At 38.8% G+C, this 257,814-nt stretch overlaps 4 protein-coding genes, 1 long non-coding RNA gene and 2 pseudogenes across 13 annotated transcripts in view; 3 read left to right on the top strand and 4 right to left on the bottom strand.

The window, feature by feature from the left end:
- The window catches only part of TRIM59 (tripartite motif containing 59), a 10,179-nt gene extending 827 nt beyond the window's left edge, over positions 1 to 9,352 (top strand). For 2 of the 5 annotated variants that reach the window (XM_053918060.2, XM_053918061.2), the window contains exons 2-3: positions 255 to 329; positions 6,829 to 9,352. In XM_053918060.2, coding sequence (XP_053774035.1) covers positions 6,832 to 8,040 — 1,209 coding nt within the window. In that variant the 5' untranslated portion in view covers positions 255 to 329; positions 6,829 to 6,831 and the 3' untranslated portion in view covers positions 8,041 to 9,352. Of the gene's footprint in view, positions 1 to 254; positions 380 to 6,828 lie in introns of all 5 variants that reach the window. The other 3 variants (XM_053918058.2, XM_053918059.2, XM_053918062.2) reach the window with 2 other exon arrangements.
- LOC128780194 (10 kDa heat shock protein, mitochondrial pseudogene) lies at positions 9,059 to 9,592 on the top strand (annotated as a pseudogene).
- Positions 9,593 to 17,161: 7,569 nt separating this feature from the next.
- On the bottom strand, positions 17,162 to 53,205 carry SMC4 (structural maintenance of chromosomes 4). Of its 4 annotated transcripts, none has more exons than XM_024563195.4 (24): positions 52,863 to 53,205; positions 51,609 to 51,936; positions 50,529 to 50,707; positions 49,879 to 50,070; positions 48,231 to 48,407; positions 41,459 to 41,623; positions 41,094 to 41,221; positions 40,473 to 40,613; positions 39,424 to 39,574; positions 37,510 to 37,674; positions 35,411 to 35,644; positions 33,527 to 33,712; positions 31,340 to 31,501; positions 28,985 to 29,210; positions 28,818 to 28,894; positions 27,522 to 27,674; positions 26,343 to 26,469; positions 23,732 to 23,921; positions 22,260 to 22,404; positions 21,820 to 21,993; positions 21,028 to 21,210; positions 20,644 to 20,876; positions 19,285 to 19,468; positions 17,162 to 18,340 (listed from the first exon to the last, which is right to left on the bottom strand). In XM_024563195.4, exons 2-24 carry the CDS (start codon positions 51,745 to 51,747, stop codon positions 18,158 to 18,160), a joined length of 3,894 nt encoding a protein of 1,297 aa, XP_024418963.1. In that variant the 5' UTR covers positions 51,748 to 51,936; positions 52,863 to 53,205; the 3' UTR covers positions 17,162 to 18,157. The 4 variants fall into 4 exon arrangements, with proteins under 4 accessions (XP_024418963.1, XP_024418957.1, XP_045053350.1 ...); XM_024563189.4 differs by having other exon boundaries at positions 51,609 to 51,752; XM_045197415.2 differs by lacking the exons at positions 50,529 to 50,707; positions 51,609 to 51,936 and having other exon boundaries at positions 52,863 to 53,204.
- A 193-nt stretch (positions 53,206 to 53,398) lies between these two features.
- IFT80 (intraflagellar transport 80) lies at positions 53,399 to 153,744 on the top strand. Its single transcript, XM_053918056.1, has 20 exons — positions 53,399 to 53,505; positions 63,356 to 63,441; positions 66,640 to 66,859; positions 73,658 to 73,768; positions 76,387 to 76,455; positions 86,899 to 87,008; positions 90,587 to 90,676; positions 91,357 to 91,494; positions 115,535 to 115,714; positions 124,599 to 124,717; positions 128,573 to 128,647; positions 131,937 to 132,100; positions 136,341 to 136,405; positions 138,416 to 138,551; positions 138,952 to 139,099; positions 140,132 to 140,303; positions 141,365 to 141,454; positions 141,552 to 141,724; positions 149,279 to 149,402; positions 153,606 to 153,744. The coding sequence occupies exons 2-20, from the start codon at positions 63,403 to 63,405 to the stop codon at positions 153,714 to 153,716; spliced, it is 2,334 nt and encodes a 777-aa protein (XP_053774031.1). The 5' UTR covers positions 53,399 to 53,505; positions 63,356 to 63,402; the 3' UTR covers positions 153,717 to 153,744.
- On the bottom strand, positions 78,575 to 79,865 carry LOC112307070 (ubiquitin-conjugating enzyme E2 D3 pseudogene; annotated as a pseudogene).
- Positions 153,745 to 162,874: 9,130 nt separating the features above from the next.
- C2H3orf80 (chromosome 2 C3orf80 homolog) lies at positions 162,875 to 166,524 on the bottom strand. The gene has a single exon (XM_024560306.4). It carries the CDS (start codon positions 166,048 to 166,050, stop codon positions 165,328 to 165,330), a length of 723 nt encoding a protein of 240 aa, XP_024416074.2. The 5' UTR covers positions 166,051 to 166,524; the 3' UTR covers positions 162,875 to 165,327.
- A 55,072-nt stretch (positions 166,525 to 221,596) lies between these two features.
- On the bottom strand, positions 221,597 to 230,630 carry LOC128780192 (uncharacterized). Of its 2 annotated transcripts, none has more exons than XR_008426112.1 (3): positions 230,557 to 230,630; positions 230,057 to 230,267; positions 221,597 to 229,388 (listed from the first exon to the last, which is right to left on the bottom strand). It is a non-coding gene; the product is annotated as an uncharacterized lncRNA (long non-coding RNA). The 2 variants fall into 2 exon arrangements; XR_008426113.1 differs by having other exon boundaries at positions 221,597 to 227,764.
- Between the last annotated feature and the right edge of the window lie 27,184 nt (positions 230,631 to 257,814).

Raw genomic sequence — 257,814 nt, 5'->3', positions numbered from 1 at the left:
AAAATGCTTGGCGTTATAAAAGAAGTCCTTCGTGACCATTTACTTGGTCGCAGAATTGTTGGGACTTTCAAGGTGCAGGTGATTCCTGTCCTGCTGCTGCAACAGCTGTTGGCATCTGTCACTACTTTTCTAAATACACAGTGAAGCATAGGGGAGGTAAACATCAAAGACAGCGAAACAACCACCATTCCTGTGGTATCCTGTTTAATGTATTTTTTGAGATTGTGCTTCTAAAACATTAACTTTAATTTTAGAATAAGAATAAAAGAATCTGAAAAACTTGGAGAGAAAGTATATTCAGTCTTCAAAGCAGAAGCCCGACAAAGCGGGTAAGCTCTGGGAGATCAATCAAGTGCATACAAAACAAAAGAATTTTCAGGTAATTTTTATTCCCTGGTTAAATTGCATTAGTAGTTTCTTTTTTAGTTTGGGGAAACATGTTGATGTCAAAATGCAGGAAAACAGTACAAATGGGCAGAGTTGTAATCCGATCTGACCAAGGATTTTTTTTTTTTTTAATTTGAAAGTTATGGTGATCCTTCACTGTTTTGTACAATTTATATGTACAAAAGTATTTTATCTTTTTTACTCCTTACCTAAGGATGTATTCCCTGCTTTCAGAGAGAGGAAGGTTGGGGTGGGTGGGGGAGAGAGAAAGAGAAACATGGATTGGTTGTCACCCATATGCACCCCAGCTGGGTATTGAGCCTGCGACCTAGGTGTGTGCCCAGACCAGGGATGGAGCCTGAAACCTTTTGGTGCACATAATGGTGCTCCAACCAGCTGAGCCACAGGGCCAGGGCTGTACAAAAGTATTTCTAAAGTTTATGCATATAGACTGCACTATTGTAGTATTTCTAACGTAAGTTTAATTACACGATATGTGCTACTTATCAGGTGGGGCCACAACGATGTGAGCCCCAGTCTGGGTGGTGGCTCCTCTTGAATGTTCGCACACTTACAGCTGACTCACACTGTAAGTCCTAGAACAAGTCATCTAACTCTATAATGTGGTAAATATAGTTTCTCTTTAATGGACGTTAAATGTATAAATGGTTTATAATCATTCATGTATAGAGATGAAAGGCAATAACATATTAGTGAATTAAAACTTAAAAAACTGTTTACACAGAAGAATGGGCAGTGATATTTTTGCTGCTGCTTAGTTCTCCATCATTTCCATCAGTGCTGACCCATCCTTAATAGGCTGGTTAGACATAGTGGAGACTCCATAGAAAATCAGCCCTCTGGAGAAAGACTGCATAACATGTTTAGAAATTCATAAATGTGCTTTTTGATACTTAAACACAAGAAATTTGTGAAATAATTTATAAGTAGATGATGTAGCCTTAGGTTTCTTTCTGAAAAGAATTTTTATATTCCTATTTCTTGGTGACTTTCAAAAGAGAAGCAGGAAATCTCAAACTAAGTTATCCATTTTTACTTGGACTTCCTGGAGAAAATAACACTTTATACTGGTTAATGAGAGTATATGACTTTGGTAATGAAAGTATATGACTTCAGCTCTGCTCTCTAGAATTTTTTTTAACCCTACAGATTTTGCCAAGAGTAATTTTTTATTGTTTCACATCAATAAATTAGATCTTGGCTGGGCATGAGAATTCGTAGGTCATGTTCTTTTCCAGACCTTGTGGACATTGCTACGTTGTGTTTTAGCATTCCTTGTTGCTTTGTTGCTCTGGTTATCTACTACTGTGTAACGAACATCTGAAGGCTGGCTGGCTGCATGTCCAAGATGGCTTTTTTACTTACGTGTCTGGCATCTCATTGCTTCTCTACTTGGCCTCTTTCCACAGAGTAGCCTGGACTTTTAACTTAGCAGTTTGTGATTCTAAGAGTCAGCAACCTGACAGGCTAGTTCAGGGCCATACCCAGAAGTGTCATAGCATCACTTGTATCCTATTGGTCAGAGCAGTAGTGTATCCTATCCAGATTTTTTTGGGGGGGAGGGACGAGGAGGGGTATAGCTTTCATCTCTTGATGGGGGAGTACCAGCAAAGTTCCATTGCATATGTGGGCGATAATTGTGGTCATCTTTGGAAATTACAGTTTCTCTGAAGAGAATTTGGAGAACATTATGTTTTCATTTTCCTTTTTTTAGGTATCTTTTCTACTAGGATGTTTGTAGGATTGTCTTTATTTCTTTCTTTAAAACTTTATTATTATATATTTTTAACTTTATTATATTTTAATTGTATGTTAACAGCTGAAAGTAAAACAGCAGTATTTAAGTTTATAATGATAAAAAGCAGTGCCCTGCCTTCTTTCTCTCCTTTCTTGTACTCCAGAAGCAATCATTTTTATTTCTTCTAATTATTTCTTTTGATGTTTGCTTCTGTATTTCTAAATAATATGCTTTTTATGTGATTTCTTGATTTTTCACTTTTAGATATGTATTGACTTCTTATAAGAGAAGATTTAGTTCTTAAACACAGTTTCTTTCCCATGTTCCCTCCCCCAAATATAATTATTTCATTTTCTTAGTTTGAGATATTATAGACTGGGTGCCTTAAACAACAAACATTTATTTCTCACAGTTCTGGAGACTAGGAAGTCTAGGATCAAAACATCAGCGTAGTTAGGGTCTGGTAAGAAAGAGCTCTCTTCCTGGTTTGCAGATGGCCATTTTCTTGCTGGGTCCTCATATGGGGGAGAGCAGACAGAGAAGCCCTGGTGTGTCTTTTTGTAAGGACACGAATCCCATTCATGAGGGCTCCACCCTCAGCATGTAACGACCTCTCAAAGGCTCCACCCCTAATACCATCACTTAAAGGGTTAGGATTTCAACATCGGAATTTTGTTTGGACACAGACATGACAGTCTATTATAACAGTCATGCTTTTTGAACAAATCAATATTAAGTATTTATAATTTTTTGAATAATATGACAACTAAACCATATAATATACTATATGTATTTCCTCTTTTCATGATTCTATCACTTTTCTTAAATTTAGTTTTCTCATTACCTCTCAGTATGTTCAGACACATGAAATATTCTGTCAGTTCCATTTATTTACTTAAAAGACATTTTTTTCTGCGTCTCTGTCTTCTCCCTCTAGACTACTTGTTCTCTAGGCTTGCTGCACACTTTTCCTGGACTTCATTTCACTGTTATCCTGGTGAGAATTTTTGCTTTTCACACTACAGTAGCTTCTTTACTTAGTGGGGATGGAGGCATGTTCATTTTTGAGAATTCTTATGTCAAATTATCTTTAGTCTACCCTGAAAAGTTTTTTATTTTTCTTTGCATTTTTTTTTCTGACAATACAGGCAAAGACAAAAGTAGTTTACAGTTGTGAGTACACAAAATACAAAGTTTATTCTTGTATGATTAGTCATTAATTATTAAATTTTATTATTATTAACCTATTTTTGCCCACATCTGTATTGAAGTTATTGCTTCATTGTCTTACAGGGTTCAGTGTTGTTACATACATACAACATAGCTAAATTTAATATATTTATCCTAGAAAATATACATAGCTAAAGTTTTTTTGCTCCTTTTCTCACCATCAAGAATTTTGGCTGGTTATGGAAATTTCTTGTGCATAAAATGTCATACTCATTCCTGGAAGAACTAGCCCCTAAACATGATAAACACCTATATCTTCTGTTTCTTGGGCAGCAACCAGAATCAGAAAGTTCCTAGTCTTATAGTTATTGTCAACCAGCCTGGCTTCTCAGTATCTGACTACTCATGAGTTTGTTGCCTAAAATTAATTTTTAGTAAATCAGCAAGAAGAGAGTAGTCCAAGAGTAGAATTCGATTTTTGTATCTTCAAGTTATTCACAAATTTCTGATGAAATTTTACATACTATGAAAGTAACTTTTGAGACCATAAAATTTGCTTTCATTTTTATATGCGCTCAGGAGATATTTTCTTCACATTATAATTGAGAATATCCTCATTCTAAAGAAAGTTGAGTTTTTGAGATCCCTAAATGGGTCCTTAGGGAGAATGTTTTGTAGCTTTTGACAATGTAGGACTTTGGAGGGAAGCTTTGGAGGGATAGATTGGATTCTATTTCAGGGGTAATTTTTGTATTTAATATTAAATAGCTCTAATGTTAAATCTAAATAGAATATATGTCCACTGCTCAAATTTTATTCCTTGCTGAGTGCTATTCTGTGTACTCCTTTATGACATCACTGAAATTCTCTGAGAAATACGTTTGTTTTTCTTGGGTAGCTTTGTATGATCTGGAGATAATAGGGAAATGTCTTTCCAACATGCACGCACTTGAATTCATGTGCAGTGAATGTCATCTTCTGTACTGTTGCCCAGTTACGTTAGTTTCCTGGAATGTTTCACAGTTGAAGAAGCTTAGTGTCTCTGTGATACATCTTGGCTTATTAGGGTTCTGAGTATTGATCGGTATGAATGGAGTGTATTTTCTGATGGACTCTACTGTTAGAGCTTTTCCTAAGAAGTAGAGATTTTGCTATTTTAAAGAAGCCAAAAAACTAAGATCTGACATTAACATTGGTCTTGTAAGAGGAAGTGTTTAGCTCTGGCTGGTGTGGTTCAGTGGACTGAGTGTTGGCCTGTGAACCAGAGGGTTGCTGGTTTGATTCCCAGTCAGGACACATGCCTGGGTTGTGGGCTGGGTCCCCAATTGGGGGCGTGCAAGAGGCAACCAAACATTGATGTTCCTCTCCTCTTTCTCCCTCCCTTCCCCACTCTCTAAAAATAAATAAATAAAATCTTAAGGGGAAAAAAAGAGGCAGTGTTTACCAATTGTGAGCAAATGCCTACTGTGTGCCATCTTTTGTGCTTAGATACAATTCCTGCCCTTATTGTAGGTTTACATTCTAATGTATAGAAAAAGTTATAAATTTTTTCTAAATGAAATCCAGTTAAATGCTATAAAGTATAAGTGCAATGTTCAGTTGAGATTAACAGGGCACCTAATCTGGGGAGGAGGAAGGTTTAAATTGAGATTTGAAGCATGAATAAGAGCTTGGTTTCGAGAATGGTAAGTGTAGGGAGCATAGAGATAAAAAGTCTGAGTGGTTTTTTATGTTTATTAAAAATACAATTTGTTTTCTCAAACTTAATTTTTTTTAATGTATTTATTTATTTTTAGAGAGAGGGGAAGGGAGGGAGAAAGAGAGGGAGAGAAACATCAATGTGTGGTTGCCTCTTGTGTATACCCAGCTGGGGAATTGGTCCACAACCCAGGCATGTGCCTTGACTGGGAATTAAACTGGTGAACCTTTGGTTCACAGACCAGTGCTCAATCCACTGAGCCCCACCAGCCAGGGCTCAAACTTAACTTGTTATAGAGGAGGATATAGTAATCTTTATACAGCATCTGACAGAAGTAGGGCCTGCTTGAGTGTGGTTGGTAGGGTAGTAATATAAATGTAATAATTTATAGTTTTAATTTGAGCATTTCATCTAAAATGTCATGTGGTATGCTTGAGTATGATATTGTTATGTTACAGAATTACATGCTTATGATTTTGTAATAAAAAGGAGGCATTATTTGTGCCAGACCCTATGTTTTTACATGAATGACACTTGGGTTTTTTGTTTTGCTTTTTGAGGTTCTTTAAACAGTAGTGTAACTTGGTTTTTCTCTATCAGGGCTAAGTCAGTCCTGAGGATTGTGGCTTGTATTGATAGGTACAAAGGAATATTATAAAGAGGTGATTAGGTGCAAAACTGTCAGGCTTGTTGGAAAGGTCAATAATAGCTGCCGAGAGGTCAAGTTTATTGTGTCAGAGAGGGTCTCTGAACTATTACTAGGCTTCTTTCATTAAAAAGAGATGACTAATGGTGTTCTTTACTACTCATGGTCTAGTGATAATTCAGTTGCCATGATTAAAACCTCCTTTTTATTGCAAGGACCAAAATGTTTTTCCTTTGTAAACCTTCAAATTAAAATTACGTTAACATTTCTAGAAAGCCAAAGCAGCTCCACATAGGTTCTTTCCTGTTGCTTCTTCTATCCTAAGCCCTTGTTTCACTGCCCCCAACTTTAATAAACATGCTTTCAAAATTTAAATAAATAAAATTACTTTAGAATATTACCCTAAGCTGATCCTGGGTTTTAAGCACACTAGCAGTGCAGTTCAAGAAGCTAAGAAATTTATCATAACAGTTACTAGAGAAATTTAGTAACTTGCTTTAGAACCTGTGGTTCAGCCAACTGAGAGCATGAATTGTTCTTTTGAGTTAAAGAATATAATTCTGCTAAGCCTAACTTATTTTTAGCATTTTAGAATGTAAAAAGTTGCACAGAATAGTTACAATGATTAAGTAGACTTCAATAGAACACTTTGAATTTAAATCTTAATTACATAGGAACTTAAATAACTTCAACTTGAAGTATTACAAATTAATTAGAATTGTTTACCATGATTTTTGTCCTAAATGAGCTCTTAATGATGATCAATTATTCAATATTATATATTAGGAATTGCATTACTAAGAATGTTACATTAAAAAAAATCTTAGTAAATACCTAAGTTCTTCTCATTAGTTTTTCTCTGTGTCATATTTTTGTAGTTATTTTTTAATGTTATTTTTATTGTTAACACTAGTACAGATGTTCTCATTTTCCCCTCCTTTGCGCACCTGCATCCAGCCCCGCAACCCCAGGCCATCACTGCACTGTTGTCAGTGTTTGTGGGTTATGCATATATGTTCTTTGACTAATTTCTTCATCTTCTTTTATCATCTTTTAAATGACAAGCATGGTATAATATATTAACAGTGGAGGTTAACAGCAAAAACTTTACATATGCACAGTTATCTTTGTTATGTGTAGACTTAAAATACTTTTTTCTCTTGACAGGAAATGTACAATTTTGAGGACGAGTTAACGTGTCCCATTTGTTACAGTATTTTTGAAGATCCTCGTGTACTACCATGCTCTCACACGTTTTGTAGAAACTGCTTGGAAAACGTTCTTCAGGCATCTGGTAACTTTTATATATGGAGACCTTTACGAATTCCACTCAAGTGCCCTAATTGCAGAAGTAGTATTGAAATTGCTCCAACTGGTATTGAATCTTTACCTGTTAATTTTGCATTAAGGGCTATTATTGAAAAGTACCAGCAGGAAGATCATCCACATATTGTCACTTGCCCTGAACATTACAGACAACCATTAAACGTTTACTGTCTACTAGATAAAAAGTTAGTTTGTGGTCAGTGCCTTACCATAGGCCAACATCATGGTCATCCTATAGATGATCTTCAAAGCGCCTATCTAAAAGAAAAGGACACACCTCAAAAACTGCTTGAACAGTTAACAGACACACACTGGACAGATCTTACTTGTCTTATTGAAAAGCTGGAAGAACAAAAATCTCATTCGGAGAAAATGGTCCAAAGTGAGAAAGAAGTTGTTCTCCAGTATTTTAAGGAGCTTAGTGATACATTAGAACAGAAAAAAAAAATTTTCCTAACTGCTCTCTGTGAAGTTGGAAATCTGATTAATCAAGAATATACTCCACACATTGAAAGAATAAAAGAAATGAGAGAGCAGCAGCTTGAATTAATGACACTGACAACATCTTTACGAGAAGACTCTCCACTTAAATTTCTTGAAAAAGTTGATGATGTCCGCCAGCGTGTGCAGGTCTTGAAACAAAGACCACTTCCTGAGGTCCAATGTATTGAAATTTATCCTCGAGTCAGCCAAGTATTGAAAGAAGATTGGAACAGAACAGAAATTGGACAAATAAAAAAACTTCTCATTCCTGAAATGAACATTTCTTCAAAAAGGATGCCATGTTCCTGGCCTGATGATGCAAAGGAAGTTGAATTTTTTAAGATTCTAAACATTGTTATAATTACACTAATTTCAATGATACTGATGACGATCCTTTTTTTTAATCAACACATAATAACCTTTCTAAATGAAATCACTTCACTATGTTTTTCTGAAGCCTCTCTATGCGTTTACCAAAGTTTATGTAACGGTCTGCATGATTTACAGAATATACTATGTCACACTTTATATTTATTGAAGGAATTTATGTGGAATACAGCTTTTCATTGATAACTCAGATCTAAATTGTTTAAATAGGCTTATTCTGTACAGGGATTAACAACCATTGCTAAATAGAGAAATAGGGGTTGTGTGGTTAAATAGAATAGCAAACCAAACTTTATTGGAGTTACAACAAATATATAGAAATATTTTAAACCTTTCATGCTTCTGGTGGATAGAAATGTGTCAGAAATGAGACAATATCTCTGGTTTTCAGTCTGAAAACTAGAATGAAATCTAATGATTTCTTGATTTGAGTATCCTATTTGTTTTTATTGGTTAGAGAGGTTGACTTAATACTGCTGTGACATTTAAACATTCTTGTACCAATATTGTCTTTTAGCATTAATAAACTAGTGATCAGCTTTGCAGTTCTTCATACAAATTAGCTTTTAGATTAAAAGATGGCAAAAATCTGAAAGTGCCTATACCTTTATTTTTGATATGGCTTGAATGGGCAAATAAAGATAGTGATGTTTTAAAATCAAACAGCAAAGTCTAAAATGGTAAGGGATTGCTTAAAGATGTTTTTTTTTGCTCAAATCTTTAAAATCATATTTTATTTATTGTGCTGTTACAGTTGTCCAAGTTTTTCCCCTTTGCCACCCCCAGAAGCCTCTACTCCCTCAGGCAATCCCTCAAACATTTTTCATGTCCAGGGGTCATGTGTTTAAGTTCTTTGGCTACTTCATTTCCTGTATTGTACTTTACATCCCCATTGCTATTCTGTGACTACCACTTTGTACTTTTTTTTTTAATTTATTTTTTTTAATTTTTATTGTTATTAAATTACAGTTGTCTGCATTTTCTCCCCATCCCTCCACCCCCAATTTGTACTTTTTAATCCCCTCATCTCTTCACCCATTCCCCCAAACATGCCTCACATCTGGTATACATCATAATGTCCTCTGTATCCATGATTCTGTCCGTTCTTTTTTATTTAAGATTTTATTTCTTGGCCCAACTGCTGGTGTCTTCTTGTGGCTGCAGCTCGAGGACAAGAGTATGAACTGTGGCGGCTGGAGTCATGGCAGGACAGGCATTTAGAAAGTTTCTGCCCCTCTTTGACTTGTATATTGGTTGAAAGGTGTGCTGCAGAAACTGTAACCAAAGGAGGCATTATGCTTCCAGAAAAATCTCAAGGAAAAGTAATGCAAGCAGTTGTAGTAGCTGTTGGGCTCCAAAGGAAAGGGTAGAGAGATTCAGCCAGGTAGTGTGAAAGTTGGAGATAAAGTTCTTCCAGAATATGGAGGAACCAAAGTACTTTTAGATGACAAGGATTATTTCTTATTTAGAGATGGTGACATTCTTGGAAAGTATGTATACTGAAATAAATCACTATTGAAATGGCATCATGTTACGCAGCCCATTCCTTTGAAGTACTGAAATCTTTCATCATGTAAATAATTTCTGTGTCTCTTCTATAATAAACTAATGATATAAAAAAAAGACTTTATTTCTTTATTTTTAGAGAGAGGGGAAGGGAAGAAGACAGGGAGAGAAACACTGATTTGTGGAGAAACATCGAATCAACCGGGTTGCCTCTCCTACACCCACAACCAGTGACCTGACCCACAACCAAGGCATGTGCCCTGACCAGGAATTGAACTGGCGACCTTTCAGTTCATAGGCCAGTGCTCAGTCCACTGAGCCAGGGCTATGTTCTTTGCTTTGTTTGTTAGATTCAGTTGTTGATAGGTATGTGTTTATTGCCATTTTCTTGTTCATAGTTTTGATCTTTTTCTCTTAAGTCCCTTTAACATTTCTTATAATAATGGTTTGGTGATAATGAACGTTTTAGTCTTAGTTTTTTCTTGGAAGCTTTTTATCTGCTCTTCAATTCTAAATGATATCTTTGCTGGGTAGAGCAATCTTGGCTGTAGGTCCCTGCTTTTCATGACTTTGAATATTTCTTGCCAATCCCTTCTAGCCTGCAAAGTTTCTTTTCAGAAATCAGCTGACAGTCTTATGGGAACTCCCCTGTTGGTAACTAACTGCTTTTCTCTTGATGTATTTAGGATTCTCTCTTTAACCTTTGGCATGTTAATTATAATGTGTCTTGGTGTGGGCCTGTTTGCATCCATCTTGTTTGGGACTCTGTGCTGCTTGGACTTGCATGTGTATTTCCTTCAGCAAGATAAGGAAGTTTTCTTTCATTATTTTTTCAAAAAGAGTTCTAATTTCTTGCTCTTTCTCTTCTCCTTCTGGCACCCCTATGATGTGAACGTTGGTATGCTGGAAGTTGTCCCAGAGGCTCCTTACACTATCCTCGTTTTTGGGATTCTTTTTTCTTTTTGTTGTTCTGATTGGTTGGTTTTTTTTCTTATGTTCCATATCGTTGCTTTGATTCTCGGCTTCATCCATTCTGCTGTTGATTCCCTGTAAATTACTATTTCATTTTATTTTTTTTACATATTTTATTTATTTATTTTTAGAGAGGGGAAGGGAAGGAGAAAGAGAGGGAAACATCAATGTGTGGTTGCCTCTCATGCACACCCTAATGGGGACCTGGCCCGAAACCCAGGCACGTGCCCTGACTGGGAATCCAGTGACCCTGTGGTTCACAGGTCGGTACTCAATCCACTGAGCCACACCAGCCAGGGCTGTAAATTATTCTTTATTTCCATTATATCCTTCATTTCTGCCTGGGTCTTTTTTATGCTGTTGAGGCATTCACTAAGTTCCTTCAGCATCCTTATAACCAGTGTTTTGAGCTCTGCATCTGATAAATTGCTTATCTCCCTTTTGTTTAGTTCTTTTCTAGAGTTTTGATCTGTTCTTTCATTTGGGCTATGTTTCTTTGTCTCCTCATTTTGGCAGCCTCCCTGTGTTTATTTCTATGTGTTAGGTAGAACTGATACTACCATTGTCATGGTAGTGTGGCCTAGTGTAGGTGCTCTGCAGGGTTTAGTAGCACAGTCTTCCCTATCACCCCAGCTGGGTACTAGAGGCACACCCTCTGTGTGGGCTGAGTACAGCCTCTTGTAGTAGAGCCTTGATTGCTATTGGCAGGTAAATGGGAGGGATTTACCCAGGCCAGTCAGCTGCAAGGACCAGGTGTGACCACTGACCACCGACCTCCACCCTCCGTAGAGGATCAGCTGTGCAGGGGCACGGTGCTGGTGTTCTGTCATGGTCTGTAGCTGTCCAGTGGTGGTGCAGGCCAGGATCAGCCACCACCTGTATTCCTCCTGGGGCCACCCAGCATAAGCTACAAAGCAATCTTCAAATGGCTGCTACTTGTGCTGGGCTTGGAGGTTCCCACGTGAAGCCAAACTGATCCAAAGCTGGCTGCTGCTAGTGCTGGTCCTGGGGCCACATAGCAAAAGGTATGGGGGCTGGAGGCTCGCTGAGGCTGGTTTTTGCTTGTTTGAGAGGATTTAGGAAGATGTGAAGCCTGAGTGGAGACCAGTCATTCATATATAGGGAAAAGCTACTGTTAACAGCTTGGGTGGGCCCTGAGTTGGGTGGGTGGAGCCTCAGGGTGGAGCAAACTGTTGATGGAGTCTCAGATACGGCTCTCTGGTTGTTGGCTTTGTGGGGGAAGGCTCAGAAAAGGAACAATGGCCTCTGGGAGAAACCTTTCTCCCTCATGCCACTTCAGTTCTTCCCCAGATGACGCTGGTGCCTTTCACCCTGCTAACCTGGTGCTGGAGCTCAGAGGGAGTGAGTCTAAGTCTGTGTGCAGGTCCTTTAAGAGGCACTTCTTGGGAATCCTGTAATCCTTTTACCAACTGAAACAGTGATGGTTTTTACAGCCAGAACTATTGGGGGCTTATCTTCCTTCTGGGCTGGGGGGGTCTGGTGTGAGGCTGGGACCCCTTGGTCTGAGATATACCTCCCGAATTTTTGTCCACCTCATGTGGGCTGGGGACCAGCCCATCCTGCATTTCTGTGTCTCCAACCAGTCTGAATGGATGTGGTTTCTTTAGTTCTGTAGTTGTCGCACTTCCTTCCATTCAACTTGATTTCTGATGGTTCTGAGTGTTGGTTGCTTGATGTGGTTGTACAAGGAGTTGAGCCATGTTTACCTATATTTTTGATCAAACATACCTGATCCACACATTGTGTTTTAGATAGATTTATTAGGCCTTAAAATGTTTGTCAACATTCACTTCTAATAAAGCTATTGCTTTTTGAAACTAAGTGTTGCTAGGAAAGAAATAGCAACACTTTCTAATACTTACATCTTATGGTTTGTGTTGTTATCTTAGGATTGTATTTACCTTTCGTGTAGTACTTTAGTTGTCAGTCAAATCAGTGCTTGGATAAAAACTTTGAAACATGTTACTAGAACAATGTATATTCCATCATTGTCAGACTTAAATGGGAACATGTTAACTGTATTTGTCTTAAAAATTGTCTTATTATTTGCCAAACATTCCCTTATGCTACTTGCAAAGTACCAATAATTTAATCTTATTTTGTTTAAAAGAGAGCCTTAAAACTAAGATGGCTGGCTGCATTAGTTTCACTTATGACCAGCATCATCATGTACTTAGCACAATTAACTATTGTGTGGGCATGGAACGTTTGAAAGGTGTAGTGGAAGTGGGGGAGATATATATTGACTCTAAAGTTGTGACTAATACCTTAATCAAATTCAATACAACACAAAGACGTGTAGTTTTTTAAAGTAATTTTTTAGAAAAATTTTTATTGATTTTAGAGAGCAAGGAAGATACATTGATTTATTGTTTCACTTATTTATGCATTCATTGGTTGCTTCTTGTATGTGCTATGGCCAGGGCTCACACCCACAACCTTGGTGTGTGGGGACAATGCTTTAACCAACTGAACAACCCAGCCAAGGGCCAATGTGTAGTTTTAAATACATGTAAATATTAATAAGCACTGAAATGTATGTTATGTATCAGGCACTTAATCTCACATTTCTGAAGTAGGTATGAACTTTGTACATGAAAAAATGCACAAAAGTAATTTGTCCAAGGCCATTTAGCTAGTAGTATATGGGAGATCCCTTGTATTATTTTCTGAGTTCATGATGTCATGTTTCCTTAAAGTAGGGGTGTCAAACTCATTTTCACCAGGGGCCACATCAGCCTGGTGGGTGCTTTCAAAGGGTCGAATGTATTTTCAACTCCTTAATAGTTAAGGAGTAGTTACATTTATACAGTCCTAAACTTATTTCAGCCCTTTGAAGGTAACTGCAAGGTTCATGTGGTCCCTGGTGAAAATGAGTTTGACACCCCTGCCTTAAAGGGTATAAACCCTGACAGTGTGACTCAGTTGGTTAGGTGTCATCCCGCAAAGTGGGGGGTCACTGATCACTGATTTGATTCCTGATTGGGGTACATCCTGGGTTGCACCCTGGTCTCTGGTAGGGGCACCTACAAGAGGCAACTGATCAATGTTTCTCACATCAATGCCCGCCCCCCCCTCACTGTTTCCCTCTAAAAAGAAAATCTTTGGGGGAAAAAAGATTTAAGTAATTAAGATTTTTATTAAATTGGGACTTCTAATCTACTAAGAATCACAGCTAAAAATTGAAACATAAACTTAATCAACATTTGTTTTTACTTCTCCCTCCCCAGAGGTAATTACTTTCACAAATTTTATTCACCATAAATTATTTCTGCCTTTTTTTTCCTTTTTATAGTATGTAAGCAAAATCATAAAGTACAATTGTGCTTTTGTGCATTTATTCAACCTTATATCTTCCATTTTCTGGTGTAGCAATAGATAATTATTATTTTTTATTAAATATACTTTATTGATTATGCTATTACAATTGTCTCATTTCCCCCCTTCATTCTCCTCCACCTTGGACACCCCTTCCCTCCTGCATTCCCCCCTTAGCTCATGTCCATGGGTCATACATATAAGTTCTTTGGCTTCTACAGTTTCCTATACTATTCTTAACCTCCCCCTGTCTATTTTCTACCATTTATGCTACTTATTCTCTGTACCTTTTCCCCCTCTCTCCCCCTCCCACTCCCCTGCTGATAACCCTCCCTATGATCTCTACTTCTGTGATTCTGTTCCTGTTTTATTGTTTGCTTAGTTTGTTTTTGTTTTAGGTTCGGTTGTTATAACTGAGTTTGTTGCCATTTTACTGTTCATATTTATTATCTTCTTTTTCTTGGATAAGTCTCTAACATTTCATATAATAAGGGCTTGGTGATGATGAATTCATTTAACTTGACCTTACTTGGGAAGCACTTTATCTGCCCTTCCATTCTAAATGATAGCTTTGCTGGATAGAGCAATCTTGGAGGTAGGTCCTTGCCTTTCATGACTTTGAATACTTCTTGCCAGCCCCTTCTAGCCTGTAAGGTCTCTTTTGAGAAATCAGCTGACAGTCTTATGGGAACTCCTTTGTAGGTAACTGTGTCCTTATTTCTTGCTGCTTTTAAGATTCTCTCCTTCTTTAATCTTGGGAAATGTAATTATGATGTGCCTTGGTGTGTTCCTCCTTGGGTCCAACTTCTTTGGGACTCTCTGGGCTTCCTGGACTTCCTGGAAGTCTATTTCCTTTGCCAGATTGGGGAAGTTTTCCTTCATTATTTTTCAAAGTAAGTTTTCAATTTCTTGCTCTTCCTCCTCTTCCTCTGATGGCACCCTTCTGATTCGGATATTGGACCGTTTAAAGTTGTTTTGGAGGTTCCTAAGCCTCTCCTCACTTTTTTGAATTCTTGTTTCTTCATTCTGTTCCAGTTGAATGTTTATTTCTTCCTTTTGCTCAAAATCGTTGATTTGAGTCCCGGTTTCCTTTCCTTCACTGGTTCCCAGTATATTTTTATTTATTTCACTTTGCATAGCCTTCACTTTTCCCTGTATTTTGTGACCATACTCAACCATTTCTGTGAGCATCCTGATTACCAGTGTTTTGAACTCTGTATCTGATAGGTTGGCTGTCTCTTCATAGCTTAGTTCTATTTTTGGAGCTTTTATCTCTTCTTTTATTTGGACCTTATATCTTTGTCTTGCTGTGTCTGTTTCATAGTAAGGGGCAGAGCCTTAGGTATTTGCCAGGGCAGGGCAGCCCAAGTGGCTGCTTTGTGGCACTGTATGTGGGTAGGGGTCAGAGAGGTAACGATGCTACTTGCTCGGCTCTCCGCAGCTTTCAGTCACTTACCTCGCTACCCACAATCAAATTGGGCCTTTCTGGTGCTGATTCCCAGTTGGGTGGGCTTGTGTATGTTCTAGGACCCTGTGGGTCTCTCCAACAAACTCTCCTGTGAGGCTGGGAGGTTCTCCTGCTGCCGCCTCAACCCCCACAGGTGTTTTCAATCAGTGGTTTGAGGCTTTATTTTCCCACACTGGAACCCTGGGTTGTGGGGTCTGTCTCACTCCCCAGTTGTTCCTCCGGGTTTATCTGTGTGTGAATGTGGGACCACCCAGTCCTAAATCCACAGACTCGCTGGATCCGCCAGCTTATGCCTTGCCTGCCCAGGTCCTCCAGCTATTGCGGTGCTTCGAGTCTTCTCTGCCCAGCTGCCCATCTCCACCCCTCCTACCGGTCTGGATGTTTCTTCAACTCCTTGGTTGTTGGACTTCCGTACAGTTTGATTTTCTGTCAGTTCTGGTTGTTTTTAAATTTGTTCTTTTTTGGTTGTGTGAGGAGGCACAGTGTGTCTACCTAGGCCTCCATCTTGGCCAGAAGTCTTAATCACATTTTTAGTCTGACATCATTTTTTTTTTAGAGTGGGGAAAGGAGGCAGAGAGGGCAAAAATATGGGTGTGAGAAACATCCATTGGTTGCCTTCTGTACCTGCCTCAGGGGACCAAACTTGCAAGCCAGGCTTGGACTGCGATAGAACCTGTGACCTTTTGGTTCAAGGGACAATGCCCAGTGGAGCCTCACTGGCTGGGGTATTTGACGTCACTATTTTGTAATTTGCCAGTTTTTAATGGACTAAAAGTCTATTTTTTGATTTATGTATTGTGTATGCCTATAGTCAAGTACAGGCATACCTCATTTTATTGCATTTTGCAAATTGTTTTTTACAAATTGAAGGTTCATGGCAACCCTTCATCAAACAAGTCTGCCTGTGCCAGAAAATTGCAGCTCACTAAAGCCTTGGATAATGGTTAGTTGTTTTTTTTTTTTTTAGCAATAAAGCATTTTTAAATTTAGTTATGTACATTTTAAAAAAGACATGCTATTGCACTGAATAGACTGCAGGATGTGTAGCATAAACATGACCTTTATATGCACTAGGAAACCAAAAAAATTGTGTAACTTGCTTGTGGTGGTCTGGTAATGAACCTGCAGTATCTCCCAAGTTATGCCTATATATATACGAGTAACTGATTCTTAAACGTGCTGTTCTCTTTTGCATTTTTACCAGGAGATGGTAATATTTTAAGTACATATTCAAATATTTGTTTTATGCATAACGAAAGTATATATTTCCATAAACTCTTGAATATTGAGTGACTTAAAGAGTCAAGGGTGGTAACTTTGGAATTTTGATATGGGCTGTGGGTATCAGCTATATTTTTTCTTAAATAATTTTATTTACTTTTAGAGGGGAAGTGAGGGAAACATCAATGTGTGGTTGCCTCTCAAATGCCCCCTACTGTGGACCTGGCCTGCAACCCAGGAATGTACCCAGACTGGGAAGCAAACTGGTGACTGTTTGGTTTGCAGGCTGGCACACAATTCATTGAGCTACGCCAGCCAGGGCTACTTTAACTTTTTAAAACTTAGTACTAAGTTCTATTACTCCACTGGTTATAAAAATGCAATAAAATGCTTAAGTCCATTCACCTCTACTCTCACCAATGAAAAAACACCTGATTATAACTATAGCCTTTTCTAGTTACTTTTACATAATCTTGATTGAAAACAAATGACCAGGGTATGAGGACAAACTGGCTGCAACATCTATTGCCAGGGTTGATTCTGCTCATCTGGCTGGCTAGGCAGATGTCCCCTTCCTCCCTCACTGCCCATGTGTGTCCCTCGTGAAGCTGTGTGCACCTTGCTGAAGGCTGTGTTCCCTTGCTAGAACCTCCAAACAAGCTCTCAAGGTCCTTTGTAGGACAACAGAGTAGCCAAGCTTCTAAAACTCCAGACACATCCAAATGAGGCTCTGCATGTGGCAGTTTGGCTTTCTTTTCACAATGTAATAAAAATTAAAAAACAAACAAAAGACCATACTTGAGTTTCAGATCTTTATTTAAGTCCACGCTAATGTACTTACATTATAACACAAATGTTTGTTAGATTTTTAGTGCCTAAACAATGCATTGCTGAATAATGAACTAATTAACTCTTATTTTTTAAGTCCTCACAGGATCAATATATAGAAATTGAATGGAAAGGGTAAAAACTTTTGACTCACTACCTAAACTCCCTCTGACAACCAAGTGGTTGCCAATTGATTTCCAGTAGCATATTTTTTGAGCTAATACAGTGTGAACACACACACACACACACACACACACAACACACAATTTAGTAGGAAACAGCCCTCTATCTTAATTTCCATTTCCACTATGGAATTTAACCTCTGTATACTTCACTCTTTTTATGAAGTAACTATAGTGGGTATTTCTTTTCACCGTATGCAATATCCTAGTCATTTCACACACTGTCTCAGTTTGCTGGTCCTGTTGCAATTGTTTTAAACATATATCAAATTTTAGGCAGGCACATAAAGTATTTAAATTTTCATCCTTATAATTCAGAATGACTGATTAAAAATTCCCATTATATGAGTAACAAACAGTGATTGTCTAAATTAGTAAATTAAACTAATGGGAATATCATAGGAATTTATAAACTAGTACTTGGCAGGTTTTTCTGCTGTTAAGTCAAAGGTCCACAAGAGTATGCTGCATCTTGATAACATGAACTAGTTTAGAACTTTAAAGTTAACTAAATTAACATACTTTAAATTCTGATGGTAGCAATTTGGGAAAAAGGCCAGCAACCTGACCCTCTAGATATCTTATTTTCTCCATTGTCTGCTCCTTACAAAATTGTCAGATTCTTACAATCTCCTAGAAGCAGGATAGAATATTTTATTAGACTTGTAATAGCAGAAACTAGAAGTCAGTTTACATGATCAAGTTTAGGAATATGAATTTTATACAGTTACAATCCTTTACAAAGAAAAAAATCAGTAATACAATACACTGGATCTGTGTTGATTTAATTTGATGAATCTTCTGTATAAACAAGTTTAACAAAGTCCTTAGATGCAATTTCTTTTGGGTTTACCGCAACACTTTTTGTTATATCATATGTCTTGTAAATTCCAATAAGTCTATCTGAAATCTCAAACATATTATTTCGAAGAGAGATTATTATGAATTGGGCATTTTTTGTTTGTTCCTAAAGAGAAAGAGTAAAAAACATTAAGTGTTGACAGGTACATCATACAATAAAGATCTAAGCTTCACCTCGCTGCAATCGACAGGGTCTGGCACAAATAACACCCTCTTTTTTATTACAAAAATCTTTTATTACAAAATCATAGGCAGGTAATTGTGTAACAATAATGTCACACTCAAGCACACCATATGACATTTTAGGTGAAATGTTCACAATGAAACTATAAATTATTACACCCATATTATTACCCTACCAACCACACTCAAGCAGGCCTTACTTCTGCCGGACCTTGTATTTTGGGCAATAAATTTAACAACACATTGGTAATTAATTAACACGAACAGGAATGATGAGATGTATAGTTTATGAAACAGTATTTGAGAGGAATTTGAGTATTTCTGGAAGCATGTTTGCTTAGAAGTCTTTTAATGAAAAAAAGTTCTAGGCAGGACATAAAAGATTCTAGCTATGTATCTTCTACTAATTTATACTATCAATTTATATCTTTCTTTCCCCAAATGGAAGAATTTGGTTCAAGTAAAAAAGTTTGTTTCCTTTGATACCCCAGGACATGGGAGTTAGAAGAGTTTATAAAAAGCTCAAAAGTAAGAAAGTAAGAAATAAGTCAAAGAGCCCTGGCTGGGTGCTCAATGGGTTGAGCACCCACCTGAGAACCAAAGGGTCACTGGTTCGATCCCCAGTCAGGGCACATGCCTGGGTTGCAGGCCAGGTCCCCAGTAGGGGGTGCGCAAGAGGCAATCGCACACTGATGTCTCTCTGCCTCTCTTTCCTTCCCTTCTCCTCTCTCTAAAAATAAATAAATAAAATCTCAAAAAAAAAAAAAAAAAAAAAAAAAAAAAAAAAAAGAAGTCAAAGAATTCCACCTGCAATGTTTGAGGAACCCATAAACATTTTAAGATAAGAAGCTCTAAATGATTACTTACGTATATGTAAAATGCAACAATGGACACATTTTTAAAATCAAGGGCTGCATCAATCTCATCCATGAAGTACAGTGGAGTGGGTTTGTAGTGATGAAGAGCAAATACTAAAGCCAATGAACTAAGTGTTTTCTCTCCTCCTGAAAGGTTGAAGATCTTCTTCCAACTTTTCTTAGGTGGTCGAACACTGAAATAATAAAATCTCATTAGCTGAATTATGTGTAAAGCTTAAGACTCTGTGATTTGTTTTCCATAATCACCTTCCTCAGGAATTTCTAACTTGCTTCTCACAATTATAAGTTTCAGGGGGGTAATTTTATAAAAAATTATTGGAGGATGAACACATATAGGAGCATCTACCCAAACTTTAAGATTTAAAAAGCAGGCTAATAAGTACTTTTTGCTATTCTTCCCCCATTTCTAATGCAATTTTTACATCTGGATGTTAAGATGGAGACATTAGGTAAACACGCTTTGCTTCTGTGCACAAGTACAGCAAGAATTACATCTGGACTACAAAACAAGTATAACCCAGATTTGTCAGAAAATCGAGCTATATGGAAATCCAACAACCAAGGATTTAAAGAAGCCACATTCATCCAGACAGGTAGGAGGGGCAGAGATGCATGGAGGTGGAGAGGTGGCACAACGGACAGCCCCACATTCACATATGGTGGATAAAAATCAGAAGAGATACTTCTGGAGTGAGTGATCCCAGCCCCAGACAAGACCACCAAGCCCAGGGTTCCAGTGCCAGGAAGACAAGACCCCATAACTTCTGGCTATAAAAACCAGCGGGGGTTGGGGCAGTGGAAGAAATTGTGGGATTCTAAAGAGACTCCTCTTTCCTCTTAAAGTGCCTGCACAGACTTACTCAGACCTGCCCCTTCTGGGATTCAGCACCAGGGCAACAGCTGGAAGGGCACAAGTGGCATATAGGGAGAAAGTGAAGTGTGAGTGCTGGGAGACAGCTTCCTCCCAGGCAATCTCCAGAGTCCAGGCAGTGGCAATGTCCCCTCTCTGAGCCACCCCCCTCACAGAGCCACAAAGCAGTTAAGACAATTGCTCCACTGGCCCTAGTGATAATCTCAGGTCTGAGGGTATGGGGGTACTGGGCCAGAGAGGGAAAAATTGGGACAACTGTTATAATCAACAAAATATACTTAAAAAAAAGTATTTGCTGTTTACCCAAGTTTTATGCTCTAAACTGTGAATATGTAAATAATTTAGTATTTATCATCAAATAAAGCAAGTTACATATCTTCAAACTTCACATCCCACCTCTAAAAAATACTTAAGAGTTTGGAGAAAATACAGAGCTCTGTAATAGGAGGATCCAGAACTTAGGATTTGATTACAAACCTGAACATGATTCCTTCAGAGAAAGGATCCAAGCTGTCTACAAGCTCCAGTTCAGCATCACCTCCCAAAGTAAGCATTTGGTAATTTTCCTTTAATTTATTTGTTATTATATAAAAACCTGCCATGAATTCATTCAGCCTTTGTTTCCGAAGGTCTTCATATGCCTGTCTAAAATTATCTCTTTCATGAGTAATTTTGTCCAATTCTGCTACCCGTTGTAAATATAATTCTTCCTATGGAAAGAACATCATGAGAATAAGCATCTATTAGGTTATAAATCTGAGATGTCAACACTGCACATTATTATATAAAATCAGAGGCCACAATTTAGACTGAGGACTAATAAGAATTTCTGACTATGATACACGAACAATTTATTCTTACCTTCTTTTTATACTCTGCAATGGCACCAAGGTTTGGTTTCATTTCATGGCACTGGGCTTCCAAAAGTGCAATTTGATTTGTTATAGAATCTGGATTCTTGATAGCTTCAAGATCCTCTGGGCTCAGAACTAAAATCTCTTCAACAGGATTATTTTCTATGGGATGCAGTGAAATTTTTGAAATCTGAAAGTGCAGTTAAATAAAGAGTTAGGGAGGGCATTGTACTACCATTCATTGTTTAAAAGAATCAAATCAACAATATGATAACAAAGAAATCAATATGACAACATACCTATCTACTAAAAGAACATATATCAAGGATCTGTAACTAATTTATGCATCCATGAACTTTTCAAAGGACTTCAAGAGAAATATGATGATTTTTTTCAACTATGAAAAAAACAACTATGGTGCATTTACTCAATGGCATACTACTTGGCTGTAAAAAAAAAAAAAAAAAAAGGAAAAAAAGATAATTATGCTAAGTGAAATAAGCCAGTCACAGACACACACACACCATATGATTTTCCTCTATGTGGAATTTAATTAACAAACTGAATTAACATGCAAAATAGAGATGGAGTAATATAGAGAACAGGCTGATGGCTGTGGGGGTGGCTGGATCAAGGAAAAAAGAAAAAGTGCTCATGGACATTGACAATGGTGTGGTCCTTGTGGGGGGCAGGGGAATTGGGTTGGGTGGAGGTAGAAACAAACAAAAACCAAAAAAACTAAACTACTTTCATAAAGGATATTTTAAAGTTACATTTAACTAAATGGTAAAAATCTCACCTCTTTTTGCCAATATCTTATTTTAGAATTATGTTCTGCAATGTGACCATCTATTTGTTCAAGTTTCAATTTAATACTAAGTGCATCTTTCTGAAGAGCATGTTCATTTTCTTGAATTACTTTTAGTTCTTGAAGTAGATTACGATGTTCTTTCTGGATCTCCGGTAAGGATTCCTAAAAACCAAGAATAACTGCTACAGATATGACCTTCCTTTGTAACAGGTATTTTCGTTACCAAGCTGAAGTTGGCAATCTCTTCCCATGCTCCTTTCATTTTAAATTAAAACTTATTTACTCAAAAGTTACAGTAGTCATTTTTATTGTACAAATAAAAGTTAATATAGTTAAACGTTTTAAATACTGAGCGATTATGTGAGGCACTGATCCAATTCCTTCAACTGTTTCAAATACCATTCTCTCCCTTCTCCAAGTCTTCTTACCTCGGCAGCGTTTGTATTCTTTATGACCTCTGTTGCTTTTTCCTCAAGATTTTTTAGCTCTGCTGTTAAGTCACCTACTTCTTTCGTTGTATCTTTTATTTCTTTTTCTGTGCGAAAGACAGAGTCTTGTGCTTTTTTAAGATTTCTGAACAAGCAAAATAATATGTTAAAAATGTGGTAATGTGTGACTGACTAATCTGCTTCTTAAAACCTCCCAAAGAATTTTTCATGACATGCCAATGTGACATTTTTTTCTATTACAGATTTAAAGATTTGTGATTTTCAAAACCACCCCTGAATTGGTTTTTGGTTACACACATACATGCACTTGTGGATACTGTATATTTTATTAAACTCAGTACAAATTAATGAAACTTCCTTATATATAAGCTTATAGTATCATTCAATCTTACACTCTGAAGCAGGTTCAATTATATTCTTTTGTCACTTGTCAGATTGGAGATTCTTAAAAGTCACCATACCCATGAAGCTATACACTGAAATAAAAATTACCTCCCAGTTCAACTCAGGGCAACAAGTGCTTGCAAAGGGGTGTAGGGATGGGGGCACACTGGGAGGAACAACTGTTTGCTCCCTTGATAAAATTACTTCTACTTTGCCCTGGCTGGTGTGGCTCAGTGGTTTGAGCACTGGCCTGTGAACCAGTCTATGAACTGGTTCACCAGTTTGATTTCCAGTCAGGGAACATGCCTGGGTTGCAGGCCAGGTCCCCAGTGGGGGACATGTGAGAGGCAACCACACATTGATGTTTCTCTCCTGCTCTTCCCTTCTCTAAAAGATAAATAAATAAAACCTTAAAAAAAAAAAATTACTTCTACTTTGACAAATATGTTTCGGCCAAAATTTGCTCCTAACAAATGGCTTATGAGCGCCATGTCTTTGAGCAGAAAGACCTGGAATAGCTTAGTCACCAGATAATCAATATGCAATCAATTTCTTCTAATTTCAAGAGACAGCTAGTCACATTTCAACACTTTTATATACATACTTAGCTTTAATTCTTTTAGAAACACTTCAATAAGTAATCTAAAAATTAATTTTAAAACAAGATCTATGAATGGATAAAAAACTTTTTGTGATCTGGGACAATGGAATAATCTAGTTAATTAAGAATTTAAATTACTTAGACAATTTTTCTAAGAGATCTCTAAGATCTAGATCTATTTAATCACCAACTACTCCTAAGCCAGAGAAACAAAACTAATTTCTATGTCCTTACAACAGCTGGGGAGTTACAGAATTACACTTTGCCAAGGTATACCTGTTTTATCAACTTAAAAGTCATATAATAAAAGTCTTCCCCTTACTGAACTCCTATTAGGTAATAACAAGTCAGACAGATTTAGTAAGTAACAGTAATAGAGACATTCAATGGATGTTAAGTATTAAGCCCCTTTCCAATGCTGAGGTAGGGAAGAGGAAGATAGGTTAGGGTAGCACACATACTCTACCTGTCAGCGGTCTTGATTGCTACTTGGGCCTTAGTAATAGCAGAAGCACATTCATCTAATTGCTTATTTATTTTATCAAGTTTGTCTTGCTGGGCCTTGAGTTTATGATTATTAATTTCTACGATGATATTGTGTAACCTTTGAACCTCAGCTTCTATTTTACCAGCTCTCTCAGCCACCTTGTCATATTCTGAAAAAAAACAAAACAAAACAAAATAACCCCAAACCCTTAATTCATGTTTCTAGGTTAACAAGCACCACTTGTTGGATGTAAATTTCTTCAGTCAATATGACTAACCTGATGTATTTAAAAGAAATTTTAGACATTTGGGGAAAAGCACCTCAAAAAATTCTGTCAAGACAAATGGTGTTATAACCACCATGGTAAATTCTCTGGCTCAGCTCTGAACATGACCCATTTATTTCTCAGTGGCTTCATGCACTGAAGCCCATTTCAAAGGTATTCACAACTTTTTCTTACGGTACTTCCTTGACTATTGGTCTGGTAATGATTTTTACCATGAGACTATATGCCCATTAACTTGCCAGGGGTGAATAAATTGTGGTCATTTTATTCTGCTAACATAACTTAGAGTTCTCCTCCATGTGTTATAAGAAGGTGGGGAGACAGGGTAAAATTGGCATTCTTTTGCGTGGCACACAAAGCTAAGTTGTGTTTCCTAGATTCCCTTGTACCTAGGATTCAGACATCATTTAAGTCCATTCAATCAAAAGAAATGCATTATTTGGGAGGCAAAAGTGATGAATCAAACATGTTTCTGTAAGCAAGCAGTCACAGGGAAGTTCTTGGTGGAGTGAGAAGTTCTGGTGTCCAGTTAAAAGTTTTGTGATTACAGGCAGTGGCATTAACTTTGATGGTACAGATTACAGTGGGTGTAATGTGCTTCTGTTGTTGGTAAATTGTAGTGTTAAGCTCCACAATTTGAGATTTAACTTTCTAATGGTAGAAGAGGCAGTATAGCTCCTTTGATAGTTCTGCAGAGTAGCTCTGGAAATTTTTCTTGAATGTTCAACTTAGAATTTCTTTCTTTAGCCAGCCTAATGATTCTGTAAACGACCTACTATTCTCTTAAGCACACATGCATGCCAGAGTGGATTCTGTTCTATTTAAATCTTAATCACTATATAAGACCAGAAGGATGAAAGGTGACAAAAAGGTAAAATGCTCAAGCTACCAAGAATATCTATGTCTAGACAGGTAAACAAAAAACTGAGCTAACTTATGGAAAGAGATTCCCATAAAGCTCCTAGTAGGTGCATGGGCATCTGGCACAGGTGGAGATAGGATTTACTGAGAGAAAAGAATTGGCTAAAAAATTAACTATTGCTTCCTTTTTGTCTCTTCTCTATTAGGTAGGTTAGAATTTCAACCTTCCCTAAATCTCATAACTTTAACCATTTCTCTCTTCTTGTTCTACATTATCAGGTAATTCTTTAGCCTGATCTTTCAGCCCATCTACTGAGTTAATTCAGTCAACTGTTTTTTAGTGTTTTTGAGATTACCACTTGGCTCTTCAAAAACAAAACAACCTTTTTTTTTGGGGGGGGGGGGTCTTTGGATCCCTCTTTATTCTCTAAGGATATTAAATATACACATTTAATAGGTCTACATTGCCAATAGTAGTAATTTTTTTTCAGGTCAAAGATGGTTGAAATAATATTAGGCTGCCTATGTGCCTGGCTCACCTGGAGCTGCAGTGGGGGCTGGCACCATGACTTACACTTGGGATGGGTCAGCTATGAGGGGCCAGATCTTTAGAACATTTTCTTCCTCATTTTCAAGTATATACAATGCATTTCTTTTTTAATGTCAATAGTAGCATGTCTATTAGAAGTAGGAGAAAAAAACTGGCATATAATATCTGTAATTTTGAAGTCACTATTCTATACCACGTTGCCCCCCAACCCTGTCCCTTCTCTATTTCTCTGCACATTAGCCAGAGAGATATTTTTTAAGAACTAAGCTGATGTAAAAGAAAATATTTAATCTGCCCTGGCTGGTGTGGCTCAGTGGACTGAGTGCCAGCCTGTGAACCAAAAGGTCACCAGTTCAATTCCCAGTCAGAGCACATGTCTGGGTTGTGGGCCAGGTCCCCAGTTGGGGGTGTGGGAGAGGCAACTGATAGATGTGTCTCTCGTACATCGATGTTTCTCTCCATCTCTTTCTCCCTTCCTTCCCCTCCCTCTAGAAGTAAATAAAAGTCTTAAAGAATTTAATCTTAAAGAAATGCTTGCAGAAATGGGTTTCCAACTGAGCCAAAGTGTACAAAATATGAAAATTAAGAGCATGGGTTCTGGAATCAGACTGGCTTGAGTTCTTCTAACACCATATGCTATGTGGCCTTGGGCAAGTTATATAACCCTTCCATGCCCTGGCTTCCTTATTTGTCAAATATAATTCTCAATTTAATGGCACTTATTTAACCTTAATAGTACTTTATAATCTCTTGAGAATGAAACAACAGAAACCCTAAAACAGAGCAGTGACTCACTATTTTTAGCCTACCAACTGCTATTTTTTAAAACATTTCAAACATTAAAATCCTGTTTTTAATGATCTCAAGAAAAGGGTTTGTATCTGTACACATACCTGTTTTGAAAGCACTAACATTTTCTTCTAGTAATTTCTGCCTTTTTTTGTCAGGGGCTGCAGCAAGTACATTAGCTTCAAGTTCCTTAACTTGGACATTCAAATATTCTTCTTGCTCTGATAAAGGCTATAGAACAGTTTTAACATTTACGGTCAGTATTTTAACCCAGTAACATTTCCTTTAAACATTCTGAACTAAAAAAAAAAAAGGCATTTAAAATCTTTGACCAATATGAAAACAGAAAACACGAACAATTTATGTAAAAAGTGAAAATGGCCAACAAACATAAAATGACAGGAAAACTCATTACAAAGGGAAGTTAAAATGTCATTTTCAGTATATTACAGTAGCAAATTTACAATATACTGAAGAGTAACTAGTGTTTTAAGACTTGGACAAATAATTATTTGTATATGCTGTTAGTAGCGAATGAATTAGAACCATCTTTTTGAGGTCACTATGGCCTTAAGCAATAAATGCCTTAAACACTGTATGCATACTGACTAGTAATTTTTATTTTAGGGATCTAACTAAGGAAATAATTGAATGAGTATATACCTACCAAGGATATTTTATACATAGCAGTATACATAAAAACATTTATCAAATTATATAAACAAAAAGATCTAATGCAACTGCAAAGTAAAGTTTCATTGGCTTAGAAAACCACAATTTCTTAATTGAAGAATAGTGTAACTCATTAAAATTCCACATGTATACTTAATATGTATATCCATATTTATTACATACATAAACATATATGCAAACTAGGTATTAAAAAGTTCAAGGATATACATAAAAATGGAGGGTGATCATCTTTTGAGTAATTTCTGAAAACTTGTTTTTTGGTTTTGTTTATAAGCATGCATTGCTATTTTATGATTATGAAAACATTCCACTTTGAAAAAAATGAAAAAAAAAAAGGGGTCATATAGTTGTTAAGGAAGAGACATTTCTATGGAGTACTAATGGAAACCAGGAATAGCTGTGGGTAGAGTAACACTGTGACAGCATTTATCCATTAATAGTCAGGGAAGCAAAATCATCCAGAGGTAGCCGTATACCTGGAGATCCATCCCCCTCCTCCCTTATATTAAAATTGTACACAAACAGCAAAATGCTTCTGCCAAATCACTACTGAATTCCAGTAGTTTCAGCTAATATTGACAAAAGAGTACCTGGATGCTTGCCGTAAACTTTTCTAGTGTATTCCTCATTTCTCGTTGACTATGCTTTAACTTAACTACTGCTTCTTCCAGTTGTACTTTCTGTTCCTGGATTTTTACTGCTTTTTGAGAGTCTCTCTGCAATTGTGATTCCATTTTATTTACCTACAAAGAAGAGTATCAGTAAAGTAAGTTTTTTACAGGAGCATTTCAGATTAACAGCAAAGTCAGTTGAAGGTACCCTATGCAGACATTTAAGTGGAAGGATATAAACTATTTAAAAATTTGGGGGGAAAAAATGAAAATGAAGAAACGAAGGCACAACGAGAAAAAGCCAGGACATCCATGTGTATGCATGTGTGTGTTTTAAAAGATTTTATTTATTTTTAGAGAGAGTATAAGGGAGGGAGAAAGAGAGGGAGAGAAACACCAATGTGTGGTTGCCTCTTGAGTACGCCCCCACCCAGGGACCTGGCCCACAACCCAGGCATGTGCCCTGACCGGGAATTGAACTGGCAACCCTTGGTTCACAGGCCCACACTCAACCCACTTAACTACACCAGCCAGGGCCATGTATACATTTTTAAGGATAAAACAAAGTAGATATAATGTTCTGAGGGTGGTAAGAGAACACAGTTTTCCCCATTTTGACATTCGCATATACTTGTAGGCATATATAAAATATTTTGAAATAGAATTTGAAAACATGATAAGAAGTCTCTACTATAGTTACACCTTAAGGAATTACTTTGAAATAGAAAAAACTAATTATGTAATGCAGTATTAATTATGTGTGGGGGAAAAGTTAAATGTCAAACACTAAGTGAATGGGTAAATAAATTATGAAATAGTCATATGATCCAAATGTAATAGAAAAAATATGTTAAGCATATATTTTCTAATTAACGTTTTGAGAACTTTAAAGAGTTTTACATAAAACCACACATCTTATATAGTAGTCTTTTAAAAAAAATTTATTTATTTTTAGAGAGAGGGTAAGGGAAAGAGAGAGGGAGAGAAACATCAAATGTGTGGTTGCCTCTTGTGCACCCCCTACTGGGGACCTGGCCGGCAACCCAGGCACATGTCCTGACTGGGAATAGAACCAGTGACCCTTTACTTTGCAGGCCCACTCAATCCACTGAGCTATAGCAGCTGGTGCCTTATATATTAGTGCCTCATTTATAGAAATCTGTTAAAGTGTGAGTAAAGTATACTTAAAATGGCTGAATTTTATAGTATGTGTTATATATCAATAAAGCTATTCTTTTTTTTTAAAAGCACAACTATAATTTTAAATATGCCAACCTCTTCTTCAGAGATTTCAACAACTGAAGAACCCATTCTTCCTTTCATTACTTTGCTTCCACCACCAGTCATTGTACCTGGAAAAAAGAGAAGTCAGACTTTAGATGTCTCCTGAAATAAGATTAAATAAAGATAAGACTCAATATCAGGAATAAAATAGTTATTACCTGACTGTTCTATGATTTGTCCCTGTAACGTCACCACTCTCCATCTTCTATCTTTTTGATATGCAACTCTTGTGGCTTGATCTAAGTTGTCAGCTACTAAGGTATCTCGTAAAGCAAAGTAAAAAGCTTGGCGAATTTCCTCATCTTTTACTTTTACTAAATCAAATAACCGAGGAGTATGTTCAGGAGTTTGAATTTTGGTCATTTTCTTTGCCCATACTGCCATCTAAAAATTAAATAAATAAATATATACATATAAAAATAATATATCATTTTAAGGTCCTAAGTAATATACATGTAATATATGCAAGATTCTAAGTATCTGCATAATTGAGTACAGTAGTTCCCCCTTATCTACAGGGGATATGGTCTAAGACCACCAGTGGATGCCTAAAACTGGATAGTACTGAACCCTGTATGTACGATGTTTTTTCCTATACATACAGACCTCTGATAAAGTTTAATTTATAAATTAGGCATAGTAGGAGACTAACAACTAATGAAAGAGAATGATTCTAATTCACTCTAATACAAGTTATGTAAATGTCATTTCTCTGATAATCTGGCTACTAAGTGAGTGACAGGAGAGTAGCAATATAACTGGAGGCAAAGGGATGACCTATGCCTATGTCGGGGAAGACAGTGCAAAATTTCATCACACTACTCAAAATAGTGTAAAATTTAATAAAACTTATGAACTGTTTATTTCTGGAATTTTCCATTTAATATTTTCAGACTGTTACTTCACTTCACTTATTTTAAAAAAGAAGTTATTATAAAACTATCCCTATTCAAAAAGGACATGATCTTACATATATAAAATTCTAAAGAACCGCCCACAAAACTATTAAAATTGATAATGAATTTAGCAAATTTATAGGATACAAGATGATATACATAAATTATTTGTATTACTATACACTAGTATTAAAAAACCCCGCAAAACTTATGAATAAGTTTAAAAAGAAACATAAGACCTGTTTACTGAAGGCTATGAAACATTATTGTATGAAATTGTACCTTAATAAACAGAAGACATTCCAGGTGCATGGATTATAAGATTTAACATTATTAAGATGCCAATACTATCCAAACTGATCTACAGTTCATTGCAACCTGTTATCAAATTCAAGTCATTTATCAAGGTTTGTAAGTTATATTAAAATAAATTGGACTTATCAAAACAAAAAAAATGTGCTTCAGAGGACACCATCGAGAAAGTTAAAATATTTGCAAATGATATATTTGATCAGACTTGTATGCAGACAGATAAAGAACTCTTACAACTCAATAATAAAGACAAATAAACCAATTAACAAATAGGCAAAGGATCTGAATAGATATTTCTCCAAAGAAGATAACCAATGGCCAATAAACACACAGAAAGACATTCATCATTAGTCATCAGGAGATGCAAATCAAGCACAATGAGATACTACTCTACACTCACGAACGTGACTCTATCAGGTGTTGGTGAGGACATACAAAAATTAGAATCCTCATACATTGTTGGTAGGAAATGGTACAGCCACTGTGAAAAAGTTTGGTAGCTCCTCAAAAAGTTGAACAGTTCACATTTGGCCCAGTAATTTCATTCCTAGGTATCAACCCAAGAGAATTAAAAACATATTTGCACAAAAACCTGCACTCGAATTTTCATAGCTACATTATCCATAATAGCCAAACATAGAAACAACACAAATACCTAAATGATGAATAAAGAAAATGTGGTATATCCATACAATGGAATATCATTCAGCAATAAAAAGAAATGAAGTACTGATGCATAATACAATACAATATGGATAAACTTTGCAAATCTGCTCAGTTAAAGAAGCCATACACAAAAGATTCCTTATTGTATGATTCAATTGATATGAATTGTCCAGAATAGATAAACCTATGGTAAGAGACAAGCTTTGAGGTTGCTTGGGGGAAGCAGTGAGTGCTAATGTGAATGAGGTTTCTCTTGGGGATGATGAAAAAAATCGGGAATTGCAGAGGTACAATTAAACCACCTTGTGAATACACGAAAACTCCCTGAACTGTGTATGTTAAAATGGTGAATTTTATGGGACGTGACTTATATCTCAATAAGATTTTTTTTTAAAGCAGTTATTGATAATGGAAATTAGAAATGCAAACTATCAGTCAACTCTGACAATGGAATGTATAATCCTTTAGAGGAGGCATTACAAGATGTTTATTTCACAATCATTTAACCCCAGAGCTTAACATAATCCTCAAAACCTATCAGGTGTTCCCTAAATAACCATGAAGAAAAAGCTAGGGGGAAAAAAACCCCAAACACTTGGCACTTAATGAAATTATATGTAGCTTTTAATGAATACCTACCTTATCCAAACCTATAAAGGTCGCAACTCCAATATTTTGTCTTTTAAGGAAGTTTACACATTCCTGGGCTGTATCAATAGAATCAACAACAATGTAGTCTAATGCACGACAACAGGATGAAATAGCCACATCGTATTTTTCATCAATTGCTCCTAAGTCACCCTAATATAAAAGGAGGGGGACAAAATCAATGTACAATCAGCAAGAAATTAGGCACAGGATCACCTCATAATTATTCATACAGATTTTGCAAATTACTCTTAACTAAAAAACTATACTTACACATGGTTTTAAAAATACAAAAAGGGTACACAATGAAAATGTAGGTGTTCCTGTCACTCAACTAGAGTTTTTAATCTACCTTTTAAAAGGTTATGAATATGCAGTTTTAAATTGTTAATGAAAGCACAAAATAACTGTTTTCAATGCACAAAAATTAAAATGTGAAAATTTGAAACGTAAAAATATGAAAATAACTTATAAAATTATAAAACTGAATTATTCAAAGCCAGTCTAAGAGTATGAGAGTCCTAATGAAATACATTTGTCTCCTTATCAATCTATTAATAAATTAGCTGTAAAGAAGCACTCACTGACTAGCTTTATTTTTCTTTGAGAGCAAATGAATGAGGGGGGACCCCCCAAAAGCACCTGAGTTTATAAAAAATTGTATATTTATTCTCTCATATTTAAACTTCAGTCACCCTCAAAGTACTCTCCATTTGATGGAATATGCCTATCAAGATGTTTGAACTCATCTATTTTGATGCCTTTTACAACTTTTTTAAAAAAAGATTTTATTTATTTACTTCTTGGAGAGGGTAGGGGAGGGAGAAAAACATCAATGTGTGAGAGATACATTGATTGGGATTTGAACCTGCAATCTTTTGGTTCACAGGCTGGTTGCTCAACCCACTGAGCCACACCAGCCAGGGCTATTTCGATGCCTCTTAGTGTTCTGTTTTTTGTTTCACCTCTTACACATTGGCAAAACATTTCTCTTTGAGGACTTGCTAGGGATGAGATTGGGTGAATATGGAGGGTGGGTCAGGGATGTCATGATGTTTTTTGTGTGGACAGATGCGCTTGTAAATTGCCCATCATGAAACAGGCAAAGGAGTTGCGTCTTCAAAAAAAGTCACTGAAACTGTGGATTGAGCACGAATTGCAAACCAAAGGGTCTCCAGTTCAATTTCTAGTCAGGGCACATGCCTGGGTTGCAGGCCAGGTCCCCAGTGCGGGGCACGAGAGGCAACCACACATTGATGTTTCTCTCCCTCTTTCTCCCTCCTTTCCTTTCTCTCTAAAAATAAATAAAATCTTTAAAAATGAAAATTCACTGAAGCTGAACGCAACCTCTCATAGCAAGGTCAGCTGGACGCTGACACACATGGGTTTCCAGAACTCTCACCTAGCAGGGGAAGCCTGTACTACAAGGGGCCTGACTACCAGAAGATAATTCTGTTTTTTGGGGGGGTCCTCCCTCACAGGATTAAATTGTGTATCTTTGAGAAAATTAGGTGGAAGTCACTTAACATTTAGACATGAATCAACTATGCTAGGTAATTTTCATTTGTCCTTGTGAATCACTTTCTTCTGCTCCGTTCTCTGGAATGCCGACTCAGGGACTGCATCAATTAAATGGGGTTGAAATACACATTTTCCCCATTTCCTCCTGGCCATCCTCTAGCCATAGCTTCAGCTTCCTTCCCTCTTTGGTCTCAGGAGCAGGAATGGTCTCCACTACTGCTAGCCCTGGGTTTCTGAATATCCCTTGCTGATGTCCCTACACTCTAGCCACATCATTCGGTACAATGGTATAAAACCCAGAATGTAATTTGTCAAATTCTTTTTTTACAAAAAGAATAGAGTAGCTTTGTTAAGTTTATCACTATTAAAGTTTGTTTTTTATCTTGGAATTAAAATGATTACAATTATCCAAACTAAAAAACAATAAAAAACCCTATTTTTAATATGACAGAATCCATATTACAAAGAATTTTACCATGCTTGAGTAGAAGAGCAAAATGTTTAAAAATGAATGTCCTTTCAAACAAAACAAAAAATGAATGTTATTTTATTTCAGTGACACTCAATACACAGTTTCTTTAAGTCAAGGTAAGAAAATTATTTACAATGTTTTACTTCAGAAAAATGTACAGTCATGTCCAAATAAATCTACTTTACCAATCTTCCATATATTCCTGGAATCCTGCCAGCTTTTTTTTCTCGAATTATTGCATCAAGAACTTTCCCCCTACTTTGATTCATTGCTAAGGAACTCTTTGCCTCTTCAACTTTTTGGAAAAGATCACGAACCAAACTTTTGCAATTTATTTCTTCTTGTGTAAGTTTCTGAAGTTCCTTTTCTTTCTGAAAGTGAAAAGTAAAAAAAAAAAAAGAATCTCATAATTTTATGCCCAATCACAGCAGTGTCAGTTTTGACACCTGAAAAAAAGGAAAAGACAGGCCAACAATAAACACTAAGCAACCATTTGGTTTTGAAAAAATGTGGATGGATTTTCTGTTTTAATAAGGGAATAAATTATTTGGGTCAATAACAAAGAGCATATATGCAGTATGGTTCTAGGAGCAATACACTGATACTGATAGAGCAAGTAGAGCTAGGGCTGTGGAAATCCAGTTTGGAATCAGTTATGTAAAAGTGTGTCCTAATTCTTAAATTCTGCACTAATAAAGAAACAGACTCTGGTACAGGACCCTAGATGTGAGTGACCAGGCAGGACTATGGTTACGCTATGCTTTGCTTTCTAAATAATAAAGAAAATTTATTATATATTGTATTTAATTAAATAAAGAAAAAAAAACCATCAAAAAAGCATAGCTCTGAAATGAAGGGGCATGTGACGGGCGAACAGTACTATCGCTATACAAACATGTCAGGCTGCCAAAGGGAGAGGAACCACATACGCACACACACAAAAATTCAAATTCTCAGTTGCTTAATTTCCAACTTAGATCAGCCATTTTTTGTGACATTGTTGAGCCTCATCTCCTGGCTTTAAACTATCAGCTCTAATAGCAGTCACACTGGTATAAAGAAAAAGCTCAAGTTATAGCTACAATTTATCCAAAAATAAAGTGAATTACTAGGGAGGAGATAGAAGTGGTCACTGGATACAAGTTTACATTTAAATTTTACATGGTCAAGAAATTCCCCAATGACCAAAGAGTATACATTCACTAACGTGGAAAAACAAAAACCAAAACTATTATTTCTCTTCAGAATGCATGTTTCTATTTCCACCTCACCTAAAGATGCTTTGGGGATTCAAGTTATGAGATTACTTAGATATATAAGTCACTCAAGACAAGAGGGGCACCGACTGGCTAAAACTAGGTATCTTCATTAGTTCAAAACAGTTTGTAGTTCCAACAGAGAAACCACATCCATAAATTCAAAAACAGAATACGTTAAGATAGCTGGCTGGCATGTTCATCCACAAATATTATTTATGGTTTTCATTTATTTGTGCATAACGTGTCTATACTTAGAGAAACATAAACTTTCTTTTGTTTCGATTATTTCCATGGGAAACAATGGTGCTGGTAGCAGTGTTATTTGCTGTTTGACACCAGTTTCTTGACAGTCTCAGTTCACATCAGTCGGAATACTGAAATTTCAACTCCATTCTTTTGGGGAAGATTAATGCTAATGGAAAAAAAAATCTGTACAGATATTCCTTGACTTAGGATGGTATTACATACCGAAAACCCCATTGTAAGGTGAAAATACCATTAAATCAAAAATGCATTTAATACACTTAACCTACCAAACATCATAGCCTAGCCTACTTAAATGTGCTCAAAACATTTACGTTGGCCTACAGTTCAGCAAAACCATCTAACACAAAGCCTATTTTGTTATAAAGTGTTGAGTATCTCATGTAATTTATCACACGTATTGCTTTCACACCATTGTAAAATTAAAAAATCTTAAGTTGCGGACCATATGTATACCAGTCACTTCGAATGTTGAGATTAAAAAAATATATACAAAACTTGGGTTGACAAACAATGTTCAGATGAAATACAGAAGCAGAAATTTACCTCCTTTAATTCATGTTCAGTGTGAGGGAGTTTTGCCTCTATATCTGCGATTGCAGCTTTTCTTTCTTTCAGGGTCTCAGAAGCTGCAATTAGAGCTTCCTTGGCCTTACTTAACCGAGACACCGCAGTATTATGCCCGCTGAGATAGATATCAAGTTCTGATTGGGCTACATCCATCTTTGAACGTGCTTCATTTACCAATTTGCTGAAACCCATGAGTTCTTTCTCTTGACTCTGTTAAAACATAAGACTCCATTAATTCTGAAATACTATGTTTTCAAACCTAAACTGAAATAGAAGCCATGTATTTTGAATTCAACTTAAGAAGAGATCTTACAAATGGAATGGACTAGTAGATTTTTGCCTAGTTGCCAGTGTTCACTATATACAGTCTTTTCCCAACTGATTTCACAAGAGCTCAATGAAGTATATATTAATATGCTCATTTCAGAAATTATAACAAAATAATAGTTAACAGCACAAAAATTTAGGTCTAAACTCCCTATGGTCTTTGCATACTACATTACCTGAAATGCTAAGTACTTTAAGGCCTACTCAGCAGAAAGTTTCAACACTAGTCATGTACTTGATGAGCAGAAATTTTGGCCCACTGTAATGGACTGTGAAGAAAGAATAACATAAGAAAGGCCCTTATAAAAGTGTGACCCCTTCATTTCACACATTAAGGAATAGGCCTAGAAATATCAGGTTCTGTCCAAAGTCATCATACAATCAGTTTAAATGTTTGATGGTGAAAATCATGAACATTAACACACACATACAATTCACTATATTCTAGACACTATTATGAAGTGTTTGTATGTGTTAATTCCTTAACATAATAATGCCATGAGCTAGATACCACCATTATGTTCATTTGAGGAAAGTCAGATCAGTTTGAGTAACTTGCTCAAATGCATTCACTCTTAAGTGCCAAAGCATCTGTTTTTAGCTATTACTTCATGCTGAGGAAGGAAGACACCTAGACGTCAGTCCTGTTTTTGTTTTTGGCTTTTTACTAACAAAGAGTACAAAGGCAAATAGAAATACTCAATATACATTAGATAAGCAAATGTGACAATCTATATCCACAAAGTATTCCATTATGAAAGCTGTTTTATCCATTGTCACTTTACCATATGGATGTCCCACTTATAAAATTTTGTAGTGTGACATTAGAACACGTCCATATTCCACAATAGAATCTATTACGTCTATAATTAAATAAAACTTTTTAGAAGTTCTGTAATTAACATACAGAGGTTGTACAGAAGTTAATTTAACTCAATTACCGTTATCTATTAAAATATCGATTTAACATGTTCAGTGTTCTCAAAAAGGCTGTGGTGAATATAAACAAAGACACGTGAAATTTGTGCTTATAATACTCTTGTTAGGTAGATAAATCATACCAGTGGGACAACTGCAAACTTATTACATTAATCATGTGCTAAAGTAATATAATAGCTAACGTTTCTTAATTTCAAGGCATTTATATGTGTGTGTGTATATATATATATATATATATATATACACATATACATATATATTTTATTTTCACAAAGATTCATAAGATGAGCATTATTTCCTCACTGTTTTGAAGAATATGACTTGGAGACATAATCTGCACCAGATCAGAAATAATAAGTTACTGATCTAGGATTTGAACCAAGAACTGACACAACAGCTGTAGTTTTAAACTATTACATAAAAGCTTATAAAAGCAAAGAAAGGAGATGCCAACTTGTGGTTAGTGTGGTCCCAGGTTTTTACAGGTGGTAACCAATTCAGTTACCAAGAAAATAAGACGGAAAAGAAAATTTGATGATGACATTAACAGGCTCAACAAAGAATGGCATATAAAACAAAACACTTGACATGGTACATTTTCTGCAGCATCAGAAATTCTCATTCAGCTTTTTTTTTTTTTTTTTTTAATGGGAAAGCAGGAATGAAAAAGAGTGTGGGCTATTTTTAGGAATGTTAGATATTAAAGTCCAACCTTTTTCTTCTAAAAGGTCAGTTTTTACTAGCACTACAAAAACATTCGAGTTTTAAAAAGCCACCAAAATAAACATCAAGTGATAAAAAAATCTTACTTCTTTTTCTTTCTGAAGTCCTTGTGTTTCCTGTTTAAGGCTATCCATAACTTCTTTCAACTTTTCTTCTTCTTTCTCTTTTTCCTTCTCAAGGGCATTCTTTCTAGCTGTTGTCTCGGTTATGATATTCTCACTCTTGGCAGGTATATTTTCAAATTCTTCTACCTAAGATTATAAAACAAAGTTGTAGGAGCCCATGCCTTTAGGCTGTCTAGCACTACCAACATCTGACTTAAAAAGTGTTTCTTGGGGTCTTCCCGGTCTTTGTGGTTTTCTTTGTAATTAGATTTGAATTAGTTGGTTTCAGCACTTTTGTTTTTTGTCTCTTTGATAGAATTTATTTGCAAAGGGATATCAGCAACTACAATACCTTCTCAACCATTTATTGAAATTTCTATATTGTCTGTCTAGTGGTAAAGGTAATTCTATGAATTCTTGATTACTTATGAAGAAAATTCTCCCTGCCTAGACATTAGGTCTTTCTTCCTTCTGTTCCAATTTCAGGTGATAATTACCCTTTCACTTATTAAAATGTTCTATGAGATTTCTTAAACTATCTGTCATGGTATATTACAGCTTATCATGAACTACCTTTGCAACCCCCACCTTCCCTCAAATCCTAAGGTCTTTCACAACTTTACCCTTCCAGAGTCACCATGTAGGACTAATATTTTATTCCATTACTACTTTCTGGTAATAACTACTTACTTACATTTATTTACTCTTAGGCAGAGGGGAAGGGAGGGAGAAAGAAAGGAAGAGAAATATTAATGTGTGGTCACTTTTCATATGGTCCCCACCAGGGACCTGGCCTACAATCCAGGCATATGCCCTGATCTGGGAATTGAACAGGTGACCCTTCTGTTTACAAGCCGGCGCTTAATCCACTGAGCCACACCAGGCAGGACTACTTACTCACATTTGATGCCTAAAGGCCAGTCCCTCTGTAACAGTTAAATTTGGCTAGCTGTCCAATTCAGGGGTTACTCTCAAATTTATATGGTATATTTTGTTTATTCTGATTATCTAGTATTAGAGAAGGTCAACATTTTCCTACACAGTATTCCTCAAACACTGATTCATGTAAGATTTGTTACTGTACCAAGCAGAAAAGTATTTTGTGAACAAATGCATTTAGAAAACGCTTATGAGGTAAAGCAAAGCTTATTTATAATTACTGTGAAGTTACATGGTAAAAAGCTGTTTGGGGGAAGGGCGTTTGTTTAGGTGTCATATCTATTAGAATCTGATAGAGCTTTGAACATAGTTTGAAAGACCCCAAATTAATTTATTACAGTCTGGCCCCTAGCAAGTTAGGCATTCTGGTTCAAAGTTCGCCTTTGGTAAAACCTTGTTGTATATTACCAGATTCCTCTTCCTCCTTTTTAAGGGGGAGAGCAATTTAATCTTTGTAGGTGGGTAATAATTTTGAGTCCATAACATATAACTAAAAAATTTTAAATTTTTCTTTTAAAAAAGTTTATTTTTAGTATTTTTCATTACCATTTATCTATCCCCCTTATACCCCTCTCCCATGCACTCCACAATCACCACGCTGTTGTCTGTGCCCATGAGTTCTTTCACTTTTTTGCTCGATCCCTCCACCCACAACGGCCTCCTTGACTACCCTAGAGGGGGGAAATTATTTTATCACCAAAACAGAATTGCTGATCTGGTAAATGTTCCCCAACAACATATATCATAGAAACATAAGCTCTTAAACTCAAAATCAATGAATGTTAAGATTTCTCCTTGGGGAAAATAATCAGGTTACAATGGAAATCTTAAAACACTTAACATTTATATTTCCAATGCATTCTCTTAGGTAATAGGGAGCAAGCGTATCTATGAAAAATCATGAAAACTAGATCTGATGTGCAGACGTTAAATTTTAAGGATTTTCTTTAAACCTACCTTTTCTTTATCTTTTTGAAGTTGTTTCTCCAGTTTTTTGGCCTTACTTGAAGCATGTTTTAATTTTTCCCTAACTTGAACATCTTCCAAATCTAGCTGTGTAAATTTTTCCTTGTTCTCCTCAATATATTTTGTAATTTTATTCAGTTTCCTAACAAAACAAAAAAATTATCGGTCACTATTTTTGATATTCAGATATTTGAAGGTATATATCTTGCCTTGGACATTTCCTTTGTAAGTGTCCTACTTCTTGTAAGGTAGGATACTAAAATAACCTATTTTCAAGTTGACCCTACCTTACCCTCATATTTGAGGAAGCCATTAAGTGACTATGAAAGTTATTTTGTCATTCTAAGCTGGATGATAATAAATACTACATTTTCCAGGAACTATGATGTCTACAAAAATTTTAGGTATAAAAAATTTTTATCAGCCACATCACTGTGTGGCCACCCCTTCTGCATCCCCTACTGGGCATCTAGCCTGCAACCCAGGAAGGTACCCAGACTGGGAATTGAGCCAGCAACCCTTTCACTCAGGCCAGCACTCAATCCACTGAGCCACGAAGCCAGGGCAAAAAGAATTTTTTTATCTTAAGAGTAAAACTTATTTTAAAGAAAAATCAAGTAAGTAAGAGATATTGGTTTCATTAAATGCTAGTACAGAAAAAAGTCATAAGCAAAATTAAAAAAAATCTAATATAAACCCAATTCTACCTCCAGTAGGTTTGTGAACTCTATTCTCAAAGACAGCCTGTCAGGTTACATGCTTATTTTTGCTGTGATGTTTTGTATTATGGAGTTCTGCCACAAGGGGGTAGTATCCTCCATTATTTTAAGATCACCGAGCACTTGAATCTGTAAAAATGACGTTCAGGATGCAGGGCAATTACATTTTTTGTTTTTGTCTGCAAAAGGAGACCATTTTATATGCTGGTAAATGTATTATACTTATGTGCTGCCAGTAAGTTTATATATAGACACGCACACATACAGGTAATAAAATTAACTGAATTTAAATACTTCCAGTATTTTCCAAAAAATTATTACTTCTCTACATCTTTTACAGCTTTATTCTTAGCTTTCATTTCGTTTGATAGTATACTGCTCTTCTCATTAATTTCTTTGGTATCTTCATTAATTTTTTCCTTTTGAGTTTCCATTTCAGCAACTCGTTTCTGCAGATCATGACTAGAGGGAGGAAAAAAAGAAATTGGAGATCCTAAAATGCCATTTCTAAAATTATGTAACTATTTTAGTAAAACCAGCTGTTTCTAAAAGATTCTTTTTTTTAAGTCATTTTACAACTACCTGGGGCTATTGAGGGATATGTGTGGGAGAAGAAAGAGACAACAAAGCCAGGGTCAAGACTAGAATTAAGGACAAAATAGGTTCCATATAAACAAAGTTAGATCTGTCACATGAATTAAAAAGTATAGATAAAGTTATTAAGCATAATAATAAATATGTGTGAACCCATATTAAGTAGCCTTAAAGTAGGCTACTTAAAAGTAAACTTCAATACTATGGTAAACAACGCTAACTTAATGAATTCATCACATAAAATTTTTAGTATTTTTTTTTTACTTCCGTCTCTATATCTCTAATACAGGAAAAGAGAAGGGGATTTGGTTTAATGTCAGAAATATAAAAATTAATTAAGGTACTTACATGTAATATTGACAAACATGATTCTTTTTTCTAAATATTTCATTTTCCAAGGTAAGAAATTCAATTGCTAAGTTTTTCTCTCCTTCTAAGGCATCTTTTTCCTTTTCCACCATCTTAACTCTGTTTAACTACAAAAATTAAGTGTGTAGATTGTTAAAATACATTTCAAATGTACAATCTGAATTTAAAATATGCTAACATTAAAAACATAAACTATGGTTAATAAAAATATAAAATTCAAAAAAAATCTAAAGTACTAAATATTTCCCAATAATTATTATCTATTATAACTTGAATATTTACTTCAGTAAAATCTGTTAATAAATGAAACATTCTGATTTCCAACAAGTCTACAAAAGATTCACCTTCTCTCCTCTGTGTTCATTTAATATTTCAACTCTCCGACACAAAACTTTAATAGGTTCATTTAGCCGTCCACAACCAATTATATCTTCTAAATATTCAAGCATACCCTCATCTTGTTCAGTCTGGCCTTTTGGTTTCATCATAGCAATTTGTTCAACTTCACCCTTTAAAAAAAGTCACATTTTACATTCATTTTACATGTTTAGCTACATCAACCTTACACTGAGAATTAGGAACAATGAACAAATCCAACAGTAATAAACAAATAAATGTTGTAAATCAGTAGTTTAGAGATTTAATAAGATACAAATAAAAAATGTTCTCTTCACTGATATTTTTCTTATGTTTCAATTTTACATAAGAAATGTATATTTACATTCTTACATAAACTCATATATTATAATATACACCCACATATACACAGAATTAAAATAAAGGAAGATTCCCCATCTACAATATTAATTAAATATAAATAAAACTATTAACTTTTCTACTGCAAGATTCAGCAAGATTATTCATATAATGGAAAACTCAGTTATTATGGCAACATTATCAGCTGTTAATAACATAATTAGAGCTCCTGTTTTAAAACCAAGAATTTTCAAAAAGACCCTTCCTGATTACGGCACGGTAGGAATCGTATTTCTAGGTGGCTAGTATTATTAAACTTTCTCTATACACATGGTATTATGTATGAGTTGCTCAACAAGTGTTGGGCTTCATAAGGATGTCTCAAACCTAATGTTCTAACTTTCTAAAAACAAGACCATTAACTGGAAAAGGAAACTACCTATTTCTCATGGAAAGAGAAGAAATCCAAGTGACTGAAAACTAAAGGTCCTGATACATGACATTGAAAAACTTTTGTTTGCAATCATTAATATAAAACTGAACTGTAATTAATCTTAGATTAACATTATGTTTTAGTATTTTTTGCCATTTATTTACAAAGAGAAAAGAGGAAAAAAACCCATAATCAGTAACCTTCAAGACTGACTTCCAGGCAACCATTTGTTTGATGGTGGAGAGAATTTTGTGTAAATATGCTCAGGCAAAATGCTGCTACTTTACTTCACAGAAGTAGCCTGCTTGAACTCTATACTATTACAAACAGAAGAAAAGGGACAGGCAAGAAGGAAAAAACAGAAAAACTTTTATTTCAAAAAACCAGCAAGGATGAAAAAAAATTTAAAAATTTACACATTAAAAAGAACATACAACTCTCTACTTACATATTTAAAATATTTCTTTATGAACAAACCCCAAATATTTGGGGAAAACTTGGCTCATGATAAAGCATCATGATTACCAAAAGCTTCAACATAATTATGAAAAATAAAATTAAAAATAAAACCTCATTTTTTTGAAAATATTTTTTATTAAAACCTCATTTTTAATCTACTCATTGAAATCAGGCGTAATTTTTAATATTTATATATCATCATCCGTTTCTACTCTGGCAACACAGTAGTAACTGATCATAAAATACAAAGTGAAATGTTATCCAAAAAACCTGTTAAATTTTCTATAATCTTCAGTATGCATAAATTAGTGTTTTCTACAAAAATTAGCATTTAAACTAAAATATGTAGATATTTTATTCTGCTTTCAATGATCAGTTCTTTCTAAATATTTGCAGTGATAGTTTTAAGTTTTAGACAAGATTTAAGCCTGGAAAAATACCCAAAGCTTTGGATTACAACAGGGTGAATTCTAGCCATTGAAGAAGCGAAGTCCTATTCAAAATTTTTATCTAGATAGGGCTTACCAAAAGTGACATTTTATGGGGAGCTATGCCGGGCATCTTAGTATGTTTAATAGCATCTCCCCTCTCCCAGCTATAATAACCTAAACTGTTTCAATGCAAAACTACCCTCAGCTGAGAACCACAGATCTCTGTTTTAAGTCTTTTAGGTGATCCAAGTAACAAATATAATAGCTGACACCTGATATTAAAACTATGCCAACAGAACTTAAAAATGAGTGAAATGGACATATCATTTAAATACAGTATACATTTTTCAGATAACCAAAAGTTAAGATCCAGTATACCAGTTTACACTGGTGAAAATATTCCTGGCCAAATTACTTACTGAAGAGATGACATACCACTATAAAGAGAGTGCCTAGCTTGGGGTATAGTGGTTACTTGTTTTTGCTTATTTGTTCCTTCTCCCTCTACATGCAATTAAAATGAAGGATATAGAGCTGCAATTTCTTTTCATTTTAACAAGCTCGCCCAGTTAAATAAATGCTAAACTAAAAAAAAAACAAGGGCATTTATGAATCAAAATAGTTCCATTTCAAGTCCCACATAACATTCAGTTTTACATCATTTTATTATATGGTATTCAAAAAAGAATTTTAAGCCAGTTATGTCAGATTAGCACTATTGAACCAATAAGCTATTACAACACTTAGGCCTCTACTTGTCACATGACTGTTAGGACTGTTCTGGTACTCTAGCGACAATCTGGGACCTTTCCTTTGACTGTTCCTTGATGTCCTTTGCCTCCCTTTACCACCTGTTACTATTTGCTTTCTTGCTTCTTTTTACATTTTGTGCCATTTCATTAAAAATCTGTTGAGTTGATAGTCTGTGCCCAGACAACCACATTTTTATTTTTCAGAAATCTTATGTATCCCATAGGAAATTATAAACTATAGTTTTAACTTAGGGCACTAAACTGAATACATTTTCAGAGATAATTTTAAAGCATCAACCTGAATTTAAAGTCACCCTTCCATATCAAGACTCACAAATAGTGGTGACATAATAACAACAAAAAAAGTGTTTCAAGTTGCTATAATTCTAGCAGCTGAAGCTGACAAAGTTTTTTAGGCCTCTATTCTGTTATTTCTAGTTTCTACATCTTACATATACTGAACAAAGCTTTAAACAATTTTTTTTGCTGTTATTTACTACAGACTATGTCTTAAATTATGTTCAAACTATATCAGAGACATTGAACAACTGTGGAAAATATCAACTATGGGTTTTAAGAGTAACACAGAAATAGCAATCATACTTCAAGAAACCACTTATAATACAAAGGCTTAAATCTTAACTGACCGAAGTGGGTGATAAAACCAGGATATTGTGATTCAGCTATCCCACTTTTTGATAATACAACTTACAGAAATTCAACATAAAAACCTAAGAGGAATGAATGGATATGATGCTGTTTATCCTTATTCAATGAAATCTAAATTTTAGCAAAAGCCAAGAATCACAAAACTCAAATATATAGTTATAAGACAAATTTTCTCCCTAATAAGGCCTGAACTATTCTTAAAATATGGGTATTTGAATCAAAATTAAATGGCTCACAATTAATGAACTTTAAATTTTTATTTTGTCTTAATCTTTTTATTTTCTCCATTTTCATTGTAAATTATTATCCTTTATCTTATTCTAACAAATTTTATTCTAATTTGCTCTTTGTGAGCTATACCAGAGCCCCCAAACTGAAATCACCAAGGTTAGTAGTTAGTATCTATCTTAAATAAGTAAATAAATAGGATAATGCTTTAGAGCAGCAATTTTTCAACTGGTATGCTACAAGAATATTTAAAACATGCAATACCTAATTATTAGTCAGGAGCGCTGACCTGTTTTCCCTTAGATTGTCAAATAAAAAAAATGACAGCAGTCAACACAATAGCTGTCTAGTGTGAATGAATCAAAATTATACCTATTTTTTTTGGTCACATCAGCCAAAATAAAATTTTTTGGTGTGCTGGAGAATTTTAGTAATTAGCTTATGTGTGCCATGAATGAAGTGAAAAAGGTTGAACAACGCTGCTTTAGTGGTGGATGACTCGGTCTCTCTTCTGGTCGCTTATGGGTGGCCTCCTATTTTCTTTCATAGTTGAGGCCATTGAACAAGATACTATTGAATAACTAAGGTATTATTGATAAAGTAAAAAATTTCTTTCATCTAGCACAGACTTACTTCTACAGGCTAAAAGACTAGAACTCAAATAGTTTGTATGCCATGCCAGGCTTAGGAGAACTATACTGAATAGAAAGAGATGGACAGGTAAAAACTCAGACCTAATTGAATTTAATCTCCAAATTATTAAACAGTAAGAAAAAATATCCTGGTTTTTGTTTGAAATTTTTAATTCAGATTTTGTAATAGAAACACAAAGCATATGAAGTAGAACACTTTGACAAAACTAAAATTGTGTTAATAGTTGTAGCCTTTCAAGTGTTATAAATACTCCTGAGATAGCAATCATTAATGCAACTTTGAACTATAATGAAAGCATTAAGGGTTAGCATTCTCCTAACCTTGAATGAAGCAAATGCATCCAAACCAACTAAACCTAATTTATAAGACACTGTCACCCTGAAGTGCCTTATGGAGCTAATAAAACACTACTTGTTGGCACCAATAGTTATTGTAATGGGACAAAGGATCCCAATCAGGTATATAGAAATGAATAAATGTACAGACATGAAATGTACTATGGTCAATTATAATCAAACACTTTTTGAAGGCATGTATTCATGCCTCTAAGGAACAGGGTTTAACCATCTTTGTATCCTTTATAGCACCTTAGCATAGTACCTACTGAGGTACTCATTTGAGTGGTCAACTGATAAAATGTAGCCTTACAAACTTCTGTTTATCATGACCACTGGCCAGTCTATACATTTTATTCAAAGTAATCACTTATATCTTGGATGGTGATGTTATGATGTCTCCATGTTTCCAGCCTCCCAAACTACAGATAGTTTTTAAGATAAATGTTATTCAGTGGGAGAGAAAGTAATAAAAACCACATTCTTACTTACCTCTAAATGCCTTAAATCTCTAGTGCAGAAGTCTAAGATTTTGATAAGGAATTAAATAAAAATCCATAGAAACCACTGCAACTTTCCCTAACTTTTAAATGGGGCATCATTAATTCTACCTAGTCCAATCCCTCTTTCTTCTTCCTAACAGATGAGTTTCTAAAGTGCTTACCTGTAAATTTAATCAAATGGAATTTAATCTGTTACCTTGGAAAGTTTATCTTAGTATTAAGCATATCGAGTACTTCAGAAGCACATATTGATATAAAGTCAACAATTTAAAAAATTATTCTCATCTAGTTTTTTGAGAAGCTGTTGCTTTATTTAGCTTCCAGTATTACTGAATTATGGAGAAAGAGACTGCACCAAGGAAAAAGTTTACCCTACAAGGGTTAAAATGCAGTCCACTTAATTTTGATTTCTTTGCACATATGTAAAACTTTGATTATCCCAGGATAATATTAAACAGCACATTAAAGCAAAAGATAAACACAAGTATATATTCCTGCAAAATGGTATTACTACCAAATTTAGTATTATAAAGGGATATATCTTTTTATCCATAATTAACCAAACCAAATCTCATAACATAATAAACATCCATAAAATAGTTAAATTTGAATTTTTAAAAACCCACAAAGCTTTAATTCCACATTTGTGTTAACTGAAATCTTGTTTAAAAATATATCTAGAGCAGATTCACTAACATTCTTTTTAAAATAAGTCTGGGTTATAGAAGCATTACAAATGTACTGTGCCTGGTAACAAAAGGTTTTAATATGTCATTTCATAATAACAATTATTTACCTCGTACATACTCTATGCATGTCTAAAAGTTCTATTTTCTTTTAAAAAAATAGTTGAGGAACAAAGACAAAAATGGAAAAGATTTTATAAGTTTGTTATTGGGAACACCCAGTCATCCTAACAATACTTTTAGTATTAAATCAAAATTCCCAACTTAGTGTAAAATCAGTAGGACAAGATACTAAAGAATATTAGCAGCTATTTCTACATCACAATATAGTTTTGCTTTTGTTATGATACCCTTGGTGATTCTGCGCAGGACACAGGAAAAGATAGCCTTAAATAAAAAAGGAATTTTAGTAAGTCAAAGTCCTGCTTTACACTAAAAACTTTTAAAAAAGGTAACACATAAAGAAGAAAAGATAAAAGGATTTTTCTTACCAAGCACTGCTAGTAGAACATATCCTTACTCAAAGAATACAGGGTTTCTAATAAAAATCAACTTAACACCCAGCACTTAAATTTATGCCCCTTTAAAAAATCCCAAAAAGTTCTAATATTTAAGAATGAAATATCAGTTACTTTCTGATTTTCCAATAGTGGTTCAAGTAGGCCATTCTAACCAAAACAAAAGCCAATTTGAGTAAGCTTTTAATTAATAATTCTGAGTGTTAAAAACGAGATTAAATTAAACTAGGTTAAGTGTCCAGGTAAATTTGGCAAACACCAAGTGTACAGAATCTTTTTTTTTTCCTATATATTTTATCAGTAGAGTTAAGAATAAGAACAAAAGTAAAGAAAAAGAACTTAGAAGATAATGAATCTTATTTAAAATGTTATCTTAAAAGGAAATAAAAACAAAAATGATAAATAGTTGCTATATCCCTGTCACGCTAAAGCAGCACAATAATATTGGTGTTTAATATTTATTTCACTACGCCAATATTTACGTGCTGCTAGAGCGGAACAAGTATGTCAGTCCATCTAAACGGGAGTATCTAATGATGAAAATATAGTTTTGAATGAATTTCCTTAAATTTCTAGAGCAGCAAATAATGATTCGCATCTTGACTAGAATGTAAACCATGATGTGCTGCTACAGTACTTTAAGGCCTCAAAAATACAGGATTCCTTCAACAGGGGAACCCCCCCCAAACTTTATTGGAAAAAAAAAAAAGTAACAGGAATATGAGAACCTCTTAAGTCTTTAATAAACTTACCTGCAAAATTAAAAATCTATTATGGTCCAAGTCAATGCCATGGCTTCGAAGAAGATTTCCAACATCCTTAAATGTGGACTTGTTCCCATTTATGTGATAGGCAGAAGTATTATCTCTGTAGGCCGTTCTGGATACATAGAAGTTACTGTTAGGAATGACTTCATAATCATCCCCTTCCTGTTTTGAGGGAAAACAAAACCAGAAAACAACTGTTGGTACTAAGTTACAGGTCTGCTCCAAATTTTACTCACTTCATACTGAAAATAATTCTATGGATTAAAAATCTCATAGAACATGCACATAAACAGGCAATAGTTCTCAGAAATAATTTTCTTAGCAAAGAATTGATACGGTTCAAAGTTGTTTGATTCCTTCCTCATAGATCACAAAAACCAAAACGCCAAACCAAATAAACAAAACAAAACCCCCACATTCAAACAAGCCTAAAAACCTTTGACTGAAAAAAAGAGTTGATGAAGGGGGACAAGAATCTCACCATATCCAAAACAAACTCACAGATTATTAAACCATGTTGACAGACCAAATTACTAGCCCATTACAAAAAATGCTGTAAAGGATGATTCAAGGGAAAAAGGCTGGCAGTAACGAGGTGATACGGCTTAGTATTTTTTTTTTTTGAGGGGTTGGGGGAGAAAAAAATACCATTCCTAGAAGGTTAAAAGAATTGTAAAACATTAATTGACAACTACATTCCCCACATTTAGAAATAATCAGATTTAACTGAAGTACAAAAATGTACTTTATCAAATTGTAACTTTTTACTTCCCCTTAAAAGTATGTCATTTTAAAGTTATGACTTAAAATTTACATGAATTAAATCTGATTTACTAGCAATCTATTTTCCAATTCAAATTGTATGACAAGGACTTAAGAAACAAAAGATCAGCGGTGTAGATTTATAGTCCTTTATATTAAAATTAAAGTAAAACCTACAAGCCATGTCACATCCCCTTTTCATTACATAATTACTTTTCTATATTTTTAGGTTCCAGCCACTCATTTTTGAACCGTGAATTTCCAAAGTTAATTATTAATCAGGAGAAAAAAAACCGACACCAACAAAACCATGTAATTTGCCTCCTTTTCTAGAAAACAAACATGTAAGGTCGACCCTTCCTGTTTTAAAAGGGTAGTTCAAACTAAAGGAAAGCACTTGCATATCAGATACACAGGACTAGTAGTAACATTAAATTTATTGTGAACTGAAATAACAGATGGTAAAATTAGTCAACTGTTACATTTTCAATTTAGGTAATTTATCTGAAGGCAATAAAAACCTAACTTTAAAAACACGAAGCCAAAATTTATAGTAAAAGAATGCCTCTTTGGCATTCAGAATACTAAAACTGCTTAATGTTTTAATTCTAGAATGGTAAGAACGGACTACTATGAGTTACTTAGAATTAACTTCCCTGGCTAAAAATTTTAATATTTTAAGTTACCACCTCCATTCCTCAGAAAGAAAATATGGTCATGGAGGTAATTAAATCAATAATCTGTTCTGCTTTAATCATATATCAATTTTTTTAAAGCCAATTGAAACCAAAAATAATAACGTGCAATGTATCAGAATTCTTTGTATTCCTTACTTAAAGTTGCAAATGAGTAAATAGTTAAAGTCCCTTACCTTATCAATTATCTTTTGAAAATGAACTTCTACAGTACAACTCTGAATATCCTTGTGTTCATCAGAATTGTGTATTAGTACCGCGAGTTTTTTAGATCTTATTTTTTGTGCTCGATAGCCAAACACAAAAAGCATAGAATCAATAACATTGGATTTGCCACTGCCATTTGGCCCAATAATACAGGAAAAGCGCTGCATAAAAAGAACAGGAAAAAAAAAATTTAAGTGAAGTTTAAAAGGTCATACTATGATTATCGACTGCTTAATTTTTTTTTAACTTGCAACAAATTTACAAATATTGAAAAGTTTTCATTGCTACAAGATAACACAACTGAAGTTTTCTTATTTCTGTCACAAGCTTCAACGCATTAAAAAAGACCACATTCTAACTTTTTACAAAATTCATTCGAACAGTGAAGAGAAAATACTCCCTTCAAACCAAAAACTCACCAATTCTATTCAGTGAGAAAAACTTTATAATAGGTAGAGGTACAAAAGATAATCAGAAGAAACAAAAGTTAATTTGTTGTTAAAAGCAAACATACTATGTGTCTATCAATCAGGATAAATATAATAGTTACAAAATCGAAACATCTTGTATGTAGTAAAGACTCATTATATTCCAATAGTTATTTAAAATGGTCAAATACCTTATGAAAAGGTCCCAGAATTTTTTCCCCAGCATAGGATTTGAAGTTCTGGTTTACAATATGAGTTATCATAAGTCGAGGAGCTCCAGCTTCATTGGTCATTGCTGGAGGTGGGGGAGGACGGATGCTATTCAAAATCTCTTCTAAACTCCTATTATCAATGTCTCCACTTGGAATTTCTAAGTCGGTCAAAGGAAAGGAAAGGGAAGGCAAGGCAAGGGGGAAAAGCCTGCATTAGTGCAATTTGTTCTGAGGACTAGCAGAGCCTGCTAATCTCTGGAGAGATGTTATTTAATAAACTTAGGAATCTGTATTTTCCACTTAAATAGTATTATGCTAGGCTCACACGGGACAAAAATCTTTCATTTTGGTTTTATTTTTAAAATTTTTTTTAAAGAAATGCCACCAGTCACAAAAACCTATAGAGATATTACTCTTAGGAGTCAAAACACTACAACATAAAGCAAATCTGGGAAACCCAAAACTACCTGATTCCCTGCTCCGTGCCTAAAGAGGTGGTTAAATCCTAAAGCTCTAGATCCAATTCTTTCCGTATCTTTGAGCACCTGGAAACTTAACTTTGGATACTCCCTAGCTCCACCGAAACTGTCACAAGGGTTTCATAATGTCATCCGATTATTGGACTCACTGAAGCTACGATGGTTTCGAGTAAATTATCTCTTTAATTGCACTTTAAGACCACTAAGTGAGGTTAGGATCAAGCAACTTTTCATTATATTGACATAGTCACGGTGATGCTGCCTGAAAAAAAGTCCACTGGCTCTTGGCTGACCGTGCCGATTTCCGCGGAAATAACAAGGCCACAAACAGAAATTCACAACTGAAACTCGCCCCCATCTCTCCAGCACCGTTACACCGAAATCGCACTTAGAGTCTAATCTCTGAAAATCGCCAAATCGCTTTCCTGAGCTGACCTAACGGACCGACACGTGATCTTCAGATGTCAACCCTGCAGCCCCTCCGGCCCGAGCCAAAGAAAACCTGCCCGTCTCGGGTTGGGCGCGGACCCTCCGGGGTCCCCCCGCGCGCTTTCCCGCTGAGTCTCGGCGCGCTACTCACCTGCGGCAGCAGGGGCTGGGCTCCGGGCACGGCGGGGCGGCGGCTCCGGCTCCGCGTCGCTGCTGGTGCCGTTGGAGGACCGCGGCGGCCCTTCTTCTCTGCGCCGGGCGGTTGAGGGCTGGGGGCCTTTCCCCGGCATGGTCGCTGCCGCCGGGTGAGAGGCCGGAGTCAGAGAGCCCACCAGCCGCAGGGCCCTGCGGGTACGGACGTTCCCCGCCGGAACCCGCGGCGGGACGGCTCGGCTTCTACCCCACCCAAACCGAGGAAAAACTCCGTCCACCCGCTGCCGAGAGCCTGTTTAAAAAACCCCGCTCCACGCCAGCGGGTCCTGGGGAAAGAAGGCACAAAACCCAAGCGCTAAGGGGGCGGGAGTCGTGTTCTTAAAAAAGTCCTAAACAAATGAGGAAACCTAGACGTGCCTGGGAATCAAGCAACGATGGAGGAACTGCTTAAGTAAGTTTTATTTTTAAATGCCCCACCCCCTTCGCCAATAGTATATGTGTATAAGCATATTTGAATGTAATTTCTAAACGAAGTCATTTCCACACGCTGGCATTTATTAACGTCCCCACGTTCTCGGGGCCAGGGATGTGCAGCCTTCTTGGAGGAGTTCGTATTAGCTTTAGTTTGGAGGAGCTATTAACTGTTCCTGGAGCAGAAGTCTAACGGACGGCTCGCCGCCCACTGTCCTCTCCCCGCCTTTTAGCTCTCGGGTGCCGCTGACGGCTCGGGGACTTCGAGGTCTCCTCTCTACAGTAGACAACTCGCAACTTCCAAATCGGACGCCGGCGGCGCCTGCTCCGGTTCAATTATTTTGGGGTGACTGGGGTTTGTCCCTCCGGGGCCCGCGACAGAATCTCGTTGTTTAATAAACTACGAAAGATCACCAGTAAGGGCTAAGACCCGGTGATTAGTCTCTTGGGAGAAGAGAGTGGGGCAGGGGGCAAGGGGTAACGCCCTTTCCCCCACAGACACCAGGATTTCTGCGATCTGCAAGGCTCAGAACCCCTACCCCCTACCCCCAAGCGACGCTGAAGTAGCTCAGAGAAGTGGCGCCCGGGAAAAGCGCGCGGGAGCCCCGACTGCCGAGGAGCGGCCGAGGGGGGGGGAGGGGTGACAGCGAGACAAATCTCCCGGCGACAGCCTCAGCGCAGACTTCGGCTGCTCCAGCTCAAGGCCTCTACTTTCAGGGCGCGCGCGGACGGGGTAGGAAGTGAGAGTATGACAACCTGATCAGAAAAAGATCTACTTTACCTGCGGGACAGTCCACTCCCACCAAGACTGGAAACGGCTGTATATAACCCCCTCTTCTGCCGGTGTTTCGGCTCCGGGTCCTTCACTCGAAAATGGCGCCTAAAATACAAACTCGAACGGAAATTCGTTACAAATGTGCGCAATGCTTTCTGGGAATCATTAATTTGAAAAAAAGTGCGGCGATTATCACCGCCATCTTCTGGTCGCTTACACACATGCGCGAACTACTGGAGGGGGAACCCAGGAGAGTAGGGACATTTCTACTAAGTGAAAAAGAAGAGAGAAGCAATGTTTTCCCTGTAGCCCACGGAAATAGCACTTATATAAAGATATTACAACCCCCCACACTACACCGTCCGGGCGAGTTTTGAAAGAGGAAAAAAAAAATAAAATAAAAGTAGGGCTCCGCCCAGAGCTGGAGGCGGGACTCAGTCTTCCAATAAGATCCCTAAAAGAGAGGGCGGGCTCCCTGAAAGGCGGAGCCTCAGGCCCGCGGGCGTGACGCGCTGCTGAGAAGTATCGCGGGAAGAGGGAGGGAGTCGAGCTCTTTAGAGTCGCTATGGTGACGGGGTTGTGGGGAAGCTTCTTTGTAACTGGTCCCGGCTCTGCGAGAGCGGTTGCCACCGCTTTTCTGGAAATTAAGGTAAATCTCCTCTTCTTAGGCAGTGGCGAAGAAGGGGTTTGGAATTTGTGGCCGTCACTGAGACCAGTTGTGGTCTCACCTTTCCTGCTTCGAGGGGGCGTGCGGCGTGGAGCATCAGTTATTTTCTGTCTCCCTGGCGTCTGTGGGGCACCCTGGACGGAGCTTTTGGGATGCGACGAAGGAAGCCCTGAATTTGGAGGCAGTCGAGGGACAACAAGGAGAAGATCTGGATTGGTGAATGATCGTGTAATACACATGGGAATAACAAAATAATGATTTTGAGTTATTGGTGTTAGGTCATTAGTGTTACTAATGAAGGGGTGGGGGGGTGAGCTTTTGAAATCATTTGGCTGAAAAACTCCGTCAGGGAAGAAAAGATTTGCCGATGTCATCTGCTTATCTTTATGAGAAAATTATCGACCCGCAAAATATTTCTAAAGATACTGTTGTATACATCGCACTGTGCTAGACATAATCAGGATTATTAAGCAAGTATTCCTGTTCTCAGAGAATTCAGTTATGTGAGTTTTTAACGTGGGGTTTGTGGATTGGGCTTCAGAGGAATTACTAGCCCCCTGCCCCCCGCCCTCAGAAATAGTATACAAAATGCTGTGTGTCAGTGCGCCTGTCTGAGGAGTTAGTTTTTCCAGAACTTGGATCAGATTCTCCAAAGTGGTCTTAATCACCCAGTAAATACTTATTTAGCAACTTTTATGTACTTGACATTGAGAACTAGGAGCCTCTTTTTTTTTTCTTTGACGTTTGCACGCTTAGGGTCTGGCATACTAAAGCACCAATGAGCTCTACGAATGAATTTATGTTGTCATTCTAAGTGTGATGACTCTTGTCCTAAGGAGCACACAGTGGGGTTTAGTAATTCTCAAAGAGGGGTGTGGACACTAACCACAAGTGTACGAATCTGGTGAGCTTGGGAGACTGGCGTGGTTTGAATAAGCATTGGCTTGATATTATACCTTTATACTTACTGTTTTTGTAAGACAAACTACAGAAAATAAAGCTGAAGGAAAAAAATTGGCCATAGGCATACAAGAAGATGTAAGGATTGTCTTTGAAAGCTTCTGAAAACATAAGTTGGAGCAATATGGGCCCTGAAAAAGAAGACTAGACAGAGTTGAGTGGTGTAAATGGGGGACAGCACGATGTAGTAGAAAGATGTTACAGGGAACAGAATCCGTCACTTTTTAGCTACATGCTTGGACAATTTATTCAATTTATCAGTTTCTCTGAGAGTATTTATTTATAAAACCAGCATGTAATACCTAACTCATAGAATTGTTTGTGATTGTTCATATAGCACACACACTATAAGCATTTGATATGCTAAGAACGTATAATGGGATGTCAAGTTACAAGAAGGTTAGCCTTATGAAGGGTCTTGAAAGCTAGGTCAGGATTTGAGATGTGATATGGAGGAAATATCTATTAGAAAAAGTTTGTGCTAAGGAATGACTTGGTAAGACAAAAAAAAGTAACAGTAATTATGTGGAATGTGTTAAAGGCCAAAGAGACGTACGTAACAGGCACAGCTTAGTTAGACAATTACTGTACGGTCCTCCATGTGGGATGTCAGAAGTCCCTACGTAGCAGAATGGAAAAAGTCCCGACACATTTGGAAGAAATAAAATCTATAACTTTTATAGATTTTAATGTACAAAGTTAAGAGTGTAAACTCTTAAAGTCAGATATTGTTCTTTGTATCTTTGAATTAGTGATGAAGGGATAGGAAGAAAGCTAAATCACAAATAAATTCTAGTTTTACTGCCTTTGATGATTGTTCTAAATAATGGTAGGTCTTAATGATTGATGAGAAAGAAATGTAATTTCAGTAAATCAATAAAGTGACTGATGGCTTTAGATTTAGTTGAACCTAACCACGCCCCATTCACAACAAATATTTCAAAACAGGCTTAAACCAGATAATGAAGAAAAGACATCCATAATAAACAGCTACAGATCAGACTTAAATCTACAGTGAAAATAGGACTCAGATTAAGAAGTGATTTGAGAAAAGATTGGAGTCACAAGAAATAAAGACTCAATTAATCCCTGCCAATACTTTGGATACTTCTCATGAAATTAACACTATCTATTTATAAGAAGAGGCTGGTCCAATTGAAATAGACTAGTTTATAATCATTTCAGAAAGTATAAGTCTCATCTTTCTGGTTCAAAATTATCTACTAACAACCATTATCTATAATTTCAGCCAGACAGGGAAGAGAACCCACACTTTTTACATTTTAAAGTTAAATTGTACTCCACAAGAAGAAATAAGTTCAGAAAAAAGTTGGAATTAGAGTTAAAACCCACATTTGCAATTCTTTTTAAGTGCATAATTTTATCATTATTACAATACATGTGTGGTCACAACATATCATAAAGTGAAATTAGTTTTGTGGGTAAATGTCTAAAAATACTAATCAAGTTTGTGTTTTAAATATTTGAGTTAATTAGATATTAACTAATAAATCAAAATGAATAAACATGAACTTATGTAAGTGATGTATAAGTACTTAGAGACTATTGTTCAAGGTTAATAAATTGGATATAGACAGGACACATAGTAATGACTATTCCTCTTGATAATATAGGTCCCTAAGTACATTAACCTTGTTGAAACTCTCACCTAACTTAATGCAGAAAAAATAGAAAGTGAGGAAGCAGAAGAGATTTTCTGGGAAGGACCATTTTGAAAGATGAGCTGTTTTTAAAATTCATGTTTGTTAGGATTATGGAAATATATGCATATATCCCATGGGCAGTAGCAGTTAAGAGTATAGCTCAAGAGAGAAAATAGGATGAGGTAGTGTTATAAGAATAGTTGGAACACTAAAAATAGACTAGGTTTTTAAAATTGTGAGTAAAGAGGGGATAACATCAGAAAATTTTCATTCTTAGAATCTAGGAAAAAGAAATAATTGTAGTAATGTCTCTGGTAGGACTCTAGATTACATGTAACAGAAAACCCAATCCTATTTGTCTTAAGAAAAAAAAATTGGCTCCCATAACCAAAAATCAGGTGAGCATAACTGGATTCAGTGTTCAAACAAAGACAGCAGGATTTGGTTTCTGTCTTTGCTCTGCTTTGCATACCATTGTCTTCCTATTATTCTCAGGCTCCACACCGTGGCCTTAGGCGCCTCTCTGGGGTGAGTCCCTACTGTGGTAAAATAGCTACAGTAACTCCAGTCTCAAATCTTCTAAAATTAAAGACTGGGGGGTAAGAAGAGTTTTTCTTCCCCATCATTTATTTGAATAAGAGTCCTGGGCCATTTTTGAAGAAGTCTCTGTGCAAAGGGAATGGAATTTTCTAATTGACTGAAGTCTGGGTCTCATGCTGGCTCTATTCCAGCCGCAAGAGTTAAGAGTCTGTGTTCCAAGAGAAATTCTTTGTAGCTAGGACCAGAGTGAATATATGCAGGGCGACAAAAGTCCCAATTTGCACTATAAATAGGTAACAATGATTAAGTTTTTACTATGTTTCAGCACTCTACTAGACATTTTATGTACTTATTCATCATAATCAATCTGAAGTAGGTATTAACCCCATTTTAAATAAGGAAGAAAAGTGTACAATATGTGCAAGACCACTAGGATGGGGTCACTTATAAGAAAGGGGTCAAGTGTAGTAGAGACTACAAAGAGAATGGGAATGGTGATCTTATGAAAAAATAACATTGTGTTTTTTAAAAATGCAGAAATGCATAAAGAAAAATATAATTGGGCCATAATCTTATTACTCACTTAATTCTATAATAAATATATGACTATATAGATAAATAAAATGCTATGAACATGTTAAAACCTCAAATACTAAAGCCCTGGCTGGTGTGACTCAGTGGACTGAGCACCGACCTGCAAACCGAATGGTTACTGGTTTGGTTACCAGTCAAGGTACCTGTTTGGGCTGCAGGCCAGGTTCCCAGTGGGGGGTGTGTGAGAGGCAACCACACACTGATGTTTCTCTCCCTCTCTTTCTCTTTCCCTTCTCCTCTGTCTGGAAATAAATAAATAAAATCTGTAAAAAAAAAAAAATTTCAAACACTACAGAAACATATAAAATGAGAATTAAAAGCTGCCCTTTTCATCCCAATGCCCCTGCCTTCACAGACATCTCCATTAAGGGTTTTGTATATCTTCCCAGAAAAATATTTTAGTATCCAATAGCTTAAATATATATCCCTTTTTATTACACAAAAAGGATTGAGTAATATAATATTGCTGTATACCTCTTGCCATTTATTATAGACATCATTCTCTATCAATATATCCACATTTCATCTCATTTTTTAAGTAGTTGCATAGCACTCAATATATCAGTTGAGTGTGATTCTTTTATGCTGGTTGATGAATTAAAAGGATGAATTAAAGATGACTAATTTTTCAATTTTTGAATTGCATGGTTTATTGGCTAGAATAAAAATAAACACTGTATTTATTAGGACACCGTGCAAAAGTATTATAAACATAACCAATGAAAATAATATTAAAGTATGATTGGCAAGATATAGCTATAATGATAACTAAAATTGCAAGGAAATGTAAATGTCATACTATATACTACACTTTAGCAAATGCATATGGAATTGGAGTGGGGTGGGGGTCGGAGGTCTTTTGTAATTGAACTATACTGCCATTTGAAAACTGTTTCCTTTGCTTGTTGTGTCTTTGAATCTATCCCTGGAAATGGTGAGCCTGCCTCTCTCTTCCCAGTCATACAAGAGAGTTCTTGTATAGTTCCACGATGGGACCAATCTGAATAAAAGCTCTACCTCTCTTCCTTTTCTTCTTTTCTGGGAATGAAACCGAGGCGTCTGATTAGAGCTATCAGTTAAGAAGATTGTTGATAAAAATTGCACTTTTAAAAATAAGACCTTGGGTAGTCATAAACAAACCATTAATTTCAACTATTAATATCAATACACAAGGTTAGCCAATATGCAAATCACCTAAAAAGAACTTGGAATTAATGTGCTTATGATCTAGCTCTTACATTTCTTATTTATCCTTTGCATTCTTGTTCACTATTGAGGCTTTTCTGCTTCTTTATTTGTATGTACAGTCTTGTTGACAAATCATGCCTTCCTGCTGAAACTTTCTGCTTTTGTTAGTGTTTCTATCTCTATTTTATTTCTTAAATATAATTCTTTTCTTTTTTTTTTTTTGCAAACCATTGTAACAATTTTTAAGTGTACAGTTCAGTGGCATTAAGTTCGTTTGTATTGTGCTGCTATCACGTCCATCCATCCATAGAACCCTTTTCATCTTGCAGAAGTGAAACTCTGTACCCATTAAACAATAACTCCCCAGTTCTCCTAACCTGCATCCCCCTGCAACCACCATTTTACTTTCTGTCTGTATGAATCTGACGACTCTAGATACTTCATACAAGTGGAATCATACAGTTTCTGTGCTTTTGTGACTGGCTTATTTCAATTAGCATAATGTTAAGTTTAATTCTTAACATTAATACTTAATTCTCTTTTCTTAGTTCTAACTCTGTTCTAGAGTATAAACACATATATCCATAAAAGGAACCCTAATAGGGCTCTCCGGATAAAGATTTGATATTGTTGTCTTGAGTTTGAAGGCTGAAAATTCAGGCAAAATTTCTTGTTTCAGTCTGGAAGCAGAATTCCTCCTTTGGGAAACCTTGGTCTTTGCTTTACATCAACACTACACAGTACCTAAGAGGCCAGTTCCAGGAAGGAGGCTACAGTGTAAATTGATTATCCACCTTCCCTTAAGAGACCACTGGGACTATTTTATCATACCTTACACCCCCATTTACCTCATTCAAGACTCTTAATTCCCTGCATTAGTTGGTTAGTAGGTTGAGCTATTGATGACAGTAACTTAAACGTGATAAAACTTTATTCTCTATCACACAAAATTCTGAATAGGTAGTATAGGACTGATGTGACTCCCCACGAGGCCAGGAGTCTTGGTTCTTTCTATCTTATTACTGTGTTATACATGGCCTTGATGGCACAGCATGGAAAGTGTTACTCTTATTTTCTAAGTTTTTATTTTCCACTTGCTGTGATTTTAATAACTTTTATAAGAGGTAATAAAATAGCTTCCTTAAAAAGTAAATGAGTTACTTCTGTGGGCACATTACTTTTGAGCAGTGTTATCTACCCCCACAGAATGTAAATCCCAGATTGGGCCGCTAGGTTGATGATGTTGTAGTATTTCCATGTGGGTTTCAGGATTGTTAAATGTCCTGTGAGGCAACACCTAGTTTCTAGGGCAGCTGGAGAAACAGGTATGGTGGCCAGGTATGTAGCAAAAATTCAGAATTTTCTATCACATAAGTAGGGGTAAATGAATATTGGAGGACAGTCACCTGTTTTGAGCATTTCCCACTAACTGTTCCAAACTCTCATCTCTTTCCAATCTAAATCCTGCCACTCACTCTACCTTTTGGAACTCACAGTGTATCATTGGCCAAATCTGTGTCCTCAGCCTTTACTCTAATTTATTTCTTTTACCTTCGTAGTCTAACTTAAATCTGGATGTTTCCTAAAGAAACTACTTTCCCCATGCTCCTTTCAAGTGGAGGCTGTTTTGCCTCCAAGACTCCCTTGTTTATCATTAGTGTATCCCAGCAATTGATTCTTTTTCCTCTTCATCTCTAAAATCCCCTACTCTCTTTGCAACGAGTCCTACCAGATTAGATCATTCTCTACCCTGCCTTTGTACAGTCATTTGCAGATCTCAGCTATTTTTCCTTATTCTATGAATATTCTGTCTCTATGTCCACCACTATTCCTCTCATTACTCTTAGTAATTTAATATCTACAAATCAATCCATCCCATTCCCTGGCCTGTCAGTTCCTTGACTTTGGCCAGCTACTTTTCAGTCTTAACCTACCTCATCATTACCAATACTCCCCAAATCTGTTGTAAGCATCTGATTATATGTCTCCACTTGTTTTTCTTTGGTTTACTTCCTGTAGAATCTTAATGCAGACAACACTTCAGACTTCAGTAGGCCTTCTAGGCCTTTGAAGCAACCACTTTTCATGTAGCTGGGAATTCTCATCTTATCCATGGCTTTGAACATGATCTTTGTGCTGACAACCTTCAAAGTGATATTTCATTGTTATCTCCAGCTCTGTCATCTTCCTTGACTCCAGACTTGTATATCCTATTTATCCTTGAATTCTCTGTTCAGGTATCTAATGAGCACCTTAAACTTAACATATCCAAACCAGAGTTTTTGATATCATCCCTTCCAACATTTTCCTCCTCAATCTTCCTCATTTCAGTAAATGGCAACTCGATTCTGCCTGTTGAAGCTTCAGCATCCTTTTTTATTCTTCTTTCTCTTACATCCAATTCATCAACAAATCCTATGGAATCTTATTTCAAAATATATTCAGAATATGACCACTTCTTACCAGTTTACCAGTACTGCCTTCCTTATCCAAGCTACTTTCCAGATTCTTGAAATCTTAGCTGGCCTTTATGTTTCCAGTCTTATTCATTCTTGCTTTGTTTTTGTTTGTTTGTTTGTTTGTTTGAAGTATTCTTATCCATACTGACACTTTAAAAATGTCAATTTCCTGCCACTCCCTCACTCCCTCTGTCTTAGCCATACTAGCCTTCATGATCTCACTTAACCTTAAAAGCATTTAGAAGAGTTTGAAAAGAGTAAGTGTAGGAGAAGGAAGATCAGTTCTTGGGTAACTGCAGTAATCTAGGCAGAGGATGATGGTGGCTTTGAACTCTGATGGACGTGCTGACAAGTAGTCAGATTTGGAGTATATTTTGGTAGCTGGACTATCAGGGTTTGCTGAGCACATTCTTTTTCTCTTAAGCCTGGTGAATGTTGATCCACAGTAGACCAAAGACAACTTATAAATGGTTTTTGGTAGCAAAGGCGTAGTTGCTCCCATGTACTCCCTATACAAAGTTGTGAAGTAGATCAAGTTATCTATATTCAAGAAACTTTCTTTTTATTATTCCTGCCTCCCCCACCCCACCCCTAATACCACTGACTAGTCAGATCCCTGGTAACAAATGCCTTTGGGCAGATAAAAATGCCTCAACACAGCCCTCAGGCAGCTCTGCGCTTCTCCAAATTGACTGTTCTAACACTGTATTTTCATTATTCCTCTATTTTGTTTCACATCAGAATGCACATTGGCTTCATGCAAATCATCTCAGCAAAATAGGATGTATGGGGAAGATCTTTCTGAGCAAGGGAGAATCTTCCCAGTGTTAGAATGCCACCCTCCTCTTTCTGTAATTCCTTGGCACTGTGTTTTTGAATGGTTGCAGATTCCTTTCTCATAAAAAAAAAAGAGAAAAATTCTTCCTAATTATTATGGATTTCATGTTTGAGGTATTTTGATCTAGATTACATCATGCCTTTTTGTCAAAGATCTTTTAAGTTTCTGGTTGAAATGTATATTCAGATTTTATCTATAGTTTCTTGTGTTGTCATTTCCAGAAGCAACAATTATCTGCTGTTATTCTTTTAAAATCCTTATAAACTGGGTGAATTTGAATTACTGTGAAAAAGCAGAATTTTATAAATGTGTTTACTCTTTTTCCCTCACTAATTAGAAGAGATCTGATGGAAGGGAGGAAGAAGTTTTGAGAAAAACGTTGGAGCTCTTAGGGACCAGAAGGGAGCCTGTGAAGTGTGGCAGGGAGGGATTGTATTCTTTCTCTGGCTGCTATACAGTTTCCTACTTCTGACGTTGAACAGAAATCTTTCTGAGTGAACTGGAAGAGAGAGGTCTCCTTACTCTAGTTGCATATTGGCTGACCATGAAACTTCAGATTTTTTTCTGTGGTTTTAACAACGTTTTCCTTCCAATTTAACAAATTTACAAGTACAATAAGTGACAAAGTCGCTTTGAAATACAGCTATATTTAGCACCTTGCTGATCTAAAAGTCTTCCTGGACTGGGGGGAATGAGAAGTTATCTGAGGGAGGCCTGCTGAATTCTGATCAGCACATTCTTTGATCTAGTTAGCAGTAATTTTCTACTTGGTGAGGAGGATTTTGTTCCTTTAATGACACTTTTATTTAATTAATTTGTTTTCTTATTAGGTTAGTGATATTACTCAAAAATAATCTTATAACTACAAACTGAATTTAGACAATTTAGCATTTTCTTGATTTGTATCTTTTGATGACCTGGTTATTTTGTGGGGGGGTTGTTAGTCTTCTTTTCCCAAATTTTTATTTGTCAATTATATGTGATTTTTATATAACTTTAAAAGGGATTTATTACCTGTGCCCTAAATAACGCACTTGTTTTTCACTGCCACTATGGCAACCCTAACTGTTGGGGTGGTTTGTCTACCTCCAATAGAATGTAAATCTCAGATTGAACCACTGGGTTGATGACATCATGATATTTCCAAGTGGGTTCTAGAGTTAAGGCCCTTAATATCTTAGTCCTTGATCAGACTTTGGGATTTAAACTGATATATTCGACAGGACCAACATTGATTTGCCATTGATGGGATTCCCACTTTACAGAATGTTTGGATTTGACCTCAGGATAGCTTTTGGAAATTACTTACCTGACCAGATTTAGTGGTGGTCTGCACTTGTAGGACTGTTTCAGGCATGGTGCAGAGGACCTCTGGGGTCCAACCCAAGGCCTCCAATCACTCCTTGGCAGGATTAGCACATTGACTAGTTTTCTTCCTCTTTTATGTCTTTAATACAAGCAGAATTGAAATTGTGTTTCAGTGTCCTTGAGGTGCTAAGGTGTTTTGCTTGCTTGTATTTTTGTGTGTGTACATGTGTTTGTTTTTAATGCAGATTTTCTATTTTCCCCCTAACTTTTATTTTTTACAGTGAAGACAGTCAAGTTGCATTTTAAAATTTTGCTGGAAAGTGGAAACATGAGACTGAAGATATCTCTTTTAAAAGAACCAAAGCATATCCTTTTAACATTTACAGACCATATTGGGATCATCTTGCTAGAGTATTGTTAAAAGTTTTGTTCTATTTTGTATTCTACTTGGATAATTTTTTTTCCAAAAAAAATCATTCCTTTAATGGTAGCTTAACTAAATTGTTTTGAAATATTGAGATCATGTGTTGCAGGTAATTCTCCAAAGTAAACTATTTGCTCTAAATCTTACTTTCAAATTCTTATTGACATTTTTCTTACTTTATTTAAGTACTTAAGTACATAAAACACAGTTTTGTTTAGTCTAGTAAGATCTTAAAGAGAAGCTTTCTTTTTTAACCAAGTAATTTCTTTGCTAGTGCAATTTAGTGTGTTTTTAAATGAGTTCTGCTCTATCCATACTCATGATAAAGTGGAGAACAAGCTGGGAAAATCTGACCTTTATTATTTCATGGAGTCAGACCTTTATTATTTCATGCAGGAAAATGGCAGTTACAAATATTTCCTTGTCTTGGCTGGTGTAGCTCAGTGGACTGAGCGCTGGCTGCCACAAACAAAGGGTTGCCGGTTCGATTCCCAGTCAGGGCACATGGCTGGGTTGTGGGCCAGGTCCCAGTTGGGGGAGTGTGGGAGGCAACCACACGTTGATATTTCTTTTCTTCTCTTTCTCCCTCCCTTTCCCCTCTCTCTAAAAAACTAAATAAAATCTTAAAAAAAAAAAGAAAAGAAAAAGAAACCGCTAATCCAGGGGGACAGTGCTGAGCTGATTTGATACAGTGATTTGCAGAGGGAAAACATTTTTTTAAATAAATATTTTCTTAAACACGTGACCCTGTAGTTTGTCATCAAGATTCCCAGTTGTGTTTCAGGAACATGTGGGAGGCCCCTCTACCTCATTCTTATTTATACTGGTGCTTCTAAAAGTATGATCAGCAGACTTCATTACAGGCCTATAAAGGGATAAGTACAAGAATCGAAAGTATGAACTAAAAAATTTTGTAACAATTTGACATTGTGACACCATCCAAATATAAGATTATATTTTTAGTAATTCATTTTAATTTTATCTTACAAAATGTTTGCGACAGATTTGAAATCAAGAAAAATGTGTTCCTTCAGAGATAGAAAAGCACTGATTTAGGCATTTGATCAAATCTTTTGAATTTATATTGCCTGCTTGTTTTACCTTTTAAGTGAAGATATAATCCCTCTTATTTCTACTTAAGTCATTTTTACTGCTTTTTCAAAGCGTGCCCTCAGGTGTTCATGACACATACAATTGTGGCATATGCAAGATTCATGCCATTTACAAGAGTCTGACTATGTCCATTATCTGTGTTTACCTTTCTTTTCAAGCTTGAAGAATAATAGTCTAATAGCAGTCTTTTTAGACTTCCTTAATCTGGTGGTCTTCTTGTTTCCCTCCTGATTGCAGTTGTCCTGTTAGCCTGAAGATACATCATGCACGTCTGATGTGTATCTATAGCAGTTTACATAAGGAGAAGCTTAACATGTTATGTTTCGGTGTGTGTGGTTTTCTCCTTCTCTAAGTTTTACCTAACATTCTCCCTTTCTAAAGCTCTTACCTAACATTATTTAGGCTATAGCTCTGAGTGGTGTGGCTCAGTGGGTTGGACGTTGTCTGGTGAAGTGAAAGGTCACGGGTTCAATTCCCAATCAGGGCACATGCCTGGGTTGTGGGCCAGGTCCCCAGTTAGGCATATATGCGCAAGAGGTAATCAATTGATGTTTCTCTCACACATCAATGTTTGTCTTCCTGTCTTTCTCCCTCCTGTATCCTCTCTCTCTAGAAATAAGTAAATAATTTTTTTTTAAAAACATCATTTAGGCTATAGAAATTTTTTTAGTAATGGTCTAGTGATATCCTTTATTTATTTATTTAATTTATTGACTTTAGAGAGGAAGGAGTGGGGGTGACATAAATTTGCTGTTCCACTTATTTATGTATTCATTGATTGATTCTTGTATGTGCCCTGACTGGGGATCGAAGCATAACACACAACCTTGGCATACTGTGACAATGCTCTAACCAGCTGAGCTACCTGGTCTCTTTTTGTTTAGATTATATTTTGAGTTACCAGTATTCCAGTTCCACTTTATTACCTATTTATCTTTAGACTGTTATAATCTTTCTATAATTTCTTTTAACGTTTTTTTGTCATTTGCTTAATTTGCCATGTTTTGAAGTATTAAAAAATCTTAGAACATCCCAAAATAATTATGGCCCACTGTCTCTTTTTCCTTGAAATGCTCAGATAAGCCAATAGAAAGCACTGACCAGAAGAGGAGGAAGTAAAAGGATTAGTCAAGAGAACAAATAACCCACCTAGGAATGATCCGTAATGTACAATTCCAGATGTAAACAATAGAAAGTGTCCCTCATAAACAAACTGAAATGCCTTCTCTAGATATACAATTCTGCTAGGATAAGCACCCTGTTCTGATGGAGGAAGTGAGGGCTACTTGATTTATCAGAAATCTTCCAGATAAATCAGAGACTAAAAAATGGATTAAATAAAGTAAGAATTTTAGGGTTCATCTCTTAGCCAGCACTGTACACTTTAAAGGTGAAGTCAGTTGTAATTGAACTATTTCCTGAATTTAATGTCAATAAGTTTGGTAAGATTGTAGTTTCAGCTGTTAAGCTATAGGTTTTTTCCTAGGTAAATTGTTATTATAATATATAATTTAATCAGATATTTTACTATTAGATTTCAATACTGTATTAACACTTGATTTTTAAAAAACTTATCAAAATAATACATACTTATTTTAATAACTTAAATGATACAAGTATATGTAGATAAAAGAATATAGCCCCCTTTTCTCCCTGTTTATTCCCCAGTAGTTTAGCGTATATCCTTCCATACCTTTTTATCTGTTCCATGTTTTTGCGTATCTTTTGGCCTTGTTTATAGAATATCTTGTAACACAATTTTCAAATTTCAGTGTAGTAAAATCATTTTTTTTTCTTTTGGCATCTGATTTTCTTAACTAGCTTTCCGTTCTTACAACTGTTTTGATTAGATGCACATTTTCCTTTAAATGGAAAGTATTGGAAGTCATAAAATGATAACTACATTTAGAAGCTTGAAATGTTTCATTCTATTTTATACTCATTTTATAATCTGCACCTGAAAAGTCTTTTATTATTTAAAATTTAAGACTGTTGTGTATTTTATGTCTCCTTAACTTGGTGACACATCAAGAATTAGTAAGCTGTGTGGGCTGGACTACTGCCGAAGAACTGTACTCATGCAGTGATGACCACCAAATAGTGAAGTGGAACTTGCTGACCAGTGAAACAAGTCAAATAGTAAAGCTTCCAGATGATATTTACCCGATAGACCTTCACTGGTTCCCAAAAAGTTTAGGTACAAAGAAACAAACTCAAGCAGAAAGTTTTGTCCTCACAAGTTCTGATGGTAAGTTTTTGATGTTATGTGCTCATCTTTATGTTTAAAAGACATCATATTAATATGACTTTATGCTTTGAGTTGTTTCACAAACTGGTATTTGTGGATCTGTTTGTCTTCATCCACACATTTTGTCCATTTCTATTTGGTCAATTGCTTTATGTATAATACAAGCTATAAAACTATTGTCATGAAAGAATGTGAATTAAACTGGTGTATCGTGGGGTTGAATCTGGACCTTTGGCTTTATTTTTTCTGTGCTCTCTCGTACTAGTTATTAAGCTGTTACCAGTTTTGGTTTCTAATTTCTTCAAATTGAACTTCATGACATAACTACACTAAAAATAAGGACAAACACATACTCATTTAGTAAGCTATCTTTATTTTCTCGTACATGTTAATTTCTACTTACAGAGCTGGAGATTTATTTAACTTGGTCATGGCTTTATTACTGGTGCATAAAGAGCATGATTTTCTGCTTTTTAAGGGAATGTTTTAATTTTCTTAGAAATGATTAGAATTTTTGGCCCTTGCTGGTGTGGCTCAGTGGATTGAGTGCCAGCCTATGAACCAACGACTCACAGATTCAATTCCCAGTCTAGGGCACATGCCTGGGTTGTGGGCCAGGTCCCCAGCTGGGAGAGTGTGAGAGGTAACCACACATTGATGTTTCTCTCCCTCTCTGTCTCCTCCCTTTCCCTCTCTGAAAATACATAAAAAATAAATAAATAATTTGACTTGTTTTTGTCTGTGTGACACTTTACCCACTCTGTCAATTAAGAGTACATTCATCAAGAGTAATAGAAAGTTACTCAGCTAACACTTATGCACAGATGTAGTTTTTTGGCTCACTTAGCTCCAGGGATAGATCTTTAAGCACAGCTGCATCAGACCCCTGTTCTTAGCGTGTCTTGGATAGGCTTCCCCCTACAACATGAGCATCATCGCAGCCCACAGCCCAAGTCTTATTCTACTATAAAAGAAATATCAGCAGAGAGAGTGCTTCTTCCTAAATATTTCTTTCAGGCAAGTAGTAGAGAGGGTGGTGGGAGATCATGGGGTAACTTGCCCATCACTTAGTGAATTACTTTCAAGGGAGTGGGTCATTTGCTCAATACTACAATACACAGTAGGTTGTTTCAGAGTTGCCAACCCATACTACTGAAGAAATTAATTAGAATTCAATATTTGTTTCCTGTTGTTATCTTGACACTGATGCTACAGAGTCAAAGTCCTGTGTTCAAAAGTTACTTGCATTTCCCCTGCTTAAGTGCTATGTCATTCATTTAAAATACAGTTAAGTATATTTATTTCTATTTGTTTTCCATTTAAGGTTTTCCTCCCTCCCATTCTTGTTGATTTGATTACTTTTTGTGTATGTTAAACATTAACATGGGTGGTTCCACAAAGTAAAAACTGTATTAAAAAATATACTTACTCAGAACAATATTACTACCCTCACCCACCCAATCCCATACATCTTGTTTCTGTTTACTCCCTCTAGGTAGCTAATCTTTTTGGTTATGGTTTATTCTTCCTGTATTTCTTTTGACAAAAATAAACAAATGCATGTATATTTTCTTATTTCACCTTTTTAAAAGAAGTTACACAGAAGATGGCATATATTTTCTTTGCATTTTCCTTATTAAACTCAATAGCATATGAGGATTGAATTTTATCTGCTAAATATGAAGAGTAAATCTAATTAGTCTTGATAATTTCTGTTGTCTGAGTGTTCCCTAAATTATTAAGATAACTTAATTACACTTAACTGAAGAATAATTGCTTGGGTCTTTATTTCACATTGGCTTTAGATAAAACACTTTCTGATAGGAAAAAAAAGTCTAAAAATATAATTTAAGAGATAAATCTGCAAGATTAAATAAGGGAAAATACATTAGGACTCTTGAAACTAGAATGTTTAGTTTTATTTTGGGGTTTACTGTATAAAAAAACAAATAAGGTAGCATGCCACAGCTAGATGTGGGAAGAAGAGAGACTCAGAGCAGCATAGTTGGGTATTTTCTCCCAGGCTAGGATGAGGAGTATCTGGGGTCTTATGAAACAGAAGGAAAAGGATGACAGATCAAAGAAAAGAAGTGGAAGGGTAAGACAAAGCAGCATCCAGAGGAGGAAAAGAAATGTTCAAGTGGAGAAGAAAGGGGATGACATTAGGAGGTGGTCAAGGAGTTTCCTTCCAAATAAAGATCTGAGGTGTTTTATATATCAGTGCCATGTTCTATGTTAACCCAAAACTTTAAGTTAAAAAAACCCCTATTATTCTGGTTTTAGAAGAAGCCTATATAACACGAGATCTACCCTCTTAACAAATTTTTATTGGACCATGCAGTATAGTTAACCATAAAAATAATATTGTACTGTAGATTTCTAGGGCTTTTTCAATTTGTGTGATGTTAATCTCATACTTAAAAAAAAATTCTCTTCAAGATTTAATTCATTGTGTAAGACGTTTTCCAGTTACCACCAACTTTCTCCTCTTAATTTTTCCACCTCTACCCTGTCAGAAAAGATTACAATTTTTGAGTTTGTTTGTCACTCTTCCAGTGTTTCCTTTGTCTGACCCCCTCCCTCTTCTGGTCTTAGTGGTGATGTTCAAAAAACATCCTTGGGTTTGGGGCAGGTCCTGAACATAAAGCAGCCCTTTGCCAAGTATTTTGTCTGACCAGTAATTCTCTCTTCAATACTATTTCCTCTTTTTGAACATGTCATGCAATTGTATTCCACTTTTTAGAGGAGACATTCTTTAACAATGTGTTAAAAAATTTACATTTTAAGAAGCATTGAATTATTTAAAATGCATTAGGGGATCTGCTATGTTAAGGAATTCTGGTATAAAATATTTTGTAAAGCCAATAAACATTCCTTAAGTTATATTTAGTGAAAGTTGATATTTTCCTACATTGTATTAGATATCCTGTAATAATCCCTACATTCTCTTATTAGTTAGTATGTCCATTTTAAAACCCCACTTTAAAAAGGATTTGTGTGTTTATTTCTTTTTATCAGAAGTTAGCAGTTACTGATATCTGTGGCTTTTTACAACCATCTGCCAAAACATTTCTGCTATTAAGCATTCTGCAAGTGCTCATGTGCCCTTTTTTCCTAACACTCTATTCCAAGCCGCCTTATGTTTCCATGGACACTTTTTAAGGCATTTCTAATTTAAAAAAATGTGTTTCATATAACTTTAATCTACTTCCTCTGTTCTTTCTTTTTATAACATTTTCCTCTTTCTAGTTTATCTGTAATAACAAGAGATTAATTTTATACCTCAGAATTTAAATATCCATGTTTATATACAAGTTATTCATTGTTTAATAAATGAATAAATGAATCATATTGGTTATATTATCTTCCCAACCCCACCCCTAGCAAATAATTGGAAATAAATTTATTGCTCTCTAGTTTTAGGCTTGCACTTTTAAAAAGTTACGGAAAATCTGGGGAGAAGAAGAACCAAAATGAGTAATTATTGGTTTTAAATATTTGATATATGTTACTTATATTTATGCTTTACTCTGGGGTGTGCTATTGAAGCAATTTATAATAATCAGCCAATATACAAAGGCCAAAGATTTATTAAGTGCCAAATCTATGCAAAGAGCTGACCCTAGTTATCCCGATGTGCTGTATTATACACGATGCTGTGTATAATGCTCACTTTTTTGCCTGAATTTTTGAGGGAAAAATAAGGATGTGCATTATACATATGTATAAGGATTACGTACCATGGGTATAATAATGGGCATAATAATCCATGTATAATGTGCACAAAAACATGAGTGCACATTATGCATGGGAGCACATTATTCACAGCAAAATAATGGTGTATCTTCTGTGAAGTCATAGGAAGCAAGAATGATTTTAGCACTTGTTAGAAAGTCAGTATTTGGTATTTTATAATAAGAAATATCATTGACCAAAACACATAAATTTCTGAAGTATGGAGTAGATTAAAAGGTGGTTTCTGGATTCTTCATTTCTAGTTTAAGAGTTTGGATAATTTCTTTGGTGATGGATTTATTCATTATATCTAATAATTGTGTAGTATGTGGATATTCTGTGCTAGGCAATTATGCTAACGTTTGGTGAAACAGACCTGATTAAGTAAATAATGGCCACAGGATTAGCTTCCCACTTACTATGTCATCTTTAGTTTCCTCTCTTGAGATTTCCTCCTCTGTATGTTGTCTGTAACTTTAAGTTAGTGTCATAAAGAGAATAGTACCACAGTTTAATTCAAAGTAATTATTACATTGAAAAATGACCCAGAGGTAATTATAAAATTAAAAGGAAGGCGTGGGGAAAAGTAGATGGTGCTGGTGGTGCTAGTGGGTGGTTGGATGAAGGAAAAGGGTAGATTATCATTGAAGCGCTAGAAAATGAATGAGAAAGGAAACAATGTCAAAGCACTCCATTTTTAAAAAAAATTTATTTTTAGTTACTGGGTATGGTTGCTGAGTTGGTTAAATTTAACAAATGCTGATTATATAAAAGCATATTGCAAATAAAAAATATCACTAAAACATGGCCTCATGCCCTGAAAGAAATCACAGCCCAATAAAAAATGCAACACACCTACAAATAATGTACACCGTGTGTAAAAAAGAGGGAAAGACTTTGTTGGTGGGAATGAATAGGTAGTCAGTGAAAGAACCACAAGGTGCTAGGTGTTAAATGTTTTAAAACCATCTGTATCAGAGTTCTCCAGAGAAATGTTTTAAAGCCATCTTAAGCATCTGACTTAAATATATTTTTAATGAATAGTTAATATTAAGCCAGATCTTGAAAACATTAAGTTAAAAGTGAATTGAAACAAAGTAAATCCTCTGAGGCAAAATTTGGTTAGGCAGCCACGTTATTTTACTAACCCCCCCCCATAATTATACATGAATACACAAATTTATATACAAGATTTGGTCAGAAGGTATCCAGCCATGTAATATAAAAAATAGAGACATTTATTGAAGAAGATACACAATACAAGAAACATTGTACACAGGACAATGATGCCTCATTCTCCTTCAAAGTAGGCACCTTGGGACCTCACACAGTTCTCCCAATCACCATCAGCTGCCCCATCGTTTTTTCCTGAATCTCATTGTGGATCTGAAATCTCTTCCCTTTTGAAGGTTATTTTAGTTTTGGGAAAAGCCAGAAGTCGCAGGGCGCCAGATCTGGGCTGTGGGGAGTCTGAGTCACCTGGGCGATTTGCTATTTCACCAAAAACCTGCACAAGACATGATGCACAAGTGGGCTCATTGTCATGAGGAACCTGCCGATCATCGTTTGCCCATAGCTGAGGCCTTCTGAATCAGTTTCTGCAGAGGAATGTTCAAGGCTAATGCAAAACTTGATGCATATTCATTGCTCTACTCAGTCATTTTGAATGTGATAGCCACACAGTACACATGCTCATTCAATGGCATCTACCGCCCCCACTGACTAGTACAGTGAAGGCATTATTTATTGTTCATGCATTCCCATTCCAGTCCACTCTCTTTGGCTGCCAGGTTACATCAATGTTGTGCAAACTGTTCTTGTTATATTAACAATGGCTGGACTTGTTCTGGACAGACCTCATATATATTGATTTGGGTAATGTTTCTAATTTCGTTATACTTAATTAATTTACCTAATAACACAGTGTGTTTTATTAGACTTCATGATCATTCAAAACCACACTGATCTTTTCTCAGATTACTGTAATACTTACTCTTTGCACAGTTGATTTATCCCCTTGATATCTCTTATATACTTTGTTTATGTACTTTAAAGATAGAGTTTGTTAACTTTTCCCCTGAATATGGGTTAGGCAAAAGTAGGTATACAGTTGTGAGTACATGAAACACAGAGTTTATTCTTGTATTATTAGTTATTAATTATTGTATTTTTTCATGCAAACAACTGTAAACTCACTTTTGGCTCACTCTGTGTGAACTTTTTGAGGTTGGCAACCAAATAGCCTGCTTTTTTAGTCTACCTGGTGCCTGCCACAATGTAACATCATATAAGGCAAGTATTTTAAAATTTGGGATTATTAGTTGTTAAATTAACTAAACAAGGAGGCCATTAGACTGAGGTGACTCTAATGCTATCGGCCCACATATGCAAATCAAAATCTAAGCCTGTAAATGCCTCAAGTTTATCACAATTGAAACCTAAGGACAGCCAAACGTAAACAGCCAACTAACTAGGCTTTAAGCTATAGTCAATAATTTCCTTAGCTTCTGCCATTTCTCTATAAAAGCCTCTCTCTGAGCTCCTGTCAGGAGCGCTCCTAACCACTTCTGGTTTGGTGCTCTGATTGGAATCAATTTTTGCTCATATAAACTCTTAAAGTTTTAAAATATGCCTCAGTTTATCTCTTAAAACCATTTCACTATCTTGGTTCCTCTCCTCTACACCTTTTCCTGCTTTCAATTGCCTCTAAAAAAAATAAATAAATGCAAGCCTGCAAAAATGCTTAAATAGAAGGAGTTCTTGACATTTCTTTGGGTTCCTTTTGGCCATATCCAGCAAAGTTTTATCGTCCCTCTGAATTATCATAGCATCGTTTATGTATTTTCTTACACTACTTGTTTCAAGGTTTTATAATTTTGTTTTTGTGCCTGTTTTCCAATAGATTGTGCGTTCCTGGAGAGTAAAAATACTTATATTTGTTGTCCTTTTGTCTTCAGTGCCTAGTACTATGCTAATTAGTCCAGTAGTTGGTAGTTAACAGATGTTTGTTGATTGAATAAATTCATTTAATAAAACAGATTCCTCAACTATAATTTCTTTCAGGTAAATTTCATCTGATTTCTAAGTTAGGAAGAGTGGAAAAAAGTGTAGAAGCTCACTGTGGAGCAGTACTTGCAGGAAGATGGAATTATGAAGGAACAGCATTGGTTACAGGTAAGTTGTCTGCAAAAATGACAGGTTAAATGAAGTTTTCAAAGAAAAATTTTCAAAGGAACAAAATATTTTCTTAGAAACAGTCTTTCACTCATAGTAAATAATTGGCACAGTAATGATCTAGGCTGCTATATAATGTTATAATTCAGAATGTCATTTATTACTAGTTTTCTTTTACTTAATATATTTTATTGATTATGCTATTACAGTTGTCCCATAGTTTCCTCTCCTTATTCCCCTCCACTCTGCAACCCCCCTGCCACCAACATTCCCCTCACCTTAGTTCATGTCCGCGGTTCGTATATTTAAGTTCTTTGGCGTCTCCATTTCCTATACTATTTTTAACCTTCCCCTGTCTATTTTGTACCAACCGTTTATGCTTCTTATTCCCTGCATCTTTTCCCCCATTTTCCCTCCTCCTCTTCCCCACTTATAACCCTCCAGGTGACCTCCATTTCTGTGATTCTGTTCCTGTTCTAGTTGCTTAGTTTGTTTTTATTTCTTTTTAGGTTCAGTTTTTAATAGTTGTGAGTTTGTTGTCATTTTACTGTTCATATTTTTGATGATCTTCTTTTTCTTAGATAAATGCCTTTAACATTACATATAATAAGGGCTTGGTGATGATGAACTCCTTTAACTTGACCTTATCTGAGAAGCACTTTATCTGCCCTTCTATTCTAAGTGATAGCTTTGCTGGATAGAGTAATCTTGGATGTAGGTCCTTGCCTTTCTTGACTTTGAATACTTCCTTCCAACCCCTTCTTGCCTGCAAGGTTTCTTTTGAGAAATCAGCTGACAATCTTATGGGAACTCCTTTGTAGGTAACTGTCTCCTTTTCTCTTGCTGCTTTTAAGATTCCCTCATCTTTTTTTTTTCCCCCAAAAGTTTTTATTTATTTGTTTACTTATTTTTAGAGAGAGGAAAAGGGAAGGAGAAAGAGAGGGAGAGAAACATCAATGTGTGGCTGCTTCCTGCATGCCTCTCACTGGGGATCTGGCCCACAACCCAGGCACATGCCCCAACAGGGAATTGAAATGGTAATCCCTCAGTTTGCAGGCCAGCACCCAATCCACTGATCCGCAACAGCCAGGGCATCTCTCCCTATGTTTAACCTTGGGTAATGTAATTATGATATGCCTTAGTGTGTGCTTCCTTGGGTCCAACTTCTTTGGGATTCTCTGAGTTTCCTGGACTTGCATGTCTATTTCCTTCCCCAGATGGGGGAAGTTTTCCTTCATTATTTTTTCAAATAAGTTTTCGATTTCTTATTCTTCCTGTACTCCTTCTGGCTCCCCTATGGTTTGGATATTGGAACATTTAAAGTTGTCCTGGAGATTCCTAAGCCTCTCCTCATTTTTTGAATTCTTGTTTCTTCATTCTGTTGCGGTTAAATGTTTATTTCTTCCTTCTGCTCCAAATTGTTGATTTGAGTCCCGGTTTTCTTCCTTTCACTGTTGGTTCCCTGTGTATTTTTCTTTATTTCACTTTGCATAGCCTTCACTTCATAGCCCCCAAAGTTAGTAAGACTTTGAGATAGTTAGTAAGACTTAAGATAATATAAACGTATTATCTTATAGTTTCTGTGAGACAGGGAACAGTTTAACTGGGTGGTTCTGTCCCAGACTCAAGAAGTTAGATGGGGCTGCAATCATACGAAAGCTTAACTGGGGCTGAAGGATCTGTTTGCAAGATAGCTTACTCACATGGCTGTTGGCCAGAGTTCTTAGTTCCTCTGTTGGCGGAGGCCTTAGCTCCTTACTACATGGGTCTCTCCATAGAGCTGCTTGTGTGTTCTAACAACAAGATAGCTGGCTTCTCCCCACATGAGTGATCCATGAAAGAATAAGACAGAACCTGCAATGTATTTTATGACCCACCCTTGGAAGTTGTACTCCATCATTTCTACCATTCTATTCTAGTCACTAAGTATAGCCCACACTGAAGGAAAGAGAAATTAAACTCCACCTCTTCAGAGGAGGAACAACAAACAATTTGTGGATGTGTTTTAAATTCACCACACCGTCCCCCAGGGCCTTCTGTTGGACTTTTCTCAGTGAGTTGTCACCTCTTACTTGTTTCTTCAACTTCTCCTTTTTCAGTGGTTTCTTTTTCAGTGCATTAGAGTGTTCCGATGTCATCCATTTTGAAAATTGAGAAGAAGTAAAAATCCTTTGTTAACCAATAACTCTCTCTAGCTACAGCTTCCTCTTTCATTTTAACCCTTCAGACAAACTGTTCAAAAAAAGTAGTCTACTGCTTCATCCGTTCAGTCCCCTACTCATTGGAATTCAGCTGTAACTCATCTGATTACCCTGAAAGTACTTTTCTTAGAATTCTAGGATGGAGATTTCAGTGAAAATGAAAGCATTATTTCAATTATATACTCATAAGTCTTCTAATATTAAAAAATAACAATTTTTGTCATGGAAGGATACTTTGATAATATTTCAATGAAATCTTACGGTTACGAAGCACTATTATTTAATTAGAATGAATTTTGTCCTAATTTTAAATATACATTAATATAGATACTGCTAATTTTTACATGTAAATTTAATGCTTACATTTAAATTTATTTCTTGTAGCCAAAAATGTCAATTATCATTTTCTCTTTACAGTGGGAGAAGATGGACAAATAAAAATCTGGTCAAAGACTGGAATGCTAAGATCAACTTTAGCTCAGCAAGGTATGTATTATAGTAAATAAAAATGTCTTAGTGTTTTCCTTTAAATACAGTCTAATATCATTTCTAAGACCAATTTTGGTCAGTTTCAAAAGCTGAAATCTCATTTCTATTTATACTTTCTCCTCTTATTTTCCATGTTGCCTGATGTACTATGGTACCTATGTTATTCAAGCCAAGAAATATATGAACGACTCAAGGGCTTTTTCTTTGTTAGTGAATCCATATGAACACGGTTACAGGCTAATGGTTTTTTAAAAAATAATTCTGAAGCATTATGCACATATCCCATCTAAAATAGGATTTAGTATCTGCTTAAGTAAATAATAGTAATAGAAAATACTGAGTTTCTCCTGACTTAAAAAGTCCTAGTAACTTCATAATATTAGCACCCTTTCTAAATATATTGTATATTTGATTGCTATACAGTGGAGGGGAGCAGACACCCTGATGACCCCAAACTTGGTAAGCTACGTCTACTTAGTGCAACATCTCGGTTTTCCGTGTTAATTGGGAAGAAGTACCCAGAGAGTCAATCTATAACATGGTCATTCCTGTTGGGGTTTAAGTTGCATAAGATTTTTTTTCTGTATAGCAGATTTATTTTCCTAATTACATTTACCTAGGAACGTATAAAGCAGATTTAATGTTGACCTGAGGACTTAATCAACTGATCTTGAGAAACAGTTGCCAGAAAGCTGCTTGCAGACTATTCTTCAGATTATATGATAAAGTCATACATACCGTGAAGCATTTCCAACAACTGACTAATAAAAATTTATACATTTCATTTTTTAATGCTTATTGGCCATTTTTTTATATGCTTATTGGCCATTTGTATATCTTCTCTGGAGAAAACTTTTGCACACTTTTTAATTGGGTTGTCTTTTTATTGCTGAGTTGCAAGAGTTCTTTATATATTCTGGTTAATAGACTTATTTGATAAGTTTTTTATCCATTCTGTGATTTTTTAAAAAACTGTCTTGATATCTTTTAAAATAGAAAAGTTTTGATGAAGTTCAGTTTATCCATTTTTTTCTTTAATTGCTTCTGCTTTTGGTGTCATATCTGAGAAACTGTTGCCTAATACAGAGTCATAAAGACTTACACCTATATTTTCTTCTAAGAGTTCTATAGCTTTGGTGCTTGCATTTAGGTCTATGATTCATTTTGAGTTAGTGTTTGTCTATGGTGTTTATTTTGGAGAGGGATGAGTGGTGCTCTTTTTTTTTTTCTTCCTCCAAACTACATGGGTAAATAGGATTCTCTTAAAAGCCAAAATACAGATTATGTCATATTATAATATAGGTAATTTTATCACATTCATATCATATAATGATACTTTTCCATCAACATTCCAAATAACTGTATAACATCAAATGGCTATGAAAGGGCCAATCATTTTTATCCTATTTGAATATCCTGTTTATTCTTTTCAACCTCAAGATTTATGTTAATTATAAAGTTAATGGGCAAAATTAAATTAGGATTTCTTATTTTATTTAACCTCCTGGTATTTCAGTGGAGCAATCTGATATCTTTTTCTAGGCTAAGGATTACAAATTTACTATAGAACCATGCATCTAAATTTTGAGTTTTTGATCATTGGTGCAACCCACACTTTTCTAATAAGGCGCAGACTTTTCCTGTTTTATCTTTGAGAAAAATTATTAGAAAAGTTAAGTTACAATGACATTAACCTCAAAGGAAGAATTCCTGGTTATTATAAGGTTTGTTTGATTTATTGGAAACTACAAATTTTGAGGGTGATTATAAATCTGAATTACTGCAAGCTGGATGCTAAAGGCTCAACTAAGGTTATGTTAGGTGGAAGGGGGGAACATCTGCCTCCTTTGAGGAAAACCCCCCTAAATTTTGGCACAAAAATGAAATAAAATAAGCCTGAGTTTTTGTAAAACTTGGAATTTAGTAAACAATGTTGAAAGCATTCTTGTGATTTTTACTATATGTTTATGTTAATTTCTACTCATTTTTTTTTTTTTGGTTTATGCAACTTTATTGGAGAAAAATAAATCAATTACTAGCAGAGCTATTAGTTGATCACTCATCCATTGACAACTCGCATCATTTATTCAGTGCTATATTAAATAGTGTATTGGCAGATACATTAACTAATAGCTCCAAGCCTCCTAACAATTTAAATGAAAATTACAAAATGTTTGAGACCCTATTTTGGAATACAAAGGGTGTTTGACTTCCAATTTCCATTCTCTAGAACAAGAACAGGTCATTCCTTTATTGACATGCATAAAATACATCACATTTTCTGTTCTGCTGATGCTATAAATTCAATACCAATTCTCCAGCCACATCAGTTATGAGCATAAAGTATATCATGTAACCTCAGATCTCTAACAGTGGAAGGCTTGTACAAGAATGGATGCTGCTACAACAATGCTGCTTCCTTTGATGCGACAACTGAGCATCCATCTCCCTCCCCCTCACATGACTTCTTCAGCCTGTTAGAGCAGTGAGGAATGGTTTCAGTCTCATAACCAAGTTAGAGTGAAGACATTGGCCACATAATACACATGCTCCATTTTTTAAAAAATTCTGAATCTTGGGCAACTGTTCTCTTGTAACTACTTTACAGTTTCTAAAAGCAGTTATTGTCCAAAGCTGGAAGAACTTAAGTCTTCTCAGATGAGCATGTGAATGAATGGAGGGAGGTAAACAAAAAATAAAATTAAAAAAGATGAGGTCTGATAGGGGAGCAGCCGGATAAGAAAATCAAAAAAGGAACAGTAATTTAAAGTTTATTCCAGCTATAATGCAGGTTATTCTGACTTTAAGGTAGCATTGCATGGCATACTTCTGAGTCCATTCCCGAGATATTCTGTTGTACTTATCTCTGTCTGTTTTATAGATCTGTGCAATCTCTGGCACTAGGGGGTCATCTGGGTTTGGATCACATAGCAGTGAACAAATGGATAAAAGAACTTTAGAAATAGTTAAAGCAGGAGACCACTATGATCTTAGAATATCGAGACAAATGCTGCCATTACTATTAATATTTGGATGATAGATTCTTGTTGTAAGTGCAACCTTAGGTGGTTTGAAGGGGTAGTCTGTAGGAAAATGAATTGTCAAAAAGAATACACTGCCTTGATATGGGCTGTCATTAGGTCCCATAATTGTGGCTTGCCAATGAAACATATCATCCCCAACTGGACCTGCAGAACATTGTGCTGGAGGGTCACAGGCCAAATCACTAAGTTCCTTATTAATCCGTTTCAGCGCCAAAGTCTGTGCTTTGCGTCTGGCTCCTCACTATCTCGGTCTGTGCTCAAAGGTCCGGACAAAACTCTTGATTATCCCGGCAGCAGGGAAGGGATTGTCTCTTCGTCTCATACCGGCTCTGCCAGACACAGGCACTGAAGGGCCGGGGCCTCCCTCAAGCTGCGACCTTGGCCTCCTCCCTGCGCAGCAGCTGGTGCCTCCCCGGCCCTACGGGGCTCATGCGCACGACACAGCCCTCTACTCATTTCTTGATGAGTAGAAATTAATTTTTTGATGAACCAGATATACAAATAGAAAAAGTCACAGTCATTACCTTCTCCTCTGATACAGAAGAAGGATTAATCCCAAGTTTTGAGGGGAAATTTGACTTAGTTTAAAAAATGATTCTTACTAATACATTTGAGGAGTTGTTTTTCCTTATTAGAGAAAAGTAATGTATAGGCTGGGGTAATTATAATTAAGCCCTATCATGTGTTACATTATATAGTATTTTAATTATAGATTAAAATTGGAATAGAGTATTGCAAACCTTTTTCACACTATATTCAAGTGGAAGAATGCAATGACAAAACATGGAACCTGTCCATAATGAATTTAATAAAAGAAGTTAACTGGAGATATAAAGAACTACAATACAAGGCAGAATGTGCTCACCGCTCTAAGGTGCTGTGGGAAGACAAGGAAGGCAGAGATGAGTACTTATGGGGGAGAAAGTATCAGAAAAGCTTCCTGGAAAAAATTCCAGCATCTTTTGGCTGGTCTTTGAGGGATGAAGAAATTAAGTAAGGAAATGGATTGTTTCTGCAGAGGAAGTTAGATGATTAGAGGCATAGAGGTGACCAGCATAAGACATGGAAGTTGGGTGAGTGTGAGGGAGAGCATACCCTTAGGGCCAAGGTGTAGGCCACGTGAGGGACTGCCAGAGGGACGAAGACACAGATAGTCTCAGATGCTTCATGGAGGGGTTTGGAGTTTATTTCATAAGACTTTTATTCTAAAACCCCGAAAAAAAAATTGAGCAGGAGAATAAGAGATAAGGATGTCTTTTAGGAAAATTACCTTAGTGATAATATGCAGAGTAAATTAGAGGAGATAGAGATTAAATAAGGGTGGCTACTAAGGAAGTTACTGAAATGTTCCATGCTAGTGTGGATTTAGGTTCAAACACCAAGGCAGTGGTGATAGTAGTTGAAAAAAAATGAATAGTTCTTCATGGCTGAGAGGAATGGATACCCTATAAGAGGTAAGAATTCAGAGGGAAGAATAAATAAGGAGATATGTGTGGAGGGATGATAGCTTTGAATATGTAGTGTTTGAGTTCTGACATGTCTTTGGGGCAAGTAGAAATATTGTTAGAGCTCAGAGGTAAAGGCTGAAATATTAATGTGAGAGTCAGTTACAGAAAGGTAAAAGGTGAAGCTAAGGGGGAAACTGAGGTCCCTAAGGGAAAGGTGGCTGATGGAAACTAAAGAAACAAAAGCCTCCATTTAAACTTTTTCTCTGTATTGACCCAGTGACTTACATAACCAAAAAGTTCCTTTTTTTTAAAGTCTATTTTATTGATTATGCTATTACAGTTGTCCCATTTTTTTCCCCTTTACTTCCCTCTACCCTGAACCCCCCCACCCCGCACCAGCATTCCTCCCACTCAGTTCATGTCCATGGGTCCTACGTATAAGTTCTTTGGCTTTTCCATTTTCCACACTATTCTTAACCTCCCCCTGTCTATTTTCTACCTACCATTTATGCTTCTTATTCCCTGTACGTTTTCTCTCATTCAACCCCCCCTCCCCGCTGAAGAACCCTCCTTGTGATCTCCATTTCTGTGATTCTGTACCTGTTCTACTGTTGTAGTTGTTTGCTTAGTTTGTTTTTATTTATTTATTTTCTTTTTTAGGTTCAGTTGTTGATAGTTGTGAATTTGTTGTCATTTCACTGTTCATAGTTTTGATCTTTTTCTTAGATAAGTGCATCTAACATTTCATATAATAAGAGCTTGGTGATGATGAACTCCTTTAACTTGGCCTTATCTGAGAAGCACTTTATCTGCCCTTCCATTCTAAATGATAGCTTTGCTGGATAGAGTAATCTTGGAGCTAGGTCCTTGCCTTTCTTGACTTTGAATACTTCTTTCCAATCCCTTCTTGCCTGCAAGGTTTCTTTTGAGAAATCAGCTGACAATCTTAGGGGAACTCCTTTGTAGGTAACACTCTCCCTTCCTCTTGCTGCTTTTAAGATCCTCTCCTCAATTTACAATAGCCAAGTACTGGAAGCAACCTAAGTGCCCATCAGCAAACGAGTGGATCCAAAAACTATGGTATATTTACACCATGGAATTCTACGCAGCAGAGAGAAAGAAGGAGCTTATACCCTTTGCAACAGCATGGATGGAACTGGAGAGCAAGTTCACATTATGCTAAGTGAAATAAGCCAGGTGGTGAGGGACAAATACCATATGATCTCACCCTTAACTGGAACATAATCAATAGAAGAAAAAAGCAACAAAATACAACCAGAGACATTGAGGTTGGGAACAGTCTAGCAGTGGCCAGGGGGGAGTGGGGTGGGGGCAGTGGGAAGAGGGGATTGCAGGAACTATTATAAAGGTCACATGGACAAAATCGGGGGGGAGAGTGGAGGTGGGGGAGGGAGGTGGGTTCAGCTGGGGTGGGGTGGAGGGATGGGGAGAAAAGGCATACAACTGTAATTGAATAACAATAAAATTAAAAAAAAAAGAAAGATTCTCCCTTATCTTTAATCTTGGGTGATGTAATTATGATGTGCCTTGGTGTGTGCTTCCTCGGGTCCAACTTCTTTGGGATTCTCTGAGCTTCCTGGACTTCCTGGAAGTCTATTTCCTTTGCCAGATTGGGGAAGTTCTCCTTCATTATTTTTCAAAATAAGTTTTCAATTTCTTGCTCTTCCTCTTCTTCTTCTTCTAATGGCACCCCTCTGATTCTGATATTGGAACATTTAAAGTTGTTTGGAGGTTCCTAAGCCTCTCCTCATTTTTTTGAATTCTTGTTTCTTCATTCTGTTCCAGTTGAATGTTTATTTCTTCCTTTTGCTCAAAATCATTGATTTGAGTCCCAGTTTCCTTTCCTTCACTGGTTCCCAGTATATTTTTCTTTATTTCACTTTGCATAGCCTTCACTTTTCCTTGTATTTTGAGGCCATACTCAACCATTTCTGTGAGCATCCTGATTACCAGTGTTTTGAACTCTGTATCTGATAAGTTGGCTGTCTCTTCATAGCTTAGTTCTATTTTTGGAGCTTTTATCTCTTCTTTTATTTGGACCTTATATCTTTGTCTTGCTGTGTCTGTTTCATAGTAAGGGGCAGAGCCTTAGGTATTTGCCAGGGCAGGGCAGCCCAAGTGGCTGCTTTGTGGCACTGTATGTGGGTAGGGGTCAGAGAGGTAACGATGCTACTTGCTCGGCTCTCTGCAGCTTTCAGTCACTTTCCCCACTACCCACGAGCAAATTGGTCCCTTCTGGTGCTGATTCCTGGGTGGGTGGGTTTGTTTACATTTTAGGACCCTGTGGGTCTCTCCAGTGAACTCTCTTGTGAGGCTGGGAGTTTCTCCTGCTGCTGCAACGTCTGTAGATTTTTACAGACAGGGGTTTTAAGGCTTTCTTTTCCTGCTCTGGAACCCTGGGTTGTGCAGTCTGTCTCACTCCCCAGTTTATCAGATGTGGGACTACCAGCCACCACCTTGCCTGCCTGGTCCTCCAGTTGCTACCTTGACCACATCTTCTCTGCCTGCCCCCTGCCCCTCCTGCTGGTCTGGATGAATGTTTCTTCTTTAACTCCTTGGTTGTTGGACTTCCACACAGTTTGATTTTCTTGCTGTTCTGGTTATTTTTTTGTTTTTAAATTTGTTGTTGCCTTTCTTTTAGTTGTGCGAGGAGGCAAACTGTATCTATCTATGCCTCCAACATTTTGGCTGGAAGTCCAAAAAGTTCCTTTTTTAATTTAATAAATCACACTTGATTACCAATTGTTGGTACCTTGCCCCTACAAGTAGAATAAAGGGAAATAATTCTTGGTTTTTGAATTTTTAATGATTTGGTAACAACAACTAAAAAATTGAGAAGCTACTAGCTACCATAAACAACATAATAAACAAATGGTTGCTTATTACATTGCTAAGTAATTTTAGTAGTAGTCACTAACAGATAGTGCTTATATAGTTCCAGACTCTGCTCCAAGCAGTTTCCTTATATTCTTTCAATGTAAACCTGTATTGCATTCAAGGCAAAGATATAACTACTGCTTCGTTAAAATAGTGAACTGTCTGTTTCAAAAGCATTCTTAAAAACATTCAAAAACAACATTTTTAGGGGATACCTTTTAGTATGAATGTGAAAAACATGGTATGTTTGACCAGGTACTTCCTTAAAACAATTGAAATACATTTTTGTCTCCTCTTCTGTGGTTTAAAATGCCTTCAACAGGTTGAAAGAATTTAGATAATTTGTTTTACAGAGAGATAAGGGTCTGACATTTAACACAACCCCAGGTGCATGTGGTTTCTTAAAAAATGTCAAAAAGGTCACATGATTATATTGTACAAAGTCAGAAAAACAAGATCTTTTTGAGTGTCTTAACTGAAATGGAACATAAATAAAAATTCCTAATATAAAAAGCAAAAAATTTCTTCTACCACTTTTTTGGGGTTTTGTCTATTTTTTGTTAATTATGAAATTAAAAATATTTTATTACATAATTTTATAAACATTTTGTTTTAAAGTTATTCAATCTGAAAAGCTAAATTTATTTCCATGCTGACTTTACAAAGTAAAGTGTAGCACTAGTAATAATTCAGTGCTTTAATAATATTTTTTAAAGCACTTAAAACATTACAGATTTGTTTCCAGTTAATGGGATAGATTTCATCGCAATAGAAATAATTACTTTTTTTCTGAAGCTAATTAATCCACTTTCAGTAATGATCCATGTTAGAACCACCCAAATTGGAAGTTATACAGCAACATGTAGTACATCTCCTTTTGGAAAAGAAAACATTCATATATACAATAGTTTCATACTTAATATTTTATTGTAAATATAAAGGGTGACTATGATGAAGACTTCTCTTAGTTCTTGATGTTTTATCCATTTTGAGTTTTGATGGTTAGGAAGACTAAATTAATGAGACATAGCTATTGATCTTATTTAAGGTTATTTATCATAAATAACTCAGTATTTTTTTTTTGTTGTTTGTAGGAATGTGGTTCAAAATCACATGTTATAACAAAGGAGTTTTTCTCCATAAGCTTCTTTTGTTTTAAGCCATAGTTAATCTGTTTCTTTCACATTATTCTTGTTTAAAATATTGTTTTATAAACAGGAAATGAATAATCTTAATGCCCCAAAAGGGAAAATAAGTATTCTGAAGTCTATAAGGTTTATAAACAAGGAAATGGTGACACAGCTGACTTAATGGGGTCACAGATTCAATGCTAAAGAGGAGTAAAGAGTCCGTAGCTCCTCATCCTATACCCCAACTGTGCCTTTTACCACAACTAAAGGGCTAGAGTCACATCCTGTATAACTCAATGGGAGTTGTAGTTACTGAATTATTTCCTTGGGTATAGATGTTTGTTATTGTTTAGTATGTACTCAGGAAAGAATAATTTTACTGAGTATATTCATGAAGATTTGATAATCTATAATTAAAATATATTAATTTACTTTTTTATTATACAACTATAATAATGAAAATAAAGAAGGCACCTATAATTCTACCTCTTATCAAATAAGTTTTCCTCCCCTGTTCTCTTCCAGTCCTCATCCAAGAACTACATTTGAGATATGTGAAATTTTTATTTGCATTTTCTGGAGAGTTTATTAGCACTGTTAATAAATTCTGTTCATTTGGAGATTTACTTTCTAAGCCCAGGTTAGCTCCTGGCTACTCCAAGAAAATGTGCTTATCAGGTACAGAAAAAGGAGAAGTGCCTTCTGAGGTTGGCCATGTCATTGGCCATCTGTAGGTTCCTCTGATAACAGAACAACCCTAGATGTCATTGACTGAATACAATATTTAGACCCAATATGATGTCTCTCCTGAACTGTGGAAGGCATGCTTCAGGATTTTTTTTGACTAGATTTAAATTAGACTTTCTAAATCTTGTATACCATCGAGACTTGCTCACAGTTGTGTTTTGGTTGGGAAGAAAATGGCACAAAAGAATATGGTGAACACAGCTTTTACCTGATATATATTTCATAGATTAATTTTATAACCTGATTCGCTTTCCTAATGAACAGGTAACTGAATCAGCAGAATATAAATTTTTAATGCTTTCAATAGATATGATACTCATTTTTTTAAAAAACCTAGGCTCAAATAAAGTATAGCCTTCCAGAAGATATTAGGTAATTTAGAAAGTAATTGAGTAGGAAAATACTACCCTAAATTCCTACTCTAGGACATTGAAAGCAGTATGAAATTTAATGTATTGATAGTTTATGGTATGATAGGTAACTCAAACTTGTATCTTTCCCCTGGAAGTGGAGTCAAGTTTGGCCTGGTCATAGGACGTTTGAGTCCTTCTTAGCCCAGCTTTCAGGCTACAGCCACACTTGATTGATAGCAAGACTTTCCTTGATCTGATATTTAATATGCCATTTGTGAATTCATAGGTGGGAGAGATAGGTCATTTGGGGGTTTGGTGGTTTCTGCGCATTAGGCTACTTCTTAAGCAGCGGAAGAGGGGAAGTTCTGTTTCCTGTGGCAGCATCAGGAATGGGAATTATCTATAAGGTGAGTATACCATATGTATTTTTGTGTAGAAAATTTAAGTCGATTTATGCATTGGGTCAGTTTAATTGATGGCTATTTATGATCGGAAATGATACTTCTTTATATCTTAAAATAATGTACTATATTCATGTATTTCAGTAGCAAAATATTTTAAATTCCTAAAAACTCCATCTTTTCTGTGCAAGACCAAAATTAGTTAAAGCTATAGTTTGGAGGTTGTCAAAGCAGATTTTCAATGGTCAGTGTTAACCCAGTCTGTGTTTCAGTATGAGGCTCTATTCATATTTAACAGGACTTTTGACTTAGGAGGAAATGAAATGACACCTCAAATTACGTTTTTGATCCTCTTTACAATCTCCCTTTTTAAAAGGCATGGTAAAGTTTTTCAGGGTTTTTTTTTTTCTTTTTTATAGGAACACCAGTGTATTCAGTGGCGTGGGGCCCTGATTCAGAAAAGGTTCTTTATACAGCAGGCAAGCAGCTGATCATTAAACCTCTTCAACCCAATGCTAAAGTTTTACAGGTACTTCTCAGGTATTTGTAAATTGTTACCAGGATTTGCTAGACTGTTAAGTGAGAGGTCATTTTCTTAGGAGTCCCTTTCTTCTGGGTGGTCTTTTTACACTCTGAGGATTTTCAGTGTGTGGTTTTATCAGACTTTTATAGAATAGGGAATATTTGGTTATGTTTCCAACAAGTTTCACTTCCTCCTTATTCCAACTCACAGTTTACCAGTAAATCATAAATGTGTTTTGAGTTACCAAATTGTCACATGATTTGGCACAATTGGCAATTTAGCAGAACCAGTCTCAAATGTATAGGTTTGAGACAAAACAAGACAAAAATCATAAACTTTAAAAGCTTGTTTAGACTATTTTTTATTATCGTCACTGTCATCTTCCTCCTTCTCCTCATCTATTCAGTACACTTGGGGTTTCTCTAGCATTCTTTCAGTATTTTGGGGATGGAGGGGTAGTCAGTGTAGAACAATTTAGAACAAATTAGGTAATTTTACCAATTACGTAGAAGCAAAACAATCGTGGCAGTTAAAACTGGTCAGAATAGGACAAATTAATGGAAAACCTTTAAGCCTATGTCCACAATTTTGATGTTTGATTCCAGTGTTAAAAGGAAGAGTCATTTTCTTTATATGTTGATAATGACACAGTATAGTGTGGTGAATAAAGATACAGGCTTTGGAGTTAGTCACCTGGGTTCAAGTGCAAATCACGTCTTTGAGCTTCAGCTCTCTTATGTCTTAGTTGTGATACTGGATAGGATTATTGTGAGGATTAAATGAGTTAAATTCCAGAGTGCATAGGACAGTACATACAGTAAGTGTATTGAGTGTATACAGTAAGCATTCAATACAGAGGGATTGTTATTGAAGTTATTATTAACTTATCTCTACCTTTTAGTCAGCCCATAATAAATTAGAGCCAGGAGGCCAAAAAAGATGTAGAATGACTAGGTCCTGGGAAAGGGATTTGGTGCTGGAGATTGATCTGCTGTAGCAGGTTATAAAGGTGTTTTAAGACAAAGCATCAGATTTAACAGTTGAGTAGATACAGATTTGGGGGAGTAAGGAGATAAAAATGACTTTGAGATTTCATATTAGTAACTTATTTATAGATTATGCTATATATATCATGTGGTCAGCATGCATTTACATTTTTCCTACATGCAGAACAGTCTGCTAAGAACTGTGGGGCAAACAAGAAATAAAAGATGTAAGTTCTTCATCTTAGGTAAATAAGGCAAAGAATTTGGGCAAAAGGAAAAAGCTGGAAAAGAGAACTAGTTCTGACTGCCTTTAGCCAAAGTTCTTCCCTACCACTTATACTCAGAAAATCTGCTGTGAAATTATATAGCAAAAAACAGGCAAGATGAATCTTTTAGTTTATAATTATGTGGTTGGAAAATGCTTATGTCACCATTGATAAATTAAATTATAATTTAGTGGTTTGGTAGAGTCTTTGAGCCAGGAAGTAATAGAGGGGAGGAAAAGTATCTAGTGCCAAAGTTCAGCTAGAGTAGAGAGGAGGAGTTAAAGTATGGCTAGTAACAGTGCAAATTTTCTGTTCCTTTTAAAAAACGAAAGCTGCGACAGTGCTCCTTGAGCATAAATATATACTCAAATTTGGATTGTCCAAAAAAAAGAATGCTTAATTAATTCTTGATTGTAGAATACAGTTCAAAAGTATATAGCTCATTTTCCCTAAGAGCTCTCGGGACTCTTGTAGAGACCCAGAACTTGGTTTCATAGGGAAGAGACATTTTTTATTTATTCAGTTAGTGAAAATGTAGTGCATACCCACCGTATACCAGGCAGTGTGCTAACTGTGAGATATTCAAAGTGAAACAGAACATTCTCTGGTGTTAAAGAGCTTATTCAAAAGAATTTCATAAAATGATCAACATTGAGAAATAAGTGAAAACTGTACGTTATATATAATAGTAATATATATATAATAGTACATATCTGTAGTGTATCAGTTGATATCCTAAGCATAGTAGAGTTGATCCTTGAACAACCCAGGGGTTGGGGCACTGACCCTTGCACAGTTGAAAATTCAGTTATAACGTTTGATGCTACAGAACGTAATTACTAATAGCCTACTGTTGACCAGAAGCCTTACCAATATCATAAACAGTTAATTAATACATATTTTATGTTATATGTATTATATACTATATTCTTAAAATAAGCTAGAGAAAATATTAAAATCATAGGAAGAGAAAATACATTTATGGTATTTATTGAAAAAAATCCTCATGTAAGTTGACCCGTTCAGTTCAAACTCATGGGTCAACTGTGTATGGGAACTTTAAATCATTTTGTTCCTAAATTTTGAATATACAAAATTAATTTTTGTAGCTTTAAAATGAAACTCTCAAGACTGTCTATGTGTATATCTAGCTGTGTGTGTGCGTGTGTGTGTGTGTATATATATATATATATATTTTAGGACATTGGGTTAATTTGGCAGGAATTTGTGATTTTAACATATGTTATCAAAACACGTTTTTGAGAGAGTATATTTTTATATATCTTGAATAAAACAAGCTATGAATTATTCTTATTTGGGCCTAATTTAATATTTTATTCTATACACATTAAGAATAATAGACCGGGAATGTGTATAGAGAGAGCCCTTAAAATTGATCACTATATGATACGAAGTTAAGTGGCTCAGACATTAATATATACCTTAGAGGCTTCAAGGAAAATTCTTTTTCAGTTATGTTATACTGCCTAAACATGGTGAAAGATAGTTTTTAATTGCATGTGTGGAAATGGCTAAATGGGTATGTGAATTATATGTAAGGACAAGAAAATATCCATGCTTACTTTCTGGATTGCCGATTTCTGGATCACTTATATATACATCCATATGTATGTGTGTAGAATGTATAAATGTCTGTGGAATACCTCCTTTTGTTTTATGGTAAATGAAGCAGGAGAGTCTCACAGTTGTTCAGTGACTACTCTAGAGACATAAGGGTAAAGAGAATGAAGCTTAGGAGAATATGCAGAAGGCAATGAAGAGAGTACTAAAGAAGGAGGGGCGTAGAATTGAGGGTGAGTGGTCGGGGTGGGTGAGGCTGGGGTAACTGGTGTCAGGAAAATGGAGACAACTCTACTTTAACAACAATAAAAAAAAGAATAAGTTAACAAGAATGAAAGCAGTATCAGTAATGGAACCAGCTGTACAAAGGAGAGCAAACTTTGGATTTAACTAACTTTTGGAGTACATAACATTCATTCCAGTCTTATCACACTAATATCAAACTTGGAATAGTTTAGCAACAAGTGATTTTCCATCTGGAGTTCAGGCATCTGAGGAAGCTATACTGTAAGCTATACTGTGGATGTCAGCTATGTAGTGGATGTCATAGTGCTAGGTACTTTCATTAGTTTAGCTTAGAAATGAAACCAGCTAGTGAGGTTATGAATAATGGCTATGAAAGGAAGATGGGAATCTCCAAGGAGACCACAAGAGAATCATTAGAAAGAGGCAAGATGTCTTTTCCTATTAAAAAAAACAAAAAAAATGTTTCATTGCTCTTGAAGTTATAATTAATTCTTTTTTTTCATAGTGGAAAGCTCATGATGGCATTATTTTAAAAGTAGATTGGAACTCAGTCAATGATTTAATTTTATCTGCTGGTGAAGACTGTAAATATAAGGTATGTATGTTTGAATTAATCACCTGGTGGAAAGAGTCAAATTTAGGTGAAAAGTATTTAGCATGTAAGAATATTCTTTTAGTCCTTCATTTTAGCCATGTCATTTAACTCTAATAATGTAGCAATTTGTTATTTTATAATTTTAACTGGTATTTTAAAGTGCCGACTTTCTCATTGGCCTACCTCATAGACCTATAGAATTTGATTTAGTAAGTACCAACATAAATACAACTTCTAGTTTTAGTGACTCAATTTAAATCAACTCAATTGAAGTTTTTAAAAATCAAGATTATTAGCTTATTAAACGTTATAAGCTTCAGATCAAAATAATTTGGGGGGAAGAATAAAATTTAATGTAACCGTAGTAAGAGAAAATTTAATTTAAATAAATGCTTTTAGAGAAACATGATAGAGCATTTGTTGGACAAAAAGAATTTAAGCAAAAATTCAGCATATCAAATTCAGCATTCACATTGTTATCATAATATATACTTTTTGAGATATTTAGGTTTCAAGAAATACACCTTTTTCCCCCTTGTGTGATAATGAAGACATTTAATCGTTAATATTGTAAAGCGATGATTTCCGAGTCTTAACTTGATACCTCACTGTAAGACAAACGTGTTTGTAATAATGTGGTGGTGACTGTTTTCAAAGATTTTTAAAATTTGCTTTTGTAGGTATGGGATAGTTATGGCCGTCTTTTGTACAATTCACAACCTCATGAGCATCCTATTACCTCAGTTGCCTGGGCTCCAGATGGAGAATTATTTGCTATTGGCTCGTTTCATACCTTACGCTTGTGTGATAAAACTGGGGTAAGTGAGAGTGGTGAGTAGTCACAGATGTGCTGTCATAAATGTGGTAATGCGCAGCACAGCTGGTTCTCAATCTTTTTTCCCCAGTAAATTGCTTTTTAAAAAAAATTTGTATTTTTTTCCATTACCATTTATTCCCCCTGTATGGTTCTCAGTCTTTAAAAAACATTTTCAATGATTGCATTTGACTGAATCTGCAATTCTGATTTGTCTTTCTAATATACTGGTTCAATTAATTCCATATTTATGGGACCAAACTCTTTAAGTTTGAAAAATAGGTATATTCTGTACAACTTGTCTTTCTGGAAATACTTATTTTAAGCACAATTATAAAAGATGGTAAAGTATCTAAAGTACTAAAATTCATGCTCAGTCAATATGGAGAGTTCAATTTTAAACTTTTTTTTAAATGTCAAATATGTTTCATACAAAAATTTTGGTTTCATATTTTTGGTAAAACACAGTAAATTTAAAAACTGATCATTTTAAAACCAAAGGACTTTTTTTTGTTAAGAATCCCATGTTTGAATATCTGTGCGACTTTTTCCTCACAAGAAAATATGCCTTCCATCACACAAACTCTGTGTAGTACTTCAGCAAACAGCCAAGCGCAACAGCATTTACCAGTTGTACCTGAAGAATAAGTTGTTTCATCAGAGTGCCCCAGAAGCAGCAGCACTGTGTGAGTGTGGCTGTTCCATACTGTTTCTAACTATGAGGAAATCACATAATTTGTTCTGTGGCTTATTTTCCTCCATTGCAAAATAAGAGTGTTAACTTAGAATTTTTAGCACTTTATAAATGATATTTTAAGTTTTCTGGTTACTTGTCTTCTATTACATAAAATACAAAGTCTTCAGCCTGGCTTTACAAATTCACTGAAACCTGGTGCCATAAAATCCATTTATAGTCTTTCCTTCCCACAACTCCCTAATTTCTATCTGCCCAAATCAGGTCTAGCACTGACTCATGAATCTTCTCTGCGCTAACTAACTTCCTAGGTCATTTTTTCATGGAACATTCTCCCCTGTCTTATACTTACTGAGTACAACCCATTCTAGAAGGCCCATCTCATATTTGACTTCCTTTCATGGTACCTTCTGCAGATAATCTAAAATTTATCTGTTTTTCTAACTTCTCACCTAGGTTTTTTTTTCTTAGTTATAACATCAGGATAATAGAGCAGGTGATCTCATTTTCATCTGATTTTTCTATCAATGATTCTGTCTATGGAATATCTACTCACATTTTCACAATATCTTGTGCTCTTATATTGTCCATTTTAGTTTTATGTATATTATTTTTGACCCTCTAGGTAGTTTATAAGATCCCATAGTTAGCCCTGGCTGGTGTGGCTCAGTGTATGGAGTGCTGGCCTGCGAACCAAAGGGTTGCTGGTTCGATTCCCAGTGAGAGCACATGCCTGGGTTGCGGGCCAGGTCCCCAGTAGGGGGTGTGCGAGAGGCAACCATACGTTGATGTTTCTCTCCCCCTTTCTCCCTCCCTTCCCCTCTCTCTCTAAAAATAAATAAATAAATAAATCTTTAAAAAGATCCCAAAGCTTAAGGATTATGTTTTATCTATGTAACACAGTAGACACTCAATTCACTAATAAGTGAATTTAAGCATAATACTTTTAATTTGCCATTTTGATGAAAATAGTTAAAAATTTTAAAAGCTTGGGGCATTGAGTTGATCTAAATAAATGAATTAAAGATTCACTTTATTAAACATCAAATCCATTTTCAGAATGTTAATAATCTAGAAAACAACTTTCTAAAAGGATTTGGTTTTTATTCAATAGACATTAAATATATACTATTCATCAGAGTATTTTAGAAACTAGGGATGGAAAGCTGTTAAGATTTTCCTTCAAGTTGTTGACAGTCTTGTGGAGATCAGACTATAGGACTTAAAGTGCAGTATGATTAGTGCTATTCAGGAGGCTTGTTTGGTGTAAGCACTGTGAAGGCGTGGCAGGGCCTAACTCTGCAGTGGGACATTAAGTGGAGAGTTGAGGCTTAAAGAATTAGTTCTCCAAGTAGTTGCAGGCAGAGGGAACCTCTCTGTCCATCAAAATATAGAAGAGCGTGGTGCTTTTTTTGCAGTAAGATTTTACATGGGATAGTACCAGGAGATAATACCAGAAAGACATTCTCAGATAAGATCTTGTTTGCCATAGAAGAGTTTCAATTTTAATGATTTTAAATCTAATTATTTTCTGTGGAGCCTCCTAAAGTGTTTCTGTGGGGCTGAAAACGGGAGAGGGTTGAGTTCCTGGTGGTCCTCCTCTTCACCCACAGCCAGAGAAGCTAAACATTGATCAGCTTTACTCTTAGCATCCAATATAAGATTTGTTTTAAACAGCTGAAACAGTGCAGTGGGAACACCAGTATGTTAGTCGGTAGAGAACTGTGGATGGTGGGTAGTAACATGATAATATTCACATATTGGAAATACTGCTTTGGTCAAAGGAACAGTGGTGCAGGCAACAAGTAGGGCCTGTTCTCAGGTGCAAAGTTGTAAAAAAATGGAAATCACTCACTACTCTTCCCTTCTTTCAACCACTGACTCCCCTCAAGTTTCTTACTGAGATTTTTAAAAATCAACTTTATTGAGATATTCACATACTCTACATTTATCCATGTAAAGTGTACAGTTTACTATTTTTATTATCTTCATAGGATTGTGCAACCACCACCACACTCTGTTTTAGAACATTTCCCTCCCCTCTAAAAAGAATCACATACTCATTGCCAATCGCTATTTCTCCCCAAGTCACTCCCAGCTCCTGGGAACTACTAATTTACTGGTACTTTCTTTTTATACGGATTTGTCTATTCTCGCCATATAAATGGAATAATGCATTATGTGGCCTCTGTGGCTGGCTTCTTACATTTAGCATAATATTTTTAAGGTTCATCCATGTTGTAGTATATATCAATACATCATTTCTTTTTGTGGACAAATAATATTCCATTATATGATTATGACATGTTTTGTTTATCCATTTATCAGTTGACAGGCATTTGGATTTTTTCAATTTTTTATCATGAATGATTCTGCTATGAATGTATCTAAGTTTTTGTGTGGATATATGTTTTTATTTTTCTTAGGTATATACTTAAGAGTATTAAGTATACTCTTAATTACTGTGAATTACTGTGTTAAATAGTGACTGTATGTTTCAATTTTGAGGAATGGCCAAACTTTTTCAGTTTGGTTGTCTGCCTGCTTTCGATTTTTCTCCAGTCCTCGAGTAGTAGTTTTTGTATTTTGTCTTTAGTATATAAGTGTGAGAAGCCTGGTCTGGTAACAGCTATTCTGCTATTATTCTCTACATATCAAAATTTTATTTAAAGTGATTGATCATGAGTTTTTAAAAATTAGTTTTGCACATTTGAGAGCTATGCTAACTACTGTAGTGGTTCTCAAGGTGAAGTGGAGGGGGGACAGGGAGAGCTTTCTGTTGGAGATTCACTCTTCAAGGAATCGTTCAGGAAAACAGCCAGGTGACTTTGATAGTAGTTCACAAAACACATGCAAATGGCCAATACAACATGAAGGGATGTTCAAGTTAACTAATATATAAATATAAAGTAGAAAAATAATGATGTATTTTACCTAATAGGTTGGAAAGATTAACAATGACTTAAAAAACCTTAGGCTTACTCAAGCAGAAGGAAATGAGCTCTCTCATGTACTGTTGATGGGCACGTGAATTGATTCAGTCTTTTTGAAGAGCAGTTTGATGATACAGATCCTAGTGTCAGATGTACATATTCCTTGACCTAGGGATCTCAATTATGGGAATTTTCTCCCAAGAGATCACAGTACAAGTATACAAAGATGTATGTATAACAGTTTCATCATAGTGTTGTTATAATAGTGAAAATTAGAAGTAGATTAAATGTCCTCGTGTAGTAGACTAATTAGGTTATTATTCTATATACATAAAATTGACTACCCTCAACTCTTAAAAATGGAGAAGAAGGGTTATGTTTAAAAACCTGGAAAGATATCCATGATAAGTTATTTAATATAAAGACCAGGTTTTAGGAGAGCATTTTATTCTAGGATCCCACTGAGGTGAAATAGTATGGCCATATCTCTTGACTACACTGCTAGAGATATATCCATGGTTGCTGTATACTTTGTCTTTTCCTTCTTTTATGATTTTGTACAGTGTGAACTTTTCTTAATGAAAGGTATCAATTATACAGATGCAATAAATATCTTTAAGATGTTCTTCAGTAAAAATGAGCAAACAAGGAGTGATGTCACAGAAAATGGTGGAGTAGGGAGCTCCAGGAATTGGTCTGTCTACTTAAGCAACCATTAAACCGGCAAAAAATGTCAGATTCAACTTTTTTAGAGCTCTGGAATCTAATTTAAAACTTACAGCAACCAGGGGGGCTGCTCAATGAAGAAAGAGACTGCTAAATTTTGGTAAGAAAGCATTGTGTCATATTTGCTTACCTGCTTACCATCTCTCATTTCCAGCTTGGCAGTGGCCGTGGGGGAAGTAGCCTGCGTTCTGGTGAGGCTTGCTGGTGCCAGATGGGACAATTTGAACCATGTTCTCAAGAAATTGTGGTTGTACTTTTTGACCTGTCTGGTGGTTCTCAGAGGGATTGGCACAGAGGCTTGTCTTTGTTTTGCCTCCTTTGGAAATCTCTCAGAGCTGGAGTAGCTTCCCACGTGGCCTCTGTCAAAAACAATAAAAAACATACCCAAGCCACCTGGGGCAAGCAGTAGGCAGACTAAAAAGCCTAGAAAAGAGGGGGCTGAAGAGGAAGGTGCATGGAGAATAAAAGCTTTGGAGGGTTCTTATGTACACTGAGGAATCCAGATAATAACGCACATGCCTAGAGCCAGACACAGGCTCAGAAAAGACTTGAGGGGATGCTAGCCTCCTATCACTGGCTGATCTTGGTGAGAGCTTTGTATCACAAGCAGGAGGTGAAGGCTAAGGAAGAATTATAGGTGGCCTGGCTAAGTGTGGCTGGAGTGCTTGAGCTCAGAGCCAATTGGCAAAGAGCGGGAGAGTATTTTTTTTCTTCCTTTTTGGCTCTGTCAGGTCACAAGTTGACCCCTGAGATAACGAATGGAGACTTCAGTGACTACACATGAAAACAATAGTCTTGGCAAAAATAGTTTGGAAAGTCACTAAATAAATAATGAATGCAGCCCTCAAAAAAGCAACAACAGAAAACCTGGGGAGCGGGGAGAATCTGATTTCCAGCGTTAACACATTATAATATCCAAAACATCTACTTTTCAACAAAAAAATTACAAGGCATACAAAGAGGCAGGAGAGTATGGTCCATTCACAGAAAAAAAAAAAAAGAAAAAAGAAATAAAACCATCCATGAGGAGGCCCAGCATTACACTTAAAGTCTTTAAAGACAAAGACTTAAATCAAACATAAAGTCTTTAAAGACAAAGCCTTTAAATCAATGGTCTTAAATATGCTCAAAGAGCTAAAGGGCACCAAGAGGACAAGATCTGGACAAATAGAAAAGATCAATTAAGAGATAGAAATTATAAAAAGGAACCCAGTAGAAAATCTGAAACTGAAAAAAATGAGCAAAGGATGAAAGAAGTGCATTATAAATATCTCTGGAATCCCCAAATATGTCCAGTCTCTTCAATAATGAGCTTCATGCAAAAAAAAAAAAAAAAATTACAGAGCAATGCTATTTCCCACTTATCAGAGAATGGGAAAATGGGCCTCCTCATAATGCACTGAAGGCAACATTTATTGGTACAACTTTTCTCAAGTATAATTTGGCAAAATTTATCAAGATCCTTGAAACTTTCGACAAAACTATTATACTTTCAAGGAATTTAAAAAATGTATTGCATGTTAATTTGCTCATTTATTTTCATATTTACCAATTCCTTCACCATTATTTGAGTCTACTATATGCTAAGCACTTACCCTAGGTCTTAAATAGCCATAAACAAAATAAATTCTCTGCTCTGAATTTTTATTCCAGCAGATGAAACACTAACAAAATTAATATGTAGTATGTTAAATGATAATAAATGCTACAAAAATAAAGGATATGGGAGATGGCATTATTTTAGGTGTGGTCGGGGAATATCAGACACAAACTAAATGTACATTATTGAGTGGTTAGTAAGGAAATTATGGTGTATGTGAATTACTTACTGCAGAAAAATTAAAAGCCATAGCACCATAGTTTTTCTCTAGATTCCTTAAGTTTTATTTTTATGTTTGATTTTTAGAAGGGCATGATTCAAATATATAAGGTAAAATCTTTCAGAATAACATAGTCATAAATAAATATGCAGAATATATTAATAAATTGCATTATATTGAATTAAATGTAATAGAAATCAAGTGGAAATTTTAAATATGTAAGGTATCTTTCAGCACAATTAAAAAGGTCTATTGACCTTTTAGCTTTTACTTATCAGCAGGTGGTGCTATTGCTTGTGTAAGAGAGAACTTACTGCCATTCTTTTATTCTCTGTGTTTGAATATCCAGTTTTGTCATTATAATAAAAACATTGCCCTCTGTTCCTTTATTCTTCCATTCAATTAATTGCAATGATTATATCATCTGTAGTAACTGGTCTTACTGTTTCATATAACTTTTTGTTGACAATTATATAAGTGATTTTCAACCTTTTTCATCTAATGGCATACATAAACAAATAATTAAAATTCTGCATACACCAAAAAATGTTATTTTTTGCCAATCTGACAAAAGAAATAGGTATAATTTTGATTCATTTATACCAGACGGCTATATTTGTGCTGGCTGTTAACACTTTTTATTTTTATTTATTTATTTTTAAAGATTTTATTTATTTTTAGAGAGGGGGAAGGGAGGGAGAAAGAGAGGGAGAGAAACATCAGTGGTAGTTGCCTCTCACGTGGCCCCCACTGGGAAGCTGGCCCGCAACCCAGGCATGTGCCCTGACTAGGAATCGAACCAGTGACTCTTTGGTTTGCAGCCTGCGCTCAATCCAATGAGCTGCTCCATCCAGGGTGACATTTTTTAAATATGACAATGTAAGGGAAAAGAGGTCAGTGCCCCTGACCAAATAGTCAGATATTGCATGTTTTAAAAATTCTTGTGGCAACACCAGTTGAAAATCGCTGATTTATATCAACATCTAATTTAAGACACTCTGCAATTTGCTAATTCCTGGTATATTAGAGAAAATATTGATTTTAAAAATCAGTTAATGTACCTTGAAGAAATGTAAGAAACTTTGCATCTATTTTCTCTTCCACCTAAACTTAATGTGTGAAAACACAATTTTATGACTTGAATTCATTCAACTTGGTTAAAGATACATGCATTTGAGGATCCTTTTAACCAAGTATATTTACATAGAAGTTGTGAGGTAGGCATTTAAGAGGTGCTTTTAAAAGTTATTATTGTAGAGTCATGTTTTTTAGTTTAAATATCTCTTACTTCTTTTTATTGGAAAATGATCTGCATGCTTAAGCCATTTGACAATACAGAAAAAAAAAGGTCTCTAAGGGATGTGATACCAAGTCAACACTTTATAGGCACATTTTCAATTGTTGTTCTCTCTAGTATGATTGCTTGTTTTATTTTATGTTAATGTAGGTGTAGCACTGGCATGTTTGTAGAGCTCTGGAGTCAAGACTCCAGTGGTGAATTTACAGAGTTAAAGGCTTCTTCTGGGCCTTCAGTTTCCACATCTATAAAGTAAATGGGCTGGGCTAAGTGATTGCCTCCTTTTAACTTCACAGTTCCTTGAGACCTCTTCCATGGACATTGAACATAATGCTCGCTTTCTCTCGCTAACACGGGTAGTGTTAGCATGTTGTTTGTTTCTTTGTGTTTAAGTATAAAGCTGTTGTATACGAGAGGCAGCCCTGAACATGCGTGCTAGAAGTGGGAAAAACTGAAGCAGGGCTGGAGCAGTGTGGCTGATCCTATGACTTCAGAGTTATTCTACATTTTGATATAGTTGCATACAAGTAGCAGAAGCCATTAAGCAAGAAGAGGAATTGGTTATAAGGTTAGAGGAGTATCTTCCAGAAGCCAGGGAAGGGTGTAGCTAGGCTTCAGGAATCAGAAACTGGAGTGCTACGAAAACACAGAAAATGTTCCCTGGTGTCTTTTGCCTCTGCTTGTCTGTCTCTGGCCCGGCCTAGGTAAGGCGCTCCTGGTAGATCTAATCAGACATGCCTGGGTGCGCTGAAGTGTGCTGTACAAATGTGGCTGCCAGGACGCTAACACAGTCGCCAGAGGGACAGCTGGTGAGGGCCAGGTGCTGAAAATGGAGGGAGGCAGCCAACCCAGGAGGTTACCTTTTGTGTTCAAAGCCAGCTTAGCCTAATTTGCCAAAAGTTTTCAGTTTAATCCCCTGAGAGATTTCTTTTCACAGGAATAAATTTCTGCCCTTATAATGAAAATTGAAATTATATTTTCAGAAGTCATGAAGTAAAAACTTTAAATTAAAGCAACTGTACGTAACAGTGGGGCCCTGCTCTCTAGACTTGCTGTGAGAAACGAGGCAAGCAAACAAAGTTCTATTACATAATTTACTTTTAATCTTTGAAAAATCAACACCTAACATATAGTAGGTGTTCCATGAATGTTGTACTTTAATGGATCATTATGCAGACAAAGGATTTTGTTTTGGTTTTTAATGACATTAATTTAACTGAATTGAAGTAACTCAGGTAATGCAGTAGCATTTTGACTAGTTCATTAGTTCATTACTAGAATTGATCCTGTTAGTCAGTTTGGTTGATATTTTTGAGAAAGTTAGTTTAAAATTTCTAAATGTAATGTCCTGCATAAATTCGAATTTGATTTTTTAAAATTTTGGTACCAAAAGATCTCAATTTAACTTTCCATGTGTAGAAGCAAAGAATTTTACTTCTGTTTGAGAAATGTTCTTTAGATACACATAATGCTGAAATTATGCAAAAGCTTCTGTTTCACATGGGCAGTCTAGCTATGTCGTTGTGCCCTTACCCCCCTTTTGGGAGAAAAGTGGTACAATTTCTTCCCTAGTATTTTCTTCAACTTATAAATGCTTCATAAATCAAACTTGCAACTTTCATACATTTTGATTAGTCATTGCCAGAGATACCAGTCACATAAAAAATTTTAAATCCTCTATTCTGGTTGAAGAAAGGATGTTCTTTCATTTCATTGTCTTTAGTTAAATTACTTTTCCTTTCCCCTCCATCTACTTTTTAAAGAATTTTATAGATTTTTCTAGACCATTAGGCCATATCTAATTGCTTGAAGTATCATCTGTTAGGGGTTAGAGATTTGATGATTTGAAATTGCTCCATAAGGACTTTGTCCTCAGTATTCTAAGATGTTCACATTTTCTCTGAGGAGGGTTCCATCTCAGTGTAATTCTGCATACTATTGGGAAACAGTCATGAGAAAATGACAGCTTTCTCTTTCTCAATATAATCTCAGTGCTTTTGTACTGTTCACATGATAGAATATTAAATGCATGTTTTGTTTGATGTCATAAACCTATTTTGCTTTTTTCTTAAAGCAACTTGTTTAATAATTTTTAAATGTTTTCTTTTGGATATCCTTGGTAATTCAGTACCATATGAAAAATCCAAGATCCTACCACCATTTGGTGACAACATGGTCAAATCATTGTTTAATTACTTTTTCATTGTGAAAATAAACTTTTTGAAAGCCCAAATCACAAATTCCAAACTACTTAAAAATATTGTTTCTTGTATTTATGCTTATAAATGAATCTAAATCTTTTAAAAAATGAATTAACTTTCAAAAAATCCCCAAATTGACTGCTGTAATTTAATGGTAGCCCAAATAATGGGCTCCCAGGGATGCCCATGCCCTAATCCCCAGAACCTGAATATAGGCAACCTGAAAAGGCAAAAGGGACTTTGCAGATGTGATTACAGGTATGAACCTTTAGATGGTAAGACTGTGCTGGATTATCCAGGTTGGCCCAATCTGATCATATGAGTCCTTAAAAGAAGAGAGTATTTCCTAACTGGGCTAGACAATGAAGCAGGAGAGATTCAAAGAGCAACTCAACCCGCTGTCACTGCCTTTAAACACGGAGGAAGGGGGTGCGCTCTCCCTCCCAGGAGCAGAGCAGTGCCTTTCCCTTTCCGCTCGTTTTCCCTCACTGGTGTGCATCTCTTAAATTCTAAAGATCCCCATGAGACTTGCAGCCAGGGGAGCAATGGGCAGTGGCAGCTCGTCCCAGGCTAACCCCCCAAACCTGTCTCCAAGGTCCCCCTTTTTCTGATTCTCCAGTGAGCCAAAGCAGCCCCACCTTGGCTCACTTCTTTCCTGTAACATTTCTAGAGAGCCAAAACAGCCCTGCCTAGGTTCTCTTGTGTTGCTTCTTCTATCTTAGGCGCTCCCTTGTTTCACTGTCCCTAGATTTAATAAATATACTCTCAAAGTAAAAAAAAAAAAAAATAGAGGAAGGAGACCAAGCCAAAGAATGCAGGTAGCCTCTGAAAGCCATGAATGACCAGAAAGGGTATGAGGACTTCAGTCCTACATCTCTGAGACACTGAATTCTACTGACACCCAGCATGATTGAGGAAACGGATCCTGCCCCAGAGCCCCCAGAGAGGAAGGCTGCCCTGCTGGCACCTTGATTTTAGCTTGGAGAAAGCTGAGTTGGACTTATGGTCTATAGAACTTTAAGATAATACATTTGTGTTTTTTGAAACCTTTGAGTTTGTGGTAATTTGTTACAGAAAACTATAACTTTGTGACTGGAGGTCAGGGCCAGTCTTAGCAGTGAGTTAGGTGGAATGTCCAGGGGAAGGCTTTCACCACGTTCTCATTGGTAACAAAATTTCTCCTATTAGCTTTATTACTTTGAATTAAGAAATTGTTACTTCTTAAAATGTAATAGTATCATGGGGGTAACAGATTAAACTTGTTCTTACCTGGTCCTTTCTCAGTAATTCGGTTAACCGAGAGCAGGTATTGGATGAGAAAGTGAAGAGAGAGGCATAGAATACTATTACCCAGGGAGATGACCCTTTTGGGGGGCCATTAACTTCTGGATATTTGGGGAGGTACTTGCCCAGAGCCAAAGCCACTTGATGAGCTCTACAATTTTCCAGGACTGCCTTTAGACAAAAATACATCGCTAAGTCTCTCAAAAGCCTAACAGCAGTTTCTTGTGTTCTTGTTCAATGGCAGCTCAAAATAACTTGGATGTCATATTGTGATACAGATGACATTTGTGTTCTATAAACATCTTTCATACTTACTAATTTTTCTATTGTTTTCCTTCTGCTTTTGCTTATTCATCTTGTGTTTTTAGAAATTAGTTGCACTTCACCAAGTCACAAGTAATTTTTTTTGTTTTCTTTTTTGTATTCTGTATCCTAAGAAAACTGTTACCTACAATGTATTGTTTGTAATTATGGGGAAAAATAGAACACCTCTTGAAAATGCAGACAATTGTAACTGAATAAAAATAAATTAATTAATTTAAAAAAATAATAAAATGCAAAACATGTTTGGAAAGAGAAAAAAAAATAGAACACCTCATCAGTATTGTGTAGGCACAAATAGTGATTAATATGAAATAATTTAATTAGATATAAGACATATTTTGAAGAAATTTATGGCAAAAGGAAGTATAAGAGAAATAATGAAAACAAAAAATGAAAAAATAATACCTATAATCATAAAATCAAATATTTTAATTTTTTATGCACCTTACAAGTCTTTGAGCAGGTTTTTACATGGTTATGAGTATTATATTTTATATACCCTTTTACTTTTAGTATTAATGTTAAATACTTATTTTAGCTCAATATTATGGTCTAAAAACACTATTAAACTATGAAAACAAAGCATGAGTATGATTTTAGTAAAAAGAGGTTGAGGGGAAAAGATAATGGGAGAGGCAGCATTTTTTAAACAATTGAGACATACCATATATAGTATCTTACGTGCACAGCTCAGTAAATTTTTATATATGTAAATACCCAGGAAACCACCACCCATGTTGATACAGAGCATTATTAATAACCCAGAAAAATTTCCTTTGTGACTCCCTTCAGTCAGTTACCCCTCCATAGTAACGGGCTCTGTCACCAAAGATGAATTTTACCTGTTTTTAACTTTTTAATAAGTTGAATCATATATACAATAAGTTGTATTTACACTTTTGTGACCGACTTCTTCTGTTCAGTCATGTCTGTGAGATCTATCCCCGTCATTGGGTATAGTGGTATCGTTTTTGAGTGTTCTCTAATCTTCCCATAAGACAGAGAAAATTAGAGACCATAAACTTTAAAACCCACAAACAACAACTACAATAAAACTAGGTGACACTGTATACCTACAAACTTCCAAACACAGGTGTTTTCCCAAATACTAATGACAGGCATACATGGTATCAGAATCCATGTGTGAGGAAGCAGAGGAAGGGCAACCAGGCTTCTCAGACCATGAGAAAAGAAGAACGCCAAGTCACCATAAATACCTGAAAGTGAGAACAGTAGCTGAAACTGGAAATTTCTAGAGGATCCAATTCTAAGTGGGTGCAGTGGGAAGGACCATGATAGGTTCTGACAGCTTTGTAGCTGTGTAGACCTAATGTACTCTTGAAACTAACACATCAAGCTTCCTGTCAGGACCAAACCCTGCACTGAGCAGAAATTGCTGGGAGTAAAATCGAGATTGATCAAAACAGAGAAAATTGAGCAAAAAAGATGGAAATTCCCAATAAAAATGGAGGAAAGAAGTATAAGATGGTGTCAAAAAAATGGAGCTTTTTTTTTTTATCACTATGAGAAAACAACGGAAGAGAGAGCTCTAGAGCTGTCGTGGTGGAACATTCTTCCCTTTCAAAAGAATAACAAAATCCATTTCACTTAAAAATGAGCAGTAGAACAGGATCACAGTCAAATTATATAGTGCTGCCAAAGACAATGAAAGCATGCCATAATAAGACAAGCACTGCAATATTGAAGGATATTAAGAATATTACAAAAGCTGTGAAATAACCATATAAATCAGAACTAAGAAAATTAAGTGACTAAGGAGATTTATTTTCTGTTTTTTAATTTTATGTATTTATTTTTAGAGAGAGGGGAGGGAGAGAGGGAAATAAACATCAATGTGTGAGAGAAACATCAACTGTTGCCTCCTGCACACCCCAACTGGGGATCTGGCCCAAAACCCAGGCATGTGTCCTGATCAGGAATTGAACCAGTGACCTTTCAGTTTGAAGGCCAATGATCAATCCACTGAGCCACACCAGCCAGGGTGAGAAAGGGAAATTTTTAAGGAGAGATAACAGAACTCAGGAGAGAATTATAAAAAAGGAAAAACTATGACAAAAGTGAAGACCAAACTAGACGGAATATAAGAGCAAGTAAACATAACGGATAATGCCTTAAGGTAGATAGAATGTGAAATAGGAAGCAAGGAAATGGCAAAAGATATATAAGGTTTTGATAGAAAGTGATAGAAAAGATCCAAAGTACACATAATAGGAGTCTTCAGAGGAGAAGCCGAAGAAATGAACAGAACAGATACTAAAAGCTACCATTCAAGAAAGATTTCCTCAAACATAAGAGATTTGAAATTGTTACTAAAAAGGCATACCACATACCTATGAAATAGACCCAGATGGCTAACACCCAGCTATATGATAATAAAACTAAAGGAGTTTAAAGAAAAAGAAAAACATCCGGTGGGCATCCAAGGAAAAAATTAAGTCAGTCATAAAGGGGAGAAAATCAGAATACGATTAGACTTTTTAAAAATATATATATTATATTGATTATGCTGTAACAGTTGTCCTAGTTTTACAAATGCTTTGCTCCCCTCTACCAGGTACCCCCATTCCCTCCAGCAGTCCCCCCCTTAGTTCATGTATATGGGTCATGCATACATATTCTTTGGCTATTCTATTCCCTATACTCTTCCTAACCTCCCCTGTCTATTTTGTACTTACCAATTTGTACTTCTTAACCCCTGCGCCTGTTCCCCCATTCTCTCCCCAGCCCTTCCCAGCTGATAACCCTCCAGATAATCTCCATATCTATGATTCAGTTCCTGTTCTGCTTGTTTGCTTAGTTTTTAAGATTCAGTTATTGGTAGTTGTGAATTTATTGCCATTTTAATGTTCATAGTTTTGATCTTCTTTTTCTTATATAATTCCCTGTAACATTTCATATAATAATGGCTTGGTGATGATGAATTTCTTTAGTTTTACCTTGTCTGGGAAGCACTTTATCTGCTCTTAAATTCTAAATGATAGCTTTGCTGGATAGAGTAATGTTGGTTGTAGGTCCTTGCATTTCATCACTTTGAAAACTTCTTGCCAGTCCCTTGTACTTCTGCAAAGTTTCTTTTGAGAAATCAGCTGAGAGTCTTATGGAACTCCATTTTAGGTAACTGTCTCCTTTTCTCTTGCTGCTTTTAAGATTCTCTCTTTATCTTTAACCTTTGGCATTTTAATTATGATATATCTTTATGTGGTCCTCTTTGGGTCCAACTTGTTTGGGACTCTCTGTGCTTCCTGGACTTGTATGGCTATTTCCTTCACCAAATTAGGGAAATTTTCTTTCATTATTTTTTCAAATATATTTCCGATTTCTTGCTCTTCCTCTTCTCCTTCTGACACCCCATGTGATCTGGATCTGTATGTTTGGAGATGTCCCAGAGGCTCCTTATACTATCCTCATTTTTTTCTTTTTTTGAGTTCTTTTTTCTTCATGCTGTCTGATTGAATGCTTTTTTCTTCCTTATGTTCCAAATCATTGATTTGATTCTCAGTTTCATCCCCTCCACTCTTGATTCCCTGTAGATTTTTCTTTTTTTTTTCACTTAATGTAACCTTCATTTCTGCCTAGGTCTTTTTTATGCTGTAGCAGTATCCAGTGATTTCTTTGAGCATCCTCATAACCAGTGTTTTGAACTGTGCATCTGGTAGGTTTTTTATATCCATTTCATGTGGTCCTTTTTCTGAAGTTTTGTTCTGTTCTTACATTTGGGCCATATTTCCTTCTTTTTTTATAGGTATATTTTATTGATTATGCTATTACAGTTTTCCCAACTTTCTCCCCTTTATCCCCCCTCCACGCTGCATCCCTCAACCTTCCAGCTCCCCACCTTAGTTCATCTCCATGGGTTGTACATATAAGTTCTTTGAGTTCTCTGTTTCCTATACCATTTTTGACTTCTCCCCATTTATTTAATGCTTACCAATTTTGCTGCTTTTTCCCTGTACCTTTCGCCCCTCTTCCTCCCTTCCCCCTCCCCACTGAAAATCCTCCATGTGATGTCCATTTCTCTGATTCTGTTCCTGTTCTAGTTGTTTGCTTAGTTTTTGTTTTAGTTGTTTTTCTTTCTTTTGTTTTTTTTAAGTTCACTTGTTGATAGTTGTGAGCTTGTTGTCATTTTACTGTCATAATTTTGATCTTACTTATCTTAGATAAGTCCCTTTAACATTTCATATAATGGCTTGGTGATGATGAATTCATTTAACTTGACCTTATCTGGGAAGCATTTTGTCTGCCCTTCCATTCTAAATGATAGCTTTGCTGGATAGACTAATCTTGGATGTAGGTCCTTGCCTTTCATGACTTCAAATACTTCTTTTTAGCCCCTTCTTGCCTGCAAGGTTTCTTTTGAGAAATCAGCTGATAGCCTTATGGGCACTCCTTTGTAGGTAACTCTTTCCTTTCCTCTTGATGCTTTTAAGAGTCTCTCCTTAGCTTTAATCTTAGGTAACTTAATGATGACGTGTCTTGGTGCCTCTTTGGGGACTCTGGGCTTCCTGGACTTCCTAGAAATCTATTTCCTTTGCCAGATCAGGGAATTTTTCCTTCATTATTTGTTCAAATAAGTTTTCAATTTCTTGCTGCTGCTGTTCTCCTTCTGGCACCCCTATAATTCAGATATTGGAACGTTTCAAGTTGTCAAAGAGTTTCAAAACTCTCTCTTCATTTTTTTGAATTCTTGTTTCTTCATTCTGTTGTGGTTGAATGTTTATTTTTTCCTTCTGTTCCAAATCGTTGATTTGAGTCCTGGTTTCCTTCCTGTCACTGTTGGTTCCCTTAATATTTTGCTTTATTTCATTTTGGGTATCTTTCATTTGTTCTTTCATTTTTCTACTAAGCTCAGTTAGTTCTGTGAGCATTTTGATTACCAGGGCTTTAAATTCTCCATCAGATAGGTTGGCTAACTCCTCATTGTTTAGCTCTCTTTCTGAAGTTTTGCTCTGTTCTTTCGTTTTGGTCCTATTTCTTTGTTCAGGGCCCCTGTTAAATTGTAAGTTGTATGGGGGGGGGGGCTTAGGTATTCACCAGGGCAAGGCAACCCTCTTTGCTGTGCTGCAGTGCTGCCTGGGGGTGAGGGGCCAGAAAGGAAAAATGCAGCTTCCCTGCTCGTCTAGCCCATTTTTTAATGAATTCTCATGTGAGACTTGGGGGTTTCTCCCTACATGGCAACCGCTGCAGTCCACAGCCCACTCTGAGCCTCAGTTTCTCCTTAAGTCAGCCCCGTCCCCACAGTTCGCTGCCTCACCACGGTTTCTCTCCAACCACTGCCTTACTGGTCTGGTTGTTCTGTTTGACTGTTTCTTTAATTCTGTGGTTGTCGGAGTTCCATGCAGTTCGATTTTCTGGCACTTCTGGTTGTTTATTGATTTTAGATTGGTTGTTATCCTCCTTTTGTTTGTGCGAGGAAGCCAAGGGTTTCTACCTAGGCCTCCATCTTGGCCAGAACTCCTGGGCCATGTTTCTTTGTCTCCTCATTTTGGCAGCCTCCCTGTGTTTGTTTCTGTGCATTAGGTAGAGCTGCTTTGACTCCCTGTCTTAGGAGCATGGCCTGTTGTAGAAAAGGTACCTGTGAACTGTATGGGGCAGAGCCTTAGGTAATCACCAGGGCCCTGGGCTCTGGGCTCTGTGTGGGGAGGGCTCAGAGAGGGGAATGATGCTGCCTGGCCTATGGAGATTTTCCCAAGAGACAGTTTCCACCCAGCAGTCACCCTCTTGCCAGTCACTTCACATTCTATATGCCACTGGTGACCTTCCAGCTGTTGCCCTGGTGCTAAATCCAAGAGGGGTGGGTCTGCATAAGTCCTAAGTCTGTTGTGGGCCTTATAAGAGGAGTCTCCTGAGAATCCTGCAGTTTCATCTGCCGCCCCAACCCCCACAGGTTTTTATAGCCAGAAGTTATGGGGACTTATCTTCCTGGCGCTGGAATCCCGAGCAGGGTGGTATAGTCTGGAACTGGGATACCTCAGGAATATATCCCAGCAATTTTTATCTGCCACACGTGAATGTAGGACTGCCTGTTCCGTGTCTCCACACCTCTCTGCCTCTCCATGCCTCTCTCTGTACCTATCCGCATCTCCACCCATCCTACCCGTCTGGATAAATGGGGCTTCTTTAAATTCTTGGTTGTCAGACTTCCATACAGCTTGATTTTCTGACGAATCTGGGTGATATTTGTTTTGTAGTCTAGTTGTACTTTTTGCTGTAGTTGTTGGAGGAAGCAAAGCGTGTTTACCCACACCTCCATCTTGATTCTATCATCAGACTTTGATAGCATAGGTTATGTGAGAAGACAATAGATTAGCATAAGATACTAAAAAAAAAAGAATAGGTGAGCCAAAGGTTTTATATCCAGCCATTCTAACATTTAAGTATAAAGGTCGTAAACAAACTGAAATAAACTGGTATGTAGGAATTTAAGAAATGTTGTTCTCATGAGTGTTTAGAGGAATCTATGGGAAAATTAGCTTCAGATTAACAACATGACTAGGGACATAGTAAATTAAGGACTGGTCATGAGCACCAAGTATATACTCATCAGTAGAACTAAGACAAAGTGATGTCTGTGAAGAATATAGTATAGTATGTATTGGCTATAAGTCATTAATTGCAAAATGGGAGGATGAGAAAGTATATGAAAAGTATCCCTGGTCAGGTGGCTGAGTTGGTTGGAGGTTGTCCCATACACCAAGAGGTTGAAGTTTCGATTACTGGTCAGGGCACATACTAGGTTGTGGTTTTGATCCCCGGCTGGGGTACATATGGGAAGCAACCAGTCGATGTTTTTCTCTCATATAGATGTTTCTCTCTCTCCCCCTTCCTCTCTCTCTCAGATCAGTATAAACATATCCTCAGGTGAGGATTTAAAAAAAGTAGAATAAACTTACTGATTATGTTTACAGCTATTAATTTGGGAATAAAAGGATATTACTTAAAATCAGATATGGATAAAAGGAGAGGGGTAGGATATCTCCTAATTTTTATGTTGCTTAAAATGGACAACTAATAGGAAAATGCCCCAATATGTGGCATGGGGATAAGGGTATTTTTATAAAGATAGTTAGTATAAAGGTAATCATTAGATTAAAAATAGAAACCTTTCTGAATACTAAAATACATTCCAAAAAAGAGGAAGAGCAAATTAAATAGACCGCATATGAAAGGCACTCGTGTATACACAGGCATTACATGAAAACTATCAGTGGCAATAAAAGAATGTATGTATTCATATACTACAATAGATAATATCCTGTATATTGTTGTCTAACACAATTTGTAGCACTACTCCTGCCCCCTTTTTAGGTAAATGCTGATGTCTGCACACACACACACACACACACACACACACACATTTAAGAAAGATGTAAGGATAAAACATAGAATAAAAGATAATTTATAGGGGAAAGAAAATGGGAAAATAAAAAGGATACAAGTTAGATCTCTTTGATTATACCTTTATATGTATATTGTAAATTTAACTTTGGAACCATGTAAATATTTTACATAATTATAAAACAAATTAAAGTTTTAGAAAACAATTACTAAAACTCAAAAGTAAATGAAATAAATGAACCTAATTGTATTTAATTGTATGTGTAACTACACAGAGAGGAGCTATTCCAAATGACTAACTGATTTGGTTGTCTGCTCCTTGTGCTCACAGTAGAGACTCAATAGAAAATCACTCCACCACTTGAAAAACAGTTTGGCACTCCCTCAGAATGTCAAACGTAGAGTCACCATAGACCCAGCAGTTCCACTCCTAGGTATGTACCCAGAGAAACCAAAGCATATGTCCATGCAAAAGCCTGTACACAAATGTTCACAGCAGCATTGTTCATAATAGCCCAAAACTTGAAAAACCCACATGGCCATCAAGTGATGAATGGAGAAACAAAATGTTATGTTTATACAATATTATTTGGCAAATCAAAAGGGATGAAGTATTGACACATGCTACAACATGGAGGAACCTTGAAAACATTATGCTAAGTGAAAGAAGCCAGTCACAAGAGCCACGTAATGTATTACTTCATTTATATGAAATGGCAGGAGTAGAAAATGAAAATAGATTAGTGGTTGCCACAGGCTGGGGTAGAGGGGTAATGGGAGTGCTGCTAATGGGTATCTGTTTCTTTTTGTGGTGATAAAAACCTTCTGAAATTACATAGTGGTGATGGTTGCACAACTCTGTACTAAAAACCCACTGAATTCTGTACTTTAAAAGGATGAATTTTATAATATGTGAAATGTATCTCAATGTTGTTATTTTTTTTAAAAGGAAATAGGCTTAAGGTCAAAAAAATGAAAAAAATTTAAAACTTGCAATCAATTATGATTTTGATGTTGTTGTGAGTATTTATATTGGTTCTCTAAAGAACTGGGATTTTTGCTAGGTAAAAGGAGATACTGAGGTAAGATTGGTTAGGATAAATAAAAATTCTGTAGTTCCTAGGTTTGAATAGAAAGTGTCAGTTTGAGTTCATGAAAAGAATTTCGTAGTTCTGTTCATTAAAAAGATGTAGAAAAGCAATGATCAACTCAGTAGCAAAAGTACTCTTAGCACCTGTGGGTTTTCTCTCAGTACCATTTTCCACATTTCCATAAAATGAGCTAGGGCCCATTGAAGAAAAGGCTGATTCCAGGTGTGGGTCAGGAAGTGTGAAATACGAACCTGACACATTTTGTCATACTAGAAAACAAGGAAAAGTGAGCAAAGACTACAAGATTCTGTCAAAAAGACTAAAGAACCAACTTGAAGGGATCCCACTGGTTAAAATTGGGCTAATTGGAGCATTATATGTATTTATTAAAACACACCAAATATGTTAAAATTAATGAATTCATGATACTGAGCAATAACATTTATTGGTGACATTTGGAGGTTACGAGGGAATCAACTGGCGTAACTAATTCCCATTTACCCATTACCCAGCTTCCAAGAATTGTCAGTTAATGGCTAATTCTTACCTCATCTGTACCACCACCTACTTCCCCATGGCCCAGATTATTTTGAGCAAATCCCTGACATCATGTCATTTCATCACTAAATATTTCCACACTTCACTAAAACCAGAGGCTTTACTTCTAGCCATGGCTGGAGTAACTCAGTGAGTGCTGGCCTGCAAACTGAAAGGTGGTGGGTTTGATTCCCAGTTAGGGCACGTGCCTGGGTTGTGGACCAGGTTCCCAGTTGGGGGCGTGCGAGAGGCAACCGAAAGATGTATCAATGTTTTTCTCCCTCTCTTTCTCCCTCCCTTCCCCTCTCTCTAAAAAAATAAATAAATAAAATCTTTAAAAAATAAAATAAAAATGTAACTTCTATACCATTATTAAACCTAAAAACAATGAACAGTTGTTCATTGTTCATTGAATAATTCCTTAAAATTCTCAAGTATCCAGTCAAATTTTTCCAATTGTCTTTTGTTTTTCAGTTTGTTGGAGTTGAGATGCAAATAAGGTAGTTATCGTGATTGGTTGACAAATCTTTTAGATCTGTTGATTTATGAGTTCCCCTTCTGCATCTTTTTTCTCCTTGCATTTTTCTGTAGTTGAAGAAACTGTCACGTCCTATAGGTTCCCACAGACTGGATTTTGGATGTTTGAAATTCTAATAATAAAAAAGAAAAAAATAGGTTGATGAGTGTAAGAAACCAAATTTATACAAAACTATGAGAATCTGGTTTAGAGGCTAAGAAGGAGGTCACATGGTTTTCTTAAGTGTTAGCAGATGAATTGACAAGGTGTTAACAGTGAGCCTGCTTCATGATAGCCTGAAACCAAAGCACGGATTTCACTTTTCTCTTCAACAGTGGCTCTACGTTAAAATCGGAGAAGTTTAAAAACATACTCAGAGCCACCCCCAAGAGATTCTGGATTTAATTGGTTGAATTCATTTTTAAAACTTTCCCAGATGAATTCTGCTGTGCAGCCCAAGTTGCGAACCAGTATCCTAACCTTACACTTTTAAGTGTCTCTTGAAGAGCTCGTTAAAAGTTTCCTGGCCCCCATCCCCTAGAGAATCAGATACTCTAGGATCTGGTGGGACTAGTTAATTTGCATTTCTAACAAGATCACTCAAGATAGAGATGCTGCTGGCCTGAGCACACTATAAGCTACATTATCTTAAAGTAGGGGATAGTTAGGTTGTAGAAAGAGGTAAACCTAAGTGAGGGGTATTTGAAAATTCATCTAAAGGCTGTTATGCTAGAACTACTACATTACATCTGGAAACCTGCCTCATTCTTTTCTAAGGGGTAGGAATACAAACTTGAATTCAGTATTCCTTGACATATTTGGGGAAGAGAAGAGATTAGATTGTAAAAGTCTCTTTAAAAGCACAAATGATAAATAGGTCTTTTGACTTACAAAATAAAAATCATTAAATTTACTGATTAGACAAACTATAACCCTGTCCTCCCACATCGGTAACTATTAAAGACATGTTCTCTGATAATTTGCTTGTGTTGTATGTTTTTTATTATTACTACAGTAATCTGAAAAATAACTTCTTCAATTTAAAAATAAGAATTTAATATAACAGGTATATCATGATTTATAGTCTTTGAAATTTTGGGGGGGAGTAAGCTGCATGTTGCAGATTTTATTTTTGTTGGTTTATGTAGACTGTGAAAGAAGTCAGAGGAATATAGGGTAACTAATCTCAACATTTTCTTTTCTCTTAGGATCAGGCATGAGTTTTTAGATAAATATTTGTGTGTTCAGTTTTAGTCAGATGGTTCTTTCTGGCTAATTTAATTCTTTGAGTGTTTTAAAATCATACTTTAAATAGTTTTAAAATATGAATCCATGGTTTTAAAATAGGTTCTCTCTCTGTTCCATCTACACCATAAAAAATAGACTAGATTTATTAGTCTAGTAGAATGGATGAGATGTGCCATAAGCCTGGCCCAAGCCGTTAAGTATTACATATTATCAAATTGAGTTTCGTTTGTCTATATCAACCTCTTTTTATGTAAAGTAGTAGTCATGTTGTAGTTTATAATTCTTGTTGTCAGAACAAATGGGTTAGTTTTATTTTATTGCCCGAAGCAGATTATTACTACGCCTGCAGTCTATACTAATTTTTAAAAAGAGGACCTCAGGTACTACATATATTCCTTTTTTGAACTTATTCTTAATTCTTAATATTTTCATGCTGCTGATGTAGTAAAGTCTGGTTTGTTTATTACCACCTCCTTGATAACTTGATCATTGGCCCTTTTACTTAAGGAACAGAAGTCTGAAGGGGGGGTAGGTGGGAGTTGCAAAAAAACTCAGTGCAGCAAGAGTCATTCAGCATTTCAATTGTATTTAGGAACTTTTATTGGGAATATAAAACCCTGTTTTAGTTGTATGAATGAATAAATCTTTTTCTGTATTTTTGCCATTTCCTCCAAACCTTTTGTCAATGAGCCCATAGCTAATAATATTGAAAAAATATATAGAGCAAAAATAAATACCCACCCAAGAGCAACAACAACAACAAAAAATCAAGACAATTTGACTATAGGCTATAGGGTTGGAAGAATGGAAAGAGAATGTGTATAAGTTTAGTCAAATAAATAAACTATCCTTCTAGCTGTTGGGAGAGGGAAATTCCCTTCCTTTACTTTCTCTTCAGTTCTTACTACTAATAAAATTGACAAAAGACCAGGTTAACAGGAGAAAAAAACCCATATGTCCATATGGGAAATCATGAATGATACTCAGGCAAATGATTGAAGCAGCCAGCTTTTTATACTTTTAGACAAACAATAAATTTGTGGAGAATTGACAGGATAAGACTTAGGTTTGGAGTGCTCATTAGTAAGGAATCTAAACAAAAAGAGACCTTGGGTAGTAAATTAGTAAAAACTAGTAAGGTGTTTTTAACGAGGCTTCTCAGCTCAGGATTCCTTAACTCTAGCAATTAGGGTGCTCATCCCCCTCAGAGCACGAAGGTACCTTTCATAGGGGAGATTTATTTTCTGCATTCAAAGTTCCCTTCTTGCACTGGCTGCTTTTCAAGCAACTTTAATTCTTAGTAATCAGTATGCCATTGTGAGTTATTTGGGGGTGGCTTGCACTGGGTCCTGACATAGCAAATACATATTTGCATCTGAAAAATGAAAGAAAATGCATATAATATCATCTTTCAAAGTTTTTTTCTTACTGTCTGATACACATACCCCCCCTCCCAATGCTTTTTGGATACCTCTAGGCAATATTCTCACATAGATAGGTCCTAGAAGAGTATATACTTAACTGCATTCTGGGGAAAAAAAAGATCAATTTATCTATACTTTCACAATTTAAGGTGTATATCAAAGATGTTTTAGTTACATTATGTTTAGTTTCAATTTTTAATGACATTCTTGAAGTACAATAAGAAATTCTTAGATGTAGGGACTATAAAGATCCTTGAGAATTAATAGTAAGATGTCTTGGTTTTTTTCCTACAGAATTTTTGTATGTACCCTTTCAGTATTATTACTTAAAAGTAATAATGTGATTCGAAATGGTGTGGGCATTTTGCAGTTCTTAAGAGATTTCAAACATGTTACATGTTCCATACATATTCTACTATGTACTTTAAAACTTACATTTTTTTAGTGCACTGTGATTCAATTAACAAAAATATTTCTTAATTCTAGAATGAAGACTTTTCAAAACTATTATTTTAATGTTAACACATGCTCAATTTAAAACTTAAAAATTTTAAAAACTAAATGGGTTTTTCTCATGTGTTTTCTTTCCCAGTGGTCATATGCTTTAGAAAAGCCCAGCACCGGCAGCATATTTAATATTGCGTGGTCAATTGACGGCACTCAGATTGCTGGAGCCTGCGGAAATGGGCATGTTGTGTTTGCACATGTGGTGGAGCAACGTTGGGAGTGGAAAAACTTCCAAGTAACATTAACCAAAAGAAGGACTATGCAGGTATGATTAGGGTCCATGGTTGATTAAATCTCCTCCTTTTCACATTAGTTCACTGTACAGATTATGGAATTATCTTCATTAATTACATTTAAATTAAGTTTATAGAAATTCAGTCACATTAGATATATTTTAACTGTACTATTAGTGATTTTTTTCATGACATAAAATCACTAATAGTGATTATATTATATTTATATTAGTGAAAGGTAAGAACCTTTCACTAATATAGAGCCTGAGTGCCCACAGCTACTGCAGTTATGGGGTAGAGTCAGGGATAGTGAAACATGAAGCATTTAGGAAATGTGTGGATTCAGCTGAGGAGGGAGGGAGGACGCTATGACAAATTAGATTTAGTTCCTGGACTTGATGCTAAGGCAGGCCTAATCTTCTCATCACATCAGGGTTACATTATTTATTTATAGTTGTATGAGTTTATTTAACTTTATTAATATTTTTTCCTTTTAAGAATTACCTAAGACAAGCCAAAGTGGGAAAATAATAGGAAGTTCTTATTGGGAATTAGGATGAAAAACAGGTAATTCTGGAGTGAAATACTTTGTAGAGTAAGACAGAGAGGTTGGGGTGCAGAAATGAGAGGCAAAGGGAAATGTTTCACAGGTAGAGAACATCAGAGGGAGGGATTCTCTATCCAATTGCCAGCCTCCCACACTGTACTATATTTCACTCGTCCTTATTTCCCCTAGAGGACATGGCCCAATGCCTTGCATATAATAAGCACTCAACAGATCTTTTAAAAATCAGTTGTCGAAAGGTAGGAGGAAGAGGCCAAAGACAATGTGCCAATGGCAAACCCTCTGCAAAAGAAAGAGGAACTTGACCTTTTTCCTCTTTCTCCTGTCTGTATCAGTTGCCCCTATCTTCAGTATTTAGAATTCAGGTTGTTATAAATACTATAAAAATTTGGAAGCATATACCTTGTGATCTTTTGGACAGATCTATTCAAATATTCTTTAGCTTAAGTATTCAAATTTTTTAATTTGTATAATGTGGTCACCAGATTTATAATGATTAGGTACACTATAATTTTTCTCTGTTTTGTTTACTGATTTTGAAATTTTTAAACTTATTATGGAATATTTAAAACATATATAATGGGGTGGGGTGGAGGGATGGGGAGAAAAGGCATACAACTGTAATTGAATAACAATAAAAATTAAAAAAAAACAATTACAAAATTGGAAAAAATAAAACCATATATAAAAGTAGATAGTCTAGTGAATCTCTATCACTCATCACCCAGCGTCAGCCCATGATCAGACCTGTCCCATTTATGTCCATGTGTATTTTCTCCCCTTACAAGTCATCTCATCACTTTTGCCATATTTAATTCATTAGAAGCAAGCTCCTACATGGTCCAGTCCATACCCAGATGGAGAGACTTACACAAGGATGTGAGTACCAACAGGTTAGGATCATTAAGAGCCACTTTATAAGTTACCTAACCACACATACATACCCTTATTCATATATGTGTAACTCAGAATTGCACTACTTAACTAATGCAGCTATTCCATATGCAGTGGAAAATAAATCCCTCCCCTCCCTAAAATAAGAAAACTCAGATTCCCCCAGTTATTCCATCCACTTCCAAATCTCTGGTGTGGAAAACTATAAATAAATGCGAACTTTAATTATTCTTCTCACTCTCCCTGTGTTCCCAATTTACAGTGATGAGGGTGAAAACAGTTGGAAAGAGGGGAGAAGGGAAAATAACACAATGATTAACCAGGTCCATAGCTGAAATACAGCTGGCTGGGAATATCCTGAGACCCTGAGACCCTTTTTCTTAGCAATAGAATTAGTTTCTTGGTTAATTTCATAACTCTAGTTTGCCTTTCTGGGATAGTCTGCTACTTAAGAGGATTCCCTTTCTAGGGACTATACATTTTAGTAGACCACTTAGTTTTATTTACAGTCCCTAATGGAAGCAGTTGGAGATTTGTTTGTTTGTTTGTTTTTAATTCAGACAACCTGTACAATAGTATTTAGAGAACCCTAATAACCAGCCCCATTTTAGTGCAAATTCTTTTCTTCCTGTACTCTTGTGCCTCCCCTGTGGTAAGCATCAGCTTGTTCTCTATATCTGTGGGTCTGTTTCTGTTTCATTTTGTTTATTCATTTGGTGTTTTGTGTTTTTTTGGATTTCCATGTATAACTAAATCATGCAGTATTTTTCTTTGTCTGACTTGTTTCACTTAGCCTAATATATTCTAGGTCTCTCCATGTTGCAAATGGCAATATTCATTCTTTTTTCTTGCTGAGTAATATTCCACAACAAGTCACATCTTCTTTATCCATGCATCTACCAATGGACACCTAGGTTGCTTCCATATCTTGTCTATGGTAAATAATGCTACAGTGAACATAAAGGTGCATACATCTTTTCAAATTAGTGTTTTTGTTTTCTTTGGGTAAATACCCACGCGTGGAAGTTGCTCACTTACTTTTGTTGAGGTAAGGGTCATGGATTGCCATAAAGATGGAATAATCACAACTTTTGTTTGCTTGGTTTTATAGACTTTTACAATACCCTTAGAAGCTTAGTAGACTGTTGGTTGATTTGTGTTTCATTAACTCAGAAACCAGAGATCATGTTGAATCATAGTTCTTGAATCTAGACCTTACCTGGCAGTAGGCTACATTGCCTTACCTGAATCCCTGCTAATCAGCTTTTGTGTGCCTCAATAACCTGAGGGGAGAAATTTTCTTAATCAGCTCCTTGCCTCTAGGCTGTATCCCAGTGGGTATTTTTTCCCCAAAGGGGATAGTTGGTGTCTTTGTTAGGAGGAAGTGCCTGGAAGGGAGAGAGTACAGGTGTAGGAAATGAGGCATTTCTCAGGTCTCAAGCTTACCTCTTTCCCACCACTCTTAATTTAGCGTAAGCCGCAACTTTGATTTTTAGTAGTTGCAGTAGTTGATTTTTAGTAGTCTTAGTCATTTTATCTCCTGTAAAGATAAGAGTTAATAATAGAGAGATTTTAAGAATTAAATGAGATAATGTATGTAAAACAAAATAAATGGTAGCTGTTACTATGATTATAGTTATCTATAGGATTAAATGGGTATTTTGAAAATGTGGAAATAGAATTTTTGGATTTATGTCAATGGGGTGTCTAAATATCGTGGTCAGGTGATACAAGTATCAAGAGATTAATCCCGAATCTGCCCTGAATTGAGCAGAGTAATAGATGCAAGTTAAAATTTTCTCAGGACATTTTTGATGTAGGATTTGCTATAGTTGGGAAATTTTAACAGCAATTGTCAGTGTATCTTTAGTTTTTTTTATTATGGCTAGCATGTTTTATCCTGTTTGGTTCTAGTGTTCCAGATTCACACACACAAAAAAAGAATTCTTCCATGTGAAGCTTTGGGCAAATACGAATTTTAAGAAATCTGTCTATAATTTGAATAATTTATGTAGACAGAAGTCTATATAATTGGGTTTTTAAATATTGAATTTTTTAAGCCTGTATTAAGAGCAAGTTTGTTTCACTGGGTATCATTGCTATAAAGAAACTACCATATAACTTTCTTCAAAAACTTTTATTACATTCCATTAGCTTTAAAATGTTTTTAGGAAAGGATGGCATTTTGGGCCTTTTAAAAAGTCTCTGGGAGCTCAGACTTCTGGTGAAGATGGTGTCATAAGTTCACATTTGGAAGGAATGGATACACCTTTAGCTCCAAAGACATCAATAATATATGAAAAAATATTTTTTAAATGTCTTATGTGGACTCAAAAAACAAGATAAACATTTCTGTGGACCAGAAATGGAACAGAAATGCAGAGTGTGGAATGTGGGCTCTGACCTGCTTGACTCCAGGTCCAGAAGCAGGCAGGCGAAGACAATGAGGAGAGTGGCTGCTGCTGATGCAACTAACAGTATCTGAAGTGAGACAAATGGCCAGATCCAGGTCTCTGTTTGCAATCAGAGCTAGGGGATCTGTGGGGTAATCCTCTTTTCCCCTTCATGCAAGAAGACTTTTAAAGGCCTAGGACTTGAAGAGAGATTCACAGGGTCACCACCTGTAGCCATGGCTTGCTCAGTGCCAGGGGCCTGTTCCCTGAGACCTGGAGTTGTGCAGTCCACACCTGTGGCACTCCTCTGTGGCCTTGCAGACAGACAGAGCTCAGCCTTTTCACTCAGGGCACTCTTCCCATGTTTGTACTGAGTGAAAACCAGCTCCCTAAAGCCAGTGTTTCTCCTACAGCCTTCTCAAGTAGAGGTGTTTTTCTCCCTTATGCCAAGCATTAGTGGTTTCAGAGGTTGGGGGAAGTGTCTCCCTTACCCCCCATTGCTGATTCCGGGCCACAACAACTTCTTCCTCCCTGAAGAACTCCAGCTCCCTTGAACTCCTGCTATCGGACTGCTCCCCTTTCTTGCATTCATTTCCCTACCCATTGAAGAGTGAAGTGAGCACAGTCTTTTTCTTTACCACCGGTCCTGGCATCACCCTTTTTTTAAAAGAATTTTTAAAATGTCTAACAGATAAGAGCTATTTTTATTTTAACATAACCATAATAATAGTTCACATTTCTCAAGTTGTCTCCTAAATGTCTTTCTACAGTGACAGGTCCCATTTCTCTGTTTGTTTGTTTGTTTGTTTGTTTATACATTTTTACTGTTTGCTTGTTTGTATCAGGAAACAAAGTCCCATATTGCATTTAGTTAATTTGTCTTATTAGTCTTTTAAAATCTGGAACAATTTGCCCTGGCTGGTGTGGCTCAGTGGATTGAGCAGCGGACTGTGAACCAAAGGGGCGCTGGTTCGATTTCTGGTCAGGACACATGCCTGGGTTGCTGGCCAGGTCGGTCCCCTAGTAGGCGGTGTGCAGGAGGCAACCACACATTGATGTTTCTCTCCCTCTCTTTCTCCTTCCCTTCCCCTCTCTCTAAAAAATAACTAAGTAAAATATTAAAAAATAAATAAAATAAAAAAATAAAATTAGGAGCAATTCCTCTTTGAGCCTTGATAATGACTGCTTTGTAGGTGATACTGTGTGCTTCCCATCCCATCATATCAGGAGACACATGTCTGCTTATTTCTCTTTCAGTGATGTGCAGATTGATTAGTGTGTTCAGGTTGTTGGTCTGATTCGTCCTTTATATAACACCCTATTAGACTTTGAACTTAATATTTCTTTTTCTTTCTTTCAATTTTAAAGAGGAGAGAAACATCAATGTGTGATTGCCTCTTGCCTGCCCCCTACTGGGGACCTGGCCCGCAACCCAGGCACATGTCCTGACTGAGAATCAAACCAGGGACCCTTTGGTTCGCAGGTCAGTGCTCAATCCACTGAGCCACACCAGCCAGGGTTTAACTTAATATGTCTATTAGCTGTAGATGAAACTTGTTTAGAATCATGTTTCATTGGGGGTTACTAAATGTTAATCTTGTAATTCTGTCATTCCTTCTGTATTTATTAGCTAAAACTTTTATCAAAGACTTTGCCTCATCAACCATTTGGTTACCCTGAGGTGAGACAAATTTTTAATTTTTAATTATTTTCCTTCATTTCCCAGTTTTCATATGAGTTGATTTTCTAGCATGTCCAATAAATTTCTTTTTTATTGTTGTTGATGATGTTATCATTATAAATTTGCAGATTTTAACATTTTTGTTGTGTTTCAATCCATTGCAGTTATTCTTCTCTTTAATACTCAGTGGCTTTGGCTAATTTGCTCCTGTGTTCTTTTTTTTTCTTTTTAAAATTTAATCTTTATTGTATTTTTTCCCCATTACCATTTAGTCCCCTTGCACCCCTTCTCCCCACAACAATCACCTGATCATAGTAGCTTGCTTGCATTACTGACAAGATGTTCTAGGCTCCTCTTATACATTTTCTGTTCCAGACTTGGAAATCAGCCATTTTTCCGAGAAGGCCTTGTTCCTTTTGGAGGGGAATGTTATTTAGAGACCATGATCCAGGTGCTTGGTCTGCTCATTGTTACTGGTTTGATCATTACTTCTAGGTAAAATGTATTTATTTTTGGCACAAAAATACGTCATGAATGTATGCTGAGGTTTCAGGTTCAAATTTTAGATTACAAAGTTTTACTCTTGGTTTTCTATTTGAAGCTCTTTTATAAGAAAATTTTGGTTCCTGAAGAAATTAATGGTGTGCTATATATATAGATGTATACATATATCTATATATATATGGCACAAATAACACCCCTTTTTATTATTACAAAATCATAAACCTGTAATTCTGTAACATGACAATATCACACTCAAGCACACCATATGACATTTTAGGTGAAATGTTCAAATTGCTCTCCATTTCATGCGAGGCATTCGCATACCCTGCCAACCACACTCAAGCAGGCATTACTTCTGCTGGACCCTGTGAAGCAGACCTTACTTCTTCCATTTGGAACAGGAAGTAAGGCCTGTGTGAGTGTGGTAGGTAGGGTAATAACATGGGTGTGATAATTTATAGATTTAATTTCAACATTTAACCTAAAATGCCATATGCTATATGTGAATGTGATACTGTTATAGAATTACGTGCTTATAACTTTGTAATAAAAGATTTTATCATAAAAAGGAGGTGTTATTTGTGCTGGACCCTGTATATGTCTCCTAAAATATGTTTCAGATAATCAATATTATTCTAATAACATGTTACTGAATACTATTTTAGATTTCTTGTTTCATTTTTTAATATAAACAAATCCATGTATCTCTACATCCTTCCCTTTATTAAATAAAAGGTATCATACTATGCACAGTTTTGTGTCCTGCATTTTTAACTTTATCGTATATACTGGAGATCACTCCATAGATGTCCCTATATCCTTTTACAGCTGTATGGTGTTCCACTTTGTGAATGTACCTGTCCTGTACTGAGAGTTGGGCTGTTTCTAGTCTGTTGCTGTTACCATTAATGCTGTGTGTAGTACTAGACTTGTGTGTATGTTATCTCATAGTTTTGCTTGTTTATCTTTGGGCTAGAATCCTAGAAGTAAGATTACTGGGTCAAGGAATATATGTGTATGTAATTTTGCTCTCTATCATTGTGGTGATCATAGTTTGGTGGGGTTGGGAGTTGAGGAGCAGATAACAAAAATATAGTGTGCCTTATAGGTAGAAGTACTTCAAAGAAATACTTACAGGAAGTTTGGCTTTGTCTTCCTACCTTTTTTCCCATACCCTGTCATTCTTCATTAATAGTGTAATTGTCACATTATGCTGTATTTAGAAAGATGATACCGTGTTGAGACATACTGATTACAATTAATTTTTTTCTCTTTTTCAGCTCTTACTATAATATCTTACCTATTCTGCTATTGACCAGAGATTAGATCAATTTAACTTGCCCAACATTTTCCCAAATTTTTTGCAGATTGTCCATCAACTTTGGGATTTTTGGCCAATACTACTAACTGTTAAAATCCTCAGAAACTTGATTCTGTTATACACATTTATAACAATTTTGACTATCAAAGCCAAATCTCCTTTTGTTAGTTGGTGATTAACTTTCTTACATATCATCTCTGTGTTTTTACATATGGAAATACTTTCTCTGCTCAGTGCAGCTTGGTTTTTTTCACTATGCATTTGGTTTCTTGACTAATGCATCCTACTCTACTTTTGATTTTTGAAGTTATTATATATCTTTTTTTAGCTTAAATTTTAAAGTAATATCTAGCACTAAAAAAGATATGCAGTTTGTCCAGAAGGTATTCAGCCATGTAATGTGAAAAATAGAGAATTTTATTGTAGAATATATCAGATACAGCAAACATTGTACACAGGACCATGAAGCCTCAGTCCCCTTCAAAGTAGGTACCAAGGGACCTCACACAGTTCTCCCGATCGCCATCAGCTGCCCTGTTGTATTTTCCTGAATCTCTTCCATGGTCTGAAATCTCTTCCCTTTCAAAGGTGATTTTAGTTTTGGGAAAAGCCAGAAGTCACAGGGTGTCCAATCTGGGCTATAGTGGGGCTGAGTCACCTGGGTAATTTGATGTTTTGCCAAAAACTCTGCATGAGATGTGATGCATAAGCAGGCACATTGTTGTGATGAGGCTGCCAACCACCAAGTTTCCCACAGCTGTAGCCTTTTGAATCATCCTAATAGTTTCTGGACAGGAATGTTCAAGCTTAATACAAAATTTGATGCAGATTCATTGCTCTACTTGCTTATTTTGAATGTCATGGCCACACAGTATACATGCTCACTCAGTGGTGTCTACTGCCCCTTCTGATTAGTACAGTGAAGTCATCATTGTTCACCCATGCACATTCCAGTCCACTTTCCTTGGCTTCCAGGTTACATCAGTGCTGCACAAACTATTCTCATTTTGTTAACAATGGCCAGGCTTTTTCCAGACAGATCTCATATGCTTACCATTTTGGACAGAAATTATATAGGATGGAGCAAAAATAGGTTTATGGTTGTGAGTACACAAAACTGTATATTCTTGTATTATTATTTGTTACTTATTGTTTTTCATATGAACAACTGTAAACCTACTTTTGCTCCACCCTGTATAATAGTCTCTTTCCAACTCCTGTCTGCCATACTTCTTTGACTATATCTCAAGGTTATGGCATTTTTCACCTTATTGCTCCATTGCTACATCATTCAGATTGGCTTGTAGGTTAGAAATCTCTATACAGCTTTTGCTGTTTATTTCTAAAAGATTTTTTGTGTCTGTAATTTTGTTGGTTGATTTTTATACCCAAATATGCTATCTAATGCCTTGTTCCTATTGATTTTTTTTTTTTATATGATTGGGCATTCAATCATGAGAGCATTGAATTTTTTTGTTTTTCAAAATCTTGTGAACATCTAATGAAAGTTTGATGTATTTTAATGTTATTTGTTGGTATTTCATTTTTCCTTGTTTAGGTTCGTAATGTTCTTAATGATGCAGTGGATTTACTGGAATTCCGTGATAGAGTCATTAAAGCATCTTTGAACTATGCACACTTAGTTGTTTCAACGTCTCTTCAATGTTATGTGTTCTCGTAAGCATCTTGCTTTTCTTAAAAATTCAGAGTTTTGTCTGTGATGAGGAATTTATTTTTAATCTTTCACGACAACATGGTTTGGTTTAAACTTACCTTCCTCAAAATCTTACCTATCCTGAACTTCATCCCAAACAAGAGTGAGAAACAGTGAGCTGTGAGCACTGAAAATAGATCTAGTACAGTTTGTGAATCAAAGGTTAATAATCACTTTTAAAATACTTCTCTGAAATAACGTTTGCTCTTACTTTACTCACAGTTCTAAGGAATGTAGTACAGTTTGATTTCAGATTCCAGAGAAGATTAGGAACAGCTGATAAGTGATACGAAAAGGAATGTCCCAACCATTGGAAGAGAGGCCAGTTGGTAGCCTGACAGTAGGCTGACATAGATTCAGTAAGGACACAAGGAGGCACTTAGGCTTCACATAGCCCAGGGTAATCATGGATGTTCATACTGATGATGCAGAGTTGTCCAGGGATGATGAAAGCAAATACTACATTCAGTACACTTTTCATGAGAAAGCAGAGAATGATTCAACACTTCCAAGACTTGCACCTAAAACTAATAATATACTTGGTATTTTTAAAACGGTGACTCAGTATGTGCTAATAAATGTTGAACAACTGACTTTCTGGAAACAAACAGATTAGATATGCATTGATTGCTGATTTCTATGATGTAAATACTTCAACTGTGGCTGATTTTGAGCTACCAATGTTGTGTCTGAGAGCAGAATTGAGGAGAGGTGCACAGCTGCAAACCATTCCATAGTATTGCCACTGTATAGACACAGTACATGTAAATAATCTCAAGTGCACAGATAATAGTAAAGTGTGTAAAATAATCTGGAGGTGATGTGTTAAGTATTTATTATCTTTGTTTTAAATGTAATTTAGTGTTATTTTAAATAATGGCTTTATTTAACATTTGGCTTGCAAAATTCCTAAAAATCAAACATTTGGTAGAAACTGGCTCTAGCATACCACCAGTTGACTCCTTAACTACCCAGAAAACTCAAGTAACCACTGTGACACTTTCAGGAGTTGTGCTTATGTAGCACAGTGCTCAGCATGTAGTAGGTACTTAGTAAACAAGAAAGTAGTTTTGGATGAATAAATGAATTGAAAGCATGAAAAATAGTGTTTTCTTGGTATCCTAATGCCCAGTAATACATAGCACAAAGATATCCAATTTAATTAACAATTCTTAAAACTATGTATTAATATTTCTCACTGTGTAAATTTGCTACTAATCAGAATCTGCAGCTGGAATAATAGCCAAGTCTGGAGTAGACGGAAGCAGAGGAGAAGGGACTAAGAAACAAGCAGCCCAATTTTACATGAAAATTTGTTTCTTAAGAATGAAAGAGAAGGAGCCACAGGGAAAATGTGAGAAAAGTCAAGAAAGGTTCAAAGTTAAATAGTTGAGATAGGGGGAAGGTATTATATAGAATGTGAGAAAAATCTCATAATCACTTAGTGTGAATAATACTTATTCAAATGTTTTCATGGGGTTGTGGAAAGAATATCTCTTCATTTTAGGGTTTGTTTGCTTGCTTGAACAAGGTAGGACTCTGAACAGCTGTATTTGAGGGATTTCTTCTACTCTATAGAGTGGCAAGGATGTAATGTTTGGATCTGTAGGGTTAGTATCATTAGGTGTTACTTGTATTCGAGAGGTTGCTTTTAAAAATAATTACCAAAAAATGGTGGGGTTTTTTTGGTCACTCCACGTTTCCCATTAACTAACTTTTACCAGTTAATATTTGGCAAAATAGAAGACTGCCGCTCTTTTCTGATTTAACCGTGGCTCCCCTCTCTTGCTGTCAGGACCTGCATTAAGGTACAAAACATCTAGTGGCATGAACTGCCAAGGAGCAGTAGTAGGAATGGGTAGCCCTGACCTTTCATCACCGAAACACATTTCATTAAATTAAAAAGCCTTCTAGTATTTTATGTAATAATTATCATTTATCGAGCACTGTTAGACTTTTTTTTTTTATGTTCATGACCTAATTTAGCCTGTGTGTTGGGTACTATTATTATCATTATCCCCATTTCATGAGATGAAGAAACTAAATGACACAGAGGAATTAAATAACTGGCCACAGGCCCAATTACTTAACTTCTTTACTAAAGGAAGAGCTAGGATTTGATCCAAGTTTTTAATAACTGTTGCCCTTTTTTTAGTAATAAAAATATAACTTTTAAAACAAACTTGCAAGTAGTTTATATGAGAAGTTCTGGAAAAAACAAGGAGTTGTGCAGAAAGAATATATACAACTCTGTTAAATTTTCATCTGATTTTACCAATAATTGTATAGAAAATACTCTTGATTATTCAACATTATGGTTTGGGGAGTTTATATTTCCATGGCATGTTTATTTCTCAGTTGTTAGAAATCTCATTTTGTGAGGGGACATTAAAAAAACTCTCACATAATCACTATTCTTACCAGCTCTTTTGACAAAGAATGAAGGTTAATTCTAGTAACTTTATAAATGAAGCATGCCATATCTTTTCTAAAATACAAAAGCACATCTTTATCATACCTGCAAACCCCAGACTTAATAATTATCAGTAGTGATTTATTTGTTGTTTTCCTTTATGCATGCTTTTACTTATTGAAATGGGTATCAGACTCTACATTAGCCAAGATTAATCTCCCACCTAGTGTATGTCCTCACTGCAACCTTCCCTTTCTTGCATCTTATAGATCTGAATATGAAATTTAAAGCATCACTTCTTCCCCTGGCTGGTGCGGCTCAGTGAGTTGAGTGCCAACCTCTGAACTGAAAGTCACTGGTTCAATTCCCGATCGGGGCAGAAGCCTGGGTTGCGGGCCAGGTCCCCTGTTGGGGGTGATTGGTGTTTCATACATTGATAGTTTGTCCCTATCTTTTTCCTTCCCTTCCCCTCTCTAAACAAGAAATAAAATCTTTTAAAAATAATAAATAAATCAATGTAAGCTTAAGAGTCAAGACCTTTAAAAAAAATAAAGGATTTCTTCTATGAAAATAATTGAGAGAGCTTCAGAATACATAGGAGTAATAAAAAATATTTTAAATTGTGAAACAACCGATTATCTGGAGATAGGTTTTTCAGATTGTAAATGCTCTCTAGCCATCCTTATCTTTGAATCATATTACACTATAAAAACTAAAGGAGTTATTTGTTCATTTATTCATCCATTTAGTTAGTAAGTCCTTACATAATATTGTACAGTTTATCGAATGCTTCACAAAACATCTATTTGGGAGGCCTGTAGGAAAAATCATCATGTTTATCATGTTATTATTAGTATAGTTTCTGTTTGTTCACTATCTGCTATATAACAGGCTGTTAGCTAAACACTTAGGTGAGTTGTCATTATCTTCATTTTACAGATAAAGAAATTGATGCTTAGGGGATTAAGTTTACTAAGATTTGGCTGACAGTGGTAAAACCAGATTTCTAATCCTGAGCTGTTAAGCCAAAAACCCCTCCTCTTTTCACTGTGCCACACTGCTACTATTTTTCAGGTGGGAAACATTCGAGGAGTTGCCCAAATCACAAAGCTAATAAATGACAGAACTTGTGCTTAAGTATAAGAATTCTTCAATTCATTTATTGTGATTCCTACAATAGCTTTTATTGAATGCTTCCTGGTGCTAGGTGCTAGGGACAGAGTCTGCGTTCTAGCGAGGGACACAGAAGTTAAGGGAATAGTTATAGAACAATGTGCCGACTGCTGTAATAGAAATTTATACTAAGTTGTTGTGAAACTGAAAACACGTAAAGTGAGTACCTGTCTTCTTATGAAAAGTATTCGGTATTTTAAATTAATAAATATCCATTTTATTTGTCTTCTAGTACAAAGAACTGGAATACACCACTTATATTTGATCTCAAAGAAGGAACTGTTAGTTTAATTCTGCAGGCAGAAAGGTAATTTGTTTATCGTGTTTGACGATTGAATTTGGGGTTAAGATACTTCAGATCACAGCAAAGCACTCTTTAAAGCATGCTGTTTACAGAATGATATTGTACAATAGTCATTAGTTATCAATCTACTTTTACTATTTATTTTAAGAGAAAAAAGTCAGAGGATAAGCTCTTAGATAAATAGTTCTGAAACTTTTTGGTCTCAGAATTTGCTTACATTCTTACAAAGATACTGAGGGTTATATGTGGGTTATAGATATCACCATTTACTATATTAAAATTAAAGTTGAGATTTAAAAGTTACTACTTTATTTAAAATGATGAGAATAAACTTATTAGAAGTAAACATCAGAGTAATGACATGAGAAATTGAGAGTGAAACAGGCAAATTGATATGAAATAGTTTTGACCTCACGGTCCCTTTATTTTCTTTTCTGTTTTTATGTATTTTTTATTTATTTTTTTCTGTTCTGTTTTTATTTTTAAATCTTGGTTGAAACTCATTGATTTTATGAGCCACTACTTGGCTTTGACCCGAAGTTTGAGAAATAATATTCTCTTCCAAAACCCTCAGTGTATACAGGACTAAGAAACTCCAAACCAGTCAACTAGAGTAAGGATGGAATAGTTATTACTCAGGAATCCATACTTTTCCATGAAAACTATCAGTCTTTTAAGTACAGTGATACACTGTTAAATTACAGGTCAAAAAGTTAGAAAGCTACAATCCAGTAAAACCTGGAATAAGTATAAAAATATAACAGACAATTACCTAAAATAGCTACCTATACAAATATTTGCACTCAACCATGTATTTTATTTCTCATCCCTTTACTCACCACCTAGGCAGCTCTTAATAGTGTTTATTGCCAGATTTTCTAGCCCATAGCATTTTATAAATAGCAAACCAGAAGAGGAATGGTACTGGTGGGCTGTTAGAGGCTGGCACGATGACAGGAAGAAAAGGGACTGCCTGGCAAGGGAACGGAGAGAATAGTTAAAGCACAGAACCGTGTAGCTGAGTGACATAATTCTTTTGATGCACCAACAGATTCTCGTGAATCAAAGCTATCAGTTAACTAGTTATTGAAGAGTATGATCATCATATGGATGACTTTGATTGATCAAGAAAATAATTGTGTCAAATTTTATATCATCTGTTTAACGAAAGCGAATGTATGATTTATTTAGTTAGTTATACATTTAAAAAAAACATCTTTGCCACTTAAAAGGTAAGATGTGAGCTATCCAAAAAACCATATTTCTGAGATTCTTTTTACTCAAACAGTTCCAAATAAATTGATGTATTTATAAATGTATTTATTGAATATGTTCTTATTAGAAGCATGTGTCAGTGGAATAAATTATTAGGTAATTAAAGAATGTTTTACTCAGTGCCTGTTGCTGGTCTTATTTGTACATTTAGTTATGTTTGCCCCTTGAAACAGTGTTATTTTCAAGGAGATTAGAAGCTGTAGTATCTTGTTTGAAGAGAAAACACTTTTAGTACTGATGCTAAGAAGGAATATATACCAATATGATATGTTACTTTGTCAATATTAGCTAATATACACTAGTGTATAAGATGCAAACCCTTTAATTAAATAAACTACACTTTAATACTCAAGTATTAATTTAATTGAAGTGTATGCGAGGGGCGACTTCAAAAAACAGGAATTTATTTATTGGGGATTTATTATATACTAACTTTTCATTGGTTTTGGTATTTATTTCCTATTTGTTTCTATAAAAAGAAAGAGCAGTTATCAATTTCTGACTCAAGAATTAGTTCTGAATCAAGGATATTAAAACCTTGAACATAAGATTTTAAAAATGTAATAATGTGTTAAGTATTGAAGAAATAGGCACTTCAATATCGCAGTCATAGGCATGTCAATCAATACAACCGTTCCAAAGGGCAGTTTAACAATATATATTAAAATTTTAACAGTATAAGGCCTTCGATCCAATAACTGCATTTCTAGAAATTGTACCAAGGAAATATGTAGACATACAGAAATGTGTATAGACTAGACATTCTTTAGAACAGTAAATAACTTGAAATAACAGTCTGTTAGGAATGAATTAACTAAGTAAAGTTATGGTATATTCATACTTTGTTTGCTATTAAGTTATCTTTATGGAAGTAGGATTGCAAGAGATCTTTTGATTATTGTTTAAATTGTACTTTTGCAATGTTTATAAATTTTCTTTTGGGGGGGTATTTAATCTTTATTGTATTTTTTCCATTATCCTTTAGTCCTCTTATATATCCCTCCTCCCAGCAATCACCATACTGTTATCCATGATTCCTTTTTCCTTTTTGCTCAGTCCCTCCACCCCCTAAGCTCCCCCCACAAGTACCTGTCCTCCTACTCTCCATCTATGAGTCTGTCCACAGTTTTCAAAGAAAAAATAACAGCCATTAAATATTTACATTTGACTTAATAAAAAATTAGCTACACAGAACCCTTATGCCTTGAATATAGCTGTCAACACAGCAAATGAACCCGAATCCCGGCTGGAAACAAAATGTTATTTTAGATATGGATACATTACTGATGGTCAAAGTCAAAGCATCTAATTTTAATAAATACTGGCCCTGATGTTAATTTTTTGGTCATTTTCACTGTTTTGGACTTGAACCAATATTTAACCTTTGTCTTTTTTTTTGGTAAGATTTTATTTATTTATTTTTAGAGAGAGGGGAAGGGAGGAAGAAGGAGGAGGAGAGAAACATCAATGTGTGGTTGCCTTTCATGTGCCCCCCACCAGGGGCCTGGCCCACAATCCAGGCTTGTGCCCTGACTGGGAATCAAACCGGCAACTCTTTGGTTCGCAGGCTGGTGCCCAATACACTGAGCCACACCAGTCAGGGTTTAATTTTTGTCTTTAGCATAATCATTAATTGTGAAATATGTATTAATGCTGTTTCGTAATACATATAGCATCGGGAATTAAAATCACTGAATTGTAAATTGTGAGATTTTCTTATTGCCTTTGTATAGAAATGCTTCTTTAAGAAAGGAAAGGAATTGCAAATATAATGTAAACGGGGTCAAAATTTTAGTATGTAGGGTGGTGATTATGGGCATTTTCATTTTACTTCTCTTGCCTCCATCAAAAAACAAAAACCTAGAAACAAACCAGAAAAACCAGGGTTGACTTTTCAGGTTGTTTGTATATTTCATTTGGTGTATTTCTATGGACTTATTTTAATTGTAAGACTTAGATTTTTCCAAAGGGAAAGTAAACAACTATTTGAGAATATTTTTTATTCTTTATTTTTTAGACATTTTCTTCTTGTAGATGGTGGTGGTATCTATTTATATTCTTATGAAGGGCGCTTCATTTCTTCTCCAAAATTTCCTGGAATGAGAACAGATATTCTGAATGCACAAACTGTGTCTCTGAGTAATGATACCGTAGCAATAAAAGACAAAGCTGATGAGAAAAGTAAGTACATTTTTATAATCTTCTATGTCAAATTTCTGTGATTTTTTTTAATATTGTAAAATTTTCATAAAGTAACTTTCATTTTCTCATCTATTAATGTGTTAACTTTATATGAAAGAATTAGGACCTTTTTAATTTTTCCCAATCATGAATTAATGAAAGAATTGAAGTTGTAATATTATATATAAAGTTGTCACATTCGATTTAACAAATATGTAATGTCACAACAATAACAAAGCTTAGTGGGTAAGGAATAAATCTTTACGACATATTCAGTAGCTGCTGGTAGAGAGTTTGAATTCAAGATTGTAAATCTGAAAAAGGTTCATTTTCAAGTTTATTGATCTTTTAAAATATTTCCTTTTTCATTTGGTAACATTTGGCTTCATTGTAAAAAGTGTGCTTCATTGTACTGTTTATTTTGCTAATATATTTTTAAATCAATATTTTAAATGAAGTAGAAAAAAGTTATGAATAATTTTTAATTTTCATGTGAAAATCTAGACCACATTAGTATTTGTAAATAAATATGTTGGGTGTACTGCATTTGCACAGTACAGTAAAACCATTTTATTTTAAGGCATTGCTCTATCACAATTTCATTCATCCAAGAAACAAGTGCTTACTATGTGCCAAGTGCTTCTCTAGAAGTTGAGGACACAAAGGTGAATAAGACAGACAAATAAATATAAAAGTAGCTAGTGATACTTGCTGTGAGGAAAACTAATGCAGGGTGAGGGAACAGAGAAATCTGGAAGTGGGGGAGGGGAACAGGACGAGCAAGTGTGAGGGTTCTGAGGTGGGAATGATTAGCATGTAAAAGAACTGCCAGAAGGCCTTGTGACTAGGTCCACCTGAGATAAGCAGAGAGTCCCAGGAGAGGAGGACAGAGAATAGATAAGCAGGAGCCAGGTCTCCTGAAGACTTGTCTGTGGCGAGGATGTGGGCGTGAGGGAACAAGTGGAGGTAAGCATATTATCATAGGTTTTTATCTTGGGTGAATGAGATAGAAGACAGGGAAGGGGGAAATTTAGAGGAGTTGCACAAACCAAGGGTTCCATTGGGTGGGCCAAAAAGTCTGTTCAGTTTTTTCCTTAAAATAAAACACACATTTTTCATTTTCACCAATAACTTTATAGATTTGCATGTTTTGAGTATGTTGGCTATGTCACTCTATTGGCTTCTAGGGGGTAGAGGCCAGGGGTGCTGCTAAACATCTTCCAATGCATAAGAGAGCCCCCTAGCAAAGAATTATTTAGCCAAAATGTCAATAGGACCAAGAAACTTTGCAAACCACTTTTGACATGTTTTATCAGTCAGTCACAGCACCTTCTCCATACACTGCACAAGTCTTTTTTGGCTTTTCAGTTGCGTTTTTACTATTCTTGATAATAATGAAGCATAATACGCCTATAATGTTGCGTATCTTCTTCCATCTTCAATATTAAAATTGCTACACAAAAATTCACCAATTTTGATAAGTTTTTTTTTTTAATGCACACTAATATGGCAGCTGTCACAGTACAGTCTAACAACATTGTTCTGGATGAAGTTAAAGACAACTAAGCACTACTAGATCCATCGTATAGAAAAAACTAAACGAACTTTTTGGCCAACCCAATGTTTTGGTCACGGTAAGTTTAAATGCTTTTTAGACATCTAAGGGTAGATGGAGAGTAAACAATTGGATGAAGTCGTCCAGGGCTCAGGAGAGAGGTGGGGACTAGAGACATACCTTTGGGAGTCATTGTTGTACAGGTGGTGCCGAGGCACTGAATGAAATCACCTAGGAATTAAGTAGAGACAGGGAAGAGGACCAGAGAATTCTGAAATTTTCTACAATTAATTTGTATCTGAAACATTTCATTATTCTTTAATCCTTTGCTGGTTCATAGAATTTTACATTTAGAAAGAATGTTAATTCTTTCTAAAAAGAATTTTTCAGAAAGAATTATTATGAATAATAATAATTCTTATTATGAATATTTTCAGAAATATGGATTTATGTGTATGCCAATTCATTTTGCTTTATTTACATAAATTTTGATTGTTGAACAAGATAATTGTGTAATTTTCTTTTACTATAAAAAGAAAATTGAAAAGACTGAAATAAAATTGATGTAGAACTGATAAAAATTGAGAAGGAAAATATTTTCCTTATGTTCCCTTTTAAAGAAACTAGTACTCATGACTGGCTAAATAGAGGTTTATGCTAACAATAGAAAACACAATTGAAGTGCCTAAATCTTTTCCATGGAATTGTTAAAATTTCCTTTCAAGGGGGCAATCCACAAGTAAAACTAGTGGATTAGGTCCTTCCTAATTTGGGACCTTCTTTATAGGCAGGATCCTTGAACCAACCAGAGAACTCTGTGTTATGGTAGGTGCTCAACAAATACATGGCATATTGGTTAAGTAGTAGAGAGGTACTGCTCTTTTTTTTTTTTTTTTTAAGATTTTATTTATTTTTTAGAGAGGGGAAGGGAGGGAGAAAAAGAAGGTGAGAAACATCAATGTCTGGTTGCCTCTCGCACACCCTCTACTGGGGACCTGGCTGGCAACCCTGGCATGTGCCCTAGACTGGGAATTGAACCAGCAACCCTTTGATTCACAGACCAGCACTCAACCACTGAGCCACACCAGCCAGGGCAAGAGATACTGCTTCCTTCTTCTCCCCATCCATCTTCACAGATACAGTATGATATTAGTGAGGGTGATTATTTGAAAGAAATGTCTGGGTATAAGTGGCATGGAAGTTAGAGAGCAGTTAAGTTTAGAAGCAATTCTTTCAGCTCCCAGCTCCTTAGTTGTTCTTTCTGCCAGTTTCTGTTACATGCTATGGCTAAAACACAGGTCCAGCCTCCCACAGGTCAGGGCCAGTCCCAGTTTTGGGAGAGTAGATGCATTCATCCTTATACCTCCAGCTCTTTAAAATATGTGTAGTTAGCATAAGGGTGGAAGGCTTTTTCTTTCTAAGTTATTAGTTTGTATAGCTATGAAAATAACTGGGTTTAGCCAAGCCCAAAGCATTTTTTTTAAATGGAAACCAAATTTTTATAGTTTTATTTCTAAATTAAAAATTCTTTTTTTAAAATTGTTCTTCAATTACAGTTGTCTGCATTTTCTCCCCACCCCTCCACCCCACCCCAGCCAAACCGACCTCCCTCCCCCGCAAAAATTCTTTTACATATTTTTCTTTTTCATTTTTCTCAGCATAATTGGAAGTCTTAGAACATAACATACTATTATGACAGGATTTTCTCTGTGAATATAACCGGTGACCTCAAACTTAATATCCTAAGGTTTACTAAAAGCTAATCATAAATATACATACTAAAAGTGTGATCCTCTGGAATTTAAATATCACATTATACATATTTTAGCATTTTTATGATTTTTATAAATTATCCAATTTTTTTTTGCTGACTGCGTGTACTTTTGTCTTTTCATGCCATTTCTGTCATTTAATTTCTGTAATCCTATGTGTATGTTCAGTTATATAAAATTACTCCATTAGGGATGAATCTTGGGCTGAAGTAATTCCAGAATTACTTAGAGAATCACAAAAAATACTCCAACAATCTTTCCCCTCCAACAATCCTTTTAAAATAGAAAAGAACTGCTACTAATATCACTGTCATGTTGGAAACCTTTGGTGAAACAGAGAGAGGGTCAGAGGCAGCATCCGTTCCCCCAAGTATCCCTTTTAGCAAACAAAGACACTCCTATCCCTTGGGAGATTCCAAGGGTTCAAGTTCTCTGCCAGGAATCCAGGACAAACATCGGACAAATTATACCACAGTAGTATACTGACACAGGGAAATAAACAGCACATAACACATTGCCTGCTATTATAGTAAGCACTTGGTACAGTTTTCCTTTGTCAATCAATGATTGTGGTGTTAGATTGGTCTAGATCATAGTTATCAAAATTAGAGATTACATCCTGATTTGGACTTGCCGTTGTTGATCCTGTATAGCCTTGAAGCCATACCATTAATAACAATTCTAATTAGGGAATGTATGTTTTAGGAAGAAGTATCCAGTTCCACTGTTTTCATAGGAATTATGAGCCCATTAATACATGGGAATTTGATGCCGCTGCTCTTCTGTGCTGATAGATACTCTGTGGGCAACTGAGTTAAATAATTTCTCATGAGAATTATGATAATTCCATTGAAGTTTGCCAATAAAAATGCTAATATAATACATTAACTAATGTTCTACTTTTTTAAAAAAGTAATCTTCCTCTTTGAGGCATCAACTGGAAAACCATTAGGTGATGGAAAGCTTCTTTCTCATAAGGTAATGGACATTAGCTATTTCTAATGTAAATAGCCTGTAATTACTTCCTTTTTAACATTGTTTTCATTTTAAGAGATTAAGAATTATAAATAGGTAGTTACAGAATAGCCATGGGGATGTAAAGTATGGTATAGGAAATGGAGCAGCAAAAAAAATTATATGCATGAACCATGGACATGAACAATGGTGGGGGATTGCCTGAGGGAATGTGGGGTGCTGGGTGGAGTGGGGCAAAGGTGGAAAATTTGGAACAACTGTAATAAAAAGAAAAAAGGAAGAAAGAAAACTAATAAAATTAATATTTTCATTTTAAGGAGGAAAACATAGCTACTTATGGAAACTAAGTGCATAAAAGGGTCTGACTTACATGTCTGCTGTCCAGGCTCTTTTCTGCTTTTCAATACAATGTTCTTTTGTGATTAAATTTATACCAATCAGTAAATAAAAATGTATTTATATTTCAAAATATCTTGCAGCTTTCCCATTGCCAGCATTTTCTTTAGGTTTTTAAGACTGTAGATAAACTGAAAAAAAAATTCTGTAGAAGTACAAAAAGACACTGAATTGTGAATCACTTATTGGTTCCTGATTTTTAGCCTTAAAATAAAGGGGTACATTTTATTGTGTTATCTTTCTAATAAGTGATATATTAGGATCTAAAGATGCTTTAATGATATTGTTCAGTGCTTCTAGTAAAGTGTTACACTTTTCTTCTTTTTGAATTTTTAGATGTAAGTTTGAATAACACATACATATAGTTCAAAACATATAGTTCAGAAATCAAAAAGCATAAAAAACTATACAGTGAAAATGTTTGTCTACTACACCTGTTCTCATCACTACAGTTTCTTTCTACCAAATAAGTAACCACTTTATTAATCTCCTACATATCCTTTCAGAGATTTTTTTTTTTAAAAAGGCTGCCCCTCCCATTCTGATATAATGGTCCGGGGTACAACTTGGGCACAACTTGATACACATGGAACAACATTCTTTTCTTCCTAAAAATACAACTGATGGTATTTTCAAAGGGAAGAACTTTTGAAAAATGTATTATGAAGTGATACGTGGTTAATTCTGACCCCTCAACTTGCATAAGAAACATGCATGTTTTGTTTTTTCAAGATGTCATGATAGTATACAATAGGTATAATTGCTTGATGTGACCATGATTCTTACTGAATTCACAGATCCTAGCAGGTCTTCAGACATAGTAAGCAGTAATCAAATACCCCTTGAATTGAATTGAAATAAATCCACACTGAACCATTTGCAAATTACAAGGAAATTCATTTCACTAGCTAGTATAATGATATAATAGATGAATGTAACATGCCAGAAATACTTTGCTACTGTAGACAGACCACTCACTATGTGGTCAGAAGTCTGGGTTGTAAAATCTAGTTATGCTTGTTACCAGCTTTTTCAGAGCAAAATCATTTAATGGCTATGGATCGTAGTCTTCTCATCTGCAAAATAAGTATAATATTACCTACATCAGAAGACTGTTTCTTGTTTCACGTGAAATGAATGTGAAAGAACCTATAAAATTTAAGGCTCTAAATACATAAGATATTTCCATAAATCAGTTCTTACAAGTCTTTAAAATATATCCAATCTGCTTAGAGTGAACTTTGGTATGAGGAGCTTAATCCAAGTAGACCCCCCTCTTTTTTTTCAAAGTAGACCTCCCCCATGACACCCACGGGCCTCTCACCCTTCACCCTGCCTAAGATGGAAGTGTTTGTCAGCTTTCTCAGTTTCAAAATATACGTTATTTTAATGCTTTAAGGGGCATCTTTCCCTGGTAAATTTTTTTAAAAGTACGTGTTAATATAGCTCTTGATTTTTTAGCGTGCTTGTAGTTTAAAATTATTTAACAGGGGCAGTTTATCACTGTGAGTAGGGGAGTGATATATAATGATCTTTAAGTAAACAGATGTTCTTTAAATAATTAAAATGGTCTGATGGTCAAGCACTAAAACTAATCTGGTATTTAATTTTTTTTAGAGTGAAATTTTGGAAATTGCTCTAGATCAAAAAGGACTTACCAACGACAGAAAAATTGCTTTCATTGATAAAAACAGAGATCTTTATATCACCTCAGTGAAACGATTTGGGAAGGAAGAACAAATTGTCAAACTCGGTAAAAAGTTGTAACATTTAGAATTTTAATTACTTTCAATTTTCTTAGATCTGTTGCCATATAAATAGCTTACTTGAATGAATCTATGAATGCTTTGATTTTATAACATTTTTTAGCTATTTAACTCCATTTTAATAGAAAGTCTTTAGCTGCCACAGCTAAATTGGCATTGAAGAAAGACTTGAAAATTAAAAATATGATGGTTCTGGTTAGAATATTCAAATATTTCCATCAGTTCTTAAGTGAATTTTTATACATGTTTCGCCATTATACGATTAGAAATTAGAGTCATACCTACCAGAAATTAGATGGGGCCTTATATGGCAGCTGATTTTAAAGGTATATTTTGAATATTTATATAGTGGAACTAATAGTACATTACCATTCTTTTTAAAACAAGGAACAATGGTGCATACTTTGGCGTGGAGCGACACATGCAATATCCTTTGTGGACTTCAAGATACTCGATTTACAGTGTGGTGTTACCCTAACACAGTTTATGTGGACAGAGACATTTTGCCTAAAACATTATATGAAAAGGATGCAAGGTGATGTTCTACTGCATAGAATTTTTTATTTGGGTAAATAAAATGAATAAGGTGTCATGTCTTTGCCTCTAATTTTAATCCTGCAAGGTACCATTCACTTAGTCAACTAAATGATGTGTTCAGCTAAAACTAGTTCAGTAAGACTTAAATGATGGAACCAAGTTGTAAGTGTTGTATAAAACTATTATATTTATTTGTTTCTTATATGAATATAATTTTCCTTATGTGAATATAATTTTCAAGCTTAATGTTTAATGGTAATTCAGATAGTTCCTGAGGTTTTTCAGCGGTACGCAACCTCGTGACAAGGTTGTGTATCACCTGGCTCTGTCCCAGATTGTCATTTTAAGATATTCAGGAATGTGTGTGTTCTAAAATTGAATTCGATCTAGCATTGAATTTTGAAATTAATATTAAAGATAAAAAATATAAAATCCTCTAAGAAACAGCAAGGGGATTTCTTAGTCTTGACAAAATAGGATTACAAAGACTTTTTAACTTTAAATCTTAGCTTAATGTGTAAATCTACTTTGAGTTCATTTTTAATATTCAAATTCACAACCTTAGCAAAAGCAGAGAGGCATCATTTTTAAAGTTTTTAAACTAATAAAGAGAAGTTAGTCTCTTTACTTAAAGTTCACCTCTTTTTATGGTGAGAAAATAATCTTGAAATCAGCTTAATTTTTAATGGTTTACACTTTAATACTTTAAAAGCTCAAACTAAGTGACTTAATCATTTGTGTGATTTACCTTAGAACTGAGGGAAAAAAGTCATTTGAAATGCTTTTAGAAAGAGCTCTCACATATGTAATAGTTTTGCCACATTAAACAGTGTATTTTGCTCCAAGTGTATATAACAAGTTAGATTCAAATGTTTATTTCAATACATACATTCTCTGTGGAGTTAACTTTTTTAGAGATGCATTTTGGAAGTTGGATACTTCATATGTATGTCAGGGATCCACTCCCCCTATTTAATATATATGAAAACTTTGCTCAGCATATAAATTGCACTTTGCTTTTTTCCTACAGTGAATTTAGTAAAAATCCCCATATTGTAAGTTTTGTTGGAAATCAGGTAACTATAAGAAGAGCTGATGGCTCGCTGATTCACATCACCATATCACCATATCCTGCTATCCTCCATGAATATGTAAGCGGTTCAAAATGGGAAGATGCTGTGAGACTTTGTCGCTTTGTTAAGGTACTTACATTTCAGATCCATAGTTGTGTATTAGTTTACACAATATCTTTTTGCAAGATGAGAAATGATAACAGTTAAGGGCTGGAAAATATGCAGTTGGGATAAAGTCTCTTTTTATAAGTGAAGATATAAATGGTAAAGGGGGCTAGATGCTCTGTAACTTATTCTCTGAACAAGCTATAATTTAAATGGGTAGTTCCTTAATATTTGTACATATAAAAAGTCTTATAAACTTTTTTAAAAGTCAGGTTCCCAACTTCTACCCCCACAGAGACTCTTAATTTCTTAAATCTGGGGAGCAGTCTGGGCATAGTTTTTAAGTTCCTCAGATGATTTGTGCAGCTAAGGTTGAATTCAGGATTTTCCGAGTATGTTTGAACTCTTTCTTTGAACATTGTTTCATGTTCCTTAGAATATACTTTTGTGGAGTGGCTTTTCGGTGGTTTTTTTTCCACAATGGGTTGTTGGTGGCAATCTGTTCTTATCCAAGAAACTATTCCTCAGGCTCCCTGTATGTTATTTCCTTTGACATCTCATCAAAAAGACTGGAGGGTTTAAACTTTAAGTTATCTTAAAAGTATATCATTAAGCTCAGCCCTGGCTGGTGTGGCTCAATGGATTGAGTGCCAGCCTGCAAACTGAAAGGTCAGCAGTTTGATTCCCAATCAGGGCATATGCCTGTGTTGCAGGCAACTGATGGATGTTTCTCTTGCACCTCAAAGTTCCTCTCCCTCCCTTCCTCTCTATCTAAAAATAAATAGAATATTTTTAAAAATTATAGAAAAATTATTAAGTTCAAAAATAAATCTTTGATAATTAGAAGTGAAAATTAAAAAAAATTTATTCTAAAGAAGTTCTCTATGTGTTATTAATACATTTTAACAAAGTAGCCACAATGAAATTTCTACATCATTAATTTATTGAATTAGTAGTTCTTTCAGTGCCACGCTCAGTAAGTTTTTTATTTTTAATTAAAACATAATTTTATTATCTTTTAAATCACTGTTTATTTTAAAACTTCAGCCATGTATTGAAATAATTATTCTCATATTTCATTTTAGGAACAAACCATGTGGGCTTGCCTAGCTGCTATGGCAGTTGCTAATCGAGATATGACTACTGCAGAAATAGCCTATGCAGCAATTGGTGAAGTAAATAATGTTTACTTACGTGTATATGTGCGTGTGTTTTGCCATAATTTGTTATATTTCTATTACTATCCAATTTAAATATTTTTTCTTTTATTAGATTGATAAGGTTCAGTACATCAATTCTATAAAAGATCTTCCATCTAAAGAATCAAAAATGGCCCACATATTAATGTTTAGTGGGAACATACAGGAGGCTGAAGTAGTACTTCTTCAGGCTGGCCTTGTTTATCAAGCGATCCAGATCAATATTAATCTCTACAACTGGGAAAGGTAATAAAGATAGTTTTTATCAATTCCAAAACCAGATTGATCTTATTCTCCACCCTACCACTTTAGTACCTTACATTTTCCACTGTACTTAATAGTTTCCTAATACCGGAAAATAACTGACTTATGTTTATATTTTTGACTAGTTTGTCAATTCAAGATTTATGCCTTCTCTGAACTTCTGTTTGGTTAGAACTTGAGGTATGAAGAAGAAAAGAGAGTCTAGGATGTTTCCCAAATTTCTGATTTCAGTAACTGAATAGATAAAGATACTAATATTAGCAGGTATGGAAGGGAAAATAGTTCAGTTTTAGGTATATTGAATTTGAAACATTAGTGAGGAAATATGTGCTGATAGTTGGTGAAATAGAACAGGAGCTCATGGGAAAGATTTGAACTGGAAATGTAGATTGAGGAGTCATCAGGAAATGGAGTAGGGAAACGTGTCCGGTGAGATGACTTGGAAATGTTTATGGGACGAGTGAAAGAAGAGAAATCCATGAAAGATTGAGATAAAGAAGTCAGACAGGCAGAGAGAAGAAGAGCCAAGAGGGACTTGTGATGCTAAGGAACAAAGATGAAAGGGCTTGTGGTAAGGAACGGTCAGCAGTAACCTTCCCCGCCACTAAGCTCTGGGGCAGACTGATTTCTGAGACAGAGTGGTACGCTGCTCCTTCGGACATGACTGGGTTCCACCACTCATTCTCTCAGTGAACAGGGCTGTGGTGCTTATATACATTCACCTCAAGTTACTATGTTATAAAATTGACATGCCTACTTTTCCACGTTAGAAATATCTCTCATCATTTTTGTTTCTCTCTGGACTCAAATATACCGTATTTTTTGGACCTTAAGATGCACCTACGTTTTAGAGGAGGAAAATAGGAAAAAATATTTTGAGGCAAAATGTGGTAAAATATTTAATAACATAAATAACATAATATTTCACCAATATAAATGTAAGCTACATTGGACTATAAAACGCACCCCCATTTTCCTCCCAAATTTGGGGGGGGTCGTCTTATAGTCCAAAAAATATGGTAACTCGTAAATCTTTCAATTACAGGCCCCTTAGTTATAATTCCCTGAGATTAGAATTTTTATACATACCCTATCTCTACCCTCCCCTTGAATAGAAGTAACAAGAATGGCAGATAATTAATTTTGTCATTGACATACTATAGTCTCTTTATTTAATTTATATACTAATGATCTATATACTGTTCCTACAACTCAATCACTCTATTTATGTCCTTTATTTAGACAAATTTGCCATCATTGTTTAACTGTAAAAAGGATCATGAAAAATGTTTTTTGTTCTACAAACATGAATAAGTCATTGTCCTTGTCCTCAATTTATTCCTAATTCATAAATTCTAAAGTAAGTAGTTTGGAAAGAGACAGTATGAATAATATTTTTAAAACTCTAGGTTAAGTGAGAATGAAAATTGTATATACCATTACCAAGGTAGAATTCCATGAGAAATAGGAAAGAATAATGTTTAAAGCATTCAGTATTTGGAGAAAATATTTATATTGATAAGGTTTAGAAATTAGTATTTGTATAGCACTCTGAACACTGTGTAATTTTTTAAAAAACTTTTAAAAGATCTTTAGCTTTAAAAGCTTATACCTTAGTTAGGAACTCTATTTTATTGTCATTAATAATAGTAATTTGAATTACTTATAATAATAATTTGAATTACCATACACAAAAATTAACTGAAAATGGATTAAACACTTGAATGTAAGACCTGAAACAGTAAAATACATAGAAGAAAACATAGGCCCGTAAGCTTAAGAATGGTGGTCTCAGAGGTGTTTTTTTGAACTTGATCCCCACCCAAGTCAAGGGAAACAAAAGCAAAAATAAACAAATGAGACTACATCAAGCTAAAAAAAGCTGCACAGCAAAAGAAACAATTAAAACAAGGCAACCAACTAAATGGGAGAAGATATTTGTAAATGATACTTCCAATAAGCAGCTAATATCCAAAATATATAAAGAACTCATAGAACTCAACAGAAAAACAAACAATGTGATTTAAAAAATGGGCAGGGGACCTGAATAAACACTTTTTCAAGGAAGACATGCTTATGGCCAATATCCATATGAAAAGATGCTCAGCATCACTAATCATTAGAGAAATGCAAATCAAAACAGTAATGAGATATTATCCCATTTAATTAAATTAAGGGATTTAATTAAAATTAAAATAACAAGAGAGTAAAAAAAAAATGAAGCCTCTATTTATTGAGTACTTATGATATGCCAGGAATTATATTAAACACTTTCCATATTTCTTCTTATTTTGTTATCACAGCATTTTACAAATGAAGAAGTTGAGGCTTGCTCAAAACTTGGTGGCAGATCTAGGATTTGAACTTAATCTCCTGCTATCAAAGAGGATTTGAATTTCCTTAGTATCATCAAGCAATTAGATATGTATTGTTGATATCACTACTTATTTTTTATTGGATTGCTGTTTAACTCTTTGATTATTTATTTTTGCAAAGTTTTGCAGCATCTTTCCCCTTTCGAATTATAATTATATACTTACTACAGAACAGAAACATTTTATATTACATATACATAGTAGGTCTTACCATTCATGCTCTTAATCCCTTTGCAGTGCTCTACAAACACTGAGTGTAGATCCATAGCAGTGCGCCAGTGCCACAGCAGGGAGACAAGGGCATTTGCCTCTGATGGCTTCTGTTGATAGCCCTATAATATGTATAGATAATGTATATTGTTATATATATTATATACGATGCCCTCTGTACATTTCTTGTACCTCCTTGACCTAAGTGAAGCCTATCTCTTCCCAGGGCACACGGGTACTCTACCTGTCCTCTCAAATGGAATCAGTTATTTCTGACTCCACATTTCTTAGGATTTGGATGTGAACAGAGTTGGTGTCCTTTCTGCTTCCCTCATCTTTATTTCCCTATCTTATTTTCTCCTATAACTTCAAAATTTCCCTATTATTTCTATATCTTATTCCCTGTACCTCCCTTCTCCCCTACCTGCAATTATCAGCAAATTACCCTACCTTAAAGTGTGAGATCTCAGGGAGAGCGAAAACAAGAAGGGCGAAGAGGATTTAACAGGGAAAGAATGAACACATTGGTGCTCTTCCACTCCCAGGTCCACCTGGCATCTCCCTTTCCTACACTTCTTGATTTTTATCTTAACTATAAACCAGTGGGTTGGGCAAGTGCTGGCAGGCCTTTGTGTTTACAAGATAAAGATCCAGGAGCATGGTTCCAGGATTCTGATTACTAATTCTGCACTCAAGACTCCCAAATATTCACCTCTCATCTACCCCTCTAACTTGCCCGTATTTGCTTCCAGAACCAGCTATCTTTTCACACTCTGCAAAGCTTGAGAAATCTAGGAGTCACGTTTGACATTTTCCTTATGCTCCCCCACCCCCCAGTTACCAACTATTTTTCCTCCCAAATACCTCTGACTCTCATCCACTTTACCACCAGCACCCTTGTGTAGGCTGGTCCCAGTTTTTCTCAGTATATCATCATCACTGATCTCTCTGCATCTGCTGTTCTCCTACCCCTTCTTCACACTAGTCACAATGACCTTGTCCCAGTGTAAATCTGATCATGTCACTCTTGACTTCTCACTCATTTAAATGAAACCCCTAGTTTCCCATCACTTTTAGCATAATTATGAAGGATTGAGTAAAAACTGACTTCAAATGATCTGCAGAAGTTATTATAGCTGCTAAGAAATTTTTGTGTATTGCCATTTCCAAATTGAAACCACTTGGAATATTTGTTCCCATTGCATATTCACTTATTCAGCATGTTTATTGAGTGCTTGCCATATTAGGCTTATTTAGACATTACATGGGGATCTGTTGGGGTTTTTTTTTAATACTCCTGTTGAAGTATCTGGTCATTTTAAAGTACTTGTTCAAAAAGGCTGTTGAATAGGAAAAGGACAAATGTAGTGGTTGAGAATGGGGGCTTTGGAATTGAACCTGGGTTTGACTTCTGGTTCTGCATTTCTGGCTCTGTGATCTTGGACAGGTGACTGAGGCTCTATAAATCTCAGTTTCCTTATGTTGAAAATGGAGGTATTAAAACTTCATGTCTATTGTCCAGATTAAAATTGTGAAAATTTCTTAGCATGCTGCCTAACACAGACATAGTAAGCCTTCAATAAATGGTAGTTATTATTCATTTTTAAAATATTTCTTGTCTGTCTCTCATGTGCCAGGTTTTAAGCTTTGGGAATATAGCAATGAACAAAATCAACCAAGTTCTGTGATGACAGTTTTTGATTCTAAGTGGTATGGCTAAGATAAAACGGTAGGAGTAAGAGGGATATATATTTGGATCTAATATAAGAATCAGTTTATAACAACATCATCCAAAGAATGGATTGGATGGTAAATATGTTTAGATTGCTTTTAAAAATTTTTTGGCTCTTTTTTTAAAGGTTTTATTTAGTTTTTAGAGAGGGGAAGGGAGGGGAAGAGGGAAGAAACATCAATTTGTGATTGCCTCTCACACGCTCCCCACTGGGGACCTGGCCCACAATCCAGGCATGTGCCCTGACTGGGAATCGAACCCGTGACTTTTTGGTTCACAGGCTGGTGCTCAATCCTCTGAGCCACCCCAGCCAGAGCTATATTGCTTTTAAGATCCTTGAACTTCTATATTTCTTTAAAGCCTTTAGAAGGTAACAGATTTTATTTTAATAGTGTTATTCCATTTGGGAAGCATAGTCTTACTGGTTTGTGCTTCTGTCATTCCTACTTGAATTTGGAAATTACCTGCAACCTAATAAAATGCAGCCCATGAGGAGTTGTAGGTAAGCGAGTTATCTACTTGACATTCACTTTGGACATTGGGGGTGGTCTCGTCTGAAAAACTGAAGTTAAGAAAGATAGAAACTAAAAACTCCAGGTATACATATTGATTCTTTATGTAAGTATTAATAAAAATAATTTCTCCACTTCTACCAGTTACATAAAGTGATTTTGCTACTTTTAAGATATGCAAAAAAGTCATATTTTGGAGTTATCTTTTTATATAACTTCCTTCTATTTAAAATCAGAGAAGATACATGGATTTATTCCAGCTCCATAATCTAATGTTACTTTTGTTTGGTTGCCAAATAACCATTTGCTAGAGACATGCTGTTCCTATAACCCTTATATAATTTGGAGTGAATTCCCTCCTAAATGTGGTATGGAAACATTTTTTACCCAATGTATATTTTTAGAGAACATTTAAAATAGCACATATCATTTTAATGTTTATCTTTAGCCATTGCTCTTTAATCATATAATTAATGTATATTTTATAATAATAATGACTATAATGATAGATAATATCTAGTGTCTAAATGCAAGATTAGACATCATATTCTGTCCTTTCTACATAATTAAATGTATTAATGTTCCCTGACAAAATATCTCTTTGAAATTTTTGAAAAGCCCCACCCAGAATGGGTGCTTATGTACTCCCCACTTAGAAATACTTGCGGTTGTGTGCAATCCCAGATTCCTTCTCCCATCACATACAGTCATAAAGAATGGGAAATTGAACTTCTAAAGTGCAGAGGGGTGCTTCACCAGTTTCCGCTCACACGTGCACCCCTGGAATCAGAGCCTTAGGGGTATACGGGGGCTGATACGGGAGAGGGTTACAACGATTAAGGCAGATAGTCCTTACTTCTACTTCTCATCTTTTGATTTTCTATGCATTGTTTTTTTACCCTTCTCATCCTCCACTTTTGTTCCTCTATATTTTAATACCTCTGCATTCTTTTCTGTGTATCCTGTTTTTCCCTAAAAGATTTAAAGTCACAGAGGAATAAGGAACTTTGTGAGGAGTTTGTAGTGAGTAGCAAATATCAGTACCCTTGAATTTGGCAATATGGTTTATGCCAGTATATTTTTATAACGAATCATTGTGCTGAATTTTATCATTTGTATTTGTATTATCATTTGTATTAATGTAACTTATATTCATAATTTTTTCATATTAAGTCTTTAATTTCTCACTTGTCTGTCAATTGTCAGTTAATACACACAGCATATCTAAAATCTTAATTATTTAGTGTAGGTCAACCCAAAGCATGCTAAGAATAAAACAGAGTTTCCTACTAAAGAGTCACACATTGCAAAAAAAATCAAGTCATTAGTCAGTCTTGTCTAAAACAACAGATTTATAATAGTTGGCTCTGATGAATAGTGACTGGCCTATTCAGAAGTTATTAAGTCACGTGAGAAAGCAAGAAAACTTGAGGAACAATGTACTGTGACTGTTACGGTGGCTGTTTCCCGTACTTCAAAGCAAGATGACAGAGTAGTGTGAGGAGAGCTATACTGGATTGTTGCTGACTGATCCAACGAATGTGAGTTATGCACAGGATCACAGGCCGAGCTGCTGTCCAAAACCTGCATACGCAAATCAGCCTGGAATTGGGAATTGCTCTTTCATTTCTCACTGTATTGTCAACATACAGATTTTATGCCTTTGGTGTTGTACTACTGATTTTGGCAATTCATTTAGTTCTTATCTCCTATTTAAATATTACCTTAAAATAACTTAGTTATAAAGATATTAATTCTATATCTACTATAGATATTAAATCTGTATTATATTAATCCATAATTGTATAATTATAAAACTTAAATGGCTATTAACTTTTTCTAAAGAATCAATGGCAAAGGCATTTTGTCAAACTCATCCTCAAATTTTATTTCCATAATATTTTAAATTTTTGCTATGTTAATAAATAAGGATATCAGTTTTTAGTTGAATATTAAACAGAATAAATTCAGCCCTGGGGGTGTGGCTCAGTGGGTTGAGTGCCGGCCTACAAACCAAAGGGTTGCTGGTTCCATTCCCTTTGGTTGTGCAACCTGAGTTGTGGGCTGGGTCCCCTAGTGCAGGGTGTGTGAGGGGAGAAACATCAACCACACATTGATGTTTCTCTTCCTCTCTTTCTTCCTCCCTTCCTCTCTGTCTAAAAATAAATAAATAAAATCTTTAAAAAAATAGAATAAATTCATTACAGACTTACAAAAATGGTCAGTATCGTCGAACCACTTCCATTGGGGGGAAGTTCATTTACTTGCATTTTATAATGATTTCAATGAATTTTTCAATGAACATTTACCATACATATACTCTGTAGTACTCACCAAAAAGAAATGAAAGCCAGATCTTCCTTCAATAAATATATAAGTTAGTGAAGGAAGCAGACTTATAATAATTATAATATACTGTAAGTAGTGCTGTAATAACAGTATGCATAAAGTGTTATGGAGCACAGATAAGATAATGGTCATTTATTTCTACAAGGGGAGCTGTCGAGGAGAAGAGATCATGCTTGATCTGACCTTAAAGTATAAATAGAAATGTGCAGGACGGATGAGGTAGGGAATGGCGATCTATACGGAGGGATGAGTAGAGGGAACAACATAGAGACCCTTTGTCCCGGCCTCTCACCCCAAAACTCTATTACCCGTGGAGACCAATACGAGCAATGCTGATAATGTTTTATTCTCATTATAGGGCACTTGAATTGGCTGTAAAACACAAAACACATGTTGATACAGTTCTTGCCTACCGTCAAAAGTTTTTGGAGACATTTGGTAAACAGGAAACTAATAAACGATATTTGCAGTATGCAGAAGGTGTAAGTATTATATAGTACTTTATGATAATGTATGTGTTTTATTATGTATATATAATATTCATCTTAACGAGACAGAATTTGAATAATCCATACCTTGATCTAAAAAAATTACTTTTTGCCTTATGATGTTGTAGTCTTACTTTGACTACATAATTACATTACTAACTTTTTAAAAATCTTACAACCATGTTTTGATTAACAAATCCATTTTCATAATATCCAGTTTGTGTTAAGGTTTAGTATTAATTAATATTTTAGATAAACAATATAAATGCCTGGGATAAAGGCTTCTAACTTCTGAATTTTGTGTTTCACCAGCTGCCCCTTCTGCTCCAGGGGAATTATATAAACTCAGGGGGCACTGGCTAGAAAACGGATACTTTGTCACCCTATAGAATTCTAGGGAGCTAGGTTGCCCCTCCAGAAGTGCCTAGCCTAAGCAAACTTCACCACCTAGGACCAAACAAGGGTAAACCGTTGCCTCTGAAATTCTAGAACCTCAGATTTTATAACTCCAATTAGAAGAGAGCCATTCTAGTGCATACTAACCCACAAGAGGAGCCAGAACAAGAGCGTTTGCCCCAATGCCTAGAGCAGAGCTGATTGTGGCCACCTGGCTCAGGCTGCAGGAATAGAGTTTACCTCTAGCCATGCAGACAAGAGACTTGTAATCCCAAGAGAGGGCCAGCCTTGCTGCTAACTCTGTGAACGAGTTGATTTCCTTAACCTTTAATTCATTTATTTATTTAAAAAATGTATATGTGTACTCACTCCGGGACAGGTACTGTGCTAGGTGTTGAATCGGATATGGTTTCTGTTTGGTAGAGCTTATAGACTATGTGGGAGTGTTCCTCTGTGGGAATAGAATAAAATGATGCTCTGATCTATCCTAGGAGGCAGAGTATATTAGAGGAGCCTTAGGAGGAGGAACGAAGGTAGGGAGAAGGCCACTACTAAAGGCCACAGTTCCTACTAAAGCCAACACTGTCCATTTGCCATATTTAGAATAGTGAATGTCATGATCTACATTTTTGGACTTCAGAACAGTTTTCAAGGTAGTGAAACCTTTGGGGCTGTTCTTAGAGATCTGTAATGCAACTTCAGTATCTGGGTCCAGAGGGACACAGTTGTGGGTTTCTTGGTGGAAGGGGATGTATTTTAGAGAAGGTCCACAAACCTTTGTAATATTCAGAACTTGTCTGTTACTGAAATGCATCCTCTGGGAGCTTGGGCTGTAAGACCTTACTCTACTTCTAGGACAAACTCGGGCTCCCTGGGACCTCTGAGGGCTACCCTCTAACTCACAGAATGTCACAGCAACTACCAGCACCACCGTGCTAAGCAGCCCAATCACCAGATCAGCTGATGTTTTGGTCATGGTTTTGAAAATATGAGTGTGTTAAAACTTAGCACCCACCTTAAATTTACTTTATTGTATAATTTTAAAGCACATTAAAACTACTCTTCCTTCCTCATCATTGTCATCAATATTTTTTTTCAGTATTTTTACATTTGGTGCTTTTGAGGACATAAGAAATACAGTCCTTCAAGGAAATTCTATTATAGTTAGCAAAAACTTAACAAATTTATCTTTCTCATTACATATTTGTTCAACTATTACCAAAGTGTAATACTTCAATTATAAAAGTAGCACATAATCAGAACAACATGTCTGTTTAGATAGTATGCTTTCTCTTCATCCTCAAACTGCATGGATGACTTTGACTCCTGTGGCACTCTGCTCCAGTTTCCTGCTTTTCTTTCTCATAAGTGTAATTTGAAAGTTAACTAGAAATCATAAAGCAGTATTTTAAGATGAATATCATCTTTGACTTAAAAAATCCCCCCTTTTTATTGTAGACAAAATTGTGATTATATAAATTCCTTATTTCAGGACTAAGAGTTTAATACAAAAATTTCAAAAATTTATTCTAGATATATTGAATTCTAGTGGGTTCATAATGCATAATGTGAAAATTTAGACATACTTAGAAGTGAAAAGCTTATATACATTCAGATGAGATCGGGTGCATTCAGGGTGATGTGGCCATAGGCTGATATACATTCATATTTATGAGCCCTGAAGTGTTATTTGGGCATTTCTAGTTTAAAATGTTGAAATTTGGGATTCACATACGTTATACTGTCTTCAAAGAATCCCATTAGAGTCATTGTACCTGGTTTACAATGGCGTTCAATGGTTTCTGTAAAATAATATTTGTATTATTTTAAATCTACTTGAGGAATATATTCAATCCACTGAACATATACTCTGTGGAAGAAGAAAAATAGAAGAACCTAGAAATGTTTAAAACATTATGGTAAGAGAAGGAAAAAAAAAGAGCAAAAAATCCCAACAAACAAACACTTCATGAGCTTCTGATTTTTAGCTGAGTCTGAGAGAGATGAGGTACAGGAAGAAGAGCCATCTGGTGTGATTTTGAAATTACTTCTATGTGAATAAGAATTAACTAGGAACTAGAATAAGAAGTGTCAAATAGTACTGATACTCCCTAGATGAGGAAAGGATGTGTTTTAGTATAGAAGTCACTTCACAGCTGTCATGAGTATGTCCTCATATGAAAGTCACTTAAAAATAGTCTATTCCAAGGACTAAATTATCAGAAGACTCTTCTAAAACTGCATAAATGCCAAAGTGAAAGTGAAACGTTTATTTTCAGTAGGCCACCTATCAGCTGACGCCATCATTTGTATTATAACAAGTTACTAATGTGGATGTCATTAATTTACTTGATGGGCTTCCGTTGTAACGGAGCAACAGTTGTTCAGAGTACCATCAATATATGGTTTGATTGTGATTGATTTGAGAAACATATGTAAGGCAACTTAAGGCTGGAAGAAGGCCAAAGCATTCATCACGTTTGCCTTGCTCTTTGCAAATGTTTAGTTAGACATAGAAACAAGTGTTTTGCCATTTAAAAAATATCAAGTTCCAGCCTGATTGAAAAATGAGTCTTTCAAATAATCTAACGTTTGCTTTGCCTTTCAGTGAGCTGCCCCTTGCATCTTAGCACAGACATTCATCTTCTGTTAGTAGGAAGGATTCTTTTAATTCATCTATTTGATATATTATAGAAAAAGTATATGGAATTAATTATCTTTAAGAAAAGAAGGCCAAAAATATCCACAAATTAATTCACAGAAATTTGGATAAAGGATATTGGAATTAAAAAAATAACCAAGCATTTAATTTCATGAACTTCGGGCACAAAATAAAGGAGGCATGAGGTCCTTAAATTAACCTCTCGGTGACTTCAGATAAATCTGTTCAAGCAGCAAATAGTACTTCAGTGGGATGTGATATTACTTATTCCACCCAGCTCCCCTACATGGAGGTGAAAACCAGGTCACTTTTGGCTCAGTCTCAGGAGTTTCGGTTTATTTCATCGTAAATCAGAGTTACCTTAGCCTAGGACACAATTGTTCCCGTATCTTGCTGAGAGGACACACATTTCTTAATTAGTGATCTCCAAACTTTTTAAAACAGAACAATGTTTTTTCTTAAAGATTGTTCCTAAAACTCAGGATAGTCCATTCCTGACACCGTATGTAATGAGGGCAGAGCAGAGGTGCTGCATCGTGTCAAAGGGAAAGAAACAGATTACAAATTACCACGTTTCACTGATTCTAATGTGTCCCAGCCTTGCTTTCCCACTACTTCATCCGATACCTTTACATTGTTGTTTTAACCACCACTATGACTTTATATTACTTTAAGAGTTGTTGCAAAGGAGCCATTTTTGCAGAGTACACTCAGGGGAAGCAAATGGCTGCCCTGTCTTTCCTCATAGCGAGGCCTCTAATGGAAGCCTCAGTTTATACCCGGTGAAGAGCTGACCCATTTGCAGCAGGCTCAGGGGACAGCAGTGCACATTCACCCCTGTGTCCCTGGAGCACCTGTGCAGAAGCTGCGGCTCCTTGGCACTGTCTAGATATGCCTTTTATAAGCAGCTACAGCAAGATTTTGGTCTTTTGAATCACAATGAGAATTTTTGCTGTTTATTGTGGTAATTGTTTGATCTTAAAGCTATTTTTTTAAGCATTATTTTTTCTTAACTTTTTTTTCATGCCCTTTAATGCTTTGGGAGTCATACATTCTATTTTTGTTTATTCTTAGTTTGTTTGGATTAAACAAAGATGTCTCTAGTATATAAGCATTTTTCTTCTTTTCTTCTACTGCAGCTCCAAATAGATTGGGAGAAAATCAAAGCCAAAATTGAGATGGAAATAACTAAAGAACGAGAGCGATCGTCAAGCAGCCAGGCCAGCAAGAATATATGTCTAAAGTACTAAATGCCGTGCTTACCTTTAAGAGGCTTTACCTTTTGAAACTAATTCTGATTAGCCAAGGGTAAGCATGCGTTCTTAGCTAAAGAGAAAGGCAGAATCTTTAAGTGTAAGCACTTCCTATATATTTAATACTAAAAGTATATTCAGAAAGACTAAGCACAAAATAATTGATGTAATTTCATCTTTTATATTTTTTAGTCCAATAATTCACAAAACATTCCTCTATATTTATTATATACTTATGTAGTGTTGCTTGCATTCCAGTTTTTTGCCCATTATTTTATCCCTGAATCTTCAGCATAGACAAATATTAATGCTGATAATAAAATATTGGACTCCTTAAAATGTATGTTATTATTAATTTCTATTTGACTTCTGAGTCATAAAGTACCCTAGAAGTTTATTTATACAACAAAAATACAAGAGGGATTTATGAAAATCTACAGTACATATAGTTGTGCACCGTTGTTCATAGCAGTGTTATTCACAGTAGCAAAAAGGTCACTAACAGATGAGTGGATAACAGATGAGCGGGTAAACAAAATGCATATACATACAGTGGGATATCAGCCTTAAAAAGGAATGAAATTCTTGCACATGCTGCAACATGGATGAACCTTGAAAATATTATCCTGAGTGAAATAAACTGACACAAAAGGCCAAAATGTATGATCCCACTTATTGGAGGTACCTAAAATAGGCAAGTTCATTGAGACGGAAACGAGAACAGTGGTTGCCAGGGGCTGGAAGAGGGGAAAGTGGGGGATTATTGTTTGTGTAATGAGTACAGAATTCCTGTTTGGGGCGAACAAGTTCTGAAGTGGAGAATGGTGATACAGCATTGTGAATGTTCTTAATGCCGCTGAATTGTACACTTGAAAATAGCTAAAATGGCAAATTTTATTATACATTTTACCATAATTTTAGGAATATACTTAGAATGGGCAAGAAATATTTTCCCCATTGTTCGCCTGATTTGAGAATGTTCAGGTACTAGAGACCCTGGAGTCTGAGTTTGTGAAAATCTTCTAAAATGATAAACCCATTTGACTAGCCTTTATTAAATATGTCCCAAAATTATTACTGCAAAAGCTTTTTAACATTAACAAAAGTACTTAGAAAGTCTTCCATGAGGTCATTTTTAGGAATGGTATATTACAGAATGGGAATATGCCAATGTATGGAAAAGTGATTACCTTTCTCACCTCCATGTTAATATATCTAGGTTTCTTTTATGAAAATGTTTCTGTCTTTTCAGCATATTCCTTTTCTGTTCTGGAATGTTGGAATATCCTTTTCTTCATCCAGATGCTGGGTACAGGGGAATATTCAATTTGTGAAATATGATTGAACAGTTTATTTATAAGTTGTACTTATAAGTTTATATATGTTTTCTACATTATGTTATATTTCAATGAAAAGTTTAAAAATAAAAATGGTTAAAGGGTAAATTTTTAAAATTTATTTTTACTTGACATACAATATTATATTAATGTCAGGTATACAGCATAAGATTCAACTTCTGTACGCCTTACCAGTGATCACCGTCTGAGCCTAGTAAATGTGTCACCGTACAGTCACCACGATGTTAGACTCTTCTCCGTAATGTACATTATATCCTGAGGGGTGAATTTCTATTTATTTTATTACACTTTGAAAGACAAAAATATATTATGAAATATATCTGTACTCTAACAACAGTTCTCTGATACCAGTTAGGTGTTCTACAGTTCAGTTCAACTCTGACATTGACTACCTGGACACAGTGTCAGGCCCCACAAGGTCAAGGAGGAGATCCCCAACTAGACTGCCTTTATTTTATCCCCAGCTGCAAGTGGAGACCCCAGGATACCCACACTGTTGTCCAACTTGGCTACAGATTTGGGATTTCCCATGACCCCTCTCTCTTCAGTTTTGATGATTCGGTGGAACAACTCTTGAACTCACTGAAATGCTGTCCTTGAAACTACAGTTTTATGATAAAGGACACAACTCAAGAAGAGTCAAATGGAAGAAATGCATAGGGCAGGGTCTAGGAGTAGGGAGGATTCAGAGCTTCTGTGGCCTCCCCTTGTGCAATCTGGGCATGTCATTCTCCCAAGCCTCAATGTCCCAAGTTTTTTATTTTTAAAATAATATCAGGGTTTCATTACATAGACATGCTTGATTGAAACCATTAGCCATGTGATTAAATTCAGTCTTCAGCCCCAGGCCTTCTCCTTGGAGGTCAGGTGGTTAGAGAATTGATCAGTCCCCATCCTGAAGCTACTTAGAGGTGCTGGAGTCACTTCATTAGCACAACAAAGACTCCCCTTGGTCTGAAAATTCCAGTGGTTTTGGAAGTTCTGCGCCAGGAGCCTGGGACAAAGACCAGACTTACTCTTTATTATATCACAATATCACTTCCCCAATCATACCCAAAGTGTTTTTTTTCTGTCTTACATTTTAAAAAACATCTATTGATCTGACTGGTGTGGCTCAGTGGGTTGAGGATCATCCCACAAACCTAAGGGGTCACCTGTGTGATTCCCTGTCAGGGCACATACCTGGGTTGCAGGCCAGGTCCTCCGTTGGGGGCATGTGAGAGGCAAGAGAGATTGATGTTTCTTTCACACATCAATGTTTCCATCTCTTTCTCCCTTCTCTCCCTCTCTAAAAATAAATAAAATTTTAAAAAACAAGACAAAACTCTATTATAGAAGATTCTTGGTTAACTCTTGGTAATTTTATGTATTTTGGGGGAACTTGCTGTAATTTAGTGCATTTGCATGTATGTATAAATCTTTTGTGTATCTCATAAACATATCAAATAGGGAAGATTGTTTATGCCTGGAACCTGGTCCTGTTACAGATTAATAATATTTCTAGGACACGATGATTCCCCCCAACGTTTCAGCACAGAGGGTATGGTATGCGGGAGGAAACATGAGTTATGATAAAAAATAAACAAGTTTTAAAGCAAACATTTTAGAAAATGGTTTACTACAGTAAACAATTACCATGAATATCAACTGAAAAATACCTTTAAATATCTGTCATTTTGTGCATATAGAAAATATATAACTTTCTGAAAATGACATGCTGAATAAATAATGTATAGATACATACCTCAAACTCATTTTCCTTGTAAATTCTTACCTTGAAAAAAGTCAGAATTTACAGTGTACACAGCATAAAAAGGTAATAGGTGGTAATAAAAATATATGGATTTTTATTTGTTCTGAAGACTTTACCTGTGGATTTTGTGACCTGCAGATAGGACTGTGGCAAAGTCACCTGTCAGGATTCCTTTAGACACCATCTCCAGAACCCAAAGCAAACTGGGGGTGATGAGGCAGTTCTGTGGAAGACCCATCTTTATCTTCCCTTGCACACAGCTCGCATAGCTTCAGTTCCTCCTCCCCAGTGGTAAATGGCTTCTGGACCAGGAAATGTGTGAGATTTTCACATTCTTATGTGGCCCCTGACAAAGTTGCTGTTCATTCTGCCTGCTTTCCTCTGAAGCTGCTCTTTCCCTACAACTTGACTTGAGCTGCCGGACCTCACTGCCTGGCCACTTGCAACCCAAGCTCATGTGCTCACTGTGCACTGTGCGTGGTTTTTAACTAGTGATTTCTAAAGTAGACCATTTCCAAACAATTTAGAGCAATTCAACTTTTCAGATGTTTCCAGATCAGGGGTGCCCCAACCCCTGGGGCCGTAGACCGGTACTGGTCCGTGGCCAGTTCAGAACGGGGCCACACGGCAGGAGGGGAGCTCCAGGAGAGGGAGCGAACCAGTCCCTGGTGCTGAAAAGGTTGCTGTTCTAGATGATCGAAAACCGTGTTCTAACACTCTGCTACTGCAAAGCAACGCTCTTACTTCATTTGAGGTAGGTACTCTCCCCATTTTAGAGATGAGAAAAGTAGGCTTAGAGAAGTTAAGCAACGTGCTTATAGTCATATAACTAGTAAATCTTGAGTGCAGAGATTTGCCCAGGCTGCTCAACTCTAAGCCAGTGTATCCTACTGGGTGAAGTCTTAACAAACAGTTGTGCTCCTCCACGGGGACACAGAACGTTAATGTAGGAAGCTGTTTTAGCCCTTGCTTCAATATTGGCTGGCACTGAGTGTTCAGTATAAAGTTAGACTCTATGATCTCACTTTTATGCTGAGCGTACAAAAACTATTCTGTTTCTTTTTTTAAAAAAATTGGACAAGATTTACCAGCTATTTTGAAGAACTGTGTTTTTTAATTCTTTTAATTAGTAAAGTCAGATCAGGAAGGAAGCACATTTGTTGCTTAAGGAATTGGCTGAATGGGAAAAAACCAAACCAAACCAACACCTGAGTTGTCTTTGTTGACCATTTCAGATTTATCAGTGAAACATTTCTGCATTCCCACAAATAATTTTTTTGAGTTATTAAAGATTCCTGGCCCAGATTCTGTAGTATTTTAATAATATTTCCTTAGAACAACAAACAACAAATAATAGCTACCTTATTTCACCTGTGAAAAAGTTGGAAGTGATGCCAATAGGATGCTACGTAGCTGCAGCCACAGCCCCGATGATAAGCCGTCCTGTGAGGTGGAACAGCACGCTGAGAGGTCCAGCGGTTAAGAGTACCTGCTCTGGAGTCAGGCAGGCTGGGTCTGCCTCCCGGGTCTTGCACTTATCGGCCACGTAACTGGGCACACTACTCCACCTCTCTGGGCCACACTTCTCTCATCTGTAAAATGGGATTAATAATCCTTAGCTCCTGCTGTTGTGAATTTTAAATGAGATAATGTATGTAAAATGCCTAGCACAACACCTGATTATGTAGGGATTCAATGATGTGCAGTCATTATTTTATAGTCATCATGATAACAAATGAAATGTCACCCCCACAGCTGCTACCAGGAATGTACCTACAGCTCTGCACATGGTTAGATTTTTTTATTTGGAAGAAAGGCTAACATGTAAAATTGGTACCAAATTTTAAATCAGAGTATGCTAGATATATTTAACATAACATGCTAGAAATGATGAAATAATAATAAAGAACTGACAGAACTCAAATGCAGTATTATAACGACATTTTTAGTAACAAATAGATTACAGATATTTATTAAAATAAAATTAGGTGTCCACAAAAAGCTTAGGGGCACTCCACAGCAGAGACTCTCATACTCCTTGAGAGATTTCTGAAAACACCTGGAGGAAAAGCAGAACCTGTGGAAGACTTGGCAGGTACCAGAGAGTTCCCCACAAATACTGAAAGAAACAGAAACAAATGTGATTATTTCCACAGGAAGCTTAGAAGCATGCAAAGCACAAAGCAGAGCCAACAAAAACTCTTAAGAACCCTCAAAGGCGAGCTGAGGATACCTAAAATAAAACCAGAAGCCACGGAAGACCTGGCAGCTATCAGAGGGCTCCTGTAAACACCGAAAGAACCAGGGGAACAAACATACGACGATGGTGTCGATGGAAAGCTTAGGAGCACTTGAAAGCAGAATCCAGAACACGCAGAAAATCTTAGAATACTCAGGGGACTGCTGGGGATAACTGAAGAAAATGCAGACTCTGTGGAGGGAGATCAGACAAGCTGCAGAGAGCTTATAGAAACACCAACGCAAGCAATCCAGCTAGAGAACAAAAGCAACCAGAACTCCTTATCTCCCGAGTGGAAATGTAGAAAAGATGGAAACCTCACAGGTATCAAGAGATTATTTAGGACACAAGGAAAAGGCAGAGCCAGTGCAAGACCCAGCAGCAAACTGTGGACCCAGAAGATAACACAATGGACAAGAAACCTGCAACAGCTCCCGGGGAGAATTGTGCATCAGCCAAATTGACAGTTAATCACGAAACTTCTGAGAGCTCATGTGGAAAAGACTGAACCCACAGAAGGCCCAACAGGCACCCACAGACAAAACACTTAAAGAAAATGGAAGTCAAATAGAAGACTTTACAGGTACCAAGAACCTCATGACAAACCCAAAGGAGAGAGGTGACTCAACAGAAAGCCCTACAGGTACGATGAAACGTAAGAAAATGCCTAAGGTAAATCCAGGAGAAGATCTGAGAGACATTACAATTACTTACGGCAATTCCAAATTCTGAAAACTTACTTATGGGAAACCCTTAGTAAGGATTCAGATGTATCAGAAATTATAAGAAAAATCCAAAATATCTGTTAAGAATATGAAAAATACTATTTGAGAAAAAGTTACAGAAAAATACTAGAACACACACAGTGTACCCATTTTTCAATCACAAAAATGTAGAAGGCCATACAAAACTTTTTTTTTAATACCAAAAGAAAACCTGAAGCCAACAGTTGTCAATACTTTATTGAAACCATCAAGAAAAAAGAAAAATGCGATCGAAGACTTCTTGGAACCCACTTATGGCAGAATACAAAAAAAAAAAAGAGAGAGAGACAGTATTTGGAAGTTGACTGTAGTGGATTTGAAGACATGTTTGATTCAATGAGCGAGATTAAGTATGGGCCAGGAAATCTCAGTCAAGAACATGTCTCTTGTAATCCTTGTGAATATGAATCCAAAGCAAATGCCTCTGAAACTGAAGACATGTAGCCAAAGAACATTTAAGTATCTAAACATTTGCCTAGTCAAACAGATAATGTGCAAACAGAGATGAAGGTAAAAGAAATATGAGCTTAATTTTCAAGAAAAGCTGACTCAGGGAGTGCACCTACATCCCAGACACAGATATAGAACTGACAAAGAACTAGAGTCTCAGTTGCTTACATCAACAGAAAAGATTCATATAAAGAAATATGAAAAGAATACAGTGTAGAGCTTCCAACAACAACAACAAAAACCTTGAAAGCAAGAACTGTGAAACAAAAGACAAAAACTCTTACATCAGGGGAAAAAGTAAAACTGGTACAAATCTACAGGAATCTTACAGCTTGGCTGGTTCAACAGGAGTTCCGCACATGGAGAAAGGTAACAAACTAATGAAGAGTTTGCAAGAAAAAATGTTAAATCTACAACCAAAGCGAAGATAAGTTTAAGACCCAGGAAAATACAATTAATTTTTATCTGTTAATATCTTTGGTCAACGCAGAAGAGGAAATTCACACAAACCAATATAAAATAGCAGTAAACCCAGAAGTTTCTAATTCTTTGTCTGATAGGACAAATATAGCCAACAAAGAAGAAGAAAAAAATGTTTTCAGTTCCTCAGATAAAATCTTAAACAATACAGTGGGGAAGTCTTCAAGATCATCTAGAACTAGGAATTAAAGAAATGTAAAGTTGAAGGTATCTTCTAGTCTACCCAGTCCACAGAGATACCACATGCAGAGGAAGCAGAAGAGGGGCCCAAGCAGAAAATCAGTAAGAATGTAAAATTGGAAGCCTACAGAAGTCAGATGCAAGCAGAAAACAAAGGAAACACCTTGGAAAACACTTTTACCAAAAGAAGAAACTTTGCGTAAAAGGCGAGCCAAAACCACAGTGATATTAAATCATACCAAAGAGTAACTTGGAGTTCTAAGAGAGGTGTTTTGGAGGAGTTGAAGGGGAAAAAAGTGATGATACTTAGTTTGACGGCAAGCATAAATGTCCTCGCAGGGGTGTCCCACCTTTTGGCGTCTCTGGCCACACTGGAAGAAGAAGAGTTGTCTTGGGCCACACTTTAAATACACAAACTCTAACGAAGACTGATGAGCAAAAAAAAAAGGTTTTAGGTAAATGTATGATTTTGTGTTGGGCTGCATTCATAGCCATCCTGGGCCACACGCAGCCCACAGGCCGCGGGTTGGACACCCTTGCTTACAGTATAATTTTTGCCATAAAATTAAAAGTGAATTCTGTAAGTAAAATAAAAAAACTGGTTCTATGGCTAAAGTATACTCAAAGTATTGGTTTCATTTGACATTTGATTATTTTATGGACAAAATACAAAATATTAAGACATCCTTTCCAGCCCAACAGAAGAAAGAATGTCTTAAATTTTTTTGGAATTAGCTCATTGCCAATTCATTCTTTGGTTGACAAAATACCTTCCCTTAACCCATCAGTTACTAGTCTTTTGCTGATGGATGAAAGGAGAATGAAAAAGTAAGTTGTAAACCAGTGAGGTCAGACATAAACTTGCCAAATACACTATTGCTGATTGGTTGTCTGCAGCTTACACTTGGAGAGATGGTTAGTGCTGGGTTGTGCAAAATGAAACTACTCATTCCTGTTTCTCTCAATCTGGAAATCCACATTAATTATGATTCATGAGATTTTTACACAAGTCAGTGAAGACTATTGTATAAATCTGAACACCATACTCACATTTATATCAGTTTCAGCTCTGAATTGTTTCTTTTATTAATTCCACTTGAGAGAAACTATATACATTTAGGGCATTAAAGTACTTAGCATATTGCCTTTTAAACTGTTGAGGCCATTTCCTTAATATTCCCCTTGGCCTTTACAATTGAATCTTGTTTTCCTTACATAGTATAGTACACCTCCTCCCTTTGGCATAATTGCCAAAGAATGCCATTTTCCATGGTTGAAGCAGAGGCAATTAATGGCTTCTTAAAACTATCCTATCAGGAAAACATTTCCCCCTTGGTTATGATATTGCATGCCAGTAACAAATTGCTTTTAAGCAACTGATGTATGTGTGTGTGTGTGTGTGTGTGTATATATATATATATATATATAGAGAGAGAGAGAGAGAGAGAGAGATTTATATATATATGATTTAGAATATCAATCATGTTTTCCCACATTACAGATGGATTCTTACCATATCCAGGGCCATTTCCTTTCTCACAAGAAGTCAATGAAAATACAATGTGCTTGAAATGTTTTAGTCTGTGAATGACTTTGACAATTGAAAAGCAGAAGCAAAGGCTTGGTTAGTATGAAGAAACTGGCATTCTCAGGTGGGTTTGGTTAAGATGTGTACCTATGTAACAAACAGCCTTCCAAAAATCACCAGTCATAGACTATCTACCTATCTATCCTCCACAGTATAATGTGTGTGTATGTAGAGAATACATACTATTTTCTACATTAACAACTATTTTCTCCATTTCTATTTTCTACTAGTTCTATGTAATAAATAACTACAGGTGAAATCTGTAAAACTGAACACCAAGATATGGGCCTTACGGCTTTAAAATGTTTCTATCCAGGTATTCGAGCACTGTGAACACATGCATTCTGTGTATTAACATATGTATATTGCATGACATATTGGTAATATACTAATAAAACTAGTTGAGATTTTTCTCCCTACAAAATTATGCCTGAACAAGTCTGAAAAATCAACGAACTGAATGAAAAAAACAAAGCAATCATATTCATTTTTATTCAACTGAGAGAAGTGAATAAAAGCTTGTGTGATGTATGGGGGGGATATAAAACTTGTAATTTTAAAACTCAGGTGTTACATTATAGACATTCTGAATTTTTTAGGGAAACATTCCATAGTTCATATAGGAAAACATACATGGTCCATATAATAAGTGAAGTTTTACAAGATTTTGTTGTAAAGTTCAGATGTTATTATCAACAACACATAGGATATACTTTTATATGCTGGTACTTGAATATTTATGTTGACGTTTCAGATATGGGTCAATTTTAAAGTGTCTAAAATAGTGTACTCAAAGGATAAATCATTTAAAAGTATATGACAACTTTCCAGTTTGAATGGTGGGTAGTACTGAGTCACATGTAGCTAAAATTAACAGTGTTTGAGAAACATAAATATATGTGATTATTCAATATAATATTTCCTTAAATCATGTATCATTCTCAATCGATATAGAGTCAACTCCTGATGCTTTTCCCAATTCACAGCCAATTGCTTTTAAATGACAAAGATACACATTTCATATTTTAATACACTACCATATAGTCACACATCTGATACAATTTGCACAGAGAAAGATTTTAATGTTTTTCTGTTTTAATACACTTCAAATGGTATTAAGGACAGGGTCATGAGCTTTTAGAATTTTAGAGTAAACATCTTTTTCTATTACAATCAAGGCATTTGAAGACTTGTTAGAACTATCGGACTTTCTCAACCAGCTTTTAAAAACGTAAAGCAACCAAATCATTTTCTTCTAAAACAAGTCAGGTATTTTAAGATTTCTCAGGATTGTCGGACTTGTTCGATCCTAAGAATATTTGGATACACGTGTGAGGTCCGTGTACAATATGTGATCTTTCTTAATGTTCATACTCATCCTCCTTCAAGCAGAGAAACCTCTTTTGCTTTCCTTCTTTTCCTTTCATGATAATCATAAACTGTAATAATTACATAGTATACCAACTGTATACAGTGTATAGACAATATGCATTGTACATGAACATAATGCATTGTAATATCTTACCATTTGCTTAAAGGACATTTCATAGAATGGCAGAACTGATACAATGACACTTTTTTCTTAGGACAGGTTGATGAACTCCTTTTGTAGTATATTACTGCACAATTATGGCTTTAAACAAAAGTTACAAGTCGCAAGTTCTTATGTTTTGTATCATGGGAGTGTATTCCAACTGAAAAATGGAGGCAAAGTGCATGGCATCATGCTTCATGTTATGGCATATATGCATCGATCACTTTTACATATAACTGTGGTAAATGATACAATTAAGACTTAGACGACATAATGTATAGTTATTATAAAAAGATATATTATGTCACAGTACTAAAAATAAAATTTATTCTTCTCAAATAGTGAAAATAAGATATCCTTCATGTTTAGTCACATGTTTTCTCGTTCGATCACGCCTCTTTTTCCCCCATTGTAAATGAAATAATGTCCAATACTTTATTAAACAATAATGACAGTGTGGGCAATTTCCGAGCCATTAAGGCATACAAAGGATGGTAAGACAACAATCTTGTCATTAATTGCAGAAATACCCTCCTGATACGTTCAATACATGGTAAAAATATAAAAATAAAAGACAAATATAGATATCTCCTCGGTTATTGAAAAATCAAAAGTCCAGCTGTACCTTATTACGAACACGGTCTTGGATAAACGTAATTCCTGTATCTTGAATAGGTACAGCAGCTACCAGGACGTGACGAGCATCGCCCACCAAACTGGGAGCCATCGGCTGTAGCAAATATGCTCGGCCAGGGAGGCGTGGAAGGGTTCGGGGAGTGCTGCTCAGGGGAGGCGTTTGCTCGGACCTACGTGCTGCTTTCCCAGCCCGGAGCGCAGCAGTCTGCAGTCGCCGCCCACCCCTACTGCGCCCCTTCCCCGTCATCCCCAGTGGGCACTGCCCTTCTCCCCACGCATTGACGGGCTCGCGTGTTCTCTCTGATCCGGGAAGCAGGCACTTACGAGTGAACACAATCTGAGGGCGAGGACCGTCCTTCTAAGCTGCGCTCCGGGCTCGTCCGCTGCCGCCCTGCCGCGCGTGCCTAACGTTTCCTTGAACCGAGTGAAACGCAGGGAAACTTAAGGTCGCGGGGGCAGGGGGAAGCCGGACCCCAACCCAGGCACGGGGCGATTGGGCGGTTAGGTTGAGGCGGCAGGCGACGTCTCGGGCAGTTGTTGGCGGCCACGGCCATCCTGGACGTTGCGGCCCACCTGCAGTCCCCAGCCCAGTTTTGTCCGCGCGGTCCTCGAGCGGTCCCGGGCGCTCAGATGAGCGGGAAGCGGCCTTCGCCGCCGTCGGGCTCCCCGGAGCCGCCCCCTCGAGGGCGGCCCAGCACTGACACGGGTAGCACGACCTCCCCGGGGCTGAGCTGCTGCAGCCGCATGGACTCCTCGTAGGTTGGCAGGTACTTGACCTCCTCGTAGCTGGGCAGTTGCAGGAAGGCCGGCGAGACTAACCGTAGCTCGTGCTCAGAGGCGACCGAGAACCCGCCGCCTCCCCGGCCCCGGCGACCACTGCCACTGTCCAGGAGCGAGTCCTGAGAGCCGGCGGCCGCCTCGTCCCGCAGTAGCGCGGGCGAGTCGTCGTCGTCGTCGGGCGGCCCCGCGGCTCCCGGCGTTCCGGCGTCCCCAGGCGCCCCCGGCCGCGCTTGCCCGCGCGGGTACCTGCGGGGGCTGGGGCAGATGATGCGCTGCAGGAAGTAGCCGATGGCGAAGAGTACGAGCAGGATGAGCAGACCCGACAGCTTGCGCACGAACCAGCCCACGTTGTCGAGAAAGGCGTGCAGCGGCAGCTTGCAGCAGCGCACCGCCGTGGCGTTGGCCGCGTCGCAGCAGCGCTCTCGCTCGCCGCACGCCAGCTCCGCGCAGCCCCCGCCGCCCCGCGAGGGCGCCACCAACGCCAGCGCCAGCAGCAGCAACAGCGGCAGCAGTGGTGGCGGGGCCGGCGCCACCGACAAGCCCTCCGCCGTGACCCCAGTTCCCCACATGGCCGGCGCTAAGGTCCGGGGCTGGGGATTGGGGGATCCGTCTGTCCGCGTATCCGTCGGCCCCTCCCTGGGCGCTCCGCTCGGGTCCCACGCGCCGCCTCCCGCGCCTCTGCTACCTGCGGCCGGAGCTGTCCTCACTTGGCCACGCTCGGGCGGAAGGAGGAGCCGGAGGCGCGCGGAGGCTGCGGGAGGCGGCCTCTCCTTGCAGCCGGAGCAGCTTCCTGAGCTTCTGACCTTAACCCCGCTCTCCCGGCGGCCAGGGCCCGGCGCGGGCCGTCCGGAGCCGCCCAAGATGGCACGGGCAGCCTGCGCGGGGCTGCCGCGGGCATGTTGGCCCCGGCCCGCTGCGCTCTTCCAAGCCTTTCTTGTCACCCTGCGGGCCAGGAACGGTTAACGCTCCGCGCTCAGCCTCGGAGCACCCAGATCTTGATTAATTCAGCCGTCGCTTTCTGCTCCTCCAGACGGGCGGGCGGGGGCTCTTTCTGGCGTAGGTGTCTCAGTTTTAAGTGATTGGATTTCCCCAGGAATGTTATTTAAATTGACTCGCGCCTGGGATTCGCTTACCCATCCTTTTTGTTATCTTTCTTATTAAAAATGGATGATGGCCATTAATGACTAGCGCAGCCCCGCAGCCTTCCCAGAGCTTGAGGGGAGTGCGGTGGGGCGGGGGCGGGGGTCTGTACCTCTGGATGGTTCTGCTTTCAGGCGGATCCAAGGGGCTGGGAAGTTGGCACCCCCAGGAGACCTTCTGGACTGATAAGAGAATTCCCCGCAGAGGCTCAGGTCACAGGTACCACAGAAGTATTCCCAGAGGTGTAGGGGAGTCCTCTGTCAAGGTGACCCTAGTTGACCAAGGAGAGGAGATTTGGGCGCATATTTCCCCAGCGGCTCAACTGACAATCCCACCCCACCGCACACCGGAGGCAACACAGCAGGGATTTGGCCCGGGATAGAAGGAGACCTCTTTTCCCGCGTGAATAACACATCAGTGAAATGTCAAAGGGGAGTTGTTAAGTGGTTGGAAAGGTTCCTGACCATTGATCTGCGTCTGAGGGGTCTTTTTCAAGGTTATTCTTATTTGCAAAGTTTGCCTTTAAAGGGAGTCTGTCCTCCCACTGAGCACGTGGGGCATAGTACCTTTCCTTGAAGTCTCCACTACCTGGGGAAGCTCCTTAGTGCCCAAGGAAGGAATGACAGTTACCCGGCTCCCTGACCCACAGGCACATCTCCTGGGTGGTGGCCTTAAGCAGCCCCTTAGAGCCACGCCATGGAGAAGCCAGAAGCTTACACTGTTATTCAGGCAGTCTGAGACAATCTTTTTAGGATTAGAATTTATTCTTTCCCCCATACCCCTTAAGCACTAGGTCCCCTACAGAGAAACCAAATGGGAAATTCCACAGTCACTGAGAGAAAAAAGTAAAAAAGCAAAGGAAAAATATAGGCACAAGATTCAACTGTAGGTCAGATAAAAGCAAAGATTTCTCTTAGAGTAAATCACACTGTATCTCTCTAATAGTCTTAAGGATCAAGGTTAGGGGTGGTGGTTTGATTTAGACAGATCATTGCCTCACCTAAATGAAAACATTTAAAATATTTCTGCTGCTGGGAACCTTACTTTGCCTCACACCCCAAAACAATCCATTCTCTTCATGGAGAAGCTCCTAAGTGTCTCAGACAAGATATTGTGCTGACTTCATGTGGAGCTCGACCAATGAGCACAGGTCCTCCCTCATTGTGGGGACCTGTGCTCATTGGTCCTTGAGCCAATTGGTCCTTGAGACCCCAAAGCCACATTTCTGTGCCATGGTCTATTTCTCCATAGAGAGGCTTGAAACTTACTGTGTAATGCCTGATTAACAAGAGGTTTCAAATTGTATTAAGATAACAGGATGGAAGTGATTCATTTCAAAACAATGAAAATTATGTTATTTTTTTCATTTACTCATTCTTTTGCTAAATTTACACTGAACATTTTCTATTGAAGGAACTCTGCTTCCTTCAATGATTTTTTTCTCCCTAACATGGAGTAAACCCAGCTTTGCTCTCCCAGGTGCTACTAAATGGAGTCAAGGAGGGATTTCACAGGGAAGAACAAACGGCACTTTTCTCTCTGATCCTGATTTGTTCTTTCTTTCACAAAGGAAAAATAAAATTAATGAGTTTCAAACAATCCCAAGGATGAATGCGGTTCACAGCCTGAGATTGGCTTTAAGTACAAAGCTGAAAATATATAAAGACCTCGTTGGACCTTCATTATCTGAGCCGTTCGGATTTCTGCTAGTAGTAGTAGGAGCAATGGCGAAATAAAGGGGGAGTTGTAGGGTGGGTGATACAGAGGAGAAAGTGCCCTACTTATTGTTATTTTGAAATTACTAAACAGCATTTAAATTGTTTAATTTCTGTCTGTCTTTAAGGATTAGAATTTGTGGGATGTTAGGACATGGGACATAGATAAGACATAGATCTTATATAAAATAAAACCTTGGCAGAGTTATATGAAAACAGAGAAAAGGATGTGGTCTTCAAAATTAGTATGGAATGGATTTTTATTTGATTTTTTTCTTTCCAAATTGATAGCCCCAAAGCATCATCCATTAAAGGCCCGCTACAGAAAGTGGCGCCTCTTTATTTCTTCTCTGATCTCTCAGTCTCACTTAATTCATTTTTATTTGCAGTGTAACTTATTGTGTATAATCTTTTGAAGGAAGGAAAAGAAACCTTATAGGTTTAAAAGCCCCGGAAAAGACATGATCTTCATTACTCAGCATTCTTATTCTTTGTATTTGCTTCACACACAAATGGGGTGCACTTAGCTCCCAGAAAGTCACAAAGTCAAGCTATTTAGTGAAGAAGATGGAATTTAATTATATGTTGCATAGAATAATTGAAAGATAAGGAAGATCACAAGATAACCTTATTTTAAAAAATTGGCAACAAATAGTGCTTAAATATGTGTGTACGAGAGAAAAAACAGATGGAAGGGAGATGGGGACTGACTTATCCAAAAAACGTGGTGTCTTGGAGTATAGCTCAATAAAAACTAGAAACATTAACTGTTTTATCTTGCTGCAGAGCTTGAATAATATTTTTTGAAAATTTTATCTTCCTCACATATTTACACTCATATGAGTGAATGCCCAATTAGTCACACTTCTCAACTTTTTAGAACAGGAGAAAGTAAACCGAACGTAACAAAACTGTGCTTCTGGGAGCTCATGCTTGGAAAAGACCTGGCAGCCCCATCATGCAACGTTCTGTTGTATCACATGGTACCTGGGCCAGAGAGAGCTCCTCTCTGCAGTCCCCCGACTGTGAGCTCGTGCCTTCAAGACGGGGAAGCATAGCTCTGCCCTTTGCATGTCCCTTCTTCAAAATGTCTAAACATGGGCAGTTGGGACCTTGTAAACAAAGCAGCCAGTCCCTAAGAACCCCTTATCTGGGGTGGGCGGCATATTCCCTACCACTAACTTGGTGTTAAAATTGATTTATTAACCTCCTCATTTTATGGTTTCCTTTCATTTGCAATATATCCTCCCTGAGCAACAGCAAATTAAGGGTTTTATTGCAAATAGCATATATTTCCATAAATGTGCCCACCTAGACATGATTTGTGATCTGAAATCATCTGTTTTAAAAGTTCTTTTCAGATTGTGTTCCTTTCCTCACTCATTTAATAAATATTTAATGAGGGCCCATGATGAACATTCTGCTCTCTTCGGGGGATGCTATGAAACCAAACCGTTCCCTGTCCTTAGAGGGCTTATTGGGGGCGGGGAGAGAGAAAAATGGACACTAATCAGTCATATTAATGAATCACTAATTCCAAACAATGATTATAAAGCAGAAGCGCAGGGCCCTCCGAGTTTTAACACTCGGTGAGATGGGGGTGTCAGCTGGAAAGAACCCCCCTAAGAAAGTGCTGTGTAAGAAAGGACAAGGTGAAGAGGAACATTCCAGGCAGGGGAAACTTCATGGAGACAAGTCCCTGAGGTAGGAAGACCCTTCACATGTCATCTCTTATGTTTGGGGCAAAACCTGTGTAATTGCTATCTCAACAGTTGGGACTCTGTGCTAGGTTAGCTTTAGGTAGAGTCAAGCCACGCCTGCTGTTGCTCAATTTTAAACCAAACCTGGTTCACTGCAGGGGTCTGTCACAGATGGTGCGTTATGGTTACTTCTGCAGTCCTGCTGAATTTCCCCTTGGAGACCAGGGATGTTTCAGGAGGTTTCCTGTTCCTTCCCCCTGCACACCCCTGACTTGGAGTGGAGTTCGGATTTCCTTTCAACACTGTGAGCTGGCAGCTTGCTGACCAAAGGCTTCTTTAAGCCAAATGCGTGAACTAGAGAAAAGTCGAAGTGAGATGATGGTTTGTGTCTTTTGTTCAAATTAGCCACAAAAGGAAACAGAGCTCCTCCTCCCATGCTTGGAGTTAAAACAAAAGGTTGAGTACTTTCGGGCTCCCACGAAAATAATATTTACATTTGCATTTGGACTTATAGCTTTTCACGACACTTATACATGCCTTGTTTTGTTTTCTCCTTACTACATTCCTGTGAGATGAACTGAAGTTATTATTATTCTTTTCTCCAGTGGGAAAGTGGTTAAAACACCCAAATCACGGAGCAAATTGGTGGCAGTGCTGAAACTGGAGTCCGGCCAAAGATTGTGCACCCGAGTCTAGTTAGGAAAGGCAGGCACGCACCGCACTGGCTCGCCGACTGGGGCTGGGCCCAAGGGATCCCTGGGAGGGCGGCACTTGTCTTCCTTCTGACAACTTCTGATGCATTAAGAGGCCAATTATAAGTCAAATGTCTGAGAGTCAGGCTGGACTCTATTCTAGACCATGCATATGAGATTTTTCTGAGGAAATAAAGCTTATATTACTGTCACTTTGTGGCCACTTTCAGTAACCCATTAGTAATGGTTTATGTAATAACGTGACAGGCCAACTATTTTTATATGCATTTCTGCAAACAAAAAATGAATTTTCCTCCGTCATTACATTACATTCTTTACACATGAACTAAGCCATCTAATCTAATGCTGACCAATACACTAATGGTACATGCTTGGGAAAATAAGGATGTAGTGGGTTCTGAAACACAGAGTGAATGTACAATATTATTTATCGGTGACTTGGCCTCCTATATTTGTGTTGTTTGTAACAACTTATCAGTTAATTTTTCATGGCAAACTTTCTCTTTACTTCTGCAGGTATGAAAATAAAATCATATATATTATGAGACATATTTCGTGAGGCCAAGAAGATCTGAAATTAGAATTCCAGTTATATCAGTTGAGTGATTGTTTTCCCCTCACTCATGCTTTTTAAATGGTCAGATTGTTGAAGTTAGAATGTATTTGTCACTAGGCTGTTGTACCAGCCAAATGCTCCCATTGGCAGAAAAATCATATAGCATGAAATTATTCCATAAGATAAAATAATTGTATAAGGTGAAACATTTTTATGCTCCATTATTTTAACTTGAAACTGGTAAGGGACTCTTTCCCTCCCTTTCATTACAAAGAAAAATTGATTGTTAATACCCTCGGAATATTCTCTGTGAACCTAGATGGAGTGTGAGCTGCCTGTTCTTGCCCAGAGTCTGGCCCATGACTTTATAGTTACAGGTCAGCAGTGACTCTAAGCCAATAATCCCTGGGCCCCTGCAGCATCCTACTGTTAACATTTAATGACATGGAATAACTGTCTTCTAAGACACTTGCCTTAAAAGATTGTGAATATAGCCCAAATGTCCAAAATTTCCCTTAACAATTTTCATTGTAGATTTATCCAACTATGAAATTTAAAAGGGCCTTTTGGATATAATCTTAATCTCCCTTTTCATCTTCATTTTCCACTCCTTTCCTTTCTGCACCCTTTACTCCATCCAATAAAGGACTGCCTGACACTGCTACCAACCGCCCTGCTTCAGGGACGTTGTCCCTTCCCTTCCATCTTTGTAGGTCAAAACCACATAAGACAACTCCAATGTCACCCTCCTTCCAAAATCTTATGTTCTGCATCCCCAAGTCCACCTTCCCAGATAGAAGTCATCTCTTTCTCCCTTCTCGGAATGCCTGTAACACCGCCCATTTGTGGCAATTCTCATTTTCTACCTCATATTTCAGCTGGTTATACATATGTCTTAATCTTAGGGTTTCTAGAAATCAGCTCAGGGCGGTAGGCTTTTTGTCTGTGCCTCTGTAGGACCGTGGTTCTCTATCCTTCTCTGTCCTGGCACCGTTTTGACTACTTTGGGAGGCTCACCTGAAGGGTTACCCTGGACCCACGTTACATCCCCACCCACAGCTGTGTCGTTGTTTGAATGCAGCTCCTCCCAGCCTGCCTGTGTTCTATTAGAAATTCATGGGGCAGAGTTCTCCAGTGTGCCTGTCAGCGTGCCATCTCTCTGTAGTCCCGGTTCGCTGTTGGTCACGCTGCGTACCTCCTGCAGCAAGGAATATCCTGCTGCACGTGAGTCACAGGACCCACTCCGTTCACCGTCCATGGGCCAGGCCTCACCACACAGGCGAGGGGCTCAGCCGGGACACTGATCAGAGTTGGGAGCGCACCATGGAGAGCTCACAGCACTCCGGCCTGCCACGGCCACACCGTGCGGGAGCCTCTGCCCCGGCAAGTTGTACGTAAGTGCTGTACGCGTCTTTATGGAACCAACTTACCTAAGTTTAGAAATCTGTTTATATTTTCAACATGTACTCTTCTCTTGAGTAAAAATTCCATGGTTTTCCAACCTCAGAATGAGGCATTTTATCTATACTTTTTTTTTTCCAAGCCAAAAGGGGACTCCCCCCTTGTTACAGTGACCAAGGATTTAGAGAACAAGCCTTTATTTAGCCAGTAATTTGCCTCCTGAGGCCCCGAAGATTCAGCTACTGTAAGGCAGAATTTTCACATTTATACTATTAGTACCTAGGCCAGTCATGGGAGTTTTTGCTTTTATTTTTATGTTTTAGTTTTTTAAATCCACACCTCAGGGTATGTTTATTGGTTTTAGAGAGAGAGGGAGAAAGCGAGAAGGGAGAGGGAAAGAGAGGGAGAAACATCAATCAGTTCCCTCTTGTATATACCCTGACTGGGGAATCATAACAGCAACCTAGGTATGTGCCCTGACTGGAGTTCGAACCTGCAAATTTTGGTGTACAGGACAACGTTCCAGCCAGCTGAACCACCAGGCCAGAGCGTGTGTTTTGCTTTCAGATCCATTCTTCAACCTTTACAGCTCTGCCTGTATCACGAGAGGGCTGATCCCTAGAGGGTGCATTTCCCTGTTCTCAGGATTCTGGCAGGGTTCAGCAGTGGGAGATTGGAGGTCTGCTGTGGGTAACCCCAACTGCAGGCTCCCGTGAGAACACTTTCCCCTTCCCACCATTGCTAGTCTCCAGGCTGCTTCCCCACCTCCTGGGGGTTCTTAGCTCTTCCTGTGTACTCAGTTTCTTGTATTTAATTTAATCCTCTTTGTTTTAAATACTCAGAATGGTTTGTTTTTCTGCTTGGATCTTGACTGATACACACTGCCCCTGAGCCACCTTCAGCTACTCTAGGGATACAAAGATAACAAATTATCTGATTCCTCGAATTCTGTAGTTGGAAGGGAGTAGCCTTCTCCTCTCTGTTGCCTGAGACTAGTCCCATTTCTCCCACCCATCCACGTGGAAAATTTGGCTTCAATCGCTAGTGACAGCAAACAGTGTTAGTCCTGCCACGTGACCATGGTTACAATCTCTGGGTCTGTGTGTCTTTACCTGTAAAATAAAAGGTGTAACAATACCTGCCTCACAGAACTGTTGTGAGCAGTAAGTGAATGAATATGTATAAAGTGCTGAGGACGCTGCTTGGCACAGAGTGAGCTCGAGATGAGTGTTAGCTATTATGATTTAACCGAAAAGAGTGCATTATCTTTTCTTGCTTGTTAGTTTGATTTCGAAAATGGTGAAGTACAAAGCTAATTTGTCTTAGGGTTATCATGACATTATTAGATTTGTAACTTGTCTTCCTGAATCAGCCGAAGACAAATGGAACCCATTAACTTTGCAGAATTTAATATTTGGCCCTGAGCTTTATCATTGGCAATGCTATAAAAATTAGCCACATAAATTTGTTACTGCATTTGGAAGATGGTCATAAGCATTATGTGTCCTATGAAATTCTCTCTTTTGAATGATTTATTTTAGAATTCAGTTAAAAAAAAAAAAGCCTTGTTTGCCTTATGAACCATTAAAGCTTTCTTCTTTGTCATCATGGCAACTATGTAAATGGCCACAAATCTCTTTTTGCTTTGGTAGCTGGGGAGCTCAGAGCTAAATTTAAAGTTAATTATAATGTTTGTACCTGTCTCTCCAATTCCTCACCCCTCCATTTTTGTTTCTTCGTTAACATGGCCTTGGTTTTCTAATTCAATTTATTTTTGTTTAATTTTCTATTCATATTTTACCATTTATATTCAAATTTATGGCATTCTTTGTGGAATAAGATGTGACATACATAAATAATACTAAATTTGTAGAATTCTTAGAGCATGTTGTAAGTTTTTCCATCATTATGGTATTCTGAGTCACCAAATATTTTTAGAAATTCATCTCAAGGTAAAAAAATAGTACAGTCTCAGGTAGCTGTACTCCTCAGCATCAACTGTCTTGAGAATTTGAAGTGATTTGGTTACATGCCTCAGTCATTTTTATTTCAGAATCAACTATAATAACCTTTACCAGAGTCTTATAGAAACTGAATTCTATGGGATGTTATTGTTATTTGGAAAAAGGCTTTGTGGTTAAGTGTTTGAGAAATGCCCAGTTACAGGAAATTTCCACTCCCATTTTTTTTTTCCTTAACTGAGATTCCAGTTCATATTTTGGGAAACTAGAGTTCTTCAATGCAGGTGAATTTTCTGTAGACTGAGCTTCACCTACATAATATAGGCAAGTGCCATTTTTTCAAGAAAAGTCCACAAGAAAATGTGAAAGGACTGTTCACTCTCAATTAAAAGTATTTCTTAGAATCAGGAGTCTTGAAGGTTTCGTAATTTAAAACAATTCACCTTTTGTAATAATAAAAGCGGATTCTTTGAAGGTAAATGCACATTTTTAGTGCTGGGTCCTTGCTGTGTTTGCTTAAAGTCTGCTAGTCTGAACAGAAATATAAAATCAATGACCATGTCACTAATGTGGCATTTAAGCTGTTTGTTCTGCATCATGGAGGCACAGCTTAGCTGTAGACAGAGTCAGATTAAAAACGGATCTAAGAATAGAGGTAAAGGGATCAAACTGTGAATATAAAAAATTCTTTTAAATGACATGCTTAGGAAACAAAAGTAATTACTTTTGAGTGCTTTTCCATATATCAACCTCAAACATGAGGCATAATTTTATTAAGATTGACAAGCCTAATCTATAATTAAAGCAGTTCGGAAAGACATTTAACAGTGATTTACTTTTTCTTAAAGCTGAACAAAATGGATACTGCTAAGTGGAACCATCTAATAATACAGCATCCTGGCTGCCTGATTTTGCTTGGTCCCAGCGAGTGCAGTGTGCCAGCCCCAGAATTCTACATTTCACTGTTCATGTGGACATTTATTCCCAGAGAGGTGACATTCCTCTTCCAGCGCAGTTTTCTAATAATAACCAGAATCATAACAGCTAGCATTTGTTTTATGCTTAACATTTGCAGAAATACTTGCATGTATATTATCTTGTTTGTTATAACAACAAGATGGATCAGGAAAAGTATTAGAAAGGACAGTGATGCTGGGTGGTTAGGAGTTCAAGCCTTGGATTTGGATAGACTGAGGTTTAAATCTGGCTCTGCAGGAGTTCTGCAGCCTTGGGCAGGTCACCGAAGGGCTCCAAGCCTGCTTCCTCCTCTGTAATATGGGAGTAATCATTGAATAGCATTTATAAGGTTATGTGAGGATTGACTAAAATAACCCAAGTGCTTAATGAATAGTAAATGCTCAATAAATACATTATTTTAGAAGAAAATGAGACTCAAGAAGAGTGACTTGTTCAAGGTTGCAGAAAAAGTAAGAGCTAGCATTTGAAATTTGATCTTTCTTTCTTTCTTTCTTTTCTTTTTACAAGCAGAAGTCTATGTAGAAAGTCACAGAACTTTGATCTTTGATTTCCGGTAGTGAAACCGTAAGAGCCCTGTGTTTGGGGGGCAGCTGCCTGCCTGGTAGTGCCCCACTGACCCAGCTGAACAAGGCTCTAGCACGTGACCTACCGTGGCATTGAAAGTGTGTGAACTTTAGAATTAGGCAGGTACAAGGTCAAATCCAAGTGTTGCCACTTACTAGCTCTGCAGAATTGGGATAATGATACCTCTCTTCAGAATCATTGTGAGAATTCAGTGAGACACTGTATGTAAACTGGCCCATCCGTGGTAAACTCACAGTGGATGTTGGTCGCTGTTGAGAAGTCTCGTGGGATGAGAGGGTCCCTGTTATCAGTCGGGTGGGAACAGGGTTTGGACTGGCCCCAGCTCTCACCCTGTGGGGTAGAGACTTAGACTCATATTTTATTTTCTCTACCCAGATGTAAAGAAAGAGATGGAAAGTCTTTCTCATCTCCATTATTTTTTAACAACCTTGTTTATAAACTTTATCTGCATAATCCAAATAAAATATTAAAGCTCCTTAATAGGCCCTTAGAAGTAACATTCTGGCAAGCTCTTCCGGGCATGTTTACTGCATCTAGGGTTTGCAGTTACAGTAAGTCAATATATAATTTTAGATATTATTTGGAGGTTCCACTTAAATATTAGATGCTCAAAAGAACACAGGAGAATGGAATGCAGTAGCGCCCCCTCTTATCTGCGGGGGATACGTTCTGAGAGGCCTAGTAGACGCCTGAAATGACAGATAGTCCTGAATTCAATATATACCGTGATTCTCCCTGTACATACTTACCTCTGACAGAGCCTAATTTGCAAATTCGGTACAGTAAGAGACTAACAACAACAACTAACAATAAAAATAGAAACAATTGTATATACTGTAATAAAAGGTATATGAATGTGGTCTCTCTCTTGGCAAATTAGCATAGATTTCTTTTTTTTCTTTTTCACAATTTCATGGGTAGCAAATTTGATCTCAGCAACTTCGGTGTACGATTTTTTTTCTTTCCGTATTAAGTTGAGAACTTTCACCTTTTTACTTAAAGGAAGCACTTTACAGCTTCTCTTGGCAGACGAGAATGGCCAGCATCACTACCCCAGCACTCTATGGTCTTTATTAAGGAAAGGAAGGGTGACTTGAACACAGCATTGCTGATCTGATAACTGAGGTGGCTGCTGAGTGACCCACAGGAGGGTGGTGCATCCAGCCTGGATATGCTCAGCAAAGGGATGACTCCCGTCCTGGGCCCTGCCACGCAGGAGAGCAGAGCCTTCGGAGGGCGTGCCAACAGTGATGCCAAGTTAGGGGAAATGGCGGCTCTCTTCTGAGAGGCTATGAAGTGCCGGGAAGTCTGAGAACCTTGCTTCCCAGCCCCACCTCTGCCACCACTAACTCTGAGACCCTCTTGGTTTCCATTTCTGCGGAATGAGAGAGCTGGGTTTGGCCTGTGGTTCTTTCTTTCTTTGGAGCCATGCTGTCCTGGGGAATCTCTGGACATTAGGGCTCCTCTCCCCAGAAATATGCACATGGACATATGCACCCCTGGGCCCCACAGGCACCCCTGGAATAGATGGTCTGTCCCTCCGAGTCATCCTAGCCCTGGTGTCTTTGAATGTTCTGCTGCTTCTGTGAAATATGTGGGAAGGAAAATGCAGTACTTCAGTTCTGGAGAGAGAATTAAGAAATTTTGCCATCCTTCACAACTCTGTGGCTGCTTAAGTTACCTTTAATTTAATTTAATTTAGTCTAGCTAATTAAATAACCCTGATTCAGTAAATAGTTGATCTCAGGGCAGAGAAATGAGCAACGCATTCTCAGTCTGTAGATGGGAAAAAGGAGGAGAGATCATATTTTATTTATAAAGAAAAGTAAAAGTTTTACACTTTCCTTAAATTTTCATTTTTTATTTTTGACAGGAAGCAGCCAATCAGAACTCTGGAGCTATTGGGTAGTTATTATCCTTCATGTGCTAATTTCTAAGCAGGAAAAATATGATTAAAATGAGTTTCTGCACAGCTGTTGATTAGGCATAATGGCAAAGTCATCATCATAAAGTTAATAATCAGAGGAGAGCTAACATTTGGAAAGTTATTGTTTAGCAAGTGGAAGGCTCTAAACACCCAAAAAACATCCAACTAACTAGAAAATTATGCCCCCACCATACACCTTTTTGTCTGCAATTCAACATCAGTTAAAAAGAGAGAACTAAAAGCAGTTGATTACATCTATTTTGAGGTCAACTTTCAACAGCTTAAACCTCCATGATAAACAAACCACAATATTGAAAGCTTTTTTGAAAAATCAATAAATAAATAGCCTTTATACTAGGAAAAGCTGCAATGCATTTAACAACACATCAATAAATCCTAAGCAAGCCTTGTACTTTGATTAGGTCAAACCCCCCGTTGCCTGCCCTCCCTGCCCCCTAATACGCATTCCCATTCCATGGGGGCGAGTGATGCTGTGGCCTGGTGATGCTGCAATTGGAGAGCTATTACAGACCTCCGCTGAGTAGTTTTTCATAATTGTACAGCTCCCCCTGGAAAACAGAGATTAATGAGTCCACAAATGGGACAGCACGTAATTTCAGATCTTGGTGATGATAACAAAGAGCTATTTAGGATGCTTGATAACAGAATTACTTTTTTTCTTACATTTTGTCATCCAGAAGTCTAAAGTCAGTAGCATTAATGGAAAGTTGGGCTAATGTGAAGGTACTCCAGACCTAGGAAGAGCAAATGGGGTTCTTGGCAAGCATCTTTTGTTGCAATCCTGATCGAAGACCATTGGACAAGTTTGCTTAGGATTCTAACTACAACCTGTTGCAAATCCTCGGTCGGGTGAAGGAGGGTGAATGCATGCTAGGGAGGGTGGTTAGATGCCCAGTGGTGGAGAACACTTAAGCGCACAAATGTTTGAGGTCTCAACATCCGTTATTGTTTTCTTTCTACATTTGCCTTCTCTTACTTTCTTTTTCTTTTTATACATTCCAATTCCTTAGAATTCTCTCCCACCATCCTGGGCGAAAGAACTGGATTTCCTCTACCAAAGGAGGTAGCATATTTACCATGATTTTGGGTCACTCTAGGCAAAATTTCTCAACATAACATCTTTCTTTTTATTTTTTTCTTTAAAAATAAATGTGCACTTTAAAAAGCCACTGGGCCTCATACTCTGGCCAGCCACTGCTTTGACGCCATCCAGATGCTCTGACATGTGACTTTACAGTTCAGTAGAAGAAGGCTGAATATGGATTGCAAAATCCTCTGTCCCCATTCCCATCATAAAAACACGAAAACTCATTAATCTTAATTTCTCACTAAATAGCAGTCTTCTCATGTGGGTAAAATTCTGGAATGTTAAAATCAGTGCTTTGCAAAGGTATTCACCTCAAGACTCTGCTTCTGCAACACTCCAAATTTCCAGTGCTGTGGGTGCTGGTCCCTTGGACAGGGAAGAGGCATGGGCAAATATGTGACACTTGTGTTTAGAATTAGGAGTTATCTAGATTTTTCTCCTGGGATCATTTTGAGGAAAGAGTAAGATGTAGAAGCTCTGACTATGCAGAGCATACGTGAAGGTGAAAAGCTGATAAAATTATGGTGGGCAATGAACTAGCACGGGACGGGCATGGAGAGCTCTTGAACAGTATTGGTCAGTATTTTTCCTCAGTTCTTCCCACAAGTTGTGAGCCTTTTCATCCTCTCTCTGGATTGTAATTGAAGCCAAGGATCATGGTTTCCCAGAATCAGATGGTGTTCAGAACCAACCACCCCTATTCTTGGTTCTGAGAAGATGGTGCCCAATTCCTGCTTACCCACTCTCTGGAGATGGCTCTGCTTTCCTGCCAGGTGTGAGATTCCCAGCACGGTGCCACGAGGTATTCCTGGAGAATTTTATGGGTTCTAAACAAGGGATAAGGGGGCTGGTGTGGCTTAGTGGACTGAGCACTGGTCTGCGAACCAAAGGGTCGCTGGTGTGATTCCCAGTCTAGGGCACATGCCTGGGTTATGGGCCACGTCCCCAGTGAGGGGCAAGAGAGAGGCAACCACACATTGCTGGTTCTCTCCCTCTCTTGCTCCCACCCTTCCCTTCTGTCTAGAAATAAATAAATGAAATCTTAAAAAAAAACAACAAAGGAAAAGTTTCACTCCCCACTCCCCCATAGTGTCTTCCCAGCCCCCTACGCTCCTACTCCCCTATTTTAGGACATTTCTCTTAATATCATTGTGTTGAATGCACTGAAGTTGACTAAGATAAAGTTACAGTAATTTGGGGATGTGAAGATAATGATTTCTACTGCCAGTCTTATAGAGGCCCTGGATGCTGTGCCATCAGATGTCCAGAGACCTCAGAACCGTTTACTAAATGTTTGCTTCCCTCAGGCATCATATTTCAGGATCTGGATGGCTTCTTTTGACTTCACTGCATTTCCTGAATTTCACCTGCAATAGCCCAGGTTAAACTCTCTGCCTCTTCTTTCCTGCCGTCACCAGGAAACAGGCAGGAACAGGTGATGCTGAAGTACAGGGGGGAAGATGCAGGAACTTACTTTGATCTAATATGAAAAAATTACTCTGTGCCCGTTCTCTGTGTTGGTATTAGCAATTCATACAGTTTGATAGATTTATTGTATCTTATAACCTAGGCCAAGGAGTCCAAGGCTGATCATTATACCAGTCGTCAAAAGCCTGCCAGCAGCAGGCTAAGCTCCAGATGGTTCTGTCAAAGCGTAGGCCCTTTAAGGGGCCTCCTACAGCCATGAATCATGGCTTCTCCTGGTTTAAGAGTAAAAGTGGTTGAGGTGTGGTGGCCGTTTTTAAGCTAAGGACATTGTCACTCTGGGTCTCTGCTACGAGACTGAAGGGACCTTGCGATGGTGAAGAGCGTTTTTAACACCTTTCATGTTCTGTGTCATGCGAGGGTGGTGTTGGGCTGCACACCAGAGGAAATGTGACTGGCAGTGGCTAAAATTAGTAAGGGGATTATTTATCTCACAAATCAAAGAGTTCTGGGGTAGGCAGCAGGAAGGAAAAAAAAAAGAGAGCAAAGGGCAAGAGGCTGGAGGACATGCTAAGCACGTCAGTCTCCTTAGAAAAGATTTCCTAGAATCTCCCACCTACATCTCATTGGTCAGAACTGGGTCCCATGGGCCTCTTAGCTGCAAGGGAGTCTGCAGAGGAAAGTATTTTAGTTTTCTAGCCTTTCTGTGAGAAGACAAGAGGAAATTGGGCTGTGAATGACTTTTGGGTAGCTAACAGTGTCTGCCACACTCCCTGCGTGACTTTCTCCCTGAAGCAGGAGTTCTCATCCTAGATGTGCATTAGTATCCCTGGGGAGCTTTTAAAATGACAGCCAGAATACCCTCAGGCCAATGAAATTAGAATCTCTAGGTGGGTCCCCACAGTGTTAAAGTTCCTCAGGTGATTCCAGTGTACAGTCAAGGTCTGGAACCACTGCTACCTTTACCTTCACTAGTGTAAGGACTGCCCCAAGTGTGAATTTTGACCTGATTCTCATTAGAAACAAATAATAAGTTGTAATGTGTTAGCAGGGGCCAGGACCTGAGCAATCGAGATCTGCTCAAGGTCAAATCTGTAGGCAGTGAAGAATTTGGGGTGGAATTGCCAGATCCTCCGTCCCCTACCCATGCAACTAGAAGTGGCCCCCACTCAGGTTTCCCATTAGTACATCCAATCAAATGCAGTGCTAACAAGGTGACTGTTTGGGAGAATTTAACTTTGATCCTATCAGTACTGAAGGTTGAGGAGAGCAGGTAACCTTGGCCTGCTGCTGTCTCTCCTCTATTCCAGTAATGACGCCCAGCATGAACTCCTATTCGGGATGAGCGTGTAATTTCAATGTTTATTAATGCAGAGCCACTTCTCGGTTAAGAGGATGCTTACGGGTTTGAATTACTAAGGCTGTCTCTCTCAAGGTTCCCTTACTGATCTGCTCCCGGGACTATTCACTGGGCGTGCAACTGCCGAACAGCCCGACGGTAAATGCTCCTCATTCATCTGGAGCTTCCGATTTCTGAAGCCAGAACTGCTCTTTCTGAGCCCCTGGAGGGGTTGATTAACATGAGGTTTTCCAGACTATTCACTCGGGAAACAGCCTTACAGATCATCCATTCAAGCTGGCGTGACTTGCCCAAAGTCACCCGATCTATTAGTCGCAGCTCTGAAACCTTAACATCAGTCTTGAGGTTAAATTGATTGGACGTTTTTATATGGCAGAAACATAACAAATGTGACCAAAGATACATGGGTGCCTAATTATTACCTTCCAACTATTCTGCACGAATCTTTAAAAATAGTTCAGGATCCCAAACAAACTCATCTTGCAGGAATAACTCAGCTAGCTGAGGGAAAGGCAAATGCATGTATCTATGTGCATTTCTTGAATTGGCTGCTCATGCTGCTCAGTGGCACTGGAAGCCCTTTTCAGCACCAAGTACAGGCCTGGCCTGTGTGCATTCACTCCCTGTGTCTGTTGATCTGAACTGATCCCTGCAGACCCTCCACTTTGCTACCCATTAGTTAGGATACCTCTGCAGGGACCACATTATTACCAGCTATTACATTTAGAGCACAGCAACAAGAAATCAACTATCTTTGGGATTTATGTGAAAAGACTCGTAGTAGCTAGAAGTCATACATAGACTGATGAGTGTTTTACGGTAATGTGCTCTCAAGTTCAATCTCAAGTTCTCTAGGTGATGCAAAATGATTGATTCTGAAAATAAATGCTGAAGAAATAAATTGATTCCTTTGAAGTAAGCCGACCATTAATTCGTGACCTTAAAAATCTCTAAAATGTTTTAAAAGGAGTTGACTTAGCAGGAACTGCATTTTATGGAATTAACTCTTTTTTCTTCTTTTGTTAATATATTATCTCACTGGGGCTTAGCCACAGGCTTCTTCGTTTCTAGAGAGATAGAATGGAGATGGCTATAGGCCACAGTTTTTCTTAATGCCTTACTTTAAATGCACATGTAGTCCATGGTTGAAGGCATAGCGAGCAGGAAAAATTAAATCCATAGAAAAGCTCAAAGCCGCCTTCTAGGCCACAGTAGACATGGCTGGTTATTTTGGCTACAGTTTAGATTTGATCTCATTGGAGAGGCTGGTTCCACTCACCGTGGCACAAGCCCCTCGCTTGGGTGGGTATATCCAGATGGACCAAGAGGGTCAGCTTTACTGTCTGTGGAAACTTCCCCCAGCTGCCACCGTAGAGGCTCTGGTGCATGGCCTAAACTTTGTTCATTTATTTGTTCATTCATTTATACATTTATTCAGCCAATCTTTAGTGGCTGGCTGCTATATGCTAGCAGGCCTGTCGCTGACGTTTGTCAGACTCTGGGTTAGAGAGCAATTGGGGGCCATGTACCATATATCTAAATTTTAAGTTATAAATCAAACCAACAAATTGTTCAATAATATACTATCATAATGACCTGGAGACCAGGTTCAAATGTATAGTTCTAGGTGGCATTCCTTGGAATCTGCATTAAAACTTGGTGGCATGGAGTGCCCCCTGCTACCCCCAGACCTCTAGACCTCAGCTAGAAACCCCCCTTTTGTCCCACCATCCTGCTCTATCTGCCGAGGTTCTGAGGAGCCCCAGCTGCGTGTTCTGCCCCTTGGCCACCCCTGAGGTCTCAGGGTCTTGTAGCAGTGGTGTGATCTTCCCTCAGGAGGATGAGACCCATGAAGGCCTTGGAAGTGGGCTTAGGGCCCGTGGCCAGGGACTTCCCAGCTCCTGAGTACCCACAGTGTTGTCCAGAGAGACTGTGAGCTCTGGGCGGGCACATCCACTTGGGCACATCCCCACAGGGCTCCTCACCCCATGGAGAGGGCACAGCCGCAGGGCCCGCCCGGTGCAGGCCCTCTGGGCATTAGTTCAGTGCCCAGTGCAAGGGCCTTAGCTGCCCGGGTCTGAGGATGCAGCTGTGTGCCAAGTGCAGGGAGTCAGCAGTGGACGTGGTTCCTGAGGCCCTTGCCTTAATAAGGGAGACAAAGATAAAAGATAAAGATGACTGGGGTAAGGGACATGACAGCATTGGGCCAGATGGTGAGGTACAGAATGACTGGAGGACGCTTCTTTAGAGAACTAGGAAAAGCCTCCCGAAGGCAGTGACGCTTACTGAGATCCAAAGATGCAGGAGTGCTTTCATAGCCGAGGGATCAGAGGGCATGCAAAGGCCCGGTGGCAGGAAAGGACTGATTTGTCTGAGTCACAGGAAAGTGGCCAGGGGTGGCAGCAGGAGAAAGTGAGCTGTATTTGTCACACAGGGGCCATGCCATGTAGGGCCCGGAGGAAAGGGAAACATCTTGAGACTTGGAAAAATGGCTTGAAGGTCAGGTTCTCTGCTTACCAACTGGCTGTCCCTGAGCAAAGCACGACCCTTGGCCTCCATGGCATCACCTGTAAACTCAAAGTGCTTCATAACTATCCTGTCTCCGTCAGAGCGCTGCAGGAGGGCCAGATGGGTTGCTGCTTCTCCGGATACTGGGACGAAGTCACTCAGCGGTGATGAACAGCAGCAAGCTCCTTTGAACTTTTCTGGGGAATGGCTGCTAGGAAGTGTTTAATAGTCACAGGGAGTGTCTTGTCCCAGCTTAAATGGGTGGTGTTTTCCAGGCAGACTCAATGCCACCCCCTACCCCACCTCCACTCCCACGTGGACTTTGAAGTCCGTCTCAGGTCCTGTGTGCCCTGGAAGAGAGCAGGAGAGATGAAGGAGTAAAGGGAATAAGCAAGAAGTGGGAGGTTAGGGGAGGATGCAAGCAGGCGGGGACCCTGTTTGCAGATGCTCTGAGATAAGAACTTGGGGTGTGGAGGGAGAACTTGGACTTGGGGCACGGAGGACAGAGAGAAAAGGCCTGTGTGGGAGCAGGATGAAGGGAGCAGGGGGGCAAAGGCCTGGAGGTAAATAAGGGCCGTGTGGGGCAGGTTAAAGATCATCAGTTTAAGCCAAATAAGGTGAAGCCAGAGTGCAGCCATGTATTATCAGCAGGGGCAATCACATGCAAAGATGCAGAGGGTTTGAGGAGACCTGGAAGTCTCCATTGATTTTTTTCTCAACTCCTCCTACCCCCAGTGCCTGAAATTCCACCATTTTTGAAATTTAAATTTTATTTTTCAATTACAGTTGACATTCAATATTGTTTTGTATTAGTTTCAGGCGTACGGCATCGTGGTTAGACCGTCATGTACTTTACAAAGTGGTCCCCTGCTATTTCCAGTACTCGCCCGGTCCCACACGTAGTTATTACAATATTGCTGACTGCATTCCCTGTGCTGTACCCTACATCCCCGTGACTGTTCTGTAACTACCGATCTGTACTTCTTAATCCCTTCACCTTTTCCACTCAGTCCTCCAACCCCCTCCCCTCTGGCAGCTATCAGTCTGTTCTGTGTCTGAGTCTGTTTCCATTTTTTGTTCACTTGTTTTGTTCTTTAAATTCCACATATAAGTAAAATCATATGGTATTTGTTTTTCTCTGTCTGACTTATGAAATTCCACCATTAATCTCAATCGCTCTCACAATTCCCGGGTGATGTGCAGAAAATACTCCAGTACTCCTGGGAGTGGGGGTGGCTGCCAGGAGTGAAGGGCTTGGAGCTATGACTGAGATGTGAGAACAGGCCCCATGGCGCTTGGGGAAGGCAGGACGGCACTGGGAGAGTAAATGTAGCCGGAGGGGAAGCTGGAACAGAGAGGGAGGGGGTAGGGCTCTGGCCCTATCGTATTCCCCCAGCGGCCCTAGACGGACAGCCGCACTAATTGTGAATTACATTGCTGATACATTATCCATATGACTGAATTGATAATGTTTTGGCAGCTAAGTGTTTTATGACTAAAGACTCCCAAGGTGAAGGCAACCAGTTAGGAACCATGACAGGAAATCCTGTGGAAGCCTACTTTATTGCTCTCTTTGTGGGCACAGCTGTGTGTGGGTCACAGGTCCGTCCTCACCCTGGCTCTCAGCACTGGCGTGACCCTCCTCCCAGCCCCCTTCTCACCCCAGCTCTGACCTGCCTCTCCCTGTGGGTCTGTCACTGGAGTTCCTCTCCCTTCCTGCCCCTCAACCTCATGCTCTCTCCTCAAACCAGTGCCAGGCCTGCCGAGGAGGCTTAGCTTACAATAAACCCTTTTTAACCCCAAATGCGTACATTCCTATGTTAGTGTCTGACAGCTGGCTGCGGCACCACAGTGCCATTCCTTCATTCACTCATTTATCCTAACAAATAGCGTTCATTAAATGCCCGCTGTATCTATGAGAGCCAAGCATACCCCTACCCCAAACCCCTCAATTTCACTTCTGGGTATTTATTCAAGAGAACTGAGTGTATATGTTTCAAAAAAACACATTCTGTGAATATATATAGCAGCTTTACTCATATTTGCCCAAAATCGGAAGGCCACTTAAATAAATGGCCGTCAAGGCGAATGGATACACAGATTGCAGTATATTCATGCGATGGACTACCACTCAGGAATTAAAAGGAAGAAACTGCTAATACATGCAACAACACGGATGAATCTCAGAGATACTATGTTGAGCAAAATAAGTCAGATACTAAAGACGACGTACAGTTAGATTCCATGGCTAAACTTCTTCCACATAGAAATAGGTGAAACAAGTCTGTGGGGTTCAAAGTCAGCGTGCCCGCAGCCTCTGCGGGAAAGAGTTGTTGGCTGGGCAGGAGCTTTGAAAACCTCGACCTAGGTAGTGGTTACGCGGGTGCATGTATTTGTAAAAATTCACCAAGCTGTACCGTGAAGATCTGTATGCTCTATAGGCAAATCATACCTCGGTTTTTAAAAAGTATCTGTTGGCAGGGCACCGTGCAGCTGAGCCGGGCCCAGCTATTCCAGCCTGGCATTGCCGAGAAGAGCCAGTGGCCTGGATGGGCGCCTGGAGCTGCCCCTTTCGGAGGGTCCCTGAAGGAAATGGATGGTCCTTGGGTAGCAGCACTAATGCAGGGGGACTCAAGGGAATGCGAAAAGGTGGTCGAGGCAAAAAGAAGATGCGCCTGGTGGTCTCTGCAAGGAAAACCAATCAGGTGTGGAATGGAGGGGACCTGGAGGACCTCGAGGCCTGACAGAACCTCAGGTCACCAGTGCTCAGTGACACAGGGGCCAGGCAAGGGGGCAGCGCTCCAGGGAGCCAAGGTGAGGGAGGTCTCACCAAGAGCAAACAGAGCAATAAGCAGCTTTTTACATTTTTGAATGTGTATAGACACTGTTCCACGGAAGCCTCGGCACTGTGTGACAGAGCGCATGTCAGCCCCGCTTCACAAACAGGAGACCGAGACCTCCGAGACTCCATGTGATGTGCAGAAGGTCCACCCAGCTGGGAAGTGCGGGATCACCCCAGGGCTGTGAGACCAGGACCTGCTTTGATTAGTGATTATTCAACCAGTGGGGGTGCAGACGTGAAATGGCTTTATTTTCCCGTTATCTGCCCCCGTCTATGCCCTGCTGCCAGGTCGAGGGTTCCCTTCATGTAAAGTGTGACACAGTTATTAAAACTCAGTCCCGTTTATTTTAAAACTCCAACCTTATATTTGCTTCAAACTTTTTCTAATTGCCTACGTCCAGGCTAGACTTATGGCTCTCAGGACCTGGGGTGTGGGAGGAGGGGTGGTCTGCTCTCTTAGACACCACCTCTCCTTCCTGTGCTTTTGCAGAGAAAGGAAAGCTGCCCCCTTAAACAAAGGCCTGCATTGAGGTTGGGTCCAGTTGTCTCATCAGTAGTCCCTCATCGCACCTGTGAGGCACACCTGTCCCTGTGCTCCTCAACTGCACAGGCCTCTTCGCTCCAGGATGAGCCAGCTGGTAACCCTACAGTCCGAGTCCCCCCTCCCTTCCCTAGCCTCCAAAACCGGAGCCTGAGCCTTGGGTCAGGCTTCCCCTCCCCGATGTACCATGCCACCTCCCCCAGTGTACTAGCCTGGTCTGCAAGCACTTGGCAGGTCAAGAGCCCAGTTGCCAAGCGAAGAGCCAAACAGAGGACAAGATGTCAGGCTTGCTTTCTGGAATAAATCCCAAACTTTATGAGCAAGTCTTTTGGGGACCTCCTTTCTTAACTTCATGTTTTAACCAGGAGTCCCTAAGGAATTGCAACAAAAAAGCACCCACTCCCTTTCTCCTCTAGGGTGGGGAGAAAAAATGGCTTACCCGCGTGAATTAGTGGAGTCCGTTAGGTAGGGGTAATTAATGCATATTCTCTGTTTGGACTGTCAGGTCAGGACTGGTGTTCTGTCATTCATTTCTTGGGATTTAGGGAGCCATTGCAGGTACTGTTACCCAAACTGAAGTGGCCTAAAACAACAATTATTTCATTATGCTCACAGATTCTGTAGGCCAAGAATGTGAAACAGGTGCCGTGAGGAAAGATTTCCTCTGCTCCTCATGTCTGAGGCCTTCGCTGGGAAGATTGCAGGCTGGGGGTGATCTGAAGCTCCCAGAGCTGTGAGCACCTGCAGACGTCACCAGCCAGCCGGGACACCTACACACGTCCTCTCCATTGGCTTGCACGTGCCCACAGTGCGGCAGCCTCAGAGAAGCTACACTCCTTCCATGGCAGACTTCAGCTTCAAATGTGTGTCACTGGCCTTCCCAAGTCACAAGTTCTTCCAGATTCCAGGGAAGAAGAATATGAGATGGGATCTTCTGTGGTGGCCATCTTGGGAAAACACAACCAGCCAATGAAGTCCACGGCTCCTCTCCAGCCTCTGGCATCGCAGATCCCAACAGGGCAGGCGAAGGAACTCTGCACCTCCAGACAAGGCACATGCACTAAAAGCACTGAGGACGCAATCACTATACCATGAAAATATTGCTTTATTCTGTGAGCGACTGATTTGAGGTGCTTGAGAGTGTCAGGAATAAGAATTGTTCAGTCTTGTTTTCCAGCGCTCACAGAGGGGAGGGCTTGACCTGTTGCATTGCCTGCCTCTAAGCTCTACCTCAAGGATAAAGCCATCCTAGGACCCAGAGACAATTTCTGTTTTTGTGACACCCTATTCAAAAGGGGGAAAGAGTACTGAGGACATTATTTTGAATGTCTCTGGTGGGATGGCAAATGTCTGAGCCCCCTGGTCCCCTTGTGTGGTGATCAGGACAGGGCATCTATGAGAGTCCACGAACCCGACTAGAGTGTAGAGAATCTCCCTGTGAATCAAGCAGTTGCCAAAACTAGAAAGTGGAATTGAGCCAGAGAAGAGATGAGTCAAAGCAACACGGGGTCTAGAGAAGAAAGGAGAGATGTGTGTCAGGGTAGTGGTTGAGGCTTCTGGGAGAAAAAGGAATGGGTTTGGGAGGAAATGGAGGAAGGGTCTAGAACTGTGCTGCCCAATCTGGTAGCCACTAGCCAGGTGTAGCTCTTTATAAATTAGTTACAATAAAATTTAAGAATTCAGTTCCTCAGTTACACTTGTCACGTTGTAAGTGCTAAATAGCCACATGTGCCTAATAACTACTGTATCGGGGGGTGGGGGCACAGATTTTAGAACATTTACATCATCACAAAAAGTTCTACCTGACAGAACTAACTCTAAAACCACTGCCTACAACAGACAACTTGCTTCATGAATCCACCTTATCATGAGGCGCTGGTCGCGGGGGAGTGTGTGTGTGGGGGGATGGCAGGCTGCATGTAAAGGGCCGAGCGTGGATGCGATTGTCCAAAACAACCCAGAGTTATTTGGAATCAGGTCACACAGAGGATCTGGTGCACCCACGCTCAACACATTTTTGTTGAATTAATGAGTGAGTGAGCTGGGAAGTACTCTTTGGTGGGGACAGAGGATGGGGAAGAAGACAGGCATCCATGAAACAGAAGAGCTCCATTTTCTCGTGTAGGCAGCTCATTAACTAAATGAAAGAAATTCTAAAAGTTGAGTAGTGTCAGCAACATTGTAAGGGATAAGTATAAAGTCGCTCAAGGTAATTGCTTTGAAAGGGGCCACATTCAAGTAGCTCATTGTGTGTCCATGCTTAGGAGGCCCATAGCCACTCTAGGCTTCAGTTCCCTCAGCAGTAAAATGAAGACTTGGGGCTGAAGACTGTATTCATTTCAGCACTCAAAGCTTGGGATTTCTGTTACTTCCAGATGAATCCGTTCATCATACATCCCAGATCACACATCTGCCTTCCAGGGGCAAGTATAAACTGACTTTGCAACACTTTCAGAACTCCTCTTTCTCATTCAACTTCCTACCGTTGCGGGGGGTGTTCTTCCCTTCTGTGGGGTTTAATTTGTGATAGTCTGGTTGCTGAAGCCCCAGACACCTAGTCCTTCATTCACGATGCTCTGTGAATACTAAGAGCCTGCGTGATGGGAGAGATGCTGGTGAGAATGTCAGAAGGCACAAGCTCCAGTCTCAGCACAGCCTTTCACTGTGTGTTCTCAGGCGAGTCACTTGGCCACTCTGGACCTCAACGACATGTCTGAAGAATGAAAGACTGAATCAGGAAATCTCCAAGTTCTTTATTAGTCTAACTCGTATGGATACGGATGGAAATGGTCACAAACACGTGTTTGTTTGTTTCAAACTGATTCCTGGTATCTGGTATATTTTGGCATCAATAAACTCTGATAAATACTGCCGTAATCCACTCTTGTGGTGAAATCTGGCCCTTCTTCATGCTGAGGCAATGGTTTTTTAACCAGGAATAACTGAAGAATCTTGGGGTGAGATGGTCTCGGGTCAGACGCAGGACTCCATCTCAGAACTGCTACCCTGACACACCTGTTTGCTCTGTTCTGCCCTGGACCTGCCTGCCATTTGACATTTAAGCTCTCCTACAATCTGGATTCAGGATCCTCCTTGGGTTTTGGAGTTCTGCATACTGGATTTGTCCTGCTCCCATCCCCTCAACTCCTTCTCCATTTTTTTCCCACCTGGTAACCCTCCCCTTTCCTTAGAGCTCCACATTTCTCAGCCTGAAGTCTGCAGGGCGAGCCCTGCCCTCAGGGCAGGCCCCAGCCCCAGCTGTAAACGGTGGTATCGCCCACAGATAGAGTCCGAGATGTGTGTAAGCGCTCCCTCCTCTCCCCTTATATTCAGTGTTAGGAGCGCCAGTCCCGCCCTGGGTGATCAGCAAGTACCAGGGTGCTAGTAATACCATCTTCTTCCCTCCCTAGGGTCTCAGAGGTGGCCAGCCACACGCAATCTGACCTATTAAGTAGCTGCCTCAGAAACAGGCAGCAGCCAAAAGTAAGTCCTTTCTAGTCATGCTTCGTGTGGTCCTTGAAATTCAGATTTCCTTAGGTACATATATGATCCCAGCAACATGATAACATGTCTATATGACCTCCTCAGATGCAGGGAGGTCAAGCTCTCACTCACCTTGGTTCCTTGGAAGCGTGTGGTAGATGGCTTATCTCCTCACTTTTAAACACCTATCGGCTGTCCCTACCATGTTTCAATTTGCCATTTGCTACTAGACAAGAAGGAGATCTGAGTGTAGGCAATCATAGGAGAACAGCCATAATGCATAACTCAGTTTATCATAATCCTCCATGGCAGACAAAGGGTCACAGACTTTGAGCAAGAGATTTCCCATCTTTCTGGGGAGTGTATAGGAGACCGTGTCTCAGAACTGCGTTTGTAGTCCCCGATGGAGTCCCCTGGGCCTTGGCTCCTACTCACCTTCCCTGGCTTTTAGACCTTCATTGCCCCACTTCCCTTTAAACAGCAGATGAACTACCTGGGTGTCTGATTCCCTGGGTTACCTGGCCTTCTACAACAGCGTGCTCTTTTGTGCTTGTGTACTTTGGTCTCTGTTCCCTTGCGCGGTGTGGCTCTGGTAATTTGTATTTTCACACCATTGCTTATCTTTCTCAGCACCAACATTTCCCTGAAGTAGCCTTGCTCACTATAGCCCATTACCCAGGATAAAAGCCATATTCAATTACATATAATTATAAACATATGTACATATATGTAAATATTCAATAACAGGTGAGTAAATGTTTATTTCAGAGGTTGGTTAACATCTCAGAATACAATGTAAATTCTCCCATTAACGCAAACACAATGAACTTTCTTTACCTTAGATTAGCTAAATCAATCTTGAAGAACAGAAAACAAAACCAGAAGTCTACCCACATTTTAATGGACCACCTCAGCTGTCCTTTTAGTCATTTTCCTCAGCGTTCTCAGGACATCTGTATGGAAGAGGCGGAAGTTGTATATTAACAGTGTGCCTGATTATCAGAACAACTCTTGTGGGGTCCTCAAATGGATGCCAAATCATGCTAAATATATTCCAAGGAAACTTCAAACATTGTAGAAGGCAGTTGTATAGTTGGCCCTTAAGGTTCAACTCTACACAGGCACATATTCAAAGACAAGGGGAGTCCCTCGGGCTTGGAAACTTCCCATCTCTGGCTCTGAAACCATTTTAGAAGCAGGATGACTCTGCAGGTTGGAACCGAATGAAAAGGGATGTGAAACATTCTGCTGTGAGCAATAGTTCCTGTTAAGTTGTGAAGAAAGGCAGCTTCAGCACTTAACAGAATCCTGAGGCTTCCCCTTCCCACGGTAGGTGATTTCTTCGGCTCACAAGTTAGATAATGTGCAAAAGCAAACTAAATTACTTAACTTCATTAAATCTTGAAAAATACTGCAACAAACTCATAGAATGCCACGGATATTGTGAGAGTAGGGTCTTGAGTATACTACTTAATGTCTTTTTTTTAATTGTTCTATTACAGTTGTCCCAATTTTCCCCCATTGCTCTCATCTGCGCACCACCCCCCTAGTCAATCCTCACCCTGTTGTCTTTGTTCATGGGTCATTTATACCTGTTTGTTGATTAGACCCTTCCCCTTCGTCCCCCTCCCCTTATCCTCCTCCCCACTCCCCTCTGGTTGCTGTCAATCTGATCCTTGTTTCCATACCTCTGGTTCTATTTAGCTCATTCGTTTTGTTCATTATGTTCCTCTTATAGGTGAGATCATATGGTATTTGCCTTCACCACCTGGCTTATTTCACTTAGCATAATGCTCTCCAGTTCCATCCATGCTACCTCAAAAGGTAGGAGCTCCTTCTTTCTTTCTGCTGCATAGTATTCCATTGTGTAAATGTACCACAGTTTTTTGATCCAGTCATTTACTGATGGGCATTTAGGTTGCTTCCAGTACTTGGCTATTGTAAATTGAGCTGCTATGAACACTGGGGTGCACAGGTTCTTTTGGATTGGTGTTTCAGGATTCTTAGGGTATAATCCCTGCAGTGGCATTGCTGGGTCAAAAGGCAATTCCAGTTTTAGTTTCTTGAGGAAATTCCATACTGTTTTCCACAGTGGCTGAACCAGTCTGCATTCCCACCAACAGTGCACTAGGGTTCCCTTTTCTCCACATCCTCTCCAACACTTGTTGTTTGTTGATTTGTTTATGATGGCCATTCTCACCGGTGTGAAGTGGTATCTCATTGTGGTTTTAATTTGCATCCCTCTGTTGGCTAGTGATGCTGAGCATCTTTTCATATGTCTCTGGGCCCTCTGTATGTCCTCCTTGGAGAAGTGCATGTTCAGGTCCTTTGCCCATTTTTTTAACTGGATTGTTTAACTGGTGTTGAGTCATATGAGTTCTTTATATATTTTGGAGATTAAACCCTTGTTTGAGGTATCACTGGCAAATATGTTTTCCCATATGATTGATTCCCTTTTCACTTTGATGATGTTTTCTTTAGCCATGCAGAAGCTTTTTAATTTGATGTAGTCCCATTTGTTTAGTCTGTTTAGACTTTCGTTTATTTCCCTTGCACTAGAGGATATAATGGCAAAAATATTGCTGTGGGATGTTTGAAATTTTACTTGCTATTCTTTCCTCTAGGACTTTTATGGTGTCATGGCATATGTTTAAGTCTTTTATACATTTTGATTTTTTTCTGGTGTATGATGTAAGTTGGTGGTCTAGTTTCATTGTTTTGCATGTACCAGTCCACTTCTCCCAACACCATTTGTTGAAGAGGCTATTTTTACTCCATTTTATGCTCCTGTCCCCTTTGTCAAATATTAATTGACCATAGAGACAAGCGTTTATTCCTGGGCCATCTATTCTGTTCCATTGATCTATGTGTCTGTTCTTGTGCCAGTATATTTAATGTCTTTATGAATGTGTTAATAATAATCATACTGATGATAATTTGAAGCTAATAATATTTTTGTCAAACAATAACTGGTTAGTGTTTAAAATAATGAACACGTCTTTGCACCATGATGCAAAAAATCGTGAAAGATCCACTTGAATCCAGAGCAACAGATCTAATGATAGCCTGAGCTGCTTTTCTGATAGGTGGTACATATTAAAAACCACATGTCTTGAATCGCTGAAATGTATAAAATCAATTATTACATTTGTAAGCCTGGAAAAATCCAGGACAATGACCTGATGTAATAATAACAGTAAAAAGCCCTTATGTTGCAAGGAACAGGTTTTCCAAACCAGTTTTAAGCAGTCACATGTCTCAGTCAGCAGGAATGCTATTGCCATGGATTTTCCACAGAACATTTCACTTCGCGGTTATTTATAGCTTAGCTCAGCCTCTTTCTATTATTTATATTTAAATATAGACAGAAATCTTTTCCCATTTCTCTTTCTTTGGATTTTTGTCTCCAGCGCCCACACAGATCCATGAGTCATAAATGAGACCATGAAGATGAATGGTCCACACCACATAAGAATGCGCCTTGGCTACGCAGGTGAATTTAGGTATTATAATTGTCGAGATAAATTCAGACTGCAAATGAAACAATGTTTATGTGAATTCCGCTCAGTAAAAAACAGACTATAAAGTTGAAATATTGCCTTTATGTTCTAATATAACAAAACTGATTTCATATGCAAACATACCCTTTGCTGATCTGTCACATACACACTGTAAAATATGTATAACTCATAGTGAGAACCCAGCTTCTAATCTCAGCTTCCTGCCTCCTGATTAGGTGATTTAACTATGACCATCTGTGAAGCAGACATAACGTCTGTCTTGCCTCCCTCACAGGGTTGTTAAGGGGGTTGAATGTGATAAAATACGGGGAAGCATTTTGTGAACTATAATGTGCCACCGTAATTTTAAACTATGTTTATTAATGTTTCTTTAACTAAATTAATTGTATAAGCCGAAGAATGACTAGGCAGTAGAATGAATTGACAGGCAGATTATGAATTTGTCTGCTGCTACAAACGTATTTAATGATAACTTAGTCCCCAAGGATCTGATAATGAATTTGGTCCTGCAGTACAAAAAGACATAATTGATCACAGCAAGTCAAGTTCAATCCAACCTGAGTGATCTAATGATGAGTAAGTAAAAAATGTGCTGTACAGACAGATAGATTGCTTTTGCAGCTGAACTCAGTTTACTTGTGTCCAAGGGTGAGCTGCCCCTGCAAAACTCATCTCAATGATTCTGCATCTCACACAATCTTACAAATGTTATTCCATCAAATCTTCATAACAGTATCTCTGTTTTAGAGATGGAGAAATTGAAGTTTTTAGATAACTTTCTTATTAAATTCTGTATTTAAATTTGAGGAGTGTAGCCCTGGCCAAGTAGCTCAGTTGGTTAGAGCCTCGACCCTATATGCCAAGGTTGCAGGTTCAATCCCTAGTCAGGGCACATACAAGAAGCAACCAATAAATGTATGAATAAGTGGAACAACAAGTTAAATTAAAATATATATATATATATATATATATATATATATGATAAAAATACCAAAAAAGAAAATTTGGTCAGTGTTCCTATTACATGTCATTAGTATTATATTTGGACAAAAACTGTTAGAATATTTGAATTGCATTTTTAAAAACTCATTAACCAAGGTATGGTTTACCAGATGTAAGAGTAAGAGGGTAAGTCATAAAAATTTTTTCCAGTGGATGACAACATACATGGTAAATATTTCAATAATTTAAAATATACATACTGGAAAGTTAGCGTTCTTAGCACAGCAAACCTCCAAGTACCCAGTGACCCCTTCCCTGTGAGCACATAGCCTTACCAGTGTGGTGTGTCTACACTTAGATGCTTGAGCACGTGCAGCATTTGTGTGCACGGTCTCCGTAAAACCAAATACAAAGGTAGCATAATCAGCGCATTTTCCCACATGATTTTTACTTAACAATATATCTTGGAGATAGTTCCACATCAATTCCTATAAATTTGGTTCCGTATTTAGTAGACGTATAATTTATTCCATGTTTGGAAATATAATAGTTTATTTAATCAGTTCTCTATTTATGAACAATATTTTGCTGTTACTAATAAGGCTGAAATCCTTACCTGTGTTGTATTTTAAAAGTAAAGAATGAATTGATACTCTCAGATTTCATAAAATACAAAGACTGTAAGTACAATAGAAATAAAAGGATTATCAATAATTTTTTGAGACTGGGGAAAAAAACTCTGAATTTCCTTTAGCCAAATGCGAAAAACAGGACTGTATGTCATAGTTTAAGTAAATTTGACTTTACGCTGATTCACATTTGGATGTCACATCTGACCACCAAAAGTAAATTATTCCGCAGCCTACTTCAAGTGAAACTCCATTGTTTAGACAATAGCAAGCTTCCCAGAAAAAGTAAACAAAGCAAAGTCCCCTTCAGCAAGCAGAGGGGAAGTATGTAGGAAGATGATAGTCACTTTTGCTAACTGAAAAAAATTAGGGGTTTTGCTACATGGGCTTGCTTTGGGGGATCTTCTGTCTCAGGACATAGTGTAATTTTATAAAAATGAAGCCACGCATGTCATTTTCTCTGATGTGCCTCCAACATTAACAGGAATGTGAAGTTAAGTCTGGCAACCTAAGACTTGAAGGGGACTCTAGCATTTTTTTTTAAAGCAACTTTATTGAAATATAATTTACATACTATAAAATTCACGTACTTTAAGTGTACATTTTGATGACTTTAAGTAAACTCAACAAGTTGTGCGGCCATCACAATACAGCTTTAGACCATTTCCGTCCCCTCAGTGAGGTCTCCTGCACCAGCTTAGAGTTCATTCCCATCCCGCCCTGGCCCCAGCCCCAGGCAGCTATTCATCTGCCTGCTGTCTCTAGAGATGTAGTTATTCTAGACATTTAGTATAAACGAAATCATACCCAGTGTGGTCTTGCACTTAATGTTTTTGAAGTTCATTCATGTGGTAGCAGTATCAGTATCAGTATTTTAATTTCTTTTGTTGACCTTAAAAACCAAAAGAGCCAGCTATTTTACCAGCAAAATGGGTTTATTCGGGACTTGCAGACAAATTGCAACTCAGAATGAGCAAACTCTGGCAAATCATAGGTAAGGCGAAGAACAGATGGGCTTGATTTTAAAGGGGAAAAAGAGGAAGTTGGGAGGGACTGTTTCAAAGAGTGGTTTCTCATTGGCTGAGTGTGGTGCCCTCTCATTGGTTGGGCTATTCTCAGGAGTCCAAACCTGAAGGCAACCAGCTAAAGAGGTTCAGGTGAGGTGTTTTGCTGGATGAGGAGAAATTCTTTCTCCCTCCTGCTGTGGTAAGTCTCCCTGTTTTGGGGTCTGGGTGGTAATGCATGAGACATCCCCCCTTCAGAGCTTCCTGACTCCATTTTAAGTGAAGTTTCCTTTATTATTTTTAACACTTTTTTATTGCTGAGTAGTATTCCGTTGTATAAAGGTACATACACACTTGGTGGATCCACGGTTTTTGCTCTATTAAGGGAATAATAATAGATTTTGCCTATGGAGGAATTCAGTCCTCATTCATCAAAATCGTATATCTCAGCATCTCTGTTGTCAGGCTGTCCCGTTTGTTGGTGGAAAGAAAGCATTAAGAAAACCTGGGTTCCCTTTGGAGAAGTAGATTCAAGATAATTTTATTCTTGTTTTCGAACTCCCTGTCCATTCATTGAAGTCTTAATTAGGAATGTTGGAAAGGGAGAAGCCTTCCTCTATAAAGGGCGCAACAGGACTGAGACAAAAATATATTTTTCTAATTTTTTAAAACTGAAGTTTTTTATCTATAATAAGGCATCAAAATTATTGGAACAATGTTGTCTTAAAGTATGATACCCAGGTATTTTAGAAACTATTTAAATCTTTTTCTCTACTTTACTTTAACAGTTTATTCCCTCTCCCTTCTTTGGCCGAGTAGAGTAATGAGCGGCACTCAATGTGAGCGCTGAAGGAAGAAGGGTGGTCAACTAGAAAGAGAACGGCAGTAAAGGTAGTGCTTGTATATAAAATGAGAAGTAAAATAAGGTGTGGGCTGGTCTCAAGTTCATATTCATCTCCATTTTGAGGTCTGGCACTGAAGCTGGAGTTGAGAAAAGGTGGGTTTTACTGTTGGTTTTTCATTCAATCAGTTTGAGGAATTTGCATAATGATTTTGCATCTTAATTTTTGCCTTTGTGAAACTAACACTAGCTAGGCCAGAGGCCATGGTGGCGACTTCTTGGCTTTCAGGGAGCCACCCCAATGAGACTGGTGGGGTAGGGGCTGTTTTCCCTGGTCTCCATTCTCCTCACTGCATATTGGGCCCACTTTGGTGGAGGCAAGGCTGACACAGAAACAGAATGGGGGGGGGGCATACCATGTGCCCAGAGGACCGAGACCCTCCAGCACATTGTCACCACACCAAATGTACTCTGAACCACTCTCTGAGATTCAGGGGAAGCCAGGCTGACCAGTGTTTCTCTGCATCTATGGCTTCATTTGTGGTGAGTCTTCCTTGCATTTTTTGTATTGTTCACCTGCTCTCAGTCTTTTTTCTTTGATGGATACATTATCTGTCTAGCATTTCAGGACAAGATATATTTGCCTAAAAGTGGATTGCATTCATTATTATTCTGGTTAATTCCAGAATGACCCTGGGCATGAGACATCCCAGGTTCAAGTTCTGCTGTATCAGTAGTGACCTCTTTTTCTCCAAAACCGACTTCCCAGAGTTTTTGGAAGGAGCAGACATGCAATATGGCATAAAATGGATGTGAAGGACTCTGAAATTTGTGGATCTCTGTAAAAATGTCAGCTATTCTGGTGGTGATCTTATCTCTGTTGCTTTTATGGCTCTGTAGGCTCTGAGGCCTGATAGAAAGAAATGGCATTCTCTAAAGATGAGCTGCACTTAACATCACTCATTTTTTCCACTAACAAACCAGGGTGATTTCATAATGATCCTAATTCCTTTATTTGGCTTAATGGCCAAATTTCCTACCATGGATAGAGGCTCAGGGGGTGGATGTTTTTTATGGATTTTTCCCTTTGGCCATATTTCCAAGTTGTAATGCTTCTTACGCTTTTGTTGGAGTTCTCTCAAGGAAGACTTCTAATGTCCCTGCTTGCCAATGTCCTGTTGGCAGGGGGATGTTTTGAGAGCCAGCCAGCCATAAAAGTCTGCTGCCAGGAAATGAGGCAGCAGTTAACAGGCTGGGGGCCTGTAGCCCCGCTTGGGCGGCATCCTTCCTGCTTTCGTTCTGACAGGCTTTGCCTCTTCTGCCTACTTAAACAATGTATTGTTCGCATCTGATACTGAAAGCAAAGAGGTGCCTGTAAATAATTCAGACAATCCAGAAATGTATAATTTAGGAAGTCAAAAGTCATCTGGTATTTTACTTCTTCCTCAAAACTCCTGTAATAGGTCTATTGATTATTTCTCTAGATTTTTTTCTATGCATATACTAACATTTGCATTAGTTTTCAAAATAGAATGAAAATAGACACACAGTTCTGTATCTTTGTTTTTCACTTAAGTTACATATGAGAATTTTTGTATTTTTAAATCTATCTCATTCTTGTTAAAAACTGCACAGTATTGAATGGATGTTCTATGCTTTAATTAGACTCCTACTAAAGGATATTTGGGATTTTTTCTGATATTTCTTAAAAAAAACTTTTAAAACTCCTCACCCAAGGATATGTATATTGATTTATTGATTTGTGAGAGAGAGAGAGAGAGATACATAGAGACATCAATATGAGAGAAAACATTGATTGGTTGCCTCCTGTAGTATGCACCCTGACTAGGGACCACACCCGAAACCCAGGTATGTGCTCTGACTAGGCATTGAAACCACAACCTTTTGGTTTTGGGATGATGCTCCAACCAGCTGAGTCACCCAGTCAGGGCCCTAATATTTCAATATGATAAAAAGTGCTACAGAAATATTTTTTGTTCATATTTCTTTGCAAGCCTGTGTAAGGGCTTTGGTTGGATAAGTTCCTAGACATTGCTGCCTACTCTTGAGTAATGGTGAATCTTAAGCTGTAAAATAAAACAAAGTAAGTTGCATTTTATTATGAAAGGAAATTTGGTCAAACCGAAGCACGTCAATAAAACGTGTGGGTCATACCTCTTGCTGGCTCCCACAGTTGTGGAGAACATAATTCCTAACTCCACTGGTTTACTTCCTGGGTTCCTTGTTAGTGAGAGATCGATCTGAGGTAACAGACTGGTCTGGGCCTGGACCTGTGTGTTTCCATTTATTATTAGGCAGTCAGTGTGGCACAGTGGACGAGAGGTGGATTCTGGGGCCAGCCTGCCCCATCTCACATCCCAGCTCCACCGCTCACCTACCTTGGTGTTCTCATTGGTGAAAGCAAAGGCAACAATAACGCCTACTTCTTAGGATGTGGTGGGGATTCAGGGAATTATACCTATTAGGTGCATCATAAATATTCATTACATGGTAACTATCAATATTATTAGTACAAAATATAGCTAACCATTTATTGAGCACATATTCTGTTCCATACATGGAGTCAGCATTTCACAGATACGGACTACTTTAATCCTCACAAAACTCTACAAGCTAGGTATTACCAACCTTACTTTATAGATTAATAAATTGAGACTGAAAAATTTAAATAATCTGCTAGGTTCTCTCTACCAGTCAGTGGAGGAGCCGCCTCTGTCTGGTGGATGAGAGCGTTCCCTGTATGTAGAGTGGTCAAGAAATCCAGGGCTTCCAGGGCGCGGCAAGAAGAGGGTTGCACACTAAATTCCCCAGGGCCAACCAACGGCCTGTTCAGACATAGGAACAGAAACACGGTCTTCCTCCAGTATTTGTCGATTAAGAGTGCTACCAATCAACTTTAGCTCCAAACATGTATAAGAAAGCTTTTTTGGGGGGTTGGTGTCAGATATAGTGAAAACAAACGTTTTATTAAGCAGTGGTGCAAATATATCGCTCCCTGTTTTGGGTCACGTTGTTTCCTCAGGCTGGAGTGGTATCCTTTCACTCTCTGAGTCCTTCACTGGCTTTCTGGTCTTTGTTGGTCCAGCAGAGGCCACCGGCTTTGGGAAACCTTCACATTGAGAACGCGCTGCTTCTTCCTCAAAGTTCTTGCCCTTTTATGAAGCGGCTGTCCATACAGTGCTCTGCTGTGCCTCACTCAGCTGCCTCCTGTCATCGGACCTGCTCCTCTTGAGGAAAGAGTCCATTCCTCACCACTTTTTTTCATTCAGCACATTTTTAGTAAGCCTCTACTAAATGCTAAGTTGTTCGTACACTAGGTCCTGCCTCCTCCTGTATGTTCAAAGACTTTGCTCTTGCACTTGTCTTTCTTCCTCCCCTGCACCACTGATTCCCCCCCTCTGTGCAGAAGCACTGCCATCAGCACCAAGCCTGCTGTAATGTCTCTCATGTTAAAAAAAAGTTTCCTTTTCATCAAGTTTGCATCTAGTCATGGCCCTATTTCTCTGCTCTTATTCGTCGAAATGCCCCTCAGAAGAGACGTCTACCCTGGGGTCACACTTCCTCATCTCCCACTCCTTTAATCCACTCCACTCCAATGTAGTTGTCAATCTTCACCACCCTCTGAAATCACCCTGGTAAAGATCGCCAATGACTCCATCTTGGTCAGTTCTTCGCCCTCATCTTCCTCAACCCCTCAGCCACACTGGACATGGTTGACCACTGCCTCCTCCTTGAAAGACTTCTCTGAATTTTTATGAGCCCATCAGGTTTTTTTTACAGAAAGTTTATTTTTATAGAAGTTATACATGTCAAATCTTTTCATCACAATCCCTTGCCCTTCCATGGTTTATGTCTCATTTATCCCGGAGTGAGTCCTGGAGTACCATGTCTGGAGTGAGAAGGTTTTATAAATTTACATGGAGTTACTTCATATGTACATTACAAATATATGAAAGTCTTTAAAAAAAACACAGATGGATTAGCCAGTAATTTAAAAGAATTGTTTCATCTAGGGAATAGGAGCAAATGGAGTGGAGGAAAAAAAAGATGGAAGTAAGATTTGTCTGAGTACACCTCTTTCTCTATTTTCAGTGTTTGAACTTCCTAAATGTTTTACATATTCAAAAGTAAGCTTAAGGCTATAGTAAACAAACCCAAAGATTAAATAAAAACAGCCACAAAGGAATCTAACTGTATATCAATTTGATAACTTGGGAAAGAAAAAACAAATTCAAGTAACTTTTGAGCACAGCACTGTGACCCTATACTCTTAGTGGGTTATATTCTAAGAACAAAAAGAAAGGCAAAGAAAGTTTCGAGTAGGTTCATTGTGGTCAGTAGTGGTATTGATAATGTGATTCTGAAACAATTTTGTGTGTATTATGGGGTAGATCAAATTAATGAACATACCAACGTTTTTGTGAGCCAGAGTCTTCACTATGGATAGAGAGAGATACAAGTACAAATGTGGAATTGGGGAAGGCTAGGGTGAACCCCACACGGTTGGAATTGAACTGGAGGTATGGAGTAAACCTGTGTGTGTGTATGTGCGTGCGTGTGTGTGTGTTTCCTAGTATGTACACTAAAAAGGCCAAGAAACAAGGACACACACATCTAGAAATCAGCACATCTAAAGCCAAGATCTTAGTTTCTGAATGCCATTCCCCACTAAAAAGAAACAGGGCTCCTTGGGAAAATGGTTGGTTCCATGTCAGGGGCAGAGAAGATAGAGTAAGCCTAGAAAATTCTGTGTGTCAGAAAGTGAGACAGTGCTCAAAGGCTAATGGGGTCATATTTGTTGCTGATTGTCTGCTCTGGACAAGCCCCTAAGCAGATAGATGCACGGACAGGGCCTAAGATGGTACATGTAGAGGAGCCACCGACCCCACTGGGTCTTCTGGGGCATCATGCTGACACATGCTTGAGGTCTCTGGCTCAGTCATTCACCTCCAGTTGTGAAGTCCCCAAACATTGTGGCTTTTGTCCCAATCCCAGCCACTGCCAGGGATTATGGAAAATCTGTATGCTCTGAGTCAACCAGGTGTGCTGTGCAAGATGACCAAGAATGGGAATATATTGGCCTAAGCTTCCAGAATATTAATCATTTTGGGAGTCCTTTCCCCCTCGGCTGTGGGCATGATGAAATGTAGGCACACAGAGTCAAAAAAGGGTGAGCTGGGGTTCAGCCCCATGAGGATGGAATGACTTACTGCCTCAGCTTGCAAAAAGCAGATACTTACATGGATATTAATTGTGAAAAAGCATTGCCTGAAGTCTCTGGAGAAACAAATGTCTAAAAGAAGGAACAGATACATTACCTGAGATTGTTCTTAATGGAGCAAGGTATTCATTTGGTCCAATGGAGTTCTTAAAGTCAAAATGAAATCATGGCCAGACCACATTGATTGGACTCTTTCCAAATCACACCTCAGGTAGGGATCCTGCTGTTCCGGAAGATGCCAGATTAACTAAGGTCACATGCTTCAGTCGAAAGCAGGAAAAGGATGTGGTAGTGGCATATAAGAACCTCATCTTATGAGGTGCAGGTTTAAATCCCTGATAGGAAAGGAAAAATATTTATTGTTCCTGCAGCTGTAACTGATTTTAAAAAGAAATAAATGGAAAGGGAGTGGTTTTTCTGTTTACAGCTTGTGTAATGGACATCTGTTTTCATTCACCCTCTCAGCTCCCACTCCCTCTTCTGGTAGCATCCCTTCATTTCCTCTTGGGACACTCACTCTCCACCTAATGTCACCTCAGAGAGAGGGCTAAATAAGGTGCCCTGTTCTCCCAAGCCAAGGATGGGAGTGAGGGAAAGCGGGTCAGCAAGAATCTCCTTCATCCTTGTAAAAAATACAGCAGGGTACCCTCTCTGTTGTGACTCAGTGGATTGAGTGCCGGCCTGTGAACCAAAGGGTCACCTGTTTGCTTCCCAGGCAGGGAACATGGCTGGGTTGCTGGCCAGGTCCCCAGTGGGGGGGTGCATGAGAGGCAACCACACATTGATGTTTCTCTCCTTCTCTTTCTCCCTCCCTTCCCCTCTCTCTAAAAATACAGCAGGGAAAGGAGTGGAGAGCGCTGGGTTGGAGTATGATTTGAAGTAGGGTGGTCAAGAACAGCCTCACTAGGATTTAAGATTTACCTGAGATTTTCTCCCCCAAAACCCCCCTGCTCCATCCACCCACAGTCTTCCCTATCTCAGGTGATGACATCTCCAGCCTTTCCGTTGTACAGGCAGGAAACTCAACCAAACAAAAAAGAAAAGCAATATGAAATGATCTCTCTCATTCACTCATACCCCACATTCAATCAGTCACCATGTCCTGTTTACCTTTGAAATATATGCAGAATCAGACTGTATCTGCACAGCTGCAGACTGACCCATGCCACCAGCATCTCTTGCCTGGATGATTACAACAGCCTCCTAGATGGTCTCCTCCTGTCACTGCCCCCTGAAGTCTATTCTCAGCACCACAGCCAAAGTACCCTCTGCAGCCATAAGTCAGTTGGTATTACTCCTTCCTAAAATCCTTCCACTGGCTGCCTGACTCACTCAGACAAAAGGCGGTCTACACCATGGCTTAGAAAACCCCAAATGACCTAGGTAGCCACTCACTTCCGTGGGCCCATCTGCGATCATATTCCTTTTACTCATTCTGCTCAGCTGCCTGGCCTTCTGTTACTTAATGCTGCACAGTCTCATGCCTTGTGCCTTTGCATGTGCTGTTCCTAGGTTCTGGGATATTTTTTCTCCAGATATCATATGTCTCACCCACTGAACTCCTTGAAGCCTTGAGTGTTTTCTCCCGCCTCATTCAGCCGTGTGGCACCGGCAGAGTAGGCAAAGTTGAGTTCAGACTTGGCTGTGGAATTTAAACTGGGGAGAGACAGAAGCAAGGGGAAGAGGAGGCTGAGGGACAGTTAAAAGGTAATAGGAGAGATGGATCATCAGTCCAGTTGAGGCACCAGTAAAAGAGATGGAAAAATGTTGGTGGGGGAGGGGGAAGAGTAGATTAGGGAGGGTGTGTGGCTGTTGGTAATGACATGACTGGATTATGACTCTGGGTGTCAGTGGCCAAGGCAGGTGGAGGGCAGGATCCCTGGATGGGATGGAAGGAACTGAGGGGCCAGGGCTCTGGGCTGGTTACCTGAGGGGATATTGCAATTGGCAATCGCCAAGAATTAAGGAGATTGGAAGGGTTGGAGAGAGAGGCAGCAAGTCAGGGGCTATCATCTTCAGTGTCCCAGAGCTGAGAGATGATTGCAACAAGGAGAGATGTGTGTGGTCCCACCTGGTGCCCTGAGATTTGAAGATGCAGATAGTGAGGAAGGAGAGAGGCAAGAGGAACCGCCCTCCCCAGGTCCAGGGCCATGTGGCCTGTGAGTGGAGAGCAGCTGCCATTGGACAGAGCTACAGGGAGCAGTGTCATGGAGAAGAGCCCAGGGATAGAGGGAGTTTTGGCTGATGACTGTGAGTTTCCTGAGGACCCACAAAAGGCTTCAGGAGTTTGGGAGTGGTGGGTCAGGGCCGTGCAGCTGTGGGAGATTCAGAGTACACAAAGGGGAGGGGACCTGGAGTCAAGGGTTCCTGGGGGGTGGGGTGGGACACGACATAACCAGGACTAAAAGGCATAATGACATGAGTCATGGTGGGAAAACCTAAATTCCTTCCATGAGCTGAAGTTTGAGGAAAAGATTTTTAAAAATTCTTCAGCTGAAATGACTCAGCAAATCAACTAGTAGCCTGCTGTTGTAACAAATATAACTTTTTGAAGGTTGGGGGTTTTTTTTTTTTAAAGAAAAGTAATGCATGCTCATGGTAAAGATATAATTTAAAAAATTTAGAAGAGCAAAAATAAAAAAGTAAGAATCCACCACTCCCTCCCAGCCCTACTCCCTGTGGTAACTGCTGTTAACAGTTTCTTGGGCCTTCTTTCAGCTGTGTTCTATTCCCGCACAAGCATATACAGTATGTAGATTTTAAAACATTGATGGGAGCCTTACTGCTTTATAGCTTGGTTTTATCCCTTAGCAATACACTTGATAACCTTTTTTATATATACATAAATTACCCCATTCTGCGGTATGTTATATTATTATACACAGTCTGTTGAGCTAGTCCTCTGTTGTTGGCCATCTAGGAGATTTCCAGGTTTGTCTGCCTAAACATTGCTTCCACGAACTTCCCTGAGCATAAATTGTTTTACTTCCAGTTTTGTTGGCAAGTACAGAACAGGTATAATATTTAAATATGTGCACACTGTTGGGGTTAAATACATGTTAACGTTTTACCGTAACTGCTTTAAATCTCCCAGTTTACCAGGGACCACCACCTTGCTCTTCAAAGCAGTTGTACTAATTTATACTCCCACCTGCAGTGAGTGCAAGCACCCCCATTACTGCCACTCCCCACCTCTAATCTTTGACAACACATGGTATCATCAGACTTTTGTTTTGCCTGTCTGTTGGCTAGGAAATGGTGCTGCACTGCTTTATTTTCATTTTGATGAGTTTTAAAACTTCGGATGTTTCTTGGCATTTTGGGTTTCCTTTTTTTTTTTTAATCATTAAAGAACCTGTTCTTCAGCCCTGGCTGGTGTGGCTCAGTGGATTGAGTGCTGGCCTGTGAACCACAGGGCCACCAGTTCAATTCCCAGTCAGGGCACTTGCCTGGGTTGCAGGTCAGGTCCCTAGTGGGGTGCTTGAGAGGGACCCTCCCTCTCTTTCTCCTTCCCTTTCTCCCTCCCTTCTCTTCTCTAAAAATAAATGAAATCTTTCAAAAAAAGAACCTCTTCTTCAAATTGTCCTGGTTCTTTTTGTCTCCTCTTCCAAAGGGATGTAGGGTTAATTTGCAGAAGTCTGCAAAAAACCTTTGTTGGGCTAATGAGCTATAGCTTTTTGAATTCTTTTCATAGTGATTGCTCTAGAGATTATAGAGCCTTCACTTTACTCAGCCTTTCCAGAGTTCATACTGTATCACTTTTTGTAGAATGTAAAAAATTTGCAATCATGGCGGTCTATTTACTCCCCTTCATGCTTTTGTTCTAGTTGATATATGTATAGCTACACTTATAAACCCTTGTTATTATAATAAACCTTATCGTCTTTGCTTTAAGTGTTATTATGTATTTTATTTTAAGTATATTTTATTGATTATGTTATTATAGTTGTCCCATTTTTCTCCCCTTTTCCCCCCTCTGCCTTGCACCCCTTCCCTCCTATGTTCTTGCCCCCCTAGTTCATGTCCATGGGTCTTACAGATAAGTTCTTTGGCTTTTCCATTTCCTATACTATTCTTAACCTCCCCTGTCTATTTTGTACCTACCATTTATGTTTCTTATTCCCTGTACCTTTTCCCCCATACCCTACCCGCGGATAAGCCTCCATGTGATCTCCATTTCTGTGATTCTGTTCCTGTTCTAGTTGTTTGCTTAGTTTGTTTTTGTTTTCTTTTTAGGTTCAGTTGTGATAGTTGTGTTTGTTGTCATTTTACTGTTTGTACTTTTGATCATTTTCTTTTTCTTAGATAAGCCCCTTTAACATTTCATATAGTAAGGGCTTAATGATATTGAACTCCTTTAACTTGACCTTATCTGGGAAGCACTTTATCTGCCCTTCCATTCTAAATGATAGTTTTTCTGGATAGAGTAATCTTGGCTGTAGGTCCTTGCTTTTTATGACTTTGAATACTTCTTTCCAGCCCCTTCTTTTTTTTTTTTTTTTAAGATTTTATGTATTTATCTTTAGACAGATGAGGGGGAAAGGAGAAAGAGAAGGAGAAAACATCAATGTGTGGTTGCCTCTCGAGCGCCCTCTATTGGGGACCTGGCCTGCAACCCAGGCATGTGCCCTAACTGGGAATCGAACTGGTGACCCTTTGGTTTGCAGGCCGGCACTTAATACACTGAGCCACACCAGCCAGGGCTTTCTAGCCCCTTCTTGCCTGCAAGGTTTCTTTTGAGAAATCAGCTGATAGTCTAATGGGAACTCCTTTGTAGGTAACTATCTCCTTTTCTTTTGCTGCTTTTAAGATTCTCTCATTATCTTTAACCTTGGGTAATGTAATTATGATGTGCCTTGGTGTGTGTTTCTTTGGGTCCAACTTCTTTGGGACTCTCTGAGCTTCCTGGACTTGTGTGTGTATTTCCTTCACCAGATTGATGAAGTTCTCCTTCATTATTTTTTCAAATAAGTTTTCAATTTCTTGCTCTTCCTCTTCTCCTTCTGGCAGGCCTACGATTTGGATGTTGGAACTTTTGAAGTTGTCCCTGAGGTTCCTAAGCCTCTCCTCATTTTTTTGAATTCTTATTTCTTCATTCTGTTCCAGTTGAACATTTATTTCTTCCATCTGGTCCAAATCACTGATTTGAGTCCCGGTTTCTTTCCCTTCACTGTTGGTTCCCTGTATAATTTCCTTTATTTCACTTCAGATAGCCTTCACTTCTTCTTTTATTTTGCATCCATACTCAATCAGTTCTGTGAGCATCCTGATTACCAGTGTTTTGATCTCTGCATCTGATAGGTGTCTATCTCCTCATCATGTAGTTCTTTTTTAGGAGTTTTGATCTGTTCTTTCATTTGGGCCATATTTCTTTGTCTTGGCGAATGTGTTACACTGTAAGGGATGGAGCCTTAGGTATTCACCAGGGCAGGGAAACCCACTTCACTGCATTGTGGCACTGTATGTGGGAGAGAGGTCTGAGAGGGAACAATGCCACTTGTTTGGCTCTTGCCTGCTTTCATCATTTCCCTTGCTTCCCACAAGTGGACTCTGCCCTTTCAGGTGCTGATTCTTGGGTATGTGGTTTTGTGTACATTTAAGGATCCTGTGGTTCCTTCCAATAGACTCTCCTGTGAGAATGGGAGTTTCTTCTGCTGCTGCAACCCCCACAGATTTTTACAGTCAGAGGTTTTGAGGCTTTATTTCCTGTGCTAGAACCCTGGGTTGCATGTCTGTCTCACTCCCCAGTTGTTCCTCCTGGCTTATCTGCATGCAAATGTGGGACTGCCTGGTCCGCCAGCTGGCGCCTTGCCACATGTCCTCTCCACTCTGGCTGCCCATCTCCACCCCTCCTACCAGTCTGGATGAATGTTTCTTCTTTAACTCCTTGGTTGCTGGGCTTCCATACAGTTTGATTTCCTGGCAGTTCTGGTTGTTTTTTTTGTTTTTAAATTGGTTGTTATCCTTCTTTTGTTTGTGCAAGGAAGCAAAGTGCATCTGCTTACTCCTCCATCTTGACCAGTATTATTGTGTATTTTAAAGGAACCAAGGAACTAAAATAAAAAATACTTTTATATTTACCCACATGTTCACTATTTCCAATGCTCTTTATTTTTTCCTGGAAATCTTAGTTCTCATATGGTACCATTTTTTCTTTAGTCCAAAGAAATTCTTTTAGCACTTCTCAGCATGGTGCAGCTGGTGACAAGTTATCATTTTGGGGTTTTTTTTTCCATTTTGTTTCAAACCTGAAACTATACTTTGACTTCATCTTGAAGAATATTTTCCTTGCATATAGAATTGTAGGTTTTGTGTTGTTTGCTTTCAGTACTCTACCATTCCACTGCCTCTGGGCCTCATAATGTATGATTCTGCAGTTTGTGTTAGTCTGTTCTGAAGGCCTGTTGCCTAGGCTACAGATGGAGGACTTTATTTTTTATTTTGGGTGGTTAGAAGTTGGATGGAGGTAGAAGAGGGTATGGGGGGATAAATGGTGATAGAAAAAATAAAATAAAAAAAAATAAAATATCATTAGAAACTGGAATGATTGCTCTCCTGTAATAAGCTACTTTTCTTCTGCTTATTTCATTTTTGGTTTCCTACAGCATCACTGAAATGTGCTTTGGTAGAGTTTCTTTTATTTCTCTTGTGTGAGTTTCACTGAAATTATTTAATTTGTTAATTTATGTTTTCAACCAAATTTGAAAAATTTTTATTCATTGTGTTTTCAAATACTTTTTCTGCCCAATTCTCTCCCTTTTTTCTCAGACTCCCAACATATGTTTGTTTGACTTTTTAATACTGTCCCGCAGGTCCCTATGATTCTGTTAATATTTTGCAATTTTTTTTACTGTTTTCACTTTGGATAATTTCTACTGATTTATATCCAAGTGTTAGACTTTTCATTGATATCATTCTCCTGCTATGAATTTTTTATTTTAATTTAAAATTTTATTTCTGCAAGTCAATTTTTAATATCAGATATTGTTGTTTAGGGTTCTAGAATTTCTACTAGTTCTTTTTTAAAGTTTCTATTGCTCTGTTGGTATTTCTTATTTTCCCCTTTATTGGGAACATGCATTCCTTTATTCTGTTGAGTATAACTAACAGAGCTGCTTTAAAATTCTTGTCTGCCAGTCAACCTGTGGATAACACTGGGGTTGGTTTCCATTGATCGTCTTTTCTCTTGACACTGGATCACATTTTTCTCACTCTTCATATGCCAAGTAATCTTGGATCATGTCTTGTACGTTGTGCTATGTTGTACAGATTCCGAATTTTCTTATATCCTTCCAAGAGTTTGATGTTTTTGGTTTTGGAGGTAATTAACTTGGTTGGACTCCAGCCTCAAACTCTGTCTTTTGGTCGGCAGCTCAAACGTCAGTTCAGTACTCTGCTTTGTGTGGGCTGAGAGTCCGCCCCGTGTGTGCAGATAAAAGGGTAGAGTGTACACTCAGAATTTGGGCCCCCCTCTAAAATCCTCTCCTTCCCAGGTCTCCCACTCATTTTCCAGTGTCCGTAGTTGCTCTAAATTCTGTCCCTTGGTTCATCAACCCACAAAGACTGTGTTTTTATTCTATCAGAGTTTCAGACGTCATGAAGCACTCACGTCAGCATGACCTCAGGCTAAAAGCCACAAACACAGAGAGTTTTTGTTATTCTCTTCTTCCAAGTTTTGGCTTTCCTTCAGAATATATCAGCTCGTGCTCACTGTGCAGCGTGTTCAGATCAGTGTGTGTGTGTGTGTGTGTGTGTGTTATTTTCTCCCAAGCTTGTAATTGTCCAGAAAAAGCTGTGTTGCTTCCTTGGTCATACTGGAAGCAGAAACCCTCATTTTTCTTTAATTTTGCATTTTTGGATTAAAATATGGTGGAACATCTTCTTATTTATTTATATTTGTGTAATTTTTTAAATGAACTGCCAGTTCATGTCCTTTGGACATTTTCCCATTGTTTTCCTCTCTTTTTTTCTCTTGATTTATAAGAGCTCTTATGAGGAATATTACCTCTTTCTGTCATACTTGTCACATATTTTTTCCAGATTATTTTCTTTGTTTATATTTTTGCCCATGAGGAAGTTTAAATCTTGTGTGTGGTCAAATTTATCTGTCTTTCATGGCTTTGGGTTTTGGGGGTCATGCTTAGAAATTTCTCCTCTATCAAAGAAATATACATATACTAGTACTTTTATAGCTACGTTTACATATTTTAACACTCAACTATTTGATCTATTTATAATTTATCTTAGCGTAAGGATTTAGGAGGTGAATCAGGATGCTTTCCCACCTATGTAACTAGTTGTACCCACGTGACTTAGATGACTCATCTTTTCCCACTGATTTTGTAGTGCTAACTGTATCACATTAATTTCTCATATTTTTGGATTTTTTTATATGCTCTGTCGTTTATTCCTGGGGTAGTGTACAAAGTATCTTAGCATTATAATATGTTTGCGTGCTCTCAGTGCGACCAGACTCTTCACAACTTGGCTTATTTATTTCTGAATATTTAACTTAAATCTTCCCTTGATCTGCTGGATTTCATCATCAAACAGTTCTTTCTATAAAGCCTCATGGGTGAATTTGTCTTGGGTCTTTCATGTTCGAGAATGTCTGTTTTTTATCTCTTCTATATGAATAACATATGCATTCTGTTTAAAGTTCTTAGATCACATTTTTACTCACAATTTTGTAAACATCCTTTCTTGTCTTCTGAGAGCGCATGTTTCAGGACAGTGGAGAAGTTTGGGGCGAGCTTGATTCATCCTGTTTTTGCGTGACTTGGTTTTTCTGCCTAGATATATGTAGAATTCTTATTTTTTCTTTCTTTTTCTTTAAGATTTTATTTTTAGAGAGAGGGGAAGGGAGGGAGAAGGAGAGGGAGAGAAACAGCAATGTGTGGTTGCCTCTCATGTGGCCCCCACTAGGGACCTGGCCCGCAACCCACGCATGTGCCCCTGACTAGGAATCGAACTGGCAACCCTTTGTTCTCAAGCCGGCACTCAATCCACTGAGCTACATCAGTCAGGGCTTTTTTCTTTAATTCTGATAATTTCTTGGTTACATCTCTATCATATTCCTTCAAATTATTAATATTCTCTTTAAATATTTTTGTTTTCAGCAGTGTTTAGTCTACTCCTTGTTCCTTTAATATATCTTTCATTTTTGTAATGTTTATATCTTTCCTTTTCTTTTATATTCCTAAGTTCTACCATCCCACTTTCCAATGAATTTTATTGTATCAGATCTTATTTCAGTTTCATATTTTCCAGAGTTTTTGAAAACAGATTCTATTTATTTAGTTTTAGAGAGAGGGAAAGGGAGGGAGAAAGAAAGGGAGAGAAACATCGGTGCATGAGAGAAACATTGATCGGTTGCCTCTTGCACAGCCCCCAACCTGGGACCAGATGCACAACCCAGGCATGTGCCCTGAGCAGGGATTGAACCGGTAACCTTTAGGTTTGCAGGACAACCCTCAACTCACTGAGCTACACTGGTCAGAACTACTTTCCAGAGTTTTTATCTTCTCTAATTTATTTAAGAGCATGGGGAAATGCTTGTCTGACATTTGTTTGTTTCTGAAGTGATTCTTCTCCTTATGTGAACCCTTAATGTGTATTTTGTTATTATATTTCTTCCTCTAGCCCGCACCAGGCTCACGTCATACCTATTTGTCTGACATCAAATCCCAGTTACACTGAAGCAGGATTTAATAGACTGGGGGAGAGCACAGGCTGGAGCCACGCAGACTGGGATGAAGTCCCAACTCCACCTTGCATCAGTTCTGTGACCTTGGGCAGCTAAGCTGGCATATTACCTATTCAGCGGACAATAGCTGTGGTTATTACTTCAGTAGGGGAGTGATAATACCTATCTTGTGTCCTTCTGATGTTAGCTAAGGAATATACAGGCCTAATGACACTACATTGATTTCTCTTTTAGGTTCATCCTAGAGAGGTACAAAATAGGTGATTTGTGAGAGCTGTCGTTATCTACCAATAAAGAACTATCCCCATCTGCTGGCCACTCTCAGGAATTAAAAATAAAAGGCTGTCCAAGTGTGCTTGTTGAAGAAACAGTTCGTTTTGTAGCTCCTGTGATTTCGGGGAGCACCCCACTTTTCTCTCTCTTCCACACTCACACACACTCTCAAACAGACTGGCATCTCCTCAGACAGTGCTGGCTGACTGTTCACACACTTATTTAGGCAAACATTTCCTTTCGGTTTGGAATTTAAATTTGTCTTCGATGCAGGCTAGACAAGTTTTCCTCTTGCTGGCGCGGTTATTTCATAGACTTGGCCTTCCCAGTCTTGTGTCTTTGTCCCAAGAAAGGGACTGCGTCTAATGTTTTTCTTTTTTCCTTTTTAGGACTCACTGAACTCACTCACACTGCCAATAGTCATGGCATGGAACTCACCTTTATTGCAGTCCATCGATGTTAAATAGGAAAGAAAATATCTCTTCATTGGCCGTTCTGTTTTTTCATTGGTCAAAGATGCAAGAGTAGCTGATAAATGAGTGGCTGGGGAGAGCTCTAGTTAACTGCTGCCTGGAACTAAGTTAGGTCTTGGCCTTTGAGTCTTGAACCTCCTGAGGTCAGTGTATTTAATCAGAGCTTTCTTTGGGGTTCTGGAAAGCAGCCACCAGACGCTGCCCTTTGGGGAGCTCCTGTTGCTGTGGGTTGCAGGGGGCTGGGTCAGTGTGGTGACTCGGGTCAGTACAATAGGAGGAGCAAACAGCAGGGCCTGTGGCCAATGCTCGGAAAGACCGGAGATCCTGCCTTTGGCACTTCTTAATCCCTGTCAGCCTGTCTGACCACCATGGCCTTCTTGTTACCAGGTCAACAGTGGGCCAGTTCTGAGTTGGCTGGGAGGGCACTACCCTCCTCTGCCTTCCAAGAAAATGCCACCTCCCACCCTCACATTCCCCGTGGCTTCACTGTGTGCCTGCTCCCAAGGGACTCCTTTCTGAGAAACTCTCTCACATCCTCATTCCGAGGAATAAGCCCTTACTCGTTCACTTTCACTCTCCACCTCTAATTACAGGGCCCTCATGCTACCCACAAACCCTCTCACCATCTACCTCCGCCTTCTCCCAAGTCCCTCTGCTGATCCCTGGCCAACCTGCTGCATCACCGCCCTCTTCCCTCCACCGCCCTGCCCCTGATTATTTTCATATTCACTGATTCTTTTCCTCCACAGGCTCTCTCTTTCTCATGCTTTTTAAATGCCTTTAGGCTGCTTTTCTCCCATTTGACACACCTCAATCCTTTATTACTTCTTTTCCTTCTGTGTTCCCATACCATTTCTAACAGCGCTGTCACCACACACCCTGCCGTTTCTGTGTGTGCGTCCCTCTGGGGCAGACCGAGCCTCACAGATAGCGGGGCTGCCCTCCTCACTGCATTCCCAGCTCCAGGCACAGCCCCTGGCACATAGGAGGCACTCAAGCTGTTGAGTGAATATTTGTGATTTCAAATCTTCATTCGTCGATCAAATTTGCTCTGATGTTTATTTTCCCCTGATTTCATCTGTGTCTAAAATTCGTTTTAACTTTTCATTTGGAAGTACTTTCAGACTTTCGAAAAAATTGTAAAAATAGTATCAAAAATTTCCATACATTATTCCATCCATACATTACTCAGATTCTCCAAATGTTAACACCTTACATAACCACAATACAATGATCAAAACCAGGAAAGGAAAATGGATATAATTAATGTACAGACAGACCATATTCAGATTTTGTCAATTGTCCCATTAATGTCCCTTTTCTGAACCAGGATCCAAATCCAGGATCACACATGATATTGTGTTACCATATCTCCTTAGGTTCCTTTATTCTGGGACAGCTTCTCAATCTTTTGTCTGTTTGTTTATTTTCCTGACCTTAACATTTTCAAGGGCACAGGCCAGCTATTTTGTAGAATGTTCTCCAAATTAGGGTTGTATAACATTAACATTTCCTCATGCTTATGTTCAGGTTTTCCTTTTTTTTTTCTTTTTTTCTTTTTTGCGCCAAGAATGCATCCTATCAGAGGGTACGTGGTGTCTGCCTGTGCCGTTACTGGTGGTGTTAATGCCGATCACTGGGCTGAGGTAGTTCTGGCAGGTTTCTCCACCCTAAGGTTGTTGTTTTTCCTTTGTAATTAATAAGTATCTTGATTATGTAATACGTTGGTTCTTATCACACTTCTGCTGGCCGATTTTAGTATCTTCTGATGGTTCTGGACTGCTGTGGTTATCATTGTGGTGTTTTCCAAATGGCGGTTTTCCTGTTTGCAAGGGTTTAAGCGGGGCTGGGGAAATGGGTTGCCCACGGTGAATCTTCTAGGGCCCAAACCCGGGAATGACTCTAACGCATCCCCACCGAGGCCTGAGTGTCCCACACAGCGCCCTGGGTCCCAGCTCTCTCTAAACCACTTCAGTCTACGGATGGCTCTTTTCCTTTTTCTCCCCCTGCCTCCCAAATCTCCTATTTCTGGATACAAATAGGCTGTCCTGATGGGTGGTGGTGATCCTGAGGAGACACCAGGAAGGGCTATCACAAGTAAATTGATCACAACTTAATTATTAATTCATGCCCCTAAAGTACATACTGTGGAGATTAATGCTCCAAGCCGAAAGGTCCTTGGCTCACATTTTTAGAACCATTGTCTTAAGATCAAGGTAGCATATAATACACCAAGACCTACTCTCTTTGGGGGAAACGCTTTCTAACCCATCCCGTGCTGCGTCATGAAATCGGTGACCTTGTGCATCTTTCCTGAAGCACTCAGGTGGAGTTACTGAGTCTGCAGAGGGGTTGGAGGTTGAATGAAATTAAGAAATGCTAAAACTGTGGATCCTCCACAGAACGCTTCTTAGGTTCCACTAGTCCATGAAATATAGAGTGTTTATTATGTAGAAAAATCTTCCAATTTGTAGACAGCGTGTCTGAGAAAAGAAAATCTTTCTTTTGCCACATTTGCAGTGAGTACTTTTCAGTGTGACCAGATTTAGATTGGTTATTCTATGGCCGTACGAATCTGCATGCTTTGCGGGGACTGCAAAGCAGGCAGCCAGGGTTCTTAGCTGCATGAGGGCTTCCGGGGATACACAGGGCAATGGCTTTGGGATTTACAGTCAGGATTGAGATGAAGAACAAGAAATAATGATTTTCTCTGTCTTTCGCTAAAATTAATAAATAAAAAGAATTTTAAAAAAAGAAAAAGAAATGACGGCTGCCTCGGGCCCTGGGGTCATTAGGCTAAGGAAAGTGAGGACGCTGTTGGAACAAGAGACAGTCAAAGCGTCCGCGGTTTCTAGACTTTGTTTCAGTGTTAGAGAAGCAGTCTCCCAACTAAACACCACCCTGTCCCCCCAAACCGGGGCATTACAAAGGAGAATAAACGAGACGTGTAACACTTGGGGGGCCAGTCGTTCCCCTGGCTTTTTCCTCTGTGGGGCTGTTATTGGCAGTGGCTGCAGATGGTGTGTGTCTCCTGGAACCCATGGGCAATGGGGCAGGGGCTGGAAATCGGTCTCTGCTGGGATTATTTTTTTCTTTTAGATGTATTTTATTGATTATGCTATTACAGTTGTCCCAATTTTTTCCCCTTTGCTGCCCTACTCCCAGTACCCCCATTCCCTCCAGCTATCCACCCCCTTAGTTCATGTCAATGGGTCATTCATATAAGTTCTTTGGCTACTTCATTTCTTGTACTGTTCTTAACCTTCCCCTGTCTATTTTGTACCTACCATTTATGCTTCTTATTCCTTGTACCTTTCCTCTGATTCTCCCCCTTCTCCCTCTTAGCTGATAACCCTCCATGTGATCTCCATTTCTGTGATTCTGTTCCTGTTCTAGTTGTTTGCTTAGTTTGTTATTTGGATTCAATTATTGATAGTTGTGAATTTATTGCCATTTTAGTGTTCATCATTTTGATCTTCTTTTTCTTACATAATTTCCTTTAGCATTTCATGTCATAATGGCTTAATGATGATGAACTCCTTGTCTGGGGAGCACTTTACCTGCCCTTCCATTCTAAATGAAAGCTTTGCTGGATAGAGCAATCTTGGATGTAGGTCCTTGCCTTTCATGACTTGGAATACTTCTTGCCAGCCCCTTCTTGCCTGTAAAGTTTCTTTTTAGAAATCACCTGACAGCCATATGGGAACTCCTTTGTAGGTAACTGTGTCCTTTTCTCTTGCTGCTTTTAAGGTGATCTCTTTATCTTTAACCTTTAACGTTTTAATTATGATGTTTCTTCCTGTGGTCCTCTTTGGGCCCATCTTGTTTGGGATTCTCTGTACTTCTGGACTTGAATGTCTATTTCCTTCACCAAATTAGGGAAGTTTTCTTTCATTATTTTTTTTCAAATAAGTTTTCACTTTCTTGCTGTTCCTCTCCTCCTTCTGGTACCCTTATGATCTGGGTGTTGGTACGTTTAAAGATGTGCCAGAGGTTTCTAAGCCTCTCCTCATTTTTTTTTAATTCTTTTTTCTTCCTGCTGTTCTGGTTGAATGCTTTTTCCTTCCTTATGTTCCAAATAGTTGATTTGATCCTTAGCTTCATCCCCTCTACTGTTGGTTCCCTGTAGATTTTTCTTTATTTCACGTAATGCAACCTTCATTTCTGCCTGGGTCTTTTTTTATGTCATTGAAGTACCCAGTGAGTTCCTGGAGAATCTGATAACCAGTGTTTTGAACTGTGCATCTGATAGGTTACTTATCTCCATTTCATTTAGCTCTTTTTCTGGAGTTTTGTTCTGTTCTTTCATTTGGGCCATATTTCTTTGTCTCCTCATTTTGGCAGCTTCCCACGTTTATTTCTGTGCATTAGGTAGAGCTGCTTTGACTCCCTGTCTTAGTAATGTGGTGCATTGTAGAAAAGCGCACCTCTTAAGTTGTATGAGATGGAAACTTAGGTAATCACCAGGGCGGGGCAATCTGTGTAACTGTTCTGTGGCTCTGTGTGGGGGAGGGCTCACAGAGGGGACAGTGCTGCTGCCTGGGCTCTGGTGTTTTGCCTGGGAGGGAGCTGTCTCCAGGCACTCACACTTCACTTTCTCTTAGTATGCCACTGGTGTCCTAGCTGTTGCCCTGGTGCTGAGTCCCAGAGGGGTGGGTCTGCATTAGTCTTAAGTCTGTTGTGGGCCTTATAAGAGGAGTCTCCTGAGAATCCTACGGTTTCTTCTGCTTTTCCAACCCCCACTTATTTTCATAGCCAGAAGTTATGGGGACTTTTCTTCCTGGTGCTGGAACCCTGGTCTGGGTGGTCTAGACTGGGGCTGGGATTCCTCACTCCCTAGGTATCCCCCCTGTTTTTTATCCACCACACATGAATGTGGGACTGCCTGTCCCCCTCTCTGCACCTCTCCACCTCTCCACCCCTCCTAACTGTCTGGATGAAGTGGCTTCTTTAAATCCTTGCTTGTTTGACTTCCACACAGCTCTCTTTTGGGATAATTCTGGGTGATACTTGTCTAGTTGTATTTTTTGCTACAGTTGTGGGTAGAGGCTAGACCTGTTTACCTACACCTCCATCTTGACTGGCAGTCCATAATTTTATTTTTTTGTATAAGTTGGATCAGTGCAATGTCATTGTTACCCAGGCAAAGCAACTGTTCCCAGTGGTGGCCGGCTGGGCAAAATATCCACTCTGCTGGGGTTAGAACCCAGTCTGATTTTCCTCCACAGCTGGCGTAGCCCAGGGAAACAAAGGTTAATCATGAATAAATTAAAACCAAGAGCTATTTTTTATGTTTTGGGGAAATCTTTCTGTTAAAGTGGCAGTCCCAAGAGAAATTTTCAGAACCCTTGAAGAATGAACTGGCTAAAAGTTCTCTGCACAGAAGCTGTTTGTCATGAGAAGCATATTCTAAACAAAGGCCACCTTCAGAGCCATAGGACTTGGGTAACTCATACATTCCTCTGGCCAGCAGTTGAAGATGACCTTTCTGAGGGTAGCTCTGTCCACAGAGATAGCACTGTCTAGGAATGAAAGCTTTTTTATTTCCCCTCTAATAAGGTCCCTGGGGCAAAGGTCTCATTTCACAACTCTGAGCTTCAAGTTTACAGGGTCCCTTGAAAGCTTCACTTCACCCAGCTGGGTTCTCTAAAAGAATGACAACAAGGGACAGTTGAACATGATATATCACCACTGGGCACAGTGAACTTGAAATAACCAGGGCACAGATGGGATACTTGACTGGACACATATGTCATAGTGGAAAAGGACAAAGAAAGTCCTGTTCTTGTCCATCACTGAGCACTGTAGACCCAGGGGCATAGAGCCACACAAAGGCTGTGTTCTGGAACACTTGTTGGGGGAGGGGGTTCTCACAGGGCTGCAGGGAAATGTTTTACTTAGGACTTGTGGGAACTCTGTCTGTCGATCTGCCTACAGATCTGGCCTCACGCCGGGACTGCTTGATTTGGGAAAGCACTTGCAGAGGCCTGAGAGACCTGGGCTGGAGGGAGGGGTAGTGGCTGAGCCCCTGTCCAGGCTGCCTTTATTAGTCACATGAGTATTATCATTTCCTGTGTAAGAACCATTAGTTACACAATCCCAAAAGATCCATCGTCTTCTGGTTTGTCCTGGGAACATATCAAGAAGAGAAGAGAAGGCAAAATGCCTTCCACTGAATCTTATTCATTCCTACATTTAATTAATCATGCTGTTTAATGAATAGTTATCAAATACCTATAAGTGGCAGGCACTGTGCTGAGTGCCAGGAATGATAGCAGTGAATAAGACAGCTGAGGTCCCTGCCCTTGGGGAACTTTGTAATAAGGTACATTCTAGGTATTGACTTACAAGGGAAATGAGACAAGTTAATGCATTAGAAAGGGCTTGGGGTTTGGGGAGGGCTGCCTTAGCAGGAGAAGGTCTCCCTGATTGCCATGGCAGGATGAGCCCATCATGCGAAGACCTGCGGGAAGAGGACTCCAGGCAACGGGACCGTGTCATGCAGAGCCCCTGTGGTAGAACTGTGTTTGAAGAATGGAGAGAAGGCTGGTAGGGCAGAGCTCAGAGAGCAGATGTGGGGTGGCCTGGGACAATGAATCTAGATGAGATGAGAGAGGCAGGCGGAGGCCAGGTCTGGGAGGGCTTTACCGGTCATGGCAAGGAGTTTGAGTTTTATTCTTCTGATGCCATCTGGCCAGTCTTTAAGAACTGTCTTCCCTAGAGGCCTCAGTTTCATGCAAAGTCCAAGAGATCAGCAGGGTGAGCAAGGCTCTGCGTCCTCAGCTCACATCCTCACTTCAAACCAATATGCCTCCCTCTCTTTATCAGTTTTGCACATTTACATTCTGTGTAAGATTTAGCCTCTCAGAGACTTCAAACTTGTTATGGATGAAAGATGGCCAGACATTTCTTCACTCCCCCATTTAGAAGCAGAGTAATTTATTTACCATGCTCTTGCATCTGGTCTGGTCCCTTGATTACTTCAACCAAAGAATTAGCAGAAGTGATATATACTGAAGCCTTTACATGGACTGGCAGCTTCCACTTCCCCCCGGCAACAGGCCTCTTGGAGCCTCAGCTGCCATCTAAGAAGTCCTCCTACTCTGTTGGAGAGACCATTTGCAGAGAACAAGGAGCCAGCAACAAGGAGACCCAAGGCATCAGCAGATGTCCCCAGTTGGGCTGCTCCAGCCAGCTTGCATGCCTCGGAGCTATCCCAGTGGATATAAAAATGCCGTCTCGGGGGAAATAAGGGAAGGGTCAAGTAAAGGAACGTGTATAGAGGACCCATGGACAAAGACAGCAGGGGGGGATTGAATGTGGGAGGTGGGGGGTGGGTAGGGCAGGGAAGAGTAATGGGGAAAAAATGGGGACAACTGTAATTGAACAACAATAAAAAAATTAAAAAAATAAAAATAAACGAAATCTTTAAAAAAAAGAAAAGAAAGAAAGAAAACACCATCTTGGATGTTCTGTTTCCAGCAGACATCACGTGGAGTAGAGACAAGCCTATCCTGCTGGCCTTTCCATGGACCTCAGAATTGTGTTTAAAATAAAATGTTTTATTCCATCTCATTTTCTAGCAGTTTGACACACAGCAATAGAAAACTGAAGCAAATGTTTAAATAAAGAGTTGAAAACCACTCCTCTGAACAAAACCAGTGCTTCTACAAAGGACTTGGAAAACTTACATCTGCCGACTGGGGAGGCAGTGGAGTGGAGCGGACAGGACACCGACTTCGGAGTAAGACAGTCCTGGGGCTGGATCACAGCATGACATGGATTCTTGGCCTCCTCCTTTCTAAAGTACATGCCTTAGAGGGTCCATGTGAGCTGTAGTCAGATACTCTCTGTTTGCACCAGGGCACACAGTAAGAGCTCAATGCATCGTAAGTGTTCTGTCAGGGCCCTTCTAGCAGGGGGCTCACAGCAGGCTGCCTGGGTTGGGAAGCCCACTTTGGGGGGCCAGTACCCCGTCACTGATAGAGCCCATGTGAAATCACAGTGCAGGTGGCAGTGGAGCAGGACAGGTGCCCAACTTACTGTCAGTGTCCCTTACATGTTAGCTGGTTATGTGAACACAGTATTTCCTAATGTTAAATTAGTATTGAGAACATTTCCCCCTTTTCAGTTCTCTCTCATTCCTTCTGATAAAATCGAAGTATAAGTACCACTATAGTTTTGACACCTAATAACACCTAATAGTTATTACTATACCCACCTTCCCCCTCCTCTTTTTTTTCTTTTTTATTATTTCAGCAGAGAGAGCTTAATGAAACACAACTTTAGGTTTAGAGTATTTGGCAGGCAACAGTAACTAGCCTAACGTTGCTTGATATCATTGTCCAGTTTTCATTGTTTTTTTTCTTGCCCATTACTAGTTTCCCATTTTTGAACTTGACTTTGTACCAGTGTAAGATTGCAATGAAGGCATGCAGGCAACTGATGCAAATGCTGCTTCACTGAAGGTCCCCCAGGCTTTGACAACTCCTTTGAGTTGTCACCATCCAGAAAAGCTGATAAACCCACTGAGTGGTACTCTTCCCCTGCCACTGCTGTGGCCTGTGCACACCACAGGGCCAGGCCGGGATGGCCAGAGAGGATGACAAGTTCATGCTTAACACTCTTAACACGGCTCTTGGCATTCAGGCAATGGCTTCTTGGTCTCTGAGACTTTTTCAGAGCCACACTGGTCCATGAGCCACCACACCTGCCTCAGGACTCCTGCCCGGGGAATTCTGTTGGTTCAGCTCTCTCTGACCTTCCCCCTGTCTGCAGCGCCTGCCTCCCTAATGCACTCAGCACTTTTAGCTGTGCTATGATAGTCTCAAAGGGCACGGAGATGAGAGCTTTGCTGAAAATGTGCATGTTCTGCAGAAAAGGGCCACAGAACACTTAGAGAGGAAAAGGACAAAAAGATCAAAGTGGTTTTGGAACAGAAGAGAGAAGGAGGTGCTATAAAATTTGAATGAAGTGCCTTGAAAAAAGAATCAGGAGAAGGGAGATAGCTTTGTTTAGTTGTTACATTTACGAGGGGAAAAATGACAAGAAGAGGGATAGTCACCCTTCAAATTACAGGCTGCTTGTGTCAATCTGATGAAAGCATTGAAACCTACTACAGTGCTGATCTCAAGCAGCAGGTGTGACTGTAGCCGTTTTATCAGTGACACAGTGTCTCAATGGCTGTTTTGTCCTCTCAGGTTTCTGCTCTGTGTCACCTCCTTAGTGAGGCCCTCCAGGATCACACCATCTAAAATAATGCTCTCCCTTCTCTCTGGCTCTCACCTCCATTTTCCCTCAGCACACTTACTACTACATGCAGTTTTATTGGATCATTTATTTACTGTCATTCTCTTCCCATTAGATAGTAACTCGTAAGGCAGAGACTTTGCCTCTCACTTTGCATTCTCAGCTCCCCAGGCACAGAGGAGGCACCCAGCAAATAAATGTTGGGAGACTGAATTCAACCAATGAAGGTCTAAAAGTCCATAATGTGTGTAAGATAATACTAGGAACAAAAGATGAGTCAGATATGAATTTTGCCCTTGAGAAACTGTCTAATAACAATTGCTACCAGTTTCAGAGGGCTTATTGCGTGCTGAGTACCTTGTGCGTACTGTGTTATTTCATCTTCGGCAGCCGGGGGTGCTGTTAATGCGGACATTTTTAGCAGCAGGTATTGTAGACACTGACCTAGTACTAGGAACTGGCACTCAGAGATATTAAGTAATGTTGCCAAGGTCTGAGAACCAGGAAATGGGCAGAAGCAAAATTTGAATGAAGGTGTGGCTAATTATGCATATTTTTCTAGTCCCACTACAGGAGTACCTATTGCCCTACTCGTAAATATGTATTGCGAACCTCTTTTTTGCATAGAAATAAAATGATCTCCACTGTCAGAGAATTGTAGATCTCATGGGGGGAGCTGAGGACTTGGGGTCCAGAATGTCACCAGTGTACCAGCCAGCCTCTTCTCCCTCTGCTGTTTTTGCTCCAACAGGTGGTTAAGTCCAAAGTCCCTAAGAACAGAAACAAAGGAGAAGGGACAGAGAAGGGGGGGCAGGGGAGAGCTGGCAAACAGGCAGCTCTGAGGACAGTTACAGAAGCCGAGGGAACGTGCAGGGAGAGCCTGAGTCCTTGGACAGCTTGTTGCTCTGCACAGGGCCATCTCCCTTGTCACTCCCTCTAAGTGGCCTCCATCCTGAGAAAGTCTGGCCCTTGGGGTAGCAGCAGGCTGAGCTCTCTAGCAGAGGATTTCACTGGTCCAGCGGCACAGTTTGAATTTTCATTTCAGGTGATGGCAGACAGAAGTAATATCGCCACAGTCAAAGGGAAATGGGGAGCTGACCACCTCCCTGCCCTGCAGTGCTGGGCCTGGGGAAGCGGCAGCTAGTTCACCCCGAATACGCTCGGGCCCCATTTCCCTGCCTCCCACGCAGTTCACAGCTAGCAGAAGAGATGTGCCACTTCTGGTCTTAACTCTGCTCGTGGTCTTAGTGCCACGTTTCCCAAGTTCATAGTTACAAGTTCTCCCTAAATCACTTCTTGCTGACTCTATAATAATGGCTGCTATTAAGAATACCTGTCACACCTTTTCAGCATGAACAGTGTTTGACTTAAACTTCCATGAGCTTGGCTGTGGCACAATTTTATCTTGAAACTGCTTTGGAGAAAGTAATGATGATAATGAAGTCTGCTGTTCTGTCCCCTCAGCGATGTGACTCAAAGTATTCAGTAGCTTCCTGACACATAACCTATAGATTCTGAATACCATCTGCATAAGGAGACATTTTTGTATGTACCATGCTACGTAAATATTTCTCTCCCCATGTAACAAGAGGAGAATGAGACTCAAGAAAGCCAATAAACTGGTCTCATGGTTACTGAACAGTGGAGCTGGGATTCTAACCCAGGGAACTCTGATTCCAACGCTCATGCCTGAGCTTTGAGTGACAAGCTACTCCTATTTCATTCACTGTGAGAGCTACTCCACAAAATGAGAATGCTTAGGGAGCGTAGGGGCCAGATGAGACCACTAGGCAAGCCAAGGTAAAATAGTTTAAAAAGACAGTTTTAAAAAGCACCAGTGTATTTTTAATGCAAGAGATTTAAAATACTGTGGGAACCCAGACAGGGGGAGATGCCGAAGCAGAGCAGCCGAGAGCACAAGGCTTCCCAAAGCTGGGAGTTGAGGGAGGCCAAGAAAAATGGATAAGGGATGGGGCAAGAGGAGGGAGAAATGTATTCTACCCAAGGGAGAAACCCTTGCTGGCCTGGTTGGGGAGCCAGCCTGGGGCATTCAGAGCACAGGGAGAAACCACTCAGCAAAAGCTGTGGGCAGAGCGGTGGAGGCCGTGGGAGGCCTGGCTGAGGAGTCCCAGCTTGATACTGAGGCAGGGCAGAGCTATGGGAACAAAAAGGAGCGAGTCGGTTGCTCGAAGCAGGTATTGGACACGTTGAGTTTTCTTTCAAAATGGAATTGATCTGCAGGGTGTTGAAGGGCGATTTGACTCAGGAAAGATGAAGATCTGGAAGGTTGATTCAGGAGACCTCCTGTTAGGAAGTTAGTTCTGCCTCCTGACTAGCAGGCTACCCCTTCAATGACATTCCCTCTCCTGACTTCGAATGAGAAATGTGTTCGTGCACCGTTTCGGCTCTGCGGACGGCTGTTCTCTGGCCCTTTATCCCGGGTCACTTCATCTCTCTGGCCTCATTTACTTTATCTGCAAAATAACAGTGTTGGACCAGACAGTCTCTGGTAGTCAGCCATGGCGACCATGAACTCTTAATTTATGTTTACCCTGTCCTACTTTCCATGAAGCCATTCGGTTCCTTTTTTTTTCTTGTAGGATGTCTTGGGACATGTGATCAGGTTTCCTTTTTGGGGTCTATGGTTAGGAGGGAACATAAGCCTTCTGACCTACTTTTTATGGGGCCTGACCGCCTGTTTTTGTATTTTGGCCACAGCCTCATGCCTCAGGAAATGCAGTTCTCTTCATACACATTTAAAAATCACCTCTTTGAATACACACTGAAATCGTTTATGGACAAAATGATAGCATATCTGGGAAGGGAACCACACAGGCTACAACCCGATTATTGTTGAAGCTGTATGTGGGTTTCATTAAACTATCTGACAATTTTTGTATATGTTTACAATCTGACAATTTTTGTATATGTTTACAATTTTTCCTTCATAAGCAGTTAAAAAGAAACACACACATTTCTTTTTTGTATGCTGTGGCATCCAGAAAGCCCAACCGTTGAGGACCAGCACACGCATTTACTTGACACACGGGAAACCAGCAACCTTGGTACAATGAAGTGATTTACCGTGTGTGGTGGAGTCTGAGGGCACTGGCCTGGGATGACTGTGGACAAGAGCATCTCCCTTTATTGTGAGCGGTTACTTTCCTGCCGGCCTGAAGACTCCGCCTTTCATTTTTCCTTTCCCTTCCAAGTTTGTTTGTTATTTTATCTGTGGGCAGAGAGAGCTGCTCTTTCAAGGACCATAAAAGAAGGATAACAGAGCCCTCCAAGGCAGTGGTTTCCTTTCCTTTCCTTTCCTTTCCTTTCCTTTTTTCTTTTTTAAATGCACCACTTAGAGTAAGAAACGTACTTTTTATCACCACATACAAACATCACTGTCGTGTAAGCTTCATAAAATAACACCCTTTACTCAGTAGGGTGTTATTCTAATATTTTCTGTTCTGTTCTATTCTAGACTATACTAGTCCAATATTTTAAAAGGCTGTTGTGATCCACTAAATTGATTTCAGGACCCCCACTGGTTTGCAGCTTTCAGGTGAAAAAATGGTTAATGAAAAGATACACTGGGCAGGAAACTTAACATTGAACACAGCTGGCGTGGGGCTGAAGTCCCAGGCAGCTGGACCTCATTTGCGCCTGAGAGTAAAAAAGGCCTCCACACATTCTGTAAGTGGGTGGAAGGTCACATCTACAATGCTAGCCGGAGATTGACCGAGGTATTAAATTTCAGCAGATGTGTTAATCCTATCAACAGGGAGCAATTACAACTTTTAGGTCTAAGGTGGGACTTCGGTTGAACTGGGCTCAGCCGCTTGCCAGCCTGTAGTTTCATGATGGTAAAAAGGGAGCGGCCCCGTTGGCCACACCCCACTGTGGCCGCGGCTAAGCGGAGGCACTAGGCAATGGCATAAGGCTGTTCACGTCCTTTGGAACCAGATAGACCTGAACTGGAACCAGAAAGATCCATAAACTCTTAACTGTGTAACTTTGGACAGATCACTTAATCCCTCTGAATCTCAGTGTATCTCATCGGGATGGAGATAATAAAACTGTATTAAATGAGATGAAATACAACTACAGCATGTAGCCAAAATCTGACATGAGGGCAGACCCTCAGCAAATTTTGTTAATCTCTTCTGCTAGCACAGAGGCCACTCAGCCTAGTGCCCTGGGTGACAGATCTGCCACCCCTGCTTTGTCCAGGGGTTTGCTGGACAGCAAGGGAAGGCAGAAGACTGAAACAGAAATAAGTATGAAATGCCAACTAACCAAGGCAGAAGTCACATTTTCAGGCTAAGTGACTTAGGGAGCATCACTCACCAGCTTTAGGTCTCCAGTTTCTCAATCATGAAGTGAAGATAGGGGAAATGCCATGTTCTTCCAAAACTTTTGGCTCATGTTTTTTAAAGACATTGAGCTTCCTGGGTACCAGCTCAGACCTGTTGAATTGCAATCATCCCCACCCAATGCTCAGTAATTCACCAAATCTTTTCAAGTCTGCTTCCCAACTCTCTCTCCAAGCCCTCTCATTGTCTCCTCCTCGCTGCCCCACCTCTGTGCCTGTGGTAGGACTCCTGGCTTCCAGTCCTGCTTGTTGTCCATTCAGTCTCCGCTCTGTAGGCAGAGAGATGGCTTTACAGTGCAAAAGTGCTACAGAGACTGCTGGGCCCAACGTTCAATGATTTTTCTCTGCCTTCGGAACAAAGTCCAAACCCCTGCTGTGTCTGTCCGCAAGGCTCATCTTGACCTGGTCAGTGCCAACCTGTGCACCTTCTTTTTAGATCACCTCCCCAGGTCCTGGCCGGCCTAGAGTTTAGGGGCAGCAAAGATGTCTCTCCTGCTATTGATGTGGGCTGCACGTGGCCTGGTGCAAACCAGACGCTGAGTGGAAGAGCAGCTACCGAGTGCCAACTAAATCTTTTCTGTAAAGTTGTGGCAAGGGACCTCTTTTCTGGACAAAATGACTTCCATGTCCTATGACAAATTGTCTTTTAAAGTCCCTATTGTATTTTCTGCTGGTTGATTAGGGAATAAATTGATTATAATATAATTTCTATCATTTTTATGTTTTGGTAAAAGATGATTTAAAGAACCTTTTTGGATTTGGGAGAACAAATCTAGTCTGGGTGTTTTCCCCATTGTCCCCAAAATACTCCAAGTGAATGCCAGTCATTGCTCATTATTTCTAAAGCCTGATCCTGCACAGACATAATGACTGAAGATTCCCCTGAGCAGGAAGAATGTCATGCATTATGGTTTTTGCTTCCATTTAACCTGATTAAGTATTTGTTTAAGTGATTTGTGCTCTGATTAGAGGTGTCTGTATATGAAGTGCTCCTTGAACAAAAGTTATGGGTAGTCAAATGTAATTTAATTGGCTAATGCTCCATAATTAAGGCAAAACCACTTTACTTAAATAATTAGCTTGAAGTGGTTACAGTAGCAGAGTTAATAGATTTGCTTTTATTTCACTTGTGCTATGGAGGTTAGCTAATAACAGAGTGCTTGGTGACATGCTGTTCTACAGAACCTGGGATTCAGCAATTTAGGGTTCCAGGCCAAGCTAGTGGGGCCCCACTGCTGTCCAAAGAATGCATCCCAGAGCAGTAATCACCAGATCGAGCATTCCCCAGGGGTTTGTTCCAATGATTGAATAAGCACTCAAAACAGAGCATTTTGGAGAGAATATGGGTAGTTTCCCCAAGCATAGTGGTGCACACTGGAAGAGATCTCATTCACAGATTTTTCTAGAACAGCAATTCCGAAATTACTATGGATTTAGGACGCTGAGTTGGCATTTACAGGTCCCCCCAGCCAACCCAGGATTTAGTGTAGACAAAGGAACACTTAGTTATTTGTTAGTTAAGCAGGTAACAGAAAACCTGATTTAGAGTGGCTTAAACAAAAATTTCCCCTCTATAATGAAACATCCCAAAGTAGGGGGTTATTTGCACTGGTTCAGCAGATCAAAGATGTCCTCTGGGTACTGAGATGCTTTCTCTTTCCAGTCTGCCTCCCTCGCACATTGGTTTCCTCCTTGGACGCATCACCCCATACTCACGGCTACAGATCCAGCCAAGTATCAGGCATTCAGGTGACGAAAAGAGAGAGGAGGCAGGTAAGTCACTAAGCCCCACTTTATGAAGAGAACACAGGCTTTCCCACAGCCTGCTACCCAGCAGGTGTCTGCTTGCATGTCAGTGACTAGAACTGAGTCACGCCCCCCACCTCCCACAGCTCCAAGGAGGCGGGGACAGTGGGCAGCAGGTCTCTCATATTTGCCCTGGACTCAATCCTATCACAACAAATCCCCCCTTTGCTCCCTCCTTTTAGAAAACAAATATTTTGTAATACTCCTTTTTCCTGAAAGGCAATGAATAGGTTATAAAACCATTCTACAATATTTCCATCAGGTCAAAAGAATGCCTTAACTGTAACATAAAAATAAAAAAATCGGAGGAAAGTAATTTGTTAAAAATGTTAAGCATTTCAATGCCTAAATGCCTCCGTATGAGTTCACTAACAGGCAATGCTGTAGTCAGAGGTTGCACCTCTTAACAAGGAATAGTTGAGAAGAAAAAAGAAAGATCAGAGGATAGTTCATACGACGAGTGCAGGAACATGAAAGAGCAGAGGTTCAAGTGCGCACTAGAGTAAAAACCACTGTAAGATTGACTAGTGACAAACCAGACCTGTTGCATCTGATGGAAGAAAGCAGGAGAAAACCTTACCGGTCCAGCCAAATCACACTCTGTTGAAGTGGAGGCGATGATGACAGTGATGTTCTTTCCAGTGAGCCAAGCCTCCTTGCTAAGTGCAGGGTCCAAAGGAATTCTTTCTGTATGGCGGAGAACTGGGGAGGTACCACACACAGCCCATCTTCCATGTTGAATACTTAACATAAGATGGACAGTGTCAAGATGGACACTTAGCCTCGAGGACCTAAAAACCAAAACAAAACCAAAAACAAACCTTGGAGGCCTGTGCTTTAACAAGCAATGGAATAGATGTTCTTGGAAAAAAAATCGTCATCAAAATGAGGTTGAAAAACATAGGCAACCCTCAAATAAATAAATGGATTCTCCCAACATAGATTTCTTATCATTAAGATAAATAAAATATTTAACATCTGGGATGACATGAAAAAAACAATAATTTTGAAAACAATGTTTAATAATGAGTTTAACTCATTCCTGGGTTTCATGCCTTATTTCCCCTTATTTAATCATACTTGATTCTCAGTCTGTTACCAGAGACTCAGATCCCCTCGGTCACATAACTGTGTGTGACAGCTTCGGTGCTGGGGTGCGGCCCTGTCAACGCAAACACAAGAGTGGCGTCCAGGAGTGATGTAATCTTCTGTAATAGCAAACAGCTCTTGGTTACATTTCAAAACATAACACAGACATGACACAGCATCGCACCACCTTCCATAAACTTATGCAATAGCAGCGCTTCCAGAAAAGTTTAGTGTTTGATAAAACTATGAACCAAATACTTTGTGTTTACATGAAAAGTGGAGTTAGACTGTCAGGTGCAGACGATACAAACCATTTTTTCATCTACACGAGTTTCCAACGGGCATAGGGAGGCTGTGCAGCGATGGTCTTTGTGCCACAGAATTCTCCCCCACATTGCCGGGTGCCCAGCACCCCTCCCCCATGCCCTGGTACCCCTCAATCATTGTAACACTTCCTGCCACCTCACCTGCCTCCCCCACAAGTTTCCAAAGCACCTTCTGTGTGGTTAACACCTTTCTGGAGAACGAGTAGCTTAGGTGAATTAAGGGCCACCTTGGGTTGCACATAATGTCCTCAGGGGACAAAATCAAGGAGGACAGGACACGGACACTGGGCCCCTGCCCTTACTTCCCTAATAATGTCATGTTTGCCACAGGGAATGAGTGGAAGGGAGCTCAGGCAGGTCCCTCTAAAACCCCTTATTGCGGAGGAGGAAGAGCTGGAGGGATGAGCTTCCATGAGGTAGTTGAAAGGGGTGAAATCGCAATCCCATCCCGGCCAGAGGTCCTCAGTGGCACTCACTCCCCATTCCCAGCAGGAGCAGATGTTGGAACCAGCTATGAAGCATGTTCCCAATGTGGGCAGTGGTGGCCGAAGAAGGAGAAGATGGCCCTTGAACCTAGGGCTGCATGACAAAATCTGAAAAGGAACTTCTGCATGGGACCATAGAGCCAAAAATCTGCCTCCAGCCATCAGGCCCCACCTACGTCCCACTTGAAACCAGACCTCTAATCTGGAAAAGCAGAACCACAGAAAATTGAAAATCGTTTTCCTTACTTGGCCTGTGGGATTTGACCAGCAACCCACATGGTTGCTGCAAGGGTCTGTCTCACCTCCTGATACTAGACACATAGGGACAGTAAAAGTCACTGAAGAAAAGTCACTGGACATACTGAAAGATTTTTTTTAAGAGAAAAGAAGGACCTAACCAGAGAAATCAGACCAAAAATGTTCCCTTGGAAAGGATTCCTTCAAGCCTATTAGGAAGTCTTAAGCAGTCTCAAATTTGTGTCCTCAGAGTCAGAGGCACACTGCCCGCGAGACACAGGAGCAGGCAGATGAGAACAGGGGAGTATAGCGAGCAGGAGGGTAGTTTACAGATGGGACACAACTGCCACATTTGGAAAGGCCGTGGAGGCTCGTGGACACGGCTGGCACTAAATTACAGCAAGAAGACAGATGAGGCAACACTGACACAGAGAAAAGCCATGGTGCACAAATCCAGTTATTTAAATACATGAAATAGAGATTCCGCAGTGAGAAAACAGCAGGTGCGGTGGCTCCACTGGAGCGGATCTTTCCTGTTCTTTCTTCCTGATACTTTTAAATGCTTTGTTTCTTTTTCCATCTAATTTCCACAAAATGCACTGCTTATAAACTTAGAAAACTGCAACCTACAAAAGGCACACAATTCACGTAAGAAAATCTGTTGAGAGGCCCTATTTGTTTTCCTTCTTTGGAAGAGAAAATCATACAGAGCTAGCGGAAATCCCAGGCTGAAGGCCGAAATGGTCAAATATGACTACAGTTTTCAACCAAAGGTGAGCCTTGGCTCCAAGAGAAAGGTCTTCCTGTGTCCACCTGTCTGCTCCCATCTTCCCTTCACATCTGGGCCAGGCCGAGCCAGTTTCGCTGCCTGTGGTTCTTCTCCTGAGCAGACTCTGACTCTGACACATCTCATTGATTGGGGCTCTCAGAGGGTTTCCAGTCTTGTAATGTTTCATTCTAGAACCCTCTGGCGTAACCACAGTGAGAGCCAGGAGTCTGGGGCTGTGAGCTTATGTGGTTAATGAGGAAGTGTTGGAGGTGTGATGCCTGGGTGAGTCTGTGACTTCTACGCAGTGAGAGCTCCAGACCTTCTGTCCCGGGGAGGACCTGGCTTCGTGGCTGGCCATCAGATACTTTGGTTGGGAGACGGGCTCAATGCAACTCTCACAACTGGAAAAACGGCTTGAATCACTTGCTCTGTCAATGGTGTGTAAGTGAAAGGAAGAGCCTTGTACTGCATGGGCTTTCAGTAGTTCACAGTCTCCTTTAAGTAGAGTTAATGGGACATTTCATTTTCTCACAGCTCTCAGTGAAAACAGCATTACACACGTAAGTGCACCTCCCAAAGGGGCCTTTGCTCGATGGAAGGTGGCCCCTTGGAGAAAGCGGAGGCATTGATATTTCAGACTGAATAACATGGACTGCTTTTGTCATACTTGGACATGAAATGAATGAAACATGGTACTAACCATCATTTAGAATTTCAGTCTTTTTCTTCAGTCTAAGCCTTAGGCCTATCTAAACAGGGTTGAAAATACCAGCATGTTGCAAATTCTGGAAAAAGTCTTTGCTGTGTCCTCAGTCTTCATGATAATTCAGCTTGATGGAGAATTCTGTCCATCAACTGATGAGTGCATAACCAAAATGTGATTATATCCATAAAATGGAATATTATTTGTCAATGGAAAGACATTAAGTACAGAGATATGCTACAGTATTGGTTGAACCTTGAAAGCACGCTAAGTGAAAGAAGGACCACATATTGTATGTTTCCATTCATCTTAAATGTCTAAAACAGGCAGATCTGTAAAGACAGTAAGCAGCTTACTAGCTGCTTAGGGCTGAGTGTGGGGAGAGGGAACTAGCAGGTGATGCCTAAGGGGCATGAGTTATCTTCTTAGGCTGAAGAAATGCTCTAAAATCGATGGTGGCAATGAGTGCATAACTGTGTGAATGTATTAAAAGCCATTGAAGTGTACGCTTTAAATGGTTGAATTTTGTGGTATATGGGTTATATCTCAATAAAGCTGCTAACAAAAATAGCAGTCACAGGCATGCACTCTTTTCTTGGCATGTGCCTACATTTAGGGCACTGCGTTTATCCCTTCTGTGGATACATACTTCTGCTTTTGATGCCTCACTTTGGTTGTCTTATTTTTAATCTCCTTTTTAAAAATTAAACCCAGCTTTCATTTAACTCTCGGCTCTGCTTGTTGTGTTAATTTTGTTAAGTCTACCAATCTGGGGTGAGGAGCCCTTCTTCTATCTCCAGCCCCCCAGGGCCTCACCGGCAGAATTACCCATGAGCTTGCATAGCAGATGGGGGATTCAACAGATGGGCTCACAACTCTCTTCTTGGTGGATTTTCCGTGGACAACCAAAGGAGTGAGGTTATTTATCATCAGTGCCACCACCTTCTGTGAGCACTGTGCTTTCCAAAGCAACATTCCCACTCACTACTATACTTGCTTTCACAGCAATCCTGGGAAGTAGGTACAGTGAGTATTGTCATCCTTGCTTTACAGGTGAGGGAACCAAGCTCAAACAGGCTAGCTGACTTGCTCCAAGTCACACACCAGATCCCATACCCCAGGTCTTCTGATTCCAGCTCCATTATTCTTTCCATTGATTCAAGACTCCCCAATATGAAATTCCACTTTAGGGTGAATCCTTTACTCTGAATAAATTGGTCTCTGCTCTTTGATCTCTACTCTTCCACTGTATTTGTTGAACTAATACTATGTGTCAGACACTGTAGGTACAAGAGATACATTTGAGAAAAAGACAGGGCCCCATCAGAGCAAGTAGACATTCTGCCTCCTGACCATTGCTCAGATATATCTCCACTGGCACCCCAGGCTTCTGCCTACCATCCCCCACTACTACCATGCCGGGCGTGACTGGCACAACTTCTGTCTCCTCTCTACTAGGTCAACGACTATCTAACCTTGAAGGCTCCCTCCCTAGGACAACACACCTTCCTGATAGTGCACGGTCTCCAGGGATTTTACTCTGCTTTCCTACAAAACTCACCCATGAGCTGAGTGCCTGCCACTCCCCAACCACACTCAGAAAAAGGGAAAATAAATTATCCTCTGAGCTCAAAGGGCTTGGAGCAGAGATATGCAAAGTCTCCTTAAAGATGTAGAGTGGCTCCAGGGTAGCCCAACTGCTGATAACTTGATCAAAGGTACTAATCATCTAAAGAAAAAGGCATCATTTAGAGGGGGTTGGTCGGCCATGGATATTAGAAAGAGAGTCCCTGAAGCAAACATTACTGGTACCGACTCAAACATCATTCAGGAAAAGAAGTGCCCAGCCAGCACGCGGGAGGGAATAAGTATTGTAGAGGCAGTTCAGTGGGCCATGCAAATCTACTGGGATCCAGCCTTTGGGTCCTATAATTCTGCCCTTTGTTCTGACGCCATGCTGCCAGATACCCCCAACTTAACTGGTATCCCTTGTCTCTGGGGAAGAATGGGCTTCTCAGGCTGGCACATGCATCTGGGCCACTTTCTCTCTGGAAATTAATAAAGGAGCACGTGGCTTTGTACACTAACCTCTTGTGACCATGAGTCAGCCTTCAGTCAAATCTGGGTCTCTACGAAATCTGAATGTGTGACCCATGGAAGCCAGGGGCACGACTCGGGACCACTGTAAATTGCCAAGAAAAATGGCACCTTAGTGGCTGAGTAAGAGACAAACCCACTTCCTCCTCACCCCTGAATCTAACAGCAAATGCTGGTTGGTTGGTGCATTTCCCTAGAACAGCAATTTCAATCGGTGTGCTGCAAGGATTTTTAAAACAGGCAATACCTGACTATTTAGTCAGGGGCACTGACCTCTTTTCCCTTAGACTGTCAAATTTAAAAAATGACAACAGCCAACGCAATAGCCATCCGGTGTGAATGAATCAAAATTATACCTTTTTTTTTTTTTGGTCAGGCTGGCAGAACGCCTATTTTTTAGTGTGCTGCAGAATTTTAGTAATCAGTTTACGTGTGCCATGAGATGGAGAAGGTTGAACATCGGTGCCCCAGAAGGAAGACGTAGAGAAAAATCAGGCTTCCCCCTTGCTGGCCGGAGGCCTAAGCACCTCTGTGAATTTGCTTGTTATTGATGTCGCTATTGTTTTGATGAAGCCCCCTGAACAAGGCTATTGCATCTGACCACGGACACCTGGGAAGGACCATCCTTTGAACAAACACGCATTTCCAAATATACTTAGATCCAATCGTATATGGTGGGAATGTCTTCACTCAGTATTTGATGTTATTTTCAAAAGCTGACCTTCCTGAATTCATTTTAAAGCTCCAACTTCTGGAACTGCGACGAGAGGCCATCTGCAGACGGGCACGGTCCTCAGAAGTCCCTGTTTCGCTGGCATGTGGCTCATCGGCTCAGGGGATAAGGTAAGGAAGGCTCTTTTGTTTTTAAATGGCTTTTTTAATGGTGAGTCATCTAAATTTTATTACTTATTTGACCTTGTATGTTTTACAAAAGTTCATTTGAACCAACAAAACCTCATTTATTTGAAAAAGAAATGCCTATTTTAGTCCATGGATTCTGCCATAGGTCGCCCTGAACTAGAAATCAGCCCTTGGATGGCAGGGCCCTGTGCAGGTGCAGCAAGGTGTGTGCCTGTGGCCGGGGCCTGGTGGCAAACACCGAGTTCCTTTCGTGAAGGTCTCTTCTCATTTAAGAAAGAAAAATCGCATTTGGTAACACAATCATACAGGGGTATCTGTGTTTGCAGGCACAGACAAAACTGGAAGGAACAGTGAAGATTAAAGGAAACTTTAGAATTTTTTACACTCTATACTGTGGTCTAGGAAGAAAAAAATAGTATCAGGTTGAGGTAAATTAGCTTAATTCTGTTAGCTAGACTGTGTTCACTGGGAGACTCTTCCTTCCATTTGTTGAGTAATTGAATATAAACCCCATTAAAGGGCATTGGATTCATTTTTCACTTGAGTGAAAGGAGCTCAATTTCCTACCAGACCTGGCCTGCTGAGAATACCTAACACACCACTCAACGTGCTCCACATTTGTGATGGAAAGCCCAGGGATGTCAAGTTTCATGTGATAGATGTGTGCTCAGACACACACGCTCACACAATGAGCTAAAACTTAAAGTATTCTCATTATGAAATAAAGTAGTTGTTAGGCCCTCGCAATGATCTCACTGTGCAGTACAAACCCTCTGAACAAGAAAGCTAATTGCAGAGTTTCCCTTTTCCCTCCTAGCAAGTGGCTTAGGGTGCACTAAGGAAATAGATGGTGTAAGCAACAATTATTAGATTTTAAGCATCTGCAGATTTTCGGCCAAAAAAAAAAGGAAATTAAAAAAAACATATTGCAACATAAAAGCTGAAAAGTTAGGATATTCATTAGGAGTATATTTGAACAGGTAAAATCCTAGTATAAATGTTGGTAAATTTGAATTTTCATCTGAAATCAAACCCTTAGGGATTATACTATCACTTGCCACCGTATATGATTTAATTGAATCTTTTATTTTTATGTAAGATTTATGTTATAGCAAAAGTAAACATAGATATGTTTTTTCCATTCGCCTTGAAAGTTAAACTTATGTCTTTTTTTTAAAACACATCTGTCACAAAATGTCTGAGTTGGACACATAATTAACTAAGGCTCTTTCCTCTGTAAATCCTCCGGGATGCCACCCCCACCCCCAATCAAATAAATTAAAGAGTTTCTACTTGACGCTGCTTGCTGGGACCTCATGCAGTCCCAGTCCTGTTCTTTATTTTGCGTCTGGGCTAGTCATCCAAATCAGTGTACCGGGGTGAAGAATCTCTGGGCATCACGTACAACAACTTGGTAGAGTCGCAGAATTCCATTAGGCAGGACAACACACCAGTCTGCTGTGTTGACTGTTTCACCCATCGTCCTAGCCCTAATCCATGGGGAGGCAGGCCTTCTACCTGCAGGCTGAGTGGCAACTTCTGGCCTAAACCCAAAGCTCTCCTCTGCAACCTGCTGACACCCATGCTGTTTGTCCCATAGCTGGCATATCGTAAACTCCTGGGTCTTCAGGTATTTCCTAGACTGAACCTTCACTCCCATTCATTCCTGGCCTTCTTAGTCTAGTTTCTCAGAAGTCTTTGCTCCTCTTCTATCTCAACCTTCACAAATAAGATCTTGTGAACCATGTCACATGTCAAGGTGGAGAGAAGAGGAAATAGCCCCCTTTGGGGTCAGAGGTACTGGCAGATGTATCCTTCCATCCTTCCTCCTCTCTAGAAGAGGAGAAAGGGAAGGTTTGGTAGGTAGGTAGGAATTTTACTTGGAAAAGTGAAGAGATTATGAAAGCTGCTACGGCTTTTTTAGTGAGCTCTTTGGAGATTTCTTGGCAAAGGACCACGGAAGATTATAATTCCAGGGGCAGTGTGGGGTGGAGTCTCTCATTGGTGGCTCAAATGGGAAGAAGCCAACAACAGCTCCTGGGCTCCAGAAATAAAGAGAACCTCCTAGTTTCCCTCTTTTATGGTTTCACCACTCCCTGAACCCAGAGGAGGGGCAAGGATCTTGGGAAAAGCCTAGCCCTCAATCTTCCTGTGGGTTTGATTTTTCAGGATGCTGAACCATTACACTCAGTAATGGAGAGAAAGAAATCCTACCCAGTATAGGGGAGGGAACGTTTTCCTTGCCCCTCTTGGGGTTGCTGGCTGGATTTGAAAATCCAACAAAGACAGATTAACAGGAGAAAAGCATATATATTTATTTAATATAAGTCTTATGAGACATAGGAACTTCATAAGGAAATGACCCAATGAAACAGTTAGACTTGAGTGTTTTTATACTTGGTTTGATGAAGAGGATACAGCCATGGAGAAATATGATAGCTCAGGGGTATGAGGTAAGTGTAGTAAACTGGTGGGAACTTATCAGGATCTGTTTGTTAAGACTCTTCTCTTTGTCCACGTGTCTTTGGAGGTTAGAGTGCTCCTTTTCTCCGGGTATGGTGAGGGTACCTCTCATGCAAGGGTTTTATGGCCTCTTTTAGGGGAAAAGGGTGAGGGGGGGGCGTTGGTTGGGGAAATATCAGAGTGATATTCCTTCTTGCTTCCACCATTTTCTCAAACTCATTCAGCTTTAAATATTCAATATGCCAAGGGGCAGCGTGTTCTGAATTCCATCAGTGCACTGGCTTCCACTGTCCGATGGCCTGCAAAATGATCGGTTCTGTCCCTAGATCCCCTTGGCTTTTCCTGTCAATGCAGTGCTCCTCCAAATGGGGTTCCACAGGCCTTCACTGCTGCTCGCTGTCCCAAACCACCACCACCATTCAAACGCCTGGCCTTGCCTGCACATGTCAACCGTCTGTTGGTCATCTATCCTTGAGCCATGCCACCTACACTGTGAGTCCAGCCTCCACTGAACCATTTCTGTCTCTTTTGCCAGAGGCCAAGGGAAAGTTGATCTCTAGTACGATGTTCCTAAAGCCAGACCCCGCGATCTACAAGCTCACACAACCCCTGACCTCCTGAGGGGGGTTTATTTTGCACTTTTCAATTCCATTCAACATGGGTATTCACTTTCATCCCCACGGGGGCTGTTGGGAAACACTGTCAGCAGACCCCAGGTTCTCTGTGGACGAGGTCATGGAAGGCCATAGGGCGGGGCCCATCACTTCATTCCCGCTGTTCCCATGGCCACTGAGCTGTGGCCACAGACTCCCCTAGGAGTAATGCCTTCTGGTCTTCCATCTACAAAACACTTTCCCTCATGTTTGGGGGGCTACTTCTGCACCCCTGAAACTGTCAGGGCACACCAGCAAGTCATCTGGGGGCATTCAGTTATGACAGCTCCTCGACCAGTTTTCACCTCGCCGAGCAGGCAAATCAGTTTCACAGGAAGCTGCATAGCATGTGTGCCTCAGTTCCTGTAGGTGTACGTGTAACTACTGAGGCACCAGAGATAGAAGAGATACCACGTTTCGACTTGCGAGTTTCCAAAGGATTTGTCAGAAGTGTGCTTACAGACTTGAATGCTTCACCCACATCAAGGACATATAAAGGGTTGAAGGGAACAGAGACAACAGGGAGGTGGGAAAGTGAATTCTGGGAAAAGCACTGGTGGCTCACTGAGAGTCTGATCCCAGCCAAGGGACAAGGGTTGCTCCCACCCAAAACCCAATGCAAGGGTCCTTGGGACAGCTAGGTGGAGTCTCACAGTTGGGTCACAATGGCCTGGGGTCAACTCTGGCCTGACAAGTGAACCTCAGCATGGAAGGCTGGGCTGGCCAACAAACAGCTAGGAGAGCAAAGGAAGGAGGTTTATGTTGGGACCAGATGTCACTCACAGGTTTTGTCAAGCTATGAACAGGTGTTTCCTGTACACCAAATGTAGACTGCATGTGGGCTCCTCTTTGGTCCTACCCCAGAGTTCCACCAAGGGGCAAACAACGCTGGCTGGATCCCTAGGGGCTAGTATCCTGGGCAGGTACCAGAGGAATTGAATTGAATTCACCCATGGCAATATGGTTGCAAGTTGGATAATCTATGTTTTCTTTTGAGGGGAGGGGGAACGGAGCTCCTCAAAATACCCACGGGAGGAAGCAATGACTTCAAACACTTGCCGGACTCAGAAAGCCTGGAACCAGCAAGTGTCAGAAACAGTCAATTCAGAACATTCCTGTGACCTTTGGACCCTGGAGTGATCAGGCACCAGGGCAGGCGAAACAAAGGAGGCAGAAACCAGCAAGGCAGAAACAAGAGGGAAGATAAAGCACAGCCTCTTCCCCAGACTGAGGCTTCCTGTTTGCAGCTGGCCCTGGGCAACCACATTCTCAAGAGGAACAGTCCAACTTTAAGTCATAGTTGGAGTTCTGCATTTTATCTTGGCCTAGACGTATTAAATACTGAATCTGAGACTGGGTTTGCATTAAGATGGACAGAGAAGTCATAGGACCTGCCTGACCTTTTATATTGGGTTGACCAAAAAGTCTGTTTAGTTTTTTCCAAAAAATAAAAGACACATTTTTCATTTTCGCCAATAACTATTGATTTGGATATTTTGAGTATGTCAGCTATCTCCTGTGTGGTATAACATTGATTGTTCTCAATCAATGTCTTGATTTGATTGCTGCCAACTTCAACTTGTCTACCTGACCATGGAACATCGTCCAGCGAGAAAACTCTAGCATGAAATTTTGCAAACCACTTTTGACACGTTCGATCAGTCACAGCACCTTCTCCATACACTGCACAAATCATTTTTTTGTGTGTTTCCGTTACATTTTTACTTTCCTTGACGTAAAAAAGTATAATATGTGGAAAATGTTGTATATTTTCTTCCACCTTCAATATTAAAATGGCTACACAAAAATTCACTGATTTTGAAAAGTTTTTAAAAAATGCATGCTGATATGACAGCTCTCACAATACACTCTAACAATTGTTTCAAGTGATGTTAAAGTCAACTAAGTACTACTAGAACCATCTTATGGAAAAAACCGAATGAATATTTTTGGCCAACCCATATAAGGGCACAGTATAACTAAGGTCACCAGGTAACTTTATATAGACACAGGTAAGCAAAATTAAGTGGCTGTAGGACCACATTCCAGAAGTCCCATTTCTTCAATGTGCCATAATGCGTGCTAGGGCTTGCTTCATGCAGTCAGCAGACATTCAGTGAGTTACACCTAGCACGGGGGAGACAAAAGTCACACAACCGGGGTCGCTGGCCCCGAGGAACCCACTCTTGTCAGCGAAGTGGACATCATCTCTTCAGTGTGAAACAAAGATTTGAGTCACTTACAGCTATTTATACAAAAGTTACATATAATGTTCATAATGACAAATCAAACAGGAAAGACCCTGAGCCTCACTCTCAGTGAAGTTCTAGTCCACAGCACCCTAACTTAGGAAGGCCCCATTGAGGGACATGCTCTACTCATAATCTCCTAATGCTATGAACCGCTGTGGGCAGTGGCCCACTCTACATGCTGTGCGACACTCTCTCAGTGGGAAGACACAGCCGACTTGATTCCTCCAAGGTGAAGTGCAAGGATGCCGGTCACCACCCACAGTTACTCACAGAGTGCCTGGTCTGAACGCTGAGCAGCAGCATCTGGACATTGAGAGAGCCACACTTACTGCCTGGAGGGAGGTAGAAATTAATAAGGAAAAGGTTAATGCAGAGCCTTATTACGTAACAAAGAGGAAGGGAAAGAAGATCTAGGTGCAAGTAAGAAGACTGAGCAGAGGAAAGGTGTGTGACAGGCGTCGTCTTCAGAGACTGGCTGAGCTGGAGAGAGCTGAGCTGCCAGGTGTCCCCCGATCCATTCAGTCAAGTCTTCAGCTACTTAGTTGCTACTTAGTTACTTACTGCGAGATCATGTAAGCAATAGTATGAACCAGAGGAAGTGCCCACTCCCCACTCTTCTGTCCCCTGCCCATGCAGCACTGCAACCCTGTGGAACCCCAGGGCCATCAGTGCGGGATAAGGGGGATCAGTGCTGACGTGGAGGGTTGGAGGGGTCATCTCACTGCTGAGGGTACCCCTAGAAAGGTTGTGGCAGTTTCATGGAGCTGGGGGCAGGGAGTACAGGTGGGGAAGAGCTAGGAGTGGAAAAGTACTGAGTATTGAATCAGAATGGAGAAAAGTATCTTTAAGCTTCTCTGGTACACAGACCTCCAAGTGGAGGGACCTGGACCAGGAGTGCAGATAGGCATAAGAGCACAGCTGCCCAGGAGAACAGCGGCCCCCAGGAGGCCTGGCGGGTGAAGCCTTTAGAATTGCCTATGACTGGGCCTGAAAATCACACATAGGACATGGCATAGGCCTGGACTCCACACAAGTGTGGAGATAACGTAAGACAATGTCTCTTAAACAGATGCCCATGGCAAAAGGCTGTGGCTTCTGCAGAGAGAGAGAGACACACTCCTGAAGAGCGAGATTTTTAAACCTGAAATGCTTTCTCCCAGGTGTCACTGCGATCAGCAGTCCCCTCTTGGATCTGGCTTTATGCAGGAAGGTGTGGCTGTCCCTGCGTGGGGACTCTGGCCACCAGAAAGCATCGATGGAAGCATGCGTCTGTCTTCCTTTCACCAGCTCCTCTCCCTCCACGGGGCCAAAATGCCAGCCATCCGGTGCTCCAGACTTCATGCCACCACGTCCGGGTTCCAGGGAGAGTGCGGAACCCGAAGGGATGCCTTCGGTCTGGTAAGCAAAGGTGAGGGTTGTTTTAAGTGGGCAAGTGTGGACTCCATGATTTCCATGTAGGGAGTGGGGTGATGATGACTGTCAGCTCTGGAGTTAGTGTCTGGTTTCCAATATCGCAGTAACTGCCACTTGTCAGCAGTGTCTCAGGTTCGTTACATAAATTCTTTGAGCCTCAGTTGTCTCATCCATGTAACAGGCATCGCGACAGTGTCTCCCCTGTGTAGCTGTGATGGTGAAGTAAATGAGATAATGCAGGCTGAGCTCTAATGTAACCAAACCCAGGTCCAGCTGCCTGCTGCAATGAAAGCATTGATTAAAATTTTATTTTATTTTCTTTAAGATTTTATTTATTTATTTTTAGAGAGAGGGGAAGGGATGGAGAAAGAAAGGAAGAGAAACATCAGCGTGTGGTTGCCTCTCATTCGCCCCCTCCTGGAGATCTGGCCCGCAACCCAGGCATATGCCCTGACTGGGAATCAAACCAGTGACCCTTTGCCACGTAGTCCGGCACTCAGTCTACTGAGCCACACCAGCCAGGGCTAAAGTTTTATATAAATAGAATTACACACTCTGTACTCTTTTTTGTCTGGCTTCCTTTTTTCGGCACAGTGATTGTGAAATTCATCTTTGTTATGTGTATTGGTAGCTCACTCCTTTTTCACTGACCCCTTGTATGGATATACTATATTTTGTTTTTCCAGTCACCTGCTGATGGACATTTGGATTGGTTACAATTTGTGACTATTAGGAATAAAGCTGCTAAGAACATTTGTGTCTTTGTGTGTGCTTTTGCTTTTACTTCTCTTGATAAATACCTAGAAGTTGAATGAGTGGGTCCAATGAGAAGATTAGGCTTCTTAAGAAATTGCCAAACTGTTTTCCAAAGTAACTGCAGCATTTTTCATCTCCACCAGCAATGTATGAGAGTTCCAGTTGCTCTACGTTTCTGTTAACACTTGCCATTGTCAGTCTTTTTAACTTTAGCCGTTCAAGTAGGTGTATAATTGTACCTCATCATCATCGTTATTTGCATGTTCTGATGACTAATGATGTTGAACATTTGTTTCCTGTGCTTTTTGGTCTGTGGTGTATCTTCTTTTTTGAGGTGTTGGCTTGCCCACAACATTTAAAATGAAAAATTATGCTTTGAACAGTATTGTCCAAATATCAATGACCACACAAAACAACAACTGAGAAATCCCTCCTCCAAATCACCAATGTGACTTTCCTGTTCATGCCACTTTCATAGACTCAGCTTTCCAGTGTTGCTAACACACCTTCACCACTTCAAGATCCATATATTTCACTGGTTACTCCTGATGGTCCTTTCTATGTGTCTACAATGAATTGGCCTGCCTTTGAATGAAATAATATTCTATTCTAATTCCACAGATGGGTTGCATACTTATCCTCTTCAGACAGAAACTTTGCACAAATGGAAGCTTTACAACCATCTTTCAATGAATATGCTTAAAGTTCTGAGATTCCATAACCAGATTTTATTTTATTTTTATCTTTAGGGAGGTTATATAGATGATCTGATGTTGAGAAAGGCAGGAAGTGATTAGAGAAACATTTCCTCTATTTGAAATTGTAATTTTATGCTCAGAGGACCTCCTGTTAGATCTTGGCACTGCTTTTGCTAGAAGCTTGGGTGCAATTACTCATCATCAGACCCTGGAGAAAACTAAGCAGCCCAGGGATTGAGGGCAGCCAGGAAACGGGACACTCAACTCCAGCCAGGCTGCCCAACAGTGAACAAAAGCCAGGCTGGGTCCCTGGTGAGTCTGGGGTGGAGGGCAGGAAAATTGAGGGACTATTAGGAAAACATAACCAGCAAGCTGAAAGACACTGGGTGGCTTACCGAAAAGAATTATCAAAAAGAAAAGTATGAGCTATGCAACTAACTAGTGGGAACTTGACTAGTGGGAGGTGTGGCTGAAGCGAGGTGACGTGTTCTGCTAATGATGATGTACAGCCAAACAACTGTTGGGCAGATTGTGCATTCTAAATACCTACAGATTAACATTCCAGAGGGGAAAGAAGTAGGTATCAGGATTTTGTGTGAATAGATACAGGGCCGAGAAAAGGAAGCATAAGAAAATGTAAGAGGAATATCAGAGGGGAAGAAAAGGACTTTCCAAACCTGTTCAGCAGTGGACTAACCTTCCAGGGGTGTAGTAGGGATGGCTCTGGAATTCAATAGTCCAGGAGGGATGTGCCTTCTCCTCGTACCACTGGTGAGTGATGACTATGATAATTGCCCTGGCACTGTCCCTGGTGACTTAGCAGAGCTAGTGGACCCCTAATGTGTTGGCCAGCCCAGCACCCAGAATTTCCACCAGTGAAACACACCTCCTCCAAAACAGACGGTCTGTGGCACTGTTACTCACATCTCTTCTCCACCCCCCCCAGCAGTGGGCATGCTGTGACCCTGCTTCTAGATCCATCAGATTGATTACTCTTGCTGAACACTAGCTATCTGCCAGGGCTTCACATTATTCACTCACTTAATCCTCAGAACAGCTCCATGGGACAGGACATTTCTCAGATGAGTAAACTGAGGGAAAGAGAGTTAAATGACTGGCTTGGGCTCACGTAGCTAGGAGGAAGCAAAGCCAGATTTGAACTTGGGCAGCCTGGTTTTGGCTGGCTATAAGGAAGACAGGGAGAGAGGTTATTCCAGCTTTTCCAGCATCTAAAGTAGAGGCAGGCAAGAAGCAAAGCCAGATTTGAACTTGGGCAGCCTGGTTTTGGCTGGCTATAAGGAAGACAGGGAGAGAGGTTATTCCAGCTTTTCCAGCATCTAAAGTAGAGGCAGGCAAGAAAGCCAGGGGTTGGGGGATGATAAATGAGTCACCTACAGTGTCTGCCAAAGGTGCTCAATTCTCTTTTTCTCCTGCCTGTTGTGGCTTTGTGCCCAATTCAGATGGTTCCCCCGTGTCAGACTCCTTGCTTCACAGACCTCCATCTTTCAGCAGACTTGCAATTTCATTGTGTAATTGATTTCACCGTAGTCTTCATAGTCACGGATGTCATGTGAAAATGGCAGATACATTTACAGCTTCTGACAGCCGATGAGGGACTGGCCACAAGTCCGAGTGAGAGCTGATAGGGACACTGGTGCTCTTGGGGAGGGATGTTCGAATGAGGGATGATTTAAGTGGGCAGCCCAAGGGGGTATTTTTATGTTATCAGATACTTGCTTTGGTACAAAACCTGGTATCCCAGGTTCTTCCATAAAGACATATTTATAGACCAGAAATGTTGAAATGAATATGTAACTAGAAGCAAACTGATTTTTTTCCACAAGGGTTAGAGAAATCAACTGGACCTCTACCAGACTGGACAAAATTTGCATGTCCATGGGAACATTTTGCATTACTATCAATTACTTACAACTGAAAATGTTGTAAAAGAGCTCAAAGGCAAAGAAGGATTCGAATTAGCTAACTTGAGGGCTGACCTCTGGACAATGCCTAGTTGTCCGTGGAAACACAGTTCCCCTTTGGGCCCCCCCACAGCGCCTCTTTCCCTTCCTAGCTGAGCATGTCTTGGGCACCGTTAGCGTTGGGACAGTCTTCATGCTGAAGTGTCTGGGATTAACATGAGCTCTAACATTTTCCCCCCTTGTTTCTTTCAGGGCCATTTGGTCCTTATGTAAACAGAGCTCTGGGAGGTCTGCCAGGGCCAGCCAGAGTTCCAATATGGGGCAAGGAGGGCAGGCCTCCCCTGGGCCCCTTGCTATAATGGCTGATGCTTCATTTGTATTGCTGTACTGGGCAGGGGTGGAGGTGAGTTGAATGAAGCTTGAGGATTGGCAGGGGAAGCTGCAGGAAAAATAGGGTAGGATCAAGTTGTAAAGTGTCTTCTGCACCATGCTAAGGATTTTAGTCTTGACCCCAAGGCAACAGAGGACAACTGAAGTCTTTTGAATAGGTCAGCGAAGTGATGGGGACTGGATCTTAATTAGGTAACGGAAGTGGCATGAAAGACACGCCCCAATAAGGAAACTGAAGATGCTTCAGGAGGTGATCGCAGTGAGGTAAAGTGGAGAGATTCTAAGTCTCGGCTTGTGGAATTATCTTGAGAAATGACTTTTAGAGACTTTTCTGCCCAGCACAAAGACACAGCTTTCATTCTTCTCTTCAGAATAGTTCCAGATGTGTCCTGCTCTCCCTTCCTGCCTTCTTAGGGGCTTCCCTTTCTCCAAAGCCCCTCACTAGGAGAACATTCATCCACCAATATCTGTGCAACGCTGTGACTCGGGCTTGTCTGAAGTGCTTGAAAGGGTTCACGCTCTGTCCAAGGACCCTATGCAGTTTGCAGGAGCTAGAGAGTCAAAGGCAAAAACAGAAAAGAAAAGAAAGATAACAAACTAACAAACAAACAAAACCTGAACAAGTAAGGAAAGCGATTTTATTCCGGCTATTGCAACAGGAAGAGCCTCCCCAGGGGTTGAGACCAGCGTCTCCACGGGGTGGTCTCACCCTAGACTCTTACAGGGAGAAGTAGGCAGCTTCCAGGCAGGGCGATCTTACAGCTGGGGTTGCTTCTGTCATCAAGGGAAGTCCCAGTAAGTCAGCTGAACAAGAAATATTTATCTCTGTATCGAATTATTTGGGTTTTTTGTGGGGGAGGGGACAATTCAGCGAATCATTGTTGAGACAAGGAATAGGATTAAGAAGTACAAATTGATAGTTACAGAATAGTCATGGGGACATAAAAGTACAGTACAGGGAATATAGTCAAAAATATTGTAATAACCATGTACGGTGTCAGATGGGTACTAGTTTTACTGAGGTGAGCACTTCATAAGTTACAGAAGTGTCCAATCCCTGGGTTGTACACCTGAAACTAATACAGCGTTGTGCGTCAACTGTAACTGAACACAAAATTTAAAAACAAGAATTGGGAAGGTTGGTATCTGGTCTTTTCATAGGTAAGCAAGGGGGTGTCTGCAAGTCTTACCTGAGTCCCTTGGGGAAGGGTGGCTCTTTACAGAAACCCTTTCTAGGAACACTACAGGGTGGAGGATTTCAGAAAACAAAAGGTGGGGAAGTTTAATCCCTCCTGTTTTCCAGAAGCACAGGCCTCAGGTTAAGTTCAATACTGTCAGTGATTATGAGTTTATAGATAAACGGAGCTCCAACCCCAGCATAAAGAAGGGATACAGCATGTCCAGAAAGAAGTTGGAGTGAAGATATCCTGACAGCCGGTGTTGCAACTCACTCCCTTTCACAGGTTAAGAAATCTAAAGCCTGTCTGTGCCAGGCAGGTCTCATTAACGCCTGGGTAGTGCTGGGTGTTAGGGTGGTCGGGACAAGGACTGTGAAAGAACTCACAAAGAGAAGAAAGTGCAGAGTAAAGGGTTCATTTTTACTTTCCCAAGGGAGGAAAAGGGCTAGGTGCAGAGAACAGCACCAGCCCTGAGGGGTTAGGGCTCTGGGCTTCTATTGGGTAATGGGGTGTTGTAGAGCAGGGTGTTTCTGTTGGGCTGCAGCTTGTCTTGATGTTATCTCTGGGCGCAGGGTCCTCTGGTGGTGTGGTCTGGTTTGTCCTGTTCTGTAAGTTCCCCAGAGCCTCTGCGCCTTCAGGGTGCTTGCGGTAATTTTCTACTCCTGACATAAAGGCTCATAAAGCAATTAAAGTCAGTCTTGCTTTATGGGGTCCAGCCAGTTCTGAGAAAGGGGCCTTTGCCCTATTAGTGGGCACCAGAGTAACCTGGAGAGTGCGGGCGGGGGATGCTCCTTGGCTCCCTATGTGGGAATGTGGGCCCAATGTTGAAAGGCCTTGTTTTCTTCATTTCAACAAGGGGGTCCTGATTATTTGCTTGTTTATATGTCTACAGATAAATTTATTTATACAAAGTCTCTAAAAAGCTAAATGGAAAGTCAGATTTTTAAGTGAAATCTAAGTTAAAAATCAAAACTAAAATAAATTTTAGAAAAACACACCAGAAAACGATAGGCCGGCAGTTTGTAGCCTCCTGTGCAGGGGTCACCCAGTCACAAACTCACCTGACCTCACTTGACTCTTTGAAACCACAGGAGGGCACAGCAGCAGTGACTGCATTTCATGGAGAGAAGCAGCATTTTGGGGTGAGGGGTGTGAATGCGGGGGTCCCCCAGTGGGGGAGTTGCCGAGGCTGAGTTGGGAGCCAGCCCTTCACAACTGTGCCTGCTCTTTCTGGGCACCACCCAGCATCCCCTGTAGTCCGGTCCTAAGTCTCTGCTGTTAATACAAACACGGGAGGGGTGACTGTTAGATGGGGCAGTCGTCATTTTCTCTTTCAACTCTAAAACTCTGGGTGGCTTCTCTAATCCGGTTCACAATTCCACAGAGGAATTTAGCAGGTTTGTAAGCTACATCCTAGCTCACTTGTTTTAGAAAATGAATTTTTACATTCGTTCTCAGGCTGGTCACATGTTTTTTTCAGAAGCTGCTGTCTCCTGAGGTGCAGAATCTGAAATGACAGTCAGGATCTTAAAGGAGATGAAGGTGAAGAATAGACCAAAAAAGAATAATTGTTCTGTCGGTCAGTTGATCAAGAAGCAAGACAAAAATCAATTATAAATAATTATGGCTTTTAACTCATTGAGTTAACCTTTATAATCAAGATAAAAGTCAATTCAAGATGGCTACCAATAGGATAAATTTAATTTCCAGAAAGACCCCTTCAGCCATCACACAAGTAACGAACAGCTTCGTAGCTGGTTGTCTCATTTATTTGGCTCTTAAAAATATCAGCTGCAATTAGAGATCCTCAGAAAGCCTCAAAAAAGATGACCTTCTAAAAAGTACATTTCTTTCTTTGTTTAAAAAAATTATTTATTTATTTATTTTAGAGAGATGGGAAGGGAAGAAAAGAGGGAGAGAAACACTGATGTGCAAGGGATACAGCAATTGGTTGCCTTTCACAGGCTCCCAACCAGGGACCTGGCCCGCAACCCAGGCATGTGCCCTGACTGGGAATCGAACTGGCGACGTTCTGGTTCACAATCCACTGAGCCACATCAGCCAGGGCTAAAAAGTACATTTATTTCATCAAGTAGGAGCTTCTTGTGTTCTCTTGCATTCTTGTCTTCTCTACATCTCTGGTGAAACTTTTATAGTTATCTGATATGACAAGATGATGATACTAACTCAAATGGTTTCCATGTTCCCTTGATTTACTAGGGGAATTTTATTTTCCCATAGTGTGTAAGCAAAACACTACAAGTTTGAGAATCTGGGAAGATAGCCAAGAAATGTCAGCCTCTGAAAAACAGAAACCATGGAAACAAAAAAGATGACAGGTACTGACTTCTGGGGAAATCGCACATTTACGTGATGATGGGTAAGTGGGAAGCCTCAGACCAGAACAATATTTCTCCAAGGGCATTGTAAATAGAACCCTACCAGAAAGAAAGTTTCATGGCCAAGTAATTTCTGCAAATACTGGATTAAAATAATGGTTAAAACCCATTCTTTATTAATTGACCTCTCAGAACTTTAATATGTTAATGTATACTGTGAACTTCTAAGACAAGATATAGCATGCAGTATGTTTCAAATGTTTTTTTTTTTTTTTACCACAAAATCATTTTTTAATAGAGAAACCTTGGTAAACTTTGGTAGACTCCATACTAAAGTATATTCTTGTACTAGAGTATCTGCTTGTATATATTTCCATAAATAAATGTGTTTATACAAATAAACTTTTATTTATACAAGTAAGTTTATACAAAAATTTATTTACACAAATTAATTGAGACATGTCTCAGTATGTGCTGTGATTGCGGTTTAGGAGAGTTGAAAAAGAGAACTGGACGGTGGGAAGGATTTGTCCCAGGCTCTCCAGGCAATTTTTCTGAGTGGGGTTACTTTGCTGGGGCTGCCGTGTGTGACAAAGCACCAGAGGCATGGTGGCTGAAACGGCAGATATTTATTTTCCCACAGTCTGTAAGCTAGGAGTGCAAGATCAAGGTATCAGCAGGGTTGGATCCTTCGGAGGCCTCTCTCCTTGACGTGCAGATGACCTCCTGTCTGTTTCACATGGTCTTTCCCTCTGGGTTTGTTTGTGTTTAATTGCTTGTACAGTCACCCGTCATATCGGCACAGAGCCCATTCTAATGACTTCATTTTACCTTCATGACCTCTTGAAAGACCTCCCCTTCCAATCCAGTCACACTGGGAGGTGCTGAGGGTTAGGATGTCAACACATGAATTTTCAGGGGATACAGTTCTGCTCACAACAGTGGACTAAAAACATAAAGTTCCAAGAGCTGCCTTCACATTCCATTGAGACCACAGTATTCTTTGTATTCTGTCCCAGTTCTTCTTGATCAGGCTTCTGAGCCTGAGATGGTTGCCCAAGAGGATTTTCCACCTGGGAGGACCCAGCCGCATAGCCGGACACAGACTCTCTGACCATTTCGTTTCCCAAGCATGGCTTGTGAACTAATTTCTTGAAAGTTTGGCTAAAATGATTCAGTTTCCCAGGTCCTGCTCACGCCAACCTGGATGGATAAAACATGGGTTCCACACTAACAAAGCTGGGGTCCAGATATTCCCCTGTGGTACCTCTCCCAGAGGAGCCAAGGGGAAAAAATGATGTCTGATTGAGGGTCAGCTGTGGAGCAGGGAAGGGGTACAATAGCGGCTCACATGTCTTGAAGTGCGTGTGGCACTTTACATCAGCATCATCTTGTGTGTTGTATATAACATCCCTTTGAGATAAAGGTACTGTTATTACTTCTAGATCACAGGTGAGGAAACTGAATTCTAAAGAAGGTACTTGGCCCTGGCTGGTATGGTTCAGTGGATTGAGCACCAGCCTGTGAATCTGAAGGTTGCTGGTTCGATTCCCAGTCAGGGCACATGCCTGGGTTGCAGGCCAGGTCCCCCAACCTGGGGGCGTGAGAGAGGCAACCAATCACTATTTCTTTCACACATCATGTTTCTCTCCCTTTCTTTCTCCCTCTTCTCCCCTCTCTAAAAATAAATAAAACCTTAAAACAATAAAGAAAGTACTTAGACTGCAGTCATACAAATAAGAAATAACTTGAAGCTTCCTATGCTTTAGCTACAATCCCACATACAGTGATCTCATTTGACTTAGGTTAGGGGCCAATAATTCTTCTACTCTCTGAGGTTCTTTAACTACAGCCTGTGATTTAAACTAATAAGAGATTAATGGCAGAAAAGGCAGACAGATTTTCTTGATATATTTGTGTGCATGAGGGCTTCACTGAAAAGAAGCAAAAACCTGAAGAAGCAGTTAGATTTGGCGGCTTATATATCATTTTAAAAAAGGGTAGTTCGTTGAGGGGAAGTGATTAGACAAAGGACAAGGGGGTTGGAGCTCCTGGGGCTGGTAAACCGGAGGAAGTTGACTAGGAAACGTGGGGTGGACAAGGGTTGTTTAGTGTGATTTGTTAGGCTGACTCCAACTCCGGGGGCTTCTACAGCGGTTGAACCAGTTCCCTTCCTGATATGGGAGAGGAGAACACCTTTACATATGGAAATTTAGGTCACTTTTATGAAGGGCAATTTATGCCCTGCTTTTAGGCAGAAGGGGCGAAGACAGAGAGCTCTTTCTGTGTCTGCTGCGTCTCAGTTGCCTTTAGCCTAAAGTAATCAAAATAACCCTTATGCGGAAGTGGCATATACGGAGTGACGTCATTGGATCCCCTCCAGTTTCTACGGCACTTAGAGAGGAAGAAAATGTCCAGGGTCACGAGGTTATTAGGCAGAAACTAGATTAGAAGCTGATCTCTCTGACTTCCAAACCAGTGGTATATGTACCACATAAATAGAATCTGTTAAAATAAACTTTTAATTTCAGAACAGTTTAAGGTTCACAGAAAAACCACGAATATAGAGCGTTAGATACTCTGCACCCAAGTTTTCCCATTATGAGTGTCTTACACCAGCGTGGTACATTTGTTCCAAGTAATGAAATACTATCGATACATTATTATTTAAGTCTATATTTTATTCAGTTTCCTTAGTTTTTGTCTGATGTCTTCACTCCGTTCCAGGATCTCATCCAGGATGCGTTACATTTACTCGTCAGGTCTCGTTCTGGCTCTTCTTGGCTGTGACAGTGTCTCAGACTTTCTTTGTTTTGATAGCCTTGAGCGTTTTGAAGAGAACAGGTCATTTATTTTGTAGAATGTCGCTCAGTTGGGGGTTGTCTGATGTTTTTTGTCATGATTACACTGAGCTGTGTGTTTTGAGGGGGGGAACCCCCCAGAGGCAAAGCGACAACTTCATCACATCATATCTGAAGTACACTCTATCAACACGACCTGTCACTGCCGATGCTTGCCAGGCTTCTCCACTGCAGATAAACAGAATCTTTCTACCCGCCTTCTCCTGCCTCTTACTTCGTTCTCACATTTCTACGTAGCAGGGGTCTCCAAGCCAGTGTCTTTGGAATAACTCCATTGTTTCGAAGTGCTCTGTAGTACCTGCTTGTCATTCTGCTATTTAGTGAGGGATCTGTTCTTGCTTTTGTCCTTTGTGAGTGAATTTTTGTGCTTGTGTGAAGATGTACACTTATGTATAAAAGGGAGCAAGTGGCTTTTGGTGGTTTGTTAACTTTACCTAAGGATTCTGCTGACCAAAAACGTTGTGTCTGAGAAAGCTCCAGACTAGCAACAGAGGGTCCTTAGCAGGAGGTGGGAAGTTCAGAAAAACCTCCCTGAGCTTCAGTTTTCTCAGGGATAAAATAATCAGATGAAGGAGTTGGATTCCTTGACTTAACAGGTCCCTTCTCACTCTGAAGCCAGGGACCTGGGGTCTGCGGATAGGAAAATTGAGGCAGGTTTTCTTTCGCCTGTATCAATGTTATTTTTTTAGTGGTTCATTGCAAGCTAAAGCATTGAAAAGATTCCAGATTAGCTGGTCTCTGAAGGCATTTGTTTGGCTGGAGCCTCTGACTTAACAAAGATATAAACATTTCTTGTGGAAACAGATCCCAGCTCATCACTTCGCCCACGCTTGCTCCCGGGAAGACTCTGCCCTGCTTCTCCTGTTTTCTATGTCTGTCTTGCTTCTTTAGCATCCTGCTGCAGCGAGACAGACTTAGTTCATTGTTCATCCTCCAGGAGCATCTTTCTAAATCCAGGTTGGGAATGTACCCAGTACATTTGGCCCTCTTGGGCCAAAGCTGTCCCCATTTCTGCGTCTATTTTAGGGTCAAAGTCAAGTCTGAACATTTTCACTCCTGCTTTGGGAACCTGAGAAAAATCACGGTTTATTTGTGTGTGTGTGTGTATGTGTCTTTGGTCATTTGCCACAAAATAAAACTGAAATGTTTGCCTGCTGATACCTTTTGTTTTTCAAAGTTTCTTTAATTAAATCCCAAAGTTTCTTTAATTAAATTGAGTTAATTAAATATTAACTCAATCACAGTAAATATTTACCGTATTTTTCAGACTATCAGGCGCACCAGACCATAAGATGTACCTAGGTTTTAGAGGAGGAAAATAGGGGAAAAAACCCCCCTGCACCACTGCCACCTCTCCCCCACCCCAGCGAGCCAGGTAAGCTACATTCGGATTATAAGATGCACCCCCATTTTCCTCCCAAATTTGGGGTTGGGGAGTGTATCTTATAGTCTGAAAAATACGGTACTTTAGCCTATTGCAATATTTCTTTTTTTGCTAAAGTATCGTAACCCTCTTCCATGTAACAAGTAACTTTTGCAAGTTAGCATCTTGCCCATTTGCAATAGGCCCTGGATATGCCCATTATTGCCTCTGGGTGGAAAAGGAAAATATCATCCTGCTTCAGTTTGTCTTGCCCTCATTTTTCCTCCTTGGAAATGGAGAGTGATGGTCATTCCTGAATCCATTTCTCCTTGTTTCTCTGTGGCCCCATTTAGGGGAAAAACTTTGATTTTGAGTGCTGTCAGTTCCTCTGGGTTCGCTTACATCAGTTTTGGCTGGGTTGGTGTTTAAAACATTTTCAGAGGGTTAAATAATTTATTCGAAAGCTGGTGGAGAAAGACACTTTAAAAAATTAAGCCAAGTGAGTGTATTGGAAGGCAAAGATGTTACTGGGAACCAAGATACATGGCTTAAGGAAGAGAGAGAGAGATCTTCATTTCAAAACCAAAAGTAAATGTCATTTAAGTGTTACCTTCACTGAATCTTGTTTGAGTATACCAATATGGGTGTAAATATGTCTGAGTGAGTAAAAAATCTTTAAAATATTAGCATAAAGAAATTCTCCTAAGCTTTGATACCATCTTGTGGCGTGTTTATAGTATATTAGGATTGTGAACAGCTTCACTAGCTCTTTACATAATTAAAAACCATTCATACCCAATTTGCACAGATTCTCTGAGACTTTGAAAATCTACCCTGGACTTTTCCTAATTTATTTTTATTCTAGACTCATCATACCTTACTCTACTCTGATACTGATAATGTCCACAATTGATTCCATTATTTTTAACAAAGTTTTCCACTTTCTAGAAATTTTTGTTCAGGGGCCCATCATCAAAGTTTTTCCAAAAACACTCTTGTTGATTTGCCACAAAAGGCTGGAGGCCCTGAGTGAATGGTCTGTCCCAGATGCACTCAGAAGAGGAGCGAGAAATAAAAACCAGGAGGTTTGTTGGACTTTTCGTGAGTGAATGGCCAACCTGGGGCACCCCTCCAAGCTTCCCCGGGCATTGCTGGGACTGGGACACCAGAGCGCCAGCCCCGCTTCTCATTTTAACGTCCTAGCTCTTGTATATATTATTTACTTGAAAATAGTCCCAAAGACCAAAATGGTTGAAGGGCAACTGAGTTTAGTGTATTTTACTGTATTTTATAACTTGGGAGTCTGAGAAAGGGTAAACAATGCATGTGAGGTGGGGGAGTTGGTCTGCGGTGTCCTTTCCTCTCCGTGCCTCCCACACGACATGTAGTGGCCACCAGCATGCCCTCTCCTCCCCTGCCCAGCTGTGGCCTAATCTGTCCTGCCTCCCCAGGCTCTGTGGTGTCAGTGATTGATAGAGACCTGCTCAATTTGTCCTGGTAGAACCCTCCTGTGGACACTTTGAAAAATGCAGACTCCTGATGCTGCCCTGGATGTTCTGAATTAAATCTCCCTGGGGTGGGTCCAGGGAGTCCCTGTGTTCTCAGGTGATTCTGATGCATGGCCTGGTTTGAGGACCAATGTCCCAAGAGATAACTGCATTTGGATGTCAAAGGGCTGAGCTGAGAAGGCATCTCCCAGCTCTCCATTTTGGGAGGAGCGGAGAAAGGAGATGTTTGTGGGACATGTAGCAAGAACAAATCTGAGTGTGCAAAAGATTACCAGTCATATAGTTGTAAATTAAACTGCTTTGTAATAATATATTCACATGCTAAAAAAAAAAGGTCAAAACATACCTTTGGATATGAAATGAAGAGTTACCTGCTGCACCCTGCCTTAGGAACTTGTCTGTTCAGTACAGGGCAGAGGTTCTCACTCCTGATAACAAACCTCGGAGACCTGACAAATACAGGTGTTTGGTTCCTTCCCCAGGGCTACGGAACCGCTCCGCCTAGGAAGCTGAGCAGCTCTATTTTACAGGCTCTATAGGGGATTCCATGTGCAGCTGGATTTGAGATGCAGTGGTTCATCTGCCCCTTTTACTTGTTACTTGTTTTTACAGTTATCAGATGCTTGGGTTCTGCTGAGAGTCTTTATTTTTATCCTAAAATCCCTCAAAATGCTGGGCTCTCATTTTGGTCCCTAGGGGAAATCCACATAATCTGGGCAAAAGCCTACTTTCTCCACAACTGTTTGTCCAAAGTCAGATCTTCTGGGCTGTAGAGGAAGCATCGTGCAGGAAACGTTTCTGACATGTGGTTGTGAAATCACAGCAATAGTAGCAACGTTAACATAAATTAGAAGAAGAGAAAAAAATATCCATAAACCCTCCACCCACCCCAGTAAATCAAACTACTTTCGTTTTCGCCTGTGACTTTTTCTATGTGCTGGGCACAGGCACATAAACACTGGAAAGCCGAGGCAGCTCTCCAATGCACGCTCGCGCTTCTCTGCGATTAGACCCAAGTGAGGAAAGAGCTGGGCTTTCCAGATGTTTCAGCAATTGCCCCAAATTATTTGGCTTTGAACTTCCTAAAGAAATAAAAGTACTTTTCAACCCTCCTCTACCAGAAGCTCAATGGAATAGTGTTTTATTCTCAATCCAGATACTGAAACTTCCCAAGGAATATATTTTAAAGTTCTTTCAAAGTATGCTTTCCAAAAGTTTCAAATTTATCTTTTTTTCTTCCTTTTATCAGAAGCTGATGAGCCTCCAACCAATGACAACATATTGGAGGCTTCGTGCAGCTCTGAGGTTGGATTTTTTTAGGCATTTACTTTCAAATCTAAATATTTCTTCAGTGTATCTGCCTATAGGCCCTAAAAGATGAAAATGACAATACATATTTTAAAAGCCAGAAGTTAATTTGTTTTCTTTATTGTTTGAAAGACTTTGGTATCCCTCATCACTGGAGTTCGTGCAGTGCAGTTGTGTTTTATTACCCTTAGACGCACGGCTAAGCACCTTCCTAAAGCCCACAAGCTTCTGAGTAATGTGAGCCTCTGTGGTGCCCTTGGGTTCTTTTTGGCACCATCAATATTTCATGGTTTGCCATTCGCTTCATGGCTTGGAATGCTTCCTGTCCTCCTCCCAACCTGATAAAACTGTAGTTTACGGAGCAGATCGGGGGTGAGGCGGGTGAGGTTGACTGGGGTCTTCGGAAATAGAAGCACAGGAACAGGCATCTAAACATAGTTTAGGATGAATGTTTTGGACCCCTAGATCCAGGCAAGAGCATTTTGGGAGTTGGAGTTGAAATTTTATGAAAGGAATCTTGTGTGATTCAGGTGGAACTTCCATGTTTCTGACCCTTAGAAAATCAAATATGTTTTTGAATTTATAAGAATGATCTTGACACAGAAGCTAAAAACAATAGATGAGTTTAATTGAATACTGGTTTTATAAATTTACAGGGTAGCTTTCT

This window comes from Desmodus rotundus, chromosome 2, assembly GCF_022682495.2.
Source record: "Desmodus rotundus isolate HL8 chromosome 2, HLdesRot8A.1, whole genome shotgun sequence".
NCBI classification, from domain to species: Eukaryota; Metazoa; Chordata; class Mammalia; order Chiroptera; family Phyllostomidae; genus Desmodus; species Desmodus rotundus.
The sequence above is the reverse complement of the archived record's forward strand: the minus strand, read 5'-3'. Positions and strand labels throughout refer to the sequence as shown.

Coding starts and splice junctions, on each gene's coding strand:
- SMC4 (XM_024563195.4), bottom strand. CDS start 51,747: ATGCCGGGGAAAGGCCCCCAGCCCTCAACCGCCCGGCGCAGAGAAGAA. Junction 39,575..40,472: donor GCTGTAAAAGATGTAGAGAA/GTAATAATTTTT, acceptor TTGTTTTGTTAG/GAAACTGAATAAAATTACAA. Junction 33,713..35,410: donor CTGAACATGAATTAAAGGAG/GTAAATTTCTGC, acceptor TTTCACTTTCAG/AAAGAAAAGGAACTTCAGAA.
- C2H3orf80 (XM_024560306.4), bottom strand. CDS start 166,050: ATGTGGGGAACTGGGGTCACGGCGGAGGGCTTGTCGGTGGCGCCGGCC.
- IFT80 (XM_053918056.1), top strand. CDS start 63,403: ATGAGACTGAAGATATCTCTTTTAAAAGAACCAAAGCAT. Junction 73,769..76,386: donor AGGAACAGCATTGGTTACAG/GTAAGTTGTCTG, acceptor TTCTCTTTACAG/TGGGAGAAGATGGACAAATA. Junction 140,304..141,364: donor GACTTTGTCGCTTTGTTAAG/GTACTTACATTT, acceptor ATTTCATTTTAG/GAACAAACCATGTGGGCTTG.